The sequence below is a fragment of the Coffea arabica genome, chromosome 2e (assembly GCF_036785885.1).
Source record: "Coffea arabica cultivar ET-39 chromosome 2e, Coffea Arabica ET-39 HiFi, whole genome shotgun sequence".
Lineage (NCBI taxonomy): Eukaryota > Viridiplantae > Streptophyta > Magnoliopsida > Gentianales > Rubiaceae > Coffea > Coffea arabica.
This window is the reverse complement of record NC_092313.1, coordinates 15,252,165-15,466,702: the sequence shown is the minus strand read 5'-3', so window position 1 is coordinate 15,466,702 and position 214,538 is coordinate 15,252,165. Positions and strand designations below refer to the sequence as shown.

At 36.6% G+C, this 214,538-nt stretch overlaps 22 protein-coding genes, 2 long non-coding RNA genes and 2 pseudogenes across 36 annotated transcripts; 16 read left to right on the top strand and 10 right to left on the bottom strand.

Moving 5' to 3' along the window:
* Window positions 1-9,383: 9,383 nt before the first annotated feature.
* Window positions 9,384-11,931, top strand: LOC113731158 (thaumatin-like protein 1). Its single transcript, XM_027256247.2, has 3 exons — window positions 9,384-9,955; window positions 10,153-10,822; window positions 11,346-11,931. Exons 1-3 carry the CDS (start codon window positions 9,880-9,882, stop codon window positions 11,638-11,640), a joined length of 1,041 nt encoding a protein of 346 aa, XP_027112048.1. The 5' UTR covers window positions 9,384-9,879; the 3' UTR covers window positions 11,641-11,931.
* An 899-nt stretch (window positions 11,932-12,830) lies between these two features.
* On the bottom strand, window positions 12,831-15,818 carry LOC113731157 (endo-1,4-beta-xylanase 5-like). Its single transcript, XM_027256246.2, has 8 exons — window positions 15,645-15,818; window positions 15,496-15,530; window positions 15,182-15,344; window positions 14,598-14,770; window positions 14,375-14,476; window positions 14,101-14,247; window positions 13,368-14,006; window positions 12,831-13,260 (listed from the first exon to the last, which is right to left on the bottom strand). The coding sequence occupies exons 1-8, from the start codon at window positions 15,745-15,747 to the stop codon at window positions 12,925-12,927; spliced, it is 1,698 nt and encodes a 565-aa protein (XP_027112047.1). The 5' UTR covers window positions 15,748-15,818; the 3' UTR covers window positions 12,831-12,924.
* A 1,843-nt stretch (window positions 15,819-17,661) lies between these two features.
* Window positions 17,662-21,247, bottom strand: LOC113731155 (endo-1,4-beta-xylanase 5-like). Its single transcript, XM_027256243.2, has 8 exons — window positions 20,786-21,247; window positions 20,631-20,665; window positions 19,922-20,078; window positions 19,651-19,823; window positions 19,438-19,539; window positions 19,091-19,237; window positions 18,283-18,921; window positions 17,662-18,099 (listed from the first exon to the last, which is right to left on the bottom strand). Exons 1-8 carry the CDS (start codon window positions 20,922-20,924, stop codon window positions 17,764-17,766), a joined length of 1,728 nt encoding a protein of 575 aa, XP_027112044.2. The 5' UTR covers window positions 20,925-21,247; the 3' UTR covers window positions 17,662-17,763.
* Window positions 21,248-26,723: 5,476 nt separating this feature from the next.
* LOC113731154 (protein NUCLEAR FUSION DEFECTIVE 4-like) lies at window positions 26,724-31,384 on the bottom strand. Its single transcript, XM_027256242.2, has 2 exons — window positions 29,872-31,384; window positions 26,724-27,432 (listed from the first exon to the last, which is right to left on the bottom strand). The coding sequence occupies exons 1-2, from the start codon at window positions 31,062-31,064 to the stop codon at window positions 26,964-26,966; spliced, it is 1,662 nt and encodes a 553-aa protein (XP_027112043.1). The 5' UTR covers window positions 31,065-31,384; the 3' UTR covers window positions 26,724-26,963.
* Window positions 31,385-36,367: 4,983 nt separating this feature from the next.
* On the top strand, window positions 36,368-37,232 carry LOC113731153 (uncharacterized). Its single transcript, XR_003458494.2, has 2 exons — window positions 36,368-36,624; window positions 36,907-37,232. It is a non-coding gene; the product is annotated as an uncharacterized lncRNA (long non-coding RNA).
* Window positions 37,233-47,762: 10,530 nt separating this feature from the next.
* On the top strand, window positions 47,763-52,222 carry LOC113731151 (peptidyl-prolyl cis-trans isomerase CYP21-1-like). Its single transcript, XM_027256241.2, has 7 exons — window positions 47,763-48,183; window positions 48,955-49,033; window positions 50,595-50,642; window positions 50,780-50,803; window positions 50,917-51,099; window positions 51,233-51,308; window positions 51,903-52,222. The coding sequence occupies exons 1-7, from the start codon at window positions 48,085-48,087 to the stop codon at window positions 52,090-52,092; spliced, it is 699 nt and encodes a 232-aa protein (XP_027112042.1). The 5' UTR covers window positions 47,763-48,084; the 3' UTR covers window positions 52,093-52,222.
* A 587-nt stretch (window positions 52,223-52,809) lies between these two features.
* Window positions 52,810-57,311, top strand: LOC113731150 (uncharacterized). The gene is made up of 3 exons (XM_027256240.2): window positions 52,810-54,121; window positions 55,749-56,094; window positions 56,903-57,311. Exons 1-3 carry the CDS (start codon window positions 53,052-53,054, stop codon window positions 57,164-57,166), a joined length of 1,680 nt encoding a protein of 559 aa, XP_027112041.1. The 5' UTR covers window positions 52,810-53,051; the 3' UTR covers window positions 57,167-57,311.
* A 3,703-nt stretch (window positions 57,312-61,014) lies between these two features.
* LOC113731149 (actin-depolymerizing factor 5-like) lies at window positions 61,015-62,306 on the top strand. The gene is made up of 3 exons (XM_027256239.2): window positions 61,015-61,168; window positions 61,404-61,663; window positions 61,955-62,306. The coding sequence occupies exons 1-3, from the start codon at window positions 61,148-61,150 to the stop codon at window positions 62,103-62,105; spliced, it is 432 nt and encodes a 143-aa protein (XP_027112040.1). The 5' UTR covers window positions 61,015-61,147; the 3' UTR covers window positions 62,106-62,306.
* A 9,050-nt stretch (window positions 62,307-71,356) lies between these two features.
* Window positions 71,357-74,193, top strand: LOC113731148 (subtilisin-like protease SBT1.6). Its single transcript, XM_027256238.2, has one exon. It carries the CDS (start codon window positions 71,450-71,452, stop codon window positions 73,775-73,777), a length of 2,328 nt encoding a protein of 775 aa, XP_027112039.2. The 5' UTR covers window positions 71,357-71,449; the 3' UTR covers window positions 73,778-74,193.
* A 2,289-nt stretch (window positions 74,194-76,482) lies between these two features.
* On the bottom strand, window positions 76,483-81,264 carry LOC140036717 (fimbrin-3-like). 5 transcript variants are annotated; one of them, XM_072079206.1, is made up of 10 exons: window positions 80,901-81,264; window positions 80,673-80,763; window positions 80,216-80,297; window positions 79,779-79,990; window positions 79,006-79,161; window positions 78,666-78,865; window positions 77,951-78,108; window positions 77,626-77,707; window positions 77,380-77,486; window positions 76,483-76,839 (listed from the first exon to the last, which is right to left on the bottom strand). In XM_072079206.1, the coding sequence occupies exons 3-6, from the start codon at window positions 80,285-80,287 to the stop codon at window positions 78,799-78,801; spliced, it is 507 nt and encodes a 168-aa protein (XP_071935307.1). In that variant the 5' UTR covers window positions 80,288-80,297; window positions 80,673-80,763; window positions 80,901-81,264; the 3' UTR covers window positions 76,483-76,839; window positions 77,380-77,486; window positions 77,626-77,707; window positions 77,951-78,108; window positions 78,666-78,798. The 5 variants fall into 5 exon arrangements, with proteins under 5 accessions (XP_071935307.1, XP_071935308.1, XP_071935309.1 ...); XM_072079207.1 differs by lacking the exon at window positions 77,380-77,486 and having other exon boundaries at window positions 78,243-78,865; XM_072079208.1 differs by lacking the exon at window positions 77,380-77,486 and having other exon boundaries at window positions 77,951-78,064; window positions 78,243-78,865.
* A 308-nt stretch (window positions 81,265-81,572) lies between these two features.
* On the top strand, window positions 81,573-83,758 carry LOC140036716 (uncharacterized). Of its 4 annotated transcripts, none has more exons than XM_072079204.1 (5): window positions 81,594-81,789; window positions 81,860-81,893; window positions 82,028-82,065; window positions 82,299-82,473; window positions 83,553-83,758. In XM_072079204.1, exons 1-4 carry the CDS (start codon window positions 81,738-81,740, stop codon window positions 82,448-82,450), a joined length of 276 nt encoding a protein of 91 aa, XP_071935305.1. In that variant the 5' UTR covers window positions 81,594-81,737; the 3' UTR covers window positions 82,451-82,473; window positions 83,553-83,758. The 4 variants fall into 4 exon arrangements, 3 of the variants coding, with proteins under 3 accessions (XP_071935303.1, XP_071935305.1, XP_071935304.1); XM_072079203.1 differs by having other exon boundaries at window positions 82,291-82,473; XM_072079202.1 differs by lacking the exon at window positions 81,860-81,893 and having other exon boundaries at window positions 81,573-81,789; window positions 82,291-82,473.
* Window positions 83,759-85,241: 1,483 nt separating this feature from the next.
* LOC140037203 (protein ARV 2-like) lies at window positions 85,242-86,217 on the bottom strand (annotated as a pseudogene).
* A 753-nt stretch (window positions 86,218-86,970) lies between these two features.
* LOC113731147 (amino acid permease 4-like) lies at window positions 86,971-89,990 on the bottom strand. Of its 2 annotated transcripts, XM_072079200.1 has the most exons (8): window positions 89,834-89,990; window positions 89,592-89,727; window positions 89,100-89,333; window positions 88,913-89,006; window positions 88,554-88,768; window positions 88,051-88,208; window positions 87,711-87,938; window positions 86,971-87,555 (listed from the first exon to the last, which is right to left on the bottom strand). In XM_072079200.1, exons 1-8 carry the CDS (start codon window positions 89,879-89,881, stop codon window positions 87,130-87,132), a joined length of 1,539 nt encoding a protein of 512 aa, XP_071935301.1. In that variant the 5' UTR covers window positions 89,882-89,990; the 3' UTR covers window positions 86,971-87,129. The 2 variants fall into 2 exon arrangements, with proteins under 2 accessions (XP_071935301.1, XP_071935302.1); XM_072079201.1 differs by lacking the exon at window positions 87,711-87,938.
* A 3,070-nt stretch (window positions 89,991-93,060) lies between these two features.
* LOC140036715 (proteasome subunit alpha type-7) lies at window positions 93,061-96,151 on the top strand. Its single transcript, XM_072079199.1, has 3 exons — window positions 93,061-93,410; window positions 94,121-94,535; window positions 95,804-96,151. The coding sequence occupies exons 1-3, from the start codon at window positions 93,238-93,240 to the stop codon at window positions 95,963-95,965; spliced, it is 750 nt and encodes a 249-aa protein (XP_071935300.1). The 5' UTR covers window positions 93,061-93,237; the 3' UTR covers window positions 95,966-96,151.
* Window positions 96,152-105,751: 9,600 nt separating this feature from the next.
* On the bottom strand, window positions 105,752-107,400 carry LOC113731143 (myb-related protein 308-like). The gene is made up of 2 exons (XM_027256234.2): window positions 106,893-107,400; window positions 105,752-106,654 (listed from the first exon to the last, which is right to left on the bottom strand). The coding sequence occupies exons 1-2, from the start codon at window positions 107,153-107,155 to the stop codon at window positions 105,955-105,957; spliced, it is 963 nt and encodes a 320-aa protein (XP_027112035.2). The 5' UTR covers window positions 107,156-107,400; the 3' UTR covers window positions 105,752-105,954.
* A 3,578-nt stretch (window positions 107,401-110,978) lies between these two features.
* LOC113731144 (L-ascorbate peroxidase 3-like) lies at window positions 110,979-116,876 on the bottom strand. Of its 2 annotated transcripts, none has more exons than XM_027256236.2 (9): window positions 116,577-116,876; window positions 116,331-116,455; window positions 115,639-115,688; window positions 114,421-114,486; window positions 114,274-114,322; window positions 113,195-113,277; window positions 113,024-113,103; window positions 112,828-112,930; window positions 110,979-111,409 (listed from the first exon to the last, which is right to left on the bottom strand). In XM_027256236.2, the coding sequence occupies exons 1-9, from the start codon at window positions 116,690-116,692 to the stop codon at window positions 111,212-111,214; spliced, it is 870 nt and encodes a 289-aa protein (XP_027112037.2). In that variant the 5' UTR covers window positions 116,693-116,876; the 3' UTR covers window positions 110,979-111,211. The 2 variants fall into 2 exon arrangements, with proteins under 2 accessions (XP_027112037.2, XP_071935299.1); XM_072079198.1 differs by having other exon boundaries at window positions 111,179-111,450.
* Window positions 116,877-118,943: 2,067 nt separating this feature from the next.
* Window positions 118,944-128,362, bottom strand: LOC140036714 (synaptotagmin-1-like). Of its 3 annotated transcripts, XM_072079196.1 has the most exons (13): window positions 127,782-128,092; window positions 125,718-127,470; window positions 125,331-125,429; window positions 125,195-125,245; window positions 124,790-124,913; window positions 123,577-123,695; window positions 123,389-123,490; window positions 122,591-122,665; window positions 122,076-122,152; window positions 121,725-121,971; window positions 121,296-121,646; window positions 120,428-120,559; window positions 118,944-119,393 (listed from the first exon to the last, which is right to left on the bottom strand). In XM_072079196.1, exons 6-13 carry the CDS (start codon window positions 123,691-123,693, stop codon window positions 119,262-119,264), a joined length of 1,233 nt encoding a protein of 410 aa, XP_071935297.1. In that variant the 5' UTR covers window positions 123,694-123,695; window positions 124,790-124,913; window positions 125,195-125,245; window positions 125,331-125,429; window positions 125,718-127,470; window positions 127,782-128,092; the 3' UTR covers window positions 118,944-119,261. The 3 variants fall into 3 exon arrangements, with proteins under 3 accessions (XP_071935297.1, XP_071935295.1, XP_071935296.1); XM_072079194.1 differs by lacking the exon at window positions 125,718-127,470 and having other exon boundaries at window positions 127,782-128,362; XM_072079195.1 differs by lacking the exons at window positions 123,389-123,490; window positions 125,718-127,470 and having other exon boundaries at window positions 127,782-128,051.
* A 7,943-nt stretch (window positions 128,363-136,305) lies between these two features.
* On the top strand, window positions 136,306-147,006 carry LOC113731140 (E3 ubiquitin-protein ligase UPL3-like). Its single transcript, XM_027256231.2, has 18 exons — window positions 136,306-137,750; window positions 137,936-138,046; window positions 138,174-138,290; window positions 138,410-138,580; window positions 138,656-138,817; window positions 139,456-139,704; window positions 139,787-139,908; window positions 140,014-141,442; window positions 142,407-142,502; window positions 142,894-144,462; window positions 144,576-144,800; window positions 144,883-144,987; window positions 145,242-145,322; window positions 145,486-145,554; window positions 145,693-145,821; window positions 145,911-146,033; window positions 146,258-146,533; window positions 146,760-147,006. Exons 1-17 carry the CDS (start codon window positions 136,839-136,841, stop codon window positions 146,321-146,323), a joined length of 5,736 nt encoding a protein of 1,911 aa, XP_027112032.2. The 5' UTR covers window positions 136,306-136,838; the 3' UTR covers window positions 146,324-146,533; window positions 146,760-147,006.
* LOC113724042 (isoamylase 2, chloroplastic-like) lies at window positions 146,776-149,293 on the top strand (annotated as a pseudogene).
* Window positions 149,294-152,784: 3,491 nt separating this feature from the next.
* On the bottom strand, window positions 152,785-157,899 carry LOC113728983 (beta-galactosidase 13-like). Its single transcript, XM_027253321.2, has 18 exons — window positions 157,498-157,899; window positions 157,293-157,388; window positions 157,060-157,172; window positions 156,904-156,970; window positions 156,709-156,801; window positions 156,433-156,576; window positions 156,234-156,328; window positions 155,879-155,984; window positions 155,718-155,802; window positions 155,514-155,632; window positions 155,221-155,391; window positions 154,921-155,099; window positions 154,621-154,730; window positions 154,409-154,518; window positions 154,092-154,322; window positions 153,800-153,945; window positions 153,337-153,682; window positions 152,785-153,173 (listed from the first exon to the last, which is right to left on the bottom strand). The coding sequence occupies exons 1-18, from the start codon at window positions 157,675-157,677 to the stop codon at window positions 153,036-153,038; spliced, it is 2,529 nt and encodes an 842-aa protein (XP_027109122.2). The 5' UTR covers window positions 157,678-157,899; the 3' UTR covers window positions 152,785-153,035.
* Window positions 157,900-160,266: 2,367 nt separating this feature from the next.
* LOC113731139 (uncharacterized) lies at window positions 160,267-163,985 on the top strand. The gene is made up of 11 exons (XM_027256229.2): window positions 160,267-160,490; window positions 160,667-160,859; window positions 161,150-161,224; window positions 161,313-161,550; window positions 161,641-161,765; window positions 162,248-162,281; window positions 162,374-162,420; window positions 162,526-162,666; window positions 163,091-163,155; window positions 163,234-163,282; window positions 163,387-163,985. Exons 1-11 carry the CDS (start codon window positions 160,385-160,387, stop codon window positions 163,544-163,546), a joined length of 1,233 nt encoding a protein of 410 aa, XP_027112030.1. The 5' UTR covers window positions 160,267-160,384; the 3' UTR covers window positions 163,547-163,985.
* A 6,812-nt stretch (window positions 163,986-170,797) lies between these two features.
* On the top strand, window positions 170,798-175,203 carry LOC113731138 (rac-like GTP-binding protein ARAC3). Its single transcript, XM_027256228.2, has 8 exons — window positions 170,798-171,102; window positions 171,367-171,616; window positions 172,742-172,829; window positions 172,919-173,028; window positions 173,453-173,516; window positions 174,333-174,397; window positions 174,567-174,632; window positions 174,720-175,203. Exons 2-8 carry the CDS (start codon window positions 171,518-171,520, stop codon window positions 174,822-174,824), a joined length of 597 nt encoding a protein of 198 aa, XP_027112029.1. The 5' UTR covers window positions 170,798-171,102; window positions 171,367-171,517; the 3' UTR covers window positions 174,825-175,203.
* A 4,004-nt stretch (window positions 175,204-179,207) lies between these two features.
* LOC113728635 (uncharacterized) lies at window positions 179,208-186,518 on the top strand. 2 transcript variants are annotated; one of them, XR_011840257.1, is made up of 4 exons: window positions 179,208-179,811; window positions 180,523-181,660; window positions 185,322-185,586; window positions 186,205-186,518. It is a non-coding gene; the product is annotated as an uncharacterized lncRNA (long non-coding RNA). The 2 variants fall into 2 exon arrangements; XR_011840256.1 differs by having other exon boundaries at window positions 180,523-185,586.
* Window positions 186,519-193,427: 6,909 nt separating this feature from the next.
* LOC113731133 (GDSL esterase/lipase At5g45670-like) lies at window positions 193,428-196,918 on the top strand. Its single transcript, XM_027256221.2, has 5 exons — window positions 193,428-193,872; window positions 194,817-194,941; window positions 195,506-195,751; window positions 195,932-196,187; window positions 196,536-196,918. The coding sequence occupies exons 1-5, from the start codon at window positions 193,605-193,607 to the stop codon at window positions 196,757-196,759; spliced, it is 1,119 nt and encodes a 372-aa protein (XP_027112022.1). The 5' UTR covers window positions 193,428-193,604; the 3' UTR covers window positions 196,760-196,918.
* A 2,931-nt stretch (window positions 196,919-199,849) lies between these two features.
* On the top strand, window positions 199,850-201,197 carry LOC113731137 (nonsense-mediated mRNA decay factor SMG7-like). Its single transcript, XM_027256226.2, has 3 exons — window positions 199,850-200,183; window positions 200,509-200,631; window positions 200,822-201,197. The coding sequence occupies exons 1-3, from the start codon at window positions 200,010-200,012 to the stop codon at window positions 201,035-201,037; spliced, it is 513 nt and encodes a 170-aa protein (XP_027112027.1). The 5' UTR covers window positions 199,850-200,009; the 3' UTR covers window positions 201,038-201,197.
* Window positions 201,198-208,382: 7,185 nt separating this feature from the next.
* Window positions 208,383-212,415, top strand: LOC113731136 (GDSL esterase/lipase At1g29660-like). Its single transcript, XM_027256225.2, has 5 exons — window positions 208,383-208,731; window positions 209,910-210,034; window positions 210,153-210,398; window positions 211,054-211,309; window positions 212,057-212,415. Exons 1-5 carry the CDS (start codon window positions 208,479-208,481, stop codon window positions 212,278-212,280), a joined length of 1,104 nt encoding a protein of 367 aa, XP_027112026.1. The 5' UTR covers window positions 208,383-208,478; the 3' UTR covers window positions 212,281-212,415.
* The last annotated feature ends 2,123 nt before the right edge of the window (window positions 212,416-214,538 follow it).

The window sequence follows — 214,538 nt, the reverse complement described above, 5'->3', positions numbered from 1 at the left end:
AACAGACCCATTCTAAAACCTTTTTCAGAACATGGTTTCCCTATTATTCTTCCCTGCTCATCCAACTCCTCAATCACAACACCACAACATTTTTTTTTCTACTGGTTTAACAATCAAAGGAGACCTAAATTTTTCAATTTCTTCAGGTGTCAGGTGGTTACAAAATACCTCCATCACCTTAAACTTGTAAGCCCGTTCTGAAAATTTGTTAATATCCTCATCAGTGCATAACTCTATTAAACCATTGGATAGATCTTTATTTGGTTCAACATAGTAATACAGTATAGCAGCTCTACGATGTCCTAATTTTTCCACCATCTTATTCAGTTCAAGAATGGACATTTTCTCAGCGCTGCAAAGATCTATGTCATCTACATCTCCATCAACATACCCCACATATTGTCCCCAATTAATTCTCCCCTCATGATGCAAACATATAGTAAACCATTCAGAATCAGCCTCTGCAACAATTTTAGCCTCAGGTCAATACAATATTTAAAATAAGAAGAATAAATTATCTCACAAATTATGAGTCAAAATAGTTGTCTTAGGCCAATAAACTACTATTTCAGTAGCCCCTTTTTGTCGGACATGGCCAATGGGTAAAATAAAAAAATAATGTAGGACCACTGAAGCGAATATAAATTTCTATAGTAAAAGATACCAACAAACATATAGGACCACCAATCTTCCCGACAAACTGAAAATTTGACTAATACCATCTTTTTAAACGTTATTGACACGCTTTGTTCCTCTATTATATAAAAACCATCACTGCTCAGACGAAAATGTAACAAAAATAGGGTCAGACCACTTACCGTAAACAAGAAATGGATCAAAGTATAGTCTGGCTTCCTTATTTTCCACTCAATTTCGCTTCAATGTCTACTTCCACGGTGTTGGTAGCAGTGCTCGTAGTTGAAAAGTTGCAGCAAGAACCGTTAATGGCAGACAGAGGGAGAGATAGTGGAGAAAGTAAACAGTTTGGTCAAAATCATTTTTCGCTCCATTTCACCAAGTGGATGACAGCTCTTTATGGACAAAAATGCCCTTCGTATTTCGACATGCTTCTCACGTGGTCATAGATTCCGTCGGTAATAACTGATGAATTTGACAGAAGGTCTAACAATTTGTACTTTAGATAGATAGAGGGTCAAAACTTTACTTTTAATTGTTTGGGGGCCAAAACTTCATCCGGGTAATAGTTTGAGGGCCATTGGGACTTTTTGCCCTAAATTATATCAACTGAGCTAATGCAATTTATATTATACAATAGGGAAAATCGTTCAAAACGTCCCTCACATTTTGTAAAATGACTTTTTTCGTCCCTCACTTTTAAAAGTGTAATTTTACATTCCTTACAAATTCATATTGGTCAAATTTGGTCCCTACCTAGGTTTCCGACTAATTTTTTGTCGGAATTCATCACGTGCCTTGCATGTGATTATTTTTTAGGGGTAAAATTATCAAATCAAAATTTACATAATCCATCTATAATCCCTTACATTTCACAAAATAAATTTTTCATCTCTCACATTTCACAAAATGAATTTTTTCATCTCTTATTGACCATGTACACAAATAATTTTTTTTTTAAATTCATGTATATATTTATTTGATTTCACCTAAACAATATGAATAGTATGTAATATATCTCTATTTTATTTCACTTAAACAGACTAATTGTAGTTGTGCATATGTTATTCAATAGATATATACATGAGTTTAAATCTAATAATTTTTTTTAAACCCATATATTTATATTTGATTTCACCATGTAAATTTATTTAATATTTGTAACCTTTTCTATTTTGGTAATAATTCATTTATTAAATTGCATAATAAGACCATCTAATTAATCAATGTTAATTCGAATTTTATAGTCATGCTAACAAATTGTAATTTAAATTTGAAATTTTTACTCACTACCTTTAAGATTAATAGTTGAATTTCTTACCTTATGATTATTTTAAAATTTAAAAGTGTCAATCACTTACTTCATTTGGTCATACTTTTCCTTTGTTTATTTTTTCTATCCAAATTTAATTCGATATAAATACTTGATAATGTTTAGAATTAAATATCTTCTTTGTTTTCAATTTTTGAGTAAAAGGAATGAACATGAGTAAAAAACTAACAATTTTTTTTAAATCCCTGTATATATCTATTTTAATTTCACTTGAACAGTACGTTCAGATGAAATGTTCAGGTGAAATTAAATAGAGAATACTATTCATATTGTTTAGGTGAAATCAAATAGATATATATTAATTTTAAAAAAAAAGTTATTCGTACACATGATTAATAAGGGATGAAAAAATTTATTTTTTAAAATATGAGGGACGAAATAATTCATTTTGTGAAATGTGAGAGACTATGGATCGGATTATGTAAACTTTGATTTGACAATTTTACCCTTAAAAATGATTTCAAGCGAGGCACATGGTGGATTTCGATTAAAAACTAGTCGGAAACCTAGATAGGGACCAAATTTAACCAATGTGAATTTGTAAGAGATGTAAAAATATACTTTTAAAAGTGAGGGACGCAAAAAGTCATTTTGTAAAATGTGATGGATGTTTTGAACGATTTTCCCTATGCAATACCCTGATCAGATCAACCCCCATACCATGAGCCCCCATACTTCCACGCGGCGGAATTCCGATGGCGTGGCATTTCTTGGATCGTCGTGGTCCCATGTCGGATCATCTACGTTGATGTTGTGAATTTCTTTTTTGCGATAATTGCAGAAACCTCCCCTGATAACCCACTTTCTTTTGAGATTTGAAAAATAGCACTAACCTCTCCTGAATTTAAGATTTTGATAACAACTTCAATCCATGTTAGAGAAAGTGTCATTAAAAAAGTCTTTTGGAAAGTGAGGTAATAATTTTGTTCTATTTGTACCCTTTTTTTTATCTCTTGTGAGATAGTATTAGTAAAAAAATGAAAAACATTAAGAGATGTAAACAATTAGTGAAACTTAGAAAATATATGTGTGAAGAGAACAAGGGTAGCAGTAAAATTTGAAAGAAATAAAAAACATATGTTCAGAAATATGAGTTTCTAAAGCATATAAAGAGACTTTTGATCAAGTAAGAAATTTTACATTTGATCAGTATAAGAGAGTTTCTTATTGCCATACTTTATAGTATATCGATCTCACACTATTTACTATATTTCATACACGATTTATGTTCTCTCATGATCAACACAATAATTTCATCATACTATAACTAAAACCACAAGTTTGTGTATTAAGTTGAGATAATAAATGATTGCTTATCTATCATCTTTTGATTGTTTCAGATTTTTAACAGAAAAATCTTCAAAGTTTACATTGATTTCTGCTTTTTTTCTCCTTTTGTTTCATGAATGCATAAGATAAAATAAACTCAACCAAAACCACCAAAACTTATTCTTTTATGAAGTCTTATCTGGATGTTTCTTTCTCCTATATTTTCTTGCTACTGCTTCTCTTCTATGTATAAAATATATTATTTGCATTATCCTCTCAAGTGTTATCAATCACAAAATGACACCATATTGGAGCATCAAAATGGCATCATTTTGTAAGTGCACTTATAGTGTCTAATAAAACAAAAAATAACTGTTAATCTTATTTAATTAGTTATCTTAAACTTGTTTATTGCCTTAATTTTTTTGTCCCAAATTTATTTACTAACAACCTTAAACTCTTAAAGTATAGAAGTAAATTTATCCTATCTTATGTCAACTACATGCCCCAAATTCATGTTAGAGGAGATTAGTATTATTTTCCAAATCTCAAGGGAGGTGAGTGCAACTGTCAAAAGATTTATGCAATTGTCCCTTTCTTTTTCTATTTTACTTTGCAATAAATCAAACAGAAGGTCCTTGAAACCAAGAGCCCCTTGAATTGTTAGTCACTACAAATAAATCTTTGTAGGGTCAGAGGTTAATAATTCAAAATTTACCTTTTATCACTTTGTTACGGATGTGATTTTTTCAAATTCATACAAGTGCGTAGTTTAATGATTCTTCAGCCCCATCAATTTCTTTGACCTAGTTGGACCACCCTTACAATAGATCTCAGTAAGGATAGAAATAATGTAAGAGTAGAAGTAGGGGTAACGGTGCTGAATGACCAATAATAATAATAATAATAATAATAAGGTCGTTGAAATTTCACCCCAAAAAAAATTTCTGTAACATAAGTAAAATTTTAAATTGGGTTATTAAGAGTATTATTGGGGCATAAAGTAATTGCTGGTATATGTAACATTAGCAATATTTTCTTCTTTGTGTCCATAAAAAACATACTTCAAATTTATTTATTTTTATTAATGATAAATGTTTGATACCACATTTTATGTTTCAGTGACGAGGGATTCGTTTCCAGTTCCACGAAGCGGCTTTTGCTATGTTTTAATATAGCTGTGCACACGCACTTGTCTTTATGCCACATTTATCCATTTGATTCACGTATTTGCCTCAAATGCGCAATCTTCTTTTCCAAGTTTGCACCTTAGAGCTATTGAATTGGGAAAAAAAAGAGAGACTTAGGGTCTGTTTGGTTGGAAGTAAAATGTTTTCCTTGGGAAAATATTTTTCCGTGGAAGTAATTTTCTATGAAAATCATTTCCCTTTCATCATTTTCAGGTGTTTGGTTAGCTTATTGAAAATATTTTCTTACTTCATTTTTCTGGGGTTTGTTTAACTTTTGAAATATTTTCACTTTTATCTCTATCTTTACTTTCTACACATTATAACTACATACTTCTTCCCATGCAAAATAAGAAAATTTATCTCATTGTTTAACTTTAAAAAATCTTGGAGAAATGTATATATGAATAAAAAATATCTCCTTAAGCAATAAACAAATTGATGGCCATTTAGTGTCAAATATCAATCACATGCAATGCTTATTGTGACATATATCTTGCACTATCACTGCTGAAAGTTTCTCTAGAAAAGAATGTCCCTATTATATATAATTAATTACTAGCATAGGATGAGAAGGATGAGGTTTTTTTTTTTTTTTGAATATACTAGGGGGAGGGTTGGGTTGGGTGGTACGGGGGAGGGAGTGTAAGAAAGAGGTCTTGCGTTCGAATCCTCCTATTTATACTAAAAAAAAAAAAACATACTACAAGATGTTTTCAGTAAGTTTGGAACATACTACAGGCGGGATGCATGCATTTCGGAAAACAATTTCAGTAAGTTTGGAAGGAAAGTTGTTTTCCATAAGATGAGTGAAAATATTTTACATAGGAAAATGTTTTCAGTAACTTTTGTGTAACCAAACACGGGAAATTAGGAAAATATTTTCCTGGAAAACATTTTCACCCGAAACAAACGGACCCTTAAAGGTGTTGCGTATCCAGTAAAATAAAAAAGGTTAGCTTAGAAATTACCTAAACTCCTAATACTTACTAGGATTCTGCAGTTTGGAGATAAATGACAGTAACGATCAACTCAATGCATGATACGTAATGTTGCTTTTGTCTCATAATAGAGTATGTTTCAGCCCAAAACCTTTTGACATTATTTTTTTTTTTGGTACAATCAAAATTCACCATGATTTAGTAGTTTGCAACCTTTTGAGAGTCATTCTTGAATAGGATATTATTTAAAATAATTAATGTAATACTTTTTATGATGTGATATATATTAGATAATAAAAAAATATGTTTATAACGTAAGTAAATAATTTTTTGACAAATAATTTCTATCTAAATAAATTGGTCCCTGTACTTTGTAATGTGCATCCCTTTGTAAAAAGAAAAGAAACGCTCTAGTATTTGCCGTTTCACTCGTATGATCTCGAAAAAATCGCTAGTGAAGACCAGCGCATGCAATATGCAAAATTGTCTTTTGGACGCAGACTTTTTCAAGTTTTCTCTTCACGCCGATTCCTTATGACTTGAGAATCTTGACTACTTTCGCTGCTTCTTTAAGATGCCATAGATTAGTAAATTGGTCCATACTAGAAAAAAAAATCATAAAGAAAATTCTGTAGAATAAAATAGTAACTGCTTTTCTCGTCACTACATGCCAAGAAGCTCCAAATTTCGCAATCGCCACATGGCTCTGCTAGTTAACCGGTTTCCTTTTTTTTTTTTTTTTTTTTTAAATATAAATAATATTTATGTTTCGGAGATAGAGACAGGGTATAAAACTATAAATGGAGATGGGCGACCATCTTCCTTCGCAGATTTCTTTTTTTTTTTTTTTTTTTTTAAAAAAACTCTTGGCTGTTTAGAGTACTTACTAATCAAAGATTTGGGAGCAATACAAACTAATAATTGTACCAACTTTTGTTTTTCACTTTAATCATAATCTTTGCGCTGGTCACAGCATTTCCTCATTTTCCTTTATTATACTTTGTTCCACCTTATTCATTAGTAATCGAAGTAGGCAGCGATGCTTATGATTGGGTGATCAGGTGCATGCTGAGTAATGAGTCTACAATACACTCATTTTGGATTGCTTACGGGTAATGCATACACTTTTTTTCTTTTTTCTTTTTTTGTGAAGCATAAAAGAAAACCTCCATTCATGTCAAATCTTCAAGAGCAGCATCACTAACAACGATCTTGGAAGTTCACAAACCATACTCTACTTCTCTCAAGAGACAACGACATTTTTGACATGATGTGGGCAGGAGCATTGTTGGTCCTCCTCACATAACTAACTTTGACAAAATAAAACGCAGCATCATATGCCATGAATTAAGTTACTTATCAATGACAAATATCCTCTCAACAAGAAATGTGTGACTCTTGTAAAGTCCAAAGCACGGAGAAAATGCCAAGCATTTCACATGTTCAGCATTATGAGCTCCAGTGATCCGTGTAGCCATTACAGCCTCACCACCACACCAACGCCACCTGCAATATATATATATATATATATATACACACACTTCGATGACTAGGAGTCTTTATATTCTGGTGGTTTAGCTTAAGGGATAGAGGTGACACCATAAATAAAATCTTGTTTGAATTTTTTTTCCTTTTGTTATTGGCTTTTCATGATTGAAATTGCGATTTGATGTCCTAGCAGTAGTCCTGATAAGGTTCGTTATGGGGATCAATTAACGTGAAGATCACTTGTGGAGAAAAATGGCCCGATACGGTCAAATTGAGTCTATCAGACCAGATCAGACGAGTGCAAGATAAGCCTTTTACACTTATTGATGAAATTTTTAGAAAATTTTAAATTAGCATGCATATTAAGGGATTCCTTAACCTCTACACCTAAAGGAAGTTATGAGATTTCTTGGCCAACTACCGGAGAGTAGTTGGTTCCCAGTGGACTGTACATTGTGTGTGTGTGTGTATACACTATACACAAATCTATGAGACAGCTTGGGAAATCGAAGAAATGGGGATGCTAGGTCAAACGAATTTTTTGCACCAGTGTCTTGTTTCGAAGAGTCTCATATGGGCACGGTACACTAGGTCCGAAAAGTCCAAAGGGGGTCAAAATTCGGGAGGCAGGACTGGAGTGATTGTCAGAAAATGTAACAACATTTATATATGATGTAACAACATTTATATATGATGTAACATCATCTATATAAAGTGTAATAATAAAATAATAATAAATAATAATAGAATAATATTTTTGTGAATCTCACGCGACATAAAAATCGAATTATAAGACGTAATTAGAACTGCACAAATTTGTTAGGCCGTGAACTGCCTGTCCAGGCCCTCGTCCCAAAATTCGTAATTCATAGACTGCTCCGCTACTTCACGGCAAAAACTTGGATAAATCCGGTCTACTAGCCCATCCGTAGACCGAGTGACCTACAATGTGCCACGCCATCAATACAAATGAAGTACTGAGAAATCAGAAATTTGCTCCTTCGAAGCTTTACTGTTTTAAAACGACGCCGACTCAGGATCTCTTCCCGAGCTTCTTCAATCGCAGTGCCTTGCTTTTCTTCCCTTTTGTCTCTCGACGGTAACACCCCAACTGAGTGGTGTAGTAAAATATATAGAGATGCCTTTTGAATCACGTTTATGCATGCCAAAGTAATCAGTTGAAAGGTGGAACTCATTCTCAAACAAACAAATTTATATCAACAAAATCACATGAGAAAGGAGCCAGCCAAACTTGAGGCAGAGAAAATCTTGGGAGAAGAAGAAAGGAAGAAAATTCATGAGTCCTGTCTTTCGTTTGATTTGCAGATCTACTAAAGAGACACTACTGTAAGTCTTAGTGTCTTATATACTCAAACTCAAAGATTGGGCAGAGGAGATGATGAAACAAATAAAGAGGTAGATTTTGTCTCAAAAAGACTGAAGGGCAAGAGAATCTCGTGGAGAGGAAGGAGAAGTTTTCAAACTGGGAGAATTGCAGGAGGTGCCGGCGGTAACACATAAGAGAAGAGAGCGGTGAAGTTAGGTGGGATGGAGGAAATCATAATGGTAGCGGTAACTGGGAGGTTTGAGGTCAGGATATGCAGAGAAAAAGCTTGAAGGATCCTGTCATTGGTAGATTTTTCAGGGGGCGAAAGAACTTGAAAATAAAAAGAGGACGCGGCACATTATGGGTCACTCGGTCTACAGGTTGGACCGTAGACCGGATTTACCCAAGTTTTTGCTCTAATTCACTACTTCGTGCCGAGAACTGGCGTTTGATAAGTAAATTTTTCGGCGTTTTTATCTAAATTTTACGGTAACTTATTATAGGAGTTGTAAAAAATCTTTTTGAAATATATAATATTTTAAATTTTTTTGAAATATATAAAATTTTAAATTTTTAAAATTTTTGAGATTATTATAGTTAAAATTATTAAAAATTTTATTAGAAACAAACTTGAAAAAAAAATTTACCTGGCAAATAAGGCCACAAGGGAAATGGGGCAGGGACGGTTAACGGCCCAGATTTCCCCTCAAAAATTTGTGCGGCTGAGATAACAAGTTGTAACTCGATTCCGCGCTGTGTGTGGGGCCCACCACTATCTGTTGTGAAAATACATCCTGTGAAAAAAAAGTTACACGATGTACAAAGAAAGTTACGCGCAGTTGATAATGATAAAACTTGCCAGGAACGGTTGCAGGTGCAACCGTCCCTGCCCCGAGTCCGGCCACAAGCTACAGAACAAACACCAACTCAAACCACGTCACCACGGCCTCTGCCATCATCATATCATCATCATCATCATGCCATATTTTAACAATAATGCGCTCAATTAATTACCATATCTACGCTTTTGAATCGATCCCATACAAATTACTATCCGACTTGTGAATGCAACAATAATAATACAGTGTTCTTTTACCCTTGACACTCTATGGGAGTGTGCATTTTATCCTTTTGCAGCTGCTGATGGCCATAACCTTCCCCCTTGGCACCAGTGCCTCTCCCCCTTTTTTTTTTGGACTAATAGACGTAAAAGAAAAAGAGAAAAACTTGTAGTAGTACAATGGCATAGAAATAGCATCCATAATTCTTAAGTTCACTATTCTTTCTCCCACAGTCCCGTTTCCAGTACTACCCCTCTGCTACAACAGCAGCATTCAAGCTGAAGCAGGGCTTTGCTCTTGTTTCTGTTAACAAAACAGAGCCCTGCATCAGTCAAGAGGACACTCCAAAGTGCCAACTCGCCTCGTCCTTTTCTCTTTCTCCCTCCCCACCCCTCTCATTGCCAGTATCTGTACCTGCTTCGCCTTTTTCACCGTCTATCTAACACCAAAACGAACGCATAACCCCCACCCCATTTCACATTACCCCAAGACTAAAAACTTTTCTTCTTCCACCTTTCTTCACCAACTCATTCCCCATTGATTCCTCCCAAACAGAAAAGACCAACAGCAAACGAAAAGATACAACCCAAAAAAGAAACAATAACCACATACTATACTATTCGAGCAACCCACCCACATGGATCTCCCCTCATTCCCTGCTTCCACCTCCCCCATTCTCGTCTTCTCCCTAGCTTTCCTCACCCTTTTCACAGGTAAGCAAAACATTTCTTTACTCCCAAAATATCAGCACGTTTTCACCAACTACATTAAATGTATAGGCCATAGATTTCGTTTTCGCTAATCTTTTCTTTTAATTATTGCTTTGGAATAATCACTAGGTGGTAAGCTAAAGATTTTGGATTTGGGCTTTCTTTGCTCCGCATTCTCTTAGTCACGTTTCTTTTTTCAGGCGTTCGCGGTACTACATTCACATTTGTGAACAAATGTGAGTACACAGTCTGGCCAGGGGTTTTAGCAAATGCCGGCAGCCCAAGTCTCGACAGCACCGGGTTCGAGCTCCCAAGCGACGCTTCGCGCTCCTTCATCGCTCCGACCGGCTGGTCCGGCCGATTCTGGGGAAGAACGGGCTGCAACTTCGATGGATCCGGGTCGGGTTCATGCGCCACCGGCGACTGCGGGTCTGGCCAGGTGGAATGCAACGGCGCAGGAGCTGCCCCACCGGCGACGCTGGCTGAGTTCTCCTTGGGGACTGGCGGCCAGGACTTCTATGACGTCAGCCTCGTGGACGGCTACAATGTGGCCATGATAGTTGAAGGGACGGGCGGGTCGGGAATGTGCGCTTCGACGGGTTGCGTGACGGATCTGAACAGGATCTGCCCGGCTGAGTTGCGGGTGGGGGATGGAAATGCTTGTAAAAGCGCCTGTGAGGCCTTTGGGAGTCCAGAGTACTGCTGCAGCGGCGAGTACAACTCACCGTCGTCGTGTAAGCCGTCGGTTTACTCGCAAGTGTTCAAGTCGGCTTGCCCGAGATCCTACAGCTACGCTTATGATGACCCAACTAGTACTTTCACCTGCAGCGGTGCTGATTATACGGTCACGTTTTGCCCCTCTATGCCCAGGTAAGTTTACACATTTCCTTTCTCATTGTTAGTTTTGTTTTGGGGCTGGTATTTAATTGAGACTTGTTATATTTTTCAGTAGTGTAAAAAAAAGGATGGAATTAATAAGGTAGCATTAAGAGTATTTTCTAATTTCTCCTTTTCTTTTCTTTCATGGGAATTCTGGTGCAAGATAAAATGATGTCCCATTCTCCCTGTCCTTCCTAATATGAGGGTAAAATGAAAGTATCCTTACCTTTTAGACTAAAAGTTTTACTCCCCGTAACTCCATAAACATCTATGCAAATTTAGCTTAGCAGAGTGATATTTTTTGTGATGTAGTGTGCATTTACTCTTTCTTTCATCCTATATCATCGTTGATGAATGGCTCTCAGTGCAATTTAGCAAGTTGATGGGGTAATAAATGTTTCGCCAAATGATCTGAACTGGGTGGTTACTTGTACTGCAGAAGTTAGTAAATGTGATTGGTGTAGTCCATGGTTAATGCATCATACTGATTATCTATCCCCTGTGAACTGTGCAGTCAGAAATCCTCGAAAGATCCTACACCAACGACAACGACAACGACATCGACGACAAATGGTGGTGATGGGTCAATGTCAGAATCAGGTAATATGGGGTCACAAACCGGGTCAGGTTCGATGGTTATTGACTCTGGCTCGGAGTCGGATACAGGTTCTCAGGCTATGCTGGCAGATGGTTCGTATTTGGCTGGTCTGGCCCTGGGGGGCTCAACCAGGACACTTGCTGCATCTGTTTTGCACTCCGGGCTATTATTCGCCGTCGCTGCACTCAGCCTCTGCTTTCTGCAGTTGTAGGAAGAAATTATTATTGTGTCTTGCTTTTCTGGGTTTTGGTCTCCCATGCATACATAATTTTGATTCACTGAAAACGGACCAGCAGCAGGGCTTGGTTGGCCGGAAATGAGATGGGGTTTTGCACATTGTTAGTCCTTTTTCTAGGAGTAGTCTCTATGTATTTCCCTTTAAATGTGCATACGTAATGTTCTTTTCCTTTCTAATTTTATTAACTTTGTTCCATTTCTAAAAGTTTTGTTGGTATCAAGTTTGCAAGAGCTGAAGTATGCTCGTTTGTAGGGTTGCTGTTTAGTGGGCTGCTTTGAAGAGATTTTTTGCGAAAATGTTTTTACTTTGAGGAACGGGAATAGTTTGGCAATAATACTTGGGGAACTAATGCGCAGAAAGTATGGTTTTGGGGAACTAATGCAAAGAGGGAGTGATAAAGGCACGCTTTGCGGGAATTGCAAGCATGGCTTTAACAAGTGTTTTTGTCTGCTATGGTAAATGCATCCATTACCAACAGAACCGTGTCCTCTGCGGCTCAGCAATGGTAAATGGGGATGTTCACCATATATATGGTAAGCAGCTGCGCGCATTTGGGATGATGTATGAAACGGGTTGTTGCATTTCAAAGGTCGTCATCATCCCTTTGGCCCAATACGGTTTCATTAGTCATCTGGTCTTTGAATTAGAATGGAATAAAGTCAAAAAGTGGGATTATCTTGTCCCGTGGGCCGTGCCTCATCCTCTTTCCTCTCCGGCTTTAGAAAAAAGGTGAGGGAAGGAGCATGTAGTGGACTTTATTTGATAATTTTCTAACTAATCCCAAACTGAATTCTAAGTGGCTCATAAAGTTATTGCTGGCCGAATAAATTGATGAGAGATTAAATTAGATCTGGGAGGGAAAAAGAGGCTGCCTGCCTGCTGCCTTTTCCTGCAGATATGCCATGTATTCAGAAGAATCCACTCCCTTGTCTAACCTTTAAAAAGTACTGCAATAATCTTTGGCAATATCAGATTATGTTTGCATGAAAAGATGTGGTATTGTGCTCTATAAGCTGCATCGCGGCTCCTATATCATATTCCGTTCATACCAGGAAAACGTTCTAATCAATTCCTGCCCGAGGTTGACGGCTGGGGTGCTGCGAGTTGGAATTTTTAATTTTAGCAGGTAAAGTCCATTTTTCTAATGGAGAAAAAAGCATACCTAGCTACATCAGGCCTCATAGCCGGATTTTTTTTGTAATTTAGTTACAGGAAGTTATGAAGTCCATTCTAGTAATTGGTTGATGTTACTAAGATTTACAGCTGAATGTTTAGATGTCTCGTTTCATCACCTTGACAAAGGGAGAATGTTGAGGTGACTGTTCTGTTGCCGTAGCAAACAGTTACCTTGTATTCACCAAAGAATCCGTAGAAACTAAATGAACCATGATCATCTGTTTGACCCTCGACCGCCCCAGTTTGCCATTCTTTGAGGAGATTGTCAACAACATCCCCGGCTGGGAGGTTGCGAAAATTGTTGTCCGTTAAGCACATTTGATAACACCCATTAGGATGTAATGCTGTCCAAAGCATAATGCCATTTACAGAAGGATGTGAGAAGCCCTCTCTCAGAACCGCTTCAAGATACCTAGCCTGATGAACAAAGAACCGAAAAAGGAGTTCAGGATCAGATTATTAGCTACAGAGATTCTAAAATTGTGCAAGTAACTAATAATGATTCAACCGAAAAGGTATCAGACCTGAGTTTGTTCATCGAGTGTATTGCTGATGTCTACCTCTGTAAGCCAAATTGGAAGGTTTAGTGTTGCCAATTTATCCAGTATTGCCCTCATTAGTGGAGGGTTTGGAATGGTGAAGTGACTTTCTAGGCCAATTCCGTCCATTGAAACTCCGGCTCTCTCGAGTTCTCTCAACCTCGATATGTAGGCATCCACGGTGGAGTTCATGTCAAAACAAGTCTCCACCACATTATAGTCATTCATAAACAAGGTGGCTAAAGGGTCTGCTTGATGGGATGTTTCAAAAAATTGCAGACTGGCATCCGGACCGAGTTTTTGCTCGTAGAAGTCGAAATGAAGCATTTCATTGCTCACATCCCAGTGTATGAACTCACTCTTGTATTGAGACATTAAACTTTGTATGCGTGAGTTGACAGCCACCTTCAGTTCTGGTCCGGTGAGATTGAGAACCCACGAAGGTGAATACTTGGGGTTCTCCCAGAATATGTTATGACCTCTGACCATGATTTGGTTGGCACGAGCAAATTCCAACATCTGATCTGGCACTGTGTAGTTGACAATTCCTTGCTGAGGCTCTGTTGCGTACCACTTGAGTTCGTTTTCGAATACCGCAGCATTGAACCGCTCCACAAACCAGTTCTGAAACAATTTGTTTTCTTTGGTTGGCTCCTTGTTTCTCCATGAACAAAGACTTTCTTTCAAACTCGAGTAACACTAGTCTAACAGACCAAACCTGGTATGGCAAATTTCCAAGGATAGTGCTGGCAATTGCAGATCCGAAAGGAAACTCTCTTGAAATTTGCTCCACCTCAACTAGTGCTCCTTCCAACCTCCGTCCATGGACATCTGCTACGTGTATCATGGCGGCACGTTTTCTTTTCTGGAGCATTTTTGGTAATTGAAATCAGAATGTTGCTACAGATGCTACGGGAGTGGAAAGAGGCGCGCAATTATTGATAGATATTAAAAAAAAAGAAGAAGAAGAAGATGCAGAACGATTTAAGTACAGTATTGATACTATATTCTTGGTTTATCCTCCATTGCTCCTGAGTGAAAGGCTGCAGAGAAGCGCTCGCGATGCTTATATTGACATCTCCCCCATCTGCATCCTGCCACGCGGGAGAAAAGAATTTGACAAAAAGATCCGGGGCTTAATTTCATGTACGATTAATAAATTGACATATGGTGGCAATGATTTTAATGGGGATGATTTTAGTGGGAGTAACCTACCTGAAGAAACAGAAAAGTAGAATTCGAAGTTGAGTCGAGTACAAAGCCACCTTTGAGAAATGACCAGCAGTCTTGCCTTGCGATTACAGTCCCCGCGCATTGATACGTCGTTTTGTCTGTTGTCACGCTTGCCTGTATGGAGGATGAATCTACATCTTCTACCTTTAGCCAACCTGTTTTTTAGCGTATACCAATTATGTATGTTCTGGACTTGTTCAACATTAAGTTCTTACAAGTACAAAAAACATCCAAACTACGGGTACAAACGCATTGACACAGTTACGATTGAACTCCCAATCAGCCTTGCACCACCATTAATTCTGTTCCGCGAAACTATTTTTACTTCATTGAATAATGTCCCGTTACTCCAGGAAAAAAATTCTTGTTCAGGGATTTTTTTTTTTTTTTTTTTTTGGGTTCATAAATTTGATGTACTTGGCAACCAAGGCGCGAAGTATCACCGAAACGTAGCATAGCCTCGGCGCTGGTTGTTTCTAGTCGTTTTTACACCAGTTGGTAGTTTGTGTTGAAATTTACTAGTTCATGGAAAACGTGTAGGTAGCTGAATAAATATTGCACTCAACTGGAGAAGGAATAGAAGGTTTTGCCGGGGAGATTGTAGAAGACGAACGCTGCAGGGGAATTATCTCGACTTCCAGACAAGCTGAGCTTGTGATGCCTTCTACCATGAACTCGATCCTTTATAATCCCACCATTGTATAGGGGATCTTCTGGTGCTGATTTGCACTTGTGAAGAAAAGGGGGCCGGGGGGGAAGCAGAAGAAGTTTTTGAGTGCAAATGGGGCAGTAGTGAATTGATGTTTGAGAATGATCACTACAAAAACAATAACAATTCTTTAAAAGTAAACATTGCAATATAACATTTTGATTCACTTACTGCAGTGTAGGCAGAATAGTCATAGACAGGTCCATCTGCAGCCAAGCGAGAAGTTTAGGGGAAAAAGAAAAAAAAACAGAACACAAAATAACGTTGAAAAACATACGCCAAAAAAGAAGAAAAAGAAAAGCGAGAGAGAGAGCTGGCACCATAAGCAACAGAAAATGAAGAGCCAATAAGCAGAGTTACCACCAAGAAAGAGGAGGCTAACAAGCGATCATCCATACTGTCCACTACAAGCTGAAAATGCATAGAAATCTCTCCACCCAATTAATTCGATTCTGAACTGGCCTATATTGTGGTGTCTGCAAGGAGCTCCCACAATAATTAATATTTACTCAAATATCAAGTACTAGTAACAAATCAATGTCATGCAAGAACGAACATGCGTCTTAGGCAGAAATCCTGATGCAAGTGTTTCTTCGATTTTTTTTTTTTTTAAACTTTCAACCTACTTAAATGGTTAGGTAATTGACAAGGTTTGGGTTGAATATCTATCTATTCACATACATATTGGGTTTGTTGTGGTCGAGTTTAGGACCGCACCTCTGTCTGCATTTGAGTGTGCTGATAGAAATATGAAAATTCTACTCTACGTACGTACGTATGTTGCAGCTGGCCACTGGCTTAAGCTTAGAGCCTTGCCCTTCGACGTCTTTCATCTTACTTTTTCAGCTATACTTGCTTTCCACAACTATGCACAATGACAGATTACCGTCTCAACTTTGTTTTCTATTTAATGTCTGAATGAAGTTTAGCAAAGATCCCTACACAATACAATTCAAAAGAGAAAAAAAAAAACTTGAAAAGAATAGGAAAAGTTTTACGCGGATGATGCAATTGCTGCGGTTTAAGGAGTGTGGAACGGAGAATCTGCAAGACCAAAGAAAAGGATTGAGAAGAAATTAAGGAGCAAGACAAGAAGAATCATATATCCTCAAGACAAAGACAAAACAAGGTTCTACTACGATTGCAAGTAATATATGCCATAGAAGGAAGGATGTACCGTCGGCCACTTATTAGGAGAGTTCTCTTGCTGCCATCCGAAACCCAAAGGCTTACATCTAAACCTCCCTCTCGGGCACGCGAAGACGGCCACGCCAATTTTCCAGCTTTAGGATTCAGATGATCACAATATAATACTTTCATGACATGCAACTTAGTATAAATAAATTAGACTTGTTTGTGTGCCAAATTGTTTTGGAAGTCATTGGATCATAGGTAAGTTCTTGAAATCCCAGGATTCTATTAAAAATGCAATACAACATGCTCCATTATTTATGGTAGGCTCTAGTTCATGAAAACATATAGAAAATTTTTCAACAGCAAAAAAAAAAAAAAGAATTGTCCTTTCTATACTATATACTAATAGAAAAAAGATTCAAGTCATTTCGGAATTGATTTTATTTTTTTGATTAAAAATTAAAAGAATGATTTGATTGACTTAATTCACGATATAAAATATTTTCAGCTCCTAATTATTAAGACATCTCTGTGTTTACATGATATGGGTTTAAATCCACGAATTCTAGCGATCTTACTGTAATTCCACAAACACTACTAACTTTTCTAGGATTAAAAACAAATTTATAGATTTGAGTTATAGAATCATATAGATTTGGATTATAAAATTATTATAGGATTGTAAGCATGCATGGGTCACCATTTTAACATAAAAACGCATGTTCGGCCGACACTTCGTTCACGGAACACCAAACCAAGAGGAATGTTGCGAAAAGCCGCGGTGCGATCCAATTTTTCACCCACTCAATTCTGTTGAATGTTGAATCTTAGTAGTATTTTCTGGGTCGAAAAACGGCTGTGTCTAAGATAGGCCCATTTCTGCAGTAAACCAGGCCAGATCCTGAACTAGAATAGCTGAGCTGTTATTGGCATTTCAAGGGTCCATACCTTCTAACTGAGAAAAGAAAAGAAAAGGAAAAAATAAAAATAAAACACGCTCGCTCATACTCATTGGGCAATTTCTTTATTTTCTAATTCTCTGGTTGAATCACAATAATGTTTTTAGCACCCTAATCCTGGTTGAGTTAACCCCTGACAGTTTAGATCACAGCTCATAGTATTTCAAGGACGAGAGAAAGACGCTATATAATATATATATATATATATATATATATATATATATATATATGTGCTTAATTGAAGTGTTGGCGTATTGTTTTGTAATTGCATACGCATGAAGCCTTTGCTAAAAAAATTAGCGCCAAAGTATTGGTCACTACACTAGTGCAGAGTGGTATTCCAGAGTTATATTTGGATATTAAAGTGTCGAGTCTCATCTCCTTGGCTGAGCGAGAAGCTTGAGTTGACGCTTTTGTCACCATACCTGGCAGTTACCTTGTATTCACCCAGAAAGCCATGAAAGCTGAACGAACCCTGCCCGTCGGTATGGCCCTCTAACGTCCCTGTTTGCCACTCTTTAAGGAGCTTGTCAACCACATCTCCCGCAGGAAGGTTACGAAATTCATTATCAGTGAGGCACATTTGGTAACAGCCATATGGATGAAGTGCTGTCCACATCATTATTCCTTTCACGGACGGATGGGAGAAGCCTTCTCGCAAAACTTCTTCTAGGTAAAGACCCTGTTCACAAAAAAAAAAAAAAAAAAAAAATTTTATGGTGAAGTGTAATGATCTAATTCATTGTGTTCTGGTAAAGGAGTCAAAAAAAGTTAACTAGGTGAATTGAATTACATTAGGGGCGGCGCTGATTAAATTCGTTGAATCTTCAGAGGCAGAATGACTATAAGAGAGAGAGATACTCACTTGTGTTTCCTTAGTAAGAGTTTTGCTAATATCAACTTCTGTTAGCCAAATTGGAAGTCCTAGCGTAGCAAGTTTATCGAGAATGGCTCTCATTAGAGGAAGATTAGGTACTGTAAAGTGACCCTCAAGGCCGATTCCATCCATTGTTGCTCCGCCTAGCCTGAGTTCTCTTAACCTTGAGATGTAGGTGTCTACTGTGGAATTGACGTCATCGCAAGTCTCAACTACGTTAAATTCGTTCAGAAACAATGTTGCTAAGGGGTCTGATTTATGCGCTGTCTCAAAGAAGCTTAAGGTGGCATTTCGTCCAAGCCTTTGCTCGTAGAAATCAAAATGAAGCATTTCATTGCTCACATCCCAGTGGATAAATTCTTCTTTGTATTTCTCCATGAGGCTCTTTATTCTGGAGTTTACAGCTGACTGCAGCATGGAATCTGTCAGATTGAGAACCCATTCTGGTGTGTACTTGGGGTCCTCCCAGAATATGTTGTGGCCTCGAACAATGATTTGGTTGGCTCGTAGCAACTCCAGCATTTGATCAGGTATCGTGTAGTTGATCTGCCCTTGTTTAGGCTCTGTTGCATACCACTTGAGCTCGTTTTCAAAAACTGCTGCGTTAAACCGCTCTTTGAACCAACTCTGAAACCATAGAGAAAGACTCTGGTTAACATTGAGCTCTGCTTCTGGCATGAAATAAGTCAATCCGTTGAAAAATGCAAACGCCGTCAGCATGTTGGCTCAAGTCATAGTAAACATTTGCATTGCGGCTAAGCTACTATATATGGGGCTTCAGTGACTGATTTCAGACCTGGTATCGCAAATTCCCGATGATGGTCTTTGCTATCGCTGAACCAAATGGGAAATCTTTTGCTACTTGTGTTACTGTTATTTCTGCACCTTCCAGTTCAACGCCATCTTTGCTGGAAACATGAATAGCGACTGCTCGCTTCCTTGCCTAGAAAATTAGACACGTTAAAAAAACATGGCTGATTCCGGCCGGGGCTAACATATTCCATCAGAATATGCCTATACATCAGGAGCAGAAAATGCATGTCGAGCTCCAGATTATTGGGAAATAACGAGTTGGAAGGGCATAGTCCAGGTTTTGTGCTCCTCCGCCTCCAAATTGGTGCGAGTTGTGTGTATTTCAATTACCTTGTTAATTTTGTACTGCTGATTTAATCTCCACTGCTCCTCAGTGAATGGCTGCAAGGAATAGCTGGAAAGCACCATACTGATATCTCTGCCCTCTGAAGCCTGCAGAGAGAAAGAAGAAAGCTTATGACCTCGCTTAGTTTCTAGGACTAGGCAACTCCACACGTGTAGGTTCATTTCTGTCATACACATCGTTAAATGGCGGCAAAATACCTGCAAATATAGTATTGAAGAACTGGACGGAGCGGTCAATACGAATCCGCCCTTGAGAAATGACCAGCATCCACGCTCGGCAACAACAGTCCCGGTACAATTTTGGATCGTCGTCTCTGTAACCAGGGTGGCCCTTATGAGTACTGAGCCGGCATCGTTTATCTTGACCCAAGCTGCAAGGGAAAGGCAAAGATGTTGTGAGGTCAAAAAAGTGACAGCAGAGAACAAAATCTGATTAGAAAAGAAAAAAAAATTGAGTGAGGAAATCAACTGGAAAAACAATAAAAGGTGTCCTGGGCGAGGTTTTGCAGTCGAAAGGCAGGGGAATAAACTGGATTCCCCTTGGCCCCTATGACCCATGTGTACTCTGGCTGTTGATCCTCCAGGATCCCTCCATTGTAAAGTGGCTTCTCCGCATGCGGCTTACACTGTTCCACAATGACACCCACCATTAGAGCGTTTTCTTTCTCTTGCAATCCAAACTGTTCAAAGGTAACAAACTACTAGCCAAATACTGCAAGAACTGATGCTCCCTCCTCTACCAAACATTCTTAGTTGCAGCCTTTTTTGGTCAGTCGGATTGAACTTTGGAACATAAAACATTCCATTTAACTTGTTATTGGCTTTCTGAAAGTTTCAAGTAGCAGAAGTACTTGTTTGTTATTGAAGTCGCAATAGTTTACTTCCCAGTTAGTACTATTCAGAACGTTAAATAAATAATGAAATGTAAATTACAAACTTGTTGCTAACTTCCCTCTTCTTTTGAGGGAAAAAATATATATATACACGCTGACACTGTTGGCTAGCAAGATGTTGGTACCAGTAACTAATAAAATAAATCAGATGCCCTCCATGAATGTGTTAAATTTGTTTAAAAGAAGAATTTCCAGCTACCAAATCGCAATTAAGCAACAAATCAGACATTCAATAAATGCAAAAGCTGAATGGAATTAGGAGAGTCAGATTGAGAGTCGCCTCACCTCCGTGTATGCCGAGGAATCATAAGGTGGCCCGTCTGCAAGTCAGCAGATAAAGAGATAATTAAAACATACTAAGTGGTACACAACTAAACGTAAAAACCTAGGAAAAGGCAGCAGTATGAGATAAGATAAGGAGGAGAGAAGCATCACGTAACCAAAAGCAGAAGCGAGGGAAAGGCCAGAAAATAGGCCCAAGATCAGAAAGAGGCAGATGGAGGAAGGCCGTCCCATGGTCTCCCATGTTTTCTCTTTCCCCAGAAATGAGGATGCATTGTTTGGGGAAGAATTGGGCATATTATTGGAAAAAAGAAACAAACTGGTTGGATTCCAGTTGATGTCCTGCAAGAAACTGATAGCTAAACCAGCAGTGAAGGAGTAGCTGCTGGAAACTTGACAAAGAGATGATGGGTATGGGAGTGGGACGGATTCACAAGATAAACAGTGGATGCCCCCTGGCTCTCGGGGAGTGTGTGCTGGTCTGCTTCAGTGGGTAGTCCCCGTGCTATAGTTCACATGCTGTGTAATATATAAGCTGGCTTTGGATTAATTCCGAGTACAGCATTAAAAGTTCACACAAATGAATCTTTCCTGCTCCAATTCCAGTTCTTAGCTGGGTTATTGTCTTGTAGTAGTTGGCTATTTCCATTTTCTGTTGATCAAGTGGATTAATGAGCTCAAATAATAATAATAACAATGCTCGACTTGACCACCAACCATATCAGCAATACTGAAATTGATTTTCTTCAAGAGCCCTGCATTTTTCCTTCAATAGAACTTCTCAACCAAAATCGGCCCAATTATGGCTGTTATTACAGCTTTATATCTTTCCTTTTGTGTTTATATTCCCTTGGAGGTGCGGGCGAACCCATTCAAATTAGAAATTGCAACGGATGGCTGCTGGGTTCAAGATCCAATATGGTAGGTACCTAAATCTCGACACAATTCCCTGTCAACCTAGTGAAAGATTTCCATTTTGGTTAAAAGACTTGAAAGCAGGAACATAATGCCACCTGCTCCACGAAGCTCGTGACGGTGGCAATGCTTCGTGAATGCCACATCGGAAACGACGAAAGATGAGGCTATGCCGCTTGCCCATATTTGTTATGTTTGTGCTTTTCTCCGAGTTTTGTTTTAGTGCTCACCATAAACTAGTATAACACTACTAGAACACAACAATAAACAGTAATATGTAAAATCACAACAAATCTTTTCTTGACACGGTTGAAATTTGTTACTATTTTCGGTCCTATCCGTTCAAATTTTAAATGGGGCCAGATAAATACATACATAAATTGCGTGGGGCAATTTACCTGGCGATTGTAGACATCTACCTCAATCCTGCTAAAACTTTGTACTGATATCTGTTGTTAAATTCCACCAAATTGGATTAAGAAACATGTTAAACCTCCGCAGTTTAAAACAAATATTTTGTCCGGCAAAGATAATTGAACGTTGAATAAATCAGTTCAATGTTCTAAGCATCATAATAATCCAGCAAGATTTAACTACTAGCGCGGCGAGTACGTGGGGTGTTCAAGATTTAACTCAAGGATGCTGTAATGATACTTGGATCAGATGTGATGATCAGAAATGCCTTTCTTGCTCTTCCCAAATGCGCTTGTACCATTATTATATTTATAGCAGTGCAGAGGAGAGTAACGTAATGGTGGCGGAAAGTAGGTTCCGATATCGATCCATCATCCCCGTCTCATTTAATTCTATATTAGTAATTTCTGGATGATATATTTTCCTACTTCGAAAAATAATTTAGGAAAATCTATGAACTCAATATTTGAAAAGTGTTCAGATGATGAGTATTTGATAGAGTATAAAAAATCATATATGTAACCGAATATGGTCTATTTTCATTAAAAAAAATCTTGAATTAAGGAAAGTGTTTTATCAAAAATTTTATCTTGTATATTAGAAGAAATTTTTGAATCTATATTAAAAATTAGCTTTTGATATTTAAGATTTCTTCTAAGGATACCAAGAGTTGTTTCTTCTCTATTTTTTATTTGGTAATCAACTATAGCAAGATCTATAGGAGTATTTTGGCTCTTTCTAAATGTAGATCTAATAATTATTTGAATAGAACCTATATGAATGGATCCTATAAATTCTCTTTTTTTTATGATATTTTCTCTAATTTACTGTAAATATCCTTTTTAGATATTAATGGGATCATTATTTTATTAGTAATAAGGCTATATTCTAGTTTATGCACGCTTGGATCAGAGGATCAACACATGTAAAGACACAAGCAGACGAGAAAGCCATTGATGGCGCTGCTTCTCTCTGTGTTTCGTTTACCAGTGCCTCTTAATGGTTGCTTCCTCCTTGGACATAACAATCAATTTCATCTTCCACTTCACCTCTGTTTCAAGGTTTGTTGTAGCATTCGAGTTTTTTGGGCCTCGTTACCAAAAATGTTTTGCAACCCAAATTGACGCATTGGAATCAAGTATGGACCGGCACTCACACAGTCACAACTGGTGGGTTGCGCCTCCTATTCTCAAGACGGGATTAAAGGCTTCATTTTTCCAAGCGATTAAGTGGAGGAAATCCAACAACGCTCACTGTTAAAGGGAAAGTTTTCCAAATCCTGAATATTTTCCTATCCTAAAAAAATTAGTAAAACGTAAAGAAATACTAAAATGTCTTTTTCAGTTCAAGTGTGGATTCATATGGAGCATGTTCTATTTAGAGAAAGGGCTTCAACGGTTATTACATACTAGCCCATAACGTTGTTGGTGCCAAAGATTCAATATTTGATTCATAGTAAAGAAAGAATTTAGGTCATAAGGTAGAGGCACCTCTATCTTTTGAAGGACAAAACCGTGAGATTGATCCAATAGGTCAAAACGGACAATACAGCGACTCAACTCAACTATTGGATCAGGGATCAACTGATCGGATTGATCCAATAGGTTAAACTCGGACCGAATAGCGGCTCGACTAAACTATTGGGTTAGAGATCGATTGATCGGATCGGTCGGACCGTTCTCTAGAATTCGCTGACGTCAGCATGATATTATAATTATTTAATATTTTTATAAGTTTCAGAAATATTGAAATTAAATTCTTGATTATATTTAGCCAATCATGAAAAATGTTCCAAAAATATTAGACTTACAATCAAATATACACCTAATAATTATATATAAAAATGTAAATTCATAACTAAAATATGTCAGTTTGAGAAAAAGAAAAAAGAAAAGTTTGAGAACCGGGTCAGTCAGTTGAATCGGATCACTGGTTTAGCCGATTTTTTATGATTTTGACTGATTTTTAACTAAAATGATTTTATACTGCAAATCAACTAAAAAGGAAGGCCATTTCACGGTCGGATCGATCGAACCGACCGATCCGATCCGAGTCTAACAACACTGGATTTTAGTACTATAAATATAATAGTGCCGTTTAGGAGACCTCGAACAGTAGACAAGGACTCTTGCTTAATTATCTGGGCCATTGATTGATAGCTAAAAGGGAGCATAACTCATAAGGTAGATCATGTTCACGTAGCATCAACACTTTTCGTTTAAATTTGGACACCTGGGATCGTTTTGTTTTGAAGTACTCTATAAAGATACTTGCCACATATGTTCTATATTGAATGGTCTAAATGCTTCTGTACACAGATTGCATATCCAACAGATGTGTCACTCAGTCGGCATTCAACGAGTTGGATCGTAATGGTTGTGACCCCAGTCCCCTTATATGCGTGCATGGCCTAATCACGAAAGATTAAAAGCATACAGATAGAGCATCTGAATCCCAACAAGATGTACCTATTAACTTGGGATAATTTCAGGTTTCTCACAGTCTCATTCCCTTCTCATGAAGTTTTCAAAATATTAGAAACCTCCCTTAAAAGTAGGTAGCTAGTATCAAATCCAACTCAATTCAAAAAAATAAATAATAAAAAATTAGGAGTTGGAGAGAGAAAACAACCTGATACAACAAATGCCCTCAAGTCTTCCATTAGTGAGATAATTTCATATGAACAGTACCTAAGCAATTTAACAAGAATGAAATTTTAGAGAAGCTTTCTGAAACAGAAAATCAGCTAAGCATAATCTGTCATACACAAACAACAACTATATCAATATAAACTATCAAAGAATAAAAATTTTTCAGTATAAAATTCTTAGAGACTAACCTGAAAATGTGACTTAAAGAATTAAAGAACTCTTGAATCCTCTACAATAAAGGTGAAAATTTTCACATATGAGTTAAAAACCTCTACTTCTCTTGCTCTAACTGAAGTGACTTCTTTCTCTTGTACTTAGTTTTCTATGCCATACATCAACAAGAGTAGGCTACTTGAATTTGGTGCCCTTTTTCTCATGGCATTTTAGACATTATTGTACTTCTAAATTATCATTAATTCAGTTAACCATATTTACAACTAATTTAAGTAAATTTGTCCAAATAATGGTGAAATATCTAATAAGTTGTGCGGTATTTAAATCATTTTGCCCATGATGATGTAAGAAGTGGAACCCAGTATTCTATCAGGGGAGATCCTTGATATTTTGAAAACTTCAGGGGATGTTTCTAAAACTATCCCTATTAACTAAGAATATGAATCTCAACAAGATAAATAAAAAGAAAAAGGACATTCAAGTTGCAGACCAATCTCTCAATTCAGGCCAACTTCACTTTTTTTTCGGAGACGATAAACCTATTCTATCCTACACTAAGGGGGAGGGGGCGGACCTAAGGAGGCCCAAGAGTAACCCGGAGGGGATTGAACCACCACCGGACCAAACGGGTGCACAGCACACCCGCCTGAAGTTTTTAGAAACAAGCCACTTAAATGTGGCAAGGCCAACTTCACAGCAGTGTCTGGAAGCATTGTAAAGCTCCGACGGTTTCCATCTCTGCTGCAATCTCGGTCATATGGAGGGTCGTTTAGATGTTTTAATCTCACAAATATGCTTATAAGAAAATTACAGTGTGTAAATTTTTTTTTAAAAAAACAGCTTAATAGTTAAATAAATTAAATTTCATAGAAGTAAAAACTTAAATTGAGGTCACCCGTGCGAGACAAGCAAAGGTTTTCGCTGACAGGATTAGCAGCATTTCAGTGAATTTAGTATTTGACGGCCCACTGGGCTCTGGTGCCTTGGTCTTGGACTCTTAATTTTTCTTATTCTTTCTTTTCGTTTTTGGATCCTTGGTCTTAGACTCTTCATTTTTTTTTTTCACTTTTTGGAGCCTTGGTCTTAAGGTCTGTTTGATAACATAAAAAAGTGTTGAAACTGAATTTTTTCAGACATTCCGATGTTTTGAGTGTTTGATAAATGAAAATCCATCTGCTGAATTTGTTAAGTAGTGCTAAACTTGTGTGTATTTTTTTCAGCACAAGAATTCTGACTGAATGCTTAATTCTGATAAGAATCAATAGAATTATTTCAATTACCTTATATTATCTACGAAATCTACCATTGTTTAGTAATATGTTCAAAATTCTTATCTAATTAAATAATGTGATATTCTCCATCTAAAGGTTTTCTATTTCTCTTTTCTCCCTTTTTAATGATTTTCACATCTTCTCTATACTCCTCATATAATATATTTCATCTTTTATATTAATTTGATTTAAAAATAAATATTGTCATTTTCATACCTAATAATTTTAATCTAATTAAATCATATGTTCTATTTCTTTTTTGGATGAAAAGATAGAAGGGCAAAATTGTCAAATTTAACTTATTAAGCATTCAATTATAAATATTTATCAAACAGTATAAATAGAATTAACATTAAAATTTAGACTTTTATATATTTCTTTTCAGTGCTTAAAATTCAACAAATTAATTGTTTCAATTATTAGATTTCAAAATTAAGAGTTCAGAATTCAGATTTAATTTTATCGAACGAAACCTTAGACTCTTAATTTGATTCTTCGCAGCCTTTAGGCAGCGCGGGCCTTACGCGTTGTCCATTGATTGTTCAAATGTGAGGTGGGTTGTAAATTTTAGTCTGTCAAGTCTTAAATCCAGAATTTTATAGGTATTGAAAAAATAAAAAAATTCACCACATTAAGGATATATACTCGCAAACCCTTCTCGCTGCACAAAGTTAATTAAATCACTCAGAGCATCCAAACAGTATATCATTAGCTAATGATGGAACGTCAATGCAACACAATAATACAACTGAACCAATATTTCACTGGTTCCACGTATGTTCTAAGAAACAAATGAATTCAACCCATACAAATACAATTGATTGCTCACTGGAACTCAACTGCAGGACATCACTTGGAGAGAATCCCCCATCAGTCCTACGATTGAACGGTGAACACCTGAATTGCTATTATTAGGATGTGGCAGCAGTCTTCTTTGATTTCCTGCTGGCGTGAATTTTGGTGTACAGAGCTTTTGTTCTGATGGCTAGTAATACATCCAGACCAAAACCAACAACGCATGCAATGGCCATAACCACAAACACAAGCCTGTAACAGTGGGCACCTATGCAAGTGTTGCCTCCTCCTGCCGTTGGAGTGGCCTGGGAATCATAGAGGAAACCAGCAAGCAAGCCAGAGAAGAGGAAGGAGCCCAGTGGTAGGTTGAGGATTAGAATGTTGTAGATCAAACCATAATACTTGAGGCCGAATAACTCAGAAGCGGTTGGCACCGTCACAGCCAGACGAACCCCATAGCAAATCCCAACAACTGCAGAGCCAATGTAGAGGGAACCTGGTAAAGCCATGGCCATCACTACGTATCCAACAGCCATTAAAATCTGAGATGCTGCATTCCAAATAGGCCTTGGTGTTCCAGCCTTCCTGCAAGTAAAAGAAAAATAATAGTAATTATAAGCAACTTCGTAATGAATTTCATCCCACAGGTTTTTGCACGAGGTTGAATATATGCTCAAGTAACCTCTTTATATATATATATATGCGCAATCAACATTTTCAACTTAAACAGATTCAAGTCTTGGTACAAGAACACAACTCTTCAATGTAGTAGTAGTCGGCCGTTAAGTAATAATACCTAATAAAAGAAGTTACTGTGGAATACTATGATGATGATGATGATTTCTCCCTTGTAATCTTATTTGTTCACATATTTGCAACAAAATTGATAACTGATGTGCAAGTTTATACTGCATATGCATAAAGGACGCGTGGATATTTTTGTAGTATATCTGTTTTAGCCACACTAAAGCGTATAGTATTGGGGAAGCAGCAAAATCAGAGGATGAAGAGAGAATCAAATTTGAGTGGACCAGAAGCCCCAAACACGGCTCTGCACACTCCCAGGGTAACGATCTTTAAGACCTTAACACACTTTACCCCCAAATAAAACGCATCATTTCCTATTGCAAGCGGCTTTAATGCTCCCCGCCCACCCCGGTGCCCGGTTCCTTTGATATTTTAGTTCACAACGGATCTTTTGTCCCACACTCTGTGTCACTCTCTGTCTTACTTTTTATTATATTGTTATTTCTCCTACATAAACATCATGTTTTAGTTCTTTTTTGTTTCCTTAAGATCCAATAACTATTAATTCAATAAAAAATAAATACAACAGTTTCAAAAAAGTAATATATAATAGAAAATTAAAAAATACAGTAAAAAATTTATAAAAAATCTCATTTTTTATGCATTTTGATTTTTTGAGTTTAATAAATTTTGTGTATTATTGAATTAATAGTTATTGGATCTTAAAGAAATAAAAAAGAACTAAAACATGATATTTATGTAGAAGAAATAACAATATAATAAAAAATGAGACAGAGAGTGGCACAGAAGATCCGTTGCGATTTTCGTTCCTGTACCTTCCCACTTTGACTTGTCTTCCATCGTCAATAACATCAAAAAGCTATACCCACCGACGAGAGGAAAAAAAAAAAAGAAGGGCCCATATAATTACCGATAAAATTTTCATATTTGCCAGTTACAGAAGGGGAAGGACCAGGAGGGGTGCGTGAAGGAGAATATATAATGATAACGACCTGGTTAAATTCAAGCACCTTTCTTTTCTACGGATAAGTTCTCGAAAAGTCGTGTAGTTGGTTGAAACATAAAGCGACCTATGGATATCAATTTTTTTTTAAATAATATTTTTCTTACATTATAAATATATTTTTTTTATATTTTTAATTATTTTTTTATCTCACATACATCAGATCACAAAAAATATTACAATAATTATTTCAAATAATACTCAATCCAAACAAACCCAAGATTTCCTTCGCCCATAGAAATATCAAACCAGGGCTGGTCAATTCGCAAACATCTATCACCCATTAACTACCATGTAATAGTAGTGTATAAAGCTCTAGATTTTTTTTTTCCTTTTGGTCTTTCCTTTTGAGGGGAGACCATGATTATTCTTTGAATTAAAAATCCAGCTTATAAAAACAAATAACCCACCAGTTTCCCGTTAGTTTTTTGGACTTAAAAAGTCAGAAATTAGGACCTTGTCGGCCACCCCATAATAATATATAGAATTGTTTACTGCCTGATTCTTGAAGCTGTGTCACGTGACTTACGTCGCACTAAAATCCCAAAACAAAACAAAAAAAAGATGATAATAAAAATAATAAAAATAAAAATAAAAATAATCATCTTATCTTATGCATAGCATGACTCGTACGTAAAGTTCTGTTCAATCTCTTACAACAACAGATTGGAAACATATTCAATTGTTCAACCAGTTCCCCAATACCTACCCACGCAGCACCCTTTGTCTCTCCTTGCCCAAAGTAGCTTGTAATTTAATGATACTACGTAGGTACTAAGTAGTGCTTATTATTATAATCGTCATCATCGACTTCAAAGTTCAAACAAAAGTATGCCTCCTAGTTGCACCGCTATTAAACTTAAAGCACCTCCCATCCCTCCCCAAAAGTCAGAAAACCCGAATTTTACCACAACTCCTACGTTGTTTCCTCCTACTTCACTCCAATGTTCTGTTCAACCACCGTTCCAACGTCTTCCTTTCTATTCTTGTGCATCTTTCCTTCCCCCCCCCCCCCTCTCAGCTTCCAACAAAGGCAAACTTAATACCAGAAAGAGAGAGAACGTATTATTGCTCGACATCCTGAACCAGCTAACGGCAAAAGTCAAAAAAAAAAAAAAAAGGTATGGAGTACTTTTGAAAAAAAAAATGGATAAAACAGGAGTGACTTCCCAGAAGCATGCAAGAATAATGGTCCAATAAAATTTTTTTTTTTTTTTAAAAGGAAGTGTTCGATTAAACGTTACGTTACGTACCTGATGAAGTGCTCCGAGACCCAACCCGAAAGAATCCGCCCGAAAAATCCCCAAATGCTAGTCAGAGACACGAAAATGGACACGTCCACATAACCCAGGGCCAATCCCATTTGGCCCATGTTATTCATCACCGCTAGCCCCGTCCCGACTCCACACAGGAATGACACAAACAATATCCCAAACTCCACCGTCTTCAACGCCTCCCATATTGTGTGATCTTCTCCGATTGCGGGCTTCTTTTTCCCCTCCACCACTGCCGCCCCTCTCTCCCCCGCCTTCTTCTTCTCCTCCACCACCACCACCACCCCAACCGTTTCTTCAGCTAGCAGCAGTGGTTCCCTCGCAGCATTCCCCTCCACGTCTAACTTTTCCGAAGCCGGGGACCTGGCTAAATCCTTCAGCACAAGGTAAATAGGAACCGCCAGAGGCGATGCCAGCAGCACCAACAGCACCGCCGCAAAGATCTGCGAAATCAAACGGCCATGAATCCCTGACACGTCGAATGCCAGTAAATAAACTGCGATGACCACCGCAATCACGTTTATGATTCCGAAGTACTTAGTCTCTTCTTTTTCTTCGCTCGCCGTGGATGAAGGAGGGATTTCCCGGAGAAAAGCAATAGCAGCCAGGCAAACAACGAAGGGGACGACCGTGAGCATGAGTAGAAAAGATGCCGGGTCGTCCGAGAATAAAGCCGAACAGATATCTGTAAAAATTGCGGTGCTCAAACCCACGTAGCCCTTCATGATTCCCGAAACTGGGCCGCGATTTTTGCGAAAATTACGCATGCAAGTTACCAGGATGGCCGTGTTCATCCAGGTGGTACTGTTGCCTCCCATGCACAAGAATACGCACATGGCCCAGTAGGGGAGGGGTTGGATGCGGCCGCTAACCACCAGCCACTGGACGCCGTAGCCGACGAAGCCTTCGACGCAGCCGATGAGAAGGATTATGGGAGTGGGCAAGCGGTCGGAGGCTATGCCGGCGAGGATGCCGAAGGCCTTGCCAATGTCCTTGGCGACTGAGAGGTTGTTGAGTTGGAGCTGAGTGAGGGCCATGAGTGATTTGAGGGCGTCGGAGTAATTGGAGAAGGTATAGTTGTTGCCGGAGATGGATTGGACCCAAACGGCGGTCACGAACCCCAGCCATTTGCCAGCTGGGGATGTCGGAGACGGCAAGGAGAAAGTACCCATGAGACTACAACTGTAGTCCAGTCAAGACAGCAGCAACAAAGAAAAGGGGCGAAGTTTTTTGGTTGAAACTCGAAGATTTTGTGGGGGTCTGATCTGATGATGATTTAGAAGGCGCTAATCGTGCAGACTGTTGCTGCTTTCTACTTTAGTAGAATAGAAAAATTCCACTTGGTTTTTGTAGACGCAAAAAGTACAACTAGTAGTTTGCATGAATAGGACAGGGATCCATCATCCAAGTGCGTCTCTATTGTACTCTTCAGTCTTCGCCTTCCAGCGGGGAAGCTACCCAGCCTTCTTGTTGCGCTATATATTTAGTAAATTAATTTGATTAGTGGTAATAACTAACAATTAAAATAATTTTTTTTTTAAATTAACAACACTGTTGTACTTCTATTTACCTTTTCTTTTTTTTTCTCTCTCTCTCTCTCTCTCTCTGGGTAGGAACAGAAGTGAAAATATTTCTTAAGAAAAGAAATTTTATGCCTTGCTTGGATTGCTTGTTTCCGTCGGAAAATATTGTCGTTTTCCGTGATCACATTTCCCTATCATCTTTTTCCCTCACATATATCAAATCGCTACAGTAATTTTTTCATGAAAAATGATGGAAAATGCAATCCAAACACAACCTTAGTTTATTGCTTCGGTTTTCCGTCCCTTTATTGAGATGCCTTCTTTGTCTTTGAGGCCTTGAGGTCAACTTGTGATGGCCCATATATTATATTAGTGGGAAGAACAATTCGAGGTCCATTGGTTGGTTGGGATTTCATCTTTGTTGTAAGTATCTACTGTATTATTTTATATTAAAGATTTTTTCCATTGCAAACGGGAACAAAATTTTAATCAAGAATAATTATTCATCAACAAACATGTACATCCGACTTGATTAATTTATTAATCAATGTGCAGCTTGAACATGGACATGTTTCATTGCAAACATGGACATTCTTTTCTTTTTCTCTCGCTTCCTTATACGCAAAAAATAACCTAGCTAAGCTCTCCTTTCTCACCAAATTGTAACCCGCTTGCAACAAAACATCGCTACGTTTTATATATACTACTAGTACAACCAAGAAACATCGCCACATACTTGACTGATTTATATTTGGGGTAAAAGGAAATTAATTGAGTGAATGAACTGCAGTTTTTTCATTCATTAGTTATCTGTCCAATATATCAGTTTAAATTCCCGCACCCTATATCCATTAATTGAAGTTGAAAAATTTGTTTCCGTGTCTCGGATAGGACCTTTAGGCTCTGTTTGGATTGATAAATTTAATGAAAATTTTGAAATTCACTTAAATCGTTCTAATTATTTGAGTTACTTACTTAGCGGTTTATAAATTCAAATACTATAAACAACTAAAAGAATTTGAAAGGATTTCAAATTCATCATTAAATCCCTCAACTAAAACTGGCATCTGGATAACAGAAAAAAATGATACCGATTACTAATTGAAATTATTAATAGAATTAAATTATACTAGTGGATACGGATTAGTTTATATTCCTTAGAATTTTAACTACACTCAATAAATAAATTAATTATTAATTTATTGATTAATTAATATCTCTTTAAATTAATATAAATATTAATTTACAGAGATTTTATTGTAGAATTTTAAACCAAAGTCTATTTTCCTTTAAAAGTTGTTGGACATGTATATATTTTTATTTATTGTTATCATTTATACTTGCTCCTGTTTTAACCTATACAAGAGAGTCATCCAACAAAGACATCACCGAAAAATGACAGGGATTAAATTACCACTGAATTTCAATAAGAATGCATTTAGCAATATCCATGTGGATTTTAGAAAAGCCACAAGTGTCAACTTTAATGAAAGATAACATTTGAATTTTTAAACAACCCCCCCCCTCCCCCCCCCCCAAAACACCAATCTCGCAAGACATGTTGGCCAACTTCTCTCGAGGACGTTGGCTGTCGGACATATACACTAGCAGACCCGAAATTGGCTGTATCTGCAAGTTGCATTAATTATTTATTTGGGCGGGGTGGTTCAAGCTGTAAGCCGTCCTTCAAAAAAAAAAAAAAAACAAAGGCTGTAAGCCGTCGTTTACTTTTACCCCCACTAGTATGCTGTATTCCACGGCCTATTAGAGCAGGTCATGTCATGTGTCCCCATCCACCGTACCTCTGCTTTCTTCAGCAACTTGTTCAATGACATTTCGTGGTACTTCAGAATGGTACATTCTTTCTTCTCATTCATTTGTCTAGCACTGTTTCAAAAAAGGAAAATAAAAGGGTCTAGGACTGTAACTTCTGGAAACCAAATATGATGCACCTCCAGCGTCCCGTCATCAGGTATCAGTGCTGCAACTACTTGTCAAAAGAAATATAATTAGGTGATGTCCCTCTTCGTCCACTTCTCTCTTCTTCTTTTTTTTTAATTCGACAGAGTGGGTATTTGAATCAATTCTTACGGGGTCCGACTAATCTCACTTCGGATAGGGAGGAGAGGCCCCTTCCCTCCGAACACGATAATTCTGAGATTTGATTTCTGATGGAAGAGTTGGACAACGACTTCCAAAAAACTGTCATGACCAAACGAACTGCCAGGAGGGCCTCCATCCACTTCTCAATTTGGTGGTTTTTAACTTGTTTTTGGATGATTTCATCCATCTCCGGAGCTGTAGCGTCAAAAGCAGACCCAACAACGAGCTAAATTAATTGAACTTGTCATGTACATGGTTGGTTCGTCTGATAGTATGATACGACTTCCATCACCTTACTCCTAACTTCTAACTGTTAGTACGTCTGTTAATAGATTTTTCCTCCGGAGAATTTGGCACATCATGCATTATATCAGTGTTTTCTTTCTTTTTCTTTTTCCTTTTTAGTGTGCTCATCATATTGTGTTTTCATTACGCAGCTTTGCATGTCTATTTCTTCCTGCCACCACTAACATTACCTGATCTTTGGTTCCTTAGTTTCATAGGAAAGAACGTGGTACGCCATATATCACACAATCTTGTCGGGGTTTTTTTTTTTCTTTTTTAGCCATAGAAAGTTTTATAGAACGGGTTTTTTTTTTATTATCCTTGACTTGTTGCATGGCGTACATGGGAAAGCTGCAGATTTTTAATTAACCTAAAAAACAAGTGCAGATTCTAGGTTTCGTGCATGATTATGCAAACCCCATATGATATTATCCGTGCATTGCTTTGCAGCCACTCTCTTATTGATAAAATCCAAAGAATGATTTAGCAGTTTTTTTTTCTTTTTATTTTATGAGGGAACAATTTAGCATTGTCTTTGTTGACGTATAACATGGAAAAATTAGCAGAGGCTGTAGGCCATCATCGCCTTTAATAATTAGGGCAGGAGTAGTTGGGCTTGTACCGACGAATTGAATGCGCATCGCAACCACACCTATCGACTTGTCCGGCAGCCTTTAATCTGTTACTTTGATAAACTATTTGATTTGATACGGCTGTGTCCAGCTCAGCTGAAAACTCTTCTTATAAGTAGACGCAGTTATCGACAGGACAGGAGAGCGTAACTTGACAGATCGTACTTCTGACTGATATTGAAATGTCTCTGACATATCACGTTAAAATTTGGATCTTATCGTTTCCTGATTGGATTTCATTCAGTCCATCCTATCATCTTATCATGCCTCGATCAACTCTCCACAAAGCTGACAAGGAAAAATGCACGCCTGATCAAACAGCCATTACTGACTAGATATCTTGTCTAGATAGCCTTTGCGGCCTTTATCGTCTAGTTCTAGGGTGCAAAATTTGATTCACTTTGGATCCTGAGCCGCGTAGAGTTTCATTATCAAGTCTCATTCTTAAAATCATGATGGGAAAATAGTTTTCATTCTTTAAAATTTTGACAGTATCAGATGATATCACTTAGGTTAATTTCTATAATATCACTTATTATATGTATTAAATTTTGAAAAATGAGTCTCTTGATAAAGGGGTTTCATATTGAAGTTTCTAAATTTGATTGGACATGTGCATTTAGCAAACGAACCAAAAGCTAATTAAGGAAATTGTAAACGGACAAAGGTACATCGAAAAGCTGAAGATGCAAGATAATTTGGCTCAAGAAATTCAGTATAACTATCATATAAGGAGAGATTATTATACATGGATGAAGCGTATTAAAATAGTAATAGTAAAAAACAAAAACAAAAACAAATTTGTTGTTTTTTTTTTTTAAGAATTGAAAATAAACTCGAATAAGAAAGAACACCAACCGACCGCAGCCGAATGACCATCATAGAAGTCGAAATCAACTTCAATCAACCTATCGGCTATCAGACAGCTTGATAAGGTCGTGGATAATACGTACGGTAGAGAAATTGCGATGGAACCCTCATTTTAATTCTTGTTCAACAAAATAGGCCTCAGTCGTTCATCCACCTAACCTGCAAAATCATGAATAAAAAAATTCAATGGCCACTGATCTATTTTGCTTGTACACTGCTACTTTTAGTCATTATTCAAATATATGCATGTTAGCGACCATTCTGTCCAAATTCAATGTTCACCTTTATTGAATAAGTTGCATGTGCATTGCATATGCCCAAATCATGGACAAATTTGTCCACGTGGAGTAAACAAGAATTTTAAACAACCACTGAACTATACAATTTGTATGCTTTTCGCCACTCCATTATTATGTTTTGTTTCAAGTTAGACATTCAAGTAACTAAAAATAATATATTACAAGTCTATCATTTCAAATTTTGTCATAAGATCTACTGTTTTCGTTTGGTTTCAAAGTTTTCGAAATTAATTTACAAAAAAATTCATTATATAATTTATACGTTTTGTTGGAACTTATAAATCAAAATCCATTAAACCAACTTTTATAGATTTTTAATTTTTTTTTAATACTATTGCAAATTTTAAAACTCTAGACGGAAAAAAGGGCTTAAAAAATTAACATTTGAACATCAAAATCTAGAACCAGGCGAAAAATATTTCAAGAGAAAAAAGCAACCAAATTGCAACTAGTGTTCCACTTTTGTCAAGTTGAGTGGACGATTTAAAACAAAAAATCTTTTAACGGCAAAATATGCACAATTTGAAATAGACAATCAATTAAAATGTAACAGCCGCATGGACCGGGACTATGACGGGAGTTTTCATGTTATGAGCAATGTTTTCAAACTCGGACCGGACCGGCCGGTCCGACCGGTTCGACCGCGACCCGGCCATGTGTCCGGTCCGGTTCGTTACTTGTGTTGACTTGGTTCAAGAACCGGTCAAACCCGTAAAAAACCGTTCAAACCGTTAAACCTGAATCGAACCGTGAACCGCGGTTTTTTAATTTTGGGCAAAATTGATTGAATTTTGACCGAAATTATCTAAACCTATTCTTTAGTTCACTTTTCAATCTTCATTCGGTCTTCTACTCTTCTTCCTTTGCTTCGCCGCCGCTTCGCCCTTTTGTTTTTCAGCCAACAATCTTCCTCCATAGCCTGCCCCTGCTTCACCTTCACGGCTTCACCACCACCTTCAGTTGCTGATCAGAAGCAAGATGATGGTTTTGATGAGTTTGATCCTCGTAGCTCATTTTCAGGTAAGATCTGGTTTCACCTTCACGGCTTCACCACCACCCTCTTATTTAGTTTGATTTCACAAAAGATCTGGTTTGTCCTCAAATTAGAAAAGGTATTTTTTTGGGTTTGTCCTCAAATTAGATAAGCTGATCAGTTTGTCCTGCAATTTTTTTTTTACTCGTTAATTGGCTTTGTTGTCTGGCTTGAAGATTGTAGCAAAGGTGAATCATTGGGTTAATCTATTATCTTATTGTGGAGACTGAATCAGTGGGTTTTTTTTTTATCTTATTGCTGGCTTGAAGGCTCGTTAGTTGGCTTTGTTGCACGTTGCAGTGATGAGCTCGTTGGCTGTTGCAGTGTTTCTCTCTTTGTTGTCTAAAAATTGGTAGTAGCATTTTCGTTATTTTGGTCCATTAGGAGATTGCAGAGGGATTCAATTGAATGAGGCAGTAAAAGAATTTGGAATAAGAAAGAACAGAACTAAGAGCTGCCAATCTCATATGATTGATTCTTTAACTGAAACTATGAAAGGCACTCTTCAAGAAAGAACCAAGCAGATGCTAGTTGGCTATGTTTGACCTTTCGCAATCATTTGTTTCATTAAGAATATTTCCACTTGGATGCAAAAGCAGAATGATGCAATAGCATAATCCTCCACATGCCACCGCATCTCACCTAGTTTTAACATGCATGGACAAAGAAATAACTGACTTACCTATGATTGAGCAATTTACATAATTCTTAATTAGCCATTAGGCCTCCATGTACTAAGCTGCTGTCTACCTGGCTGTTTGTTTTTGTTCTTGTTTCTTTGGGTATTATGTCTACCTTGAATTTTGCTAATAGTTCTTGGTATTTACCTGTAATTTACTTATGATTCAACATGAAGGGAATTTCTGGTCTTGGATTTTAGGTAGAAGTTTGAGAAGAAAGAAAATGTCAACCATTATTAACACTAGGTGTATATTTTAGTTTTGGCAATTATTACAAGACTAGGATTATTTTCTGTGCATAGGTATATGTGTGTATGTGTGTATATATATATAATTTATTTATTTATTTATTTATTGAACCGGGGTTGAACCGGTCCGACCGGTTGAACCTCGACCCTTTTACTTCACCGGTTCATTTAACGGTCCGAGTTTTAAAACATTGGTTATGAGAGTTGTGTGGGTTCCGTTGAAGGCGGGGTTGTTGGGGGTGGGGAACGGGGGATTTCGGGTCTTCCCTTTACTTTGGTAATCCTTTCGATCCCAGAAAAGCCACCTTCACTTCACTCACATATTGAGCTTCAATTATTTTTATGTAGTTAATGTGAATTAGATGCAAAACCACATCCATGCTTCTATGATTTATCTTCTGCGAAACCGTACAAGTATTTTTGAGTGAGCAGATGATTGCAACTGACCTAAGCCCCCGCGCCCCGCCTGCACTTTCTTCTACCATTGACGAAAGAATACAAAATGCATACGCTGCACTTCGCTTTTTCTCTAAAAAAATAGTGATTTTTTTTTTCTGAAAGCACGGGGCTATGACATAGTACTAGTATTTGTTAATTGTAACAGCTAATTTCCCTTTTTTTTTTTGGAAAATAGTACGTAACACCTAAAGTTGAATTTAGAATAAGGATTTTGAGTACTAATTAATATACCTAAATTCCATATAATTTCTCTACCGTGTATATACATATATTAATAATTATTGTCTTTTCTTATGTTTATACAATTTTTCTAATTAATCATATTATTTTAAAAAATCTAACATTTGAAACGATGTTAACGAGTGTCTAATAAACATTCATTAGACAGATCCTAAGAATAAATATATTATTTATACACTTCTCAAAGAGAGAGAGATATATATCTTATGGTGAATACAACATATCTAACTTGGTGATCAAAAGAGGGGATAAAAAATGGGTACATACAAATATGAGAGGCAAGCCGCAAGATGAATGCATCACTATTAGGGGCTGCCATTAGAGGCCTAGTTTGAGAGAGTAAAAAGAAAAAACCTTAAAGTGTAAGAGAAAGGAAGGGAGTAAAAAAAATTTGAGTTGGTTTGAGAGTTTTGGAGAGAAATGGAATGATTTAAGTGGGGTTGAGGCAGATTCCCCCTACCTGGATGAATTTTTTTTTTTTTTTTTTTTGGTGCAATGGAGGCCATTTACAAAGCCACTGAACGCGGGGACGCAACTGCTCTTGCATCATCATTTAAGCACTTCTTAACAACATCAGGTGGCCTATCCAATACTGTTAGTCCCAGTTCTTGTTGGTGACTTCACTTTGCCAGAGCTCTTGGGAGCCGATGTTATAGGGGTAGCTACCCCTTGGTTTATTCCATATTAAGGAGTCTTTGGCTCGCCTTGTAACCCCAAAAAAAAAAAAAAAAAAGACGTGATGGTCATAGTATAATTTTTTGGTTGGATTCATTTTGGATAAATTTGGTATTTGAAAATGTTGTATTAAGTGTAACATGCACTTCCTCTTCATTTCTCGTCCGTAGGACAAAGTTTCTGGGCTAATTTCTTATTTGTTTGGATTGTAAATTATTTGAGATATTTTTACTATAGCACTTTTTGTGATGTGATACATGTGAGATAAAAAGATAATTGAGAAGATAAAAAGGTGTATTGAAAATTGTAATGGTGATGTCAGCAAATATATTTGGGCAAATAATCTCTCAAAATCTCTGTTCTTTCCTTTTTTGACAAAAAAGATACAACTTTTCTGTTCCTCTCCTCCTCTCCTTTCCATTTCTCAACGACCAAATTTATGCCTTTGGTTAATCCTTTAACTCTAGTTAGTTATCTCTTGGGCCTAGTTTAGGAGTTTAAGAGTGAAAGAGACATAGAATGCTTAACACAGAGAGTCACATTATATTTATCTTTGGTATCGGAAGATAAGGGTGCAGGCTGTTGATCTTGATCCCTATCTTTTGATGTTTACAAAACAAATGGATGTTACTAATATTTCTTCAAAGATCTATTCAGTTATGAAGCAAATCAGTTCCAAAAATCAAGTGCAATTGAAAGAAGACAAAGTATGCTGAAACTGTCGGACGCTCAAAAAGACTGCATCGGACGTCCGACAACCATTGAGTATCTTCGGACGCAGAAAACCAGCCTACTGGACGTCCTAAGGGATTGAAGAAAAATTTCCAGTTTTACATCATACATTCGGACGCAGAAAACCAGCCTATCGGACGTCCGAAAGAATTGAAGAAAATCTCTTAAACTTTCTGCCTGCTGTCGGACGCACAAAACAGGGCTATCGGACGTCCGACACTGCCAACGGATAGTTGACTGTTCAGCTACTTTCTATCCGTTGGAAGCATTAATGAGGCACTTTCTTGGTCCTATATAAATAGTGGTTGGTCAGATACTTCAAATAACTTTTGCACACTGAAGATACAAAAGATCTAGAGTGATTTTAGTGAGAAAATACTCATCAAAGAAGATTTGTAGTCTTAGTGGTGTGAGGTTCATTGTAAGTTTTTCATTTGTAAGTGAATCTTTCATGAGTGTAACTCTGTGAGGGTTGTCCTGAGGGATAGTAAAACGTTATGGCTTGACCGAGTGGAGTTCGGGGCAAGGAGGAGGTGAACCTTCCTTTGTACACAAGAGTGATTGTAATTCATCAACTTGAAATAGCTTATTTGAATTAATCTACAAGCTCAAGAGGAGTTGGGTAGTTAATTGGTTTGCAAATTCCTTCCTTTTTATTTACTTACTGTTACGTTTGTGCTCTTTAAATTGATTATCTCTTCTACTCCCAAGCAGCCTTGCTTTCTTGTTAATTGTCTCATTGGTTGTTTTCGGGTCTTACAATTGGTATCAGAGCTTGGTCTCCTAGAGATTAAGCTCAATCGGCTTTGGAGTAAAGATGACAACCAACAATGCTATGTTTTTTGAAGGACATTCTGTCATTAGACCACCTATGTTTAATAGGTCAAATTATGTGAGTTGGAAAGAAAGAATGATTATCTTTTTGCAGTCTATTGATATTGAATTGTGGTTTATTATTAGTGAAGGTCCATATGATATCTCTCTTATAGATGAAAATACTCACAGATCTAGACAAAAAATGAGAAGTGAACTGACTGCTGCGGATAGAATTCATCTCACCTTAAATGCAAAAGCCATGAATGTGTTATATTGTGCATTAGATTCAAATGAATCTGCTAGAGTCAAAGGCTGCAAGTCAGCCAAGGAAATTTGGGATAAATTGAGAGAATTTCATGAAGGTAGTGAGAATGTTAGAGAACAAAAGAAGTCCATTCTGGTTACCAAGTATGAATCGTTCAAGATGGAACCTCATGAAAACATAGATGAGATGTACTGTAGATTCAACGACCTCATTAAGAACTTAGAGGTGCTGGAAAAAGAATATTCTCTAGGTGAGAAAAATAGAAAAATCCTGAAAGCCTTGTCCAATGATTGGAAAAATAAAGTGACTGCTATTGAGGAGGCTAAAGATTTGAATACTATGCCTATTGAATCTCTTATTAATTCTCTAACCTCTTATGAGCTGAAATTTAAATCCAAAGTGCAAGAGGAGGAGGATGCGAAAGTAAGAAGGAGCATTGCTCTAAAGGCATCACAAAATAAAGATGATTCTGCCTCCCTAGATGAAGAAGATGTGGAAGTTGATGACAGTGATCTTGCTCTCATCACAAGAAGTTTCAAGAGAATTCTTAACAAAAAAAGATTTAGAAGAGGAGGGCCTAGCAATTCAAATTCTAATCAATTCAACAATGCAAGAAACAAAGGAAGATATGAAGCTAACAAAAAGCAAGGTGACAAGTGCTTTGAATGCGGCCAACCTGGACACTATGCAAGTGAGTGTCCAGTGAAGAAGAGAAAAGGTGAAAGAAAACCCAGATTCAATAACTTCCAGTTCACATGGAATGAATGCAACTCCGATGGTGAAATTGAAGAGGAAGAAGAATCTGCTCAATTGGCTTTCATGGCCATTGGAGATGATGAGGTAACAACTTGTAACTCTCAATTTGAAAGTGATGATGAAACTGATGATGATCTTGAATCTTTCATTATAAAATTATATGATAGTTTGAAAGAATCTTATGCTAGAAACAAGGAGTTAAAACAGAAAATTAGTTTTTTGCTTCGAAATAATGCAAATCTTTTTCAACAAAATAAAAAGTTGAATGCTGAAAATGATTTCTTCAAAAATAGTGAGACTGCTTTACACTTTGAGCTTGATAGAAAAATAAAGCTTTGTGAATTGTTCAAAAAGGAACAAGGTGATTTGAAAAGAAGAATGGATGGTTTAAATGAGTTGCTCCAATATAAAAAAGAAAACTGTTTTCTAAGTAATAAATCAAAACCTCATTTTGGCACTCATCAGATAAGACTGAATCAATATGCAAATGAGTTTACTATCCATAGGAAAAGGCAAGTCAGATTTATTAAACTCGTTCATGTGAATAACTCTTTGGTTATGTGTAATTTTTGTTGTCAAAAAGGTCACATGAAAAGTGATTGTTATGTGAGGAAAAACATGAGAAGAGGCATGAAATGCATGTGGATAGTTAAACATGATGCTAACTCTAACAAGTAGGGGATATTGGTAAAATTGATGAGATTCTTGTTCATAATGCTTTTCTGTAATTCTTTTTTGAATTTTCTGATGCTTAGAACTGTTTTTTTTTTCTTGATGTTTTTGAATATTACTGAATTTATATGATGTCAAAAAAAGAGAAAAAAGAATAATGCTGATCTCATGATGATTTGCTGTGATTGCTGTCATTTCTCTGTTTTTTATTTGGATTATTGGATTCTCTGTTATTGTTGCTGATTTTTGGTAGCTGATTTTTACTCTCATCTTATGATGACAAAAAAGGGGAGAAATGGATGCAATGAGTAAGGGGGAGTTATTCTGAGGTTTTGGATGCAATGATTGAGGGGGAGCTTATACTTATTTTTGTTTCTTTCCATCCATTGTTTTGTCATCATCAAAAAGGGGGAGAATGTTGATCTTGATCCTTATCTTTTGATGTTTACAAAACAAATGGATGTTACTAATATCTCTTCAAAGATCTATTCAGTTATGAAGCAAATCAGTTCCAAAGATCAAGTGCAATTGAAAGAAGACAAAGTATGCTGAAGCTGTCGGACGCTCAAAAAGACTGCATCGGACGTCCGACAACCATTGAGTATCTTCGGACGCAGAAAACCAGCCTACCGGACGTCCTAAGGGATTGAAGAAAAATTCCCAGTTTTACATCATACCTTCGGACGCAGAAAACCAGCCTATCGGACGTCCGAAAGAATTGAAAAAAATCTCTTAAAATCTCTGCCTGCTGTCGGACGCACAAAACAGGCTATCGGACGTCCGACACTGCCAACGGATAGTTGACTGTTCAGCTACTTTCTATCCGTTGGAAGCATTAATGAGGCACTTTTTTGGTCCTATATAAATAGTGGTTGGTCAGATACTTCAAATAACTTTTGCACACTGAAGATACAAAAGATCTACAGTGATTTTAGTGAGAAAATACTCATTAAAGAAGATTTATAGTCTTAGTGGTGTGAGATTCATTGTAAGCTTTTCATTTGTGAGTGAATCTTTCATGAGTGTAGCTCTGTGAGGGTTGTCCTGAGGGATAGTAAAACGTCCTGGCTTGACCGAGTGGAGTTCGGGGCAAGGAGGAGGTGAACCTTCCTTTATACACAAGAGTGATTGTAATTCATCAACTTGAAATAGCTTATTTGAATTAATCTACAAGCTCAAGAGGAGTTGGGTAGTTAATTGGTTTGTAAATTTCTTCCTTTTTATTTACTTACTGTTACGTTTGTGCTCTTTAAATTGATTATCTCTTCTACTCCCAAGCAGCCTTGCTTTCTTGTTAATTATCTCATTGGTTGTTTTCGGGTCTTACACAGGCAAGGGAGGATTTAAGGTGGGGGCACGGGCCCCCACTGTCCCCCTTAAATTCTTATAATACTTATACAATTTTGATATAATTTTAAATGTGCCCCCAGAGTTTTTTAGAAAGGATATGAAACAATTACGTGATTTTCTAAATTAGTTCATAAACTAAAATTTTAAAAAGATACGTGGGGCATAAATTCCATTTGAAGTAAGCTAAAAAAAGCCTTTTCATTTCAACTAACAAGTACCAATCATATCATTCACTTTCTTTGGGTCCACTTCTCAATTTCCCTTCCCTCCTCTCGTCCCCCATTTTTCCCCCACAACCGAGAGCCGCTATCTTCTACAACCAAGCAGCTAGTTACTCTTTCTCTTGATCAATTCATCCAATCATATCATTCACTTCTTTTGTCCCCATTTTCCAATTTTCCTTCCTTCCACTGGTCCCCCATTTTCTCTCCTCAACCGAGAGCCATTCTTACTTCCACAATCAAGTTAGTTATCAAAATATGAAAACTCGCAGTGAACAATTATAAATAGTTTAGCTTGTTTTTGAAATAAAATTATTATTACATTAATAATTTTGAATTTGTCTTTTTATATTTTTATGGAATATATGTATCATTTGTACTTGTTAATAAAATTTTTTTGGCTTAAAAAACTAGAAAAAGAGTAGGTAAAAAATTTTAGTATTACTTTTGCCCCCATTAAGAATTTTTTCTGGTTCCGCCACTGTGTGCAGGGCCATTTCAGAAAAGGACATACATTAATTTCCTGAACACGATTGATCATTGAGGTGAAAGAAGGAAAATAGATATTATTAAAAAAATGTTAGCAAAAAAGGTAAGTACAACCCATTAGTATTATATCCTGATCCGCGCTAAGAGAGAAAACAAACAAATTATGAATGCGCCTAGTGGCTGGGATGTCAGAGCTTCCACATTAATTGCCATTAACGCTAGAAGCAGACTCTAATTTGGTTGAGCTCGACTTCTTGTTTGCTTGAATTTTGAGATAAACAGCTCTTGTTCTAGTGGCCAGCTCTTGGATTTTATCCGGTTGTAGTTGCTAAGATTTGTTGGTTCGAAATTGTCCTGTGCTTCTATGAATAATAAGTTAAATAACCAGCCGGTAACAAAGAACTCTGGTACTAGTATTCAACTACGTGTGTACGTAAAGGAATGATTTTTGCTAGGGGAGGGTTGGGTTGGGTGGTACGGGGGAGGGAGTGTAAGCAAGAGGTCTCGGGTTCGAGTCTTCCCGCTTACACTAAAAAAAAAGAAAAAAAGAAAGGAATGATTTTTGCCAACATAACTAGGCAGGCCTTCTGCTTCAATAGTAATTCTAGGATTCCATCCAAATCCGATACCTGCTTTTCTTTGTGAGTTCTGACTTGCTAATATACCAACATGGCATTTTTTTTCCTCGTCTCCAGTCTCCACCAGTGTTTTAAAAATTGGATATGACCGGCGGGTTCGATCGGTTGAATCGTGAACCGGCTATGATACCAATCCGATTGTATACCAAAGCCAGTGACTTCAATTAAACCGATCAAAACTGTTAAACTGCTAAAAATCGGTTGAACCGATGAACCCCGGTTTTTTATTTTCTTCACAATGTCCTTTTTTTTTTTGAAAGCTTTGGAAAAGTGGGTATATTTTTGGTTGCTGGTCAGGTTTTTGATTTTCTTCACAATGTCCTCTTTTTTTAAGGTTTGGAAAAGTGGGTATATTTTTTGTTGCTGGTCAGGTTCAATCTTGGGACTTCATGTGGAGAAAGCAAAATGTTTCACCATTACACCAGAGAATCCTTTTTTACGTTTTAGTGTATAAACTTTTATTTGTATATTTTTTATACTAAAAAAAATTAACTTCCATGCCCTATACAAACTTTTCAGCCGCCAGTCTATTCACATTCACCCTACCCCTCATCTCTTTGCATCGCCATCTTCAGTCTCTATGTTCCCAATTTCATTTTTTTTCTTATCTAATCACAGGTATTTTATGGTCTATGAATTTATTTCCTCTACAAACTCTTATTTTCTTTCCATTCCTCTTTCTAATATGGACTCTCCTCTATTCTTTTTCCTATTTCCAACCCTTTCTAAATCTCTATCTATTTAGTCCGATCTCTTGAAGTTTTTCCACATCTTTAGTTCAATCATTTGAAGTTTTATTTTCTTTCTATTCTGTATGTGACAATTTTTCTTTTCCTTTTTTTTTGAAATTTTCCCTTCTTTTTTTTGGTACATTGTGTTGTTCTATTTTTTGTTCGTTTGAAATTTCTTTTTTTCAATTGCGATTTTTTAGGTTTTTCTTTGCTTTTTTTTTTGTATGATTGAAAGAAACTACATTAATCAATTTTTAGAAAATTTATCTTTTTGACTTCTTTTTTAGAAAATTTATCTTTTTCAAGTTATGAAAAAATTTGTTCTTGGGTACATATTTTTTTTATTTTTTTATTTTTGGAAAAGGAATACTTCAAGTTAATATGTTGAAAATCTTTGGATGAGTTCTCTTTTTTTTTTTTAAGATTTGAAACTTATCTCTTGGTGATGAAGATGAGGCCTGGAGGTACGAAAATTCTTGGATGAGTTCTTCTTTTTTTTTTTTTTATTAAGATTTGAAACTTAATCTCTTTGTGATAAAGAAGAAACTGAAGTTTGAAAGTACGAAAAGTTTGAATCTGGGCTTATTCTGCACAGGAGTATCACCAGACAATAGAGTTAATGAATTTAAAAATTTTTTATTTTTAAAAACAATGAATCGATGACTCGATCGATTGAACCGAAAACTGGTGGCTTAATCGGGTCAATCCCTGGTCTGAGTTTCAAAACATTGATCTCCACTCTTTGAAAGTTTGTTGTCACCTACTACTGCTAACTTCGGCTGCTTTAGCGTGCTGGGGTTGACAGCTGGCTTGGGGACTAACTTGGAACAATCAACTCTTCTCAAGAGTGAGAAGTCTCACCCTGACTACTGCGATAACGTTTTTACAAAATCGGGCCTAAGTTTCTGATGATACTCATTTTGTCTCTATCACTGGCTTTCAGTTCAGAAAACTTCTTCTCAGCTCAAAGTTTGCTTTGCAACCCATTTCCCAACCCAATCCAAGTCATCAAAGTGGGTGAGATGTGATATTGAATTCTCCATTTGGGAGCTGTGTTCGGCTAGCATTTACGGCCCAAACGCAAATGGAGCATGACTTTTGTAGTACATACTAACAAAGTACGCGTATCATGACTGGTGCCAAATTTTGCCTATGCCCAATACCCAAATCAACCAATAAAGAGAGTATTAAATTAAGTGTGGGTGAAGTTCTTAGTACTCCTTTAAAAAAAAAAAAAAAAATTCTTAGTACGACATTTAAGTCCAATATCATCATTTACAAAAAAAAAAAAAAGAAATCCTCTATTATCCATTTTTATACAATAGAATCTATCGTGTTAAAAAAAAAAAAATCCATTTTCTACAAGGTAACCCAATGGGTTTATTTATTAAATAAATTTTTGCTTTTTACTCCCAAGGTCCCGATGCCTTTTGTAGCTTACAATGGTACATGTGAGATGGGTTTGTACGGTTGTAATTTTTGCAATTTGGTGTAGTTATTATATATATTTAGATTTGTAATATACAATTATATTATATATTGTATTGAATATAAGATAAATATTTTATTTATATATATTATTTTTTTATGCATACAATAATGTAGTAATATAATTAAACACTAAATAAAATATAAAGAGTACAACAAACAATCGAACCCTAATTACCCTGGCTCATTTTTTCGGTATGTACCTCCTCGGTCCACTTGATTCTCAAAATTTTGTCTCAAATTTCGATGACTTCAACTGATATGAGGATGGCAGGTCAAAACGGAGACAGTACAAAACCTGATGCAGAAATATATAGGCACAACCACAAGATTTAATGTCTATGAATTTCATATGGCAAGCGAGGATTTCTGCGGCATGAACAATTGGTACTATAAATTTTTAATTTACCAACTTTTTTACTCCTTCAAAAAATTTGATGCCTATTTATTTTGTTTTGTTTATAATGAGATATTGTCCTTTGAAAATGTCAAAAAAGACGAAAGAAGGAGATATTTTACCTTTTTCTTTACGGTTTTTTTCCTCTAATTTAGAATTTCTTAATTAAAACTCACAAAGTTCCAGAAATAGGCCAAGGTAATTTCCTTTTCCCTCACCCCCCTCCCCACCCAAAAAAACAAAAAAAAAAAAGAGGTTGCATTAAGAGACAAATGGTAAAGACGAATTAAATTAGCAGAGCAAGCCGTCAAGCTTATCTTCCTCTAAGAATTGATGGGAAAAAGGAGCAATTTACTGACACCCCGAGCGTAGTGGTTGAGTATTGATTGGTTGTCAGTTCATCAAACAAACATTTAATTCGGGTTTTTTAGCTGCGATTTCTGCCCTTTATCTCTCTATACTCGAGCGACAGAATTTGTTCTTCCTATTTTATCATTTACTTTTAGGCGGAATTTATTGAAATTGTGGTGTGCTGTTAGGCGGGTGGGGAAAATATGTGAAATAGATGCTGAATTGTGAAGGTAGAGGAGATGGGAAGGGATATGTCATTCTTATTGCAGCCCAGGAGTCTTCTGATCTTGGTTGTGGCTTTAGTTCTCATCTTTTTCGCTTTCTCCTTCCCTCAACAGGTACTTCCTCCCTCCTTTTTCTTTTCCACTTCTGATTTTATTCTTTCATTCAATTATCCGCTATGTTATTTAAAGATCTGATTGTCGTTCTGCTGTGAACTTGATGTTGACTAGGGAAATTACTCTGCCCCCCCTTTTTGCTTAAGTAGAACAAGAGTCCGCGACTATTGCATAATTCACTGGCAATCTCCTTTTTTTCTAGAATTGGTAAAGATAGGTTTCTCCACTTAAGGATGTGTCTTGTTAGAGTGTTCTAAATGAGTGAGGCAAAGAGCTTTAGAGGTAAGTGAATTGATGTTTGTGGTTTCCATTACTGCTAAAGGATTTATTTAACAAACTTGATTTGTTTCTCTAAAGTCTTTTCCTTAGCATAAGAGTAGAGATAATTAATAACTGTAGCACTGGTACACGTAGTTAGCAAAAGATGTAAACAAGCTTTCCCAGATAACTTCCTTGTGGACAGGAACAAGAATCACCTATGAACATCGATTTATATGCATATAGGTATGCTTTATAACATCAGTAATTAAGATACAATCGCTGAAAAGTTGAGCCTACCAGTAGACCGTCTGAATCCTTTGAACCACATGTATGATGTATCCAATCTTGATTTGATAATTAAAATTTCATCCAGACTTCTAAGGGGCTAATAAAAGATCCTTCAATTTCTGATCTTTGAAGATTGTATTGCGACCTACAGGGCGCAAGACCTAAGCTTTTTTTATTATTAGCTTGATTTCATTGCGTAATCATCCTTCAATAAATTGGCAGGAAGAAGAGAAGGTGGAAGAGGTGCATGAAATTACTCACAGAGTCTTTTTGGATGTTGACATAGATAAACAACACGTAGGTATGTGTTCTTTATGCCTTCCTATGGTGGATTGTGTGTATTGCTGGGTTCATAGTCCGTCTTGTTAATAGTGTTCTATTTTTCTTTTCCTTTTAGACTCCTTTGTATTATTTGATATTCCACGTATCTTTTGCAATGTTGTATGATATCACTCCCCTGTTAACATTTTGTTTAAGTTACTCGGAAACCTTTATGTTGCACATAGTACCTTCAGGTACCTACATTCTCCTATATGGGAAAAGTAGTAACATTGTCCTAGACTGCATATCATGAAATTGTTGCTTTGGCACTTTTTGTTGTAGCAACATTGCCCTTGGTACTTTTTGGATCTTGGTTTTTACCAGTCTAACCTGTTCTTGATTGAGTTTGAATGGTTTAAGTTTGAATTTACGGGTTAACCATTGAACTGGACCGGAGGCATGGGATTCGACTGGTCAAGCCAGCTAGTCCAGTCCGGTTTTCGAAACACTGTTCTTGACAGGACATTATACTTTCTCATTCCACCTATAGGACCTGATTTTTATGCAAATTTTTGGCATGAAAAAAGTCATTTTCCCTTGAGTATTATGTGAGATAACTGGGCTCTATTTGGATTGGCTGTTTTTTTTCAAATACAATATGCTATAGTAACACGCCCTAAAAAACACAAAAAGAAAAAAAAACCACCAGCCCTTCCTTTCTTCACCTACCACCACCCTGCATCTCCACCCACCTCCCGTCACCCCCTCCCTCTTCTTCCCCTCTTTCCCTCACCACATCCACTTCCCCCCTCCTCCACCTCTCCCGTACACTTTCCTGGCACCTCCTCTTCCTCCCCTCTGTTTTTCTGCTGCTGCACTTCCTCTCCCCCTCTGGCTTACCCCCTCCCTCAGCACCTCTGTGCTCCCTCCCCTTCTAAATTTGGTTGCGCAACCATATCTGGAGGGGAAGGGAGGGTGGGGGTGCAGGGAGAGGGGAAAGGTAAGGTGGTGGGAGAGGCAGGAGAGTGGAAGTGAGGAGTGAGGGAGGAGAGGAATGAGGAAAAATAAAAGAGGGGGGGGGGGAATGGGAGGTGGCGGATGGATGGGGGAGGTAGGAGGCTGAAGGTGAGCTGGTGGTGGGAGGAGGGAGGAAGAGAGGAGTAAGGGAGGAGAGAATGGGGGAGTAATAAAAAATACCCCAAGATACAATTGTATGGTAAAGTTTTTAAGATATAATGCTATAGTAAAGTTTTTGAAAAACACCTAATCCATATGGACCCCTCAGTATTTGGAAAGATGTGTTTGGATATTCAGTAAGCACAGAAAAGTTGTTTCCTGAGAATCAGTCATAACCTGAAGATTCTGTGAAGTTATTTATCTCTTGTGCTTGCACATGCATTTGTGCTCTTGCCTTCTTTGTGAAACTTGAAGGTGTCTAAAATTTTATTGGATGGATTTGCGGGAAATGATGAATTGTTATGCAACAATGTTTGTCAAGGAGAAAAAGTATATTCATCCATGATGAACAAAGGTCGAAGTAGATATATTTACTACCTATGTTTTTTGTCTAATTTCATCAACTAATTCTTGTTTATCTACAGGAAGAATTGTTATTGGATTGTATGGCCAAGTTGTACCAAAAACAGCAGGTATGCTCACATCTTCCTGCACCCTCCTTAAATTTTATTGACACAACACTCTAATGCATAGCGCCTACTGTTATTCTTCTTACCTTTCTACTTGTCTTTCCCAAAACCCCTCATGTTATCCCTTTTATTCTTTGCAGAAAATTTCAGGGCTTTGTGCACAGGTATTTCATGGTTTGTTGTTGTTTACTTTTGTTCACATCAAACTATTGGAACAAAGTTAGGAGCTTGCCTATATTGACTTTTTTAAGCAAAGACCTTACTTTACTTGAACCAGGGAAAAAGGGCAAGGCTGCCAAAGGAAAAGCTCTCCGTTATAAGGGAACACCATTTCATCGTATTATACCTGGATTTATGATTCAAGGTGGAGATATTATCTATGGTAATGGGAGGGGAAATGCATCTATTTACGGAAGGACCTTTCCTGATGAAAATTTCAAGATAAAACATTCACATGCAGGTTTCTGTTATTATCTTAATATTGGTACAATATTACTTGTTAGTCTCTTTATGGGATTATTTGTTGAAGGGAAAAGTGTTTGCCCCATTTCAGTTTTCCTTTTCGGTAATTATTGTGAGTTTCATATATGCAGGTATTGTTTCGATGGTGAATTCAGGACCTGATTCCAATGGATCACAATTCTTTATCACCACAGTCAAGACGTACTGGTAAGCATTTGCTGTGGTCTAGGTCTATGGTAAAACTTATTATATGCCTCCTAACATTCAGGTTCTTATTTCACCTTGGAATGTGAGCTCCAATGGTGTTCAGTTTAAGAGCTTTCGCCAGAATTGGTTACAATATGGCCTCATTTAGCCTGTGAGAGATGACTATGATTTGGAAAGATGCATTGGCTTCTCTACTTCACTAATTTGTTCTGATCTTCCTAAACAAAAATACTTGAAAAGAAATGGTCTCTCTGGGACTGCCTGGTTTTGGTGGTATTGGTGCATTGGCCACTTAGAAATGGTTCAAGATGCAAAAGGATTCTCGTGACAGCAGTTGGATATTGGTTAATAAATGATGGTGGTAAGTAGAGGAAGAGGAGGTTTAACGTTGAGGAAGTTCTGGAAACTGAACTCTGTGTTAGAAATTTTTTCAATGGCTTGAAAAGAATGCAATTTAAGTCAGAGACTTGAATTAATTTTCAACTCCTAATTAGATGGATATATATATATACACATGATCATTAAAAAGAAAAAAAAAAAGGGCATGCTGCCTTGTGGATATAACTGGAATTCTTTGACACGAAAATTTTGCAGGTTGGACGGAGAGCACGTTGCTTTTGGAAAAGTTATTGAAGGCATGGACACTGTTTTTGCGATAGAGGGTGGAGCAGGCACCTACAGTGGGAAACCCAGGAAGAAAGTAATTATTGTGGATTCTGGAGAGATACCTAAGAGCCGGTGGGATGAGGACAACAGCAATGCAGCCACTAGTATGTCGGGATGACAACCGGCAGGAAGTTTTGGATCGTAAAACTGACATATTCGGCATAGATTGTTTTACAGACATTTTTAGTGTTTTGTATCATGTTCATTAGACTATACTGCCAACTTTATAATACAACAGCCTTTGTTTCTTCCCGGGAGCAATTTTTGTTGGTTTCTCTGGACTCAAATAGTAAACGATCCACATTAATTTGTTCTTTATTTTAAAGTTATTATTATTATTATTATTACTTATTATTATATCAAGCCATGATTACTGGATGTTCCCTATTTTGAAGGTTCTGGGAACATATCAGGTACTTAACCATGTGGACTTAATTTTTTTATATCTATCTATTTATTTGCATGAAGAAACATTTTTTCAAAAGCAATACTACAAGCGTATTACTGCTAACAAATAACTCTTCTGAATTCAAGAAACTTGAGAGCTTCTAAGTCCTTTTCCTGAAAAACAGATATACAATGCAGTGTTGAAATCTCCCTTGCTTGTCCGCGAAGAAAACAGAAATTCATGGAAAGGCAAGTGCTGTCTGGAGGTGAAGACACAAGTTTTACTATCTATGGCGGGGTGGCACTCTGGATCAGAATCACAATAATCATCTTTGGTAAAAGGGGGGCTGCTACTTTTAAGTAATAATGCTACTAATTATTAGGCCTAATTAATTCTTCAGAGTGAGAAGAGATATACTACTAATAACGAGGGTGAGTGGTGGTAATTGTCAAAAATCTGATGTACCGATCGACCATTCAGATCACGATTATCTTCTCCAGCCCCCAACTCAACTCAACTCATCTCATCTCAGCTGCTGTCAGCTGAGCTGAGAGCTAAGCTGAGCTCAACCCAACTCAGGTAGAAAGAATTAGCCAATACTCCACCGCCAAATCCGTCTCCACCTCCTCGTGCTCCTCCCTCACCAACCCCCACCAGATACCTCTGCTCCCAAGTCATCTTCTGATGCCATGGACAGCAGCAAAGAAGACCCCAACAAACTCTCTTCCTCTCTCCAAGACCCCACTCCCACCCAACCTCTCCTCTCCAAGCCTTATCCTCCTCCTCTAGACCACCCCGCATCACCCGTACCCGCTACCCTCCGCCCCACCACATCCCAACCCAGCGATGACCACTCCCAGCTCCTCCAGATCTCCTACAATTACGGCCCCCGCCCCTTCAAAGACTGGCCCTTCCTCCTCCTCTTCTCTCTCCTCATCCTCGCCACCTTCGCTTTCGGCATCTTTGCCTCCGTCCACAGGAACCCCCACCACTCCCAAGTCTCCTCTTTTTTCTACAATTCCACCTCCTCCACTTGCGCCCTTCTCGAAGTTACACAACCCTCCTTTTTTAGCAACCCAATTTCGATTAACGCTTTAAAATCGAGTGTTTTGAAGAGCTTGATATGGACCCTTGTCATCACCTTAATTTTGAGCGTGCCCTTTGTTTTGTTTGTACTTTTGTTGCTCAAGCATTACACCAAGCAGCTAGTGTACATATCACTTCCTTTCTTTGTGATAGTTCCTGTGTTTCTGGATATCTACTGGTTTGTTGCTTGCCATGTCAGCTCTAGATGTAGCGAGGCTCTTCCTTTAGCCTATCGAATTTTGATTTTTGTTTTCATATTGCTGATAATTGGGGTGGTAATCTGGATTTTTGTAGTCAATTGGCATCGGATTGAGTTGACCATTAACATAATTGGGGTGGCTGCAAATGGGCTATGGCAGAATCTGGGGTTGTTTGGGGTGCTCCCAGGATTGACTTCGGGGTTATTTTTATATTATGCACCCATTGTCGTGTTCTTGGTTTTTGCTAGATTCAATGGGAAGATTGTGCCCAAGGAAAAGAATGGTGAATACTATTGTGTTTGGAAACAGGACGGTTGGGTACCCGCTTATTATGCCTTGGCCATTTTGACAATGCTTTGGTCTGCTACAGCAATGATTGAAGCTCAAGTTTATGTCATTAGTGGGACTATAGCTCAATGGTACTTCTCCAAGGATTATGATAGGCCCAAGAAAAGTTTAAGAAGCGCCTTGAGGTTACTTTCTGGGCCTGCTCTTTTATATTCTCTCTCTCTCTCTCTCTCTTTTAACCACCCCTAAGAATTCAAGTTCTGAAGGAATTTTGAGTTGGTTGAGAAAACTTGGTAAAATGTTTGGATTCTTGTTAGTCATTTTGGTAATCTTTTGATTATTTGCACTGTCATGATTCTATGGTTTGAAGGTGAGTCGTTGTTACTGCCTTGGATTAGTAGAACCCAAAGTTTGAATTTTTATACAAATCGCAGGATAAAGGAAATATTTGAATACCTCTTTAGAATTAAGTTGCGTATACATTTGCTTAGGAACTTTTTTCAGACAAAAAATAGTTGGCCTACATTTTATGCCATGCCCGTACGGCACACAATAGAAAAATCCTATTTAAGTTATGCTGGATGACAATTTAGTAAGACAATTGTGTTTCTACTCAATCAGGTATATAGCTTAAAGATGATCTTGCAACAGAGAGGGGACTTAAGTATCTTTTCATGTCTTGTTTTTTAAATACATTCATTTTTTACTGCTTGTGCTTGTGCACTCATTTAGCATTTTGGTTTGAAATCATAAAAACAGCTGTATCTTAAATTAGTTGCACTTAGATGAATTTTACTTGCTGTTTAGTACTTCCAATATCTGTCAAAATGGCTATATATGGTGATTACATCCTTATTAGTGTACTTTGTTTTGATAGTAATCCTCGAAGAAGTCAGCATAGTTTATACGCAATTCCAGGATTCTTCAATGAAAGACTAGAAGGATCTCCAAATCTTCCTTAGCATTTGTAGGCACTGGTCTTGGAACTCCAATCACCTTTTTGTTTTTCCTTTTTTTTTGGGGGGGGGGGGTGGTGGTGGAAGGGTTTAGGAACTCCAAAAGCAGTTTGAAGAATGTAATTGAGAAGATGCTCTAACTTTTGTAGGATGAAATGACTTCTTGTGGTACTACTACTCCAAATGTAAGTAGTTGCATGTATTTTCTGCTCAGCTGTTGCAAACAAAATTAACACTTTCTTGAAAAGCTTCAAAATTTCTTGGCCAATGATTGCTTAGCAAGATTCAGGTATCGTAATTTACAAGTTTTCAAAATCTTGGCGATATGACCTGATTCAATATATTACAATTTAATGTTTCCTTTTGTCACACGAGTAATTTTTCTTCCAAAATGACTTTTGATCCTTTTGTCTTATTACACAACAGTTTATCCAAAATTTAGTTGTCAGAACTCAAATACATGTTTTTACTTTTGAAGGGATATCATACTGATAAAACAACTTGAAAAAGTGCACTAGTAGTAAGTGTATTACTACTGAAGATAATTCGTCTATTGTTGTTAAAATATATGAACAAACCTTTTGTTAGCAATGGAGTTGCACTGCCATTATTTTCTTGTAAAAGCAGAACACCTGAAGGGAGAAGAGGAAGGATAATTATTTTTGAACTTATGGAGGGCTGAAATGATGTACATCTTTGGTGTTTTAATGCTTTATTGTGCTAATGGCTTAGAAATTTAATTTAACATATGGACTGTCAGGCAAATTGCATGTAAAACTGTTTAGATGCGTTTATTTTATGCAATCTTCTCCATTTGATTTGTTCAATGTCTCATTTTTCTTTGGAAAACGTGCAGAAATGCATTTGGACCCTCCTCGGGCACGGTATGTTTATCTGGATTGCTTGTCGGTGTTGTTCGCTTTGTGCGAGCAATGGTTGACAATGCAAGGAATGAAGATGCTTCTGGAATTGTGAACCTAATCCTACGGTGCTGTGTGAATGCCCTAATGGCAGCATTTGACTTTCTTAATAAGTTCACTATAAACTTTGCAGCTATAACTGGTGAAGCTTACTGCACCTCTGCAAGGATGACCTATGAACTGTTGAAGCGCAATCTTCTCTCAGCCGCTTTTGTGGAGACTGTCTCCACTCGTGTTCTGGCAGGAATAATTTTTGTTCTTTCAGTACTATATGCTATAGTGGTGAGTTCACTATTTGTCACTTGTCAATTTTCCATTTGAAGAAAATATACGCTTGAATTTTTTCTGACTGAACCAGGCATAACAAGTAATTATTTGTGCAAACTGCATGTTGGTGAGATAATCTAAACTTAGTTGTTGGATTGCTGAACCACCGAATCTTAAAAGATTAGTTTTATAAAGATAAACATAATGAGTATCATATGACTTATTTGCCTGTGACACGTGCCTAATCAATTTACCATCCATGGCTAGATATTGCTTCCAGGAAGACTTTGTCCTATTTTGGCTGCAAGCTAAAATTGAAACTCGTGAGATTTTGCTCATTATTGAGTCAGGCTACATCAAATATTAAGTTTGAAAACAACCAGATGAAGTTGTTTATCACAAGAGATGGGATAAATGAAGTTTTTGGTTAAATTGCGGGTAGAACTTTGCTGAAGCATCCTCTCTGGACCTTTCCCGTTGCAAAACCTGCACCAAAATGTGTCTCTGCATGTGTATTTGCGCTTGCATGTGTGTGTGTGTGTGTGTGTTGGGAGAGGGAGAGGGGGAGAGAGAGAGAGAGAGAGAGAGAGAGAGAGAGAGAGAGAGAGAGGGAGAGACGTTTTGCTTTTTCTTTTATTCACATTATGCTTTGACATGTTGGTATTGGCATTCAAGCTTATTTAACTGTGGGCATTCAAGATTAGCTTAGTGGAGGATCAATTCTGCAGGATGTTATATTTGCTCTACATATTAAAATATGTATTATAGAGTAAATGTGTTTCTGTTTATTCTCTCACGCTGTACTCCTGTCTTCCTCATGCAGGTCTGTCTTATAGTAAGAGCTGTTGGGCATCTTGGTGTGGAGGCGTACTTCGTTGCTGCTATGGCATGGCTACTGCTCTTGGTGGTGTTGGGCTTCTTTGTGCATGTGCTGGATAATGTGATTGACACCGTATATGTGTGCTATGCCATTGATAGGGACAAGGGTGATGTTTGTAAACAAGAGGTTCATGAAGTTTATGTTCACCTCCCAATAAGTAGGAGCCAGAGATCAGCGTTTAGTGCTAGAACACCAATGGTTGTATAGAGTTTACGTTTTCTTGTGTCTGTATTAATTTTGTACTTGGATGTTTAACTGCGTGGCGGAAAGATTGTGCATATGTGTTTGTTAGTTCATTTGACTCCTTTCAACAGAGGTAGATTCAATAAGAAAACAAGGCTTTCTTGAAGAAGTTATCTGGGTCTTGTTCTGTATCTCTGAGGTGTCAGCGGCGGCATTGCACCTCTTGAAAGCAAACTTGCCAAAGTGCAAACTCGGTGTTCAACATTGCATGGTGGTTTGATTCATTTTAGGCCACGGAATTAATTACTGATGTTAGCTAGCTTCATACTTGTCAGACTATCGTATTTCTGCCGAGCCCTTCATTAGCTTCTGCTAGGCCTTGGGGATCATCATGGCAAAAGGCGACGAAATTGGAAACTTTATTGACATCCCAACATGCAAAATCACAAATTTAGTAACATATGTCGGAAATGTTGGAAAATCAAGCGAGGAGAATTTTGAGCAGAAATCAATTCCCAACACGTGCTGTAGCACATCCACCTGAGTTAGAGAACCATCCAATTTGGAATCGACACAAGATTCATGACATATTTGGGACGAAGCAGGCAAGAAAATAAATCAACTATATCCAGCTTCCCTATCTTTGGCCACGAGAAGGTGGGATTTTATTTTATTTTTATTCAGGTATCCCGGAACCATCGAATTTGTGATTTCACAAATTACTGAACATTTTGACTCATAATGATCATTTAAGGTGCAAGGAAGTCGCTTTTAACCATTGGTGTCAAAGATCAATTACCTCGTAATTCATTTAAGGGAAAATCGTTTAAAACGTCCCTCACATTTTGCAAAATAACTTTTTTCGTCCATCGCATTTAAAAATGTAATTTTACGTCCCTTACAAATTCACATTGATCAAATTTGGTCCCCAACTAGGTTTCCGCCTAATTTTTGTAGAAATCCACCACGTGACTTGCAAGTGATCATTTTTTAAGGGTAAAATTGTTATGAATTTTTACATAATCTGATTCATAGTCCCTCACATTTCACAAAATGAATTTTTTTGTCCCTAACATTTTACAAAATGAGTTGCTTCGTTTCTCACATTTCAAAAAATGAATTTTTCCATCTCTCATATTTTTTAAAATGAATTTTTTCATCCCTCATTGATCATGTATACGAATAGCTTTTTTTCTATAAACCCACGTATATGTCTATTTAATTTTACCTGAACAGTATGAATAACATGTAATTTATCTCTATTGGATTTCATCTAAACATGCTAATTGTAGTTATACACATGCTATTCAATAGATATATATAGGGGTTTTAAACTAATAATTTTGTTTGAAACTCATGTATATATTTATATGATTTCACCATTTGAACCTCTTCAATATTATTGACATTTCTCTTTTGGTAATAATTTATTTATTGAGTTGTATAATAAGGTCATCTAATTAATGGGTCCTAACTCGAATTCTATAATTGTGCTAAAAAATTTCAGTTTAAATCTGAAATTTCTACTCGACACTTTTAAGGCCAACAGTTGAATTACTTGCCTTATAATTGTGTTAAAATTTGAAAGTGCCAATCACTTATTTCTTTTTGTCATACTTTTCTTTTGTTTACTTTTGCTATCCAAATTTAATTCGATATAAACACTCGATAATATTTAGAATTAAATGTCTTCTTTATTTTCAAATTTCGAGTAAAAGAAAATGAATATAAGTGAAAAACTAACAATTTTTTTAAACCTATGTATATATCTATTTGATTTCACTTGAGCAATACGAATAATGTGTAATATATCTCTATTTGATTTGACATGCTATTCGTACTGTTCAGGTGAAATCAAATAAATATATACATGGATTTAAAAAAAATTATTCACACACATGATCAATAAAAGATGAAAAAATTCATTTTGAAAAATGTGAAGGACGAAAAAATTTATTTTATGAAATGTGAGGGATTATGAATCAAATTATATAAAATTTGATTTGACAAATTTGCCGTTAAAATATGATCACATGCAAGGCACGTGGTGAATTCCGATAAAAAAACTAGTCGGAAACCTATGTAGGGACCAAATTTGACCAATATGAATTTGTAAGGGACGTAAAATTATATTTTTAAAAGTGAGGGACAAAAAAAGTTATTTTGCAAAATGTGAGGGACGTTTTGATCAATTTTCCCTTCATTTAACTTCCTTCCTCTTTCATCTTATTTTTGTACTGTTTTCCTATTCTTTGAAAAAAAAAAATCATATTCATACAAGTTGCCTCATCTATCAAATCAGCTCACAATGAAATCGTTGGACTGCAAATCCAGTTAAGTTTGGAGATGTTATATTATTATTATGTTTCTTTTGATGGAATGAATAGGGGCCAGCCGCAGGAAAGAGACACGTTCCCATGTCCAACTCCATCATCTGTCTGTTCACTTGCTCTGATAGACATTGTTAGACGTTAGTGTTTGTAAGCTCTGTGTTGTTTTTCTCCATTCTCTCTGTTTCTGTGGTGCTCGTGGAATGTCTCTTGCAATCATATCCCGCTTACATATGCATTTGCTATACTGCTATTTCGATGTGAACACGATCAGGATAATGCTGCGCTCTTCTTATCTGCCAAATTCCTAGAAACTTTTTATGGGATGCCTAAAGGTGCTCAGGGATTAGTTAGTTTAGAAAAAATTAGGGACCAAAGTGATAGATAGATCGTAGATCTCAATCATAAAAATGCCCAAAAGAAAGATAAGAAAGCTGGCAAAGGAAGCTCAAGGTCTATCGAAGAGACATTGATTTAATTACTTTAAACCAAGAAATTTCACCGCTCCGCTTTCCACACAATTTGTATACGTACCACATGTTATCGCTACAGTAGTTGTTATTACCAATCGATGTCGATGGGGGACGAATGGACTCTTCACCTTTGCTTCCACGCCAAGGTTCTTTTCGAGTTGAGGAACTCAAAGAGAGGGAAATGCGGGGCATGTAGGTGTACCGTCGGTGATGAGGCCCGCTTCCTAGAGACCACATGTTTGCACTGTATTCTCTCTGATTGATTGAGCGAGGTCTATAACGTATTTTTGTATAATAAAATTCTGACTCATGAGCAAGATTTTTTAGGTTCAAGCATGAGAATGGATATGTACCGTTTCGCATATGTACCATTTGATTTCCAGTCAGAAATTACTGTTACAATTTGGTTGTCGATGGAGATGACCGGAAATTTTTATATGAAAATACATATTGGGTAATCTGATGAACAGGTGAAGATTTTCAATACACAAACACAGGAGCAGCAGATATCAAACACCTAAACTATACCCAAGTTGGTGAGTCGCTGACAACTAGCAAAAAAGCCATCAACTTTAGCAATAATGTTAATGGCCATGGCGTGGTCCAGTGGAACTGGAAAGAAGATGGGATCGAATGGATGAGTTCAAGGATGGATGCGCAGAAAGCAGAGGGTTTTTTTACAGGAAATACATCAATGACTTTATGTAGCTAAGAAGATCAAACATTGGCAAATATATAATAAACCAAGGGCAATGCAGAATTATATAACCTTGATCCATTTACTTAGTACTTAGTAGTACTAGTATTTAACTATGCTTAATTCACAAAGACCCCCGCCCCCGTGTGAAAAAACATTCTTTGAGGCCGATAGCCTAGAAAACATCAAAAGTTCAACTCCTCCATTTGGCCAACCAGGCAACATTTTCCAAGGCAACCAGAGCTCCCTTGGAGGGTCATTTCCGTCATTCAGATCCACCCCCAAGGACTACAGGCAGTGTACAGAAGCCAAGAAATAGACCTCATCTCATGAGGACACCTTTGTAATATACCATAAATCTGAATGGCTTTTTAGGTAGTAAAGTTTGTATATAAACCCCTATAGTCCATTTATTCGATCCACACTTGGATGTTAAATCAATTCGCCTGCTTAGCTGACAAATTGACCGCCTGCAGCTTCTCTCAACTTTGCAACCACAAACAAGATGGCGATGGCTTTCAAAATGGTGCACCCTCAAATTACCGTTCTTTCAATTCTTGCACACTGATCATCGTTTTCTTTGCATAATTCATCTTCTTTAGTAATTTGTGTCTTAATTTGGCCGAGCTTACATGTACACATATGCACATATATTGAAGCTGCAGATCAAGCCAATATGTATAGGAGACACAGGCCCAATTATTTATTAGTGTGCAACATCGTGTTTGTTTTGTTGAACATATTATATGCGTGCATGATAGGCTACAACAGGGATGTGGGTAACGGAGGAATGCAAGAATTCGTTCATGGAGATGAAGTGGAAGAAGGTGCACAGATTCATAGTGTTCAAGATCGATGAAGGTTCTAGGTTGGTGACGGTGGACAAGGTGGGTGGACCTGGTGAAGGCTACGAACAACTTGCTGCCTCCCTGCCCAAAGACGACTGCCGTTATGCAGTCTTTGATTTCGACTTTGTCACCGTCGACAATTGCCGGAAGAGCAAGATTTTCTTCATCGCATGGTCCGCCACTACTCCCACCTGCTTATCATTCTAGTAACTGATTTTCTTCTGCTTCTTTTATCTTTGATCGGTGGTTCCCCCTGATATGATACCAATCTTTAAGCATACATTTATTCCCCTTTTGTCAATATTGCTAGAGACTAGAGCTACCTCCAAGAATTCAACAAATTTATGGGCCAACTATGCAGAAGTAATCTTTTGTGTTTATTGCTAATTAATTAGACAGATCATTATTGTCTCTGTTAAATTGAGTTGATGTGTTGCAAGTACGTTGATGATCTCCTCGATCAGGTCTCCGGAGGAATCAAGAATTAGAGCAAAAATGCTGTACGCAACTTCAAAAGATGGACTGAGGAGAGTGCTGGATGGGATCCACTATGAAGTTCAGGCAACGGATCCGACCGAGATGGGGATGGACGTCATTCAGGATAGAGCCAAATGATCGTTAAAGACGAACAACTTAATAATTAAAGACATGTCAAAGTCATGTGTTTTGGCATCTTACTTTACCTAATGACTCCATCCGCCCACCTTAGAGGCCTTTGTCTGTTCTTTTTCCAGGTGGATCTGGTGATAATTGTAACCTTACTCCTAGCGCTAATCTTGTACTAATAACATTATCCGGTGATAATTTGCTTTTTCAGACGCCACTTTTTATTCACCGATCGCCTTTAATTTTAGATAGATCTCTCTGTCCTCAGTCCCTAAATCTGTTTTCTAGGGTGGACGCGCAAAGGTTTCTACTAATCAATCATTCTGCCTTTTAAAGGTTCACGCTCCTTGATTGAGCCTTTTAATGCTGCAAGTATATCTTTAGACAGCATCGTTACGTAAGTAAGTAAATATGGTAGTCGGGGTAAGGTAAAAAAAATAGACTGGAGAAGAAAAGAAGAGGTTAGGGTTGACATTGACGGCAAATACCAAGGATGCTGAAGCGTCGGCATAAAATACCAAACACCGAGTCCAAATGGCTCAACTTCTTGATAATTGATGATAGAACTTCTTGATAATTGATGATAGAACTCGAATATCAAAAAAGTGCTACAGTTTTGAAAGGTTTGTTTGGATTGTGTTTTATTTTCTCAATTTTATCTGCTTACATCATTATTACAATTTTCAATACACCTTTTTATCTTTTCAATTACCTTTTTATCTCACACACATCACATCACAAAAAGTGCTGCAGTAAAAAATATTCCAAATAAAACACAATCCAAACAAACTTGCATCACCACGTCTTTCACAATTCACAAAGGGTTGAAACTTTCAAAAGAAAGTGTAGATACTTGCTTACTGAATTACCAAGTAGTTCCACCCCAAATTGCGTATTAGATATTAAAAGCTCTTAAATCATAAATTTGGTATTCCAAATTTTTCATTTAATGGTGATTATCTACGCCCATTTGTGGTCTTGAAATTTTCCATCTTGGACCTACGTACTTTCACATTACTGTGCTCTCTTGCGCAACCGTTCAGTTATTTTGAATTATATCAGGTCTCCGTCTGTTCTTCCTTCCAGCTGTAACCTGTATAGGATTCCCGAGTGTTACTACTGTTTTTTGTTTTTAACCTGTATCATCAATTTTGTGGACAACAGAATGATGACTGATATTTTGGTTATTGCACGAGTACCAAGCCGGAATAGCGATCTATCACTTCATTCTTGATGCTTCCTACAAAAGCAGGCCTACTGCAACAACCAACTCAATGATGTTGAAACAAAATTAAGACTGCTGGAAAATATGCGGGCATTAATTGTTACTTAAATACTCGAGCCTTTTTATGGTGACTAATAAATGTTTTAGATTCTAATGGTGGTTCTATGCCCCATAAATTTAATTGTTTGAAGCTGTGCACCGTAAAATGTTTGGTGTATATGCATAGGTTGTGTTGAATCCAAATTTTTCCACAATCTGAAAACTCAGAATTGTACAAGCTCCAAATGGAGGACTGTACATGAGTCCAGACGAGAGAAAAATATAGCATTGTAGTAGCACGACATCATAAGTAACAATTAATGAAAAGATCTCTCAGGAAACTCAGGCCCGTGTCCGTGGGCGTTGGTTCCTTCGCCCACTACCAATGGACCGGCAAATGTAGGCCTAGGCCTTAGTTGTTACTCAGGCGACCTTAGTTGTTCCACGTCCTCCCACTGCTTACAGCTTTTGCTGCTCCAACCTTAAGCCCATTACAAGGCTTGGTCCATGGAAATGACTAAAAGCAGTTCTGGCATCTAGCTTTATTCTCTTTTCCCCTTTCCTCGAATTAAAAAAAAAAATTTATTTTTTATTTTTTGACTTTGAGCATCCGGTATCCTCATCCTCACGGAGTCTAATCCAGATTTGACCCAGAGAGTACTTGCAGAATTCAACTCTTACTCAAAGGTGAATGTTTGAACCAGAGCTTTTCAAAGCGCCACATACAAGAGTCCAATTTATGACCTCCCGTTGACATTAGCATCCCGCTTATCAACTGCTCCAAGATCATGGATTTATTTATTTATTTTCCTTTTCATCGAGGTACATTTTAGAGATGCAAATGGTTAAATTGGAAAAATATGTTCCTTGACATATAGATTTTGAAACAAGTACAATGTATTTAGCTCAATTATGGTGTATATATATATATATAATTTTAAAAGTCGAAGTAATTAAAACTACTTGAAAAGGTTCAATCCCTATTATTATATTGACCGTCTTATATTTGCAAGTGTTAGAGCACTAAGGGACCTGAATAAATGTAAAATGATCTATTGTTTTTCCCTTATGTAGAAAACAGAGTAAATTTGTTTGGACAGGAGATTATTTGCCCAAATATATTTGCTTACATCATCATTACAATTTCCAATACACCTTTTTATCTTCCCAATTACCTTTTTATCTCACATACATTACATCACAAAAAGTGATATAGTAAAAATATCTCAAATAATTTACAATCTAAACTCAAATTTCTAGAAATCCTCCAACATTAATTGCTTTGCAAAATTTGGAGGTAAGTTAAGCGTGGAATCCACTGAAGAACCTTATTTAACATAGTGTGCTAATGCATGTGCTTAGGCCTGTCAACGGTCTGGGTCTAAACCGGGACCTGGACCAGATCCGTCAATTTATTCCAATTATGGGTAGGGATTTAATTTCGTTATCCGGACCCGGACTTGGATCTGTTTTGTGAAACAAAAAAAAAATGGGTCGGATACCGAATATAGTACTCCGACCCGTATCCGGATATAAATGGATTAATAGTTTTAAAAATATATATTTATCAATATAATTTGATTAAGGTGGTGTATTTGAGTAAGGTCAATTTGATTTCTTTTCTTATTTGATTTTTTTTGTATTAGTTAGAAATTAGTTTACAAATATATTTTTTTCTTATTTTTATTAGAAATTGTAAGTTTTGATAATTTTTTTTTTGGGTAGACCCGTCGGATCCGGATCCGAAACATAGAGTAGAAGTCCCGTCAGGTAAACAGGTCGAATTTGGATCCGATATTATTCCGGACCCAGACCCGGCCCGTTGATAGGCCTACATGTGCTACTCTGTTATTTTTTTTAGTACAACATTATTACAATTGATCCTATACTAGGGGGAAAAGGAGGGGAATGGATCTATTTAATCTATTGAGATGTTCGAAAGTAGTTAAATAACTTTTGGCAATACTAAAAAAAATTCTACAAACAAAACACAGTCAAGGAGGTTCAACCCTAACCTAAGCTCAGTCCCTCCTCTAGTGGCCAATTAGTTACTTTGCTACTCTATTACAATTTCTTGGAGCTCAATTGGCATCAATAATTTGAATGTCTAGTGTGGACGCTCACCTTGGCTTTCTCGGCTTGACGCATCGCCGAGGTGACTCAATCCAACACATTTTAGGCCGAGGTGATCACCTCGACTAACTTGGTATTTATCCTCATCTTTGCCCTCCCGACATGAATCCACATCGGTCGATTGGGCCTATCTAGTTATTCGGCATCTGATACCTACAAGTAAAAGCTGACTAGTATTAGACAGGTTCATATGACTGTCGTCGCTGTTATACCTAGACATATCTCTGACACCACCGCCATAGGCTGACTCCTTATAGGTAATAAGGAGTAGGTTCCATCATTCCTCTTATCAGTTTTCTTACTATAAATACTCCCTTCCTTTTGTGAGGAGGGTGATAGGATTTTTTAAGCTTAATTTCTCTCTTGCTCATAACTCTAATCAACTAGTGTTATTTTTACTCCTGATCCTTTGCATAATTGATTTTAACATCGAAGCTAGATCGAAGGATAAAGTCTCGATTGTATCTCTATCTTGACAGGTGTACTTGTGCTATAGATTCGATCCATCAGTTCAGAAATCATCTCGTCATCTAGCATTGCCGCCTTTCTATTATCATCTACTACTGGACCTATGGATGACAAATCTTCGTCGTCAAAGAGCAAAAGCTTTATTATAATCGAGAGAGAGTCCCCTTCAGCCGTGAAAAACGAAAACTGAAGTAGCTTAGCTAAGATGATGATGATCTGTTGTTAAGAATTACGGAAGAAAGCATGGTCAGTGATCGGTGGCGAAATTGATGGGAGTGTCCTACTCGCCAACTCCAACTACTCCTACACGTGTCCGTTCTTTTTTCGTGTATGTGTGTGTGTGGGGGCGGTGGGGGTGGTCATTACAAGCCGAAACATGACAAACTCATGTTTTTGGTTACCACACATGATTACTTGCGTACTTAGAGCCATGGATGCATATGTATCCATATACTGCACAGTTCTTGGGAAACTATCACGTACTACTAAATCTTTATTGGTTGGTTGCTAAACCCCCCACAAAAAAAAAAAAAAAATCCTGAATCGCAGGTTTGCAAAAGTGCAAAAGAAATTGATTATTTTTTCGACCACTAAAAAATGGAGAAGCATCACAATGAATTTAAAAACGCAACTGATGTGAACCTCTTTAAGGGAATGGAGTATCCTATGGATGATTGCCGTCACGCACCGTTTCATTCTTTTGTTTACAATTTACAATCTGCAGTTTGGTTTCGTTTTCGTGCAACAGCAGTAGCATGCGAAGGAGCAAGGAATCCATAATTGTATGAGCCACCTTCCTGTGACTCTAGTAAGTAACTGGTAAGGCCGACAGTCTCCCATCCCATCCGACGGTTATCAAATCAAGATCCTCCTCCTATTAACTACCTGAAACGATGGAAATCAAGTCGACCCAATCCTCCAACTTCAACCATATACAGTACCATATACTACTTCCTTGTTGCTTTTCGAGTTCAATTCACTTGTCATCAAATTGGGTTTACATTTAACTTTGGGACCTCAATTAGCAGAGCAGTACTATAAAATAAAAAAGTTTACTAGTCAGAGATGCATCCAACTCGATCGGGCTGCCCTTTAACTTTTTAGAGCAGTTTGGCACGGAAATCAAATTGCAGCAGTTTGGCGCCCTTTCTTTCTTTCTGCAACAACCTTGAGCGTGAAGGAAGCCATGATTGAGGGGGGGGCCAACAGTTTTGACGGTCTAGATTTAGATGAGCAAGCATCTGGCTTTTCTCCTGGGACTGAATGGGATTGGGAGACATCTGATCATTTTGCAGGACCCCACCACATGTACTACGCTGAAAGCTCAAGAAGATGATGCTTCGGCTGCCAAAAAAAAAAAAAAGAGAGAGAGGGAGGGAGAAATATATACTCCCATGCAGCATAAACACGGTACTCCTACGTAGCAGAGGATGTGTACGAGGAACGGCCCAGTACCGCATGTTTGGTGTTCATCCCAAAACTAACGGACGCTGACTACTAATACTCGCAGTAGTGGTAGGAGTTGTACTGTGCGGAAGATTCCAATGTCGAACTTTCTGACTGACCTGATGATCAAAATCTTGTTTATGATTGGAATAAACTGGGGAACAAGGATGATCGAACTCGATGTATGGTGTCTTGGTATTCATTCATGTTTAAGGACTTAGCTATAGCAATTTTCAGACAGGGAAGATATTTTAGGGAGCCAATCAATGTCAGTCAAATTTAATCTACACACCGTATAATACTACCAACTTTTGAAGGAGATGATGATATTTCTGCAGAGACAAATTAGCAGACGGCGGTGTAGTAGTCACCTTTTCCTGGTCATTAGGAGAATGATACCACCACATAACATGATGTTTTAACGTCACTAACGCTACTGGAACTGCGAGTATTTAGTATTTGTGCATACCACCAACCATAGACACACAGTAGCAGTAGTTATTAGACACTAACTTTGGAAGTTCAAAACATAAATTAACATCACAAGGAGATCCAAAAAAAAAAAAAAAAGGACAACAATAGAAACATATATGTTGGAGTTACTTCAAACAAGCCATGCAAGAACTTTTAAAAAAAAAAAAAGAAACGAAAAGAAAAGAAAAAGCAGAAGGTCGCAGACAGACACAGAATCCCTCCTCATGGCTTATCGTACACTAGCCATTGGACTTTAGACACATATATATCAATTGTACCATGGAATTATTCGAATTTGTCAAACGTTTCATCAATCCTTTTTCATTTTATGGAAGTTTTTTAATTTTAAAACTGGTAGTATTAGTTGCATCAATCAATCAATCATGTTAAACGTAGATCCTCGCAAGTAAAATACTACACAAAATCAATTCAAAATAGCATGATCCATCAGGACCCACCCCCCATCCATCAAGTTTTTATTTGCAAAAAAAAAAAAAAAATCAGGGAAAAGCGACTGGCACCGTTGGTCCCGACGACCACGCTTTCTCCTTTTTTGTCCTTCTTTGGTCCACCTCTTAATTACTACTACTAAATTAAAGGGATAATTGCAGAAACCTCCCCTGAGGTTTCTGACATTTGCACTGGCCTCCCTTATGGTTTGAAAAATTACACTGACCTCCCCTGAGGTTACTAATCCTTTGCAAATTCAGTCCAAACGATTAAAATATTGTTTTAGAGAGTGAAATTAGAATTTTTTACCAAATTTGTCCTTTGTACTACATGTCCAATGAATGACAAAGTACTATAAATCAATTAATAATTAATAAATTTTAAGGAGTATAATTTATGGGCAAGCACGCATTACTCATTTAAAGTATGTTGGCCTAATCAGCAACATCCTTCAGATCCCGATTCGAAGGGACTAACCGTCCAATCCGTGGCATCCAGGGGTGCAGCCCCTCATACTGGCCGAGCGTGGTACGGTGCTTTACGCTGCTATTGTGATTAAAGAAATAAAGTTGCGCCTTCGCTAATAGCTATAGCTTTTGGTGCAATGGTAAGCGCTTGATCTTGACAAAGTACCTGTTTTTTACGAGTATTTTACTTTCAAATATTTAATTTATGATAAATATATCAACATTTGTAAGTAAAATTCAAAAACTATTATAGTAATATTCTTGCAAAAAGGAAATCGATAGGTTATTTATTTAATATAAATTAAATATTTTTTTAAAAAAAATAAATGGCCCATAAAGTATTAATTTTTTATGACTTTCATCCATTACACGAGTAAAGTATTCGCTCTTTATGTGCATTTTATTCTGAATCATTTAATTTATGTTAAATACATAAATGTTTGTAACTAAAATTGAAAAAGTGTTATATTAATATTTTTACGAAAGAGAGATTGGTAGGTTTTGTATTTAACAAAAAATTAAATATTTGAAAGTAAATACAAATCTGTATTTGAGCGTAAATATTTGTATTAAATTAAATGTTTGAAAGAAAAATACCCTTAAAAAATCGGTACTTTAAATAGTTACTGCCTCTTTATAGGCAAACACACATTACTCATTTAAAGTACCGGCTTTTTACGAATATTTTACTTTCAAACATTTAATTTATGATAAATATATCAATGTTCGTAATTAAAATTCAAAAAGTGTTACAGTAATATTCTTGCAAAAAGAAAATCGATAGGTTATTTGTTTAATATAAATTAAATATTAAAAAAAAAAAGAAATGGCCTATAAAGTATTAATTCTTTATGGCTTTCGTCGATTACATGAGTAAATTATTAGCTCTTTATGGGTATTTTATTTTGAATCATTTAATTTATGTTAAATACATAAATGTTTATAACTAAAATTGAAAAAGTGTTATATTAATATTTTTAGAACAGAGATTGGTAGTTTTTGTATTTAACAAAAATTAAATATTTGAAAGTAAATACAAATATGTATTTGAGCGTAAATATTTGTATTAAATTAAATGTTTGAAAGTAAAATACTCATAAAGAGGCGGTACTTTAAATAAGTAATACGTCTTTGTCTATAAATTATACTCCTTAAAGTTTATTAATTGTTAATTAATTTGTAATATTTTGTCATTCATTGGACATGTAGTACAAAGGACAAATTTGGTAAAAAATTCTAATTTCACTCGCTAAAACAATATTTTAATCGTTTGGACTGAATTTGCAAAGGATTAGTAACCTCAAGGGAGGTCAGTGTAATTTTTCAAACCATAAGGGAGGCCAGTGCAAATGTCAGAAACCTCAGGGGAGGTTTCTATAATTATTCCTAAATTAAATTGCCACTCCACTCCAAAGGACCAAGAATTGAATTGTGGGATTCCTGGTGGCTGATGATACCCCACTCCCCAAACCTATCAATAATCAATCGTATCAGATCAACCACTGGGCCAATGGCACAGTGGCCACTTGAGAGGGGTTTAATTCCCTCCCACAACGAAAAAAATTCAAGAGTTATGTCAGATCACTCCCTTGATCTAGTTGTATCTGTATATTTATTAGTTCCCTATCTGTATATCTATTAGTTCCCTACCACAGTCTCTCCTTAGACTTTCCCTCCCCTTAAATTAGGATAGAGTGAGTTATATAAATATATCGTTAGACACCAAAAAAAATCAATCGTATCAGATCCAATTTTGCTTTGTTTTGGTTCCCCCGCCCGCAAAATAGGTCTGATGACTCATCAGTCATCAACAATAATGTGGCCTTCAATTTATACTTTATAGCGTATAAATAAACGACAAAATCATATCCACTCTCCCCCACACACAGTCACTTATAATTCCCCCTTTTTATTTCTCCGGTAATTCATTCATCCGTTAGAGAGAGCCACCCTCGTACCATGATCTAATAGTTAATTAACTTAATGGCCTTCCTAACCTTTAAAAGTGCATGTGACAATTACTACTAAATTACTTATAGTTATTTGGTGGAAGTATGTGAGAGGTTGCAATAAAGTGATGGGCATGCTTCATCATAATTAGAAACGAAACTAATTCGGTAGGCACTTTCGCATCATTTACCTTGAGAGAAACATTTTACTTAATAATTTATGTACTTAGTCCGCAAACATTAGAAATTTATAATAATAAACTAGAAAACGTCCCATGACTTGTATATTTTTGGTGTTAAGGAAATCTGTTTGAGAAAATTCTTAAAACCGCCAAAATAAAAGGATTCAAACCGGTCCGTGTATTTGAACCAACAATAATATATATTTTATGTAAATTCGTACAGTAGTAATTGCTAATTTATAGTCTTTAATTGTATGAGATGAATAATTCAGATTTACTACGAGATTTTTGATGAACCAATTTGATTTAGACAGAATTCACACCTGGTAACCACTAGTAAAACTTTTTAATTATTACCACCCTACTTTAATTAAACAAAAAAATAGTAAATAAATAAAAGAAGAAAAGAGAGAGAGAGAGAGAGAGACAATAATCCCTCCTATAACTCAGCTGCAGCAGCATCATTCTTCTCTCTCCACACTCTCTGGCTGGACTCTGAGCTGCTAGCTTTCTTTCGCCCATGGCTACTTCATTTCCTCCTCCAATTCTCCTCTTTTTCGTAATACTTGTAATTACTACCGTCTCAAAGTCCATTGCCGTTTCACCTGATCAAACCCCCAAAACTTACATCTTCCGAATAGACAGCTCTTTTAAGCCCACCATTTTCCCAACCCACTACCACTGGTACACCTCCGAGTTCACCCCCTCTCCCACCATCCTCCATGTCTACGACAAAGTTTTCCACGGCTTCTCCGCCTCTTTAACTCCCTCCCAAGCCGCCTCTGTCCTCAAGCACCCTTCTATCCTCGCCGCTTTTGAGGACCGCCGCCGACATCTCCACACCACTCGCTCCCCTCAGTTTCTGGGCCTTAGCAACCAAAGGGGTCTCTGGTCCGAATCCGACTATGGCTCCGACGTTATTATTGGAGTGTTTGACACCGGAATTTGGCCCGAACGCCGGAGCTTCTCCGATCTGAACTTGGGCCCGGTCCCCGCTCGCTGGAAAGGTGTTTGCCAGGCCGGAGTGAGGTTCACCACCAAGAACTGCAACCGCAAAATTGTCGGAGCGAGATTTTTCTCCAAAGGCCACGAGGCTTCCCCTGGTTTTGGAGGGTTCGGGGGCGGGATTAATGAAACTATCGAGTTCAAGTCTCCCCGAGATGCCGACGGCCACGGGACCCACACCGCCTCCACCGCTGCTGGTCGGCATGCTTTTCAAGCTAGCATGGAGGGCTATGCTGCCGGGATAGCTAAAGGGGTAGCTCCCAAAGCTCGATTAGCAGTGTACAAAGTTTGCTGGAAGGGTGCCGGTTGCTTCGATTCGGACATTCTCGCCGCATTTGACGCTGCAGTCACCGATGGAGTCGACGTGATTTCCATCTCAATTGGTGGCGGTGACGGCGTTTCATCCCCTTATTATCTCGATCCAATCGCAATCGGATCGTACGGTGCCGTTGCGCGGGGCGTTTTTGTGTCGTCTTCAGCTGGAAATGATGGGCCGAATGGAATGTCCGTGACGAACCTCGCTCCCTGGCTCACCACCGTCGGAGCCGGCACCATTGATCGGAATTTCCCAGCTTATATTATCCTTGGCGACGGTAGGAAACTCTCCGGGGTGTCGCTGTACGCGGGGTTGCAACTGGACGGGAAAATGTACTCCGTAGTGTACCCCGGTAAATCCGGGGTACTGGCCACTTCACTGTGCATGGAGAATTCACTTGAGCCTAGCGCAGTGGAAGGAAAAATAGTGATTTGCGACCGGGGTAGTAATCCTAGAGTGGCCAAAGGACTAGTGGTGAAAAAGGCAGGAGGTGTGGGAATGATTCTGGCTAATGGGGCTTCCAACGGAGAAGGCCTTGTTGGAGATGCTCATTTGCTTCCAACTTGTGCAGTTGGTGCTTCAGAAGGTGACGCCATCAAAGCCTATGCCGCCTCCCATCCAAATCCCACTGCCACCATCAATTTCGGGGGCACCGTAGTTGGGATCAAACCGGCTCCCGTGGTGGCTTCTTTTTCAGCTAGAGGGCCCAACGGTTTGAACCCCGAGATACTGAAGCCGGACATGATAGCCCCTGGGGTTAATATCTTGGCTGCCTGGACTGATGCGGTCGGTCCAACGGGACTGGATTTGGATACTCGGAAGACCGAGTTCAACATCTTGTCGGGTACGTCCATGGCGTGTCCTCACGTGAGCGGCGCGGCGGCCTTGCTAAAATCCGCGCATCCTGATTGGAGTCCCGCTGCAATTAGGTCTGCTATGATGACTACTGCTACTACTATTGACAACAATTTTCATCCCATGATCGATGAGGCAACTGGGAAACCATCCACCCCCTACGATTATGGAGCTGGACACGTGAATCTCGGTCTCGCCATGGATCCAGGGCTCGTTTATGATTTAACCAATAGTGATTACGTGAATTTTCTATGTGCGATTGAGTATGGTCCCAAGACGATTCAGGTAATCACCAGATCACCGGTGAATTGCCCGGCGAGGAAGCCGTTGCCTGAGAACCTGAACTATCCCTCAATTGCTGCACCGTTTTCGAGTGCCTCCACGGGGGTTTCCAGCAAGACCTTTTTCAGGACAGTGACGAACGTCGGGGAAGCAAATGCAGTCTACAGCGTGAAGGTGGAGGCACCCAAGGGGGTCGGTGTTGCTGTGAAGCCCTCAAAACTTGTGTTCACGGAGAAAGTGAGGAAATTGAGCTACTTTGTGACGGTCACCGCGGACAGTAAGAATCTGGTGATTGGTGATTCCGGTGCTGTTTTCGGCTCACTTTCTTGGGAGGATGGAAAGCATGTGGTGCGGAGCCCCATTGTGGTGACTCAAATTGATCCCCTGTAAATGGTTCCATCACCCATGTTTCGTTGCTCGTTAATTCGCTACGAGGAAGGCTTTTTAAATGATCTTGATCTTGATCATGATCATCATGTGTTTTTTTTTTTTTTTTTTGTTTTTTAATCGAGTACTAGGGAGATAGATGTGTAGATTCTAGCTTGATTAGCTTTAAGCAGCTAGCTACATCTTGCTAGCTAGCACTTTTGGTTGTTTATTATTTTTGGGTTGGCTTGTTGATCGATCGTCTTTAATTAGCTCCGTTTCGAGGGGTAGGTAGGTCCAAGTGTCGGGAGACACCGGCGTGTGGCCTTTTAAGCCTTTTCCCGTGGTAGGAGCGGAAGGGAATGTTTGGGAATTTTCTTTTTCGACCTTCTCATGTGACAAAAAGTATTATGAATACCACCAAATGCTTGTTAAGTTCATCCTACTTTACTCGATCAATTCGAAGCTTCCAAGAGCGGTTACTTCTCTTTCTTCTTTCTGCTCGTTAAGATTGGTTGGTTTGCCAATAAGTACAAGCTTCGGAGCTTTTGAAATTGAAACAACCATTTCAACTCAAAATACTTTGTTGCTGTTCGTGATCAACTTATACGCATGCTTGCTTGGAACATTTCATTTTTAAGCAGGCACCATATGCTTGGATTTTATTTTCTCAAGCCCATATGCTCGGATTATATGTAGTGAAAGATCGACACGCCTGATTTCGTCGCCAAATAAAAAGTGTTTTTATATGTATGAAATAAAGTATCAACAACATCTTTATGCATGATTAGACGTCCACTCCAATTTATATTTTTGACCACTCACTGACTAAATTGCGCTTGTGACAGCGACTGTGGCAGTTATTGTGAGGGGGTCCAGGGTACAGTGTCCGTTTGCAAGGGTCACCAATTGGGTAAGACCGTGACTAGGATTAAAACTGACCTTCCCAAAATGCGTGTACCACAGTACCAGTGCTGTTAGATCCGAATCGGACCGGTCGATTCAACCAGTCCGACCATAAATTATCCTCTTTTTTTTTTCCGAACTGATTCATAGGGTAAAATTACTTTGATAAAAAATCAGTTAAAATCATAAAAAATTGGTTAAATCGATGATCCGATTCGACTAGTTGACTCAATTTTCAAACTTTTCTTTTTTTCTTTTTTTCAAACATAATTTAAGTTACTTAAACTTTCATTTATCAATAGAAATAAGAAAACGTCGACCATTTAATGTAAATATCAAAATCACTCGATTTCCTAAATAATTTCTAAATCAAGATATTTTCATTCCTATGATCTCATTAATTTAGCATCAGTGACTTCAACTTATATTAATTTGTTTTAATTTAATTTTTCAAGTAGTTTTGAAGAATAGATATATTTTAACCATGAATTTACGTTTTTATATATAATTATTCAGTATATATTTGATTGCAAATCTATATTTTTGGAACATCTTTTATGATTGAACAAATATAACGAAGAACTTGATTTTAATATTTCTAAAATTTATAAAAATATAAAATAATTATATAACATTATGCTAACGTTAGCGAGTTGTCGAGAACGATCCAACCAATTAATTTCTAATTCAATAATTTAGCCGAGTCGTTGTCCGATCGAAATTAACAACCTTAGCATGTATTGGCGCGGGATTGTAACAGGTGCTCTCTCTCTCTCTCTCTGAGGGTGTTCCGCTTTGCCCTTGACAGGGAACATTGTGGTGTGCCATCAATTTTATTATGGTAGATCACATCGAATCCTCAATTATTTGCAATCTCCTAGTCCTGGTACGTCACTAAGATCCTCCATCGTGTCCACTCAGCATAAGGCAAACGATCAAAATCAACCTAAAAGTTCCATTACCAAAATATTTTGTTGTTGACAAGATGCGCCATCTTTCTTTAGTATCACCGTTGCTGTCACGGTTCCCAGTGACTTAAAATTTGTAGCATTTGTCAACCCCCACGTTTGCATCCAAGTATCATAGTACTGTGAAGTGGTACCCCAAAATTTGTGAACAGTGCGGAGTCCAAATTGTTGATTCGCAAAATTGTCAGCGTTTCTTGGGCTGGGCTTTCGTATCTACACGGGACACTGAAGGTCTGGTCCGTGTTACTGGTAAGCCAGTGTTACCAAGACAGAGCTGCAGCTTCGCTTCGTCAGAAACTAGAACTGGAAACAGCTTCTGCGCGCATTATCAACATACTAGGAGGTATAAAACGCGCGATGCGCGTAGGTGACTAAAGACAATATGCCCTGTCAAATATATGGATTAAAGGAGTGATTGAATTTTGGTGCATTCTTCTATATACAATTTTTTTTTTTTTTATATATCAGTATGAGTATGCATGGCAGTTGACAGAGGAAAAAATATCACAGAGCTATATAGATTAAGGTTGACAATCCAAAGTTCGTTAAACTTCAAGGCAATGCAAAGGCTTCAAATCCATTACATTACATACATTTGGCAACGATAATGATAATGTACCTGGCTGCTGCACTGGATAGTAAAATCACAAACTATAAAGCAAGGTATTCTCTACATTTTCAGACAACCTAATAACTTGCAGGTTAAAGGTTTGTAAGTTGATGCTATATCTTTTTGGATTCATCGCCCGTGGCTTCTAATGTGCTTTCACAAAGTAATTGAAAGCAACTAAAACTAATCTATTGCTGCAAAAATAGGTGTAGCAAAGACAGATAAATTCATCAACAAGATACTACTGGAGAACGGGGAATAACCTTACATTGCATTTCAACAGAATCATTAAAACATGGAAGATTACTGATACAGTAAAATGGCAGATTACTGATACATTACTGAAATGCGCCAGATTAATTATGGCCTATGCCATGGATACATTTTTTATTGAATACAACAACAGCAAAGGAGTTGCATGATTGGGGAATAAAGAGCAATAACTCTCCGGGCCGAAGAACATGGTCAGTGACAAAGTTGTTCCAGTTCTGGTGGAAAGATCTTTGCTTCATGCCGATGGCATAACTTTTGCATCCATTGGTGAGAATGATTGTTGTTGTTCTGCTCTCATTAAGTTGAATATCTGCATACTGTGGAAGTTCCTATTGACAACAGGCATGCATTCTTAGCTGGCTTACTGGACAATGAAGCTGAGAATATATTCTATAGAAAAAACCATTTACCAAGCTGTATTTAGATTGAGTGTAAAACTGGTAGAAACACTTTCTATTGTTGACTAAAAATGATCAGGAGTAGGGAGTTGATATAATCTTGTGACAGCTAAATGAAAGGTAAGGTGCGACTAAATCAAGTTCGGTTCATCCCAGATTTAGGGACCTGCAAAGGGAGTTTGGCGGGAAGGGAATGGTAAGCAGAGCAAGTACACTCTAAAACTTCGGTCTCTGGGAAAAAAAAAAGATACAAGGCAATTAGATGTGCTGGCCTAACTACAAAGGGTAATCAATACATATTCTCTAGACATAGAAAATCAAAAAGTAATACACAATCCCACACTTCTCTCAAGAAGCAGATCCCTAACTGTAGTGGTTGGTATAAACGGCAAAATAACAACTCTAGCCCAAAACACACAGAGGAAAAGAGCAACAAAGTACAATAGAGTTTAAATTTTTTGAGGCACACACCATAGTTTTTTTCAGAACACAAGCTACACACCAAAGGGTGGGGTCCCAAAACAGCACAAATTCAGCTTCCTTGGAATTTTTATTTCACACATGGCAGTTATAGGGAACTACAAGGAAAAAAAATCTGAATTTAGTGGTTGCTTCAATTATGAGTGTTCTGAAAAGAGCAGGCATAACCATTTATCCACTAAGGAAATTCAAATGTCACAAGCTAAGAAAATAAGAAATTGAGTAAAATAACAATACCCCTTCTTTTTCATTGTCCATGCGTATGTTCTTTAGAGCGACAACTTCTCCAGCTTTCCTTTCTTTGGCCATATATGCTTGGCTGGAAATTTGAGAGGAAAAAGAAAATTTATGGACTAAAAAGAAAAAATATAAAATAAAAAGAAAAGAAAAGAGGGAAGCTAAGCATCCCAGAATGATCTAATCACTGTACTAAGAAGATCCAGGAAGAATAATCCTGTTGAGAGGGTCTTGTCCTATATAAAAATTCCAAAGGCGCACCACGCCATTAAGTGATGTTTCTCAGATGATATAAAGAGGGAACAAAGGTCTCCACAATATTAACCTTAAAACTCTCCATTTGAGATGATCTGCTTGTACTCTTCACTTTTTTGTTTACCCACTTTAGAATATCAGCATCAGATATCTCCTTGCCTTGGAAGCGTGACCTCAAATTCTCCTAGAGTTGAAGAATATTACACCTCATCAATTGCCACAGAAAAGCTGAGTGATAAAACAAAAAATGAAGAACACTGAGTTCTTAAAAGCTAGAGCAATCAGATAGTAAAAGAAACACTCTTTCAGGTTTACTTAAAGATATCCCCTTTGAGAACTCTTTATCAAAAACTTGTCAGTACCTTTTTAAACCACCCCCTTCTTTCTTCTAAAAAAAATCTCTGACTATCAAGTCAAATGCTCCAGACCACATGAAGAGCACATTGTGCATGATTTTGCACAATCTATTGCGATGCTTAACAGACAACTTCAGTTGAATAGTACAGCTACGATTTTCAGAAGTTACCAAAGCCAGCTATTCAGATCATCATTAGCAGAATTAGCCATTTACCTGGATCTTTTTAACTAAAATATTAAGCCCCACAGGCATTATAAAATACTGCCAGCTCATGAGAGAGAAAAAACCAAAAAAGAAAAATAAATTGAGGGATAGTTAAATAGAGGGAGAAGGAAATATATTGAGACAGGTATCTCAAACTCAAATAGCTGATATATAAGATAATACTTGCAGAACTGGATGTAGCATGGCATGTTAAACATATTACCAAGTATAAGCTTCTTATTTCCCTGCACAAAATCATTCCTAGCTACATTTACCAAAGAAAGTTTCAATTGCTTCCCAATTTTGATGACTTGGTTGCAATTCTCCACCTTTCTGAACAGCATTTTTATAGGAGGTTATGTTGCCTGCTTCCAATTAACTGATCCCGGAAAAATATTGTCCAGCACCTCCAACAATACCCAACTGCAGAAGAAGAAAAGGAAACAAAGGATGGGTATCATAAAGCAACAGAAAAGAGTTCTACTGAACTTTGTCCCCGATTATTAAGCAAACAGTTTTCACATTGCATAGTATTTTGCAGAACTGAAAGTTTAAAACTTTACCCATTTCTAACATCCTCAAAGAGGCTATTGACATAAGATGTGATTCCCGAACTGTTGATCCACAGTCGGAAGCATCTCTCTTCTCTAAACATTTGTTCATCATCAGTCATCATCTCTGTGAATGAGATCTTCTTATTGTCTGTGGACAAGCCATTCCTGTATACGAATAAAAGCATCAACATAAATACAGCAAGTAGACAACAAATAAACAAACAGTATGAACAAGATAACAATATTTTTTTGCCATAGAATAACAGCCCCTTTGCTTAATGCATTTTGGTAAAAGCAAAAAATGAAACCCATTAACAACAAATGCACTCTTAGAATGTCCTATTATCATTTGCTTCAGTTTTTTCAAATTTTCCTTCAAGGGTACTTCCAGAAAACAGTTGAAATTTTTAAAGAATATGTTTGGCATAATATTTTGAGAACAAAAATTCTTCTAAGAATCAACTGCAGCAGAGATTTTCCCTATCAGTCTTTCCAGTATATGCTGCAGATGCACAAGACATTATAAAGGTCACTCCTTGAATGCAAATATCTTTCATACAACTTGCAATCATAATGAAAAAAAATAAGAAATCCAAATGCAGGGCCGAGCATGTGTTTTCGAAAAGCTGCGATTGTGATGTACAAACAGAAAGCTACAATACACAAACTTTTCATCCCGAGGTTAACCCCCAGTTTCCAAGTCTGACTCAGTATCTATATCATAACCATATAGCTGGTTATCTCAAGGATTTCAGTAGAGGAAGAAGACACAAAAATCCCACCTCTGATGGAAAATCTGTGCAACAAATGCGAGATTCAAGTTGGTCGAGCCTTCGACAATATCCTTTGGGGTTAAGTATCTTTTGCAGTCCATAAGCTCTGCAAGGTCAAGAACCAAATTTGCTCTTTGGACAGGATCCTTTGCATCTAATGTGGCTGGACTACAGTGCTCAGGTGCAAGTACATTAAGTAGGTAAGCATATGCCTCTCCATCCTGCATTTCAGAAAGGTGTCAGCAACTTGGGATAAAAATGCTGCTTCCTTGGAATTTTTATTTCACGCATGGCAGTCATAGGGAACTACAAGGAAAGAAAAATCTGAATTTAGTGGTTGCTTCAATTATGAGTGTTCTGAAAAGAGCAGGCATAACCATTTATCTACTAAGGAAATTGAAATGTCACAAGCTAAGAAAATAAGAAATTGAGGAGAATAACAATACCCCTTCTTTTTTATTGTCCATGCGTATGTTCTTTAGAGCGACAACTTCTCCAGCTTTCCTTTCTTTGGCCATATATGCTTGACTGGAAATTTGAGAGGAAAAAGAAAAATTATGGACTAAAAAGAAAAAATATAAAATAAAAAGAAAAGAAAGAGGGAAGCTAAGCATCCTAGAATGATCTAATAACAAAAATACAAACAATAATAAAAATTCATGTAACCATCTAAAAGGCAAAAAGAGAAGGAAACCTTTATAACTGTCAAAAGCAAATCTAACAAAACAGAACTCAAATCCAAATTTCTCCATTAAAAAAATAGCAGTCTGATTTAGAAAATCCAGTGATAGTACAAAATTGTGCAAGGTTCAACCGTCCTCTTGAATCAGTAGGAAGAAAGCAAAAGTAGCAGAACCACAAAAATAGGAAAACAGGAACACATGGGAAGCATGTGAAACCTACATCGGATACTCCAACAGTATTCTATACCAGGGTTCAGAACCTCTGCCCAAGCGGCAGAGCAATATTGCAGCGGCAGACAAGAAGGATTTTTCTGGGAAAAAAACTAACAAAGAATGATCAGAAAAAAAATTAAAAAAAATATATAGCAAAGGAGAATAATAAAAAAAACAAAGACATGTTATAAATCTGGGGTAAACAAAGAAAAATCATAAACCAAAGTCCCAAAACCTGAGTTGTAAATGATGCCGACCACACGTTCTGGAGGATTTCAACGCCAGCTTCTCGAATCTTCATCTTCTTTTTTTAATTCAATTTGCTTGTGGCGTTGACGAGGGCCGACGAAAACAAGAGCCTCAGACCAAAACCACCCCTTGGCTCTTGAGAAGGAAAGAAAGAGGAGATGACAGCGATTTGGAAACGAAGAGGAAAAAGGAATAAGGAATGAGAGATTAGAAATCTGTTGAAAGGAAGAAGACATGAAAGATTAGAAATCTGAAGATGAAAGGGAAGACGAAAGAGGAAACGGGGAAGAAGGCATGAAGCGGCGGGTGAATTATGAGAGAGATAAATGTCTTAACCCTAGAAAAAAAAATAACCAAGAAAAGGACCCATATGCCCATATCATTCCAAAGCACAAGAGAAGTAGAGTTGTAATTTTGCAACTGCCTTCAATCCTGGCACGTGAACAGCACGAGGGCCGACGAAAACGAAGAAGGGCCGACGAAAAAAAGAGCCTCAGACCAAAACCACCCACTCGCTCTTATTCTATATATGTTGATAAGACTAACAGCCGAAGGAGGGTTACTGTTCACAAGCTTTTTCGTCGTCCTCACGTGCTCGCCATCCTCCTTCGGCTCGGCTCTTCTCATCATCTCGTCTCATCTCACAATAGCAGCCAAAATTTCATTATCTTCCCTTTCACCTCTTTTCATCTCATCTCATTAATGCACGCACATGCTTTTCCATTTTTGCTCCTTCGTCTGCTCTGGTTATGAATGGGTGGGCTGAGAATCTTTCTTAATTGGAATAAGGCGTATCACACAATGGATTTTATCCTTTGGATTTATGGCCTCCATCCTTTACCTGAGATTTCTTCTCTTCTACCCAACAATTGGAGGTACGATTCTTTTTCTCCTTCCTATTTCAGTTTTTGGCTCTTCCTCTTTATGATTGTGATATTTTTCTAGGGTTCCTCTCCCAGCTGTTTGCGTTCTTGCGGAGGTTGATTTTTTGTCGGAATTTTCTTCTGTGCCTTTTTCCTTTTTCTTTTCTTTTGTTATATTTTCGCTTGCATGCTGAATTTTACAGATGTTGTTCTTGTCCTTTTATGTTTTACGTTATTTTGTTGTTTTCAGGATAGCCTTGTGCATTTGTCTTCCAAATCTGCGTGGAGGTACTATCTTTTCCCCCTTTTTTTTTTTGGCAATCGCCTTTTCGTTTGAGCTGTCTTTTCCTTCTCCTTTGAACCGGTCTCTTTATGCCTTTCTTTCAATATGCTCTACCTATGTCTCGCCTGAGAGAACACCTTGATGATTTTTCCCCAGATCTATTGTTTCTTTTCTTTCCTTCTTTCTTGCTCCCGGAGTTCGAGCAACTACCTAATCAGCTGCTAACTCAGATCATCAGATGGCTTTGTCACTAGCTCTTCAGCGGCTGGTCTCATCGAGCAGCCTTCTCAGCCGGTCTCTCAATCCCCTCCTCCGTCCGGCTGCTTCCGCTGCGTCATCAAGTGTTTTCGACGTCGTCGATCGCCGCTCCGATCGTCCTCTCGACCATAGCCGCGAATTATCCTGTTTTCCAGGTAATTTTTTTTTCTTTTTTGCGCCCCCACCAGATCTATAATCTGTCTCTTCTATGTATATAATTTGGGGGAATTTTCATCCTAGCCTCTGATCTTGTCCTGCTTATCGCCAATTGATATAGCGCAGCGGAAATGAAGTATGGGTCCCTTTCTATTTTTATTTAAATTGACGATTTTTCGACTGATCTTTTATTTTTAATTTTTAAAAATTTTTTTTTTTGTCTGGGTCTTTAATGCATTTCCGCTAGATGTCTGATTTGTTTGAAGCTTGTGTTTGCTTTAGTCTTGTGGTGGGTGATTTTTTTTTTCTTTTTAGTTAACTGCTTTTCTTATTTTTTCAAACTCTATTTTTTTTTTTGACCTTTTTACCTTGGCTAATAATAATTGAAGCCTTGATTATACTCTGTTTTTCTACCATTGTTTTGGGTCAGGCAGGATGAAGTATATTTAATCCAGTAATATACAATTTTCTTGCTTAGTGGTTTGGATTCTCATGCACTTGATCTCGTGCTTTTTTTTTCCTTGCTCACTTTGACTTAGGATTTTGCATTTTGCTTGTGGTAGAAAGTGATTTCTTGTATGCGAAGTAACTTTTACAGTTTGTGCTCGCCAAATTGACAGAATTTGTGGATGTACTGAACATGCTTTTAAAAGCTTTACCAAAGTGTAATTCTTCAATAAAGTTTAGAATGTTTTAGTCTTAAGGTTCACTGAGGATTGGTGCATATTGGGATTAAGAAGACGCTAACCTTTAAAATGCTTTTTTGGATAATTTTGGGAGGTGAATATTATTTGTGGACTTTATGTCATATTCTTGGTTAAAATGTGTAACTGGAAAATCAATGTTTCTAAACTAACCCACTCGGGGAAGTGTAAGGCAAAGAAAGGAAAAAAAAACTGGATTAAATAGCAAATAGAAGTATTTATGCTGGTACAGATCTAAGCTTCATTTTCATTTTCCCATAGCTTTTTCCTTTATGATGTTGGAAGTTGTGAGAACATACTTCTTGTGTACAAGTAGTTGAAAGATTAGTACTCATTTCAAAGCTAATTGCTATTTGTGCATCCTTTGTTTGTAGGAAGTATTGGAGTATGCAGATAAAGACTGCATGAAACAAGGATTCCTTCACTTGTTCTTATAAGAGGAAATAGCAAAACTGGACAAATTTGTTACTAATCACTCCCTCAAAGTTGGTGATTCCCCAATCTAGAACAACTTTTGCTATTATTATCTTCACCAGGAAAGGCATAGAAAAGTTGCAACCCAGGCATTTTAGCTTCAAAATTTAGCTTGGAAAGGCATAGAAGAGTTTCGACCCTGCATTTTAGCTTCAAAATTTAGTTTTAGTCAGATTCTATATACTAAGAAACTTGGCTGTCAGAGGTTGGAGAAAAGTCAAGATCCAAAGCTGCAACAAACACCTGCATCAGCAAATTAGTGCGGGGAGTGCATCAAATATCAAGCTGCATACTCTTGTGGAGGATATTCTTAGCTTGAGAGTGCTGTTTCAAATGTGCTCTTTTGGTAATATATCTAAAAATGATAATCATGTTAGTACTACAGTTGGGGAGTATGCCTTAGGTATATTGCATGATGAGGAATGGATAAATCCTCTGTGCTATTGAGCACTTTTGTATAGAATTAGGGGCCTTTGCTCCAAGTGTAAAGGTTAGTTGATGATTAATATATGGCTAATATCGTTTCGGAAAAAAAATATATACTAAGAAACTATACCACCTCATGGTGATTATTGATATTTATATTGTTAGTGAAATCTGTAGTAGACCCTTCATGGTTTTTCCGCTTTCAGTAAGTTTTGAGTTACCATATAAATCAGGAGAATTTGGGATATGGTTTTCCCGCTTTCAATTCATCATCAAAACTAGGGGTGGCAATTCCTGACACGACCCGAAAACACGACACGAACCTAACACGAAATTAATGGGTTTGGGTTGAGGTTTTGGGAGTTCGGGTCAGAATCGGGTCGAACCCGATGAACCCGAAAAAAAAACAAGTCAATTTCGGGTCAACCCGTGGTGACCTGATATGACCCGATGTGACCCGTTTATGAATTAAAACTAATTTAATAAACATAAAAATTATTTTATCTAACTAAACTAAATCATTCTTTTTTTCCAAAGGCATTAATTACTTGATCCTAAATGAATTTATTTAACTTGTGTGAAGTTAAAATTACTATATTTGGACAAATAATATATTATGTTATTTTTTACTTTTATGTTGTTTTAATTTATTTTATATTTGGTTTGGGATAAAACACTTTTATGGTGTTTAATTTATTTTAGATTTGGTTTGAAATTATTTATTTAAATTTTTATTACTTGATGATGTAATTAATTTTGTGAAAAATTGATTTTATTAGAAATTACAGTGATAAATTAATAAATTAAAATTAAGTTTCGGGTCATTTCGGGTCGACCCGCCAACCCGCCAACCCGAAATTTTTGGGTTCGTGTCAGGTACCCTGACCCATTTCGGGTTGACGGGTCGGGTTCGGGTCAGCAGGTTCTTTGTTATACTTAGGCCTCAACCCGACCCGCCAACCGAACCCGACCCGTTTGCCACCCCTAATCAAAACCACGTCTACAGGGAAGCAGATTATGAGAGGACCAAATTGTAGTGTCTTCAAATAATGCCCTCATGACCAGCAACGGATGCAAGCCAGCACTGCTAGGTACGACTGTGGTCAACAATCTGAGGCATTGATGTGTTCAAATCAGATTGCAGAGCAGGCTGCTCTCGATTGGTTTCAAATCTAATAAGGATCCAAATGTTCAGATGGAATAGAGTCCCTATAAGAATATTATTAGCTCAAATGCAGTGTTCTGAGCCCTTCACTGACAAAAAATTTCACAGCATGCGCAGCGACGCAGGCCCCAAAGCATCTAATGGTAGCTGAGTTGACGATCACTTTTAAAGCAACTGTATTTGATGACAGAACAAACATATCAATTATGATGATCATGGAAGAAGGAAATTCCCATACCGTCATGGCGATAAGAAAGATCTTAAAGTAACTGGAAACAAGCATGGTAAGGGCTGTATCTTTGCCCTTCAGAACTCCAACTGAAGCATTCAGAAACTTTGCAGAACCGATGAGTACCACAGACATAAACAAGAAATTTCCCAAAACAACATCAATCAAGATCTTTACAGAACCGCAATACTGCAGGCTGCAGCAAAGCTCATTAACGAAGTGCTTTCTGAGTCATTCGCATTTAACACCCAATTTCTGTAAGAATCCAGCATTAAAAAACCCAATAGTAGTTTCCACATTAAACACTCAGAATCCAGAATGTCCCTGGTGAACATATTGTAGAACAAATGTCTATATGCCTTAGGCTTGTGCAGAATCAAATCAATTAGAATAATCATGACTTCACACACAATATATTCATCAGCCACCTTTTTGCAATTCCCACATTTCATGAGGCGGATGTTCCGGGAGAATACTGAATGTAGAGACTCTTGATGGGAAAAGAACATTCAACACATCTAAAATCGCTCTTCTCCTCCATCCTTTTGGTCTGTGATGCTGTCTAAAGGTGTGTTGAGGGCTGGCATTGGTGGTTCAAAGTAAGAACTATTCCATTGCACTTTATACTTTTGGTTGTCCTGGAGTGTCTCCTTGTTCTTACGGGTGCAATAATTGAAAGAATTAGAGGAAGATTTAACCGGGTTCATGGCATCATGCCACCCGAAAGAATCTATGGCACCCACTTATTACATACAATAATATCACGTTTTTATTTTTCAAATTATATACCCACTATATATTCTTTATGGGCATCCATTATAAATTGTCGCCGCGCGACGCGCGGCCCATGCCTCCTAGTACTAAGAAAAAAGAGTAGAGAGGGCCATATTAAGTCCTCCAGCTGCCTTGTAAATTACTACTAAACTAAATACGCATCCTTAAAAAAGTAAAGTACTACTTTTGTCTTGGTTTTCATCGAAGACAAGAGATAGTGCCTGCTGGTGGGCAAATAAAGAGATTGGACCTTTGCCTTTAATTCTCCCTCTCAGGTCAGCATTAAGTCCCGCATCCAACACGATCTTTACCTACCTCACTCGAGTAGATTTCGATTCGATTGAGGACTCACTCTGGTGCATCGGTTTTTTCTTTATTATCTTATTTTAGTTTATCTTTTAGGACTGAAATTTAAGGAAAGACTTTATAAAGAATGGACCTGGCCGCATAAACTGGTAGCATTTGTTTTGTAATCAAGCTACGGTAACTTGTGTATCTTTAGTCCAAACTTGAATCGAATTGTAGAAAATAGATCATCCATGATGAATAGCCAAGTTAAAAAATTAAAAAGCGAAAAAGCTCTTACAAGCACCTGTGTAGTATTGGTCTAAAACCATATTTTAGATTTATGCGGGGGGTTTTTTTTTGGCAGCTTATTATACCTAATAATTACGCTTTATATTAACGTTCATTGTTGACTGATGATTGCATGACTGCCATCCAATCCACCCCGTCGAAGCCCTCTGTAATTTTGATACATCAATGTTCTCGTAATTTATAGTACATCCCTTCATCTTTATAGATTAGTAACCAGTACATGCTGCTTTTCTCAGTCCAGGTAAAATGCTTCTATATCCTCCTCCTTTTGCTCGATCTTTTCCTCCTAATAGCTAGTTTTAAAGGGTTTGTATGTTTTGAGTTCAAGAACGACACCAGCCACGGAACCAATTGCTGCAGATAGTGAAACAAGGAGACAAGCTGCACTTAATATCTGTAGACCAATCCATTGAGTTGTCCATCGCCCAATCTTCTTCTGAGCAACATAAATCTCGATGGGGAAGTATACTGTCAATGGCCAAAATCCTAGTGCTCCGAGTATGCCGACAACATCATTGAAGAAAGGCATGAGCATGGCGATGATACTAGTAACAATTACAAAAGCGGTTCTCCACGACAGCCGGAAAAAATTGAGCTGGTACACGCCATAAAAAGGGATAGGTATGTCATATTCTGCCGTTACAAAGTCACTATTTGACCATCTTTGTGCACTCCATTTCTCCACAAATGCAAAGAACGGCTGGCAGTAGACCTGCATTTTCTCAGTCATGTAGCTATGTGAGCAACATTCTATCTTATATGCCTTATAGATAGTCTGACTGAAGGAAGTGAGTTTTAAGCATTATAGATGATATTAGTGTTTGAAGCGAAGTATGGATATGTTAACGAGTGGTTGCATGGGTTTACTTGATAGGCACCAACAAGATGGATGACAATGGCTACGTTAGCTATGTCTAATAGCCAATATGGATTATAAAATCCGAAACCAGTAAGAAGGTTTCCTGGAGCATCGTCCCCAAATGCAGCATATCCCATGCATCCACAGAGTAAATAGAATACGGTTGTGGTCGCAATGCTGATTAGAGTTGCCTTCTTCATGGTTTTGTATTCAGCTGGAGGGGCTTTGATGGTATCCTACCGGGGGTGCATGAAGTTTTTCCATCAAAACTTTTGAATTGAAAATTGTTCTGAACTAAATTTGGAAGGAACTATCATTTATAGAGGGAGAACCTGGAATACAGTCAACCTGAATTTCAATGAGGATGATGGAATAAGAGTATGCAAATGCTATGGCTCCTAGAGCTTGTAGACTCCTCCATAACTTCTGTGTTGCAGTAACTGTTCCAGCGTGTGTTATGGTACCTATGCTGATGCCTGTTAGGCTTCCTCTGAAACTTTTATTTTCTGCCACAAATTAATAAAGAAAAAGATTGATGTCTGCATTGTAAGGTGATTGTTCCAGAACCTGAAACTAAATGATCTAATTAGGAACATAAACTAGATCCCTTTTTTTTGGCATAAATCAGACAAACGTAAATAAAGTAGAAGTGCATGCTTTAGTTGCAAAACAAACATCTTGGTGGTATAACTGCCATATGATACATGTGTAAATAAGCTTTTGAAATGCATATGAAACATCTAGTCATAAGTAGCAAACGAGATAATATATATAATTGAAATTCACACTTCTGCTTTTAATAGTAATTTTTGTCTTTTGTCATGTCAAAATGAGAGCAGTATAGTGTGCACCTGCAACCTTGGCAATGCCAAGAGAAAGACCAACAGTAGAGTATGTGAAGGACATAACTGCTGCAACTATGGACAGCCACCATACTTGGTCAAAATCAGGGATCTGGGAGAATATGATTTCAATGATTCCAAAGGTAATCATGTATCCATTGCTTGTCATATGACAGGGATCTTTACCATTGCTCTCATGGAAGCAATTTGATCTTTTTATTGCCCTGTTTCACAAAAGAGACAAGTGCATAGTATAGTTCCACTGTGTGTTAGTATCTGACATGATATTCCACATATTTTGATGCATTGGTTTGATAGAAGAGCATATCAATTGATATATTAGTATAATTTTCACACTGCGAACTCACATCATGCTGACTGATGCTGCAATTGTGTAGCCAATAGCCACACCAAATAAATTGATATACGGAATTAGTCCACAGATTTTTACTTTTCTCCCTCCTGCAATCGAGACAACGTCACGTTAGGAATCTGATATTAAATGACTAGTAACTTTAAAAGAATTAGAAAAGTTATTCTTTTACGTCTTTTTACCTAAGGTTGCCTTGACAGCATCCATGTAAGTGTAATTCCGTGGTCCAGTTACAGGATTCCCAGACCTATAGCACTGTGATAGGAGGTTGGACGTGTAGAGAATTACAAAAGCAAAAAGAAGCATGACAGTTGGTCCAGCAACCCACCCAAGTTGTCCTATAGCCCATGCTAATGATAGCACACCGGAGCCAATGACGGCTGTGATTATATGGGATGTTGCAGTCCAAAGAGTTCCTGCATCAGCAAACGTTATAGCCTATTGGGTATGATGGGTGGCATTCAATGGGTAATACTGGTCTACCATCTGCTTGCGTAATGGCAAATGAGAGACTGACACGTAGAGTCGGTTGTATGTAATATGATAGATGTAATTTGCGAGGGACTGGTAGTAAATTCATCAGTTTTCCAGTATTAAATTTAATCCCAATGTCTAATCTGCACGGCGTATTCTAAGTATTATATTCATCTGCCCACTTTTGTTGGGATGTTTACCTGTTCTCTTTAACCGGCCATCATCATCAAAGCACTTGGAATAGTTAGCTTGCAGATTAATTGCTTCAGCTTCCTGTTGAGGTTTGGGTTGGACTTCCACCTGCAAATACTGTCTGATGTCTTGCCTCTCTTCAACCTAAAGAATGGAACAGACGGGTAGCTTTAGAAAAGTTGAGAGAACAGAAGAAAATTTTTTTCTTTTTTATCACACTGAAATTGGTACGTTCCGAAAGTCAACTTACAACACCATTATAAATTCTTGAGGGAAGGGTTCTACTCCTGGTTAACATCACTTTTTGAATTGGTTATTCAAGTAGAGAGACGACAGGAGGATGAAGAGTTTGTAGAGATGAAAGGAGCCTAGGAAAAATGATTCTGGATACTCGATGCGAAAAGCAAGAGGCTTTTATAATAAAAATGATGATTCACTGGTTCCTCAAATTTGAGGAAAGGACAGAGGTAAATGCCTTTCTAAACAGTCATGCAACGTGCTAATATGATTTGTCAAAAGACTATGTGCCCATTTGGCAATGTGGTGCTGTGGGCTAAAACTTCTTTTCATGAGGTTACACCTTTGATGTCTACTCTTGTGTTTTCGGAATGTCCGCTCTTGGAAGTAGCAGTAACCTAAATTGTAGTAGCAGTAAGCTTGTAGGTGGGAGGTCAAGCCACTCAATTGTGGCCGTCACTTGAATGTGGTTGCCTTCGACGAGGTTCTCCATCGGGTAGGCTCCTCTTAGATTAGGTTAGAATAGATTATACTAATGTTATCGCTACGATAAAAGAAAGAAAGAGAAAGAAAAGTAGCAGTGAACTAAATGGGTGTGGACTGGACATGCCACTACAGGACTTTGGCATAAGTAAACATTCTGATAAGCTCCTTTTGTGGATAACAACCCTATAATTCTGATTGGTTGTCTCTCTGATTCCTTCATGCCACAAAATGATTTTGATTAAGTTATTGCTGGCCGGCCCTTAAGCCGATTCAACCATTCTCGAATAAGAGCGTGTTTTTACTCTAAAAATAAGAGCGCGTTTCCTTGGAATGGAAGATGGAAAGTGGAGTCTTCTCTTCCCATGAGAGAAGACATCATAGAAGGAGTCACCAAAACACAATTGCCTGCCAGTATCAACCGCGGAACTGAGAGAAGTCTCCCAAGTCACTTAACAGTTCGCCTTCTTTGGTTCACGCTGCCATACCAATTCATACAGTACTGTTACATGTTCGATAACAACTAGCAGCATAGCAAAATTTGATCAGGACTGGTTATGCATTCAGCAAGTCATCTTTACTCCAAAAACTTTGATTGATATTCCAAGTAAGGCACTGAATATCTAAAATATGTACAGGGAAAAGGTTAGGAATTCAATCTGTGCTGGAACCAAGGAAAATTTCCGGAATCTGTAAAGTGTTTTTCAACTGAAAGCGCATCATCATGTGCTGCACGGGTTGCACTTAAATTGGTGTTGCGTCCACGAAATTGCCTTTCTCCATGACTTGACTGACGACCAACTAGTTAGTGGTTTCATGCGAAATGATGACCATCAAAGAATGCCAAATGGACTAGAAAGCAATTTGTGCAATGAATTCGTGGGAGGAATGATTGGTTAATTTGGGAATGAATTGCGCAACACTGGTGATATTATTGTTGGGGTGGAATATTTTTTTTCCTGTCTCTAATATCTACGAAGACAGGATCAGGAGTCCCAGAATAGACTGTGGCCTTCACAACTACAGTTACAATGATCTCCGCTAATGTCAGGAAAAAACATGCCACTGGGGTCGTTTAGCTCGGGTTTGTGGGGGTAGTTATTTCTTAGCAGCAACAGCTTGTAGAGGCTTGGCCCTTGTCGGGGTTTCAATCCCACATCGGTCTTGGGGGGGAATGGGTTTGGGTAGATAAGTCCCCTGAGCGTCTTCAAAAGTTGCCGGCTTTTAAAGATTGCTCGGGGATCTAGGTTTATTTGCCGAACTTCTTACTTTCGTAAGAAAATGTCAAGAAGAAACATACCATTGGGGTCGTCTAACTCGGGTTTGTGGGGGATAGTTACTTCTTAGCAGCAACAGCCCGTGGAGGCTTGGCTCTTGTCGGGGTTTCAATCCCACATCGGTCTTGAGGGGAGGATGGGTTTAGGTAGATAAGTCCCCTGAGTGTCTTCAAAAGTTGCCGGTTGTTGAAGATTGCTCGGAAATCTAGGTTTATTTGCCGAACTTCTTACTTTCGTAAAAAAATGTCAGAAAGAAACATACCACTGGGGTCGTCTAGTTCGGGTTTGTGGGGGGTAGTTACTTCTTAGCAGCAACAGCCCGTGGAGGCTTGGCTCTTGTCAGGGTTTCAATCCCACATCGGTCTCCGCTAATGTGGTTGGACTTGGGCCAATCCACGATTCTTAACATTTTCCATCTAAAGCTCCGACCCAACCAATCTAAATGTAGTCCACAAGAGAGTGCAATTACACTTACCTCCTTTTTTTTTTTTTTTTTTTTTCCCTTTCTTACATTACCTTAAACCCAAAAAACTTGGAATAAAATTAGCTGGGCATATTTATTTACTTCTAAACAAGTTAAATTAGTTGTAAAAAAAAAAGAACCTAAAATGAGAAAAAAGGTTACATAGCTATGTAATCAATATAAATACTATAAAAAAAAATTAGAGATGCTTGAAAATTTTCTGTATTTCTACACTAATTGAGTTGAACACAATCAATTTTGGCCTTTTGGGGTCCAAAATCTTTTTTTACCAACTTATGAACTCAAAATATAAAGGGGAGAAAACACCAAAAAAAAAAAGGAAATCGAATAACAATATAATTCTACTGGGACTAGTCACTTGTATAGAGGTAGCAATGGGGCGGGGGATCCCTCCCCCACTCCCTGCCCCGCCCCGTTTCCCCTGTGGGGGTACCCGTGGAGTTAAAAAAAAATTTTATAATTAAATTTGAGCAAATAATCAGGTACTAAAATATCAACATATCACCAAATTATTATTTATTGTAACTTCACAATTGAAACTCATAAAAATAATTAAATAAAAGTTATTTGAATGCATAATAAAACAAATATGACTAAAATAATCAAGTTTTTACTTTTGATACAAATACAATCACTAAATTATTATTTTATTTTTTTAGAAAAAAGTGTTATTATATTAAGTGTAGTTAGGAATTTAATATAAATGTATTAATAAATTTGATATAAATAATTAATAATTTTTATTGATAGACATGTATAATTAGTAGTATAATTGATAATATCATTATATATATAATTATGCACATATATATATATCTTTTTTTTTTTAAACAGGTGGCGGGAAGGGGGGTGGGGCAGGGGTATACTCCTCACCCCCGCCCCGTTTCTAAACGGGGGAAAAAAATTCCCCCGCTCCCACCCCACTCTCGCGGGTACCCGTACCCGTTGCCATCCCAACACCTGTAGTACAAAAAGTAATTCGAAACGACATCGTGTGCTACAGGTGACTTCTCCCCCAAGTTCTCTCTGAATCCTCTTCCCCTTCTTCACGCTTTCATCCCTCTCTCTCTTCCCTGGAAGTCTAAAAGTGTCGAGCCAGAGATCCCAAACCACAAGCCCAACCCCAAAAAAAACTGTACGAATACGTAGCATACCCTATACAGGCACAGATAGATGGCTAGATACGACAGAGCCATTACTGTTTTCTCCCCCGACGGACATCTTTTTCAGGTGGAGTACGCCCTCGAGGCCGTCCGGAAAGGAAACGCCGCCGTTGGTGTCCGTGGAACCGACACTATCGTCCTTGGTGTTGAGAAGAAGTCTACTCCTAAGCTTCAAGACTCCAGGTAGGTCCAACTTCTCAAATCTATTCATTCACCCATCCCTTTTTTTTTCTTTTATATATTCCATCCATAGCTACTGTTTAGGTTTGTTACTTAATCGAAATTCTGGGTACCCTGTTAGTCGGAGCAACTTTTGGTTGGTTGTTGTGGGCTGTTACCAAGCTAATTTGGGTTTAGGCTTTAGGGTTTTGGAATTGAAGATTTTTTTTTTTCTAGGGAATCTAATTTTAATCTGATCTATTGATTAAGGCTGCATGAAAGATTCGGGTTTTCTTGTACTGAAATCATTCTCTGTTTGGAAAAAAAAAAAGATTAACCTGTGCTCGGTCAGCTTTTTGATTTTAGTGCCTTGGAAAAAATAAAAGGGGGCTTTTTGATTTTAGGGAGCAGTGGTGAAGCCGGGGTAACAAATCCGGGAAATTTTTTAATTTGTGTATAAATTGATTACTGAGGAACCTGGCTCATTCTTCTTGAAGTACTTGTGAAATTGTGTTAATCAGCCAAAATTTCTTGGCTAAGCCCGTTTCCTCTTTGTGTGCATGTGAGTGTGTTTTATTGCTTGTTAATTCTCTTGCTTAGTATGATTTTAGGTTTGAAGTGAGTATGCAATGGCTATTAGTTATTGAAACATGGTTGCAATATATATATTGTTTGCCCTCTGCCTGCCTTAGATTTCTTGCTGAATATTTTTAATTGGTGGTTCTTATTTTCAGATCGGTTAGAAAGATTGTGAATTTAGATGATCATATTGCATTGGCCTGCGCTGGACTGAAAGCAGATGCTCGTGTTTTGATAAACCGGGCACGTATTGAATGTCAAAGTCATAGACTTACAGTTGAGGATCCGGTCACCGTTGAGTATATTACGCGCTACATCGCTGGACTTCAGCAGAAGTATACACAAAGTGGTGGTGTAAGACCATTTGGCCTTTCCACTTTGATAATTGGCTTTGACCCTTACACAGGTGTCCCTGCGTTATATCAGACAGATCCTTCAGGAACATTTTCAGCGTGGAAAGCCAATGCAACTGGGAGAAACTCAAACTCTATCAGGGAGTTTCTGGAGAAGAATTACAAGGAAACAGCTGGCCAAGAAACTGTAAAACTAGCTATTCGTGCATTGCTTGAAGTAAGTCATTCCAGCAAAATAGCAAATGCCTTGTTTATGTTTGTCGTATGCTGCTGCTGTCTTGAAATTTGTTTCGGCTTATTCTATATTACTCTATGACTTTTTAACTCTTTTCATTTGGATTTTGTGCAACATCTGATCTACTATTCTTAGCAAGCACATGGTTCTGGCTTATATTCTTTTGCTTGTAACCACTTAAATCTGTATTGGTTTGTGCATCTCTAACAGGTAAGCTTTTGAGCACTTTGGATACAACTTAAAACTCAACTTGCATTGCCTAAAGCATTGACAAGCAAAATCATTGAATGAAATAACAAAATATCTCTGGCATGCCCTTGTTGGGAATTTCTTGTAAATTTTAAGCAGCTCCTGCTTATCAGGCTCTGAGGTTAACTTTGGTCATGGTTTATTGGCAAAAGACGAAAAAACAAAAAAATGGTGTTTGCATTTGTTTTTCTGGCCTTTTGGACAGAGGGAAGGATGCCTAATTGGTTTATGGGTTTAGGGTGTTGTTGGAATATAGCAGTACATTTCACGTAAATGTAATTTGGACTTCCTCATTTCTTGTTTATCTCCTGTTTTTGTTCTGCTGTTATATTCATGGCAGGCACAGGGAAGCTTTATATGCTGTAGTTGTGAATGCTCCTATCTTTGTCCTAGATTTTTCTGAGAAAATCATTGTATTGTATAACAACTGTCATTCTCCCATCCTTTGCAAAAGGCCCTCTCAATTCCTCTTTCCAGATTTCCCTGAGCCTAAAGCATAGAAAGGTCCTTTAGGGAGTAATTTGTCCTAGCAGCTATGGTTAACAAACAAGTAATGCGGTCTTACAGGAATTCTTTTTTTTAAATACTTGTATTACCCATTTATGATCATCTTGTGCTCACAGTAATGACCATCACCTTGGAATTCAGCATTGCTCTCTTCTTTTTCGACCCATTCATATTTAACCATGATTTAGCTGCACCAATTAAATGTTTTACAGACCTCATAAAGTTTTTGAAATGTTATATTTAATAATCCGTTTTGAATTCCTTTGAGACTGCCACCTTGAACTTCTTAGTTCAACGTTGAGTGACAAGTGTATCGAGCAGATTACATGTTTAATTGCCAAAATGGAGCCCAAAAAAGCTGCCTTTAACCATTTTCAGATAGGTTTTAGCCTTTCGTTTGTTTTTTTTTTGTCATTGTGGCTTTATTTGTGGAGTAAATTATTGATCTGTTGAGTTAAATACACGCTTTTGACTTATTAATGTCATGTATTAAGGTCGTTGAGAGTGGTGGGAAGAATATAGAAGTAGCTGTGATGACGAAAAAAGATGGGCTGAGGCAACTTGAAGAAGCTGAAATTGATGCTATTGTTGCTGAAATTGAAGAGGAGAAAGCAGCTGCAGAGGCTGCCAAGAAGGCTCCTCAAAAAGAAACCTAGATTGACTGCAATATTTGCTTAGAAAATGCCTGTGTTTTGTACTCTGTTATGTGTTATTTGCTCAGACCATAATCCCTTGTTTGTCAAGTACTGGCTTCTCAGGCAGGATCCAAGCAACCGCTACAACGTTTTCATGTGACAAAATTTAGGCTATTTATTTCTTATCAAACATTTTATTGTTTTGCATCGAAGTGTGTTGCTTGAGGTAATTTACATGATACTCGAAGTTTGGTTTGAGCTTGAGCATGGCCTTCTAAGTCTTTAACCGTGCGCTTTCCCCCTTTCCGAACACCCTCCCCCTTCCCAAAAAAAAAGCCACTCCCCCAAATTTTTTCGTTGGCTTGGGATGCGCCAGGCAGCCGAAGATAAATTCAAGCATTACTCAAACGAATGAAATGCAAAGGTCCAAACAAAACACAAAAGCCCATTAGTAATATGGCTCACTGGCCACGTCGGGAACTTCAGCGCTCGGTTTTACAAAACGAGCGGGCTAGAAAGCACCCCCGCCAAGGAATTATTACAAGAGCCAACCGAAAATTACAAACTGTAAAGCTACGACCTCACTCTTGGTTTTGAGAGGTTGCTTTCCTCATCAGAACTCTCTTCGTTAAAAAAAAAAAAAAAATTGGGTAGGGTGTATGGGAGAGACATGTCGCAAAAGGTTCAGAAGCATAATTTTGTTCCACACTTAAAAGCATGAAAGTCCATTTGGGATATGTTAAGAAGAGCATATGCATTTGGGCTTGCCGATCCATGGTGCTGGTAAATGTGTCATAAACAGTGTGGCCCATTTCAAGAATGCAGCTGTTGAGCTTGTAGAATCGATGGCTACAGATCAAACTGGACAACCAAGGCGACCGTCATCCAAAACAATAGAGTTAACAGTCTTCGGATTTGACTGTGTTAGATCCAAACAGATTTTCAGTCATGAAAGAAAGTTAACAAGTTGAACTGAATTCAACATACCTTTTCTTTCTTTCTTTTTTATTGGTTTCTTTGTGTTACTTTTTGTAGTATAAAATATTGTACACATCCACTCCATTTAAAAGTTGGTGTGCCATACATAGTTTTCGTAGTATGGTAGCCCAATTAATATCTATATAATTTAATTCCAGCACCGAAACCCGCATTAACGCTGAAGCAGGTGCTCGAGGATTTGAACTGCAGATTTTTTTTCAATTCTCAATTTTCCACATGAAGTGAAGATCATTTCCTTCACCCCACCCTGCGAATCCTTCGTTCATTTGTGTTTTATGATCTAATCTTGCAATCTCCAATCTCTTGCCATGCGTAATTCGCTAGCAGCCTTGTTTGGATTGCTTCATCCTCACAGATTTGTGGTTATCTTTGCCAGACCTTTTATTTGCTCCGCAATGAAATGCTTTCTGGGGTCCCGCCATTTTTAGCTACTTGTGTGATGACAGGTTTTAAACTTTTAAAGCATGAAATGCATGCGTTTCGATTGAGTGATAATCTTCTCAAATTTTGCTAGTTGTTTAGATTATTTGGGAGGTATATGAATTTATAAACCACTCATTATCCTAGCATTTAAAATGAATGTATTTATATAATTGATAAATTGTAAACCCAAATTGCCGCTTAAGTAATTCAAATAACCAGAGCAATTTGGATGGATTTCAAAACCTTCGTCAAATTGAAATTCTCCAAACAATTTTTTGTGTATCATACATATCCTAACCCCCAGCGTTTAAACTCCTCTTATCATAATGATATTTTGCTCTGATAATAACATAAGAATTAATTTCATTATCATGATTAGATGTATTATGTACGTATTAAATTTTAAACTCAAACTCATTTGAATCTATTAGATCAGAAGGATGCATTGCTGCTGCGATTTTATGTTTTACATACTAGTACTAAGGTTAAGGTAGCCGACGGAGTTGGTTGATTACTTTTAGATGAGATGACTGCCATGAAAGGCAACAACAATAATCATGGAATCGATAATATAAACAAGTCAACATCGATAGTCAGAAGTCAACCGTTGGCCGTGCTGCTCCGGACCGTAATCACTGCTTTGTTGTTTGTGTGGGCCCCATCACTTTCATCATATCTCACCAAACTCGTTAACTACTCTCACCGGCTGGGCTCCTGCTATCATGCGCGCCATGCGCATTTTCAGTCCGTCTACCTTTGATGACCTCACACTCCTCATCCAAATTTGGTGACGGTTACTTTATCATCAACAGATGATTACTATTCTTATCGTGTGATGTGTTGGAAGAGCAGGAAAGTGAAACTCGATTACATTTTTTTTAAAAAAAATATTTTATTCCTTTTTCACCCCTCCTTACCTCCGTCCTTCCAACTTGAGATCCTCAGTGACATATTTTCTATGCCAATTCAATGGCATCTTTAATATTGTGTCAAATGTCCGGTTATTATTTGCACTTTAATTTTCTAATAATTCAAATTGATTTGGTTTAACACAAGTTTTCTCTATCCTCTAAAACTTTGAACCAAAATTAACCGATCGGTCTAATTCATATACTAATACTTTTGAGTTAACCACTCACGATCTGTTGCTTTAGGGAAAAAGAAAAAAAAAATCCTAAACAAAATTGCCTCCAAACCCTCAAAGTTTTAGAGGGTAGAAAAAACTTGTATTAAACCAAACCAATTTGAATTATTAGAAATTAAAGGGCAAATAATAACAGGACACTTGGTGGAAGTGATATTGGATTGACATAGAAAATATGTCACCAAGGATCCCAAGTGCTTCCTTCCGCATCCCTATTGTTAAAGTTAAACACAGGAGATTTCGAACCCTGAAATCGAATACATATCCAAATTACCACATTTTCTTCTTTTTCTTAGTCAGAGCGTTTTGAGTACACCATAATTTCCACTTTTTTTTGTTTCATAAGGATCAGTTTTAGTGCTTCCTAGAAATTGAAAGCCACGCGGCCTCATCCAGAAGAAAATTTTAAAGCATGTTTGAATGGTAGTTCTTGAGACTTTTGGAAGGTTTTCATAGAAAAATATCTTTTGAAGTTGTGAGTACCAGGAACAAGTTAAAAAGTAGTTGAAAACGTGTCAAAAAATAATCCTCAAAAAGTCAAGACGTTATTTGGTTGAAAAGACTAAGGAGGAGGCACTAAGTATGTGAAATCTGTGTAAATATCATTCATCACTGATTCCCATTTCTTCCAAGAAGAAGAAAAAAGGATCTGCAACGGTACTGGCCGCTGCTCCTTCCAAGTTCCAACTTCCAACCTTCGAAGATGAATTGTCATCGTGGAGATCTATTTTCTGGCAAATCACATCTATTTTCTGTCATCATCTTCTAATTGGTTCGTGGAAAAGATTATTTATAGCATATACATACGGATGCAGGATATTAATTTAGAGCCAGAAATCCTGTGTGGAGATCTATGACAAGAGAGAACCATATTTATTTTAAACTAAAAAGGGCAAAAAAAAAACCAAGAACAAGTGTGCAGTAGTTTTTATGCATTCATGATGATGATGATGATTATTATTATTGAGGATGTGGCGTGTAGGTTTTGGAGGTTCAATTAGTAAAGTAGCAGGTGCATTTGGGGGATGGATCACAAGAATCCTGCTCACCTACCAAATGCAAAATCTCCCCCCCCCCCCCCCCCAAAAAAAAGTGTTTCTAGAAGGGGGAAGGTAAAGAAAGAGATGCTCGAATCATTATTGTATCTTTAGACTAATTGATTTTGTTTACTACTTGAATTAGGCTCGTAAGTTTAATTATTTTACGACATTAGCAATATGTAGTCGTGTACCAGGATGTGTCATAGTATCATGTAGTATGACCAAAACGGAAGCAAACTTCAAAATTGTGTGATTAGATTAGACAGCTCTTCCGTATCCTATGGAACATAAGTAAGCAGCAGTAGTATTTGGGTATTACTAATAAGAGCTTGGTTCCGGTTGTAAAATTGACTTGGGAGGTTTTGCATTGCATCCATAATTTTTTGATATCAAAAAGCTTTTCCTTCCAATGTGCTCCAAATCCTATATTCGGTTACTTTAGAGTTTTAGGAGCTTAATAAGCTTCAAATAAAAGAAAACGGGGCTTAATAAGTTGAGGCAAAGAGCTTTGATCCCAGGACCTGTAACAAGTTGAGGCAAAAAGTTGTCTTTTTCTTTGGCAGCTGCAGCTCCTCTTTCAATAAATGTTTTTTTGTTCTTCTTTTTAGCTTTGTTTGTTTGTTTGTTTAGACAAAGGTCTGGCAGTCCCCGTCGATCATGCCAACAAAATGACCAACTCCCCCCCGCAGGACCATTGCCTACCACTTGTCTGTACAACCATTCCCCTTTCCTGTCGCAAAACCACAGCCACAACCTACTCTACACCCTATTAACACTACTTGTGAACTCTGCGATAAATGTGATGTTTCTGGGCCTGAATAATTAGATCCTCACCCACTCTCCGATGAGCAGGAAAAAAAAAATTTAATGATAAGATATAGTCAGAGATTTACCATTTTCTACGTGGCAATGCTAAAAGTGGACGTGATGCCTGTTACCGTCTCAGGTACGTATGCTTTGTAACAACTCTTTTTGTCATGTAGTCATCATGTCCACAAGTGAAGCTGTGTGAGTGGGGACCACTACACCATTTCATAGTATAATACTTGATATATATATATATAGTATGTGTGTGTATTTTGTCAAAAAGATATACTAATAGTTGATGTACCGTCATCGTCACCAGAAATAGAATCGTATTGGATTAATCCCATTGTAATGTAATACACACTCTTCACCATTCATTAGACACACACACATATATATATGTGTGTGTGTGTGTAAATTTGTTGCTGATTTATTTGTTAGGTAGGCACATCAGTATCAACCTTTATTTCTCCAATGAATTTAACTTGATGTATGTCACAAATATGGTAGAATTTTCAATAATTGAAAGGGGTGAGAGTATTAGCGGCTACATTATTTAAAAGAAATAAGGGTCCCAATTTTAGCAAATAATAATAGTAAGATATACTTGTCAAAAAGATCTTGATCTAGTGAAGAGTGTGCCGGAATTTCGGGTTCTAGTAGCATACGAAGCAGCCTAATTGGTAAAAAATTAAAAATAAAAATAATAATAATGTCACTTCAGCAGTTTAGCTGAGCATGAAATTAGCAAAAATATATGAATGGTCTTCATCCTCAGCTCGACTGGACTCTACTGCTTTGTCTTTTTGACCTAACTCATATTTTTTCTGATCCGTCGGTCTAAAATATGGATCTGCTTTTAGCAATAAAATAAGTAAATAAATATAATGCTCCCCTTGTTAAAGTAACGGTAAAGCACTTCACTTAACAAACTTTGACGTGGGTCCCGGCGGTGGTACGGAAACCGAATGGGCAATTTTTTTAAGGCAGAAACTTACTGTACCGGCGGGTACCATAGACTTTTACACTGAGAGTTGGGGGTGGCGTTAGTTGATCGGATGGGACCCACCGCCGCAAGCGAGCCCATGAGAAGTGGAGCCCCGACGGGGGATGGGCTGGGTGAGCAACTCAACAGTAAAGTAAACAACCCACACCCCACCCCCTCCCCCCACAAAGAAAAACCCAAAAACGAAACGTGGTAAAGAAAAGGAAAGCACACAACAACAACGTGAGGGCCGATATTTGTTTTCCAGTTGTGGCGAAGAAAAGTAGTAAAAAAAAAAAGCTGACATCAATAGCCGGAAATGTGCTACTGAATTAAGCCATGAATTGAATTGTTAATCTCACACATTCCAAATCAAGACATAATTGGAGGACCTAACTGGAAAAAGGCCATAATCGATCAATGACTCGAAGAAGGGGCGTGGGAGATTTGGCTGATAAGATAAGCAAATTCGTTGAGGTAATTTTAAGTAACAAGTCACTCTCATCATCATCATCAATGATAGTCCACAAGTGCTTTGTTTACTTTAATTCATCTCGCCCCAACTAAACCAAGGATGGTAGTATCATTTTTTGGCTTTCTTTACTAAGGATGGTGTCGAAGAGACTCTAATTTAGCCACTTTCAAGAATTAAAAATTAAATTTAGATTCCCTTTTCTCTACTCCGGCTTCTTAACTAAATCTCATTCCCCTCGTTCCCCTTCCACTGAATAGTTTTTTTTTTTATTTTTTAATATATAAACAAAATCTATTAAAGATTGTACCTCTTAGTGCGAATAATTATTATTGTTCAAACGTCGACATTTTTATTTATATATATATATATATATTTTTTTTTTTCAACACTGTGAGTAGTAGCAGACGGCCGGGTCTAATCCATTTGACCATGCACACAACTTCTTATGGTTAAAGAAAGTTTCCGTTGTCAAAAGAATTAAACCTGCGCTAGCTAGCTCCAATCAAACTTCCATTGCATGCTGATACCAGTTAGTAACTTGGGGGGGGTCAAAGAAAAATCTATCAAAGTCCAAAATTAACATGGGACGTCTGTCGTTATGAGACGTCCCATGTCCTCTATGGGGGCCTCGGGGAAAGATGGACAAAAAGTCAAAACGTATTCTTTGGATGCTGAAGGAAGGATATATAGAAGATGCATGTATTGTTTGCATGGTGCGTTGGCCGTTCCAATCTAATCAGACACTCAGTAAGTACTAAACTATGACAAAACAAGTCTCATGCATCTTTAATTAATGGCGAAATGAATGAATGGTTATATAGATACTTTGCATGGTGCGTCTAGTCTGTGAAGGGATTGGAATCAGGGGAATTGGATGGGGTCGGGAGGGGGAGGGGGGACTTTGATACTTTGATCTTTGATGGGGGGAAGGGTCCTGCATGTGATGTTGGTGGGGAGTTGGGGACTCCGAATGAACTTGTATATTTAGGTAGAGAACAATAATTACCCCATTAATACATTGAGAGAGAGAGGCATGCAATTATTATTATTATTTTTTTGAAAAAAGAAAGAAAGAAAAAGATAGGCCCCCTAGCTAAGCCTTGTTAAGCAATTTTTCTATGGGTAGTGAAAGTGAGAGGAGAAAAAGCAGAGAAAAAAAAATATCTTATGGAAGCTTCTAATGTGTCTACCTAACACCTTTGAAAAAGAGTAAAGGATTGGAGGAAAGAAAGGATTAAAATAAAAAGGTACACTAGTCCTAGGTGTATGAATCGTCTCCTTATGAATTTTCCACAATTATGCATGCCAATGCCAAAGGGCCTTGCCCTTTTTTTTTTTTTTTTTTTTGTCATCACAGAGGGTATCTGGGCCCATGGACTGGTAATACCGTACGATCCAACTAATCCCACTGCGTGACCAGAAGAGGCTGCCCAACATCACCGACCAAAGGATATCCGGGAATTGCCAAAGGGCCTTGCCTTTGTTTTTCCTTTTCAAGGCTTCTCTTATTCCCCCTTAGTTTTTACCCTTTTACTTAGGCCAGACGAAGAGAGTGAAGACCCTGAAAACCAAAATAATCTATCTATGCATCCATGCATACATACATACATATACATATATATATATATATATATATATACATACATAATGGGGACAATTGCCCTTTTTCCTTCCCAAACCTATTAGAGTCTTTTATTATTCTTATTATTACTATTAATACATAGCTGAGCTGAGCATCCAAAATTAGTCTTGTCACCAAATGTCTTCTTTTTTTCATCTTAAACATGTTGTTTTCGCTCTTATATAGCAATCGTTCTTCTTCCTTCCCACCTTTCCTCTTCTTCTTTTTTTTTTTTTTTCCATTTTCCTAATAAACAAGAATATATTTTCAGTTGAAGAAAAATTAGCTTGCAGGATCACGATACTACTTGCTACATTCAAGTCCCCGACTAGTTAATGCTTAAAGTAAATAAATACTTAAAATACATAAATAAAAGAAAAAATTAAGGTCCCCAAGTAGCAGTTGCCCGTACGTGGTCTCTCCGAGTTTAGCAAGTGTAGTTGGTTAATTAGTTTGTGATAACGAGGAGAGATGCTAACGTTTTGATTTTATTCAAGGGAATAACAGCTTTTTTCGATTGAAAGTCGCATATCTGTTGATTATTTACCAAGAAAAGCATCTATGCAATTAATAGATTGCTTTCACACCTTCAAGAATCTAGATCATGCTATCGAGAATTATGAGTCGTTTCTAAGAAAATCTTCAACCTTGATCATGCTTCGATTGTGATGCAAAACTTTTCTTTACTTGGTCAAGCAGTATGAAGAAGATGAAGTCATGAAGATGACTAAAACTTGCGAAAAAGCTTTTATTTAGAATGATAAGAATGTGCAGATCAGCTATTCAAGTGAGCGTATGCTTTTCACCCTTAATTAATTTCCTATTCTCGTTTTGACCGCAGCTGCCAGACCAAGTGATCAACCCACTTTATGCCAGATTTTTGCAAGCTTTCATCATAAGGAAGGAAGGAAGGGTGAAGGGGGAAGAGGAACCCTTGCATAGGCAAATCGATCGAGTATTAGGTTCCAGAAAGTATAGCAAATTCTGCTTTCCTCCGTGCAGTGTTATTTAGCTTCATCGAGGAAAAAACCTTTTGTAATTAACAAAAGTTGATCTTTCCAAAAGGTTTTTTTTAAAGAAAAAGCGTTATAAATTTTAATTCCAAAACTCGTAATAACCATGACATGCAAAAATTTTCAGGTTGTGTCACTCGTAGTAACTTAACTAGTAAACGCGCGCATAAATCTTGGAATACTTACTATTATTACTATTGGAGAGAATCAACCGTCGATGACAATGGATCAAATCATAAGTCTACTCGGAATGCTTGCTAATCTAAATGCAGAAAAGGGAGAAGAAAAAAAACACACACACACACACACACACACACGAGAGGTTTTAATTAAATCTCCCTATTAGTGTTTTAATTTCCAGACGTGTATCAACATATGTGTTAGGACGAAGTTTGGAAACCCCCCCTTTTTTTTTCTTTATATTTTGGTTTTTGTGGGTCTCCCGGGGGGGGGGGGGGGTTCTGTTGGTTGGGTGGGTAGCTCATGACGAAGATAATAATGGTTAGGTTGGTAGAGGGATGGTAGTACAGACAGTTGGTAGTTTCTTCACGCATTTTATATAAATGCAAAAACGACTGAAGTTAATAGGGATGGATGCGGATTGAAGATTATTGAAGATTGAAGATGGAAGATGCAGTGCCTTTTTATTTAATTATTATTATACGGTACTAAGTAGTAGTAGTACCGTATATATAATAAGAGATAGGTTACTCACCCACTTCTTCCTCTTCCTCTTCCTCTTCTTTTCTTCTCATCCTCTCACAGCTTATCCGCTGTCTCCTTATTACCTTTTCCTAAAGAAGACAAAAACTCGGGAAAAAGAATCTTCTGTTAATTAGATAAAAGGAAAAGTAATGAACAGAAATTGGTCTAAGTTGGACTTGAAATTCTTTATGTCACATGCAACATCCATCCATCTCCTTTAGATTCATACCCAACGTTGCTAGCCGAGCTACCTACATAGTACATACACTTCCCCCTCCCCAAAACCCCAAAAAAAAAAAAAAAATTTGCTGGTGTTTAAAAAAAAAAAGGAAAGAGGATAAGAATAGTAGAGCCAGACAGACAAGTTTTGAAAAAGAGAAGGGAAAAAAGAAACGAAATTGCTTTTAGGAATAATCAGATGGCTAAAAGAGAGAAGCAGCAAAAGAGAACTGCCGATGGATCTGCGTCCATGCAAAAAGTTTTCATTCACGGTTCTCGTGAGATCAAGATCAGGCTAGCTACTAATTTAAAGAAGCAGAAAGAATGGAATAGGAACGGAATTAAGGGCCGGGTTATAATGGGAGGGAGGCAGCGATTTTCAGATGGCGAATCAATCATCATTTCTATTGATGATACACTGTCTATCATAAAATGCTATGCACTGATCAATGATGAACATATCGTTATTTGTACAGACTCAGAGAAAACAAGAAAGATTTGTATTAAATACCACTGCGTCTTTCTCATCTCTCTCTTTTTTTTACCCAGAAGAAGATTTATAAAAATAAACTAAAAAATTTACTTCATCTCCAAGCTTCTGTAGTCCAAAACACTGCTGCCCTTTAAACCTAGAAAGTCATAGGCACCACCAATGTTAAGGTTGCTGGTGCCAATAGCAGCACTATTATTATGGCAGGTGCAGTCTTTGCTGTTTTGTATTCCCAAGCTGCATGTAAAACACAAAGAAACTGCACTACTACCACTGGTAGTACGACGAGGGCCAGTAGCGCCGCTCATGTTTCCTCTGCCAACTCCTCCGGTCATCAGAAAGCCCTGACGATCAGAATATTGTTGCTGTTGGGATTGGTAAGGAGGGCTGATTCTGAGCTCAAGATTCAAATCAGGACAGCGCTCCCCACCTCCAATTCCAACGGGGCTTTTCTCCTCCTCTTTGCTTCCTCCGCTCGTACTATTACTAGTACTCCCGCAGCTCAGCAGCATCATCTTCCCCTGAACAACTTCATTGTTATTAGTATTATCTGTTGCACCAACGCCGCCGCCACTGCTAAAGGAAATAGTTTTGACTTCTGCTGCTGCTGCTGCTGCTGGTGCAGAAGCGGCGGCAGCAGCAGCAGATGGTTGTTCGCCACCGCTGATTGGGCGATGAGTAGTGGGATCTATACCTCGGCTCAAAAGCTTCCTTCTGATGTGGGTATTCCAATAATTCTTTATCTCGTTATCTGTCCTCCCCGGCAATCTTCCAGCTATAAGAGACCACCTACCGATCCGATAACAACACCCCCATCAGACATATGTATATATACACACACACACACATATACATACAAACAGTTATAGCACACTTTTCATCAGCTACCTCAAACTATATAAAACCATACATTTATTAGTAGTATCACTTCTATTTTTTTAATTTTATCACAAAGATCATGCTGAGAAATAAGCCTTGGGATAGATAACTAGCGGAGTAGCACAACTAGTGATAAGCTACCACTTACTTGTTGCCAAGGAGACCGTGGAGTTTAATAATGAGCTCATCTTCTTCTTCAGTGAAGTTGCCACGCTTGAGGTCAGGCCTTAAGTAATTGATCCATCGAAGGCGGCAACTCTTGCCGCAGCGAAGAAGTCCGGCAGCCTTGGGCAGTGATCGCCAGCAGCCTTCCCCATGTGCCCGAATATAAGCTATGAGTCGATCATCTTCTTCTTTGGTCCAGGCCCCTTTGTTAGTATGAGCTTTCTCACAGCAAGGAGACCTTCCCATTAAAACTACTGCTATCGACTATTAACTAACTGACTAGTATTTCATCCTACAACAGATACAAGTCAAAAACTAGCAGCAGCAATATGCAGGACAGGCTGAAGGGCTGATGAAGCAACTGGCTGCAGGGTACCTCCCCCCTCCCTGATTGATTGCTGATGCTTTCCTTTGTAGTGTACTGCTTTATCTAATTCCCTCCTCCTTGTATACGTAGATAGGTATATATATGTATATGCATCTCTCTTATTGGGGGGTTTTTTTTCTTTTATAATTTCTCTCTATTTTGGGGAACTGAACTGGTTTTCTAATTGCTCTAGCCAAGCTAGGCCGAGGTAGTAGCAAGTACAGTAGTGCTGGAAGATGGGAAGGAACAAAATATTTGGTAGAATTAGCTATAGCCCTGGAGGGTGCTTAATTGAGCATCAACCATCAAGGCCGGCCTTTGGAGAAGTTGAGGTGGGGTTTATATAAGCTTTTGACTCTTGAGACGAGAGAGAGAGAGGAAAAGGGGGGAAGGCGTATTTAGTTTAGGTCTAGGAGTGGGGTGCAGTGGAGACCGCAGTTGAATTGCTTCTAGATGCGAGTTGGTGGGAGTGGCTGTTGGCCTCTCTAGTCTTTTGATGATATTGGCATCATCATTTATGTTTGTAGGATAATACTATAATACTAATAATAAGCAAAAAAAAGTGACATTAACTACGGGTTAACTTCAGGTAGGTGTAAAGTAAGGTACTGCTAAATTCAAGTATACCGAAGACCAAGGTGTAATCTCCGCCTTTCTCCTCTTTGTCTAAACTCCGCTTACAACACTACTAATAGTCTGAACAACCCTTTGATTATTATTATTAGTGCAAATATATAGATGAACATCCCCGATCGAGCCCTGTCCTATATCTTCCTAACTTTTAGTGTATCTGCAGAATGGAAGTGATTACGTACCTTCTCCCACTTACTTACATATATATATATGTTGTTGGAACAAACCTCTTTATTGTGTATTTGTATGGTGAGGATTGAGGAAGAAACCCAGTCCTACTAACTATGTATGTATGGGTCTCGCTCCTTCCACAATCTTAATCAAGAAAATTTTATAATTTGGAGTTTGCCTGCTTTTAAAGGAATCGGGTGCTGCTCTTTTTATAATCTGTTGTTGAACAAACTCAGGCCAATTCGTGGGTGTTTCATCATCATCGTCTTCTTATTCTTTCGTTTCTTCTTTTCGAGAAAACCAACGTTGTTGGTTCAAAAAGCAAAATTCAATTCATGATTAATGATCGATCCATAAAAACATTAAATACTAGTAGTACAGGCTTACTTTAGCTAAGAACTTCATACAAAAGAGGTGCAGCCTGCCCTGTGTGTCTTTTGTAAAGTCCCCGAGCATCAACAAACATAAGCAAGCATCCGCACATATTACAACTAAACTTAAGAAAGCACAAAAATATGGTGGTGGTACGAGTTAGTATATTATAGTTTAGTCGGTTAGTTGTGGTGGGCACTCGGCCAAAGCGTCGCCCAAATGCATGTGGCTATTCTTACTCGTCCAAGTGTAAGATGGTAGTTGCTTCTGATGTTTATTCTATTGATGCTTCAGCAGACATGGGAAAGAAGAGGTTGATCATCTTCTATACTATATGCATAAAGGCTGCTACTTGTGTGTATGTTCGGGTTTCTAGAAGACTTGGAAGTTGGTTCAAGGTTAAGATGCTAAAAGAAAAGGAGCAGAATTGGGAAAGAAATGAGTGTGGTTGTAGTTGTATGTGGGCTTTGGTTCACCTTCCACTTGCTCTTTTTTTTCCTTCCCCAAACCTTGTGGTGCAAGTTTAGGCGGCAGTAGGGTTGGGAACTTGGGATAGGAAGGTTGATTCATCTTCTTTTTTTCTTTTTTTTTTTGTTGTTATACTTATACCCCTCTGGTTGGGCATTATTTGTTACCGGCCACCCACCACCACACACGATAATTTCCTCACCCTTTTATTTATCCCTTTTCTCTATATGGCAACAGCTACCAAAACTACTCGTGCCTATGAATCACGGTCCTTGCCTTAATCCTACCCATCAACTTGGCTTTGATGATTTGAGAGAGAAATGAAACGCCCACTTGTGTAATTTCATGTGTGCATTTATTTTACCTACCTTTTCACACTTTTTCGACTGTCCTGGTTCGAATGGCTCCACCTCTGACGTTGAACTGCGGCATAGTCTATCAGTTTATTTGGCGGGGATAATTATCTTCGCTTTTGGACCCCAGAAGAAACATCACATGTAAGCTTATCCATATATTGGGCTTTCACGAATTAATTCGACCAGAGTATAGATAGCCATCCATGTCAAACTGACTGATCATCAATTATAGAGGAAAACATGGGGGGGAAAAAACCCTTTTGGTTGTTTGTTTTGATAATTGAGAGTTGGTTGCATGATCTAATTCTGCGCATTAAATTCATGTGCCTGCGCTGCAACGAGACGGCACTGATCGCAGCATAGAGTTTGGTGGATTTAAAACTAGGTTTGGTGCCACACCATGATTTCCCAACCAGTTGGTTCTCATCACAGTTAAGATTACGTTTCGTGCACCCACACCAAGACAAAAAAAAAAAAAAAAAAATCCCCGATCCAAGAGGAAGAGGGGTGGGGGACAAAATAGATGAGAAGGAAGATAAAAGCAGGAGGGGTTTTATTCACTGGATTTGGTTGAGAAACTTGAGGGCATGGTTGATAGGAGTAGGCAATAATCTGGAATGGTAAGGTGATAGCCAACTCAGCAGCTCGTGGATGTCATGTGCTTAGGTAATAGTAGAAGAAGACTCGTGGGGATGTCCTAAAAGCCCTTACCTACCTCTTTGGTCTGTACTGGCCACCCCATGTGAGGCCCCTGATCTACCTTGGCAAAAATAGGGTCTGTGTCGACTGACCCACATTTGGCGCATAAAAGGTTGGTAATGACACCCTCCCCAAGTCCCATTTCTCAAGTTTTTCGCTAAATTATTGCTCCACGACACATCCGCACCCTACCCTAATTAGCTACCTTTACTTGTTCGCCTAATTGCACAAAATCAAATGTCGAAGATACACATTAGCGTAATGATTTTGAAATGAGTAGGGTATGGTTATTGGCTTGGATCTACTGCTCCTCGTTCCAATGTAAACATATTTTTTAATTATTTTTTAAATTTATATACATCAAATCATATAATATAATTTTTTTTTTTTACAAAAACTTCAAAAAAAAATTACAATCCAATCGAGACCTAAAGAAGCACCCTAGAAGTACTCGTTGTTTTCGAAATCATACTTGAACCACGACATGAGTTTTAGAAATCATACTTGAACCACGACATGAATGGAATGAAATCATACTTGAACTACGATATGAGTTTTAGAAATCATACTTGAACCACGACATGCATGGAATGGAATCATACTTGAACCACGACATGAGTTTTAGAAATCATACTTGAGGAGAGCGAAGAGAAAGAGAAGGGTTGGGACAAACAGATTCACGTATGAGCGTACCGGTTAATCGACAGTATAAACCAAGCTAATGGCTGTGACCGACCCCGACAATGTTAGGTACAAACAAGTCTCAATTATTTGCACATGGAGACTATAGATAAATGGAAGTTCATGCGTGAACCAATAATTTGGTTTGTCCATAATATCAATCTCATGCAATTTGGGTAATGTAAAACAAGCAAGCCATCTTCGGAAAAGACCCCACACTCTCTCGTCAATTGTGGATTGCACGTCCTTGACAACTGAAAACAAGAGTGACGGTTTGGAAAGCCCGCATATCATTCAACAGACAATTGAACAAGGACAATGATTTGCTAATTACTCACCCGAATTGTGTAATTCATTGAGTAGGTACCAGAAGCCTCATCATGTTATTTTAGTAGGTAATATTATGTATCAATGTAAATTTTTTTTTTTTTAAAAAAAAAAAAGTAAATACACGAGCATGCCGAGTGCCTTGCAGATATGAGCATTCTGACACGGTTCATGTTTGAATAAGATAAGATAAGATTTGAGTGTGTCAAAGATAAAGCAGCCAACCCATTACTTGATTTTTTTGCGGACTTCATACAAGTAACTGAGAACCACAACTGCAGCAGCAACAGCAACTCCAACAGCACTTTGAACCAATATGGTGCTGTCCTTCACGGTCGCCTTAGAGCCAGAGGAATGTGGAGTAAAACCCAGTTCAGACAGTTTCTTGTGCGATACAGCATAATCTCTGAAGAAGGCATCCTCATCCTGCATATCGCCAAAACACTCAGGCAAGCTGCGTGACCATGCTAAAACCGAAGAGAATAATGAACAAACAAAAACACCATAATCAACTTCAATGCGCTTCCAAAGCAGAAATCCAGCAACAGCCGCACCGGCCATTGGCATTATTAAATCATCACTTACACGGATACATGTAAATTGACATCCTATTCAAGAGTAAGAGACAGCATTTTCATTGGGCATAAAAATAAAACAAGAATGATCCATTAATGTCCTATTCATTAGACGTTCAAGTTCACAGTCAACAAAATAACCAGCTCGTTCAATAATGTTAAGATGCACATAAATCAATCGTTAAATAACCTGCTCGCTTTTTCATGATGAAATGAATCATACAGATGTTAAAGTACAAGAAACTGCTAGAGCAAATTGAACCCAGAGTGCCAACCATAATACAAAGGCTACATGAAAAGTATAGACACCATAAACTGTGACAATTTACTCATGATTGATCATTGTTAAATAAGATTGAAACTGAATCAGAGAAAATAGTGTCAATTGATCCACTCACAATCCTTGTATCAAAATTGCCTTGTGGCAGTAGCTTGCGTGGAACATAAAGAAGTTTGGCAGCTACACATTGATTTTTGTTACCTCAACAACATAGATAATATAGCAGCTGTACTTCAAAATTATTACTCAGGTTTAAATTACAAATCACTACATTGGAGTTTGAAAAAATCTATAACTAGAAGGACAACTTAACTCCCATGTGATTTTAATTGGAAAACAAATTATTAGAAGACGCAAATCGCTTCAAAACTGCAGGCAGGAAAAAGATATCAATACATAGAGCAGGCCCTTAAACTAATTTGTTTTTCATCTATAATTTGTTCAATGAGCTTCAAAAACTACCAATTAAACCATTAACCAGGTATACCATTAATATTAGTGATAACTTTGCTTTTTAGAAAATCAACTATTGAAAAAGAACAATGAAGGCTCCTAAAAATCAATATTCAGGTCCTTAAAAGATTGAGCTCATGCAGTCTTCAACCAACATCAATGTTTTGCAAATTGGACCGGACCGGCTGATTTGACCGGTCAAACAGCAAACCGGCCATGGCACCGGTCCAGTTCACTAGCAAGACCTGACAATCAATTGAACCAGTCAAACCCAGTCAAAAACTTTTGAGCCAGTTCATACTATATTTTCAAAAATTAAAAAAAAAAAATTTGAACCAGGTTGAACTGTGAATCGGAAGCTCATCCGCTTCACTTAATGGTCCAGGTTTAAAAGCACTGACCAACATATGACACTTTTCAAGAGTTCAATAAAAAATCCAGATAGCATCACCCACTGTTACTTGCACCAATTAATGAGAGGCAGTAGAACTATAGGATTTTTCTTTAGTCTAAATAGGTTAAATATCCCACACTACCTTAGCATAAAGCTCAACTAAACGGCGAAATTCAGGATCTTCCAGAAGAGCTATATCTGTTGGAAGTTTTAGCAGCCCATCACTTTCTCCTTTAAGCAGCTCCCTGAAAACAGAATAGTAATAACAAGCTAAATTGCAGCTAACAAGAAAAAGTAAATAAGTTCATCTACTGAAAAGAAAATTAGATAGTTCTTACACAAAATATGAATTATCAAATTTAAGTGGCTCCTTGGTCCATGGGCCATCAAATCCCGATCTCTCTGGATGTGCCCTCCCCTAAAAGACATCATCATAATGAACATTTTGTCAGTAAAATGTCAGCAAAAGAGATTTAAGTTCGTAAACTATGTTAAGCAATATAAATTACCAGCGTGTGGCCACCTGACAGGGCCACAATATCTTTGTCAGACAAACCCATCCTATAGAAAACATCCCTCAGATGTGGTACACCTATTATCAACAAATCAAAGTACAAGCTTTACAAATCCAAACTGCTAAATATTATAAGACTCATCATCGAAATATCTGTTCAAAATAAGCTGCCACTCAAATGTCTTGCTCCGCCAGATAGGAAGAGCAGAAGAAAGCATAGGCCACATAAATTCCATCGTAAACAGCTTAGTTAGAAAAGAGGAATAATCTAGAAACTGCAAAAATACTATATGGCCCATATTAAAATGAAAGTGATATGTCACAATGCAATAATGATAACCAGAATTTGGAGAAGAACAAGATGTCAAGAGTACCGAAAAAAATAACTGCATAATCCATTATTTACTTAATATTCTTTTTCCCCCTTACCCTTTTAGAATGGGGTGACCAGTAGAATAAGCTATCTTTCTCAAATTCAACATATGGATTTTACCATCAAAATTTCTGGGGTCTAAGATAATAGATTAAAGCAACTATCAGGAATTCAGCTGCATCTACTGAAAATGCTATTTAAGAATTAGCTTCGAGAAATTACGCATCCAGATTTAAGTACTTTGGCCAAGTTGCAGTCGTAAATTTTCTGTTCAATGTTTGCGTAAAACAGGCAGCTGCAAGAAGTACATGTAACACTCCTAAAAGTCAATTTTGATAATTATCCCACTATTCAGAATTATCAAGTAACCACACTCTTCCTGAGTGACAAGCTTCCATAGTATCTCCTAGTTTCCATCATATAAAGCATGAAACAAAATATGTTTGACTGCTAATAGTAGGATTCAATTAGTATAAAAAATAATAAAACTTTGAGCAATAGTGTAGTCATTACAATTGGAAAGGCTATTTACGATTAGAAGCAGTACGGTGCAGAACAAGTCTATTAAAAGAAAATCTGGTTTCTGGGTAGCAAGCTAATTATGTGCTCTGAAATCAAGAGACAAGTGGTAAACATGCCAAAGAAGCGAGTGGAATAAATTGGTAAAATATAATTGTCAGGAAAAAAATGCATCTATCAACCTTTATTAGCATCAGGCAGTCTCCCCTCTTTTGGAGAAATCATTGAATCCTGCAGGGGTAAATGAAGTGGCTTAAACATCCTACTGTATAGATTATGACATAAAGATGAAAAAATAGATTTCTCTTCCTGATAGGTGATGAAGGTACCTTTCTACCAGCAACAAAATCAATGGTGGGGCCACCAGTAACTTCAACAGCAACAACACCTGCAAGCTACACAAAGAATTGGTTGATTAGAATGAGCTAGTTTGATGAGTTACCTCCTATTCAACACATAACTGAACTACTTCAATATGCAACACAAGCCTAAATACAATACCCCTGCTAGCTGGAAAAATCATTTTCAGTACACAAATCTTTCCAAACAAAGAACACCAGAACTGAAACATCAAAGAGCTAGAAAGAATGTGAAAGGTCCCTTGAAATTAAAGTAAATATACAGCTCTAGATCATTGGACATCCACAAGAAACTATATCCATCATTAAGACTTATTCTAAAGGTGTGTGGTTGAAAAGCCAAATTTAGTAACCAACCATTGTCCTAACTAATGAAGAGATATTCTAATCCCAATCCAGACACATCATCTGATTTTGTATCACAAATAACGATGACATGAGGGTTATGCCTCTGCTCTTTGTTATTCAAGTGCAGCAGAATATCTTGTGTCAGTTACTGTCAAAGAATGCACAACTCAATGCTGAAGAGAATCAGCAAATTACACCTGAACTTCCATCTCAATGAATAAGTCTCACAGAAAATAATCAATTATCAATTGCTTATGGCTCAGCTAAAAAATTACCTCCTTTTGGATGCTTGTTTTCTGAGGTGTTTCTAAAACAATTTTTCTGTAGCATCTTAATTAGCAAATGTGTATGTGAGATACAAAGATGGTTGGAAAACATGTTTGAAGTTTGTCAAAAACTTGTTTCTAAAAGATGGGTCTAGAAACACAGATTCGTTCTTTACTTTGTCTTGGGCACTTGTAAATATTGAACATAGGTGGTGAGGGTTCTCTTCTTTGTTGCTCTTTGCTCTAATGGAGTTGTGATTTTCTTTCCCTATCTCTTTTACAATGCCAGAAAAGAAGGTATTTTGACCTAAAAATTAAGAAAGTTCATAGCTGCAGTCTTTCACAAGTAAGATGGATTTTTACGACTCAACTGAGATCATTATTTTTCCAGAATCCATACAGTTTTAGCAATTACTACAGAAATGTGCCCCATTTAGTTGATATAGATGCTAATATTTTCCTTCTCCAATATTGACAACAGAATATATACTGGAAAAGATTGCGTGATACTGCACCAAATTCACTTTTCCATGAGTAACAAATGAAATTTTAAAAGAAAATTATAGATAATCACCTGGTAAAGGTCCGCATAAGTAATCTTTGGATGCCGAGACCTCACTTCTTCTGTGACCAGGAAAGGAAAGGTCCCAATTATAAATGAAACAGAAATTTAATCTCAAGAACATTACAAAGAACACCCCTATATGCCACCCTTCCCAACACATCCCTCCAAAGAAAGGACGAGGGAAAGAAGTTCAGCTTGTGTACTGATGAAACGCATCACTGAAATCAATTTATATATCTGGATATAGTATTTGCCTCCTCCTCTTCGTTTCACTTCATTACCTGTACATTGCTGAAAGATTTACGCTGTACAGGCAGGTTTAACCCAAATTCGAAGACAATCGAAAGCACAAGTAGAAATAAGAACTATCAAAGCTAGAGTTGGCAGCTCCTAATCAAACTTTCATGTTACAATCAGTAAAATTACCAATTGAAAATCCGAAACCCGGATGCACAATCACTAACCGATGATAAATCAGATTATTAGCACCAATGAGTCGACGAGCTGAGCTAACAAGACTAAAAAAAACGGTAGATGATGGAGATGAAAAGCAGACAAATACAGCACGGAAGCCTTTCTATTTTGATCTTCAATTTTTTTTTAAATAATTAATTCTTCCACTAGTAGAGCAAGGAGCAGGATATTAAACCAATATACAAAACCAAAACAAGAAGCAAGGAAAGAAAGAAGATAGGAATTACCACAAAAATTGAGAGCAATTCTCAAGCCACTATTAGCGGAGTGAGAGTACTCTTCCTCGTTCCGAATAGAACCGTTTGGACCTCCAGTTTTGGTGTTGACATCATAAGTTCCTGCATCGTGCCATCTACAACGCAAAACAACATAGAAGAATGGAGATGTCTTTCAATTATCCTTAACAAAATAATTCTACTAACAAAAGAAGCAGTACAAATACAGAGGAACGGGAGAGGGAGAGAGAGGCGTACGCCAGGCGAAGCATGATAGGAGCGCAGTTCTTGCTGGAGATAAGAGCGCGAAGGTCACGACGAGCCTTGTCGATTTCTTTCAGGTACTCCGCATCCACCACAAACGCCTTCGCCATCTCCGCTCAATTAGCTTCTCCTCTCCGACGGATCAACCAATTTGTTATCCGATAAGGTTTTTCTTTTCTACTTTTTTTTAACTGTATGACACACTAAACTGCCAACGAATGTTGACTGCCTATTCCGCTGCCGCCACTGCTTCCTGATGGATCACGGATGACGTAAAAAAAGAGAGAGAGGGAGAGAGGTAAGTAAAATTTTACTGTTTTTTAATTAGCTGTTTTTTTTTTTGAATGTCTTTAAAAAATTTTATTAGCTGTTTTTTTTGGATTTTTTTAAAAAATTTTACTGTAAGAATATATATAAAAAAATCTTAAAATATTTAATATATTATATGAATATAATATTTTTTAACTTATTATCTATTAGTGTAGTATTATATTTGAAAAACTTGTTTTTGAAAAAAATAACCCGAACAAACAAAAAATGAGGTACAAATCAGAATTGAGATTTTATTTGATTGGTTCCCTTGACCCACTCCCCACCTTTCCAAATGGATATGGGAAAAAGTTGCAATTATATATTTATATGGTCTAGTCATAGTCTTCAGAGTATTCAATTTCAACCAATTTGGTTCGGGCAAAATAAATTTAGTCCTTCAAATTTGGACCTAAAAAATTGTTAGTCCCTAAAATATTTGATTTTGATCAAATTTGTGCCTTATGTTGCATAGGAGGAGGAAGAAAATCATTAAGATTAAGAAAAGATTAAACATAATACATAAAGATCATAAAAATTAATTAAAAATTATGAACTGTGAAAAATGATAACAAATGTAAAAATATGTGTCATTTTTTTTTTTGTGTTTTACTTAGTTTTCTGCACATAGAAATTTAGAACATCAGTTTTCTGCATATCATCCACTAAAAAATTTATGCAAATAAGTTTTACAACTTGCAAATCACTTTAATACGTGTACTATTACTAGATTATTTCTACTCTAAGATGATCAATTGCATTCGCGGCTAATATTATACAATTTATGTGGAAATTAAATTACTTAATGTATTTTTATGAAACGAAGCATGCGCACAAAATTTAATTCAATTCATTAATAAATTTGCAAATTCTACCAGTTGTCCTCATTTATCCAAAATTGAATACCTTACGCTGTCAATTTATTTGAATTTTGACAATTTTGTAATATTTATAGTATGTTTTGTATTGCATTTGTAATATTTGCCCTTATTTTATACTTTTTTATGAATTTTCCTAAATCTGTCATGCAACTTTATAAATTAACTTGGTCAAAATTAAATAATTTAGGGATTACATATATATATATATGTATATATATGTATATGTAGATGTATACATGCCAATTTATCTCACACTTAAAACATTAGTGACCAAAATTGCATTATTCTCTAAAAGCGAAATTAGGAATAGCCCCCTCCTTACTGGCCTGCACCAAAAGGCACGCACATGGGTGAAGGTGAACTTCCACTCTTCAATTTTTCACACACCCTTTCTGTTTACTTTCTTACACATTTCTACCATGTCTTGTGTATGTTGCCTGCTACAACTATTTATGTGCCATTCGATGTAAGAAATACTCCAAATTTGATTTTGTACAAGAAAGAAGAAACTATAGGTACATATCATTACCCAAGTAAAACGTTCGTTTGTTCCCAGAATTCAATTGAGCTGTTTCGGGCATTGACCAAGTAATCGGTGATATTCTAAATTTGATCATCGGACCCTTCCTTCCATTTTCCTCCCTCATGTAGAACCAAAAGAATTATACGTCCATGTAACTTTTATCAAGTTGTCTCCCTCAAACCGAAATAAAACAGAGAGAAAGAAAGATGAATACATATATTGAGTGAATAATTTTTGCATATTCAAAAAAATGGCATATGACTGACTAGAATCAAGTTAGAGACTATCAAGTGAATAATCTATGCACATTTTTACCGCTATGCATGTTCTCCACAAGAGAATAATAAATACTAGTAGTAGCTTGGAAGAGAGGTAACGTCGAACCAGTAAGTTTTCTCCGAGGGAAAAAAAAAAAACAAAAAACGGACAGCATAGTCTCGGCCTTACGAGTTAAGAGGGAAGGGCAATGGTTAAATGGATTTTTTTTTTTTTTTTTTTAAAAAAAATTTCGACGTCTTTCATGATACAGCCACTCACTTGGGAAACAGCCAATCCTAATGATCCTAATTTATCACAAGGCTTTCCAGAGCAAAATCTTCACAGATGTAAGAAAAGATCTTCACCGGTAATTCAGTAATTAATTTAACATTAGAGTCGAAAATTCACATCCCTTCAATTTAAATCCTATAACTCTTAATATTAGTACAATATTCAATACATGGAAGACGTGAATCTAAAATATATATATAAAAGAGTTGCCCATGATTTTCTGAGAACAAGAAGTAAGCAGGCTAAAAAAATGGAAGCAAAACGAGCTTTTATTGGCATCACTATGAACAAACAACAAACATGTAATGTTCGTCTGTGTCAAGACCAAGATAAAGAAGGTGACATCCTCAGCCATCAAATCACCACTACGAACGAAATTCAAGACATTTCTGCATTCTGATTGTTGGAATCTCAAGCTTAAGATGCTTCCCTCCATTCCAGCTCAATTTGAATTCGCCCATTCTTGGAATCTATTAGATGGAACTTCTCGTTGATCCTTTTGTTGCTAACAACATCCGACAGGCTGATATCAACATATCCCAAGGATTCCTAAATTTGAAAACAAATTACCAGAAGGTAGTGTCACTTTTCGTGATGAAGTAGTGTCAAGAAAGGAAAGTTTTGATGTGATGAAGTATTAAGAAAGGAAAGTGCATCAAATGCTTAGACTAAAATATTATCAGTATAAAACCACATGGCGTGAGCAAAGACTAAAGACTCGCAGTCAATACTCTATTCTACACTGTTGCAATACTTCTGCCAACCTTGTACCAAAATCTGCGCTTCACCATTTTACAGTTCCAAAATGGGAAGGCACCAATTGTTTTTCCCACCCCCTTCCCCAAAATCCCTCCTCTTTTTCCTACATGATCATATGATTCATATCCCTACTTTATTAATAAAACTAGGATTGCTTCAATGATCATTAATCGCAAAAGGAGAATTACCAATGACTTTATAGTAGTAGTATTGCCAAAGACTCTATTAGAAACATTGCAGCACAAAACCCCATCTGGCCCCCTAATCTAAATAACTCTCCAACGCAAAACAAAAAATTAATAATAATAAGGCATCAATTCTTCTTTTAGCAACAACAGATTTAAGAAACTAAACTGACAAGATATTCCTTTTCTTGCCAAGTAACCCAAAAATCATATAAAACAATAACAGTTTAAACAACAAGTACAATTTCCCACCAATTATAGCACAGAAACACATACTAAATGAACCATATTTATCATGAAAACCTTTCAAATAGGCGGACAGCACGAAAATTATTATTTCCAGGAGAAAATCAACATAAAAATTTTTAAACCCTACTGCAACTTCATTTTGTCATCTCACCATGCTTATAAAAGTTTCAAACAAGGACAAGAATGCGAACCACAATCATGGTTCTCATATACCAACTTTTACCATAGGCTACGAACACACCAAACATCATGTTTTACTATCTAAAACTTTTACCATGGACTTCTATCTTTTGAGGAACACATTTTACCATTCAGTGTTTGACCTGTTGCCTTGCGTTCTGCAAACTTTTGTGTTACTATTGCATAAATGAGAATATTTGCCTCAGATACCTTTGGGTGCAATAGACCTATCCTTGATGAAGTGCTCAATACTTCTGCATGAAGCCTGTCATTCACCGGAGGCTCATCTAACATGAACAGGAACTCCTCCTCCCACCTTGGATCTCTGTTCTTCTTTATATGCTGCATCAGAGGCAGACCAAAAGAATTTAATGGGCACTTAATCAGTAATAATCTTATTAAGCACCATAAATAGCTAAAACTCTCACCACTCGCATTGTGTCTGACAATATTGCAGAGTCACTTATAGAATTTTAAGGCCACCAGTAAAACAGAAAAGTTAAAGGAGTACCATATAATTCGTCCCAATGTTAAGATATGCTACTTGAAGCCGGAAGGGAGTCAGAAGGAAGCACAAAAATTAGTTGTAGACTATTGAGTGGGGATTGTCTCGTAGCATTTTTTGCTTAGTGCTGAATAGAAGTGGATTATTTGTTTTCTTTGAGTTTCCCTGATTAAGCAGTTTTAGTTGTAGCTGAGTTTGTGGAGTACTGGATACTAGTCTCAAAAAATGTAAAAAGATTTCTTAAATTAAAAGAGGAAAAAAAAAGGTTTGAGGTAAAGAGAAAAGGGTTGTCCCAATGTAACTTTCATAGGGAGATAGTTAAAAGTAAGACTTCCTTTTACCCAAAAAAGAAACAACCCTCATGCATAGAACTTAACTCCTAAGATAGCATATTAATGCCCCGCTGTCTCCAGAGGGAAAAAGTGCTCCCGCATTACAAATGAAGATGTCTTCTACAACATTAAGCATAAAGGATTAGCTACTTGTCCAAGAATTACATCATTCAACCAAACTGCCTTCTCTAGCATTGAACAAAAGGAAGAAGATAAAAAGAAGAGTGCTGGGGCTTTGTACCTTAGTTTTTCTTTCCTCCCCTCTGAATATAATCCGTGCATATGGATTAGTGTGGTGCTTTCCTTCTACATCTTGGGCTTCATGGACGATAACCACAAGAACACCTCCACCAGGTGGTGTTCCTTCTGGGGCCTTTAGCACAGTGCCTGATTCCTGAAAATCTTTTGGCAAATCATCCTCCTTGAAAGGTTTGTATGTTAATTCCACCATGATCTGCCCTCGTTCCTTATCATTTGAAACGTCATTTGGATCCATGCTCTTCAATAGAGTCAACGTCAAAACCTTTGGCTCATCAGGAGTAAGTTCCTTCATAGGAACTACATTCATTCCCATCTTGTCATGTTTTCCAATCTGAGAAAGGAATAACAAGCTGAGGTTAAAAACAATTCCAAGTATTAGAAGTACGAAGCCATGCCTTAAGGTCTATACCTGCTCCCAATCATACACGCTAAGCTCAAGCACCTGTGATTCCAGATCTTTGATAACCATAGTGAATTCTTGATTCCATTCGGGGTTTAAATTCTTATGCTTCACAGTTGTCTTCTTGGAAGGAAGTTTTGACTCAGTGAGCTTTAATTTTACATAAGGATCAGATGCACCCAATAGATCTTTCTTTCTCAGCTTTACTGCCCTCAAAACCTTCACATGGAGAATTCCAACAGGCCTCTGCATGGCTCTAAAGGTACAAATGCATTAATCTTTTTAATGTGTAGAAGATAGCCAGTCACTAAGTCAAATCAGAAGATATGTAAACTTGAAAATCAATAAGAGTTACCATACTTTGTAGGATCCAGAATTTGAACCTCATGGGTCTTAGGCCACAGATACATGCTAGCTACTTGATCTTTAATAATATCCTGGAGATAATACATATTACACCTGTTAGCACTTTATAATTAGAAAGTAAATCAACATATATCCCGGAGTTAGCTCCATTAAAAAATAACAATAATAATAGAAAAGAGGTTGAAAACAAACAATTTCTCAATCCTCATACAGGAGGTTAAACTAACGATTAGACCCCCAAGGTGATTCAGGAAATAATTGAACTTTAGGAAACCTTTCACTAGCACTATAATTGAACTTTAGGAAACATTCGCAATTTTTTTGTAGAATTGATATAGTAAAATTTAGTTAGCACAGGTTCAAGTTCCAGTTAAAAATCAAATAATGTAATGCTAATCCCATGCCCTTAGAGCAATAATAGAATGCAAAGTCTACCTTATCAAGACCATAAAATCTTGCACGTAATCAACAAAAACAACAAGAAAAGGGTTTTGGCGGTGGGATCATACCTGGACAAACCTATACAGCCCTGGGATTGACATAAGATCAGCCCCTAAGAGCTTCAGCCCAAAGTCAACGTGTGGCTGTAAAACCAAGTAAATGAAAGCAGGATGAACAGGAAAAGTTTCTCAATTGTACAGATAAATGCATCCTAATCCATATGGGAAAACCCTATATCACACAAGCAAACAACACAATTGATCTGTATCTATGAGTCAAGTGATTGAATTCTGATCAAATTCCCTTCATAAATAGCCACAAATTTAGACCTTTCATCAGAGAAAGGAGAGCAAAATCCATGGGCTTCAATTTCTCTTTTCTCAATTCAACTAAAAGAAAAACACCTACCATATAAAACCATCAAATGGCCCATGTAAAACCTTATCCTACCACACTTAGCAGTTGAAAAAGAAATTCTTTCAACAGGAAAACTTGGTCGTGTTCACAGATCTTCAATCTGGTAAGCATAGTATTGCACAATCCAACTAAAAGAAAAACACCTAACCAATAAAACCATGAAGGGGCCCATGTAAAATCTTATCCTACCACACTTAGCAGTTGAAAAAGAAATTCTTTCAACAGAAAATTTGGTCAGACTCACAATCTTCAATCTGGTAAGCATAGTACCGTACAATTAGGGGCTATTGGGTGACTGAAGACATTGTATATTCTTTATGCTTTCTAAACAGCTGAATGTGATAAAAATCACATCCTTGTGGTGAAGATATCTATACATTAATCTATAAATCAGGGTACAGTACTGTTTCATTTTAAAATCACTTTGATTTGCTAATAGATTCACAAACCTTCTCCATGAGTGACACAAAAATTTTGGCAAAGCATGGAAAGCTTGGAACCAGAGGCTTCAAGGTAATACGTGGTGCAGCAAAAACTTGGAAATCTACTACCTGAAATTCAAAAATGAGGTTGCGCATCTACTAAGAAACAAGCAACACATGAACATGAAGCATCAGTATTCAAACAACTACAACACCTGAACAGTAGCTTTCAGCCCATATGCTTTGACCACAACAGTGATATTAGGATTAGCCGCCCATTTGATGGATGGTTCCATTATCAACTCCTTTTCATCGGTTAAATAGACTTTCATACCTTACAAAAATAAGATTAAACAAAAAAAAGAACCTTGAGAGGGACAACCTTCTACACAAGTGATTCAGAGCACATCTCAAACAGATAAAAACCAAGGAGTTTCGGATAAATTTTTTCTTTCAAATGCACAAAAAGAAGGGTGAAGAAAAGAAAATGAGGATTGGAGAAAAGATGCAACCACAAGTGTTGTAATCCCAAAAAAAAAGTTTTTTTGGTGCATGCAACAGTCAGATACAAAGGTTACACAGCAAGTTCAGGTTAAATGTACATCAAATATGCAGACCACAAACTTCAAATAAATGATACCATGAGAAAGAAAATATTGAGGTACAGACAAGTATCTGTATCTTTATTTACTCTCAATATGCCAACATTTAAGTGTGTTATCTCTTTGACAACAGGAGGAAAACAAAGCTTGGCAAATCCTTGCCATAGATTTTCTGTATTTGACCATACTAATTCTCGTTCGAAGCTAATCACTGCTATATACTTGCCATTTAGCAAAAACCTTTAAGCAGTTTCTCAACCACTTTTCTTTCTTGTCAAACATCCAAACATAGGCATGAGCATTTTCATAAATATCTCTCATTGAATGGCATTAATACTATATCCCAGAGCCCTAAAGTGCTACCCTGACCATTGCTGAAGAACCTTAGGGCTAGGGTAAACAGCCACTGCAAATTATGTGACAACTTGCCAGTATGCCAGAAGTAATGTGACACTTTACTTAATATGAGTAACAACTTGCAAATGCCATAAGTACGAGCTAAAAAGGATATCCAGATTCTCTTCTTTATTTTCTTTAGTAAGTGCCTGGTGCAGTCATAGCTTGCTTGTTTGTATTGCATTCTAACTGGAAGTTGCAAAAGTATCACAGAATAACAGTTCTAGAGTGAACGTGTGCAAATAAAGCAAGTAATCTTTGTTAATTTCCATAACCTCCAAAAAATCTTTTTAAAACTAGTGTGACTAAATGGAAAAGATTTTCATAAAATGCAGGGGCAAGGTCAGCACATTAAACTTCATAAACCTTCTGGCAAAGAGATGCCTAAAAACAATGGGAATAGATCACAACACAGACAACATTCACGTACCTTGCAAAGTAGGTGGAAGTGACCCAAGAGTTAATGTTTCAAACTCAACAGATTCAATATTGTACTTTGCGGTTTGCTCAGCAATAATGGGTTTTGCGGTGTTCTTTGCAGTCTTGCAAATTGCCTAAACAAGAGAAACGGTTGGGAACAAGCAGATAGTGTTTTGTTTTCTTTAAAAGAAACATTTAGCAAAAACTGATAGTTTTTTGTCTTTCATTGGTATATCCAGTAGCATAAGACTTGGATAACTGATGCACAATTTGATAGGACAGCATAAATCATGAATATGTGTGTATATGTATGTATGTATATATGTATATGTAGATGTATATGTCTATGTAAATATATGTGTGTGTGTGTGTAAAGAAAATAGGAAACACTTCTAGTAATGATAATGATACCTACCTTGTCTAGATAAGGCCACACATACTCAAGAAACTTGTTCAGCCAGTCAACCTATATAGAAGCACAAATGATGATAAGTCTTAAGAAACCAAGGAATATACCAATCAAAGAAAAGTAAATGTTGCAAGATACATACACGATCATAATCTGGATTTTTGACCCAAAGAGGTATTTCAGGGAGCAATTTCTGCAGACTTTCGGAGTCATGCTCAACCAATGGGCGAATAACGGGATCCTGATGAATCCAGGAGTCAAAATCATGTCATGCAACAAGACTGACACAAATAATAGGTGGGATCCTCATGAATCCAGGAGTCAAAATCATGTCATGAAACAAAACTGACACAAATAATAGATGGGTCTATTCTTCCATGAGATTTCATTTTTGAACACAGCACAAGAGTAAAAGAATCTGAAGGAATATCACAATTTTTACTTGTCCGAGTTAATTCTGAAATACAAATGGAAAAACATCTAGCTCCCTTGATGGGGCAGCAAATTCTAAATGAGCTATTAACCCTACCTGATCCTTTCATAGCCTTCCTACACCCATCAATCTCAGCACAACATCTTGGACTGTCACTCTCATGCTTCACCTCCTCCTTCGTTCCCACTTACCATAATCAAGGTTATCGTTCTTTAATTAGACCCCTTTAATACTAAAATTGGCTTTTGCCCTTGCTGGAAAATCATTATCAGATGTAGCACAAAACAAGCTTTCGATGATTACTCCCAGTCAATATAAATAATGTTTTCATTCTTAAATTAGACCAGTTAATTAGCACCATCCTGTAACACCCCACAAAACCAACCCCCTCCCCCCCTAAAAAAAACACCAAGGACAAAAGATAGAACTGAAGTTGGCTTTGCCATTCAGCAGAATTCAGGATTCCATTTTGCACACTTGTAGTTAAGCTCCACACCTACATTGTTCTAGACAAGCTAGTCATCTGACTGTAACAACTTAGATTCCAAGTAGTTATTTCTCTCAAGTAAATAGAGTTTTTAAGCAAACCATCACGCACTAAATCATCCATTCAGCTAAAATGCACTCACTCGTCACATTCCTTGTAGGTGATCATGTTGTATGCAACACTAGCTACATTCCGGATTTCAGTCCATACTCTCCCTCCAAACATCATTTCCCATTCCAGACTAAGGGTCTGTTTGATAACATAAAAAAGTGTTGAAACTGAACCTTTTCAGACATTCAAATGTTTTGAGTGTTTGATAAATAAAAATCCATCTGCTGAACTTGTGTGTATTTTTTTCAGCACAAGAATCCTAACTGAATGCTTAATTCTGATAAGAATCAATATAATTACTTCAACTACCTTATCTTATCTACCAAATATACCCTTATTTGTTAATTATGTTCAAAATTCTTATCTAATTAAACAACCTGATATTCTCTATTTAACAATTTACTGTTTCTCTTTTACCCCTTTTTAATGACTTTCACATCTTCTCGATACTCCTCCTATAATATATTTCATCTTTTATATTGATTTGATTTAAAAATAAATATTATCATTTTCATACCTAAAAATTTTAAACTAATTAAATCATAGGTTCTATTTCTTTTTTGAATGAAAAGATATAAGGGCAAAATTATCAAATTAAACTTATGAAACATTCAGTTATAAATATTTATCACACAGTATAAATAAGTTTACATTAAAATTCAGACATTCATATATTTCTTTTCAGTACTTAAAATTCAGTAAATTAATTGCTTCAGTATTCAGATTTCAGAATTCAGATTCAGTTTTATCAAACGGAACCTAAGAGAGGAAGGGAGAGAAGGCATTGTCATAGACCAAACATGAATACGAATTCTTTTTCATCCTACAACTTTAACGTCTTCCCAGCACAAGGGACATTAATCTGATACTCATGCTAGAATCTAAAACCCATCTAATATCATAAAAAAAAAAAAAGGATAGCAAGTGTCTGAAAATCAGGTATTATCCCAAGACAGTTTAACGATTTTCATTCCTCACATGCGGGAGAGGGTCCATTCTCACTCTCTCCATCCGCCTTCACCGTCCCCTCTCTTCCTTCCGACTCCTCCCCGGCTAAAAATCAAAAAAAATGTGCACGGCATACCAAATGATTAATAGCTGTATCAAGTTAATCGTGATCAAAATGAGATGCTTACCAAAAAAAAAAAAAAAAAGATCAAAATGAGAAAAACTTATTTTGTTTTCATGCTTAACAGGGTTAATAATGATCCTAAACATTTTCTAAAAAATTTGAAGTCCCCCACCGGTGCCCTGCACAAGCAATATTCCAATCATTAACAATGGAGAAGCGGGTTGCTAATAAATCGACAACAGAAGACATAGAATCTACACACCCAACTCCGTGGAACTTTAAAAATTTAGAACTTCTGGATAATAAACCGAGTAGCCAAAACACAAAGTTCACTAGAAAACCAGAAATTTGCAGAGCCAGACGCCCATATGTTTTAGCAAATTAACTAAAGCACGAAAACAAGGAGACATCGCCGCGATGCAAAAACTAAAACTTATACGTAATCCACAAAGTGAAACAACAAAACAAAAAAGGGAGCAGAATCAAGGACCTTAACATCAGTGGGTTGGAAGTAGATGAACAAGAAGTAACCAACCACAAGCCCAGAAGAAACTCCAACTCCAAATCCACATAAACTCAGTAAAGTACTCAAGAAACCCATCTCAACATTCAAGCTAAATCCAACTCGAATCAACAAGAATTTTCTTCCTTTTTCTCCTACCGAATTCCCATTTCAAAACGAGGTCGCATCAATTCCTCCGAAAGTTCAAAGAGGGTCCTCCCACACTCACCAGCATAGTTGAAAGAGAGAGAGAGAGAGAGAGAGAGAGAGAGAGAGAGAGAGAGGAAAGAGTTTAATAAACCAAAATGACTTCTATGTCCTCGAGTGACGTTAAGAAAAGCGTGTCCGTAAATGTCATTTAAAAGGAAGGCGATGATTCGTTTATCCTTTGCTCACTCAGGGGTGCAAAGAATAGAATAGAAGCGTTTGGCGTTAAGATTGATAAGGTAAGCACGTTTTGGTTCGGGGGTTTGGAAATTGGAACCACCGACGTGTCCCACTGAGAATTGTTTTGGTTTGGTGCTTGCGTGCCTGTGGATTCAAAGCTGGCGGTCTTTCCAAAACTCCTCGGCGCAAGTGCTCTCGATGCAATCAATATATATATTAAATGATATCACCAATTGAAAGATATCCTCGCCATTAATTCCCTTCATTCAATTTCAAACTCAAATCTTTATTCGGACCATCAATTATCAGAATCCCGTCCCAAGATGTATTCCGTGTAATAAGCTGTAGTCGATGATTAACAACATGGCATATAGTACAGTGAAGAATCGATCACTTTGTTATTTTGTAATTGTTAGTGATTGCCAAATCATGTTAAAAGTCACAAAAAATTGATTTTCGTTTTGGATTGCTAATATTTTTGAAAAACTTTAAACATTTTTTTAATTATTTTTTTGGTCATACATATACATTTATCAATAAAAATTAAGTTTAATCTTGTATGCACTTATTGACTATGTATACACTATTGCCGTTAGATATATAATCATTGACTGAATTTAAATTTAAATTTTAAATTTTATAATTATATCGTGCATCTAACTATGATGATATATATATTATCAATGTATGTAAAATTAACTAAAAATATTATAGTAATAAATTTTCAAACACGCCCCAAAAAAAATCACACATAAAGCATGATTTAACTTGTATGGTATCTCATCTTATGATTCCACATTTTCTTCTACTTTTTTCACATAAGGAGAACGGTATTTTCGGTCAATACACTAAGTTTATAAATAGGTGCAATGAATTATCTTTGTGATTTTTTTTTTAACTCAGGGAATATTTCATTGAGAAAGCATAGATTTACGAGGTTCTAGCTGAAACGAGACAAGGGATGGGTTGGATAATAACGGGGGAAGCGAACGCAAGTGAGAAATTTGGAAACTTCTCACTTACCAAAAAAGGGTTCTAGCTGAAATAGTCAAATTATTTTTTGTTATATCTTTGTGATAATTAAGCCATACACTGCTTGCTATCCAATATTTATTTTATCTTTTGTCTGTTACCTATCTTTGACCCAGATAATTATTTTTTATTTAATTGGTTGTATTGACAAACCTATAAGTGATTTTAAAGAGCAACAAGTTTCCGCGAGCGTTGCAAATGGGCTTGATAGTGCTTTCTAATCCTAAGCTTGCCCTTAACTTTGCCAATCGGGCCCAAGAGAAATCGATTGGCAAGAATGGCAATAAGAGCGGATCCCGTAAAGGTCGTTTTAGGACAAGGGGTGTAATAGGATATGGGAGATTTTATTTCCCTGTTATAAATGGTGCAGAAAAGGCTACTCCCGTCCTATCCCCTCAAAACTTACTTGATATAAATAGAATTATATAGATAATTTAATAATTATAAATTATGTTTAATTCGAATACAATTCTTAATGAGCTATGTGTAATTGCAATTTTATATGAGGAAACCTAATTTCTACTTTTCCTTTCTTTTAAACATTCCTCTTCTTTGGCTCTTCCTATATTTTCCCGCCCCCCTCCCAATCCATTACCCTTACAAGGGCAATCACACTTCACCATCTTGCCTCTACTTTCAATCTTTTTAGGATTCAACTCCTCCATCTTACTCTCTCGCTTTCCGCTGGTTCTTTTAGTCAATCTCTCAACCCCTACTACCACTCCTCTCTCTCACATCTAAGCGATTCAACTACAGTTCTCTCGTCCATATTTCTTACTTGGTCTCAAGAAGGTATGAAGACAAGACTTGATCGCTCAACTACACGTCCATCAAAGAAAATGAGAGGAGGCAAAGTGATTACATTGCATAAGTTTTCTTTACCTTCTTTTGTTTCCTTTTTAAACGTTGACTCAAATTGCATGTCTTTGAATCTTGTCTATCTTTTGTGTTTGAATGCATCTGCATATGGTATGATTGCCTACTATTACTTTGATTTACTATTGAGTGCTTTATACTTTTGAGATGACTCAACCAAAAAAAAAAAAGGAATTACCACCCGCAAGCACCTGCAAAGATAGTGGGACAGGGCAAAGTGAGGGTGGGAGGAACAGGGGTGGGAATCGGGGGAGTTACTTGAAAATAGAGTCCTTCCTCTGCCTGAAACCCACCCCATTGCCATCCGTTGGGATTGATATAAATAAAAAATGCATATTATAAAACCTAACCCGCCCAGTGATTGAACCAGTCAAGCTGGTAAACCGACCATAAAACAAGGATGTGTTGCTACTTAGATTGGTCAAGAGAGAAACTTGTTAACTAGTCAATGACTCGACAATTTAATTGGTGTATCCAAAATAATCATCGATTGAAATTTAAAATATATTATTATATATATTATATATATAGTATCATATATTATTGAATGAAGGGATTATAACATTATGATATTATTATATACTCCCTCCATCTCAATTATTTAGTCATATTTCGGTTATCCAACTTTTGAAAAATAGCGTTTTGATTGTGATGTTTGTACTTATCTTTTCAAATTTACCATCACAAATTTAAAATTTAAATTTGAATGGTAGCATGCATATGATTAGAAAGAATGGTTATATTGGAAAAAGAAACTACAAGGTGCTTTAATTTTTCCAATATGACAAATATTTTGGGACATCCCAAAATAGAAAGTATGACACTTTTAATGGGACAGATGAAGTATATTATAATTTAAAATATATTATTGTATTATATAATATAACTATTGTGTAACCCATGATTGAATCACTCAACCTGCGGTTGAACCGGTGATTGGATGACCATGTCACTTTTCCGAGTAGAGTTCCGGATTTAATAACTATGAAAATGTATCATTTAATGCATTACCAAATATCTTATCTTATCTTACTATATATAAAATTGAAGGGAGAGACGGATGTAAACAAAATATGTCACTTAATATTTTATCAAAATATACCTTTATTTCCTTAGACAACTATATTATTTTAACTACCTAGTTTCATAAAATTACTTCGCGTCCTTACCATTGTTGAAATTAAGCGCCACTTCTTCAAACAAACTATCATTTTAATACTAAAACACATTTTTGACACAATTGAACTCTTTTAAACTGCTACTTTCTAATAAAAATAATTCTAATCATTTTAATATCTTTTTATTAATTGCACACATATGCGGTGTACCCTTAAACATGATGATGAAGTTAAGCCTATTGTTTTCAAAAGGTCTCAGGCTCACTGACCAAGGAAGAAACAGATTGAACCGCACTTTAATGGGTGTGAGAGCATAAGTGGCATGGGTAGTTAATCAATAACATAAAAATACATCTAAAAATTTGTTTTTTATTGTAAAATTAATAAAATAAACTCCTAAAATAGGGATTGGAATAATAGAGTAAGAAGTAGAAAGAATTAATAACTAATTTCTTATTATTTCAATTGATTAAAAAATGTTCTAAGAGATGTTAGTATACCTATATATATAGGTAAATACAAAATTAAAAATACATGAACCCTATTAAACACTCATTCATGAATAAAATAGCTCCATTAATGAACTTAAACAACAAAAGGATTCATCAATGTACCAATGAATCATGTGGAAAATTCATGAATCAATCTTTTTGAAAATACAAATAGACATCCACATCTTTAATTGTTTCATAATATTTTTCTTTTTACTCTTGAATGTGTTATGCGATGATAACAACAAATTACATAAAAAGTAAACTTAAGCAACCTAAAACGTGACATGTCACCAAACTCGTATCCTTATACTATTTAAGAATGAGTTGTGATTAAAAGAAATTTGAATTTCAATCATATAAATAAGAATTTTTTGAAAATGTAAAATGTTATGTAGTTTTTTAAAGTTTTTGGTATGTGTTTAGATATATTTACCAAAATACCCTTATTTTGATACATTTAAAGTTTTAATTTATGGAGACATCTGAGTATTTATGAAATATTGAATTATTTGTAACCGTTTTTGTATCGAGTACAACTCATATAGGTTTATGTGTTGGTACAATTACTGAAATAGTGTTATAGACGCATTTAATTGAAATGTGATTTTTGTTGTGCAATTAATACAAAAACATATTAACACATTGCGCAATTAACATATTACTATACCTAATCATTTGAGGATATTTCTTTGTTTAAAACAACTTATGCCTACTCTTAGATGATTTTTAACTGACATCTGTGGGGAACTTTTGAAAATGATAAAATTATAGAAGTATTGATAAAACACAGTGTACAAAAGTGTGCTACAATTAGAATGTATTATTATTGATTTTGTCATATTTGATAACTATTTTTTTCCAGAATGTACTATTATTTATCTAATGAAAAATCATCTCTAACCACAGGTACCAAATACCCGTGCATTCACTCCTAGTATTGCTCAAGAATGTCGTAAGTTGAATGCCACATTTTCAACTATCTTTTAACTTGGGCATTTGTTAAATGCTTTGCATTTTTTTTTGTTTTGATAATCTAAAGATGCATTAGGAGTTTCCCATTAAATTGGTTTACATGAAAACGCTGTGCTAGCTTGGAAGGATAGCGAATTCGATTGAGCTTGGTGAGAATACTTGTGAGATTTGAGAATATGGAAGCCCAATGCAAATATAATCATGGATTCATAGGCCTTCCACCGGCCCATAGTAACCCATAAAAGGCAAGTTTTTAGGTGCGCCTACACATGGAGTGATCAAAATATTCAAGTCATGTGTACAAATTAAAAGGAAAATTTGTAAAAAGATAATTAGAACTTATTAAAAGTTTTATTTTATTTTTTATGTAAGTTTTTCTCTTTTATGAAAAATAAGTTATTGGCAATTGTTGGAGTTTTCTAAGACCAATAAATGTGAGTGTATATTTTATTTTCCTTTTTTTCCCATGATGAAGATGGTGGTGATAAAATTTAGATTTTCAGTGGGAAGGTAAAAGAAAAAAAACACAAAAAAAGTTTAAACCAAACTTCTCCTCCTTTTTACATAAGATTGAGATTGATATTAAAGAGTACTAGTAAGATCGGGTATGTTGATGCAATACGAGGTTTCTAACTCTCAAATAGTATTTGGACATTTAAGTGTCCACAAAATTTTAAGGGGTGCAATATTGCATCCCCTTTGGACATTAGGCAGGCACAAGTATAAGATTTGAATCCTTAATTTGCAATATTTTGCAATATTTGGACATTAGGGTAGGCGTAAGTATATGGTTTGAATCCTTAATTTGCAACCTTTGGATATTATAGTATGCATTAGGGGTGCAAACAAGTCAAATCGAGATGAGTTTCGATTTAATCGAGTCGAGTATCAATATAATTTTATGAAATTCGAACTCGAGTTCGAGTTCGACAATATCAAAATATCAAGCTCGAGCTCGAGTTTAAAAAAATTTTAAAAATTATTTTATTTTTATAAATGAATAAAATAATATTTTTTCTTAATAAGTAATAAAATATTAGGAATATATATGTAATTTTACTATTAAAATAAAAAATAAAAAATAATCGAGTTCGAGTCAACTTGTGAGATAACGAGTTTAATATTTTTGAATTTGAATTCGAGTTCGAGTTCGGATTCAATTTAGTCAATTCGAACTCGGTTCTCGGATTTGAATCGCTCGCGAGAAGTTAGATTCGTTTACAACCCTAGTAGGCATTATGGTAGACCAAGTGTGAATGTTTGGACCCTTAACTTGCACCTAAATTTGTAAATTATGCTTTTATCTATTCAGGAGAGTTGATTAGTCAAGGTCTATCTAAGTAATTCTTGCAAGACACAATCAATCGTATACAGTAGAGGTGGCAATATAGATAAATAGTTCATAATTGGTTTTAACTTAATGGATGGTGGATGAAATTTATCCAATCTATTTAGACCCATTTAACAAATATATCTAAATGGATGGATCTAAATGGATGGATCTAAATGGATTAAATAAAAACCAATTATTCATTTATAATCCATTTAAATATTTTGGTTATTTTTTTTGTTTTACTATTTCTTGTAATATGAAGATACTTTTTTATGTACTTGTAAATTTAAGGTGTATTTCGATAAGAAAGAGGACAAAATACTTAGATTTTTATATTAAAAAAATCCCAGACTCATAATGGTAGCTTTATGTACCAATCAAATATATGTGCATACATACATATATATATATGTATTTATTACTCGTCAAATATTACATTTTTCATTTCATAAAGTAAGTCTACATCAATATTTTGAGAATTTACAAACTTTGTCACTACGTAATAGAGTGACACATGTTCCTTTATTTTACGTTAACGATGGCCACGGATCATGTAAGAATAGTTGGTGGATGATGTTTTCTGACTAATATTAAGTCAAAAGGCACCAGCTCATGAAATTCATTTCCGTGGGAAAAGTCTAATGACTGAGTTTGTTCATGAGAAACCAACTCATGAAATTTTTTTTCACAAATGACCACATGGATTCTCAAATCCTGCAGAGATTATAAAACTAAAAGCTACCATGTATATGTGCCCAAGCACCAATAGACAAAGTCTGGAATTCATCCATGAAAATAAGAAGCCATTCACTTGTTTTACAATCAGGTTTAAAGTATGTGGACGCCTCAATTTTGATTGATGAATTAAAATTGGGAATTTTTGGGGACGAAAGAGAGCTAGGTTTTAATTTAAAAAAAAAGGAAGGCAAAATTGATTGGAAAATGGAAATAGAGCCTTGGGAGGGTGTCACTGTGCGAGCTTGATAGCAGAACCATCGAGAAGTGAAGAGGCAGAGGATTGAGTCTAATATCCGCTTGTAGTTATTTCTTTTTTGTTTCTTTTATTTGGTTTTTAAGTAAATTGATATATATGGTTTTTGTAGATAATTTATATAAATTCATTTAATTTAATATTTTTACTTTAGTTAATCATTTAAAATCAATACTATAAATGGATAATTCAAATTCATTTAATTATAAATTATATGAATAGATAAATGTATCTCAAAATTGCCGCCTCTAGATACAATACAGTATGGAAAGCGTGTGAAAGCCGGAAAACAAAAGACATTCGCGAAAGTCCAAACCCCAAACAAACAAGTGATACTTCTAGTGTTGGTGCCTGATTTGCCAATTGCCAGAGACCAAAAGCAAATCGAACACTTGAAAAGTTGAATTTGAGAACGTAAGCTTGATGCCATGCTAACCCATCAGGGCTGTACGTCCTATGCAAAAACAATTCAAGTTCGGTCCCCCATGCTTTGCGTTCGCTGTAATTTGCAAGTAATATCTAGAGTTGAAAATCGCGTACAAGTGGCTTGATTGATGACTTAAACTTGCTCAGAAAAGCTCAACCGATTGTATTAAAAAAAAAAAAATCAAATTCGTCAAACTTAAAAAATGATTAAAGCATAAACAAAAGCAAATAAATAAATAAACAAAAAAAGTTTACATAATTAAAAAGAGATTGTATGGCAACTACTAGAGTCAACCTAATAGTTAAGTGAGAGTTGTTATAATTTTTTTTATTGTTAAGTTCAAAATTTGAATTATATACTTGATAGTTAAGTAAAGGATGAGTACGAAAAGGGATCGAAAAGTAAAAGAAAAATGTTTAAGAAAAAAGAGATGGTTTGGACTTGGTATTAATCATACTATAAATACATCTATATTTGTACAATAATAAAGGGAAAGAGGAATGACAATTGAGATAACATTTTGTATAATTTTTTGAACTTTCAATTTTGTCTTTAAAAAGAAATTAATTTTTATTCTGACCACCTAATCACATTTGTTAATATAATCTCCTGTAACACTCTTGAATATTGTAACAACCAAATTAACTATAACTATATTAAAGAAAAATTACTAATAAATTGTAAATTTTTATAAAGAATTTATATAAAAATTAATTTTATTTTAATTTTATAGAAATAAAATTAATAATTATTTTTAAATTGCACACGCATTGGATGGGCTCTTTGTATAATTTTTTTGGACCAATACAGTAAAAGATTTTTGGACGATTGAGTGACCACCGCCTCTCTGTTCTTATGATGACGCTCAATATTAGCACGGTCAAGTTACTAAAATAAATAAATAGGGGGAAAATAAAAAAAAAAAAAGAAAAACACAAAAATCAAAGCATCTAGTACTTATTTAGATTGAGAAAATCACAAGCACAAATCACAATTAGGGTTTTGTATGCTACTCGTGTCTATATTTCTACTCTCCATCTGTGATCCTAACTTTACACATGATTCCATCTGCCCTTTTATATTACTTCTTCTATTAGTTCAATTTCATTCTTTTCTTTACGACCAAAAACATCCTTCCCTATCTGGTTTTAATACGACCCGTCGTCGCGTGTGGATTGTCCATTATTCACATTTAATTGATATACATAAGAAATTTGCTTGAAATTAGGGTTTGTAATTTGGGGTCTTTGCAGCTGAATCGCTAAAGATTCAAGCTTTTGTTTCAATTGAATTGGAATTTAGGAAGATTTAGTGTTTCTGACTGGGAGATGATAATAATTTGGGGATCAGAGGTGCCTTTGATCGCCGATTAATCGGCGAGCGGATTCGCGGTTTTGAGGGGTTTGGGTTTTTGTATGGAAACTCGTAGCCGGAAGCGGGTGGAGGCCACCTCATCAGCGCCTTCTTCTTCTTCTTCATCTGGTCCCACAACCCGTGCCACCAAGCGTGCTCGTCTCACCGCCGCAGCTGCTGCCCCCACCGCCACCACAACTGCCACTGCTGCCGCTAATTCTTCTTCGATCTCCACTCGTTCACGTGTAGTAACTAGGTCAAAAGACTCGCTCGCTTCCTCGACACCCATGGACTCTACTAACGAATCCTCTGGTTCTGGTACCCGCAGCCGTCGTGGCAAAAACCCTAGTCATGCCTCCGATAAGGATAATTCCGATAAAGGCAAAGAGAAAGAGCATGAGGTTAGGGTTCGAGAAAGGGAAAGGGAGAGGGAGAGGGATAGAGATGCTGAGAGGAGCCTCGGATTGAATATTGATTCTGGTGGCTGTGACGATGATGATAATGACAGCGAGGGCGGTGTGGGAATTTTGCATCAGAATTTAACTTCGGCCAGCAGTGCACTTCAAGGCCTGCTCCGGAAGCTCGGTGCTGGATTGGATGATTTGCTCCCCAGCTCGGCAATGGGGTCTGGTTCTGCTTCACACCAGAGTGGGCGCCTTAAGAAGATTCTATCTGGTTTGAGGTCTGATGGCGAGGAGGGAAAGCAAGTTGAAGCGTTAACGCAGCTGTGCGAGATGCTTTCAATCGGGACTGAGGAGTCGCTCAGCACATTCTCCGTGGACTCTTTTGTTCCTGTGCTTGTTGGTTTGCTCAACCGCGAGAGTAACATTGACATTATGCTACTTGCAGCCAGGGCACTAACTCACTTGGTTGATGTGCTTCCTTCTTCTTGTGCTGCGGTGGTGCATTATGGTGCAGTTTCCTGTTTTGTTGCTCGATTGCTCACAATTGAATACGTGGACTTGGCAGAACAGGTGAATCTTTATGACCTTGTATACGAGTGAACTGTTGAAATGAGTGGTACATGCTCTTTCATGAACCGTGAATTGAGTTGTAACCCATAATCTGATGCTAAAATTTTCGTAATTGTGTCATAATTTTCTGGCAATTTGTTGATTTTCAAAATGATGACCTTTGTGGATTCTTTTGACGGGAACAGTCGTTGCAAGCATTGAAGAAGATATCTCAGGAACACCCAACTGCTTGCTTGCGTGCAGGAGCGTTGATGGCGGTGCTTTCCTACCTTGACTTCTTCTCAACAGGGGTCCAGGTACCATTTGTTAAAAACCTGTATATTTTGTTCATAAAATCTCGATTTGATCATTTATTAACAAGTGCCAGATAGTAATTTTCCTGTATTGGGGTTGATTGCATAATTTTTCATGTATATCTTTCAGCGCGTGGCATTGTCTACTGCTGCAAACATGTGTAAGAAACTCCCCTCAGATGCTGCTGACTTTGTGATGGAAGCTGTTCCTCTGCTGACAAACCTGCTTCAATATCACGATGCAAAGGTTAAACAAATATTTGTCAAAATACCATTACCTCAGTTTTGTAGTCCCTTTCCATGTTCATCACATTTATCTGTTCTGAATCTTATTTTTTGCATTTCCCCCTACCTCTTTCTTTATAGGTTTTGGAGCATGCTTCTATTTGCTTGACTAGGATTGCAGAGTCTTTTGCCACCTCCCCTGAAAAGCTGGATGAACTCTGTAATCATGGACTGGTTACACAGGCTGCCTCCCTCATTTCAACCAGTAATTCTGGAGGTGGTCAGGCATCTCTTAGCTCTTCTACATACACGGTAACTTTGTTATAGCTTTGAGTTTAATGCACTTATTGGATTTGATGCTGGGTTATAACCTGATAAGACTTGCAGGGTTTGATCCGACTTCTTTCAACATGTGCAAGTGGCTCTCATCTTGGAGCGAAAACCTTATTGCTCCTTGGCATCAGTGGGATTCTCAAGGACATTCTATCTGGTTCTGGCCTTGTTGCTGGCATGTCTGTTTCACCTGCATTAAATAGGCCAGCTGAACAGGTAGCATTTTTTCTCTGTAATCCTATTTTCCAGATAGATAACCTGATCTAGCAATTCGTGTCCTGTTATTTTTCAGAAGTCCAAGTGGCTCTGATCTAGCTTCTCTTTATTGCTATTGCTAATCTAGGATCATTCGGTAGTAGGATCCTTCATTGATTTTTACAATTTAACAAAAATGTTGGATTCAATTGCATTCTGAAAATTTAAACAAGCTTTGAAGTACAGTTTATCATCTTCTTGGCTGTCTAAAGATCTGCTTAGTGGTTCAGGTTCAGAGTCCTCTTTAATTTGTGTCCTGATGTTTGTCAATAAAATTGATGTTTATCAGCATTGAATTTGGATAGATAAATTTGGGAAGTTCTTCAAAAATGATGTGGCCTATAGTTGATCAGTTCCTGTAATTGCAAAATTCATAGGCTTCTGGTTGCATAATTGGGTGGTTTATAAGTGCTTATGTCTTGCTAATTTTGGAAATTTTAATGCCCTTATGGCACTAAGATATGTAATCATCTACCCTGTCTTCATGGAGATGATCTTTTACCTGTAGTAGTTCATCTTAATAATGCATTTTGGCCTAAATTTCTGTCGTGAGTTTCTTTGCATATAGATTTAAGTTCCTTCTTGTTTCAAATCATCAGATTTTTGAGATCGTCAGCTTGGCAAATGAGCTTCTTCCTTCTCTTCCTCAAGGAACCATTTCTCTCCCAGCAAGTACTAATTTGTTCATGAAAGGTTCCTATACAAAGAAGTCACCTGGTAGCAGTTCCAATAAGCAGGAAGATTCAAATGGAAATTCTCTAGAAGTTTCAGCTAGAGAGAAATTGTTCATTGATCAGCCTGAACTCCTGCAACAATTTGGAATAGATCTCGTTCCTGTTCTTATCCAGGTTAATCTTTGGTAATTACTCGTTTATATATTTTCCATTGTTGATATTTCAAGTGAAACATTATCCATATCGTGCAATGCAGATATATGGTTCAAGTGTAAATGGTCCTGTTCGTCATAAATGCCTCTCAGTCATTGGAAAACTTATGTACTTCAGCACAGCTGATATGATTCAATCTTTATTAAGTGTAACAAATATATCCAGGTACAAGCTGTGTGCTGGCCCCACTGTGGCATTTCTAATTCTTACTTATTGTAGTACAATGCCTAAATATCTTTGTTCTCTTTATTTTTTTTTTGGTTTACCTAGCTTCTTGGCTGGGGTATTAGCTTGGAAGGATCCTCAGGTGTTGGTCCCTGCTCTTCAAATAGCAGAAATTTTAATGGAAAAGCTTCCAGGGACTTTTTCTAAGATGTTTATTAGAGAAGGTGTTGTACATGCTATAGATACCCTGATATTAGCTGGTTCTCAAAGTAATGCTCCCCAGCAACAAACCTCCAACGAAAAGGATAACGATTCCATACCTGGATCATCGTCTCGCTTGAGGCGTAACCGACGACGTGGCAATAATTCAAATGCTGATGTGAACCATTCTGACGATTCTAAAAATCCAGTTTCTAGTTTTGGTTCTCCTCCAAATTCCATTGAACTTTCATCAGTGAATTCTAGTCTTCGTGTGACTGTCAGTGCATGCGCAAAAGCTTTCAAGGAAAAATATTTCCCATCAAATCCGGAGGCCACTGAAGCTGGGATTACAGATGACCTTTTGCATTTGAAGAATCTGTGTGTTAAACTAAATGCTGGCATTGACGAACAGAAGTCGAAAGCCAAGGGAAAATCTAAATCTTCTGGTTCTCGTCTTCCTGATGTTTCAGCTAGCAGAGAGGAGAATTTAGTTGGAGTGATATCGGAGATTTTGGGGGAGCTCAGCAAAGGGGATGGTGTGTCAACTTTTGAGTTCATAGGCAGTGGGGTTATTGCAGCTTTGCTGAATTACTTCACATGTGGATATTTCTCCAAGGATGGAATTTCAGAAGCTAAGTTTCCTAAGCTTCGGCAACAAGCTGTCAAAAGGTACAAATCTTTTGTGTCAGTTGCTCTTCCATCAAATGTTGGTGAAGGTAGTGGAGATCCTATGAGTGTGTTGATTCAAAAGCTTCAAAATGCTCTATCATCATTGGAACGCTTTCCTGTTGTTCTGAGTCATACGTCTAGATCCTCCAGTGGGAATTCACGGCCTTCTTCTGGTTTAAGTGCTTTATCACAACCCTTTAAGCTGCGGCTCTGTAGAGCCCAGGGAGAAAAATCCCTTCGTGACTATTCATCAAATGTTGTTCTGATTGATCCATTAGCAAGTTTAGCAGCTGTAGAAGACTTCCTATGGCCACGGGTCCAACGAAGTGACTCTGGTCAGAAGCCTTCAGTTTCAGCAGGGAACTCCGACTCTGGGACAGCGATTGCAGGCACAGCTGTTTCATCGCCATCTACTTCCACACCTGCTTCAACCACTCGCCGCCATTCTACGCGGTCCAGATCATCCATTAATATAGGTGATGCAAATAAAAAGGAACCTGCTCAAGAAAAAAGTGCTAGCTCATCAAAGGGAAAGGGGAAAGCAGTTCTAAAGTCAGCTTCAGAGGAAGGGAGAGGACCTCAAACTAGAAATGCTGCTCGTAGAAGAGCAGCTGTGGATAAAGATGCTCAAATGAAGCCTGTGACTGGGGATACTAGTTCTGAGGTATGCTATTTTCTTACATACTGATTATGTCTCTTACTATTTTTTCTTGTGTGACAAATGTTGTTATATTTCTTTATGCTAATTACTGCTGCTGCTTGAATTGAAGATGAATTTTTGTGGTTAGTTCGTCTGCCAAATATTGTTTTTGGCGGATGAAACCTTGCACAGTTAATATAGTTCGAATGAATTAGAGTAGTGTAAACCTGCTCGAAACACAAGATAATTACAAGAAGTTTGTCAAATCTCAATAATAGCCTAAGGCTTGATTGGTAGTATTCTTCATTATCCACGGGGAGGATGAGAGTGCAGTTGCTGAAGGATTGAAGAGAATGTACAGTGCAATGCAAAGCCTGGGACTTTTGCCTTCAACAAAGGTAGAGAAACCCTTATCAGCTTATTAGGAGACCAGCTATATATGTTCCTGAACGTTGGGTAACCACATTTTAATGAATTTCTGTAGTGGGATATTAGGTAAACAAGATGAGAACGAAGAAGATATTTAATAATGTATTGTTCCATATCCAGTGCAGTTATATAGTTCTGTAGGAGAGCTCTGATTTAGATGTTCTTAAGACAACAAAGAATGTAGATGGAAGCGGAACATGAACAATGTTTCTAGTGGGATTAGAGAGAAGGGAAATGAAGAAGTTGACTATGGGAGTTTAAGTAAATCTTTTTATGTTGATAACCTAACTCGAAATTGAAATGGTGTGGTATTATAAATTCACTAGGCTCTCAATTGCAAGGAATTTAGAAAGAGGATTGACATTTCTGAGCTGCAGTGCATTGTTTTATATTTGTTGCCCGAGCTTTGCGTACATCTTCTAAGGCTATTAAATAGTACTGGCTGGTAAATGGCAATTTTTTCCCAATAGAATGTGTGTCTACCTTTTTTGAGGTCACGGATTGGCTAAATTTAATTTTGACATTTTGGGGTGTGCTCATCTGTCATGTTGTTTTGCAGGATGATGAGTTGGATATTTCTCCTGTTGAAATTGATGATGCTTTGGTGATTGAAGATGATGATATCTCAGATGATGATGAAGATGATCGTGAAGATGTAAATTTCTACTATCTATTTTGTTCTGCTGAAAGTTTTGTTGCAGTTTGCACAAATAACTAGCTTCCACAAAGGCGTACTAGGATCTCTCGTAGATATAGTTGGATTGCTAATATAATTTAAGATTTAATGGTGCGAGTGTTCTTAGAGTATTTAACTAATTAATGATATAATCTATAAAGATGAGTTTTGTTAAACTGATGGTAACGTAATTACTGACAGAAAGTTTGGAAGCCAAAGACTATTTGCGCAGCAGTTGATGTTCAGGGATGTCTGTGGATGAACTATATATCATGTTTGTGATAGTGGGAGCATCAGCTCGCTGCTGTTTTCTTTTAGCTGGTTAACAGTTTCATGTTTCTTGTACTGAATATCTTGTTTATTTTTTCAGGTACTTAGAGATGAGTCCATTCCCATGTGTATGCCAGACAAGGTTCATGATGTTAAGTTGGGTGACCCTACCGAGGATGCCACTGATGCTCCCGTTTCAGGCGACAGTCAGATCAATCCAGTGGGCGGCTCCAGCAGCAGAGGCCCTTCAGTGGGAGTGGCTGATTCTGCTGATCTCAGGAGTGGGAGTTCTTTCGGTTCAAGGGGTGCAATGTCATTTGCTGCTGTTGCGATGGCTGGACTTGCAGCTGGTAGTGGGAGAGGCATGCGGGGAGGCAGAGATCGCCATGGACGTCTATTATTTGGTTCTAGTGACCCTCCAAGGTTGATGTTTTCTGCAGCTGGGAAGCAGCTTACTAGACACTTGACCATTTACCAGGCAATCCAAAGGCAGCTTGTCCTCGAAGATGATGATGATGAGAGATATGCTGGCAGTGATTTTCTTTCGAGTGATGGAAGCAGGCTTTGGAGTGATATTTACACTATCACATACCAGAGAGCAGAGAGTCAATCTGATAATGCTTCACTTGGGACTCCAATCTCAACAAATCTGTCAAAATCTACGAAAGCTAGTTCTTCAGCTACTGTTAGCTCTGAGTCCGCATCCCATCAAGGATCACTTTTAGATAGCATATTGCAGGGGGAACTTCCGTGTGATCTGGAAAAAAATAACCCTACTTATGAAATATTGGCTCTATTACGTGTACTTGAGGGGTTGAATCAGCTTGCACCACGTTTACGTATTCAGACTGTAATTGATGACTTTTCTGAGGGAAAAATTGCAACTCTAGATGCTCTTAGTGCCACTGGTGTCAAAGTTCCATCTGAGGAATTCATCAATAGCAAACTCACTCCTAAATTGGCAAGGCAGATTCAGGATGCACTTGCACTTTGCAGTGGGTCCCTTCCATCCTGGTGTTACCAGTTGACAAAAGCTTGTCCATTTTTGTTCCCGTTTGAGACTCGGCGCCAATATTTCTATTCAACTGCTTTTGGATTGTCACGTGCATTGTATCGGCTTCAGCAGCAACAGGGTGCAGATGGACATGGTTCCACAAATGAGAGGGAGGTGAGGGTTGGGCGATTACAGCGCCAAAAAGTCCGTGTTTCGCGGAACCGGATTTTGGATTCTGCTGTGAAAGTCATGGAAATGTACTCCAGCCAAAAAGCTGTCCTTGAAGTTGAATATTTTGGAGAGGTTGGGACTGGGTTAGGGCCTACTCTGGAGTTCTACACACTGCTGAGTCATGACTTACAAAAAGTTAAATTGGGGATGTGGAGGTCAAGTGCTTCGTCAGACGGACCTGTGATGGAAGTTGATGGGGGTACAGATGGGAAGACAAATGCGAGTTTAGATTCATTGCATGGTGAGAGAGATCTTATACTTGCACCTCTTGGGTTGTTTCCACGTTCTTGGCCCCCAAATGCTGATACCTCAGATGGTAGTCATTTTTCTAAAGTGGTCGATTACTTTCGGTTACTTGGGCGTGTGATGGCTAAAGCCCTTCAAGATGGGCGACTCATGGACCTACCACTGTCAACTGCCTTTTATAAACTTGTACTTGGTCAGGTAGGATGCTGTTCATTTTTTGTTTGGATAGGTATTGCATTCTAAGTCAGTCAACCTGCTACATGAAGATTGTTAGCCATTTTTTATATCTCAACATGCAAATGTTGATGCAGGAGCTTGATTTGCACGATATTCTTTCTTTTGATGCTGCCTTGGGTAAGACATTGCAAGAATTGCAGGCGCTGGTTTGCAGGAAACAGTATTTGGAGTCGATTGCAGGTCATATTCATGATAAAGTTGATGATTTACTTTTTCGTGGGGCTCCAGTTGAGGATCTCTGTTTAGATTTTACACTTCCTGGGTATCCTGAATATGTCTTGAAACCAGGCGATGAGGATGTAAGTTGTGTTTAATTGGGATGTTTTTGTGTATTTGGCATTATCATCTTGTTCCTCACTCTGGTTTTATTTATCATATCAGGTGGATATCAACAATTTGGATGACTATGTATCTCTGGTGGTTGATGCTATTGTCAGGACTGGGATTAGGAGGCAAATGGAAGCATTTAGATATGGCTTTAATCAGGTCCTCCTCTATTCAGTCATTTTGTTTCTTTATTGGGAACATTTTGTGGTCTGACTAGTTATTGACACGTAATTGTAAATGGTTGCGTTTGTGGATTAATGTGTCGAATAGTCTACTCTGTTACTTCTTTGGTTTCCTATAATATCCTTCTTAAGTGACATTTTCTCATTTATAGCACGTGCCTTAAGTGTGGCTCTTTATTCTCATTTAGCTGATAATAGCTATTTTTTCCAATCCGGGCTTATGATTGTCAGGTCTTTGATATCTCAACTTTGCAAATATTCTCTCCAAATGAGTTGGACTATCTGCTTTGTGGTCGTAGGGAGCTATGGAAGGTCCTCTCTCCCTTCCTCCCTCTCTCTCTCTCTCTCTCTCTCTCTCTCTCTCTCTCTGCGCTTGCTTTATAATAGTTTTATTTTTACCTCTCTTCCACCTTCCGAGAAAATGGAAAATAAAGAGAATAATAAATGTGCTTGCTTCTAATTCTTCCAAATGTAGGCTGATACATTGGTGGATCACATCAAATTTGATCATGGCTATACTGCAAAAAGTCCTGCTATTGTCAATGTACGTTTTCTGCTTTTACCAATCCCCCACTTCCTATAAGTGTTAAAGATGATTGAAATGGCACCCTCTCTCTCCCACTCCAGCTTCCCCCTCTTTCTGCTTCTCATGACTCATCTCTTGTCTTAATTGTTGCCCTAGTTACTGGAGATTATGGGAGAATTCAACCCTGAGCAGCAAAGGGCCTTCTGCCAGTTTGTGACTGGTGCGCCTCGACTTCCTCCTGGAGGTTTGGCGGTGTTGAATCCTAAGTTGACAATTGTGCGCAAGGTATGAAGCATTGGTGTAGATACTCCTGGGCCTATATATTTTTCTTCTTTAAGTGCATTCTCACTAGTCATTTTGGTTTTTTGCAACAGCATTCTTCGAGTGCAGGTAACACGACAAACAGCAGTATTGGGCCATCAGAATCTGCAGATGATGACTTGCCTAGTGTAATGACATGTGCAAATTACTTGAAGCTTCCTCCCTATTCCACAAAGGTAGGAGTCCTCAACCTTTTCTTTTTAAAACTTTTTGCTGTTGAGGCCTATTTGAGACGATATTCAAGCTAGCTGGTTGAGGAAAGTATGATGCAACTGGAGAATTTCTAATGTTGTTCTTCTCCTCCCACAAAAGGAGATTGAAATACAAAGTCTCTCCACCTTCTTTCTTCGGTTATTATGTTATACTGCTTTTTTGCTTATTCATTTATTTGTTGAAACAGGAAATCATGTACAAGAAACTACTTTATGCAATCAGTGAAGGACAGGGATCTTTTGATTTGTCTTGAGGCTTCAAATTAACTGAGTTTGTACAGTAAAGTTCAAATCCTTTTTGGGGTATAAAAGCAATTTTGGTTGTTGGAGGTAATTAATTTGCTGCTGGTCAATAAAGGCTTCTTCCTACTTACTGCTGCTCTAAACTGATCGATTCTTGAGGTCAGCATTTACTGAAAAGCAGAGGTGTCCAGTTGAGAAGCATATTAAATTAGGGACAACAGGTATTGCGGTTCACTTGATAATTGCCGAATCATTTTCATGTATTAAGCTCCTTTTTTGATTCTCTATTTGATAATTAGGACATCGGTAGCTTCTGTTTATTGTTCATGGAATGGTGTTTCCTTATTTTCACATTGGTCAAGTTTTCCTATTCTGATAATCTTTTGTAGTTTTTCAACAAACCATGCTCTGGGTTTCAGTATGGGTCTAATTTAGAGCATTTGTCAGGTTGATAAATTACGGCATGGTGCAGAGAAGGCTTTGCAACAACCAAGAGATATGTGCTGCTAGTGCTTGTAAATAAGTAGAAATTTATTCTTTCATTTTCATTTTGACTTGGAAGGTTAGATGGAGATATATGTATTGCAAAGCATGTCGCTAGCCTCTTTCCTTTTTGTCTTTTAAATTTGAAACGCATTGTTGATGTGATTTTTATACTCTTTTCTAGCAATAAACAGAATGTTGCGCCTAAAAATATTGCGACTAGGATAACATCTGCATCTCATGTTCATGACATGGCTGAGACAACGAGTACACCTGCAAAACAAAGTCTCGTCATGCTATTGGTAGAGTTGGGTGGATGATACTTTTCAGCGACTCTTTTAACTTTAGGATTTCTGGAAATGCTTGGTTACAACTACCTGGAAACACTGCCGTCTGTTTTTGAAGTAAATATAATTTGGGGAGTCGTGGGAGTACAGACTTCTCTGGGCTCTGCGTTGCCGTGGAGTATTCGTGCAAAGGTAAAAATGATCTTGTTATTGGTTCCAATCCCAATCAAACTCCTGATAAGATGATTATGGATTTGCAAGGGTAAAGTTCACTGTAGTTTTTGGGTTATGATAGATTACTGTCTGGCTGGGGACTATATGGGGGGTGAAATAGGTTCAGTAGTATTAAGAGCTCAACAGAAATGCTTGTCAATCGAGACAGATGCCCCCGATTTAATCTGCGTAATTTCCAGTGTGTGTGTTCGTCTGCACAGCATCTGATAGTTTTCTCCCGCTCATGTCCTCTGCGAAGTTAAAGACGCTAATGATCTTTACCAGGGCAAACAACCTTTATTGTTTATTTTGTTGATTTAGAAAACAACCCATCTTTGATTGAGTCACCGTCGTCGCTGGAACATACTCAACTCATACTCTAGAATGACCTTGAACTTTGACCGCCTCTGATCATCCCATTTTTATGGAAACCCTCCTGATTTCCTGCTTCTGCACGTATTCAATTTTTCTGGCGTTGGGGGGGGGGGGGGGGGGGGGCTGTGGAAGCGGAGATATGAAAACAAGGACGAAAGCGACAAATGGGAAAATCACCAATTTAGTCCCCAAATTATTTCACTAAAGTCGATTTGGTCCCTCAACATTTTATCGCATGAATTAAGTCCCTTAACTAAAATTCTTGTGCCAATTTAGAACCTATACGGTGTCACCGTCCAAAACACATATTTGTGTACGAAAACCAACGGCAAGGCAGGGGTTTTTTTGGAAGTACACAATAGTATTTCTACGAGAAGCAAAATAGTAACTATTTTGCATCCAAATTAGGGAAACCTTCGAGTAGCGAGAAAATAGAGGAAGTGGCTCACCTTCATGGGGAGTACTTGTCACGCCCACCTTTGGTTGAAGCAATAGCTTTTGATCCCTTACTTTCAAAGGTGAAGATAATTGCAGATTCTTGGGATCCACGTGAAATGAAGGTAAAGGAAGTCCTCTTCCTTCACTGGAAGAAATGGGCAGAAATAAATAACAAATTTTGTTATGACATAAGAAACTTCTTGAGGGGTGAAGGTCGTCTGAGCGACCTTGCTACTCGTATATGTGGAAGCGGGAATGTCTTCTTGGATGGTCGAGGCCCTGCCTTCTCTTTCAATTTTATTGCTAGAAATTTTGGACTTTCGCTAGTGGATTTAGTCAGCTTCAGTAGCTCCAAGTTGGCTAAGGAGTTTAGTTGGAATTGTGGGGAAGAAGGTGCTACAAATAAAAAATGACGTGTTAGAAAGACGACTTAAACAAATTCGCAATTTTCTGTTCATTTTGTTTATTTCCTTGGGTGTTCCGGTCCTTAATATGGGAGATGAATGTGGTCAGTCTTCTGGGGGTTCTCCTGCATATGGTGACAGAAATTCCTTCGACTGGAATGCTCTAAGAAGTGGCTTTAGTATCCAAACCGTGTAGTTTATTTCTTTTTTGACTTCACTGAGAATAAGGTGAAGTGATCTTCTTCAGAAGAGGAATTTCTTGAGAGAAGAGAGTATTGAGTGGCATGGAAGCAACCAGGCTCCACCAAGGTGGGATGACGCAGCTAGCAGATTCCTAGCTATTACCTTGAAGGCCAGTTCTGAAGATATCGAGTCTAACTCTGTTCCTAATGCCTGTGGTGACTTGTTTGCTGCCTTCAATGGCGCAGATTTTTCAGAGAGCATTACTCTTCCCCCACCTCCAGCACATATGGTATGGTTTCGTTTGGTTGACACGGCTCTCCCTTTTCCTGGATTTTTCACAGCAAATGGTGCTCGTATAGAGGATGGATCGGCCACATATGAGATGAAATCTCAGAGTTGTGCTTTATTTGAAGCTAGACGCCCAAATGATTGGTTTCTCCCAATTTGGATGCAAAATGGTTGCTATCTTGCTTCCCATAGAAATCCTACCGTGAACTTCCAAAAAAGCCCATGTCTCGCCGTTGGTTTCTGTACAGAAATATGTGTTTTGAATGGCGACACCGCATGGGTCCTAAATTGGCACAAGAATTTTAGTTAAGAGACTTAATTCATGCGATAAAATGTTGAGGGACCAAATCAGCTTTAGTGAAATAGTTTGAGGACTAAATTGATGATTTTCCCGCGACAAATTTCAACAGCATATTTGCTTCGCAATTTTTATACAGGAAGACTGGTATTGAGGCAGACGAAAGGAATTTTACAGCCTAATGTAGCTCATGATTTAATTCAACTCTCTTAATTTTTCCTTTTTCGCAAATCGTATGTATTTTGGAGGGGAAAAAAGGAATCAAGATACAACAATCTTCCTTGCACCTGATTAAAACTTGTGATGTATGCTAGCTATGCACTCTCTTTGTACTAACATCAAATACTATCACTTTATATAAGTTGATTTCAAATTCAATCTTATATATTTCAACTTTAAAATTAGTACAAATGGCATCATTTCTTAATCAAATCAAGTTAATATCATATTTTTTAACTTAAAAGTTAATTCAACTTCAAATTTAAGATTGATTATGTGTAGGGTGCACCAAAGGCCATATAAAACTATTTGAAAATTTTCATATAGACCATTGGACTAATTTTTATGTCAATCAATCGACTCACTCGACCTTGGACAGTGTACATATAGCCCATTCCGTCAACACTAGAATACTGTGAACGTGCACTGCACACCATCTTAGCAGGCACGGTTTGGACATTTTCCTTCGATAAATCGCCTTTCCCCAACTGTAACCATGAACAGAAGCAAGAGCGAGTTAGAAACTCTGAACACAGACCAATCTTCCATTTTTCTACATCAACTTGTACAACTCAAACATATGGTTTGGCTGGTTAATTATGCCTAACATAACTGAATCTCATTACAATCCGAAAAATGATCGTCTTTTTCTGGCATTCTAGGAATACAATTCCCTCTCACCCATTTAATCAGAAATTTTACTTGTATTTGCAAGACCCCCAAACTGGCAAGACAAATCAGGAATCTTATTTGAAATAAAATTCTTAGGCACCAAATTAGATAGATTGATCAAATCATATACTCTTTTCTCTATGCATAAGCATTTCATCAGATTTACATCCTAAATAGGGAAACCCAGAAAATCCTAATCGAATTCAGACCATGGAAGTAGAACGTTGCTGCAAATGTCAGTGGAGACAGCCGTGGAAGGGCTAGTCAGCATAAGAATCTGGCAATGTCCACAGTCTAGTGGTATGCAAAGAGCACCTAACATTTCCATCCAAAGAAACTGACAGAATGAACTGGCTGAATACTTTCAGGAGCTGAGCAGGTTAGACTAGAACAAATTTAGTTTGGTGGTTTCTGGTACACTTTATCCTTTATTTATTTATTTGACTAGCTAGAGATAAATTTATGGCACTTTAAAATTAATTGTTGCCATTTCTTTTTGTCTTATATTAATATTATCTCGTTTAGTTTGGTGGTTAGATTCTGATGGAAGGAATATACACAATTTTCGTTTCATGTTCAAGTTCTTTGATCCATTGCAATTTTGATAGAAACTATAGGGATGATTGATCATGAATCTGTACGTTTTAGGGAAGATGTCGAAAATTGTGGTACTAGCAGCAGCCTATTACATTGCGGCCTGTAGCCTATGAGACGGATTGTTGGGAGAAGAATGAAAAAAAAAAAAGAAGAAGAATTTTAAGGTTTGCAAACAAATTCTTGTCTTTTAACTTTCACCCCAAACTGAATGTGCAAAATAAATTGTCTCTTCATTTTCGCTTGAGCCTTATGAAATAAATAAATTGTATAGAGCTCTTCAACTATTCGACATGTCATACAAAAAATATTCGACATGTACGCGTCCTCTCCGCGTAGCATACGCGTTGTATCCAACTACTACTATATATACCTTTGAACAAAATTGAGCAACCGTAGCTGATGTATTGGAACATATTTATTTACACTCCCAAGACGTGAAAACTTCTGAAAATCATTCTCTATTTTCCCTCCTCCGCCGACTGAAGCGGTAAAAAATCATTACCTGTGCAATGGTAAATCAACTATGGCTTTTCCCTTCTTCTAATGCAGTATGGTCTCATATTCTGGATAGGTTGTTTTCTTCCTTTTCACAATTTTAAATTTTTGTGTTTTTTTTCCTAGTATTTGTTTAGCATAGTTATTACATACGATAAAGCACTAATCTTGAAATAATCTAGCTCCATGCCCCTTGATATCATAATCAATTAACTAAACAGGGATATTTCTTATCTTTTATGTCCTTAAATTCCCCATTATGTTTCGAATTGAAGGTTCATGGCAAAGTCCTGTGACTTGTTCTTGTTAGCTTGCCTAGCTCTCAATTTCTAAATCACTAACCAGAGAAAGAAGGTGAAATTTAATCGTCAATTCACGTAGCGTCTATCCATAAATAAGCTGTCAGCATGCATGCATGCACACAGTAGCATGGCTATGCAGTATTCTCCTGATGTATGAGTTTGCTCCATCTTCTGTTTCTCATTTTTCGTTATTAAATCTTTAGTCGAATGTGTTGCAATTCTCTTTTTTTAGTTCAGTTTTTGCATAGAATATACTATATAGATTTGGATGTGCAACATTTTTGGCATGGGAAAACTGTCTCACTTCTTTCGCCAACCATTTGGTATTTCAATAGCCTGATGCAATTTTTTTTTTCTGATACTTGGATATGGCTGGTTGATTCTTCTCCCTGACTCACCCTCTCTCTCTCTCTCTCTTTTTGGGTGTGGTTTGGGGGGAGGGGGTGGAACAGCTTTGAAAGACGAGCCAAAAAAAAAAATTTTTTTTTTTTGGGGTTTCAGAATTAGAGGGAATAGTATAATCCCTACTGATTTGGTCAGTTTCATATTGATCTCACTCTGTTCAACAGTCCCATACTCCCATCATGTAGAATGGGTAGTTGTGTCTACTGTCTAGCAGGATTTATTTTGCCCTTCTCGCTCAATCCCCAGACTTCTTGTTTTACTTCAACAAAATTAGATCAAAAACCAGGGTCACTAATGTCTAGTACGTGTATGCAATCCACAAAGTATATAGCTGACCCCCCCCCCCCCCCTCACCAAGAAAAAAAGATAAAAAGTAAAAGAAGATGTAGAATCAGCATACAAATGGAAAAATGAAAAGAAGAAGAGGAAAAGCTCAGGGATTGATCCATAAATTTGTACAAAACCTACAGTCCTAGCCGATAAAATTAACGATTGCGATTACTCTTAAGTGGATTACATAATATAGTCGAGTAGAAGTCTACTATAATCATCAAACAGACGTTTCAAGATTAAAGCTATAAGCTGCTGTTTAGATGCTATTGTGCCAAAGGACACTCCAAAGCGAAATTTTGTTAACCTTTCCGATCCTCGGTAACACGGAAAAAAAAATCACATGAATATTTATAAACCATTGTCTTCCTTTGATCAGGTGTCAGACTTTGGCAATTATTTTTCTTCTCGATTAAGCAAGTTTTCGCACCGATGAAGTGATTCGCTGGTGAAAAAAGGAAATTAATGCTACAAGAAAACATAGAGATGCTGGAGAAGCTACGGAGAAAATTAGCTTCTCCTTAAAATTATTTACTCAAAAGATAAAAAGGCGGAATAATACCGCAGGAGATGGAAGCAATACAGAGAACGAGCTTTCGACTGCAGCATTATACAGTTCAAAGTGGAGTTAAAAGATTGAATCTACCAGGCCTTAAATCCAGAGTCTCAATTTTTTTGATTAACATAAAAATCAACAATGCTCTTTCTACTCTATCTGACAGACACCCTCTTAATTAAGAAGAGTTATTCCCTGGGTTGCCACACCTGGCCTGCACTGCCAATGTTTTTGCAATTTGTGGGCAAGCGTCGTTGGCCCCAAAGAAAAGTCCTTTATCCATTGGAATTGTGCACTCCTTCTTCCCTTTGCAATACTGTTCAAATCCACCGAGAAAACAAGTTAGCAGCAATCACATTTTTATTGGAGCAGTCATCATTAGCATCAGCGATCGAATATATTAACTCCTGGTCTTTCAACGGGGGTTCATTACATTTACCTAGTCGTGCTAGTGGATATTTTTTTTTTTTTAAATTTACCTGTTCAGCAATTTGGAGGGCATTTGGCGCATTGCATTCTCCAATGGCAAATGTTCCACAGACTCCATAAGGATCACCAAAGCTTGCAAATTCAATTGCTTTGATTACTTGGTTGCCAGGACAGTTTAGATGAGCTCCTGATGTGATATTCTCCACAACTGCGCGCATTTGGTCTCCAGTCCTTACCCATGATTTCACTTGGGGTGGGTGATATTCGGTGATGAAGCTGCAAATGGTATCTCTGTTGACTGTTACGAGCTTGATTTCTCTTGGATCTCCTCCGGTTTCCTCAAGAACAACTAGGAGATTCTTAGTTTGCTTCAAGAAAGCTCTTGGAATATGGTACCTGAATAAGGGGGAAAAAAAAGAATTACAACGTATTCTTGATAGATTCTCAAGTTAGTTACAACTAGCTAGTTTCATTCTTGATTGAAGGTACAAGAAGTAGTAGGATTATACTTACTCAGATTGAGTAGGTTGCCCCAGGGGAGAGAGGAAAGATACCCAATAGCGACCGATGTTTCTGCCGTTGACCCAGATCATCCCCTTGGCCATTTTATCCATTTGGATGGCAACTGGACCATTGCCCTCTGGGGCATCAAAATATGTCTGAAAATTAAACACACCGATTCATTAAGGGCATTGCTCCTTGTCTTTTTTGTTTCTGGACTACTAGCAAGATTCTGTTCTAGAGTTGTGCATTTGCCTTGTTTAAAGTCGAAGTGCAAAAACACCGCTACTATTCTTTTTATTACCTTGTACCATGTAAGGGGAGCATTTACCCCGCCTAAGTTTCCTGCTGCGTTTAACTTCTTCCAGCCCACTTTGCTTGAGCCTTCTTCAGTGAAATATTGGAGCCTTTCGCCATTTAAGCCAACCTGGTGCTTCCAATTGTTCATTGTGATGTCAAGTGTACCAGACATCAAACCTTGGAGTGTCACAACTCGTGGTCCAGCAAACCTCTTCTCCATGTAGGCTCCGCTATTCTGTATCAATGAAAGAACGTTCTCTGTCAGGGAAAATTTCTGCGGGGAACAAATTGAATTTAAAGTAGCAAGAGTAACAGATATACCGGAAATCCAACAGTCATTCCCAACAATGAAATCTCGTTAACACCAGGTTTCAAGCTAATAGGTTTCTGGAATACAAAGCTCTTCTCGATGTTGTTTCCATGTTGGAATCCTGAAATTGAGCAATTATCATGAACTTAGCTAATGGTAGGTTCAATTCTTGTATTACTACAAGTCAAGCTTCTTTCTTTTGGTGTTCTGAATTTTCGTTTACCTATGTACTCTCCATTCACATAAGCAAGCAATGCGTGACCAAGACTCAAAACCTGGAGGACTGGGATAACTCCAGCCTTCATTGGTAAATCGCGTTTGTCAAAATGGATGCTGCAATAATTGTTATGAAAGGTTATAAATCATGACGTTCACAGAAATATTTTTGTAGTATATACACCTCAGTATATGTGGTTCTACCAAGGCCTTTTTGCATTTTGAGTTATATTTGAGTCTCTTGTGGTGTGCGTGTGTGTATATATTGTTTTATCTTCTATAGGCTTGTTTAAGATGTCACAATTACCTGGTGCGGTACCAGGCATAATCTGAAGTATCCTTTGTCAGACTGTACAGCTCCAATGGTGCCTTGCTCTCCTGTGACAACTGGTCCATGCTTGGGATGCTTTCTGAAAAAAATTCCCAGTCAAGAACTCCCACCTTGCTTGATTCTTCGAAGTTTCTTGAGTTGTGTTGTGACGCAATCTGTTCGTTTTTTTTTTTTTTTTGTTAAAACCCCAAAAAGAAATGGAAAGATTTTTAGTAAAAGTCACTGTTCCTTTAACTGGGGGACTTTAGGGGGCGAGACAAGGGAACATAAAATTACCGTTACAGTGTTGTAAACTACAGTCTTGCAGTCTGGCAGGATGCTAATGGATTTTGCAGGCAAATAGTAATCCACACCCCTAAAACTTATCGTGGCTGGAGTTGTTGTACGATTGTTAATCAAGAAAGCAGCACAAACATTCTGAACATTGGGATTCTCGTATGTTATGACCTGCAGAGAAGAACGTACATATATTTTTTTATTGTTTCTTCTGGACTAGAAAGTTTAACAAGAGACTCTTACTTACCATGGTGTTTTTCTACCTCTCTCGATCAACTTAAATTCTCAATTACCTGTAAGTCCTGATCAATCTGCTGTACGCTTGGAGTGCCCCAAAGCAAAGCCTTTTTGGACAATCTTAAGGCCCTGTGCAAGTCTCTGAGGTGACCGAATTTGGGTTCCCTCGGCAAGCCTGAATGGAAAGCGAAATGAATGTCATTGTGTATTTGATCACTTGGTTCCTTGAAACTATTGAATTTACGCTTATGGACGCTAACCGAATTCATCCAAAGGAGCCTCATCATAGTAGCGAGTTGTCACAAAGGAAGAGCTTGTTCGACCAAAATTTGTTCCGCCGTGGTACTGCATGCAAGCGCAAGGTTGTTGAACAACATAATCTCTTATTTGGGGATCATGATTCTTAGGAGGTGCTACTAACCATGTAGTAATTGTTAAGGGTTCCATTCCTGGCAAAGAAGAGAGCTACAGCAAAGGCAATATCTTCTGCTGCTCTTTGTGCTGGAGGATCACCAAATGTCCTGTACCTGTAATCACATCAGCATTCATACTTTGTAAGTCAGACATATTTAGGGATGATTCTCGAAATTAAAATGAAGGCTCCAAAAATAATTCTCTAAATGATTCAGTAGTTTTTAACTTGAATTCTCATAATTTTTGAATGATTCAGTAGTTTTAAGTATACGCCAATGCTTGCTTTCAACACCATTTACAGTACACTGATCATGACACTGATAGAAAGCTTGTTAACGGCTCAATTACAGGTTAATACTTACTGAGCGGTCCAGTTCTCGGTCCAGAGGGTAGGCTTATTTGGACCATTTGAACCACGGAATGTCTCTCCGCAATGCCTTCCGTTGCAGGTACTAATCTATAAAGACGGCCAAACCCTATTAGTCGGACGAAACGGAGGAAAATGCAAGGGGTTTTTCCCTGAAAGAAGCTTTTTTGGATATAGGGCCGACAAGAACATACCACTGTCGGAGGGGCATCCTTCTGTTTGCACATGACCCATGGGACTTGATCATACAGACTCACAGCCATATTTGCTGCCCAGTCGACATATTTCTTGCCCAGATCCCTATATGCAAGTTGGACGTTGTTGTATTCGTTCTCAATCTGTAGGGGCAAAAAATGGAAAACATATGGAATGAACTGAGGAAGGACGATAACCACGCTCGTTCAGGTGTGACGTTTTAAAAGATATTGTAGGTAACTATTGATAAAAGAATTGCAGGATACGAAACAAACCTGAGCCATAATGATAGGACCACCCTGAGGTGCAAATAACTTATTCTTTTTCATCAAATCGATGATGGTATCAGTATATCTTTGCATGTGGTGCTGGAGGCCAAAGAGTAGTAGGTGAAGCAAATTCCATGAAATTGAAATGTGTTAAATAACAAACAGTGAGATATGACAGATAAGTTTGTGGATGAAGGTTACCATGAATGGTTCATTGTAAGAGCGGAATGTGATGTTTGGGACCTCTCTCAACCAATACGGAAATCCTCTGAGCAAGAACAGCAGTTTCAAAAAGGAATGTACATCATCTAGGAAAAACACACAAATAATTGAAGAAAACTGGCGGTGTATACGTACCCTGCATTCCATTCGGCCTCAATATAAGGTCCAACTCTGAGAGTCACGTACAGGCCTTGCTCCCCGATCATTTTAATGAATTTGACAATATCATTGTTGCCATCAAAAATGAACTGCGTGCGTGCGTTCCAGAGAATCATGCAATATTTTATGATTAGTCGCTTATTCATGAGGGAAATGCTAATGAGGCATCTTCAGCCCAAAAAAATAATTTTTTTTTTGAACTGGTTTACCTGGCCCTGAACAGGCTCGTGGAGATTCCAGAATACATAGGTCTGGATTACGTTTAAACCTCCTTCTTTAGCCCTTTGTATGAGCTCCGGCCACATCTGAAAATCCAAGCAAAGTTTAGTAGTGGTATTTAAATGTGTAGTTACATTTAAAATATCCAATACGTACAGCGCAAGAGTAACGTATGTTAGAGAAGGTTATTGTTACCTCAGGAGGGCTACGGGGATAATGAATTGAACCGGAGAAGAGCAGTTCTCTGCTACCGTCGATGATGATTGAGCGGCTGTCATAGGTGACTGTCTTTTTCTTTCTGCCAACCCCAGCAGCAGAAGATGCTAACAGCAAAAGGAGTGACAACACAAGGATTCGATAGTGCTGATGAGCCATAATTGAGTCCTTATTTTTTCCTTTTGCACAAAGAAATTAACAGGAAAAAATAAATGGCTGATCAGATTGGACGCATTCACCTTCTAACAGATGAAATGATCTTTTGTTTTGTTTTCTTGGTTCTCGTTTGAGATTTTTTTTTTCTTTTTTTGAGAACGTTAAAGTGGGCCAAGCCAAAAGCAGGAAGAGAGCTATAACGGGACCTCTTCCCCCTAATCTGAGAGGAAGTGCCCAGCAGCTGTCTTGTAGATTTTGCCTGAAACCACCAATGTTATAGAGAACCGTCCGGTAAATGTAAGGCCTTGGAGGATCTTTCGGATTCTCACTCTCATTTCTTTGACTTCCCATCCGTTGCTTGCGCTTTTTTTTCTTCTTTTTTTTTTTTCTCTTTCTTCTTCTTCCAAAATATGGAGAGAAAAAAAAAGGGCTTGCATTTTTTACATGTTAGTTTAACAAAAAAAAAAAAAAAGAAGTTAAAACAAAAGCACTGATCTCCGACCGTTTGCCTGATTATGTTATGTCTGATGTGATTAGTTAGAAGCATGTATGGATGGACGAGTTTTGTCCATCGATCTCACAACTTGGTCCGGTCTTTAACCGTTTTTCCTAAATGGCGGGAAATGTTGGAGTGATACCAGTCATACTAACGGACTTCTTGTTGCCAAAAAAAAAAAAAGGATAAATAATAAAATGAAATGTTGGAAAAAAAAAAAGTGTTAACCAATAGACTGCGGAATTATTTTCATAGTGTAATATTATGCTCATGCTAAATTATTATTTCGTATTATTGTGATATAAATACATAGTAGTAGCATATTTTACTACGCCTATGTCTATGCCAAAGTTTACGGAAATATTTGTAAATCTGAAAGTGACTATGATCGCTTGTAGAACACAAATCTACCTATCAAATTCCATGTTGCGGTAAAAAGGATCTCGAGGGGAATCTGTCCGAATGGGAGCTGCAATACAAATGTGTATGTTTCTCGCGATAGCGTCCGCCATTTAAGAACCAAATATTGAAGTTTATATTCCATCCATGGCACCCAAGTGTTTTGAAACCCGGGTTAAACTTACCGGTTTGACTGGTTAGACCACAAACTGGTCGTGGTTCCGATCTAATTTATGTTTTGGGTCGATTGGACTTAAGAACCAGTGAGAATCATATGAATCATGCAAACTGTTTGAATCGAAATGAACTCTTGAACCGGCAATTTTTTGTTTTGGCATATTAAACTAAAAAAAAAAAGAATATGTTCTTCGTAACTCCAAAAACTAGTCATCAAGTGCCACATTCACTCACTTTATTCTCGTCTTTTGCCTTTTATCAAGTTTTCATCTTTGCTTTCTAATTTTTTTGACTTCATCTAGGCTCCAAAAATTTTTTTTAACATGGTTTAAAGTTTCAATTCACAATTTCTAATTCCTAAAGACATGAATTTTGTTTAATTTGAAAATACTGTAGTATTCTTTGGTAGGGTTTAAGATTATATCTTGGTAGACACGATTGAGATGAAATTTATTTGTTTGAACTTATAATTTAAAATATTTATTCATGAAAGTCCAAGTTCTTTAAAAATATTAAACTTTTTATCAGATAAAATCTTAAATTAGTCCATTGAATATCTTATTATGCACATATATATTTATAGGGTTAAAAACAAAAAAAACCCCCTATGGTATATCTAATATATAGAAAAGCCCCATGTTGTTTCAAAACATATAAAAAGACACCTCATGTTTTGAACTAAATTATAAACTAACAGAATTTGTTAAACTTAACGAAAATAACGGTTTCGGCCGTTAAACTTATCGGATTTCGTTAAATTTACCATATTCTGTTAAGTTTTCAGTTAAGTTTACCGGATTTCGTTAAATTTAACGAATTCTGTTAGTTAACAATTTAGTTCAAAACATGAGGTGTCGTTTTGTATGTTTTGAAACCACGGAGGACTTTTCTGTGTATTAGATATACTACAGGGGGTTTTTTGTTTTTAACCCATATTTATATAATTTACTTTTAGAAAAATTCATTGCACGAGGGTTGAATCGGTCAAACTGATTGAACAGCAATCCGAACATCTCATCGATTCAATTAATTGTTCAAGTTTCAAAGCATTGAATGCCATAGTCTAGATCCAAATTCATGATATCTTCCTCTCGGTGAAATCTCATAAATAAGTAAAGCCTTAAAAAAAGTGCTACATTATTATTTTAAATAATATTGCCAAATAGTCTTCTATCCAAACACATTCACTGTCAGTTTTTAGGTGAATTTTTTTTTGAAAAAACAAAACTATAGTAATTTTCTTTTTCCTTGAGATATAATGTATTTTAGATGAAAATAATTGAAAAATGTACTAAGAAAATATTTCAAAATTTTTTTCCAAGAAGACATAACAATTAACAAGCACTTCTCTAGGATAGCAATTTGTGAGGCTTAAAACTACGAAACTCCACGTTGGGCCAAATTAGGAGGATGGGTCATGGGTGGGTGGACTGGCGGAAAATCGGATAAAGCAAATTGGCAAATTTAATTCCAAATAAACTCAAAATTTCCCTCCAAAACCCAAATCAAACCACCCCCACGCCACACAAAAAAAAAAACCGCCAATCCGTCCATTTTCATTATCAGATGGTACAGGCTCCAGTCTCCATTCCCCATCTTTGTTTTCTGTTTTACTAGGAGACCGCTGCGAGAATAGAGATGTCCAAGTCTAATGGCGAAGACGACCTGGATCTGCTCCTTTCTCTCCATGATAGGGTTTTGGAAACCCCGCCTGCTTCTCCTGCTCCTTCCTCCCCTTCTCCAGGTGGGCCCCTACGCTATACTCTGATATATAACCGGAGCATAAAAAGATCAGTAGTGGGATTTGCAAAATGTGCTGGGAGGAAATCGAAAATCCGTTTAAGTGGGCTTCTTACATAGCCGGGATTTTTTTTTTTTTTTGGGGGCTCTCTTTAAAAAGTTGGATATGCTGATTGACAGGGTATCTATCGGATGACGGGGTGCCAAAGCGCCGGGGCCATGCTGACATGTCAGTTTTTCGAGATGCCGTTCAAGATTGTCTTGATTATGATGTTCAAGCTGCCAAGAAAGCTCTTAAGTCCAACAACAGCTACAAGAGGAACTCGGATGGTGATACTACTGAGGTTGAGAAGTTCTCAGGTTTGAGAATTCGGTATGTCTATCTAGCATTTGATAAAATGACATTCGCCATAATCCTTGAAATGTCCTTTTTTTTTGTTACTCTTTTCCTTTGAAAAGCTTCTTTTGCTACCGTGCATTTCTGTTGGTGTTTGTTGATCAGGTTAATCAGATGAGCCCTAGACTGTCAAAAAAACAACCGCATTGAGCTAACATCTCTCGATGAATTTGGAACTACAAAATGAAATAATTAGAGCTAAGCACTCTCATCCGTTGAACTGGGCTACTGTGTTTAAGTATTTTTTTATCATTTTTCTTGATCAGGAATCAAGTTATCTCATCCGTTGAGCTGAGCAACCGTATTTCAGATATCCGGTTTATTCGATTACCGGCCATAAAGTATGTTCAAATCTTGCATAGCTTCCTTAGACTGTCTGATCCTTGCAATTTTGGTGCAGTTAATAAGGGAAACCTTGTGGACTTTCAGGAATTTGTTGAAAGGGGATACTCTCTCTGGGTGCTGGGCAACTATTGGAGTTTTAACTGAGAAAGGCAACCAAAGAACTAGTTCTACAGGAAAGCCTTTTGCAATATGGAAAATTGGTTGTTTGGATGAAAAGACTGTTTCTCTTTTCTTGTTCGGTGATGCCTATCAGAGAAACTGCAATGAGAAGGCTGGAACTGTCTTTGGTCTTTTTAATTGCGCTGTCCGCAAGGACAACTCGGTACTATTTCTTACCTGTTCACAATTAAGTCTTACTAGTACATGGAGGACTTTGAACATAGTGACCCTTTTCTTTCCTTATTTCTTTTAGGAAAATGGATTCTGTCTGAGTGTGTATTCTGCTTGTAACATCTTAAAAATCGGCACTTCTTTGGATTATGGAGTCTGCAAGGGGAAGAAGAAGGATGGGATGGCCTGCACATTAGTCATTAATAAGTAAGTCATCATCTTGTTATGAGAATGTTTACGTTAATTTGATTGGAAATAGTCTATTCAATTTTTAAACATATAAATCTAGTTCTTTAAAATTACAACTATGATTTTATCACAAGTATAGTGATTGAGATTCTCGGCTACTATTTGTAGTTGCTTAAAAAGGGAAATAAAAACTGTTCAGGTTCTGTGTGGCTGTCGATGAAGTGTTTATTTTTGCTAAATGGCCTTTAAAATGTTCCTGTTGATTGGTCTAGTCAAACGGCGAAGAACATGTTTCAGTTTTTTCTTGGCATTGATGTAGAAAAAGGAAGAAGAGGAGATTGTTCTGTCTAAAACAGCTATGAGGATAGAATTTTCTTAAGCTTGACAGAATGATGAATGTATTAGTTCTGTATTCCTGATCCTAAAATAGATTTTTTTTTTTGGTGATACACAATTGATGCTCCACTCACTCCATCCATTAAACATGTTATGATGTGCAGACGTAGAGGAATATATTGCACCTACCATAGACAGGTATATGTAATTTTTAAGCTCTCAGTTTTGCTTTTCTTTTGGTGATATATTCTGACTTCTTCTCTGTCTTTTTCATTTGATTTTTCTTTTAGAAAACATCAGAGAAATACTCTCTTAAAAGGACAGAGCTCAAAGGAGGGTGAGTCACAACTATCTATGCATAAAGTTGTTGGTTGTCTAGAAATCTATTGGAGGAGATTAGTTTCTTGAACTATGACAGTTTTATTTGCCTTTTATTTTTCAGGAATTTGAGGACAGCCTTTAGGGATCCTCTGAAGCCAGAAGGAATTTACTTGGTCAATCCTTCAGTTAATGGAATAAAATCTTCAAAATCTCAAGCACCATTGAAGTTATTGTCTGTAGATGGGTTGAAGAAGGCCTTAAGGTTTGTTTGGGAATTGGTAGATCATGTAGAGCTACTCAGAGATTTTCAGTCATCAATGGGATAATTTGGAACTGTCAACTCACTCAATTGTAGACAAGCCTTCACTAATCTTTTCTTTGTGCTATTGACGTTATAACAATAGGACCATGAAATTTAGGAAATTGATAATTAGGCAACATAATTTTTGTGAGACCCATTCCTACTTTGTGGTAACCATCTCCATACTCTGGTGTTATCTGTCAAGTTATAGGCTTTTGACTTCATTTTCCATTGCCTGCAGTATATTTCAGTATTACTTAGAAATACCTTTTACCTCTGCTTGGATGACTGATCTGGAGAGATGATTGTGCATGTTAGAACTTCAGGCTGAATTTTGAATTTACTCTGATGTTGTTGCTAACAAAATGAAGTTGTATTCATGCAGTAATGCAGGCAAATTAACAACTAATGTGTGTTCGCAGGGGATTCGATTCCTTGCTGAAGTTACAGGTTGGGCATACATACATTTTGAGCTCTAGAATTTGATGCTTATGGTTTTTCTCTTTTTAACGTTTTCCCTCTTCTCAGCCACAGGAAAATTGAGTCCAAAAGAACCGCTAAATAATTCGAACAAAAGGTAAATTGAAAAATTGGGATGCAAGATCTCTTTGTTTGCTTTGTTTAGTTCTTTTATCTATATTCGGGTACACCATTTTACTGAACATTTTCTACCATTGTCAGGTCATCAACTTCAACGAAAAAGGGTCGTCAGATAGAAAAATCATATGAAGAACCAGAAACGAAAAGAGTAAAATTGTCGCAGAGTCAAGGAGAGAGAGTCAATTTTGTTGGAGAAAAAATGATCGAATTAGATTTTGTTAGTTCAGATGAAGAAGTTTGAGTCCTAAGAGATGAGCATGCTTGGACGTAGATTACTAATCATGATTCATTTGGTGACTCAACTTTCGGAAATGAGTAATATTTACTCTTGAAGGAAACTAATAATAATGTTGAGCAGAAAGTTGTTAGATTGTTGAGTGCCATATTGCACTGGCTGGCGTGTTGCGACCAAACAAGGCGGTTTTGTGTTGGAAGCTCTTTGCGCAGCGCTGCACACTATTATGCATCAAAGATGGATGTCAATTAGGGTTTTCGGAACAATATCACAGGAATTGGAACTATTTATGTCGCATTTGCACTCCCCTGGTAACTTAGGTTTTGGCATACTTAAAGTACGTTTATTTTGGGGTTGCTATTTGTATGTCATAGACGCTGCAGTTGTGTCGATATTTTCTACCTTATAAATTTTTAAAAAAAAATTATCTCTGGATTCAAGATAATTAATTGGTTCCACAGATAAGTGAAAAAAATTTTCAGGTCTGATCTTTATGAAATCCTGTGAAGTATGTTTAGGATTAGGTGGCCAAAAACAAGTGCTGACTCAGGGGAAAAAATTAAGGAGAAAAAGGTTTGCGTTTTTGTTTGTCAATTGTCTATTCTTACTTCTATTGTTAGGCCATGAGGACTGTGTATTTTTAGGATTAGATTGCCAAGAACGAGTACTAACCCCAAAAAAAAAAAAGAAAAAAAAAACAAAGGAGCAAAGGATTTTTATTTTTATTTTTTATCAATTGTTAACTCTTACTTCTATTGCTACTCTAATATATGTTAGGAAACGATTAAATTGGACCAAAAGAATTAAGGGGAAAAGATTTCACCTCTAATTAAAGAGGTGCATTAACTATATTAAGGAAGGATCCAACTGAGTTAAGAAAAATTAGAGGAAGAGGATTAAAAATGGTGCATTAGTGCACTCTCTGTTTGAATTTCTGACCTGCAACTCATATATTTTACGTGATGGTCAACTCGCCTAAGGGAGTTGGTTAAAAAAAATATTAGCAATTAGTATGGTGGAAGAGTTGGTCATCCATCACCAAACCTCAATATTCAATGACTCCGGCGTGCACATGGAGTTGGTAAATAGTCAATTACTCAATACCACATATTACAGTGGCTATATTTGGTTTCTCCATTTTTTAAAAAATAAGTTTTTTTGTAAACAATACTATAATAATGCACAAGCAAAAATAATTCAAAAAATACATATCCATACAATATATCAAAAACAATTTCAAGTACACACAAAAAATTTAAAAATAAAATCTACACTATTTTCTTCTTCCATCTATCATCACCACTACCATCACCCGCACCCACCATCTTACTCCTCTATCTCTTTCCTCCTCATTCCTCTCCCTTCCTCTTCCTTCTTCCCCTCTTTCCTCCTCCCCTCTTTCCATTCCCTTTCCCTCCCCTTCCCCGCCATACCCCACCTCATCCCTCTAGCCTCAACTAGATCGGAGAGGGGGAAGGAAGGGGAGGGGCGAGGTGTAACGAGAAAGGGCAGAGAAAGGGAAGGGAGGAAGAGGGACGGAGAGAAGAGTGGGGGAGGGAGAGAGGGGATGGTAACGGTAGTGGGTAATAGTGGTGGGTGAAATGTTAATTTTTAAAAATTATTCCAAAAAATTTTAAACTTTAAAAATACCCTAAAATATATCACAAAAATATATCCAAAAACATCACTAAAAACATCTATAGTAAAAATTTTCATATATATTGTTACAGTAAAATATTTCAAAAACACGTCAAAAAACAGCTAATCCAAACGATTAAATGAGTTACGTATCCATATAGTTTTTTTCTAGTTACTATAATAGATATATGTATTAGCATGGTGATATCATATACATTAATTAAAGCGTTTGCCTTTTCCAAATTTCAAGGGCAAGGATTCAAGAGTTACTAGATTTTGGTTTCCACTGCCAACAATTTTGTATCGCAATAATATGTATGCCTCCCACGTTACGCTTAAGGTGTGTTTGATAACTTTACTTAATGCTAAAAATTAATTCATTCAGAATTTTTTTTTGGATTTGATAATAGAAATTACTTATTGCTAAATGTATTAAACACTACTTAATTTGTGTACAAAATTTTAAGTAAAAGGATTTTATTGAATTTTCTGAATTAACTATTCACACTACACTTCTCACAAATATATAGGATTTTACATTATTAATTACTTATCCACCAATCCATTTACACGTCACATATGTAAGACATGCAGGGACATATATTTACAACAATGTCTACGAACGAGATATCTTAGCAATAAGAAGAAGGAAAAGGGTTGAATAGAGGAACTTTGGAACATTTGGAGATCTCAAATATGTCGATATCAACGGTGACTCATTATTTTTATTTCAATTAATTCTTTCTTCAAGAGATAGGTCTTATTATCATTTGAATTGATCCATCTAATAAGACTCTATTAGAGTTTTAATCCTTAATTCTTTTCTTGCTAATCCCTCTATCCATTATACACGGCACATATGTAAGATTATATATATACAGACGCGCACACACAATAATGTCACGTACTGAGAAAGATATGCACAACAAAGAATAAGTTGGTCTGCCATTAAATGAGGGTAGCTATTACATCCACATCGCAGTAACCGTGGCAACTGGGGAATTTCCGTACTAATTTAATGTGCCACCCACCGACCACTGGCTGCGGGCTCATCGCTCATGAGAAGATGAACCCATATGATATCTCTCATCTCCCTCTCTCTCGTTCCCGAAGTCCAACACTCCTACTGGCCATGATTAAGCTGTAATTAAATTGATCGAATTGTTTTCTTTCTTTTCCTTTCCGTCACTGCAGGCCAAATCATTGGCTTCACGCCTCAAGTATTCCTTTCTTTCTTTCTTTCGTTTTACTAATCATAATTCATGCTACCCAAAAAAACATGAAATCATGATTCGGGCCTAACCCACGTACCCCTACAGTGAGGTCATGTGTATTTTTGTTCTCTTTTCTGGGTGTATATATGATTTATATGACTGACTACCACGAGATTTACGTCGTCTATAAGTATAAGCTAGGCCTTTACTTTACTTGCCCATGAAGAATTTATTATTGTAATTCATTAATTATGCGCCAACTTTAAATGTGGGGGGGGGGGGGGGAGAGAGAGAGGATCATACGAATTTCAAGAAATCATGTGGACCTCATAGTCATATCGGGAGCTTAAAACAATTAACAAGCTATCAGACGCCAGATTAAGATAGTATTAGCCTCCCCTTTTTGTTTCTTTGGTTCAAAGATTATAGTACTGACGACTACCTCAATTTTGTCCCTAAGGTCCTCATCCCACAGTTGTCAAAAAAGCAGTGTACCAAAATAATTGAAGGCTTGTGATTATTATTATTCTCTTTAGTCTTAAGCGCCTCTATTAATTTAATCCTTAATGTTTGTACCTAGTTGTCCTCTTGACTAACCGTTAGCGTTAAGGTAAATAATTTGTAATTAAAAAGCCATATACACACATCAATTTTGTTTTGGTCAAAATGTCACTTTCATTCGTTTACATTAGATAAGTCATTTGCACTACTTGGCGTCCGAAAGGGAGCAACTGCTCCAAGGAGTCCGAGTCTTTTTGGGATTGTAAATTCGCTTTTTCTAGGCAATATGCACCCATCAATTTTTTTTTTTTTTTGTGCTGAAGGAGTGGGTGTCCGGGTCAAATCTTACGGGCCCGACTACACAATATGCACCCATCAATTGACAAACGCCTTTTTCACACTTTACTCCTTACTCTACTATTTTAGCCCCTATCATTTTTTTTTCTGGTCAATTAATTCAAGATAATTAAGAATATGAGGAAAAAATGAAGATTGTGTCTAGAGAATTTAAAACTGAAATCAATATATACCATTGCAAACCTTTTATCATGAGAAATCATTTGATGTTCAAATCATCAGAATTAGGCATTGAATATTGAGTTTTACCTTCAAACCCATTTGGTCCCTCATTTGTGATTCTCTCAATATTCTTTGTTTATGGTTTGATTCTATATGATTGCGGTGTTTAATCCGAAACGATGACGTGGAATATGTTTTTATTTGATTTCTGGGGTTTTTTTTCCCAATTTTTATCGGGTCTTTCAATTTTTTGTTTAAAAAAAATAAGATGAGTGACTTGCCCTTTTTGTCCCTCAAAAGTTGGTAACGTGATGTTCCAATGACTGGGTCCATCAAGAATTCACACGGAAAAGCTAACAGGGACCAAAATTGATCATTTTTTGTTTGTAATAGACTAAAAATGCTCGTTTTCGTTCTCAGGGACTAAGGCTTTGTTTTGATTGCGATTTTTCGTCGGAAAATTACGTCGTTTTCCGTGATCACATTTCCCTATTACCTTTTCCCTCACATACATCAAATCGCTACAGTATTTTTTTCATGAAAAATCATAGAAAATGCAATCCAAACACAATAAATTTTCGCATCACTAATATATGAGGGACGATTTGTGCAATTTTCCCATATCTGTGCACATGATTGAATAGATGTACTTGCAAAAATTTGTCTTTTTTGCTAATACATCAACTAGCAACTCACTCGTGCAATTACAGAATATATCAATTTTCATCATCAATTGAGTAATAAAGCTAACATAATCTATAGGATCAAGTTTGGCTAATAGATCTCTTTGGGAACTATCTAATGCGCGTCAAAATATGAAATTTATTTTCAAATTATAAAAGGGGCAACTGTGAACCCTAATTTGTAATTTAAATCTAACCTCAGTCCACAAGCAAAGTAAAAGAGATATAGAAATTCCTTTCACATGTCCGTGGATAGAGAACCAAATTAAAGAAGATAATAATCATGTTTCAAGACTGATTATCCACTAAATTTCCTGATTAACATTATACAATCAGGTTACTATCGAAGGAAAAAACAAAATTATTACATATGGTAGCTAAAATGCGAAAAGGGGAAAAAAAAGAAAACTAATTCTACTACTTTTGCACCTTAAAGGGGAAAAAAAAGCCTATAAATCCTATAAGAAGCATATTCTGCTATTAGATTTAGAGTTCGAATTCTATACTTGATCATTGGGAGTACAAACCTACAAGGAACATAGAATTTTGGGGGTGGAAACCTATGAGAAGCACAGAATTTTCCATAGTATTAGCCTATTAGACTTGCAAAATAAAATCAGTTAAACGCTAAGACGAAAAGAAAAATATTACGCAGATTGATGGCGAAAGCAACGACGAATCCAAGCACCCAAGCCATGTGACGATTTCCAAGCACCAAAGAGCAATTTTCCTTTCGGGAAATTATTCTTTAGGGAAAGATATTTGAAGCCTAAGATTTTAGCACAGATTTGGGAATATGGACTGGGGAACAAGGAAAGAAAGTACATAGATATACCGAGTGCAACAGCTCATCCATTACCTATTTGAAGAAAGGAGAATCAATTATGGGAAAGAAGTTAAGATTTAACCATATCCATTTAAGAAAAAAAAAAGAATATTACAAAGGTTGTGACTTTGCAAGTTAGAGATAAGTTTTAGTTACTAATTTTTTTCTTCAAATTTATATATTATCTCATGTCATTATGTCTACATTTTAAAGTATTTTCGTTCTGTAACCTCTCGTAAGTCTAGTACACACATTTGCAAATTCTTAATATCCATACTATACATCGTTGTAGACTAGTAATTGAGACAATTTCGTGCACATATTTTTACAACTACTGGAACTCATCCTATTATCTTTTACGAGTCTCTCTAATGGATGCCTTCATCTTCTTATTTTTTTATGAGTCTGTCTAATGAGTGTTCATTGCACACTTATTATCATCTATTTCAGATAAAGTTAATTAGGGATACACTCAGTTTGTATGGTCCATCTATGGATGCTAATCGGACACTCTCGTTAACATGTAGTTTAGATGAAGTTAATGAAAAAAATCAAATATTGAATGCTCGTTAATTAAAGAAAGTATATAAATTTAAAAAAGATAATATTAATTATATGTGTTAACACCCTTTAGAAAAACCACCCGTCTTTTATTAGTATCATCGGCCGGTAATTTACCACTTGTCCCGAAATTAAGGCTTGGTTTGGGAGTGTAGGATAGAAAGGAGAAGAAGGGAAAACTTAGGCTTCGTTAGGGAGCGGAGGATTTCGACAAAAAAGAAAGGGAAAGAAGAGAAGGCCTTGTTTGGATTGCTTGTTTCCGTCGGAAAATATTGAGTGTGTTTGGATAGCAAGTTATTTGGCCAAATATATTTGCTTACATCACCATTACAATTTCCAATACACCTTTTTATCTTCCCAATTACCTTTTTATCTCACATACATCACATCATAAAAAGTGCTACAGTAAAAATATCTCAAATAACTTACAATCCAAACACACTCTCATTTTCCGTGATCACATTTCCCTATCACCTTTTCCCCTCACATATATCAAATTGCTACAGTAATTTTTCCATGAAAAATGACGGAAAATGCAATCCAAACACAAGTTTTCCTTCATTTGTTAGATTTTAGTAAGAAGAAAAGAAAGAAAATGGAAAGATTTAAGAGGATGAATAGTGGCCAAAACTTTTCCTCCCAGATTGAAAGGAAATGGAAAGAAAGTTTGAGGAAGCTTGTCAATTTTTTAAAATGCCTATTTTGTCCTTAAAAAGGTCTTAAACAAATATTTAATGACTTCCATATCCAAAATTATTCCACTAATTCTCAAAACTCCCAAACAACATAACAATCCTTTCTCTTCTCTTCTCTCATAATTTAAATTTTCCTTTCTTTTCTTTTTTATCCTAAACTTCCAAAACTAAGCTTTAAGTTATGAAAGAAGAGAAGAGAAGGAATTGTTATGTTGTTTGAGAGTTTTGAGAATTAATGGAATAATTTTGGATATAGAAGTAATTAAATATTTGTTCAAAACCATTTTAAGGATAAAATAGATATTTTAAAAAAATTTCACAAGCTTCCTCAAATTGTCTCTCCATTTCCATCCAATTTGGGAGGAAAAGTTTTGCCTACTATTCGTCCTTCTGAATCCTTCCTTTTTCTTTTTTACTAAAAACTCACAAACAAAGAAAACTCTCTCTTATTTCCCTTTCTTTTCTGTCCAAATCCTCAACTCCCAAACGAAGCCTAAAGAAGCTTTTTGGGGTAAGGAAAAGTGTGCATAAAAATATTTGAGGAAAGAGGGGTCGTTGAAGTTGGGATTGGGCCTGCTGGCGGAATGCGTATGCGTATCAGTGTATGTGCAAACAAATGATTGGTGGTCTCTAACTCTCACTCTCAAAGCAAGCCAAATATTAGCTGGCTTCAAGCTGTCCCTCCCTCCATTCATTCACTCTCTCGCTCTCTCCCATTTTCTTAACTCTGTTTTTATTTTTTGATTTTAACTCTGTATTTTAATTTTCTGGGTTGGTTTGGGAGGGCAGGGCCGTCCTCGTCTGGTCCTGGTGGACTGCGACTGGGACTGGGGGAAGGAGTCAGTCTGTGGGAGCTGCTAAGTGCTAACTACTACCGCTGCTGCCACTGCCACCACCACAAGATAAACTTTACTCAAACTCAAAGGTGAATGGATTTCAATAACAACGAACTTTTTCCTTTCTTTTTTTTTTTTATTTCACTTAATAAAATCAGTCATTTTGATGGATCGGTGATAATGCTACACAATAGTGATTCTTGACTCGGCGTTTGCAAAGTTAGGTGCTCTGTTTTTTTCCAATCTCCACCTCTACACGTTTCGTCCCATTTATGATTAGTGTTCTTTAGAATTAGGGCTTTGATTTCCCCTCTTAAAGATTCCTTCCCCCCCCTTTTTTTTTGGGGGTGCAGTTGGATACTCGGCAAACTAGCTGAACAAGTAGTGGAGCGAGAGCTCAAGAAGGGAACTCCCAAGTGCTGATCAAAAAATAAGAAACAAACAAGCAAGAATTGGCCCGCCGGAGGAATAGTTTTGACATTTTGAGGCTTTCCAGCTGCGAGAATGAGCGCGTCCAGGTTCATTAAGTGCGTCACCGTCGGCGACGGAGCTGTGGGTAAAACTTGCCTCCTCATCTCCTACACCAGCAATACCTTTCCCACTGTTAGTAATCCCTCCATTTTCTTTTCAACTTTTTTTGCCCCATGCTATCACTTTCTTCTCTCTCTCTCTCTCTCGAAAAAACGAAAAGTTGGGATCTTTCGGTTTACTGCCATCTGATACTGTTACTGGTGGGGTTTATATCTTGAAATTTTCACTTTCTTTGAAGTTTCATGGCTATCGATTGAGGCTAGTAAGATTATCATTTCTTGATTTTTGATCGAGTTTGGGTTTTCCGGGTTCTTTTCGCGATCATATTCTTGAATGACTCTGTTTGCATTTTGTGGTTTTGTTAATTTTGCGGAAAAGGTGCATTTCGTGAGTGTTTTTCTTGCCTAGTATTCCTGCTGTGACTTTTGTGCGGAAAAAAAAAACTAAGTGGACTTTGGGAGAATTTTCTAAGTGGATGTTAACTAAAGACCATTGTCTGATGCCATCCATATGGCTTAGCACTTCAACTTAAATAGATTTGCTGAGAATTTTGACGAGAAAGAAAGAGTCAGGATGGAGGTAATGGTAGCAGGTTTAACTGAAAAGTGGAATTTGGGTTGTCACTGGCTGCTCATGAAGGATGATTTCCATTCTAAGAAACTGTTAGGTAGCCTGTTACACATTAGCATGTAATGTACGGTAAACACGGGATTTGAATGTGATACAACTGAAAACTCTAGGAGCTCAGAAAAATCAATTTGAATAGTACTGGTTTGATTACAAGCAACAAAAATTGTCTGGATCTGATGCTATATTACTTGCATGCTTTTAGTAGAACTGGTTGGCCGCTGCCTTCAACATGGAAATGATTTTGTTTGGGACTTGAAAATGGGATCAAATAACATTTCAGGACGGAAGGTTTGTTGTCTGAGAACGTTTAGTCTTTGAAATCTATATGGATGGGCTCAAATTTGTAAGTGTCAGCTCTAGGACTTTTTGCATGCTTTGCTTCATTCTTGTTGGTCTAGAGAATTCCTAAAAACAGGTGCTTAAATTTTTAATGGATACATGGTAATAATACTGGCTCTTATGTTTCATTCTGCCAAATTGTATCAGAGGACAAACAGGAATCTATTTTTTCTGTAACCCAATATGGATATTTCCTTACACAAAATTCTACTCCTGCTATGTCACCAGGATTATGTGCCGACTGTGTTTGACAATTTCAGTGCAAATGTGGTAGTGGATGGGAGCACTGTAAATCTAGGGTTGTGGGATACTGCAGGTTAGCCAATTATATGTGTCATGGGATTTGCTCAATTTTCTTTGAAGTTCTCCTGGACATGGTTCTGACTCTTTTACTATGTTGGACAGGGCAGGAAGATTACAATAGATTAAGACCCTTGAGCTATCGTGGCGCAGATGTCTTTATTCTTGCATTTTCTCTTGTTAGCAAGGCCAGTTACGAGAATGTCTCAAAAAAGGTGAGGTTTCTTTTGACATCCTTGCTTTCCTGCATCCTTTGGCTGTCAAATCTCTTTTGAATTAGATTTCTTGGAAAATGTTAGAAGGAAATCGGATGCACGCATTTTTGCCATGACCTGATAGCCTACTTGACTAAACATAATTAGCAGTGCATTTTTGGGTTGCAGCTAATTTTTTCTTTTGGGTACATATTTCTTAGGAAATTCACAGGAGTAAATATAGGCAGTGATTTTTATGATATCTTATTCTTTTTCTTGGTTGTCGAGGGTTTAAATGATTAATGAGCTTAGCATTGTAGGATAATTTAGGTTACTGTTTCATGCAGGAGTTCAAGCAAGTTGATGTATTAGGTTATTTATATTGACATCATATCTGATGGATTTTATCCTTGTTTCTTCTTTTCTTCTGGTTTTGACTCTCAAGTGGATTCCTGAATTGAGGCATTATGCTCCTGGAGTACCAGTAATCCTTGTTGGAACAAAACTTGGTGAGTCGCGTTCCATGCAATTTTTGTTTTAGTTTCTGCTTTGTCCTATGGCAACACTGTTTCTGAGCTGGTATAGTTCATTGTTTGTGAACTGGACGGGGTTAAGAGAGGTGCAGTCTTCATGCCAGATGTAGTATATAGAGGCATATACTGAACCTTTGATATTAATGTGATATGGCTCAAGAATGCTACAACTTTATTATTATTAAGTTTTTTTATTTCCTAATGGAGGAATGACTTACTTAATTCACTTTGGCTACATCTCAAATCAACTTTTAGTTTTGGAACATTTGCTTATAATGGTTGTATTATTTCAAGGATGTTTCTCGTAAAAGTACATGACTTGGTTCTGCCATACCGCATCTACTGTCAATTCTCATTAGAATTTAAGTATTTTCTTTTAATTCCTGGTGAGGCTTTTAGTTAACTTATCACCTAGGGACTTCTTGCATTATAGTACAGCGATCAATCTAGGTACTATGATTTTCCATTGATGTCATTGAGACTCATGGGTTAAAATTTTTGCCCCGTGTTTTATGACTAGTGATGTAGTCTCCCTTTTGTTTTTGCAATCGGAGAACCTATCCAATGTTACTGACTTCAGAGCCTCCTATGGTGATAGGAATGAAGGGGTTACTGATATTCGGATCAGGAGTTTATCGTGGAATACATTTCATTCATTCTTTTAGTCACTAGTTGCTACTATGTACTCTGCCCTGTCTGCAAATCACTCAAAATTTTGAGGTTCATACAGCTAGAACATGTTTTAAGGTCGGTCCTTCTGTTTCAGTAACTTGCTAATTCATCTGTTGGCAGATCTCCGGGATGATAAGCAGTTTTTTGTAGATCATCCAGGAGCAGTGCCCATCACCACAGCTCAGGTATGTTGAACGGATTTTAGAACTGAAGCACTTATCTTAAATTCTCCGTATCTCAATTTTACCTTTCACCTGGTTGGGCGTGTATATCCACTTGATTGAAGGAATTATAGAAATTCAGTCTTCAGTTGTTTTACCTGATGAAAGACCTCATTTTGAACTTTCACTGAAGGGGGAGGAGCTGAGAAAGCTGATTGGGGCTGCTTCATACATTGAGTGTAGTGCAAAAACGCAACAGGTGTGTGTGTGTGTTTTTAATATGTTTATGAATATATGAATTCATTGTCTCTATTTGTTCTAAATTTTGCTGTGGATGTCTCTGCAGAATGTGAAAGGTGTATTTGATGCCGCCATTAAGGTGGTTCTGCAGCCCCCGAAGCATAAGAAGAAAAAGAAGAGAAAGGGTCAAAAAGGCTGTAGTATATTGTGAGTGGCAGGAGTAATTTGGAGGAATACATTTTATTGTTGACTGCAGCATTAATCTGATTTCTCTATGGAGCTTTTCCTCATCGTAAGGCAGGCGCAGCGAGCTACGGTTTATTATTAGTCTCAACTGACTTTAAGCATATCAAAGTCGTTGACCTGCCACTGTCAGTTGCAATGCTGAATGTATCTTGCGAATCAAAGATGTCTGTATGGTGGTTTGAACAGTCCCTCTACCTTATGATCCTAAGTACGTATGTATAATGTTGTCGTGTCATATATAACTTGTACTACAAGGGATGGATGCTCTACCTTATGATGATCCTTGATATTTGAAGTGTTCGACCTTGGGCCTATCTATGTATTCGATCATTTTAGGATGAAAATGTCGTTGCGCTGTGTGTCTTTTCCTCCTTGGTCGATCAACTTAGCTGATTGTTATGCTTTGTCAATGTTTGTGGTAAGTAGTCCAGTCGGCCAACCTTTTAATATGAGAGCAGGCTTCTTATCGTCGTTGTTAACATCACATACAAATATTAACAAATGAGGCTAATTCCTTTGTTTATTGCTGAAAAAAAAATTACAGGCAGCCTCGCAGGCAAGGTAAATTTTTTTTTTAAAATATTGGGCTGCTCGGCTGAGTAACCCGACAGCTAGTTGGGAATTTCTATGAAAGGCGGTCGAGTTGACAGCCCAGCAGCCTGCTTGGATTTTTTTTTTTTGAATGTCAGCCCGGTAGCCAGCTAGAAATTTTTATACTTGCTTCGTTAGAAAGGAAATGGAGAATAGACAACTTCACCGTGTAAAAGGATGCCTTTATGAGTAAAAGCAAGGGCAACTGTTTAAGATTTCTCTAAGTACTGGTCCTTGCTATTTTGGACATTTCATATTCTTTTTTTTTTGATAGAAAAAAAATTTAGGTAGATGCAACATTAGTTACTATAGACCGCTTCTCGAGATTTATATAAATCACTTTCAATACACTTTTCACATCGATAACATGATTTGAACATATGACTTTTTATAAAGAAATGAACCATTCTTATCAATTGAGTTAACTTGTATTCAAAACATTCTAAGTTCATGCTCTTGTTTCATGAACACGAAAACAAATTGTACTGACCAAAAACAAAGGCAAAAAGAGAAAAGAGAAAAAGTATCAACGAAGACCAAGGAACCTAAAAGAAAAAAAAGGAAGAGCGCATATGCATGTGGTACTGATAAAGAAGCGCATATGCATGGGTGTGCAGAGTCTAGGTCTGTCAATCGGGTCTAATAATCCGGGCTTTCATAAGTTCAAGTTCAACTCATTTAATTTGAAACATTTTCGGGTTTCGATCTATGAGTTTCGGGTTCATAAATATGAATCTCATACTCAACTCACATAATATTCGTGTTGTGAGCGTTAATCGGGTTTAGCTCAAACTCACTTATTACTCCTTAATTTTCTTAATATAATTACTATAACTATCAAGTTGTAAAACTAATTTAACATTTACAAGACTATAATATTAAAATTAAACATGAACAAATAATAGTTCTTAAAATGTATATAAACCAAAAAGTTTTCAACAATATTTATATTTAATTCGTTTAAAATGCATGAAAAATAATAATAAAACATGTGATTATAAACCAATACATCTTTAAAAATTGAAACTTTTTTTTTTTTTTTTTATAATTTTGTGATTTGAATCCAAACATGTTTGATGATTTGTGTTTGTAGGCAAAAAAGAAATCAACCAATATTATGCCAACACAAAAATTTACTCAACCAATAAGAAAAGTTAGAGATTCAGTTATGCATTACTAGTATTAGCTCTCAAGAAAGCTCATGGAAGAGTTTTTAGATGTATTTTTGTATTTGTAATTTATATATATTTAGTATTTAGTAATAATATATTTGGATATATAATTATACATAATATCAAAATATAAATATTATATATATAAGTATTTAAAGGGCCAGATTTATATCGGGTTTGAGCGTAATAAGTCCCAAACTCGACTCATATTAATTCGAACCTAATTTTTAGGTTCAAACTCAGATCGACTCACTAAAAGATCGGGCTCATCAGATTTTTTATCGGGCGAATGAGCCGAATTCAGACTGATCCAACCCATTGACAGTCCTAGCAAGAGTCTCCGGAAGTGGTAGGAATGGAAAAACAGAGTGTAGTGTTGCTGTCAATGTCATCTCATCTTTACCCCTGCCACTTTTTCTGCCTTGCCTTTACTCCAAATCACATGAACAATTGAATGCATGAACGAATGAATGAGACTGGCACTTAACCAACGGACCCTGGCCATTTGCTCGAATTGTCCCAATCCCCTTTGGAGTTCGAGCCCCTTGCTTGAAAATGTTATGGTCTGCTGTCCTATGCATGCTGCTTTACTTTCTAGGCCTTCAAACGTTTTGAAGTCTAAACAAGTCTGCAGGTGAATGAATAAATTCTCATGCTAGTTTCGATACAGCACTAAATGAGGGCGAGTGTAACTAGTAAAATTCTTTATTACTCTAGTCATGTACTATTAACTACAGAATCAGAAAAGTTATTACGGTGACGTGAATCTAATTAAATTGAGTCTTTAATAATTTGATGAGATGACACGAGATGATAACCAAATTATCCATCAATGTACAAAGTCGTTCCTAGTCTCCATCAATGAGTTAGGCCTTCAGTCTCGTAAACATAACTTCATGTTCCTTCCTAGTCCCCAGTTTCCAAATAAATATAACTAGGATATAAGTATCCAAATCCATACTCAAACACTTATGGAATTTAAAAAAAGTAGATCCAGACCTAGACCTAGACCTTCATGAGTCTAAATATCTAATAGATATATGTGGATATTTTTCTGAACATATAGTGAATAATAACTAAAATAAAAATATTTTGAAAATATATAGTTAAAAATTACATAAATATAATTCAATTTTAATTTTTAAATAACAAAATTAATATTCAAGATGTTGAATGCAATACTGTAGATTCAAAGAAAGAACTATTTCAACTAAAACTATTTATTTTCAAAGTTTCATCAACATCTACATTCAATCTTTCATTTGTTTGCCTTTAATTTTTTTTTTCTTTTCTTGAAAAGTTTTGTACCAATTATCATGACAAAAAATATTAAGAGATAATTTTAGAAACCTTCCCTGAGGTTTCTGACAATTTCACTAACCTTCCCCTAAAGTTTGCAAAATTACACAAACCTCCTCTGAAATTAGGGTTTTGGTAACAGCATTAGTCCAAGTAAAACTAAAAGTGTACTTTATGGGAAAAAATGAAACTTTTTTTCCATAAATGCTTCTTATGCATGTATATAAGTTATATTAGTAAAAGAATGAAAGTAATTAAAAGTCAGAAACAATTAACACATATATTGCACTATTCAAAAAGTTCACATTTAATACATTATACAACATAAATAAGCAACAAAACTACACTAATAATCGCCAAATTCAGTCATTTCTCTTAATATAAGTTTTGCTACGATTTTTGTGATTTTGAATTTAAAAAAAATTCAAAATTTGCTTTTCTTTTCCCTCATTTATTCTTTATTTTCGCGAAATTACTTTACAATTACTACAGTTCAAGTGTTTCAAAGAAAATTTCCACATGAATTCTACCAAAGTTTTCTTCTGATATTGTATACAACTAATTTCTTGTCATTATCAAGTTTTATCGATCACAAAATAGCGCCATTTGATATATCAATTGGCGTTATTTTATAATTATATGTCGCTGTTCACCATTAAAGAAATTCTCAACAGTTATTTTGTTAATTATTTACTAATAGTTAATTAATGCTCTAGTTATTCACGGAGCCTATGTTCTAATCAGAGCATGTCTTATTTATTACTTCCTTCGTCCCAATTATTTAATCATATTTCGAAAATTCAACTTTTAAAAAATAGTGATTTGATTGTGATATTTGTGTTTTTCTTTCCAATTTTATCCACACAAATTCAAAATTTGAATTTGAATAGTAACACGTATATGTATATAGAGAAAGACTATATTAGAAAAAGAGACTAAAAGATATCTTGATTTTCTCAATAGGATAAATATTTTGAAACATCACAAAATGGAAAATAAGATACTTTCAATAGGACGGAGGGATTAATATTATTTGGAATAATTATTGTAGTATTTTTTATGATGTGATGTATATGAGATAAAAAGGTGATTGAAAATATAAAAATATGGGTTGAAAAATGTGTTTATGATGCAAGTAGAATGTGAGATAAAAAAAGGCGATTGAAAATATAAAAATATGGGTTGAAAAATATATTTACGATGCAAACGAAATATTCTACTGTAATTATTCCAAATAATACTATATTCAAACAAACTAATTATTTACTAATAATTATTCAGTCGTTTGATATAATTACACGGAGCCTCTGTTCCCCGCCATTCTCCAAGAATCCGAACCACCGCCGGTCCTCCAGCACCGCCACCGTGGAAAGCGGCGCTGCTCTTCTCTCTCAGTCAATGCTTACTTTTCTCATGAAAAACAAACTCTTCTCTCTCCTCCTCTTCTTCTTCCTCCTCTTCGCACCATCACCCACTTTTTCCCTCTCCTTCCCTCTCTCCAACTACGGCACTCTCCTTTCCCTATCCCACTCGCTCGCTATGCGAGTTGCCAACCTCCGTGCCTCACGAGGCGACTTCACGGGCTCAGCCCGTGCCCGAACTATAGCGCACAAAATCGAGTCAGTTCAGGGACGAGGCCTCTGCAAGTTCACTTGGAACCTCGGTTCGGACTATCTTAAAAATTACGCCTGGCGGGATATCAATACGGTCTCATTAACTGACCTCTCCTTTGCCGTTTCCGACCTTAACGAGTTGCTCAGGGAGCTCAACGAGTTGTCCCGAGTCGGCTCTGATTCCGAGCGAGTCGCCTGGGTCGGCCGAAACTATAATAGAGTCTTCACCGTTTCCAGGTCGCTGTTTGATAAACTCCTCAAAATATTTCGACAATCGGTAATGCTTTTTTTCTCTATTTTTTTGAGTTATTATTTCCCCAACTTCTGCAATTTAAACCTAATAAAAATTTTCTCCTGGCATTGATATGTGTGTTTTTTTGGGGGGGGGGGATGCGATGCTTAGTTAAAAAAGCATAATTTTGGACATGTCTACAAATTGTTAAATGTAAATAAAGAGTGTAAATTTTGTAGAAAAGTGAGTACAAATTACTATTTTATAACAATGAGCCCAAAATTATGCTCTTTTTATGAATTAGAGATTAAAGCGTGCCATTTTCGTTAAACTTTCTTGTATGGCTATTATGTGACATGGTAAGGTCTCTTCAGCTAAGTTTTGAAAGATTTTAGTTGATGAATGAGCTAAAGTATTGTAGAAAATAGCCATATGTTCAAAGAAAAGCATTAAAATCGAGCTTGTAAAGTTTGTAAAATAGACAAAAATTAACAGAATTAGTGCTTAGTGTTAAAAGATGTTTCATTGCAGTGATTATGGGAATAATGGATTGTTTAAATATCAAGTTGAATGAATAAGTTCAGTGAATTTATTTTTGGATGAAGTTCTCTTTCTTTTATTATTTTCTAGTTTAAGTACAAGTTTCTGGAACATGGTAAGCAGCTTACAGATGGAAGTGATTAGAAATATAAAATAAAGCACTGTTTTTCCATGTAAAGATGATTTTTTTAAAGGTTTTTAATGGGTATGGCGCAGGGACCCTTTAGGGAAGTTGTTGAGACAATGCAGAAAGAGGTGGTGGAGGGTGACTTGTTAAGGGACTGTCTTGAGTTAGGTACGAATGACTTGAAGGGCTTGATCCAAGTTCTGAAGGACATGGCTGCACAGTATACTGCCTCGACATTTAGCAGAACTGACTTGTGATCATCTCATGTTTGTGAGTTTATGGGAGAACAATTCAGGGTTTGAAGACACCTTTTGCTTGTGTATGTCTATCCTGTAGTCACTTCAAAATGTTATCAAAAAGCAGTTTTGGTTGTTATTAAGACTTCTACAAAAAGCTTGGAGTAAATGAAATGATCTACTTGAGTTTTAAGATTATGCTTGAGCTTTTGTATTTTCACAGTTATGAGAATGTTATCAGCAGATTATGAGTATAAATTCCAAGCTGTTTCATGGAGTAGATAACGTTGATCAAGTCGATTTACGTGCCCTAATGAATCAGTTTCTTTATATTCTTGCCCTTATCATTCAAGCAGAAGTTGTTAAGTTTATGAAAAACATAAAGGAGCAAAAAAGGGAATCCAATTTTGGAGCTTCATGGAACATGACTATAAGTTTTGCATCTGATATTTGGGGCACTTCACTCATGGTTTTGATCGAATTTGAAGTTCTGAGTTCTTCTGAAATGTTTATGCCGAATTTAAGGGCAGCAATTTTACTGGCATCATCCACTCTGAAGGAAGGTTTGTCTTCTAGGAATGATATATTGGAAGTATGCAACTCCTTATCCTATTTCATGAAATAGTCACATAACATTTCGGAGGGAATTGTAGATTTCTAGAAATAAGTATTAATCTGGGATGTGTGCAGCTAAAGATGGCTTCCATAGAGCTCAATCACAGAAACCATTTATACAATAGGTGTATCTCTTACTTGGAGCTTTTAAACTGTGCCAATAGCTTCCCAAGGCAGGGGATGGAGTATACTCTTGCTTATAGGATGAAATTAGTACAGTGGGCAACTTTCAGAAAATAGCAAAGGAAGAAAGCTCCAACATTTCACAAACAAGAAAGGCGAAGGACAATTTGGAAATTCCTTACTGAACTGGTACAATAAATGGGAAAAACACATTTCTGCATCCAATGATGTCAGAATGGCTCAAGGAGATAAGGTAAAAAGCAGAATTCTGAACTAATTTTAGAAGTGGAACAAAAAGCCACAAATCATGTGGCATAGACAACCTCTTTGTGTTTGCCTAGTTTTGTAAGTAGTCTTCTTATCACCGAGGGTAAACTTGGAGTTATGTTACTTTCTCTTTTTCACTATAGAGAAGTTAAATTTTCCTTTGTTCCAATTTGCTTGTCAAGTGAAAGATTAAATGGTACAGAAAGCCGAATGGCTCTAGGTTGTGTGAAACTGGCTTTCTAGGGAGGCATTTCAATGAAAACCTTGCTAACTGGAAACTGCATGGCCTTATGTTCTGTATTGTTGCTTGAATTTGTTACTTAGGTACCTACTGAATGGTGATCTAAGCGGTGAGAACATGAACAATATCATGTTAAATTAACCCAAATTGAGTTCCACCACAGTAATCTTTCAAGCTTTAATCTTTCTTCTAGATGAGTTCAGTTCTTCCATTTGGCTCTATTTAGTGTAATACTTCCTGTATAGTTATAAATCTTGAATCTGTTTTAGTTAAACCACTCCTAATAATGTTTAGTCTAACCCTTTCTTTTGCTAGCCTCAGTCAGCCATTTTAACTTAGTTTGTTTTTACCTTTGACTTGCCTAAATTATCTTAATCAAGTCAGTAAATTTATCTTCTAAAAGTTAATGTATAGGTAGGGATAAGCTATGATGAGAAACAATATGGGGTTGGGCACCTTTCTCGTTTAGCATTGGGGGATATTAATCTTCTAATGGACTGAATCTCAGAATTCACTGTGACAATTGCAAACTTGTGTTTTCTTATCTCTTCAATTTATTTTGTTCGTGTAGAAATGTTAAAGGAACATATTGGACTATTCTTTTCCTCTTGTTTTGTCTGGGACATTGATAAAGACTTAGTTGCTGGGTAATATGGCCTTCTGTCTGTATGTCTTGTTTCAAAGGGTGGGGAGATTGACAGAGGTCAATAATTTGGTACAGTGATGTGCAGTGCATTCTCTTAGAACTCTGACATGATTTTGTGCAAGGGCATGAACGGGATGTTGGTCAGCTAGTCATAGTCTGAATTCTCTCAGCTAATCATAATTTAAGATTTCAATTCAAAGTGTTGGATATTGGTATCATATGTCAGATCCATTTTCATTGAGAATATCTTGTTAAGAGATTGCAAAGAGAATGTATCTATTTCTCAAATGCTTATAAATTGTATTAAGAAACAAATAGCAACTAAATTATTGCAGATACAGAATTGGATGATTATCATGCTGTTTTTATGACCAATAGGTTTTGCTTTGCTAGAATATTATGTTAGGAGTGTTATGGGTGTCAAGATATGTCAAACGACATTAAGATATGCAATAATGTGAGGTCTTCTGATGAAAAAGGATTTAAACCTTATCTTTCACAAACAGATCATTGTCCCTCCAATATGGTAAACAATAGCCTAAAGAGTCTGTATCCTGAATATAATGACTCAGAAAAAATGCCTGGCGTACTTTAATGTAGTTTACCTGCTGAGCTAGTTTGATGAATTTCACATAATGATTGTATCAGTTTGTGTCAAATTGGTCAGTGATATGCATCTTTTGGTCTGCTACCATTTTATATGGCTATAAGCTCCTCTCTTTCGGGTTTCTTTGTGTATGTGCGCTTTTCTTCGCATGAGAATCATATCACATCCTGCTTGTTTCTTGTAAGTGGAAGTCAGTTGCAATTTTGCTCTTGATTTGCTATGGGTTGTGTGTATTTGAAACTTAACATTATGTGATGCATCTCTGAAATTACAGCTTTCTCTTAATAAGATGTCTATGCTATAATATTGGTATGAGAACCTGTTTCCAGTATAGTAATATGTGTGACTTCTTTCTTTTCAAAAAAAGTTCAATCATGATTTTCTTATAGGACTCTAAATGGCATCTATCTATCTTATTGTTCTTTTAAATGTAGTATCAACAAATTTGGACAGATTACATATTCACATTGACCGGAGTTGTCCTACAAACTGGTTCCTCATAGCTAAAGGCCCTCACCTTCAACCTTAGACTCTGGTTATGTTACATTAAGAATCATAGAGATGTGAAAAGTTTCATGCTTTGAAAGTTTCATCATTTTCTATCCATGTATTCTTTCTATTTTTAAGTTAATTTTATACATGACTAGAGCTGAATGAGAACTTCCAGAGTGCAAATCTGAGAGTAAAATGAGAAAAGAAAATTGAATTAGAAAAGACTGATTCCATTTTGCATCCTCGCATTATTATACTTGCAATACTTTTCATCTTGAACTTCAATTTGATAATTCAGTCCCTAGACTATCATCTTTTTCTACGTGACCCCTGTTTACTAAATTAATATCTGGATAGACTTTGAGCTCATAAGTAGCTGATGCATCTTTTCCGGCAAAGCACTGCAAGCATTCTAAATAACAATAAAGAAATGATTTTGAGCTGCTGTCTATTTGGTGTCAGTATTAGTCAAGCTGTTCTTTAAAGCTGATACTTTATCTAATTGAGACATGTCACCAAACTATATTACCTAATGCTGCTGAATGCTGTAATTATACTTGGCTCAAGTGGCATAAAGAAGGTCCTGCTAGTCATTCAAAATAGCCCCACTTGCTGCTAGATTTTCCTTTTGGCTGACTATTTTCTTATAGATATAGAAGTTGAAGTTCTATTTTCTGATGAAGCAAATTAAGTTTTGCCAGAACTTTGATTCTAACCTCTTGTGAATTATGTTCAACACTTCCAAGAGGAGACAGAAGGTCTTTTTGATTCCAATTCCATGGGCTGAAATTTTCTGCATCACACATAGCTTCTATTGGCAGAACTTTGTTTGAAGTTGTCTTCCGTTCTTGGATGATGTATATTGAATATGCAAACCTTTCTTAAGTTCATTAACTGGAGTATTACGAATGTCTTGATCAGCAACAAGTAATTGATGTTACGCTGCTCCCTGCTACATGCTAAAGCAGCTCCAAAAAACTGAAAGAGCCGAATATGTGTGTGTGTGTTTTTTTTTTAAATTTACATCCTCATTTGAAATTGTAAGAGTTCAACTCCTATTGTATTATCAATTCTACCTGTTGACTATCTTTTTTCCAAGATAAGAGCTCAAGTCAAGGATAGGTACATTTACATTCACAACTTAGAATTTCAGATGTTGTTGTGATTACTGTAAACGATTAGGAATGCTTAATCACCATGCTGCGATATGCAATCTGTATTTCCTTCTTGACAGTGTTTGCTCATGAAGCATTGCTTACCACAATTCACGCTTGTGCGAGGGCTCCTTACACTCAGCAGGGATTGGATTCATTTTGAGTTCCAGGAAAGGCTTGGCTTATTCTGTGATCAATCTTTTTGGTTATTAATTAATTAACTTGTCTGTCCGTCAAAGCTGGTGGCTTATCTTATCGAGACATGAATCGTATATTAGCTAATGCTGCTGAATGTTGGGGCTTAAACAAAACTAGTAGCTGCAATATTTCCCTTTCGTCTGACTACTTTCTGTTAAATAGAAGTTAAAGTTGGTATTCTGCTGATCAAGTAGCTTAAATTCTGCAGTAACTTCGTTTGATTTTATGCTTAGATGTATTATTCTTTTTTCAACTTCAAGAGGAGACGAGGAAAAGGCCTTCTGATTTCATTTCTGTGTCTGCATCCAGTGTATGCAAAGTTGGATTCCACTCATGCATGATGTATTTTGAAGATGAAAACCTTCTCGAGTTATTGCGCGCGTTTTTATCAGCAACAAATGGTGTTTCCCTGCTCCTCATAGCACGCTAAAGTGGCCCGGAATCTGGAAGAACTGAACGTGTATGAGGGACCTATGCACAAGATTATTGTTATTTTTTGACAGTTTTGTCCCCCAGCAGAAAAAAGGGTAAAGCATCCATCGGTGCAAGTGAAAGAGATACGGCAACCATTGCAGCCCTAATCTATGTTTTCAGAACCGGACCGGATAGCGACTCGGCCGAGGTCAGGGGTCAGGGGTCAATGGGTTCGACCGGGGGTCGATAGGGGTCGAACCGGATGACGTCATAAATAAAAATTATTTAAAAATTAAAATATTATATATATAATATCTAATAATATATTGATATTAATAAAGGCATATTCATATATATTTGATGTTTCAAATATATTTAACAAGAAAATACAAAGAAATTAGAACAATCAAGTAGCAATTTATATTATTTAATAAATATTAACAAGTTTAGAATTAAAATTATGAATTTAATTGAAAAATAACATCAAATTTTAGGACAATATTTATAAAGTATCAAATATTTGAGCTATATCAATAAGTTTTAACAATTTAGGGGGTCAAAACATAATATTAAAAAGTTTGAATTTTTTTAAAAAAAAATTACTGTTGAACCGGAAAAATCGGTTTTTTCCCGGTCAAACCCGGTCAAACCCGGTTTTTGACCGGCTTTGACCGGATTTTAAATTTCCGGTTTTCTAATGTGACTCGGACCGGCTACCTGGCCGGTTTCCGGTTCGACCGGTTCGACCGGCCGGTCCGGTCCGAGTCTGAAAACAGAGGCCCTAATTGTTGTAGATCAAGCTTGTTGCCCTTTCTTGGAGTTTTGACCAGTTCAGCATCTCTTTCTAATGTTGCTCAACTACTCTGCTAGAAATTAATTGCACCAGCTTCAGAAAATCCACAATCACATGCCCAATAAATGCTACAATAGTCAATCATCTTATCATCTGTCATATTCTCCATATCTGCCAAGTAGTAATAATGTTCTTAAGTTGGCATCTCTTTGTACTATAAATGCTCCAAATCTGCTGATTTGACTCTCCAGAGCGTATAATTTGGTGAAGTTTATGAATTATAGCTGCCAAAATCTTGACATGGGTTTCGTGGTTCAGAGCAGAGCTAGAAAAAATTTTCAGGGGCGACAAATGTAATATTAAAATGTTTTATCGGCTCTATTTCTAATTTTTTAAGCAAAAAAAATATTCATCAATTAGTTAAAATGAAAAGTCTTTTGTAGTTTATTTCAAATGAAATTTTGTGATCCATGTATCCTTTTAGAATATTAATTCATGAAATAATTTAAAAAATCACATAATTTTTTCACTTTCTTAAAATTTTGAGGGCATACTTGAAATTGTATCAAAATTTTACGGGAATATTATAGGAATTTAAGGGAGGTAGTGGGGCTGGTTTAGAGGTTCGTTAAATTTGGTGCTGCCATGTAAAAAGGTTATATATGTATGAATATCTTTCTTGTCCAACAGCCGCGTTGCATGGAGTTTAATGCAACAGGAGGAAAACATGTGAAGACTTTGGTGTTGGCCGATTTGAAAAAGTAAATGAGTCTGTTGAAGCCATGTGGATTGTTCGTGTCATAAATATAAAAGGTGATTTCCCATTGTGTTTGTGCTAGTCGAATGTTGCTTACCTTTTGATACTAAAGAGGATAAATTGACAGTAAAATTTACTTTAAACAAGGATAAATTGTCAGTATGGTAACGAAGGCAAAAGAGCAAAGATCTTGTGTCGGTACTCTCTCCACCAAAATAAAAATAAAAATGAAAAAATCAACAAGGCTTCTGAATTTTCAAGTTGGCAATATGAAAGAAAAGAGGATTTTTTTTTTTTTTTTTGTAATGGAAAAGACAATAGGCGATCGTGAGAATATATATAATTATGAACATCCTATGTGCTGATTCATAGTTTTCTCAATTGATGGGCTGGAAAATTTTTTTCACTTTGCTTTTAACTACAAAAAATAGTTTTCTCGATTGATGGGTGGGAAAAATATTTTCACTTCGCTTTTAATTGAAATGACACGTTGTGATAGAAATTGATACAAAAACATCACTTTTTTTTTTTAAACTTAGTAACTTTTTTGCTCTTCATATAATAAAATGTTACTTCATTATCGGCTTGATTAAAAATGTTAATTTATGGATAGCACGAATCGAAGTGGTAGTAGTTTGCATAATTTTCTCGACGAAATAATACTCCAATGTATATTGTGGATCATGGGTCGTGGGCAGCGAAATCATGTGTAACTATTAATACTCGTAACTCCAATTTATTACTGGAGCACGTGGCGGTTGTGATTGCCTCATTGGTAATAGGTAGGAGGATACTTGTGCAGTTTGCTTGCTCCAGTGTTACTTGTTTGACTTTGTCAATAATAAAATGTCTCCAACATCAAAAAGTTTGTCCCAGTTCTTGTCTCACTGCCCATCCTCAGATGTTAAATGGTTGGGATAGCTTCCTCAAATTTACAAAGCAGAATCAGCAACTTATGAACCTTGTCTCCGAAACCTAATTCAGTTGGTATTATTCCGACCAAATTTAGCAAAATTGTACAATTATCTCCCAACTCCAACTCAATGAATAGGGACAATACCATAAAACCGTAGATCCTAGATTGTACTTTGAAACCCTTCCATTTCCCTGAAAGAAATGTAAGAACTAGATAGTTTTACCTCTCACCTCAACCTTCCCACCCCCAATTATCAGGTAAATTTGAATATGATAGCGAGAAAAAAAAAAAATCTAAAAGCCCTCTCTTGTTCACTGGCCAACATTTTGCACCGACTAGTAAATGACTATCCGAGCAAAATGTGAACTCATTATGTTCGCAATTTCCATTGCAAAATCACGAAAACCATTGTAACGATGAGCATCTATTTGCAATTAAGAATTTGAATGCGACATTAGTAAGGTATTGACTTTGAAAAGTTAATCCGGGACTTCTTGAAGACCACTTGACCGTTTAGGCGTTTACTTGGGTAATGGATTAGTGATGAAGAAAACAAAGTCAAATCGTTTGCTGGCCACTGTATGCAGACTATTATTGATTCAACCATGCTGTAAGGGAGTTTAGATTTGTCCGTCACGAATTCTTTTAGAAGGGGATGAATCCAAATCAACTGCATCCCGAATCCACACTTAGTATAAGTTTTTGATATAAATGATAAGTTCAAATAGAGTTTTAGACCATGAAACAAGCACATTATTATGGATGATTCGTAACATATGCACAATGATTAGTGGTTTATATAGCACATATTATTAGGATTAATTTTTTCGTAGCATATGAATTTAGGTCTGTAAATGTATACACAGATAGTGCATAAAAGATTCGTCTTATTATTTCACAATTATTTACTATATGAATTTTGAAATTCCCCGCTTTTTTTCACAATTATTTACTCTATGAATTTTGAAATTCCCCGCTTTTTTTTTTCCTTAACTGTGATGAAAATTTTACTTTTGAAAGTTCTGAAATGTGACAGCCCTACCTTCTCCTAAGGCGAACCAAAGGGGTTAGCGGACTGCCTGCCCAACTCTCGCCAGGACTAACGGTTTAGTTTAGAGCGAGCTAATACGTTCCGGAACTTACAAACGCGTGTAAACAAGTCAAAATGTCAAAATAAAAAAAATGAAACCGGAGTCGGCTATAAATAGTAACCGACCCGTCAGAACCCAACCAAATATCAAGCAAACATTCACATCTTGAAATTTAGCATTTACAAGTCAAAGTGGCATACAAAAGTATTCAAAAGTGGATACATGTCTGGTTTGCCAAGTCAAAAGAGAAACGGTCCCAAAAGTACATTTAGGGTTTCAATAAATGAGCTATACAAAATATATGTCCAACTAGCTCAATTCGGCAACCAACTATCAAATCCAGTCCAAAAGTATTTATTTTCCTATAAGGAAAACAAAAGGAACAGAAAGGGGTGAGCTTGCGCTCAATGAGGTACCAGACATATAGCAGTAAAATCATGGCATTTCACATTTAACAAATCAGGTACACATGTCAGATGTAAAGCAAAGGAACCAATGATTCAAATAGGAAGGATACAGGTGGCTCTCAAGAACCAAATTCCCATTTGCGTCACCGAAGCTTGATCGAAATAATAGTTGACACTCCGTCAACGCTAAAGGAGTAACCAATACCGTAGACTCCACTTTCCCCGATTCCTTCCACCTCACATACCCCTACCGGACCCGAAATCCAATCAGATCAGAAATGATAATATTCGAGTATACCGGAATCGAGGGTCTCAATACCCAAAAATCCCAAAATAGACTACCGTGGTTCGTTATCTAATCGACCAGGCCCTTGCCGGCCCGACTCGAGTAATTGGCCACAGGTGTTGAGCTCAGAGGTCACAGAAAGGTCGTTGGATACAAGCTTCCAAACGACGTCAGAACAGATACAGATACAGATACCAGATACAGATAGCAGATTCAGATACACACTCAAAATTGGCATATGAACAGACAAAAGAACGAGTGTGATAAAATACACTCTCGCCTCCATTTTTATCAAAACAGTATTTGGCTCCAACAGTCATAAATCAAGTATTTCAGATATTCAGATATTTCACATAACGGGTAGCAGGTAGTGGAACACTCATCGGGGTCAGTACAGATACCTCCCAAAAGAGAGTTTTAATCACCAAGAAACCCTAAAATAATCCAAGGAAAACAATTGAAGGTTCTACTTTCAAAAATCAAGTATACAGAATGCACATGTGAGGCTCGACTACCAGTCGTATGCCTCGCCAAATAATTATTAATGCAAGGGTGCAAAACATGATTTTTTGGAAACGGAAAGGTAACATGAAAACCTAGGTTCAAACAACCCAAACGCCCTTCATTTCTACCAAAAGGCAATTCAAACTTAAAGGAACCAAACGGCCTAGAAAATTGGACAGCATTTCCCCTAAATTTGCTTACTTTTCCAGCCGTCATGGCTTCATTATTTTTCTCAACCAGTCCCAAAGTCACACACAACATAAGTTCATTCACTAGCCGTTTAGTAAGTTCCAAGTAGTACAAGTACCATTCAAGCTAGGGAAAAGTCCGAAAATGAAAGTCAAGCCCTAAAATATTCAAATAAGCATAATAAGACTCAATGACAAGTCATAAACCAATTCCAAATACCACCAAAATAGGGCTCCATAAGCATACATAAACATTAGAGGAAATCAGAAAAATTCGGAAATGGAGTTAAGCGTTAACCCGAAAAAAACAGTTTTTGACGTCATTTTGCGATTTTGGTACCAATGGCACTACGATTATCGGATGAAGGTGCAAGACCCACTATTTTGAAGCTAAGAGATAGGGTTACAATATTGTAGAAGGTCACTCAGCCCAGTTTCGAGTGTAACCAGGTCAAAAATGCAAGATACTACCCCAGAACTGTAAAAACAGATTCACAGAACGCATTCTAGTGCAAACATCATAAATCAGCCTACCTAAGTCCAAATCCAGAAATTCTAAAGCCATCTAAAAGCTAAGAAATAGGGATACATTTCATCAGAAGACCTCAACAACCAATTCGGAAGCATTCCTAACCAAAATAACCAATTACAGAAGCAATTCCCAAATTCGGGTAAAACCAGGGCATCAAGGTTAATTCCATCTTTTCTCAAGCTAGGCTGCTCCGATTGACCTGAAATTTTTCAGGAACCTCTAAAATATCATTCCCTACAACTTTCATGTTTTAACCCAAGGCCAATTCGGCCTCTAACTATGAGCTACAAAATCGGGTAGAATGTAGGAACATAAACCCTAGTTTTCCAATTTTCCTCCCCAAACAGAAATTTCCAGCAATTAACCACTTTTTCCACCTTCTATCTTCATTCTAGATCATTTCCAATCATCATACATAGCCACACCATAACAATCATATGAAATCAGAAAAATTCATGAACAAAAGAAAAATCCATCAATCTCACCAATAAGTCATGAAATCATCCATAAAATGACATGCTCTACCACTAGAAATCCTTAATTGATCATTATTAGCATGAGAGGGAAGATATTTAATACCTCACCTTTGCAACTCCAAGAAACAAGACAACTAGAGCTTGTTCTTCACAAATGGCTCCACTCAACACCTTAAACTAGCTTAGCAACTCACTTTTGTGGAGAAATTTGGAATTTAACCGGTAGGTTTGTAAGATTCAAGCTAGAAATGAAGGAAAATTGAAGAAACTCTCTCTCTCTTTCTCTCCTCCATGGCCGGCCAAGAGCAAGGGAAAATGAAACTCATTTTGGTCAATTTTTGGTATTTAGTAAAGTTGGTGAATAGTGGTCAAAACCAAGGTCCAATGAAAACGCGACACCTAGCATCTCTTTTGGCTTATAATTATCCTTTTGTCTCTCCACTCTCATCCATTTAACAACCTCTAATTATCTCTTAGCACATGGTAAAATAAATTCGGTATCCAAAACTTAACCTAACTGGCCAAATTTTACCGAACTTTCCACACTAGTGGGTCCCACGTCCGATATATGTTCTTAATTTCTCAAAAACTAACTGATACTAGAAAAATCATTTGAAACCTATATTTACGCATAAAATTTATTTTTAAAATTTTTTTAATAAAGAAAATATGGAAAAACGTGCAATTAAAAGAAATTAAAACCAAAAAATTAAGAAAAGTACGGGTTCTCACATGAAATCAACCAGATAAAAGGTGAGTTCTGTCATTATGTAACTTGTAATCAAGTTACACACTATATTTGGGAAATTAACTACTCCCTCCGTACCACTTTGATAGTCCTGTTTCTTTTTTCACACAGTTTAAAAAAAGGTAGTTAACTTTGTTGGAAAAGTAAATTTAGATTGCTATTTTCCTAAAATACTCTCACATTAAATATGGTACAACTTTATGGGAACTTGAATTGATGGTAAAAAAAGAATCAACTCTCATTAAATAGGGTAGGTTTATAGTAACAACTACTTACATTGAATAAGGGTATTTTAGGAAAATTAAAATACAACTACATTTTTCAATTGGAAAGTGGACTATAATTTGGGACAGATGAAAAAGGAATACAGAACTATCAAAGTGGGACGGAGGGAGTATAATTTTTGGACACTTTCATAGTGACTTTTGCCCTAGCTATACTGTCCAGTCAAAGCGCAGAATAATTCTCATAAAGTTGGAGCTAGCCTCGAACTGCTATTGTGATTATTTCGTTCATTGAGTACACGTAGAAACTGACAACATGTTTCTTACAGACAGCCTGGCCTTGTTTGGATTGCTTGTTTCCGTCGGAAAATATTGTCGTTTTCCGTGATCACATTTCCCTATCGCCTTTTTCCCTCACATATATCAAATCGCTACAGTAATTTTTCCATGAAAAATGACGGAAAATGCAATCCAAACACAACTTAGAAAAAAATTTCCCTCTCAATATATAGAAGGAAAAAAAAACGGATGGTTGTAAATTCTAATTATAAAAATAAATTCAAAAACTGTTGCTAAATCATTAATGCGTAATTTCAAAGATAGAAAGTTAGAAAGTAAACGCTTTAAATATGAAGTATAAGCCCTATATTCAAAGATTTTCCTTAATAGTACCTTTTTTTTTTTGCACACATCTTACCATATATATATAAATATATATAAACATATTTACTGTGTCCCACGCATTAACTCGATTTAATTTCTCATTCAAATTTCAAAATTTAAATATGTACCATATGTATGCATGAATTCATATACAGTGTCTTATTACACAAGACGCTTACTCAATTTAACTTCATTTTTTTAAAAAAAATTAACATCTTTAATCCACCATGAACACCAGCTAAAAAAACCCAATTCAAATTGGTTACCAAACACTACAATAGAGGGGGAAAAAGACGAACCAGCGTGAGACAAGGTACCTGGAAACTCACAGTACCTTACCCGCGTGTATTTAATGCACCATACCGACTTCGCATCCATAAACTTAGTAATTGCTAAATCATCGTCTCTCAATTCTCTCCGTTAATTGGATCACAATTTTCTATATATAATACCTCCAATCTTTCTATATTTCATCACTCAGCAACACCTCCACTAACCTAAAGGTTTCTTCTCCTTCTGCTACTTTACTCATTTCTGCAAAACTCAGTGACACCTTTTTGGGTGGGATATTTCTCTTGAAGTGGGCATCAGGCATGGCAATGGCCCTAAGGGGTGGTGAGCTGAAAAAATTCTTGGTGGGGTGTCTGTTGTTGGTGGTGTTGGTGCTAAATCTTGATAATGGAGTCTACGGAGAACCCCAAGTTCCTTGCTACTTCATTTTTGGTGATTCACTTGTAGACAATGGCAATAACAATAATATCAACTCCCTAGCCAAAGCTAATTATTTGCCTTATGGAGTTGATTATCCTGGTGGACCAAGTGGAAGGTTTTCCAATGGAAAAACCACTGTTGATGTTATAGGTTTGGATCTCCATTCCTTTCTCTCAATTCCACTCTTTTGTCTGCTTGTAAACCTAGATGATGAGGTTGGTATTCTGCGAAGAATGCCAGAATCATTTGCTCTTTTAAACATGCATGCCGATATCTGCTCGCGAATTTTAGGAGTCAGTTTTATACGTATTTGTTTTGAAGTCTGCATTTTCACCATGAATCTCTTCTCATGAGACCTCTATTTCACCAAGTTTCCCTTCTACTTTTATTTAGTTGCATGAACAGTGAACCATACATTTAAATTGACTTTTGAGTCCTTTTCTCTAAGTAAATTTACCATAAAATGTACTACCTCATTTCTTTCTAATTTTGTGGGTAGGTTTTACTGCATTTTTATTTACGTTTATTAGTAAACTTTTATGTATGAGGAAAAAATAGTGTCCAGTAGTGCAACGGAAAAATTATAATCTATACAACAAAACACATTAACAAAAAATTATGATAGTCACCTAGTTTTGTTCTAAGACATTAAATTAGGTATCCTTAAATAGAAAATATTACACCAACTTTTTCCAAGTGGGACCATCTTAAAACGGAATTGAACCAAACAACAAGAAGCAAGAAGATTGTTCAAGAAAAATAATAGGTGCCCACTGTAGCAAATTCATTATTCGAAATGCTCTTTCTATATGGTACTCTTGTCCAAATAACAAGCTCCATATCTGACAATCTATTCAATTTTTTTTTGCGCATTTATTCTAAGGGTCCTACTCTGCTCATTATTGTTGCTAAGCCAGGCGAAATGTACAAATTAGTATCCTCTGTGAATTAGTAATCAAAATATTCTTCAATGCATGGCGAAGTATTTCCAAAAAGAAAAAATATATGGTATAGATGTTTAACAATAATTTTGCATCAATTGCAAATGCTATACCTTGTGTCAATAGTACACTAATTTCATGATTTGTTATCAGCGGAGCTGTTAGGGTTCGAGGATCCTATTCCACCCTATGCAGAAGTTAGTGGCCAAGAGATATTAAAGGGTGTAAATTATGCATCTGCAGCTGCTGGGATTAGAGAAGAAACTGGCCAACAACTGGTACTCAACTCTACTTTTGTTTCTTCAAAACCAAAATATAGTCCCACATTGTTGCTATATAATTTTTTTTCTGCTTGTCTCGTACTTAAAATGAGACATTTTCGTCCTAACGTCCATTTTCGGTCTAGTTTTGCTTGAAAATTCTGAGGACGCGAGAGTGCTTTGCCACCAAACCTTAAAAAGGATTACATTTTTCCCGACGTACTCCCCCCCTCCCCCAAAAAAAAAAAATTAATGATTTTATATGACCCTCTAATTTTTAGTCCAAGACAAAAAATAAAGAAAAAGAAAGTGGACTTTGATACTTCTGTCCACTTTTCGGAATAGAATAAAATCAAAATGGACTTCGAGACCAAAATGCAACGATTTCACATGTGAGATCAAAGTGCATCATTTCAAATGCGAGGGGCTAGAAATGTATTAAGTAAAAGTATGAGGGTCTATTTGCATCTTTTTCCAATTTTTTTTTTTTTTAACGATTTCACAAGTTTTCTATCGTCATTTCACATACATATATATAGTGGGAACATGTATACTAATTCATTGGTCATTGTGAAATTTTAGGGTGCAAGGATTAGTTTTACAGCACAAGTGAACAACTACAAGAATACAGTCTCGCAAATGGTAAATATTCTTGGAGATGAAAATTCTGCTGCAGATTACCTAAGCAAATGCATATATTCAATTGGAGTTGGCAGCAATGACTACCTTAACAACTATTTCATGCCTCTCTACTACTCAAGTAGTAGGCAATTTTCACCTGAACAATATTCTCAGGTCCTTATAGAACAATATACTGAACAAATAAGGGTGAGTATTCTCATTTTCCTTCTTCTCTACTTACTCCTTTTTTTATTGTTGATTAAATCTGAAATGCTCAAAAAAAAAAAAATGAAGAAGCAGAAGAAGAAGAAGATCAGAGCAGTACCTGGTTTTAGCATATAAATTGGGCCTCAAATTTTTTGGTTCTTCTGGCTTTTACATGTGCAGACGCTTTATGATTTTGGAGCAAGGAGGTTTGCCTTGATCGGAGTGGGTCAGATTGGATGTAGTCCAAATGCATTGGCCCAAAATAGCCCTGATGGTACAGCTTGTGTCCAGAGGATTAACTCCGCAAATCAAATATTCAATAATGGACTCAGGGGATTGGTGGACCAATTCAACAACGACCGAAGTAACGCAAAGTTTGTCTACATCAATGCTTATGGCATTTTCCAGGATTTAATTAACAATCCCTCAGCTTTTGGTAATTATTCTTGGCTCCATTCGTCATTGTTATCTGACTTTCTCTTTTTCTTGTAATCAAGAACATTATTATTTAACTCTCGTCCATCATAAAAATGGGAGCAGTTCTGTGCTGGACTCTCCTTATTGTACTGTAAACTGCAAGTTGTGTAGGGTTAAAATGATATTTTTATCAAGGAGGTAAAGCCCAAATTTGGAGAAGGGCTCCTAGGAATTGTGAGTGATAAATGCTATAGATTTATATTGTGCATTGTGCCTGGCATAAAATTATAAGTAGGGATGTGTTTGATTTTTGTCAACGACCAGAATTTAACTTGATTTGTGTGTTGATATTTGTTTCCATATGCAGGTTTTAGGGTGACAAATGCAGGGTGCTGTGGTGTTGGAAGAAACAATGGCCAAATAACTTGTCTTCCTTTCCAAACTCCATGTGCAAATAGAGATGAGTATTTGTTTTGGGATGCTTTTCATCCATCTGAAGCTGCAAATATTATTGTTGGAAGAAGATCGTACAGAGCTGAAAAGCAATCTGATGCGTACCCCGTGGATATTAGTCGCTTAGCTCAACTGTGAAGATGAGGATGTTAAATATCATTAGTAGTGAAGCAGCTGATAAATTCTTGCCAAAAAAAAAAAAAACATTGGTATTCTTAGAAATATATACATATGCAAACTTGATTTGCTATGTTGTTTGAAAGATTTTCGAACTTTAAGTGGTTTTATTTATCCAAATAGTTGACCGCACTTGTTTATGATGTGAATTGAAAATTGTACTCCGTATATTAAACAAGTTTTGTATGTGGCTTTGAGGTGTCAAATTTTTCTTTATCCAAATGTGCAATTTATTTTCATTAAGTAGGATAGCAACTTGAATTCCAATAATGTATGAATTAAATTAACTGAGGAGGTGGAAGAGGAAGATCCCTATTCTTGGGGGGTCAAGCAATCGCTATCCGTATCATATAACATAAAGATAAAATATCAAAAAACAAGCAAAAGTTTCTGGTGTGGAGATGAATATGGCTCCAGGTTTGAAAGTGATTATATAAATTATGCTTTCCAAAAAAAAAAAAAACTGGATGAATAAACACTGTACAAATTCATGGGTGATTCTGTGGCATAATCAACGAACTTTAATTGCTAGAGACGCCTAAAAACAATCTAGTACCGTTATTTTGGTCGTAAAAAATTCGGGGTCATATTTGCACAAAAACATATGCAGTAGAACCCATTTCTATAAGGCGAGGGCAATGAGACACTATGCAACAGGCTCTCTTCTAATGTTACTTCTTCTAATGGTGGAAAATGCAGATATTTTATACAACCACCAAACACGCATAAACAATCTGGAAAAAAAAAACTTGTGACAAACAAACTGCAGACACTGACTTGCTAGACTTTAACCAACAGCCAAAGGATTTTGCAATATCAAGACTAGTTTGTCGATGGTCTTGCCAAATTCTTTTACTCTTCCATTTGGCCTATGGTCGGTAAAGAATTACTTGACATGCTAGCAATTTTGTTAGAAGACTCATTCATTGTTTTATTAATCAACGATCTAAGCTTTCTATTACCTCATCGTATTAGCTGTTTGTTGTGTTCTATATGCTTTTTCCCAATTTATCTCCTTTAGTTAGGTAGTCATTACGTGAAAAATAACCGTATTAATACCTTTTGCTCTTTCAAATATGCAAGTTAATATAAGATGTACATATTCAGACACAAGTTAAATTTTATTGATTAGATTTATATGTATTTATTTCAAAATGTGTTGATCAATCTCCACATCATAATACATATAATACTTGTATATTATTGCATGGATTACTAGTATATGATTAATGCAAAGTGAGTTAATAACAATATGTCAATTGACTTTGTGATAAAGTTTCTTGGTCAACACATGTTATTTGATTTAGTAAAATCCATCTAAGAACCAAAACTGATAGAGGATGACAGCATTAGAATTTTACATACATTTTTTATTACTAAATACCCATACATTTTGTACGGTAAACTTCATAATCTAATAGTACTTCATTTAGCAAAATCTTTCTTTGTCTCTATAACTAAAATAGATTTTGGATTTAGTTAGCAAACAACCCATAATCGATGGATATATTCCCATAGCGAGCAATGGGTCAGGAGCAAGAGTGGGGATGGGGGAGAAAACATTCCCCTACACTTGCCAAATTATTATACATGCAAATTATTATTATGTTAAAAGGATACATGTTGTTTATAAAAAACAATTACTAATTGAATCAAATGCGGAGAATTGCAGGGCCATGATGACAAATCCTTATCCTTATATTATATAAGAATGAGTTTTGGTAAAGGGAGTTTGAATTTCAACTGCATGGATAGGGGCTTTTTGGAAATATGAATTATTGTGTAGTTTTTTAAAAACTTTTGATACAATTGAGGGCAGCATGTGTTTAGGTATATTTACCGAAATGCTTTCATTTTGGTACGTTTAAAGCTTTGATTTATGGAGATATCTGGCTATTTTTGGAATATGGAATTATTTTGCAACAGTTTTTGCATCGAGTACAACTCATATAAGCTTATGTGTTGGTTTAATTACTGAAATGGTGTTATAGACACATTTAATTGAAATGTAACTTTTGTTGTGCAATTAACACAAAGATATATTAACACGTTGTGCAATTAATACGTTGCTATAACTAGCCGTTGGAGAATATTTTTTTTGTCTGCAACAACTTATGTCTGTTTTTAGGCGATTTTCAAATAACATCTGTAGGGGTTTTTTGGAAATAGTAAAATTGTAAAAGTATTGATAAAATAAAGTGTACAAGTGTGTGCTGCAATTAGAATATACTATTATTAGATTTGTCATATTTGATGACTATTTCTTTACATAATGTACTATTATTTGTCCAATAAAATATTCTTTCTAACAACAGATACCAAATACTCGCGCAATGCGCGGGCACTCCCCACCTAGTATTGAGAGAAAAACTTGTTTGCTAAATAAACTTCTTCCATTCTTGTAATTGTTGGAGCTTCTCTAACCCTAATGGGTTAGATTACTATTGATTCTACTTTTGCATCTTATCTGCAATCTTCTGCCAAAATCATCCCTTCATATCCATGAAGATGGATGAAAGAAAGTGCAAGATACGCATGTTGCATACGAATCCGGGCATAATCTGCGGACGCATTGTGTCTTTCAGTTCGGCTTGATTGCATGCTCCATTTTATTCTACGAATTTTCACCTTCCGCCTGGAATCCGTCCAAGGAATCCGGCCAAGCTAAACATAATCTGTGGCCAGATTCTTGGGAAAAATCCATTTTTCATCCTCAAACTTTGTGACTAAGAGACATTTGGTCCCCAAACTTTTTGACCAGATACATTGAGTACATGTATTAACTATTTTTTGCCACATTTAGTCAAAAAACGGGAAAATTTTCAATTTGGACGGTGAAACCCACGTGGCCGTTAACTTATGCATCGGGAATCAATGCAAGTCAGACTAAAGTCCACACATTCTCTCTCTAATGCAAGTCGACACAAAATGTTGACTAAAAGTACACTCAAAGTCTAAGGGTGGAGCTCCTTTTCCTCTCCAAGTTTATCTCTTTCCCACCGAGCTTGTGGAGTGAAAAGCTGCGTGAGATTAGCAGAGGTAGGGGAGTGATTCAACGAAGCTTTGAGTGTACTGGGAGTGATTCAAGACATTCCTGTCTGAAGCGACTGACTTCTATAGCAATTTGACCAAGGCTTTCAGAGAAGTTTGTGGTCTGCCAGGGGAGGTGTTCTTGTATAACAAAGGAGACAGTTCATTTTCTACTGAACAAATGAAATTGAGCAAGTGTCAGTTTGCATGCCACCGCTTTCTAATATGTCTTGGGGATCTTGCTAGATATGGCGAGCTTTGTAAGAAACAGGATGCTTCTAAATGGTCGGTTGCGTTTACTTACTACTTAGAAGCAAGCAGGATATGGCCAGCTAGCGGGAATCCCCATAATCAAGTAGGTTTCTTCATATTACTTAATGATGAACACAGGCTTTGTTTAGCTCTAGAATGTTAGAAAAGCTTTGTATCTGTCATTTTTGCTCTTACACTATTTTCAGTTCCAAATTCTCTACTAGTGTTGGGGACAAGCCTGAATTGGCGAACAAAAGTCACTTTTGAAACCATCCTGCGGACCTTGTTTCATTTCTAGATTGATTCTTTGGCAACAGTTGGAGCAATTGTTTAATCCTGATTTTTAAGAAGTTTCTACATTCAAATTCATTTGCTAAACTTATTCTACTGTATATTTCCTCGATCTTAAAATTTGTGTTTCTTTGCAGCTGGCACTGTTAGCAACATATGTTGGCGATGCTTTCCTGGCATTGTACCACTGCACGAGAAGTTTAGCTGTTAAAGAACCTTTCCCTGATGCATGGAATAACCTTATGCTACTCTTTGAAGAGGTAAGAGTTCTTCTTTTTTATTTTTATTTTTTTCATCCTTGCCTTTTTACCAAAACTATGTAACAAAAGAGGAAGGAGGGAGGTAAACTCAGTAATTTTACTTGTAGTTTTTAGAATTCTTTGCTTTATTTTTAAATTTGATTTTTGAAGTTAAGTAGTTAGGAATCTATTGTTTCTTCTGATTTTGCAGAACGGGTCATCCCATCTGTCTTCACTTTCCAGTGAGACACACATCGATTTGTTAAAGCCATTTGAAAAAGTCTCCTTGCAGGCCGCACCACAGTCTCTCACTGGATCTTCAAATAAGAGTAACTTGGAAACTAACAACATCTTTTCTACTGCAAAAACTGAACTCTGGCCCCTCTTTGTGAGATTGATAAGTTTTTTCCTTGGGAGATCCAGGTAATTAGAGCAACACAATATTCTCTTGATCTGACTTATATTCTGGCTAACCCATCAGAAGACAACAAACAGGATTAGTCCCTGCTGATTTTGTGACTATTTTCATTTCTGTTATTAGTTATGGTGCTTGTGAAGATAAAAAATCATGTTGTTATTTGCTATTACTTCTGTGTGGCGGACCATTAGTTAGTCAAGCTTGCAAGAACGCATTTTAACTGGGTCACTCCGTAGCAAACTCGGCAAGTTTAGTAGGTGTAGCCTAAGGCATGGTATATCTTTCTTGAATTTATTTGGAATATCATCCTACAAACTGGTCGAGATCATCACCTTAATTCTCTCAGTTCCCTGTTTGGGAACAACAGGGAAATTCGTTATCATCTCCTCAATTCCCTTTTTGCGAACTACAGGGTGGATGTCGGAGAAATAGTGAATTTTTGCTGATTGAAGAGGAACTGATATTGTAGTTGACTGATTTAAACACCAAAACTCCACTATTTGTGTCGACTTGCATTAGAGAGAGAATGTGTGGACTTTAGTTTGACTTGCATTGATTCCCGACGCATAAGTTAACGGCCACGTGGGTTTCACCGTCCAAATTGAAAATTTTCCCGTTTTTTGACTAAATGTGGCAAAAAATAGTTAATACATGTACTCAATGTGTCTAGTCAAAAAGTTTGGGGACCAAATGTGTCTTAGTCACAAAGTTTGAGGATGAAAAATGAATTTTTCCCCCAGATTCTTCTAACTCTGCTTTGAACATTCTTAAATCTATGCATGAAATCTGGCTCACCTGGAAACAATCCATAGCCGGATTCTTCTATCTTGTTTCTTGCTCATTTGGTTTGCTCTCTACCTTCAATTCACTGATGGAATCCAGTCTTCTACCACTGCAATCCATGGACGGATTGAATCCATTCCAACAATCCATGGCAGGATTCTAACAATTTTCATGAGCAAACTCTTTAACACTTTTCCTCTTGTTGTGCAACTGCTTCCACGAACACTAGTGACTTCTCGAGCGCTTCAAGGTTTCTTCAAACTTCTTCCATTTAGCTCCAAATTACTACTCGATCATCAAACCCTACAAAAAACAAAGGTTTTGTGAGTAAAACAGAAAAACTACAAGTGTTTCATTCAAGCGTATACGTTATTCTTAGATTGTGTATAAAAAGAGCTAAGCCTGATTAGGCTCATTTGGAATAGACTAGATATACAGGCTGGAATTCAGTTAAGCTAGTCTTTGCATTCTTTAAACGTCTTTTCTCAATATGCTTAAGTTATAAAATCGAGTTTGCTTTAAAATATGCTCATGTTCAGAGAGGAGCAAAGACAAGGAAACAAGAAGGGCCTTGAAATATCCAAGTCTAAGGCTGTAAATTCTCTTTATTTGGACCATATGTACCAGACGACTAGTAAATTGTGCCCACCATTACATTTTCCTAATGCACTATGTGCAAAATTGTTTTTTCAGGCAGGGATGTTGTATAAGCTTTAAATACAAAACCTTTCTTCAGAATCCATCTCAAATTCAGATATATTAGTTGTCATTCTCTGCTTTTATTCTTATTCTGTTAGATTTGTCAGTCTTTATTATCGATAGCAAGCAAAGGATGTCACTGTACTCCACACCAAATTAGCCGCAAAATTGAAAGAACTGATGTGGTACAAGGATCTACGTGCAAGGTCATTGTTATTACTTATATCACCACCTTTAGATTGTAACATGGATTGTAAATTGCTCAAAATTTTTTGTGTCAAATTGCAAATAATATTAGCGTACTTTTTGTGATTATGAGGGAAGGAAAAGACCCAACTAAGCCATGGGAGAGAATCCAAACCACAAGGATTTACAGTAGGCAATAGTTGAACTCCCAATTTGGTACGGAGGGAGGAGTTCCATCGTGTGAAGACAACTGAAAATTGGATAATTCCAATAACAAAGGAGCAACCGCATGAACTGTACGATTCGAGGTCGGTGCAATTGCTTAGTTCGATTAGCAGTCCAAATTGGCCATTGACTATTGCGGCGTAAAATTGAGCAGCAAAAGGTTTTTCTTGGAAAAAAAAATAAAAAAAAATCTTGCCCCATAAGGGACCTAGCATCCATTTTGACTCAACGTTGAGTCAACTCATTTTTGTAGTTGACTAGTTCCGTCGGAGTTTTTGCTAGTGTTTTACTTCAACTACTCAAATTTAATTCTACCAGCTTCAAGAAAAAGGAAATGCTCCATAAATGATACAATAGTGTGATAACTCATCTTATCAATTTTATCTTTCATTTATCCATGTCAAGTTGGCAGCACTTTGTACAATAAATGCTCCACATATTTCGATTTGACTCATAGACTTGTATAAAAAATAATTTTTTTAACGGATGTCTAATAAATACTCGTTCACGCATCCGAATCACACCAAATTTACTATGTATATACACATACTAATAATAATAATTTTTTTATATTTATATACTTTCTATAATAAAATTCACTTTTTTTAAAAAAAAAAAAATTGAACACTTGAAATATATTTTAAAGAGTGTTCAATGAGCGTCCGTTAGATAGACACTAAGAAATATAACAATGCATTCTAATACTAGTATGGTTGTGAATGAAACTTACCAAGAATTTATGGAGCATATTCCCTATATTTGCTACAACTCCATTTATTTATGTCGGTGCAAGATATAGCTGTTAGGACAAGACTCCTCGTAGCCGTCCACACGTAATAGTTCCATTTTTAAACTGAAAAATACAGGTCAAACTATAAACTTTGTGGTTGCATCACAAGAGTTATTGCCCATCCAAGTTTATCTTATTCTCCTAATGTTCATTATGGATGATCCTTATTTCATACCTTCCGCACTAAATTTGGGATCAATTTGTTCCCTTGTAATCTTGTGTTTAATTTCAATTTTATTCATTTGGTAATTCCACTTAGTAGGTTTCTAATTTTGATTAATTGACGAGGACATAATATTATTGACAAATACTCCATGTAGTTAGGTTTCTGTTGTCCAAATCTGTTAAAAATGTTACACGACCAAACTGGTCGGCAACCAAATTACGTTGGTCTAAAAAATATACTGCCGTTTTTATTACACAGTCATCCATCATCAACTATATTCTGTTCTCATACGTAATCTAAAAATTCAGTACTATAAAGATCGTAGCAGCAAGGACAAAAAACGGTTCAGTTTTTGCAATTATTCTTATTTGTAATTTTGCAATTTATTTGACTCGATTAATTTTGTAATTTACTAATTAGGATTTTGCTTCATGGATTAAATTGTGAGAATTCTTCTTTCAATTTAATTCGTTGTAACAAATACAAGTTTGCTTCAGCTGATCTTTTCGTAATAAACATTGATGTATAGTAACGGGATTCGATCATGTGTTTTGGTTGATGTTATTAGGACAAGGGTTGAAAGGTGAATGCATCAGAAGTTGGAATACCAATTCTAGATGCCAATTCTCAGTCTGATCCAACTATTCATGAGCTGTGGCCAATAAAGTTGTAAACTTTTTTTTTTTAAAGAAATTACTAAATTTTCTACTAGAAATTAAAAGATGTTGCTATTGCAGCCTGAAAAAATGAGAACGTCTTATAAAATTAGGGTTAACTGTAATTTACACCCCTAAACTATTTGCAATAAAAACATAGTAGTTCAGAACTTTATAATACATCATCACATAGATCAACAACAAAAATTTTGTGCGGGAAATTAGTTAGCCTTTCACAATTAAAAAGATAATAAGCTCTTTAATTAAATAAAATTGCAATCATTGGCTTTTTAAAGTAGCCGTTCAAGTGCTGAATTTTTTTTTTTTTAAAATCTTGTTTGATATTTATCTCTCACTAGAAAACAATAATCAGAGGAAAAAATTGTCTTTTACTAATAAAAGGACAGCTAAATTTGATTTCTAGCCAAATTACATTGTTGCACTACTTTGCAAAGCAATTGTATGTTGAAGGTATCATAGTCCTGTACTTCATAGTTTACGGGCAAAATGCTAAACACGAATAGTTTTGGGTAGCCCTATAAGTTATAATGACATTAAGATTAGAAAAGAGAAGTATAGGATTAGAGTGTAGTTTATCCGAAAAGAACATGAAACCTGATGTTGGCTTTCACATAGTTGAAGTTTATATTTATATAAATACTGGAAACACTCAAAAAGTAAAATGGCAACCTATAAACAAAAGGGGGAAAAAAAAAAGGAAACAGGAAATTTATAATCCTAAAATAAGCTTCTAGAGAGGGTAAGACTGCTTCACAATTTCAGAATTGACTAATCTCAGGGTTGACATTACACAATCTTGTAGACAGAACGACTAAGGCAACAGGGAACTCAAAATGGTAGTTGACATTACACAATGTCAGGCTAGGGAAATTTTATATTTAACATACTTAAATATGAATAAAAGTACTTAAAACTAATGAAAAAGTGGTTGAGGATTTTTTCTAATGGATGTATGGGGAAACTTGCCATACCCAATTTATGACCAAGATGCAACACCATTTTTCTTTTAATTGGTTAAATTTTAATTGGCAGATACACTTCTATAAATTTCATTAAAAGGTTTTGATGTATGACAAATTTTAACTTCCAAACACTTTAATCCAGAATATCTAAAGATCCCATGTTGCACAGATGCCCTTTTTCTAGCTTAATAAACTGTCAAATCGAACTTGTTTCTACATTTGATGGAGACGATGGAGGTAAGATATATGGCCTTTTTTTTTAATTTTTTTTTTACTTTTGTAGGGAAATAAAATGATAAGATCAAGCCCAACGGCACACCATATAATGGCAGCTTTTCTTTTCTCTCTCTCTATTTTTTTTTTTCTAAGAAGAATGGTAATATACAGTTAGAATTTTGAAACTCTAATCGCGGAAATCTTTACTAATAATGCATAGGGGCAGAAATACCTTTTAAATCTAGATATCTTATAAATTTGTAGGCTTTATATTCACGTTAGAACGTTATATATCCAAGATAAGATGAATTGAGAATTTTCTAATTGTGTATCATTATTCTTCTGAAAATTGTTAATTTAATACCCTTAACAACTCCGAGTAATGGTGATGGAAACGTATTGATTGCAGCTCGTGATTTATTATAAGCTTTTGCCGACCCACGTTACTTCGTAAGACTCTGTCCACGCAATAAATGGAGTCATTATTTTTTTTTCATTTCATATAATTATAGCATATCTCTTTCAGAAATTAATGTTGTGAACTTGTGATGGCTTCCACAAGAGCATTATTAGTAAAGAAATGGACTGCCGAGTCCACAACTACTAAAGTTAAAGTTGAACCTTTCAATCTTCACCAAATTGTGCCTTATTCATCTGGAAGTGATCACTTTCTTGGAGTTGAAACTGTTCAGTTGATCCCAGAAGACGCATGATTAAAGGTATCACATGCATGTTTACATATCACCTTAATTAACATACAGTTAGGAAAAGGATTTGTGGAGCCACCATGTCATTTATGAAATGGATTAGTATGGAATCCTATTTCAAGTAGGATTGTTTTTTTTTTTTGGAAGGAATTTCAAGTAGGGTTTGGCAAACCGATGTCGGCAGAATCTTATCAAGAGATTTCTCACATAGTAATTCTTCCACAAAAGTGAAGTTAATTTAGTAAAGTATTTAAATATAGGAGCGTAATAAATATTAGTGTGTGTATTTATATAATAATAAATAACGTATCATTTAGGTGTACTAATAGGCACAAGTCCGAGTAACATTAGAAAAAATCCTTTCAAGTATGTATCCTCTTTTTTTTTTTTCTTTTTTACATGCTCCGCAAAGTAGTAAACGGTTATTGACCGAGGCTAAAATGCATTATTCTCGAGGGAGTTCACTTCCAGAATGTTCAAACTAATAATAATTGTAGTCAATTCTGGAAAAAAAAAAGCACACATACATGGTCGGTAAGTGAACTACGGGTTTTTTTTCTTTTCTTTTTGTGGGAAAGTTAATGCACTATTTTTAACCTATGTGCTTAGGTAAAGTGACCAAAAATAATCATATTTGGATGATATATCCTGTACAAATCGAGGTGAAGTAACCTATGCATTTTCAGTTAAATTGCTGACCGTGCATTAAAAGGATTAATTATGGTTTAGTTCTCAGTGGTTTATTTATTTTTTTTTATTTTTTTACATAATTCTTCTAATCCCTTCATAGCTATACACGACTTTCCCATACACTGGACTAAAATGTCAAATTGACAGAAGTCATCTTCAGAAACGAAAGTACGAAACCAATTGCATGCTTTCAACGACGTTGAACTAGCCAACCGCTTGTTATCTCTAATTGATGTTAAAGGCCGAGTCAAAATATATGTGGCTATTTTCCTAATTTGATATCTGTTCATATGGTCAACCATGCATTTTAGGATATCCATTTGGATTGCTCTTTGTTGGAGTTTTGATAGAAAAATATACTGTAATAATAATTTGATGTATGTGAAATAAAAAAGTGATTGAGAAATATATTTACGAAAAATATAAAAAATTTTTGGGAAAAAATGTCTTGATTAATCTGATCTTGGCATATCTTTTTTTTTTTTTTTTGGATCTTACCATATTCTGTAAAATAATTTTTATTACTTGTAGGGAAAAGGGAGAAGAAGTTTGTCCACTACATAATTTCTTGTTTTAAAATGGTGAAAAAAGAAAAAGGAACAGAAAACCAAGCAAGGACATTGTTTCCGACGTTTTAAGAAAACGAATTACATCTGGAGTATTCGAAAACATTAGCTATACAACCTATACCGCTAAAGTTGCTCAAAATCGGGAATAATCATTTAAACCAGTAAGTGTTATTTTCTTCCAAAGCTCCACTTATCTTCAGTCTTTCACGTACTTAGACCTTGTTTTAATGCAAATATTCTCTTTGCATGAAAACTTGAGATCAGACCTTCAAAATTTGGATGGAGATTAAGTTCGGATTGAGATATATCCATGCAGATTCATCTCATTTCACTTTTTTTTAAATGCCCAGTAGACTTAATCTTTGTACTCCTACAATTTGGTGCGTAGCAATCAGATCACAATGGCTTTGCAGGCATTTCGATTTGTTTTCACAGTTTAGAAAGACAACAAAGTTTAGACATCAATATAAGGAACCTCATACTGTATCCGCGTGAATTAAATGCAACCTTCACTGCCTTCTCATCCATGAAGTCAATTTCTGAACCAATGACTCCCATATCAATTGGTGCACCCCTTTTTATTTGTTTGTCCCACTCTTATCTTCTTCCAATTCCAATTGGTGTGTGTGTGTATATATATATAGCACAATTCACGCTGGCAAGCTCATCACTCAGCCACAAAGCCTGTGAACTGTCCTAGGAATTAAGGACTTAGCACTATTTTCTGCAAAATTCCTTGAAACCCTTTTGAAAAAAATTTCCTCACAAATTTGTGCAATAATGAGGGGTGAATGCAAGAAGTTGTCCTTGGTGTTTGTAGCGGTGTTGGTGCTGCTGCTGAATGTTGAGAATGGGGTATTGGCACAACCCCAAGTCCCATGTTACTTCATTTTTGGTGATTCCCTAGTGGACAATGGTAACAACAACAACCTCAACTCCTTGGCTAAAGCTAATTACTTGCCTTATGGAATTGATTTTCCCCGCGGACCAACGGGAAGGTTTTCTAATGGGAAAACCACGGTAGATGTCATAAGTGAGTTCTCAACCATTATTTTGCTTAATTTCTCTCTTCTTACTCTCTCTGTCACTTCATTTGTTTTGCATTATCTACTATATGTCCTAAGCAAGTATATTAATTAATTAGTTCCTTTGGTAAGTTCTATGTAACATGTCCAGTGAGTAGTAAGTTACATATGCTCTGTGATTTTGAGAGTTTATAAACACTTTTAATCCAAATATATTACTAACAATTAAATTGTGTGCTTAACCTCCCAAGCATAACGTCATTTTTTTTCCCCCTAATCTGAAACTTGTAGGCATTTCCAATCCTCATCTCTACGGAGCAAACATCCTTTCTTAAGTTCTTCGATTCAAATTTTTTGACTCCCTAATGTAGCATCTTTCTACTATATACCATGAGAAAAGTCTAGAATGAGATTTGTCATTATTTTGATGCCCTATAATAGTTGCATGTCATGAGATCTATACTAGTATCCCCAATAAATAGCCACAAAAATTTTAAAAAAAAAACAAGATTTCTTCTAATATTTCACGAGCTCCTTCAGTGTCACAGTCTCTTCCATCCATTCGAACAGTGCATGACTGCTGTCTGCATGTTCTACTTTTATTATCCAATTGCATCTCGAGGCAGTCATTAAACCTATTCATCCACGTAATCATGTCAACATTTAATTCAATCTATGCCTTTCTCATCATTAAATGTAAATGGCACTGTGTACCGTGTCACGTAATCAATTACTTACTTCACTAATCTACCAAGTAAATTTTGGACCAGAAGATCCATAATAGTAAAATCATGAGCGAAACTAGGGAGTGGCGGGGAGGGGTTCTTGCACCTACCCCCCCCCCCCCTTCTCTCAAGAAAGTTTTGAAAAATTAATTTTTTCTCTCTTGAAAAGTTGAATTTTTTTTAAAAAAATTTATGTATAGTTAAACTTTTGCCCCAAAAAAATTAAAAATATTTCAAATTAAAGATTAGTTGAATTAAAGTTCACTCCCTCAGAAGAAATTTTATAATTCTGCCTATGAATAAAACAAAAAGAAAAAAATCCTCTAGACATTTCATAGATGTTGTAAACATGGGATGTTGTTCCATGTGTTTGTGAATCTGTCTTTTGATATTCAGTTTGTCTTGTAGTAATAAAAATTGTCTGACTAATATCTTTTTTTTTTTTTTATTTCTATGGGCAGCTGAGGAATTGGGCTTCGACCGTTATATTCCACCTTATTCAAGAGTTCGTGGCCAAGACATACTTAGAGGAGTAAATTATGCTTCTGCAGCTGCTGGAATTAGAGAGGAAACTGGAAGGCAGTTGGTACAAAACTAACCATTTTTCAAATATTTTCCAATTTTGTTGTCTTTGTTAATTAATCAAATACCATATGAAATATGACTTCCCTTTTTCAATCAAACCATTTTTCTAATATAACTAGGGTCAAAGGATAAGCTTTTCTGGACAAGTGAGGAACTACATAAACACAGTGAGAGCAATTGTGAACATACTGGGAGATGAAAATGCTGCTGCAGATTACCTAAGCCAGTGCATATTTTCAGTTGGACTCGGAAGCAATGACTACCTCAACAATTATTTCATGCCTCTTATATACCCAACTAGCAGGCAGTATACACCTGAGCAATATGCTCAGGTTCTTATTCAACAGTATGCTGAGCAAATAAGGGTAAGTGAATCTCATTTCAATTTGCTCAGCTTCTTATTCAACAGTAGGTTCCCTTACATGTGCATCTATCATTTGTTTCTTTACCATGATAATTTGGCAAAAAGTAGAGAAAGGTTGCATGTATCTTACTTTTTTTTTTGGGGGGGGGGGGGGGGGACGTTGACCTATGACCCTACTAGATAACCATTATGCATATAAGCACCATGAAAGAAATAACGCATACGTTTTTGCAAGAAGCGAAAAATTAAAAACTTGGGGGAAAAAATTAGATAACTGTAAAAATGGGAGGGCTGAGTTCTCTAAGAAAAAAGAGAGGGCAAAGACTAGTTTAGTTAAGAATATAGTGTAAAATAATATTTTTTTTCCCAATTGCCAAAATTTTGGTATTTTTCAATACCACTCTTTTCTTTTTCTTTTGATCTCCATTTTTTTTTTGGAAAAGATTTTTTTTTTATGGCCAACAGAAAAAGTAAAACTAAAAAGAGAGGCAGGAAATTACTTTTAAATTTATCATTAATTACTTTAATGACTAATAGGAAAAATGCAGTAGATCAAAATTATTTAGTTAAAAAGAGAGTAGTAAACCACTTTTTTTCCACAATTTTTTGAATGCACTTTCCCAAATTTTGACTTTTTGACACACTTGTGACGGCAGATAATGTACAACTACGGAGCAAGGAAGCTTGTTCTACTTGGAGTGGGTCAAATTGGCTGCAGCCCAAATGCATTGGCCCAAAATAGCCCAGATGGAAGGACCTGTGTAGCAAGAATCAATAATGCCAATCAGTTGTTCAATAACCAACTCAAGGCATTGGTGGACACCTTGAACAACCAGTTCACTGATGCAAGATTTATCTACATCGATGCTTATGGCATTTTCCAGGATATACTCAACAGTCCCTCTTCTTATGGTAACTTCTCATGCCATTTTTCCTAGAAAATGATATTTTTCTGATTGTCCTTTGCTAGATAGAGTAATTTCCATTTATGAAATGATGTCAATGAAGACAAAGAATGGTAACTTTTAATCTTTCATGAGATTTGTGGTCATAAGCCTCCTTACAGTTTCTGAAATTATTATTGCAGTTTTCTCAGCATCATCATTCTTTACTTCAATATTTCGTGCTGATATTCGTCTCATGTATTTATAAAATAGACAGTAGCTTTGGTATTGTACACATTACTTTCTAAAATTAACTATTAAGGATGTAGTTTAAAAGAGAAAATCACAGTTTCAAACCTAAAGTTTGAGGATTAGGGCCTCACAAGTTGAATTCTATCCGGTTTAAATCAATTCATGTAATTCTCACAACTTTTGGTGTAAACTCATACAATTGGGCTTAAACTTGAACTTTTGAATACATACGACTATGTTTGCGATTATACAAAAACTGTTCAAATTTTTATTAAATATAGTAATAATTACATGAATTGGTTTGAACAACACGAAACTCAACTTGTGATGCCCTTGATAAAAAATTTGAGCATTGTATTAAATGGTCTTGAAAATTTCAATGGAAAAAAATTTGGTGATTAGTGTTTTCGTTTTTGACCAAAAATAGACAATTAGCAGAATTTTTGAAATAGAACAAAAATGGTTCAAAGTATATATTTGTAATTGACATTGCTGTATTTTCGCCCTTTTTTTCCTGGTGTAGGTTTCACTGTCGTAAATGTTGGGTGCTGTGGTGTTGGAAGAAACAATGGCCAAATAACATGTCTTCCTTTACAAACTCCATGTCGAAATAGAAATCAATATCTGTTTTGGGATGCTTTTCATCCAACTGAAGCTGGCAATACCATAGTTGGAAGAAGAGCGTACAGGGCTCAAAAGTCATCAGATGCATATCCAATTGACATAAGTCGCTTAGCTCAACTTTGAAGATGTAAACTTCAATTAATTAGAGTCAAAGGAGATGATTGATGGCATACTACTGCTCTAGCTTAAGGTTTTCGTTGTAATTGTTGGTTATAAAAATGTATTTTTAAGTCATAAATATATTTTTCTACAACTCAACACTTGTCCCATGCATTTGATCCTTTTCGGAAGAAAATTATTCAAATCCCTTAAATTTAAAAAACTATATCTACATCGTTTTCCATGTCATTCTAAACTTAACTATAACAAAAGTGCTTAGTGTTAAAAAGGGCTAGTGTCTACTGTCGCCATGACATTCTTATAGTTTTAGGAAAATGTTGAATTTGTTCTTTCAAATTTCAAAGCAGCACATTTAAAAAAACAAAGGAAACGAATTATATCTAGACTATGATGTATAAGAATCTGTGCGCCTAATTTCTAGACATATTTGAATATATGCTAGTCATTACTTATTATCAGAAAGGACTGAAATCCAAAAATTCAAGTATTACGTCTTAAAATCAAACGCCAAGCACTATCACATCAAACCTCTACACATAGTTCACACCGTATATAGAGATGATATCCTTAACAACTGTGTACACATACAATTATGTGCTCTGCAGGGGACAATTGAATAAAATTTAAGGTGCGTTTGATAAAACTGAAATTTGAAATGAAATCATCTAAATTTTAACAATAGAATTTTGGACTCTCATCATTATTTTTTTGGCTATTCCAAGACTCATTTGGTGTCAACTTTAAATTTCTTATGTCATTGGCATTGCAAAAATATGATTTATTTGGTCCTATTTGTATTAAATGATAAATCCCCAATTTTGAACTATTTCTTTCACCATGTTAATTTATTAGACCTTCAAGTTTTGCCTGCATACTATGTATGAAGCGGTTCCTTTGCTCTTAACAATTCAAATTAATGGGAAGGTCAGATTAGATGTGTTTTTAGAGTTCAAGGGTTAAACATATACATACAATAAATTGAAGGGTTAAAACTTAAAAGTATGAAAATTTAATAATTTGAGGGCTAAAATTATAAAAACTAAAAAATATGTGCAGTAAGCGTATACAAATATATGCTTTTGTTAATAATTGATCAGTGCTACTTTCGAAATTGCTTAGTTTTCTTTAGTTAATTACATTAATATTCTATGTTTTGTTAGTACTAGGTAAATTTGAAACTTAGCTTATACACTTTTGTAGTTTTAAGTAATCTGTTGTCCAACATTATGTCATTTGAGAAAAATCCATTATTTGAGAAAAATCCATGGACAACAAATATTAAAATACATAAAAAAAGGTGTTGCGGTTACTCAACCAGTTTAATTGGTTGAACTGGTTAAAGTCACAACTCGATATTCCATTAGATCACTTACTGGTCCAAGTTTAACAACCTTATTCGGAAATCAAGTCGAAAGTTCAACCAGGAATTTGGCTGCTGCTTTGATGGGAATCAGATACTTGGCGACTTATGAATTATGACCGAGGAAGCATCAGATAGGATTTCGATATGTATTCTTAGATGTTTATAAAATGTAGTGCTCAAAGCTCTCGTGCAAACTAGACCCATCAGTCTTTTTATTTGTGATTATGAATTTTAAGTCGTTTCTGTTTTGTTTGTCTTTCCTTGTGAACTGGAGAAGTGAGAAATTGTTTTTAATTTTGCAAGTAAACATAAATGTGTTCGTTTTAAATTATCTTGAATACAAGACAAATCCAAATAATTTTTACGAACAGATGTAGCAAACCTTTTGATGCACTCCCACTTTAAAGCTATTGATGCACTCCCGCTTTAATTTTTAAGTTAGTTTTAATTTTGAGCTCTTTACTTTCTAAAGTGTAAAATCGGAGTTTAGTTCTTAAACTTCAACTTTGGATATTTTATCCCTTAAAATATGAAACCGATTGTCAAAACTAACATAATAGTAGGCAAGTGACGCTCAAAGTTTAATAATTAAAGTGGGATGGATTTTATACTTTAAGAATTAATGTGTCATCTATAAAGTAAGAGTGCATCTATAATTAATGATAGTGAAATTTTATCCTACACTAGTTGGAAGCACAAAATAAAGTAAATATTCTAGAGTATAGGAAGAAATGGAATGCAAAAATAACTAAAAACGTCTTTTGCAAAATGAAGAGAAATGAAAGAAAAGTTACCTTGTCCATAAAACTTTCAAGAAGAAAACTGTAATACTCATAAATTCAAATTAATTTCTCTCTGCAAATGTCCCAAACTATTTAAGTAGATTAACTCTGATTGG

Coding starts and splice junctions, on each gene's coding strand:
- LOC113731158 (XM_027256247.2), top strand. CDS start 9,880: ATGGATCTCCCCTCATTCCCTGCTTCCACCTCCCCCATTCTCGTCTTC. Junction 9,956..10,152: donor TTTCCTCACCCTTTTCACAG/GTAAGCAAAACA, acceptor TTCTTTTTTCAG/GCGTTCGCGGTACTACATTC. Junction 10,823..11,345: donor TTTTGCCCCTCTATGCCCAG/GTAAGTTTACAC, acceptor TGAACTGTGCAG/TCAGAAATCCTCGAAAGATC.
- LOC113731157 (XM_027256246.2), bottom strand. CDS start 15,747: ATGCATTTTCAGCTTGTAGTGGACAGTATGGATGATCGCTTGTTAGCC. Junction 14,477..14,597: donor CTACTTTTCTGTTTCTTCAG/GTAGGTTACTCC, acceptor CCCGCGTGGCAG/GATGCAGATGGGGGAGATGT. Junction 13,261..13,367: donor CACTCGATGAACAAACTCAG/GTCTGATACCTT, acceptor TTTGTTCATCAG/GCTAGGTATCTTGAAGCGGT.
- LOC113731155 (XM_027256243.2), bottom strand. CDS start 20,924: ATGCCCAATTCTTCCCCAAACAATGCATCCTCATTTCTGGGGAAAGAG. Junction 19,824..19,921: donor CACCTTTTATTGTTTTTCCA/GTTGATTTCCTC, acceptor TTTCCCTTGCAG/CTTGGGTCAAGATAAACGAT. Junction 19,540..19,650: donor CTTCAATACTATATTTGCAG/GTATTTTGCCGC, acceptor TTCTCTCTGCAG/GCTTCAGAGGGCAGAGATAT.
- LOC113731154 (XM_027256242.2), bottom strand. CDS start 31,064: ATGGGTACTTTCTCCTTGCCGTCTCCGACATCCCCAGCTGGCAAATGG. Junction 27,433..29,871: donor GTCTCGGAGCACTTCATCAG/GTACGTAACGTA, acceptor TTTTACTTGCAG/GAAGGCTGGAACACCAAGGC.
- LOC113731151 (XM_027256241.2), top strand. CDS start 48,085: ATGGGAAGGGATATGTCATTCTTATTGCAGCCCAGGAGTCTTCTGATC. Junction 48,184..48,954: donor CTTTCTCCTTCCCTCAACAG/GTACTTCCTCCC, acceptor ATAAATTGGCAG/GAAGAAGAGAAGGTGGAAGA. Junction 50,804..50,916: donor TTTCAGGGCTTTGTGCACAG/GTATTTCATGGT, acceptor TACTTGAACCAG/GGAAAAAGGGCAAGGCTGCC.
- LOC113731150 (XM_027256240.2), top strand. CDS start 53,052: ATGGACAGCAGCAAAGAAGACCCCAACAAACTCTCTTCCTCTCTCCAA. Junction 54,122..55,748: donor AGTTTAAGAAGCGCCTTGAG/GTTACTTTCTGG, acceptor GAAAACGTGCAG/AAATGCATTTGGACCCTCCT. Junction 56,095..56,902: donor CAGTACTATATGCTATAGTG/GTGAGTTCACTA, acceptor TTCCTCATGCAG/GTCTGTCTTATAGTAAGAGC.
- LOC113731149 (XM_027256239.2), top strand. CDS start 61,148: ATGGCGATGGCTTTCAAAATG. Junction 61,169..61,403: donor TGGCGATGGCTTTCAAAATG/GTGCACCCTCAA, acceptor CGTGCATGATAG/GCTACAACAGGGATGTGGGT. Junction 61,664..61,954: donor AAGATTTTCTTCATCGCATG/GTCCGCCACTAC, acceptor CTCCTCGATCAG/GTCTCCGGAGGAATCAAGAA.
- LOC113731148 (XM_027256238.2), top strand. CDS start 71,450: ATGGCTACTTCATTTCCTCCTCCAATTCTCCTCTTTTTCGTAATACTT.
- LOC140036717 (XM_072079207.1), bottom strand. CDS start 80,287: ATGGCCAAAGAAAGGAAAGCTGGAGAAGTTGTCGCTCTAAAGAACATA. Junction 79,991..80,215: donor TGGACAATAAAAAAGAAGGG/GTATTGTTATTC, acceptor TCTGAAATGCAG/GATGGAGAGGCATATGCTTA. Junction 78,866..79,005: donor TTTGAGGATGTTAGAAATGG/GTAAAGTTTTAA, acceptor CTTCTTCTGCAG/TTGGGTATTGTTGGAGGTGC.
- LOC140036716 (XM_072079202.1), top strand. CDS start 81,668: ATGGGTGGGCTGAGAATCTTTCTTAATTGGAATAAGGCGTATCACACA. Junction 81,790..82,027: donor CTTCTACCCAACAATTGGAG/GTACGATTCTTT, acceptor TGTTGTTTTCAG/GATAGCCTTGTGCATTTGTC. Junction 82,066..82,290: donor TCTTCCAAATCTGCGTGGAG/GTACTATCTTTT, acceptor CTGCTAACTCAG/ATCATCAGATGGCTTTGTCA.
- LOC113731147 (XM_072079200.1), bottom strand. CDS start 89,881: ATGTTAACCAGGAGTAGAACCCTTCCCTCAAGAATTTATAATGGTGTT. Junction 89,728..89,833: donor CAAGAATTTATAATGGTGTT/GTAAGTTGACTT, acceptor TCCATTCTTTAG/GTTGAAGAGAGGCAAGACAT. Junction 89,334..89,591: donor TGGCCGGTTAAAGAGAACAG/GTAAACATCCCA, acceptor TTGCTGATGCAG/GAACTCTTTGGACTGCAACA.
- LOC140036715 (XM_072079199.1), top strand. CDS start 93,238: ATGGCTAGATACGACAGAGCCATTACTGTTTTCTCCCCCGACGGACAT. Junction 93,411..94,120: donor CCTAAGCTTCAAGACTCCAG/GTAGGTCCAACT, acceptor TCTTATTTTCAG/ATCGGTTAGAAAGATTGTGA. Junction 94,536..95,803: donor CTATTCGTGCATTGCTTGAA/GTAAGTCATTCC, acceptor TCATGTATTAAG/GTCGTTGAGAGTGGTGGGAA.
- LOC113731143 (XM_027256234.2), bottom strand. CDS start 107,155: ATGGGAAGGTCTCCTTGCTGTGAGAAAGCTCATACTAACAAAGGGGCC. Junction 106,655..106,892: donor CACGGTCTCCTTGGCAACAA/GTAAGTGGTAGC, acceptor TCGGATCGGTAG/GTGGTCTCTTATAGCTGGAA.
- LOC113731144 (XM_027256236.2), bottom strand. CDS start 116,692: ATGGCGAAGGCGTTTGTGGTGGATGCGGAGTACCTGAAAGAAATCGAC. Junction 115,689..116,330: donor AATTGCTCTCAATTTTTGTG/GTAATTCCTATC, acceptor TCCTGGTCACAG/AAGAAGTGAGGTCTCGGCAT. Junction 113,278..114,273: donor ACTGCCTGATGCTAATAAAG/GTTGATAGATGC, acceptor TGTTGATAATAG/GTGTACCACATCTGAGGGAT.
- LOC140036714 (XM_072079194.1), bottom strand. CDS start 127,892: ATGGGTTTCTTGAGTACTTTACTGAGTTTATGTGGATTTGGAGTTGGA. Junction 123,491..123,576: donor GGCTGAAAGCTACTGTTCAG/GTGTTGTAGTTG, acceptor TTTGAATTTCAG/GTAGTAGATTTCCAAGTTTT. Junction 122,153..122,590: donor GGCTGTATAGGTTTGTCCAG/GTATGATCCCAC, acceptor TATTATCTCCAG/GATATTATTAAAGATCAAGT.
- LOC113731140 (XM_027256231.2), top strand. CDS start 136,839: ATGGAAACTCGTAGCCGGAAGCGGGTGGAGGCCACCTCATCAGCGCCT. Junction 144,988..145,241: donor TTAGATATGGCTTTAATCAG/GTCCTCCTCTAT, acceptor TATGATTGTCAG/GTCTTTGATATCTCAACTTT. Junction 146,034..146,257: donor TTCCTCCCTATTCCACAAAG/GTAGGAGTCCTC, acceptor TTGTTGAAACAG/GAAATCATGTACAAGAAACT.
- LOC113728983 (XM_027253321.2), bottom strand. CDS start 157,677: ATGGCTCATCAGCACTATCGAATCCTTGTGTTGTCACTCCTTTTGCTG. Junction 157,173..157,292: donor ACGAGCCTGTTCAGGGCCAG/GTAAACCAGTTC, acceptor GCACGCACGCAG/TTCATTTTTGATGGCAACAA. Junction 156,329..156,432: donor AGGATGCCCCTCCGACAGTG/GTATGTTCTTGT, acceptor CCGTCTTTATAG/ATTAGTACCTGCAACGGAAG.
- LOC113731139 (XM_027256229.2), top strand. CDS start 160,385: ATGTCCAAGTCTAATGGCGAAGACGACCTGGATCTGCTCCTTTCTCTC. Junction 160,860..161,149: donor TTCTCAGGTTTGAGAATTCG/GTATGTCTATCT, acceptor TTTCTTGATCAG/GAATCAAGTTATCTCATCCG. Junction 163,156..163,233: donor ATTCCTTGCTGAAGTTACAG/GTTGGGCATACA, acceptor CCCTCTTCTCAG/CCACAGGAAAATTGAGTCCA.
- LOC113731138 (XM_027256228.2), top strand. CDS start 171,518: ATGAGCGCGTCCAGGTTCATTAAGTGCGTCACCGTCGGCGACGGAGCT. Junction 172,830..172,918: donor AGGGTTGTGGGATACTGCAG/GTTAGCCAATTA, acceptor TATGTTGGACAG/GGCAGGAAGATTACAATAGA. Junction 174,398..174,566: donor TGCCCATCACCACAGCTCAG/GTATGTTGAACG, acceptor CTTTCACTGAAG/GGGGAGGAGCTGAGAAAGCT.
- LOC113731133 (XM_027256221.2), top strand. CDS start 193,605: ATGGCAATGGCCCTAAGGGGTGGTGAGCTGAAAAAATTCTTGGTGGGG. Junction 193,873..194,816: donor AACCACTGTTGATGTTATAG/GTTTGGATCTCC, acceptor ATTTGTTATCAG/CGGAGCTGTTAGGGTTCGAG. Junction 194,942..195,505: donor AAGAAACTGGCCAACAACTG/GTACTCAACTCT, acceptor GTGAAATTTTAG/GGTGCAAGGATTAGTTTTAC.
- LOC113731137 (XM_027256226.2), top strand. CDS start 200,010: ATGAAATTGAGCAAGTGTCAGTTTGCATGCCACCGCTTTCTAATATGT. Junction 200,184..200,508: donor GCGGGAATCCCCATAATCAA/GTAGGTTTCTTC, acceptor GTTTCTTTGCAG/CTGGCACTGTTAGCAACATA. Junction 200,632..200,821: donor TTATGCTACTCTTTGAAGAG/GTAAGAGTTCTT, acceptor CTGATTTTGCAG/AACGGGTCATCCCATCTGTC.
- LOC113731136 (XM_027256225.2), top strand. CDS start 208,479: ATGAGGGGTGAATGCAAGAAGTTGTCCTTGGTGTTTGTAGCGGTGTTG. Junction 208,732..209,909: donor AACCACGGTAGATGTCATAA/GTGAGTTCTCAA, acceptor TTCTATGGGCAG/CTGAGGAATTGGGCTTCGAC. Junction 210,035..210,152: donor AGGAAACTGGAAGGCAGTTG/GTACAAAACTAA, acceptor TAATATAACTAG/GGTCAAAGGATAAGCTTTTC.